Source organism: Mytilus galloprovincialis, chromosome 4 (assembly GCF_965363235.1).
Source record: "Mytilus galloprovincialis chromosome 4, xbMytGall1.hap1.1, whole genome shotgun sequence".
In the NCBI taxonomy this organism is placed as follows: domain Eukaryota; kingdom Metazoa; phylum Mollusca; class Bivalvia; order Mytilida; family Mytilidae; genus Mytilus; species Mytilus galloprovincialis.
Window position 1 is genome coordinate 68,570,802 of NC_134841.1, and position 288,358 is coordinate 68,859,159.

Here is a 288,358-nt window from a genome sequence, read left to right on the forward strand (position 1 = left end):
ATTTTACGGCTTTTGATATAAATGGTGAAATATATTATCATGCCTTTATGCCAATGTAAGAAGCCTGTAATTCACTTGTGGTTTGTTGCTGTATATCATATTTGGGTTTTTTTGTACATAAATCGGGCGGTTAGTTTTCTTGTTTGAATTTTTCATACATGTCGTAAATAGACCTTGTATAGTTCGCAGTGCAGTATGAATTTTACTCGTTGCTAAGAGCCTTATGGTTACCTACAGTTGTTAATGTCTGTATCATTTGGTTTCTTGTGGAGAGTTCATTATTATATTGCATATACTGTACAGAAAAGAAATGTTATACACTCGCACATCAATATATTAAAAATATGCCATGAAATATTTTCCACTGGACGTTAGGCAACCATCAATTAAATCAGCCTGATCAACAACAAAGGTAGGCGCATTTTCGTGCAGTTTGTATAAAGTAAAACAAAAAGGTTTTGACTTACAAATCAAGTCAAATAGTTGTAAAACTATTTACACATTTGCATGTCCGTTTCAAAACTAAAAGGAGATTTTAACTAGTCCAAAAGAAAGAAAGAAGGAAAACGTGTACATTTCGAAACATTTAGATATCAATGTGGCAGTAAAACGGGTGTATGCTTTGAAGTCAACTTTCCAAGCTGACAGAAGTATAACATAGTAAAATGTTTCTTCTTACAAAAATTGTTACATGAAAAGGCAGCAATACCTGCTGCTCTGAGTCTTTATCGTATATTTATCAGTTCCTTACACTTAAAATATGGTTTAATCTCTTTCTATTCGAGGTCAAAAGTGAGACTTATATTGCCATTTTCTATTAAATGATCATTAAATGTAAGTCCTAAATTACACAATCCGTGAAAAGGAGAAACCATAAATAAACCGACAATCATAAAAAAAAAAAAAAAAACTCAATGCAAGCTCATAATGTTAATTTTGAAAAAAACACACTTAGAAAACAATTTACCGACAATCATAGAAAAAAACTTATTAAAAGCCCAATTAATAATGAACACAATAAGTATTCAATTTTTAATGATCTATACAAATTATGAATATAAGACGAAGTCGATCATGATTAACGATAAACAAACAAATTAATTATTTTTTTCTACACATTAATTAATTTTATATATTTTGTAAATAGTATTTTCGGAAATAGTGTGGACACCTGTGGTGTAACAACTTCTTGTGTACCAGGTGTCAAATAAAACTCTTCAGTTGTGATTTACCTTACCATCGAATAATTCAAGCCTAATATACATGTTACACTGTGAAATTATGTCTCCGAGACAGGTGTATATTTAATAGAAACCCATTGTGAAAGTATCAAATTAAATGAACTCTGATACAATTTATTAAGTGTTAATTATTTAATATTGTTTTTTTTAATTCAATATCAAATTATGTCTCTTTTTCAATAATACAAATAATACAAATAAAAATTAAAAGGACATTGAAATAAATAATTATGAATGTATGAACTCAAATTATTTCATTAATTATGTTAAATTTAACACTGAAACAGTTAATTTATGCTTAAACATTCACCATTACCTCGAGTACTTTTAATACTTTGATAATAACTCTATTACCCAAAGAGATCTCGCGAGATTTAAATGTGGCCGTGTGATATTACGGGATTTCGCCGAGTTGCCAATCTCTTGTATTATATGTCTCTGATATAAATAATGGTAGTCATATAGAGTGCCCTAAATGTTTGATTCAAGATTAAGTAAATAGTAATGATAACATTTAAAAAGTGGCTTCTACAGGTTCTAAGGAGCCTATATAGTTCACCTGGTATTTTTGTTTTTCAATATGTATTAATCAGTGCTTTGCTTTTGCGTCAATTGGCATTTCATTTGCGCCAAAAAAATCTTTCATTTGCGCCACAAACCATATTTCATTTGCGCCATTTTACTGGTAAACACAGGTATATAGTTAATTAATGTTGTTTTCTTCCATTCGCCCCAAAAAATGATGATTACAGGGTATTTACAAAGAGGATAAATGAAGAATTGTACCTGTTTGCTCTAAAAAAAAAAAAAAAACTAAATTTATTAAAATTGATTTAAAAATATGTAATATGATTGCCAAAAAAAATGAAACAACTCTCTACAAGAAACAAAATGACATAGAAATTAACAACTATAGATCATCGTATGGCCTTTGACAATGAAAGCCCTTACCGTATAGTCGATATTAAAGGCCCCAAACTGACAAATGTAAAACAATAAGAATGAGAAAACTAACATACTATGGTAATATAAATATTTAAAGTCATAAGAAACCTCAAAATTAAAAAAAATATGCATATGTCTTTTATGACTATATGGAAAGTTTCATTATCACATATTTGTTATGAATACCTTAGGTTTTTACCATGGCATTTAATGAGAAGCCATATTTGTTAAATCATAACAGGCAGAGAGAAAAAATTGACGATTATACAATATATTTGCATAAAAAATGATAAAATCGTGCACAAAGGACTAAGTTTATGATATATACATACATTGGATCAAGAATAGGATAAACATTATTTTTCACCACTCACTCATTTCATATGACTAATTTATTCTCTGTTTGATTTGAAAATAATATTTCGACAAGCATGTTCATTCTAAGTTTTAATAATTGTTTTTTTTTTTTTGTCTTCTGGCTTTCCAAATTTTTCAGAACATATGATAACATATATGTGTGTCCATCCTAAAAATACAGACCATTTTGTTTGTTTGTCTCTAAATTGACAATATTAATGTCCATCTTGACACCTCAAACTATATAATTCCAAACCTTAGTGACTCTCAGTTTTGTATTAGAAATGTGTATGAACTCCTTCAGTTCTCCAGGGGGAATATTGTAAACACAAATGTTATTCACGGATATTGAACTTTTCCTCTATACAATACATGTAAAATGGTGTAAATGAAGTTTTTATTTTTGGCGCAAATGAAATATAACCTTGTGGCGCAAATGAAAGATTGGATTTTTGAAAAAATTGGTGCAAATGCAATGCGCCCATATTAATGAGTGGCTTAAAAATGCCATTTAAATGTTCATTGTATCGGTCATATTTTCTTCAAAAGCATATAAATGCATTTTACCCATATGTTCCATTTTAGCCAGTGTCTATGTTTCTTGACATACAACATGTACAAAGAAATAAAATACAAAATTTATACTAGATTCATATGAGAAGATTTTAAAAGTTAGAAACTTAAAAATTGTCCTTAAAGGCCATTAACTCCTTAAGGGGTCAATTGATAGTTTTTGTCGTTAAACTTTTTTGTAGATCTTACTTTGCTGAACATTTTTGCTGTTTACATTTACCTGGGACCTGTGTTATATAAGGTGCACTACACCCTCCTATTACATTCAACAGGGACCTGTGTTACATGTATATAAGGTGCACTACACCCTCCTGTTACATTCAACAGGGACCTGTGTTATACAAGGTGCACTACAGCCTCCTATGTTATGTACACCAGGGACCTGTGTTATATAAGGTCAATCACTATGACATTATTTTCTACAATGTTCTACAGATCTTGTTTTGCTGATTATTAATTCCTATGGCAGTTTCTTACGATATAATATAAGTTTTAAGTATTCAGGTAAAAACATGGAAACTAGCAAACAATCTTCATTTTAATGGGGTTACACTTTAATAAGTCATCTGATATTTTTGGTACAAACACTAAATGTACATATACCTCAACATAGCATTTCTGTGCACCCCAAGTGAGTTAAAAATGAGAAAGTTCAACATCCTTTCATTTGTGGAAAATATAAGGAACATGCAAATCCTGATAATGTGCACACCTTTAGAATATGTACTAACACCCTACATAATATAAATGTTCTAGCTAGAACACTGTAGGAGTTAGCTAGACAAACCAACTACCCTATGTGGACAGTGGGATATGTTAGACAGTGGTCAAACAAAATTCCACACGAAGTAACATAATTATGTAAGTATTCAGGAATTGAAATAAAACCCATAGATCTTTAGCCAAAAAACCTTCAACATTTAACTTAATTTGCAAAGTAGAAGAAAAAACTAATTTTCATTGTGCTTTGTCACATCTCTTTTTGAGTCCAAAATTTAAAGAACTAAAATGAAGACTGGTGTACCTGTATCTAGATTTCAACATCAAAACGAGTATTTTTTGTAGTAAATCAAAAACACTCCTCATATAACCACCACTTACAAATTTATTTTCTCATATAACCACCACTTACAAATTTATTTTAAGATAATGATTAACTACAAATTATACACATATATTCATTTAATATATACAAATAGTGAATGAACATTTAACAATAAATGATTCAAATATGATAGTGATGTTGCAAGGTGAGACATACATATATGTAGATGAATAAATGCAAAATGTAGCAACATCAGATAGTTCACATAATTATGATCGTTAAATAATGTATACAAAAATGAAATGAAATTTTATATTGATTAAAATTAATTTTGCAATAATGTTATGAATGTTATAAGTGTATATACATATATATATATATAAATGTAAATGATTCAAAGTAAAGAGTAATAACTTTAAAATTTCACACCAATTTACAAATTCAGATAAGTTATATATAAATAAAGTATTTGTACTTGATTTCAACTAATCATTCAAATTGATTACATGTTTAGCAAGTACAATTTTTGCAATTGAAAACTCTCTTTAAAAATTTAGTTAATATATAGAATATTTCACCCGTAATATACTGATTAAAATAAAAAAACACTATTTATTAAATAAATTATTTGAATGTGTAGTTACTCATAAATATAGCATTTTATAGGCGAGTCTGAAGTTTTGTTGTGGTTCAGGTAAAAATAAAATCTGGTCAAGAAAGTTCAATGCATTATATTGTTACTATTTATATATATGTTCCTGCACAATTCATCATCTTAAACAGAAACAAAGTAAGAATTGATTTTATTGTCCATAATAATAGTAAGCAAACTTATATTCAAAGTAAAACACAATCAAGTAGATTATTTTTTGTTTAAATATCACATATTTCTTTTACAAGTTATCTATTAATGTGTATAAATAACTGCCATCATTTTTGCATATGCACAAATAAGAATAACAATATAGATATAAGAACAAAGTCAAATACATTCAGTTAAAAATTAACACCTGTCTTTTAATGCTTTTGTCAATAAACAAAACTCTTAAAGAGCCTGTGTTGCTCACCTGCATCTTTCAGAATGGCCACTTTTAAGTAAAAATCATCATAAAAGGAGAATAACTTTATTAGTTAACTTGCAATTTAAGTCATTTTAACGCATTTGTAGATTCTATTCAGCTGAATATTTTTTTGTTTTTAAAGTTTCTATATATCTATTATAGTTTTCAAGATAAAAGGCAAGAAGGAAAAAAAATAGTAATAATTATCATTAAATGGTAAATAACTCAAAAAATTTAAACAAATCAACTAAAGATTTCAGCCATTATGGCTTATCTGTAGATGTTGTCTTAGTGATCATTTTTCTATTACAATTTTTTATCTATCTATATAGTTTTCAAGGAAATAGACAAAACTGCAAAATATTGACTTATTTGTTGATCTTGTCTTGCCAATAATTTTTGCATTTTTAAGTTTTATTTATCTATCATAGTTTTCAAGAAATTGGCAATCCTGGAAAAAATAGGGAAACATCGTCATTAAAGGGCAACAACTTCAATAAGGGGTTGACTGGCGATTTCAATAATGTTGACTTATTTATGAATTTTCTTGTCTTGTTGATCATTTTTGCTATTTAAAGTTTCTGTCTATCTATCATAATTCGAAATAATAGGCAAACATAACTTTTTACTAAACTCAATTAAGGGCAATAACTCGTATAAGAAGTGATCTGACAGTTTTGATGTCAAATGATATTATGTAGATCTCATCATTCTGAAATATTTGTTCCTGCCCAATTTTCTTTATCTATAGCGCTTTCAAGTTAATAGACAAAAATTGCTCTTATGTTTTTAGCCATGTGAACCATGTTTGTCGGCAGGCAGGTTGAGATGACACACTTTTTAAAATAGATATCCTGTTGATAATTTTTGCCATGTTTGGTTAAATTTGGTTCAGTAGTTGCAGAGGAGATGATCTATGTATAATTTAACAGAAGACGACAGTTGACAATAAGTGATGTCAAAAGCTCACAATGGACCTCGTGCCAGGTGAACTAAAAAGGCAAATAGTAATAAAATCTGTATGTATGGTTAAGAGAAAACAGGTTTACAAATAAATAAGATGTTTACTGTAAATATACTTTTATATGTCAGGGCTGGGCTGATAGATGTTACATGATGGTAATTTTTATACAAGAACGGTAAAAGTGACGCCACAAAAATTGAAACATGATCTGTGTTTTGTGGTAATTGGCATTGTGCATATAAGAGGGGCGAAAGATACCAGAGGGACATTCAAACTCCTAGATCAAAAATAAACTGACAACGCCATGGCTACAAAAGAGAAAGACAAACAGACAAACAATAGTACACAAAACACAACATAAGATTCATAACATTTGGTTGAGGCAAACTAAAGTAAGAGAAGGGATACCAAAAAGTCAACAATTTTTCCATTTGTAGAAGGGCATAACTTTAGAACAGTAAAAGTGACGCCACCAAAATTCAAACTTGATCTGTGTTTTGTGGTAATAAGCATTGTGTATAAATTTCATAACATTTGGTTGAGGCAAACTAAAGTTAGAGAAGGGAAACCAATTTTGGGACGGACGTACAGACGGACAAGGGTAAATCGCAATAGCCCCTCCGCTATGGTGGGGGCATAAAAATTGATCTGCACTGATTTTTCAAACTTGTTCTAGACATTGCTGACCTTCGATATAAATTCTATAAATATCTTGCAAGAATAGTACACAGGAGAGCACTTACAAGACTGGATGGATGCAGGGTATTTCTATGTCCCTTGCAATGTGTCAAACAGGGGATGATAAGTAATGGATAATAGATGAATTTCACCATTCTTGCATTTTCTAGTACATTTCCTATGTCACAATAATGTTAATATATATACATATCTATATATCTAGCTCTGATGCTGTATAAATAAACTTTTTGTTGCTTTGTTCTTGAATTACAAAATGTTGTGGCAACAATTTCACTAAGATTTTGTACTAAAAAATAAATGTATTTTAAGAGATTCCACCTCTAGGTGTAATACCACCATTGATTTTCCCCTATTGGTCTTTGTTAAATTTGCACTTTTCAAAAAATTGTGCAGAATTTATCTTTGTTTCAAATAAAGAAATACTTGGCATGAGTAAAGTTTTATCCTGTCCAGTTCTATAGAAAAAGTTTCACATAACATTTCATTGCATATAAGAAAATAACAATCATTGGAAGTTAACCAATCAAATTTCTCCCCTTATTCTATCTGTGTACAAGGTTTAGTAACCATGTAACCTCAAGATTACAAAATTTTCTATAGAAATCACAAATAAAAAATAATGGTGTTTTGAAATACCCAAGACATATGTTTATGACACAGAAATAGTTTTACTGCAATAAAATGTAGAATTAATTACCTACAACGGTCAAATTCAAGGGAATATTTTTTAAGACCTACTTTCGTATGCAACCGGATGTGACGTACCATGATTTGGTGGTATTACACCTCTATATTCATTACTATGAATCAACTTTGGTATTCACTTTAGCTTTGATAGGGTGAGCAGATTCTAGTAACACAAAAGGCAGATTATACTTTTGATATTCCTAATCTTTGTCGGTTTCCTAAACGTAGAAAAGCTTTTATCAGCTGGCTCCTCTCCCTTGCCTTTAATATATCATAAGGTCCAATGAAATGCAGAGTAGCTTTGTCTTCTGGACCTAATTTATCTTTGATATGATTACAATACCTGGGTGATGTAGACAGGCATGTTATCAGTATCTGAAAAGAAAAATCAGTTATACTTAATTAGTATACCACTAGAAAGTTACTTGTTACCTGCCCAAGAGATGGTATAAAAGACACTTTAAAGTTCTGATATTTGTGAATATAGCACACTGGAAAAAAAGTAGAAGTACCCAGTGATCTTGCTCCACAAAATGATACCCCTCCCCCTTGCAAAGTCCATGATTTGCTAAGGGGAAACCCTAAAAATAATTTTAATAAAAAAATTAAAGAACCTCACATACCCCACACCCCCACATTGTCACTTAACAAACAAAATCTCACCAGATTCCTAAGTTCAAAGACTCATAACTCTACAAAAGTCAACTGATAAAAATTTTCTTGTGGATATGCACAATTAACATATAATGTCCTCATAAACTACAAAGTTTCAACTGTTGCAGTAGTATAATTGGGCCAAAAAAGTTCTAAGGGGCATAACTCCTAGAAAAAAAATTGAATCGTAATTTCCTGCAATAAGCTCATCTACATATTAGTATGTCCTTATTATCTACAAAGTGTCATGAAATTTTGTTGTGTGGTTTCAGAGAAGTTGCGATGACAAACTGTTGCAGTAGTATATTTTGGCCAAAATTCTAAGTTAAAGGGGCATAACTCCTACAATAAAAATTGAATCATAATTTCCTGCCGATATGCACATCTACATAGTAAGTCCTTATTATCTACAAAGTTTCATGAAATTCTGTTGTGTGGTTTCAGAGAAGTTGGGATGACAAACTGTTGCAGTAGTATATTTTGGCCAAAATTCTAAGTTAAAGGGGCATAACTCCTACAAAAAAAAATTCGTAATTTCCTGTCGATATGCACATCTACATAGTAAGTCCTTATTATCTACAAAGTTTCATGAAATTCTGTTGTGTGGTTTCAGAGAAGTTGGGATGACAAACTGTTGCAGTAGTATATTTTGGCCAAAATTTTAAGTTAAAGGGGCATAACTTCTACAAAAAAAAAAAATCGTAATTTCCTGTCGATATGCACATCTACATAGTAAGTCCTTATTATCTACAAAGTTTCATGAAATTCTGTTGTGTGGTTTCAGAGAAGTTGGGATGACAAACTGTTGCAGTAGTATATTTTGGCCAAAATTCTAAGTTAAAGGGGCATAACTCCTACAAAAAAAAATTCGTAATTTCCTGTCGATATGCACATCTACATAGTAAGTCCTTATTATCTACAAAGTTTCATGAAATTCTGTTGTGTGGTTTCAGAGAAGTTGGGATGACAAACTGTTGCAGTAGTATATTTTGGCCAAAATTTTAAGTTAAAGGGGCATAACTTCTACAAAAAAAAAAATCGTAATTTCCTGTCGATATGCACATCTACATAGTAAGTCCTTATTATCTACAAAGTTTCATGAAATTCTGTTGTGTGGTTTCAGAGAAGTTGGGATGACAAACTGTTGCAGTAGTATATTTTGGCCAAAATTCTAAGTAAAAGGGGCATAGCTGCTACAAAAAAAAAAAAATCGTAATTTCCTGTCGATATGCACATGTACATAGTAAGTCCTTATTATCTACAAAGTTTCATGAAATTCTGTTGTGTGGTTTCAGAGAAGTTGGGATGACAAACTGTTGCAGTAGTATATTTTGGCCAAAATTCTAAGTTAAAGGGGCATAACTCCTACAAAAAAAAATCGTAATTTGCTGTCGATATGCACATCTACATAGTAAGTCCTTATTTGTTGTGTGGGGTATAATAAACTGCTGACACAGAGAAATGTCTTGCTGTCAGCAGAAAATTCTGAAAAAGACAATTTGAGGGACAGCAGCATTGACAATTAATACGAAGTCGCTAGACCATGACATCGGGGCAAGGCATCCAAATAACTAAACTGATTTGTACTGATAGTAATGCAATTTTATAGAAAATATCATTTATCTATCAAAAGGGATCATTAATTTTACTGGACTGAAAGTATTGATCATTTAAGAGTTGATCGAAACATTTTAATCAATAAGCTATATATTAACATTACCTTTGTCTCATGGAGCAAAAGGCCAAGACATTGTTTTATGAAGCAAGAATTGCCTAGTCCAATGATCAGCTGTCCAACATGTTGGCTAAATCCTCTTATCTTTGATGGATCCATAGTTTGAAGTGTCTCCTTATCAATAGCCTCTGGTTTTTGTCTAGTATCATGAATCTTTTGATCAACTAATGAATCATTGGTTGAAACTTTAACCTAAGAACAAGGAAAACCATATAGGACCCACTAATTCATAATTAATAACTACTGTACATTCAGAAATTATTGCAAGGTTTCTTTATACAAATAATTTGACTGGTTTAATATCGCAATAATAACTAGAGGCTCTTAAGAGCCGGTGTTGCTCACCTTGGTCTATGTGTTGCAGTGCATATTAAACATAGGACACTCTACATTTTTTAAGACAAGAATAGAATTCATGACAAAACTCTCTGTTTTTGTGTCAGTGACTTGTTTGTAGAACTTACTTTACTAAACATTCTTGCTTACAGTTATCTCTATCTATAATGAGCTTGGCCCAGTAGTTTCAGAGCAGAAAATTTTTGTAGAAGATTAACTCCTGAAGTGGTCAATTGACAATTTTGATCATGGTGACTTATTTGTAGAGCTTACTTTGCTGTTTACAGTTTATCTCTTTCTATTATAATATTCAAGGTTATAACCAATAAACTGCTTCGCTGAGCGCAGCTGGATACGCCCCCAGAGGTCCAACCCTGAACAGTTGGGGCAAAAATGGACACAATATTCAAGCTTGATACAGGTCTGAATTTGGATTGTAATTAAATATTTGACATATTATAGGTTTCTGAATAAATGTAGCCAAAGAACTTGGAATTGGTTATATGAATAAAACCCCAAAACTCGGAAACGGTAATTCTGAAATTTATAAAAAATGAAAGGGAGCTCACGTCAATAGATATAAACAATTCACCAAAGTTTCATGCATATTGGTTAAAGTTTTTTTGAGTTAATGTCCGACATGTTGACGAAGGACTGACGGACAGACGGTCAACGGTATACCATAATACGACCCGTAAACGGGCATATAAAAACTGCAAAATTTCCTTAAAATTAACAATTCAGGGGCAGCAACCCAACAACAGGTTGTCTGATGCATTTGAAAATTTCAGGGCAGAAAGATTTGTACCTGATGAACAATTTTACTCCTTCTCAGATTTGCTCTAAATGCTTTAGTTTCAGATATATAAGCCAAAAACTGCATTTTACCACCAGGTTCTATTTTTAGCCATGGCAGCCATCTTGGTCAATGGGTGTAGTCATCAGATACATTTTTTAAAGAAGATACCCTAAGCATAATTTAGGCCAAGTTTGGTTTAATTTGGCACAGTAGTTTCAGAGGAGATTTTTGTAAAAGACTACAATAAAATGCTCCGCTGGGCGCAGCTTGATACGACCGCAGAGGTCGAACCCTGAACAGTTGGGGCAAGTATGGACACAACATTCAAGCTTGATACAGCACTGAATTTGGATTGTGATTAAATATTTGACATAGCATAGGTTTCTGACACAGAATGTGCTCTAAGAACTAAAAAATTTTTTAATTTACCTATTCAAACCATATCATTATCATTTGCTTTTATATATAAATCAGAAATAACCAATTTAAAATGGAAAATTTTAAAGTAAAAAAAAGTAAAAAAAAATCCCCCCCCCCTTATTTTGTGAACCCCCTTATGATTCATCACCCCCAAACTCAATCCCAGCCTTCCCTTTGTGGTATGGTACCTTGCAGTACAATTTCATAGAGATCTATACACCTGAACACAAGTTATTGTCTGGAAACTAGAAAAATGCTTGTTTTTTTGGCCCCTTTTTGGCCCCATATTCCTAAACATTTAAAGCAATTACCCCCAAACTCAAACCCAGCTTTCCCTTTGTGATATGGAACCTTGTAGTACAATTTCATAAAGATCCATACACTTACACACAAGTTATTGTCCTGACTCTAGAAAAATTCTTGTTTTTTTACCCTTTTTGGCCCCTAATTTCTAAAATTTTGAAGCAATTACTCCCAAAATCAATCCCAGCCTTCCCTTTGTGGTATGGTACCTTGCAGTATTATTTCAGAGAGATCCATAACTTAACACAAGTTATTGTCTGGAAACTAGGAAAATGCTTATTTTTGGCCCCCTTTTCTTAAACATTTGGGCAATTACCCCCAAACTCAATTCCAGCTTTCCCTTTGTGATATGGAACCTTGTAGTACAATTTCAGAAAGATCCATAGACTTACACACAAGTTATTGTCATGAAACTAGAAAAATGCTTGTTTTTTGCCCCTTTTTTGGCCCCTAATTCCTAAAATTTTGAGGCAATTACCCCCAAAATCAATCCAAACATTCCCTTTGTGATATGGAACCTTCCAGTACAATTTCAGAGAGATACATACACTTGCACAAGTTATTGTCTGGAAACTAGAAAAATGCTTATTTTTGGCCCATTTTTGGCCCCTTATTCCTAAACGTTTTGGGAAATTACCCCCAAACTCAATTCCAGCTTTCCCTTTGTAATATGGACCCTTGCAGTACAATTTCAGAAAGATCCATACACTTACACACAAGTTATTGTCATGAAACTAGAAAAATGCTTGTTTTTTGCCCCTTTTTTAGCCCCTAATTCCTAAAATTTTAAGGCAATTACCCCCAAAATCAATCCAAACATTCCCTTTGTGATATGGAACCTTTTGGTACAATTTCAAGAGAGATCCATACACTAACACACAAGTTATGTCAGGGAGTTACAAAAATGCTTATTTTTGGCCCCTAATTCCTTAACTGTTGGTACCATAATCCCCAAAATCAATCCCAACCTTCCTTTTGTGGTATTGAACCTTATGGTAAAATTTCATAGAGATCCATTCACTTAAACTAAAGTTAGAGTGCGAAAACCAATCGGTCTTCGGACGACGACGACGTCATACCAATATATATATATATATATACGACCACAAATTTTTTTTGCGGTCGTATAAAAATTTACGAAAAATTGTGAAAAAATGACTTTAAAGGGCAATAACTCTTTTTGGGGTGAATTGACAATTTTTGTCATGTTTGACTTATTTGTAGAGCTTACTTTCATGACTTTGCTGAACAATTTTTCTGTTTACAGTTTATCTCTATCTATCAGTCAGGGGCGTTACTTAAACAAGTTATTTTTTTTAATTACCTAATATATAAGTAATTTTTTATTTTAAAAATAATAAAATTACTTAATAGAGTTATTTTAATTTTCAATAGAAACATAGACTAAATGTAGTTTTCATGATTTTTAAAACACCATTTTATATGATAAAATAAAGAATTTATCAGATTTGAGAGGAGTATAGAGATAAAGGGTTACTTTGAAAATAATGACAAAAATATTATTTGAATAAGTTATTTTTAACATTTTTGAAAAAAAATAGCAATTACACTTACCTATTAAAGGCACATAATTGAATTAGGTTACAAATTATAAATAACTTCAGGTCTTAATTAATTCACAAGTATCAATCTATTTATATCAGTCTACCTTCAAGATTTTAGAGGAAAATGATAATTTAATAGTCCCAAGAGACCAATCTTTGACCCAGAAGCGTCGTTATGAAAGATAAGTGCGTTGGAAAGTTAATTAGTGTTTCTGAAGAATTAGTTTTTATATATCAAGGGAAAAATAACCAGATAACTGTGAAAATTATTTAAAGCTAGTAAAATCTGTATTCTTAAACACCTATAAAAATAATATTTAGAAAAATAACTTATATAAGTTATATTTAAATTAGCCTCGTTTTCAACATTACTTGTATAGGTAATTTTAATTGTTACTTGTTTAAGTAATGGCCCTGACTGATCTATTATAATATTCAAGATAATAACCAAAAACTGCAAAATTTCCTTAAAATTACAAATTCAGAGGCAGCAACCCAACAACGGATTGTCTGATGCATCTGAAAATTTCAGGGCAGATAGATCTTGGCCTGATGAACATATTCACCCCCATGTCAGATTTGCTCTAAATGCTTTAGTTTCAGAGATATAAGCCAAAAACTGCATTTTACACCCATGTTCTATTTTTAGCCATGGTGGCCATCTTGGTTGATGGGCGGGGTCATCGGATAGTTTTTTTATAACTAGATACCCTAAGGATGATTTAGGCAAAGTTTGCTTTAATTTGGACCAGTAGTTTCAGAGGAGATGATTTTTGTAAAAGTTAAGGGACGACGACGACGATGGACGCCAAGTGATGAGAAAAGCTCACTTGGCCCTTTGGGCCAGTTGAGTAAAAATTGCATTCTGATATCTGATACATAGTTTATATTTTCATGGTACATGTTCATGGATTTTAGTTTTTTGAAAAAAATCAGTGGAGAAATTTTAAGCCATCTGATATAAACCTTCGATATAAATTCTTTAAATATTTGGCAAGAATAGTACACAGGAGAGCACTTACAAGACTAGACTTAAGAAATCTGCATACATTGGAAATGAAAATTAATTGTTGACACACAAGCCTGAAATTTTTTTACTTTATTTATATATGAAGAAGTACCTCTGCAACTGTCATTATCTGTATCTGTGTTACATCCGTTACATCAAGCATTTCATTTGATGAAATTATGAAAGTTAAGTCTGGAACTGCCACAACACGTACATCCTTGATCATGGTTTCCTCGACCAATCCTATACTACAAAAAGAACCATTTTCAAAATTAACCTTTCATCATTTTCATATACAGGGTACCAGGATTTGATAATTTAGGTCGAGTCAATCGATTGCGATCTTGTTTTAATCAGTTATTTAAGGTGGTTACAATATTTCATGGATTTTAAATATGTCAAGGGCTAAATATTTTTGTGAGGTTTTTTGTTCATGCTTTTCTTGTCACTGATTTTGATCTTCCTTAATGTTTATAGGACAAGGTACAATTTGGGGTAAAATTTTCCTTAACATAAACTGTAATCCAATGAAATATTTGGCTTCTATTCTTGTATGAAATATTTGCCTTTCATTGGTTACACAACCATAAATAGAGGCTCTAAAGAGCCTGTGTCCCTCACCATGGTCTATGTGCATATTAAACAAAGGACACAGATGGATTCATGACAAAATTGTGTTTTGGTGATGGTGATGTGTTTGTAGATCTTACTTTACTGAACATTCTTGCTGCTTACAATTATCTCTATCTATAATGAACTTGGCCCAGTAGTTACAGTGGAAAATATTTTGTAAAAAATTACAAAAATTTACAAAATTTATGAAAATTGTAAAAAAATGACTATAAAGGGCAATAACTCCTTTAGGGGTCAATTGACAATTTTGGTCATGTTGACTTATTTGTAGATCTTACTTTGCAGTACATTATTACTGTTTACAGTTTATCTCTATCTATAATAATATTCACGATAATAACCAAAAGCTGCAAAATTTTCTTAAAATTACCAATTCAGGGGCAGCAACCCAACAACGTGTTGCCTGATTGGTCTGAAAATTTCAGGGCAGATAGATCCTGACCTAATGAACAATTTTATCCTGCAAGATTTGCTCTAAATGCTTTGGTTTCAGAGATATGAGCCAAAAACTGCATTTTACCCTATGTACTATTTTTTAGCCATGTCAGCCATCTTGGTTCGCGGGCGGGGTCATCAAACACATTTTTGAAACGAGTTACCCTTATGATGATTGTGGACAAGTTTGGTTAAATTTGTCTAAGTAGTTTCAGAGGAGAAGATTTTTGTAAAAGATTACAAAAATTTACGAAAAATGGTTAAAAATTGACTATAAAGGGCAATAACTCCTTAAGGGGTCAACTGACCATTTTGGTAAAGTTGACTTATTTGTAGATCTGTCTTTGTTGAACATTATTGCTGTTTACAGTTTATCTCTATCTATAATAATATTCATGATAGAAGTTTCCATGTCAAAATTAGACCTTCTTATTCAGTGACTCATACTATAGTAAGTCATTTTTGTGTTTGAAACAATTGACAAAGGTATCAACTAACTGGATCTGGATGGTAAGTATTACTTTTGATTTCACAGCACTCACTTCATACTAACAACATTTCACTTGAGCAATCTGCTAAAACATTTTACCAGTTGATCAGTTAGTTGGAGAAGAAATCTAACTGCAATTTGGTAAACTGTTTTGGCCATTGCTATTGTGATACCCCAAAGGTCACTGGATAAGCACAGTAATAAGTTTTTTACATCTTGTGTTGAAAACCTGAGGACTGACAGATGTATGAGCAAAACTCATGATTATGCAAAATTAAATCAATTTGTACAAAAGAAATTTACTAAGTCAGAACAAGTAAAATTTTCAATTCCACCAGTCACAATAAATGGTCTATTTAATGAGATGATCAAACTTGACATTAATAAATCCACCGGATCTGATAACATAGGACCAAAAATTTTAAAATTGAGTGCTCCTTTCATAACGTCATCTTTAACTTACATTTTTAACAGAATAATAGATACAAGTACATTACCCAGTGTTCTAAAGAATGCAAGAGTAACCCCTGTTTTTAAAGCTGGTGAAAAATTCATGGCAACAAATTATAGACCAATTTCTGTACTTCCCGTTTTATCAAAACTTTTAGAAAAGCATGTTTCAAAACATTTGTATGACTACCTAAAAAGATTAGATCTTTTACACCCAGCACAGTCTGGGTTTCGACAAGAACACTCTTGCCAAACTGCCCTTATCAATATCATAGATAAATGGATACAGGATATGAATGATGGTAATATCAACTTAGCAGTCCTGTTGGATTTTAAGAAAGCTTTTGATGTAGTAGATCATGATATTCTCTGTAAAAAACTTGAAATTTATGGATTTGATAATACTGCTGTTTCTTTTTTTAAATCATATTTGAATGAAAGAACTCAACAAGTACAAATTGGTAATGCTCATTCTGAAAAACTTTATATCAAGTATGGTGTCCCCCAAGGCTCCATATTAGGCCCCCTTCTGTTTATATTATACATAAACGACCTTCCTATTTATATGCAAAATTGTTGCACTGATTTATATGCCGATGATTCAACTTTACATCTTTCTGGTAATTGTTATCAAACTCTACAGTCAAAGGTACAAGAAGATTTACATGGTGTAGAGGAATGGTGCAATGATAACAATATGTTCATCAATAAAAATAAAACAAAATATATGATTATTGGAACGAAGCAAAGAGCAATGCCACATTACAATGAGAGTTGTTTAACTATTAACAATCAAGTGATACAATCTTCCACATGTGAAAGTCTTTTAGGCATTAAAATTGACCCTTCCCTCACATGGACAAACCAAATTGATGTGATCTGCTCAAAAATATCATCTAGACTATATCTACTATTAAAGATTAAAAAATTTCTAAATCTAGACTGCAGAAAATTATTCTATAATGGTTATATCTTGCCACTAATTGATTATTGTTGTATAGTGTGGAGTAGTTGTAGCAGTGAGGGTTTAAAAAGGATATTAAAATTACAAAAGAGGGCTGCTAGATTAATACTAGAAACAGACCCATTCGCTCCTTCTGCACCCTTATTCAAACATTTAAACTGGATGACAGTTGAACAGAGAATAAAATATCATAAGTTAGTGATGACATTTAAGTGCATTAAAAATGATGCCCCATCATATCTTACTAACAAGTTTCATTATGTTTCAGACAGAAATCCATACCCCTTGAGAAATGCTGTTCAAGGAAACCTCATACTCCCTAAACCAAAAACAGAATTGTTCAAAAAATCTTTTATGTATTCTGAAATTAGAAATTTAGTTTTTTTCTGTTAAAGACTTTTTTAAATAACAAAGTATTATTACTATATCATTTAAATTGAAAATTTAAATATATTTGAGTATGGTATCCGATCTCGAGGTGCACGAGAATTCTGAGGTTCAGGTAAACAAAGATACGCCATCTTTTATACCGGCAAATGAGAAAGATATGTCCAGAACCAAAACCACTGGTAAAACTAAGAAAAAGCCGTCAAAGTCATCTGCATTGCAACAGGAATATGACAAGAAAATCAAAGGTTTGCAAGACAATTTTGATAGTAAGCTTGACACTTTATTTAACATGATGCAATCGTTGGCCAATGTTAGAGGGGCAAATAAAAACGAGAGTATAGTTCAGAATAGGGATACGCAAGGTATGCCCAGATCTGAAACTAATCCAGATTCAAGGGGTCAGAATAGAGATACACAAGGTTTGCTCAGATCTGACACCCTTAGACCCATTATTCCACTAGTTTTGAATCTAGACGAGGATTTGGGTTCTCCTAGAATATCTAGGAATATAGATTTTGACACAAGGTCGGAAATTTTTATATGTTACAGGCATTTTCTAAATTTAGGCATTTTGTAAAATGCCTAAAAATTTTAGGCAATCTATAAAATGCCTGCAAGATTCAGTCATTATACATTAATGACTAATTTTTCTAGGCATTTTACAAAATGCCTGGAAAAATTACAAGGCATTTTACAAAATGCCTGAAATTATTTTTAAGAAAGAAATATTCAAAATAAAATAAAATGAAATCAAGCTAGAGATTTTGCCCATCCAGTGCCCACTCCCATGGTGGGCTGGTGGACAAAGCAAAATCCACCTGAGCTGTAGTGTACCTGGAAACGTTTTTCATTTTTTCGTTTTATTTTTGGAGGGAATCAAATAAATCATATTTTTAAAGATCAAAACAATATGAGGCTTAAACTCTTGAACCGCTATTTGATAGATACAAATCTACTGTTTAATGTGAAACAAGAATTATGCTTGTAGGTTTGATATAAAGGATGTTTTGGAGAGTTTAGATTTCTAATCAAATATTATGTTAATATTCAGGAAAACACAAAACTGAGGTTGCTATAGTGACAAAACTAAGTCGGTGACCCCAAATTTTTTTTTATCATATTTTGTTCCTCAAATCATGAAATACCTTAACACAAAATTTTATGGAATAATCACTGGTAGAAATGACTAGGTTGTTTGGTCTTTAAAAGTGATTGTCGGTTTGTCTGTCATTCCTGTTAAATAAAAAAATATTTTTGTTGTAATTAATCAGTCCTGCCTCTCCCCCAACCACTATACATGCTACATGTATAATAGAGGCATTTTAATCTAGATTTTAAAATAAGCTCTGGATATAAAAAAAAAATTGGGACCTGGGTTTGTATTTGTCTCTTTGTTTTTCTGATTTTGACTTGCGCTACATTATTCACTTATTCAGCAACTAAATTAATATACATGTATCATTCATCTGAGTTTTATTTACACAAGGCCAAGGGGAAGAAATTCATGAAAGTGTTGTGACCAAAGATGGCAGGTAGTGACTGTGTTAGCTTTTAATAAATTTATTTATGCAGTTAATAGTGGTGAAACCTTAATCTGATGATACGTTAAAGAGGGAAACTCTAGCATGTTTAGTGAAAAGAAGATACATGTAGATCAAGACAAAAAAAAAACCAGCAAACTAGAAACAGCAGAGAATGACAGTTGACACATAAACTCAGAAATAAAAAGACAAATAAAAAACACAGACCCATAAAACATTGTAAAATGATTGATGAACACTTAAGATTTAAGGGCAAGGACGTATATTAGAATGTTAGTTATACATATTATACGTCCTTTACAAAGGGGCAAGGACTGAGCAGTATGCGTAGCAATAAGCATGAGTATCAAATCCAATATACTGAGACAAATATTATGCATGAGAAGAATAATCGGCATCAAAATAGACAACCATAAATATATTGGAGAACAGAGTTGGTAGTTTTAGAGAAAATTTACCCATACACGTAAGACAGATGCATTGTCAGAATAATGAGACATTGGAATAATGGCCTGTCAGAGTATTGGGCTGTCAGAAGAGTGGGCTTTCAGAATAATGGAAATTGTCACTGTTTTTGAGAGCCTGTTGTACATGAGTGACAAGATCAAGATTTGGTAGAAAGGAGACTTCCCAAAGTATATGAAGTATGTTTAAAAAATTGAAAACAACACAATTAATAATTTCTTGCGTCTGAAGCGCTTTTCTGGATTTACTTTCATCACGAAACTCAAAGCCAAACATTTGAAATCCGAAGATGTAGAAGTACCGAAACCGTTGAAGAGCTATATCATCATGATCATGTATATGTCAAAAATACATAAATAAATAACCAAATTCATCAAAAGCCAACTTTGTCTGAGGGGGATGAAACCTTACCTGTAGTTTCTTAATGATTTCAAAATTTATAACTGGACAATTTTAGTAAAGTTTTTAAAATCATGTCAGTACAGAAGTCCTGACTACTGACAAAAACTGACTGAGCTGATGATACCTTTAAATGTCAACACTTTATTCATATTAATATACTATGAGGATCTCCTGTAGTTGGAGATCGCAATACTGGTATACCAGTATTGTCCACAATACTGGTATAAAAATTTTGTACCATTATTGTATTTTTTTTTTAAAACAACAAAACTGGTACAATACTGATATACCAGTATTGTAGTTGTATTGTTGACTATACTTTAAGGTGTATAATGAAAAATGGATTTTTAGCAAAATTAGATAGAATGAAATTCAAAACAGAGTGGCTGTAGCCATTGATTGACACATTAAATTCATTCATTGACTGGGACAATTTACGTGAACGTTTGTCTGTAACGACCACTGTTCACGACGTACCTACGAATTTAAACTGTGGGGTCACCAAAGGTTTCTTAACGCCTTTAATTATAAAATAATTCGAAAAATTAATCAGGAATAACCTGTATGTTTTGATTTATATAATTGATATAAATGAAAACATCGTGTTATTTCTGATTAATTTTTCGAATTACTTTATTAAGGTGTTGAGAACCTTTGGTGACCCCATGGTTAAAGTGTCTTTAAAAAGTACATAGTGAGCAGTGGTCGTTACATACAAACATTCACCTAAATTGTCCCAGTCAATGGATGAATTTTATGTGTCAATCAATGGCCACAGCCACACTGTTTTGAATTTCATTCTAGTGAAGTTCAAAGGGAGATTAAATGAACATCATGAACATGATGAACTTAAAAAGATTATAGATTATAGAGGATAATTGTGAAATCAATTAATAACCAGTTAAAAATAATTACTATACTTGTACATGTACAAATAGCCAAAAGATTATTGTAATTAAGTCATGTTATTCAAACAATTGTTAATCATTGTTAATTAAATATAAATAATTGCTAATAATTTTATCATATTTCTATGTTTTATTTAAAATTCAATTGAGATAAAATAAAATAAAATAAAAGCTTAATGTTATTAACTGAGTTATTATTAATTGTAATAAATTCAAGCAAATTATTACACTTAAGGTGGCACAGTAGTATTTCCTGGCCCATAAGGGATAATGATAGCCTTTTTAGAATTTTCACCACTTTCTAACACTGCAAAAAATTCTACATTCACAGTTAACTGAAGTACTTTCATTTTACTATTCAGAAATGAATTTGAATATGTATCATGACCGTTTACTTTTTTTGCTATTTTTAAAAACCTAAGGCCACTAGTACTTTTAGGTATTTTATGGTGCAGTGAATACAAAATTTAAAAAAATTATCAAAAATTCATTTTCATCTGTATGTAAAATTATTTCATATTTCCTACACCTGATTCATCCCTCAGTTTGGTAAAGTATGTTCAGTTGATACTGTATTTTTTGTCCAATCACACTGTTTAGATACATTTACCTAAGTAGGGTACACAAAAGAGCAACCTAAATTCTGGAATGCGAATACTACCGTGCCACCTATAACAGCATTTACATGTATGCCATCATACAAATGTATATTTTTTACAGATATTTTAATACATGTATACTAAGAGCGTATGCATTTGTTGGTCTTTATTAATCTTTCTCAATAAACATGATACAAGATACATGTATCAGTATCCATTTAACATAAAAAGTTGCTTAATAGGGAAACCTGATTATAATCAAATTAACTAGTTTTTCAACATAAATGTTAAGGGTAGCACTAGTTAAAGCAGTTGATTCAGAACCATGGGCAATACAATTTGTTGCAGATATACAATGTACTCGATCTACTGGTACAAATACTCAAATACTAATACATGTACATGCATAACACAAGAACTCCTACAGTAAGAAAGCAACACAGTTGCTTTCTCAACGAGCTTGAAATCTACTAAGCATAAGAGAAAGACTGGATACATAAATATCAATTTTGTAAGTGGGGGTTGCAGAAATGCCATCTGTTAATAAACAATACCAATGCTGATGATACAGAAGCTATAACAGCCATGACAGCATTAATGTCAATATAAAATTCACTAAAATATACTATTGAGTCTTGGAAAGAGAGAGCTGGAAGAAAACATAGAAGAATGTAATAAATTGTTTGTTAACCTTCACTATGAAAATCAGCCCCCTATCTAATATGGCTGAACTAACTGTGAAGAGCCCTATTCCTTATAAAATTGTCTTTTCATATGTTAATATCATTAAGTATATATATATGTGACACCTTTAATAAAAGATTAATTACCTATATGTATTGCTTATTTAAAAAAAAAACCACAATACTGGTACAGGTCCTACTAAAATGCGCCCGGGAGTGCCCGGGTGAAGAAAAAGCGCCCAGGGAAAAGAAAAAATGCCCGGGGAAGAAAAAATAGCGCCCGGGGAAAAGAAAAGGCGCCCAGGGAAAATATATAGATATTTTATTAGCATGAGACAACTTTGTGTTGATGAAATAAGTTATGCACATTAATTTTTTTAATTTAAGACAAGTAATTTTCAAATTCAGACAATAGACATTTGTCATGTTTGTAATCAAACAAGTATGAATGTTTCAATTTTAACAATAATATAATTTATGAATACTATTTCGAAAGACTGATTATAATTGATCACAGTTTATGCGGAAAATTGACATCAAAGGCATGTTTTTCAAAAACGATATCAAAATGAAAAATGTAAAAAAAAACGACTTAAATTTCACAGATTAATATTACTTTTATCAAAATTAAAAGAGTTACACATAATACATCAGCAAATAAAGCAGTAGTAAACATGTACCGTAAAAGCCAGGATTTTGGTTTAAATTTAAAACTAAGCATTAAAACCTTGATAAGCATAGCCATTGAAACAGTTTAAGTTTAAAAAAAAAAGATATAATAAATGTATATCAGCATCTGCATAAATTAGTGTTCACCATGCAGTTGCAAAATTTTTAGACTTCAGGCATCATATCCACATTCATATTAAGGACAAAACAAGCAATGATTATTTATTCTTTTTAAGGAAAAACTTTATTGTTATAAAATATTATTATTTTATTCTCCCGGGCGCTAATTTTCCTTCCCCAGGCGCTTTTTCCTTTCCCCCAGCGCTTTTTCCTTTCCCCGGGAGCTTTTTAGTAGGACCGACTGGTACAAAATTTGTATACCAGACTAACCAGTATTGTGCACAATACTAGTATACCAGTATTGCAATCACCAACTACAGGAGATCCTACTATGATACTAGCCTGAATACATCAATTTACCATTCATCAATATCTTTTTCTAACTCTGGAAAGAATGATTCTCCATTGCTCAATGTAACCTTTTCCTTGTCTGTTAACATATCAGCTATTTCACTTATAGGAAAATTGAAATTTATACTTTTCTTTATATCTGCCACATGGCACTTTTGGTGCTCCGAAAGAGGTCGAAAGGCCCCTGTTTCTTCGTAAATCATATTCAGGATATCCTGTGGTGAATCGTGAAATTTTTTGTTGTAAAAAATTCCTAGCGATTCCAGACAAAATATATTCCATTTAGATGTACTTGACGGAAATTTATCAACTGAATCGCCGAGATATGATGATGTTTCACTACTTGTAACTGAAGTTTTCTTAGATTTACGATTTTTTTTCCCCCCATACAAGCCAGATAAACCTTCAAATCCAATGCACAATTCTTCCACAGATTTTGACCCTTCTGCCATGTTTACAAACCAGCTTTGATATTTCGACCCAAAAAAACTCGGCTCATTACACACTCGGCCTATCACAGTTCTCGGTCTGTATTAGTTAGATGCGTGTGTGCGCGTACCCGAGCAGGCTTCGGGCCCAGTTTTCATGTTGGTCCAAATTAGGGTCAAAATTTAACTGTGTTTTATAAGGTATGGGGGAAAACCGGGATTCAGAATATTTGTTTTTGTAATCTGCTTGACCACAATATCTTATTCATCAAATTAGGGATCTTAGATAAAAGGTAAAAACTTGTATTTACAATGTACAGCTCATATACTGCCATTAGATTAAAACACTGATTAGATTTAAAATTTAAAAAAAAATTAAAAAAATGGATAAAACTTAAAATTAATAAATTGTTTCATTAAAATCTAAAAAAAAAAAAAATCATTAATTCATGTTGTTAATTTATTTTAACAATTATTTATGTTAAAATAGAACATTGAGGGTCAATTTAGATATAACTTATCAACTAGCAACAAGTTTAATTCTCTATTTTAATGGAGTATTTAAGGTTGGAATGACAAATAAAAATATCATTAATAACCATGATGATATGTTACTATGTATACCCATTCTCATGACCGGCACTAGCTAGAATTTTAGATGATGGATTGTTTATCAGCAAGGAGTCAAGTACAATTGTTCATTATCCTTCACTGAATTTCTGTACTCTTGCAGTTAATATGCAGAGTATAAATGTTATATTTATTTCACTGTAATTCTGCTCTCTTGGTATGTAATGCATATGACCCAGTCTTTGCAGATTCTTTCTATACCATGTATACATTTAGCTACTAATTGAGATTTTGGTATCCGACGATTGGTGGAACTGTCAAATAATAATTGGAGTAGATCATTTTCAGATTCAATGATGTAGTCGTAGTTGATCTGATTTCCAATCATCAAATGTTTGAGTCTGATATGGTGAATTTTTCTGACCGGGTTAAGGCTTTTGCAATTCACAAGAAAATGTTTATAGTCTTCTGTTTCTTCCTTACATAGTTTGCACTCTGCAGATTTTGTTGAATCAAAGCGGTTATTTATACTTTGAGTTTTATACGTTCCAGTAAGTATTCTGGCTTTAATTATGCCTTTAGCAACATCTCTCTTGTTGTCTCTGACACTGCTCCAACAATTATTAGGACTTCGGAAATTCCATTTGCTTATTTCCATATAATTTAATGTTGATTTTGTTTCAGCTATCTCAGACCATTTTGTTTTCCATGTTGAATCTATCATATCATGGGGAAATCTTTTCCAGTTTTTCTTTGGATTTAAGACTATCTCATGCGCATGCGCAGAGGGCAATCCATATGACTTGAGAATATGATCCACTTTGGTATACCAGCATCTTTTGTCGCTAATTGTCTGATTCCTATTTTGTACTCAATTTAATTTGTATCTTTTGAAATTCTAAGGAATAGAGAAATCATTGCCTTGTGGACGAGTTGTTCAATGGATTCTGCTCCAAGCAAAATATATATTGCAGCATCTGCAGTTCGTTGTGGTAGAGATAGCAGAATGTTTAAATGTCTTTTTCTGAAAATTCTCCAATTTCAAAATATAAGTCTAAGTAAAATTTAGAATTCCAAAGCCGTATAGCATTCTTTGTATGACAAATGTTTTCCACAGTTTATATGAAATCAACGGGTTTACTCCATTTATTCCATGTAAGCCTGCTCCCATGAGAGAATACATGGTAACTCTAGCAGTGGATATTCTGTTGACTACATTTGGGAATCAGGTTATTCTTTAAAGAAAAAATACATACCCCCTCCTTGAAGATAAAATGATTGTTCCGTTATTGTAATCATATACATGCACAATCTTTTCACAGTCATTATAATATTTTTAACTTGTATCACGGCATGTTTTTTCAAATAATTCCATAATGAGATTTAAACAAGACTGAAAAATAAAAAGAATGCAGCCTTATTTAAACAACGAGATAAACAAAAAAACACACTATTTTTTTGTCACGGAAGAGCTACTTTTATGTTCTAAATTGGAGTGGGTGAATTGGTGATTCGACGTTCGTTAGTTTTTCTTTGAATTGCTTATAGTTTAAGCACATTGATAGTGGGTCTTCCAATGGATAGAAACAAGTGTCTGTGTTTAAGCACTATGTTTTATCATCTGGAAAATTTTAACAATGAAGTAGAACATATTTACATGGATTTTAAATATGGAATTAGAATTGCTTATAAATAAATAGACATACGACATATACCAGCTTGGGCTTTCAGTCACATTAACAAGTCTAGAACCACCCTCGAAATATTTAAATAAAAAGGGAATGCAGTTCATAATTTAAAAATATATTGTTTATCTCCAGGGGAAGGCAAAAAGAAAGTAGGATGGACAACACAATTTGGAGCTTGGTACAAAGAGGAGAATAAAATTGAGAATGGAAATGGGGAATGTGCCAAAGAGACAACAACCCGTCCATAGAAAAAAACAACAGCAGAAGGTCACCAAAAATAAAAAATAAAAAAACGTTACTCTATATTTAAGAAATGTCATCCTTTTTCTGCCAAATTATATGCATATCGGTCAACTTTGAAGCAATTTATCTAAAAAATACATAAGGATGGTGACATGTGTCGCCATACATGCACAGACTCACAATAAAATTCTGGAATTGTTAGTTTTTTTTAATTTTTTCTCCATATATAAGAGATCATAATGAATTAGTGAAAAGATTCGGAATATTTTATGATTTGTATAGTTTGTTCTTATGCTGTGCTGTAACAAAACTGTCCCAGCTGTTTACAAGCATGTTAAACGCCACAATATATTGCATGTGCCTGCTCCAACTCAGGAGCATGTAGTTCAGTGGTTGTCGTTTGTTGATGTCTTTTATATGTGTTTTTCGTAATTCATGTTGTTTTAAAATAGGCCGTTATTTTTCTCAATTGAACTGTTTCATATTTTTCAATTCATGAACTATTGTTGCCGACAATGCCGTATGTTTTTTTTTTTTCATTGTTGAAGATTATATGGTTGCCTTTATATAATTGCTCACATCCTCTACATTTGAACTGTGTGGGGTAGTTCACAGGGGCTTGTTTAGTGGGTCAGACGAGGTTTTACTGTCAATGGCGATCGCTATCCTATACTAAACAAGCCCCTGTGGATAGTTGACTCATTTGCATTAATACCAAATCTCCTTATTAAAAGTTGAGGGGTGTGTGTATTTCTTTGGAAAATTTCAAAGTTTTTCTCACAGGTCACCCAGTTTGAATAGAATATTTTGACATTTTGCTGTGCTCTTGGATTTGAGTTAAGAGCCAACCAAAGCTCACGGCCTGTTGGTGGGTAGTTGATGACTATATGGTAAGCTCTGGATGTCTTTTTGAGTATTGCATACGGTGATTTGGTGATATCTTCATGCCATGCATTGTCACATTACTTTATATAGACAGCTTATCAGTCAACCTGATCTATCAAAGTAGCTCTCCTCTACTTTTGTATAGTCAGACGAAAAACAAGATATAAACTGACTTAGCTTGGTATAAACATGTTTATTTAATATACTCATATAAATATAAAAAAGAAGATGTGGTATGATTGTCAATGAGACAACTCTGCACAAGAGACCAAAATAACACAGAAATTATCAACTATAGGTTATCGTACGGCCTTCAACAATGAGCAAAGCCCATACCGCATAGTCAGTTATAAAAGGCCCCGAAATGACAATGTAGAACAATTCAAACAAGAAAACTAACGGCCTTCTTTATGCACAAAAATTGAACGAAAAACAAAAATGTAACACATAAACAAACGACAACCACTGAATTACAGGCTTCTGACTTGGGACAGGCACATACATTTTGAATGTGGCGGGGTTAAACATGTTAGCGGGGTCCCAAATTCAAGTCAAATTGATATTTTAAAACAACATAAAAGTAAAAAAAAAATAGTTTAATAAATGTTGAAAATATTATTGTGTTTGTGAGTGGAAAACTACTTAAAATTGTAGAAATATTCAAAAGTAGCTCTCGCGTTTTTGTTCTGCGGCTACGTTTACGGAACACCAATCAAGTAATCGATCTTGACGTCATCATGACTATGGCTTCAATATTCAATGTTATAATAAAATATCATGTTCTGCTTGTCGTAGACTCAAAAAGACTTCAAGTTGGAATAGATCTACGAAGACTAAAGAACGTTCATGTGTGGTTTGGCAATTGTACATGCCCACGACACCGATGTCCAGATATTGTTCGGAAGATGTTTTGAGAAGTAACGATGCTACCGGACATGTAAAATTAAACTGTTACAGTATATTACAGAACACAAAACTGGCTATCTTTGCTGTAAATACAAGTTAAAAACCGGACATGGTTTACATTAAAGCTAAAAATCCCAATCCCACGGCATCAAATAATTTAAAAAAAAACATATGATACTACCATATACCTCTAGTAGGCAGTAAAAGTGCTATATGTACGTTTTGTTTGGGTCTAGCCCAAGAATAAGTAAGTTCAAGTCTTTTTAGAACGTTATCGGAAGGACATACTAATACAAAAACTTAGTACCAGTGTTATATGAACGTTATCGGAAGGACGTACTCCTACAAAAACTTAGTAAATGAATGTATCGGAAGAACATATTCCCACAAAAATTGAGTATCAGAGTTATATGAACGTTATCGGAAGGACATTTCATACAAAAACTTCGTACTATAGTGTTAGGGACGACATCAAAAGTTCAATGTAGGATAAAAAACTTAATTCACATAGTTTTTTCACTGACACCCCCACCCCCTCTTAACTTAATTTGGGAAAAATTGATTTACCAATAGGGATATATGTAAAAATCGATTTTAGATATAAAAAACTTGTAGAATTTTAACCCCCCACCCCCAAACTATTTGATTTAAGTTTTTTATCCTACATCGATCTTTTGATGTCCTCCCTTATATGAATATTATCGGAAGGACATACTCCTACAAAAACTTAGTATCAGTGTTAAATGAATATATCCGAAGGACATACTCCTACCAAAATTGAGTACAAGTGTTATATGAACGTAATCGGAAGGACATACTTGTATAAAGGTCATCACATGTATGAATTTTTGCATACCACACTTGTAAAGATCATAACATTCATGATTTCTCGTGTATCTATTGTCACTTAATCCTTCACTCAACACATGTACACCACTTTTGTAAATTTCATGAATTCTCGTGTGCCTATAAAAGTGACTTTTTCCACTAAATTATTTACCGATACAGGTAAATGTGCATGCAATTATTCATCACAAGTATGGGTTATAATGTCTTTACGATAATAACCGTCGGAACTAAAGCTTGTACCCATACGTCACATTTTAGGTCTTCTTTTATCAGTATGTGTTTTTGTATGTCTCAGACAATTACTGATTCTGCCAACTCTTTTTCAAAATATCACATCTTATCTTTTCAAGTATGGATTTTCATGTGTTTATTACGATTGCTTTTGTGACCAAATGCTTTACCACATACATCACATCTGTAAGGTTTTTCGCCAGTATGTGTTATCATGTGTGTACGACAAGAACTGCTTTGGACAAATTCTTTTCCACAAATATAACATGCGTAAGGTTTTTCGCCAGTATGTTTTTTCATGTGTACATTATAGTTGCTCTTGGCACTAAATTCTTTACCACATTCATCACATTTGTAAGGTTTTTCACCAGTATGTGTTCTCATGTGAATTAGACAACTATCTTTTTTGCCAAACTTTTTTTCACAAATATCACATTTGTAAGGTTTTTCGCCAGTATGTGTTCTCATGTGAGTTAGACAATTCTTTTTTCTGCGAAACTGTTTTCCACAAACATCACATCTGTAAGGTTGTTCACCAGTATGCTTTCTCATGTGAATTCGACAGGTGCTTTCTCGGTGAAACTCTTGATCACAAAAAACACATTTAAAATGTTTTTCCCCAGTATGAATTCTCATGTGTTCATTAGAGTTGCCTTTCTGACCAAATTCCTTATCACATACATCACATTTGTAAGGTTTTTCGCTAGTATGTGTTCTCATGTGAACTTTACAGTTATTTTTTTGGCAAAATTCCTTTCCACAAATATCACATTTGTAAGGTTTTCCACCAGTATGGATTTTCTTGTGTATATTATAATTGCCTTTATGACCAAATACTTTTCCACATTTATCACATTTGTAGGGTGTTTCGCCAGTATGTTTTCTCAAATGAACTTTACAGTTACTGTTTTGGACAAATCCTTTCCCACAAATATCACATTTGTAAGGTTTTTCACCAGTATGGATTTTCTTGTGTATATTATAATTGCCTTTGCTACTAAATTCTTTACAACATTCATCACATTTGTAAGGTTGTTTACCAGTAAGATTTTTCATTTGACGTAGACAAGAACTTTTTCGGTGAAACTCTTTGTCTGCAGTAGCCTCTTTACTGGACATAACTAAGTGTTACAGTCTGTTCACAGATGTGTTTTTTTTATCTACAACATACAAATACCAATTTATTTAAAGATGTTAGGTAAACTATGTAATAATTACAACTATAAGCAGTATGTATTGTGTACATACATTTGTACTAGAAGTCTGATTTTTTTTCATTTATCCCTGTTCAAAAAAGTATTAGGCCTAAGATCTTGCATGCCAGACGCGGGTTACATCTTCATAAGACTCTCAGTGATGCTCGAATAGAAAAAAGTTAAATAGCCAAATCAAGTATAAATTAGAAGAGGGTCAATAATTTTTCACAGATTTTTCCAAAATACGACTACGGTAAATAGTTTTGCTTGAGTTAAAAAAATCTTTAGGATTTACAAGAATTCAGAATTACGCCAACTGTAAGTTTAAAAATATGACTATGTTTACATTTATATCAATGATATATCATGATAACGCAGAAATGTTGACTAAAAAAAATTATATCAAGACAAAACGTTGCATAGCAGAGGCGCGTTTAGTCTATAAGAGACAAACAGTTGACACTCAAATAAAAGAAAAATAGAATTCTAAATAAATTTAAAATCTAAGAGCATTGCGTAAACAATTCCAAAATACGGCTACGGTTATAATATACACATGAGGAAGAAACCCCTTTATAATTCGAAGAATATTGCAAATACTGCAAACTGTTATTTTTAAATTTATAAAAATTAATGAATATGAATTCTTGATAATACTTTTTTAACATCCGCTATGCTCGTGTCTGTTGTGAGGTTTTAGATTTCAACAAATGTAATTTATGTGTATTAGTGGTAAATTATTAAGTTAGGGATTTCGTTACCACAAATAACTTAAAACTTGTACTTTATTCTTCCATAGCTATAAGCTTATTGACCCTTTAAATAAACTTATTCTAAATGTTAGCAATTCATCTCTGTATTTGAATATTGGTTTTATGTCCCATTTATGCCATTATGTTTTCTGGTCTGTGCGTCAGTCCGTCTGTTCGTTCGTCCGTCCATTCGTTCGTCCCGCTTCAGGTTAAAGATTGTTGGTCCAGGTAGGTTAAAGATTATGGTCGAGAAGTTTTTCATGAAGTCCAATCAGTTTTAAACTTAGTACCAATGTTCCTTTTGATATGATCTTTTTAATGCCAAATTAGAGATTATACCCCATTTTCACGGTCCACGTAACATGGAAATGATAGTGCAGATGGGGCATCCGTTTACTTAGGACACAACATTTTGTTATTGTTATAAATATAGATTTTGCTACCGTAAATTAATAGCAGACTAGACACTATTGTTATATACATATGCACTTTAATGGATCTACCATCTGTCGACGCATGTATTTTGGCGTTGAACAAGGTAATGGTTTTCTCTAACTGTTTATATGACGTCTTTCCACTGCATCCATCCATTGTATGTTGGATGTGATTGATAATTTAGTCTTGATGCACGATTTTTTTTATTTGCTTTGAAATAGCTGTCACTGACTGCGAGTCTTCTCAGATATGTACTTTTTGTTGTTGGAATGTACAAGTACCATGTCAGGTCCATGTGTTTTCTTATATGTATTTAGCCTTTTTCAACACAATTTTATAAAATTGAGAATGGACATATAGTTCGTTCATATGCTATGCTGTTACATCACTGTCCGAATTAAGGGTAGGGTTGCGATTCCGCTAACATGTTTAACCCCGCCACATTTTGTATATATTTGTCTGTATCAAGTTAGGAACCTGTAATTCAGTTGTCGTTTGTTGCTGTGTTAAACATTTGTTTTTCGTTCAGTTGTTTTTACATTAATATACATGTAGTTTTGTCGTTTGGTTTCATATTTGTGATTTTGGGGTCTTTCAAAGCCGACAATGCGGCATGGGCTTTGCGTATTGTTGAAGGCTTTACAGTGACCTATAAAGATTTGTTAATTTCGGTGTCATTTGTTCTTTTGTGCAGAGTTGTCTAATTGGCAATCATACCAAATCTGTGTTTTTCTGTTTTTTTTTTTAAATATGATGGCATACAAACCATCAAAGTTTGAAAGATATTTGTCAAACAGTTTCACAGCATTTGCGTTCAAAACGCCTTGGGCAGTTGGAGTGACGGATAGATACTGTTACTATATATATATCTATATTCAATAACATTTCAGCACAGGCACTTGTTTCTGTCAATATGTGGTTTACTATCCATACCCGTACTAAAAAATCACTCGATTTTTAATTTTAGTACGGGTATGGATAGTAAACCCCATATTGACAGAAACAAGTGCCTGTGAGTAAAGGCCCGAAAACTCGATCGTGATTCAGTTGTTTTTACTTGCTCTTGATGTAAACGTGTTATATTGGTCCTTATGGTATTTTGCTTAAAGTATATAATTTGATTCTTTTGTGGCCAAGAAACGTGACCGTGACGGCTAAAATAGAAAATAAGGATAACATGCAGTTTTTGACTTATATTTCAGAAACTAAAGTAGTTATAGTAAAATTGATAAGGAGTCAAATTATTCAACAGGTCGGCACTAATTCTGAAAAATCCGACAACCCAATGTTAAAAGCAAGATATACATGTTTAATTGAGATATATATGATTAAAGACCGTACACTTAAGTTATAGTTTGATGCAAGCGCATAGGTCATCATATATACGTCTTCAAATTTCGAAGTGTCGGCATTTAACTAAAATAAACGCAATTGAGCTAATTTTTGGTGCATCTGAAAGATAATGTAACATGTGTAAAAGCCTTTAAGAATAATACCGTAATTCAATGAACAAATAAGTTTTTCATAGAAAAATATAATATTTTTGCAGGGAAATGCATACTTAAACCCCGTGCCTACTTTGGTGAATATATATACTTTTCAATTAACCGGAAACTGTTCATGAGAGAAATGTAAAAATAGTTTCGATGAAACCTTTTCAAATTACGTCAACGAATAAATATCAGGAAATAAGTTAAAACTCAAATGAAACTAAAACAATTGATATGTTTGTACAATTCAATTGTATCTTACCTCTATATCCATAAGTTGTGTCTTTGTTTATTCACTTTGAAAAAACACACAGATTTGTCAAATTCTGGAAATTCTGGAAAACCCAAAATTGTGAGGCTGTTTATTTCATTACGTCATGTAGAAATTATGCGTATAAATATGTGACAACTTAACGAATCGAATATGTATGTTGTTTATACAGAGCAAACGCCACATTTATTTTTACTATACATACAATTCTTACTTTAAGTCAACAATATAAATTTTAGAACTGTATTTTCTTCAATTAAAGAACCTTGCTAAACTGCAAAAAAGATATGTTTTAGGAAAACAAAGTTCTCAATCCCAACTTCGAAGATATTTATAAATATCTTGATTTTGGACTACTTGGTATTTTTTGCAATTTATTTTAATGTTATGATAATGTACTTCAAAGGTTAGTTTTATTTATAGACGAGTTTAAAAAATGCAGAAAAATATAAGCTCTCTAAATATAAAAATTTCGTATATTATATTCCCGTGAAGCAATTAAAATAAGAAAAACAAAACGTGAACCTCGTTGGCAGTTTGACTGTCCGTCTGGTATATTTCGTCCCTCTTTTTTTTTTGATCTATTTATATATAGATATCCATGATTTATCCTCATTCTGTACATGGGATTTGGAAAACTGACATGTATTCTTTTAACTTTGGACCTCAATCAAAATATTTCCATAGCTTAACTCACCTGGGTCTTTATTATTTGTACCTAATGTGGATAAAAGCTTAGTCGTAGGGAGTTTTGTATGAATTAAAAAAGTGAATGGAAAAATCAGCCTATCCCACCTTTGGACATCAATTAAAAAAGTTCATTGAATTTACCCACCCGGGTCTTAAAGTCCAGATAACCTTAAGAAATTGCCTATCTTTTGTACCAAAGGTGGACAAAAACTTTGTCGTCGGGAATTTTAAATGAATTAAAGAAGGGAGTTGCTATGGACACCCTACCCCAACTTTGGACCTCAATTGAAAAACGTTCCATAACTAATTAACCCACCCGGGTCTTTTGGTTCATGCAACCTTATGCAATAACCTATCAGTTGTACCTTATGTGGACAAAACCTTTGCCACAGGGATTTTTTTTAAATTAAAGAGGGGAAGTGGTAGGGTCACCCTACCCCAAATTGGCACCTCAATTAAAAACGTAAAAACACTTTACCCATCTTGGTCGTTGGGTCCAAACAACCTCTGTACTTATTGTTGACAAAAGCTTTGCCGTAGGGAACTTTTGATAAATTAAAGGAGGGAGGTGGTAAGGGCGCACTACCTAAACTTTTAACCTCAATCAAAAACGTTTATAAACCTTACCCACATTGGTCTTTGGGTCCAGACAACCTTAAACAAAATTCCTATCATTTGAACTAAGTGTGGACAAAACCTTTGCCGTAGGGATTTTTTTTATGAATTGCAGAATAGATGAGGTGGTGTCACCCTACCATAACTTTGGACCTAAATTAAAATAGTCCCCCTTTTACCACCTGGGGGTTCGGTCAAAGCAACCATAGGCAATTGGCTATTATTGGTACCATGTGTGGATAAAAGGTTATCATAAGCTTGACTGCACGCAGGCGGATAAAGTCATGAAACTTTTTAATTAAGGTCCAAAGTTATGATAGGGTCATTTTTCCATCCCCTTCTTTAATTTATAAAAAGGGACGTGGTAGGGATACCCTACCCCAACTTTGGAGCTCAATTCAAAAAGTTCCGTACTTTTACGCACCTGGGTCTTTGGGTTCAGGCAACCTAAGGCAATTGCCTATTATTTGTAAAACTATTTATCACTGTAGACAAAAGCTTTGTCGTAGGGAATTTTTAATGAAGGAAAGAAGGGAGGTAGTAGGGTCACCCTACCAACTTTGGACCTCAATCAAAAAAGTTCCATATGAATACCCACCTAGGTCTTCACTCCTGGTCACTTTAGGAAATTGACTATCAAAAGTACCAAGTGTGGACAAAAGCTTTCCATAGGGGACTTTTTATGAATTTAAGAACGGGGTTGGAAAAGTCAGCCGACCTCAAATTTGGACATTATCAAAAAGTGCTATAACTTCACTCACCTGGGTCTCCTGGTAACTTTGATAACTATTTACACCACTGGGTCGATGCCTCTGCTGTTGGACGTTTCGTCCCCAAGGGTATCACCTGCCCAGTAGTCAGCAGTTCGGTGTTAACATGAATATCAATTATGTGGTCATTTTTATAAATTTCTTGTTTACAAAACTTTGAATTTTTCGAAAAACTAAGGATTTTTTTTTATCCCAGGCATAGATTACTATGGAACGCCAACACTGTCTTGTTATGACCATTTTCATTATATGATGTGTATTTACCTTTATATGATGTGCACTTGTCATTATAGATTCATTATTAGGGGGAGTATAATAAGTATGACATAATTATGAACATTGGCAATCATACCACAACTCAAGTTATTGTTTATAAGAACGTATACATGTGTAGATTTACGTCTTTTACTGTAAACGACAGTGTCCCCGGGAGTCAAAGCCGAAAGGTGTTGAAATTCGTTTTATGTTGTATAGTATTTGTTTCATATTTGATAGTGATAGTGTAAACTTTTAATTGACTTTAGAACTTTTGAATTGCTTTTCAAATCCCAGGAAACTGGTACAAACCCGAGGATAAAAATATCTAAACGTCCCCGCCCGGTTACACTGCTAACACTCCTCTTGATTTGAACTTTCTTGAATAGTTGATGGTCACTGGTGAAGTGTGCTGGTCTGCACCGAAGTGCGCTGAGCTGTTCAATGATGTGCGATGGTTTATATAACACATGATACCTCAATTAATTAATTATTTTCAGCTATTTCAACTTATGAGTTCAGCCTTAAGATCCATATGGAATGGACTGCATGTCCAGGAAACCTACCCATGTCAGCCTAGAACAATTCAAATCCATATGGATTGGACTGATTGCAAGGGAACATACTCATATCGGTCCGGAACAAATCTAAGCTTTTTTCAGCTATTTCAACCTATGAGTTCAGCCTTAAGATCCATATGGATTGGACTGAATGTCCTTGAAACCTATCTATATCGGCCTTGAACAATTTTGAGGTATTTCCAGCTGTTGCAACCTTATGATCCATATGGATTGGACTGAATGTCCAGGAAACATTCCCACATCGGCCTGCAAAATTCTAAGTTATTTGCAGCTATTTCAACCCATGAGTTCAGCCTTAAGATCCATACAGATTAGAGTGAATGTTCAAGAAACCTACCCATATCAGCCTGGAACAATTTTCAGCTATTTCAACCCATTAGTTCAGCCTTAAGATCCATATCGATTAGAGTGAATGTCCAGGAAACCTTCCCACATCAGCCTGAAAATAATTATAAGCTATTTTCAGCTATTTCAACCCATGAGTTCATTTAAGTGTAGGGTTCTGATATTTTGTGTGATTTGATTTGCGAGAATCTGATTCATTACTTACACTAAACTTGGTCTCTGCTTTTGAATAATCTCTTTGAACTGTTTCTGAGGCTAAATGTTATTCCTTACTATACAGCTTCTATGTATGTCTGTTTTCGTTGTAGTTCAGTGCTTTTGATGTTGATGGTTGATGTAACACCTGAGGATGTTATACACCTTATATACCACATGTACCATGGTTGATGTAACACCTGAGGATGTTATACACCTTATATACCACATGTACCATGGTTGATGTAACACCTGAGGATGTTATACACCTTATATACCAAATGTACCCTGGTTGATGTCGCCCAGGAGGATGTTATACACCTTATATACCACATGTACCCTGGTGGGTGTAACACAGGAGGCTGTTATACACCTGATAAACCACATGTACCACAAATTCAGTTATCAGCTATTTATTCTCATGGAAAAAAGAACTTGCTTGTTAAATTACCGGATGTTCAACAACAGACAAATGGATATGACTGTGGAGTGTATGCTATTGCCAACTTGGTGGAATATTGTCATAAAGAAAAACTCAACACTCAAAGACGTACGAAGTTTATTGAAAAATACATGCGACCACATTTGATATCGTGTTTGGAAAAGGGCCATTTTACACCATTTCCTCAAAATACAACATCAATTGCAGACTTTGTTAGGATTTATGCAAGAAGAATTGAGTGTAGTTGTCAGTGTGGTAAACCAGATGTTTTTGAGAACATGATTGGATGTGAAGCGAAAAGAGGACGGATAAGCTGTACTAAGTGGGTTCATCAGACATGTTCAGGAGTTTCAGAAGATTGGTACTGTGATGAACATCGCGATGCTTGAACATTGTATTATATTATTGTATTGTAGTGAATTGTGTTGTGTTGTGTTGTGTTGTGTATTGTAATTGAAATTTGTATTGTTATAAACATTTGTATTGTAATTGAAATTTGTATTTGTCATTGAAATTTGTATTGTAATTGAAATGTGTTGTATTGTGTATTGTTTATTGTGTTGTAATGTGTATTGTATTGTAATTCAAATTTATATTGTGTATTCTGTATTTAAGTTTGTGTTGTATAGTGTATTGTGTTGTATTGTGTTGTATTGTATATTGTGTTGTATTGTATATTGTGTTGTATTGTATATTGTGTTGTATTATGTATTGTAATATAATTATTCTTTGTATTGTACTTGTTAACGGTATTGTGTATTTTATTGAAATTATTATTGTGTATTGTTTATTGTATTTCTTTGTGATTCCAATATAATATTAATGTATATGCTTGTATACACATCCTTTTCAAACAAAACGAAGCCCATTTCCAGCTTTTATATGACATGTATAATCACTCAACAACTAGATAAAACAAAATTTATTGATTGTAAAGAAAACATTCCAAATTGTGATTAAAGTAATTAATGTAGGTGTGTTTTAATTTTATTGATTCTTGTCACCTTCCTTTGCCTTTATTTTAATACATTTTTTTTTTAACTTAGTTATTGCACCAAAAAGAAAAAGAAAACTTTCAATTAACTTAGTTATTAAAATCAGTAGGTAGCTAGCTAATCACTATACATTTTTATAGTTTTTAATTGAGGTTAATAATTCAATAATTAGTTTCATTAGTCAATCTGAAGACTCTAGTTCAGGGAAGCAATGCGCATGTGCAAGATCGATCGTGATTTTGCGTTATCGACTAATTAGATACGAGATTTGATAAACTGGGGGCATTATCAGTTTATTGATTTACCAGATCGGCATCGTTATTACTGTAGTCATATGCATAATTTATTTTCACATGCTATGGCAAACGAAAATATATACAACATATGACAAATAAAAGGCAGCAGAGAACAGAAATTACAGAGTATACAATAATATTATGACATTATATGTGATCTAATTTTCCAAGAGGCTCCATTTGAAGAAATGCATAGTTTTACTGTCGGAGATTTAGAATAAATTATCTAACTTGTGCCGATTTGGCCAAGAATAGTAGAATAAATATAAAATTCTATGCGCATAGATCTATACGTTGGACATGATAAAACAAAATGATATTCGTCTTCCAAAACATTCATATTGCAACATATACAAATTCTATTTTCTCTTTGAGTATTCAGATAACGACCAACTTCAACATTTAATCTAAGTGTGCCGCTACGCAATTTTGTTAATATAGATACATTACAATGAAAATCTAAGTATCTTTCAAAACCAAATACTACTTTATATCGTTTATAAATACAAAGTTTGTTACATTCTTCTAAAGCTGAAGATTCCACTGACATATTAAAACAGACTATTTTGACCGTTATGTTAATTAATCTTAATTACAAAAGGAACGGTTAGATATATGTCACCTGACTTTGAATGTTACCTTCACGCAAAAATGGACAGATTCATGCTGTGATGTTCACTTAGCAGATCGTCTGTATATTCAAGAAGGTACAGGTGCTATTTCATTACCATATCTGAGGAACTGACCTTACAAGGCCGTAACTACCCTTGAGGCAAGTGAGGCAATTGCCTCACTAAAATTTCGACACTGATTTTTTTTATGCATATTTAAAAATATAAGTCATCTGTTGTTCTGTCTCAACCTTAATTTCTATAACTTGTCATAATTCCTTTTAAACCATTCTTCCTGGATATAACTCAGCATCGCAACGGGTGATGTTTCTCGATTACATTAACCTAGTAACGATAATCATCATGGATCTCTAGTTAAAAGCAGGCTCTTGCAGAAAAGGGAAAAGCGACACTGAAGGTAAAGAAGGAATAATTCTAGTATACTAGCTTTTTTGTGAACAGAGTCTGAGTATTGCATATAACTTCATTAGAACAATAAAAAAACGATAAGTAGACTGACAAATCAAGTACAGGTCTTCGGAAGGTGGCAGTCCTGTCTGCGTATTCATTTCTCCGTTTTCACCAACTTTTGACAAATCAAGTACTGGGAATCGCAAGGGGGCAGTCCTGTCTGCGTATTCATTTCATGGATTAGTTTTTATCCATGTTTCTTTAACCTTAAAAATTTAAAGAATGTATCCCATATTCCAATTTGATATTAATGAGGAATGGTAGAACCTTCAACACAGGCTTTTGTCTTTACTTATTCGGGACTATGGACATTCGTTTCTTTATATTCGGGTTTTCGGAATCGGACACCCCAACCCCTAAATTTATAGATTCTGGAACTAAAATACCACCAACTATTTCCAGAAATAATTTGAAATTACGGACCTACATGTAAACGTCCAAAACTCCATTCCAATTCCCCTGTACCCATATCATATATACTTACTCTATAGATAGAATCATATACATGTATCTTATCTCATTCTATCCCTAGTTTGTCTACTCTTTGTCAGCATAAAAGCGAGTTTAATATTTTGTAACTGCGACTGTATGATGGTGCTTACAGGAAAGCTTTACTACCGATGCTGCTACCGAATTGCTGATGGAGTAGATTGTGCGGTCTTGCTATGCTCCATGTTCATCGTGATATGAATATCAGTAGACCAAATTATGATTCTGAAACGATTTGACTGAACCGGCCATAGGAAAATTTGGCAAACTCTACTGACTCGATGTTTGCTCTATGTTCTGGCAGCAGACTCAATTAGTGAAATTTTGATGATTATCTTGCATATGAATTTAAATAAAGTTGTTAAAAATTTGGTGTTAGTTAAAGTCTTTAAATATAAAAAAATTATTTAAAAAGTGTCCAAATTCAAAACATTATCAAACTCTCTAAAAATGCCTAGAATGCAGGATTTTGCACCATTCATTTCATACACTCCAAAAACAATTTTCGCCTCGCTTCGCTCGGCTCAATTATTTTGCCTCACTAAAATAAGATGCCTAGTTACGGCCTTGCCTTAGGTCATAAAAATAAAAGTCAATCAACACCTAGGCCATATGGTATCATAAAGTTTTACCTTAAACTATTAATCTCACCAGGCGGCAGTTAGAGACAATTTATATACCCTTAATAATCGTAATCATGTTCTGACAGTTAGGTACCATTAAAATATATGTTCAAAATGCTAGCCCTGATTGCATGCGTGTATTTACATAAATGTTTTGTGCTTAATTCAAATGCATCGGATATTGACAATTTTTGAAAGGAGGGGGAGATGGGTCGTTCAGCATTTTATTTTGATATAAAATTATATATAGTTTGGCATTTGATTACATACTTTTAATGCACAGTTCTGTCGTATATTTATTTTTGTGTCAGAAAATTCACGTTAGTAGGTAGAAAAATGATACTAAATGCGATTTTTTTGTTATACTACAATTACTATAGAAAAAAGACCCCCCCCCTCTAGACAAAAAGAAAACAATTATTGTCGTCTTGTCGAAAGCAAGGAGGTCTTTAAGATTTATGAGTGAAATAGCTGCCTACTTGGATCTTTTGACATACATCCTTCTTTTTGACAAGTTTCGCGAAAGCGATACTTAGCGATGCTAGGTTCCGTCGTCAGCATTCACGCCGACTAATTCAGCATTTAGGTTCAGTCTGTGGTTAAAGTTTTGTTTTACATCAAAATCGTTGTCAAACATAATGGAATATCGGGACATTGGGAGCTTCATTCTGTCTGCAAAAATACAGTATCCAGGGCAAAATTTTGCAAATATTTATTTTCATTTTTCCGTAGTTTACTACTAGATGGACTTCGTTTTTCCTGAACAGTTAATTTCATGTGTATTCTGATTTTGATACTTAAAAGTATAAGGTTTATAAATGAGGGTTTAGAGAATTTATTTATATAATAGTTGTTTTTCATTAAGGAAATTGTGTGCAATGAATTTTTGTCATTTTGATTCTTTTAATTTAAATTTTCTTGTTCTTGCAGATTTTCCAAATGGACCAAGGAAGACAAAGGAGACTTTTAATAAATAAAATTTTAGGAAGTTATTGTACAGTGTTTTTTATGTTGCCTGTGTTCACACAGAAGCCACATTTAGGGATCACTATGGCACTATCTGTCATCCTGCGTTAGCGTCACAAAATTTTCCTATACACTTTTCAGTATTTCTTTTAATAAAAAAAAAGAAAAATAGCAAGGAACAATCAAGATTTTGTTATACTTCAGCTTTGAAGAAGGGGGTCTGATGTTGTAGAAATGTCCATTTGTCAGAAACAAGTATTGTCGTATTAAACATATTTCTCATGAACTACTGATCATAGCCATTTGATATTTGGTATACAACCTCAGTTAAGGATCCTGTACTGTTCTTACCAATTTCATACTTATGCAGCACCTACTTATAATTTACGGACTTAGTTTATTTTTTACAGATGTGCTTTTAGTGGGATAACAGGTGTATTCTCATTGATCAGTCTCTCACAGACATCATCTTCAGTGATCTGGAAGGATTTTTCTCTATGGGCCCAGGGCCCCTCAAAATTAAATTCAAGGGGCCATTTTAAAAAATAATGGGCCATGTTGTCAAATGAATAGGCCATTTGAATTGACTACAGTGAAAAAAGTAAAAAGTGTATATCTCGGCAAAGAGATGGTGGTACTTACCTTGATAAACAGTACAAAAAAAAAACCCAAACATGACAATACAAACTTAAAAGACAGTTCATGAACTGATTTTCATTACATATATATACATGAATGAGGGTCGGGAGGGTGGGAATAAAAATCTTTAGCCTTAGTTTAAACAAGGTGTTCGCTGCTGCCAGTTATTATTTTGAATGCTGAAACTGCCGATGAACATAAGGCAGTGTTGGTTATATATTTAAACAAAGACAGGTTTGGGAAAACTAACCACAGTTTATTAAGTATGCATGTAATTATTTCAATTATACAATAATTGAACATAATACTAAATGAATTAAGGCAAATACAAAATGTAAGTAATGCATGAATACAAAAGATAAATGATGTGTAATAAAAACTGTGGTTCTCCAAAATAGAAATCCAAACCTGTATTTAGAGGTAGGGGAATAGTGTATAAATATTTGTACTCAGAAAAATAAAACTAAGATTATGATGATATTGAAAATTTTATGATTAGAAAACCATTTTATACCATTTTTGGAAGTGCTTTTGCAAAGACATTCATAACAGTCTGTCGGTGAGTGAAAGAAGGATCTAAAGCTGTCAAAAGATTTCAAGACCCCCTTAACATAAAATTGTCCATATTTTGAGTTAGAGCTGATGAAGTTTTCTATAATTTTGATATAATTTGTCCCAAAAGTAGTACAACACACTGTAAAAATATTATTGAGAAAGCACAGGTGGGATTTTTTTAATTTTCATTTATTGTCTAAAAGAAATGCACTACGAAATAACTGTGTACTCGGACCCTATGTTACATCCATCAGAGTACCTATGGTTTTATGTGTATAACACCCTCCTATGTTAAATCCATCAGAGCACCTATAGTTTTATATGTATTACACCCACCTATGTTACATCCACCAGAGTTCCTATAGTATTATGTGTATTACAACCTCCTATGTTTAATCCATCAGAGTACCTATATATAGTATTAAAATGTATGTGTATTACAACCTCCTATGTTAAATCCATTAAAATACCTATGGTATTATGGGTATTACACTCTCCTACGTTAGGTGGCAGGTACCAGTTTTGGTGTACCAGAACATGTGTCCCACGCAGAAATTTTGTTATAGTTAATTATTGAGGTATATAATTGCATCATGTCACATGTGGACTGAAAAAAATAAATGAATGTAAATTCTAGGCTATTGTACTACACAAGTAAGTAGTTGCATACACAGGTTGGGGATTTCCTTCACATATAGGTCCAATCAGATGTCAAAATTGTGGTCTCCTCACTTGACGGCATCCAATCAAAGTGGGGGAAAAATTCAGTTTTATGTAAACAAAAATATCTTGAGATTTTGATGGTAAGGATAGGTTCGGACAAGGCTCTAAATCACTGAATATCCTTTCTCTCTTGAATTTTGGCTAAAATTCTTGTCGGCTTTTAGCAGGATTTTGCAGGTGAGGATTAGATTGGTATCAGAGCATCACATTTTTTGCCTTATTTGCAATGCATTTATAAATTTTTAAATTTCCACGCTGGACTGACACCCAAATTTAAAGGTTTTCTATATATTAACATAAGCACGCACACATCTTAGTTCCTTGAAACCATACATTTTATTTGTATATAAGCTTGAATGAATTTTCAAGATAATAAAATCATAAATCCATGAAATTCTAAAGATTTATTGTAAAATAACTGGTTTCTGCCACCTTACATCCACCAGATTACCTATGGTTTAATATGTATTACACCCATCTAAATTACATCCATCAGAGTACCTTTAGTATTATATGTATTACACCCTCTTATGTTAAATCCATCAGAGTACCCATAGTTTTTAAATCTATTGATGTAAGCTCCTTTCGATTTTCATAAATTTCTTATATGACATTGAGAGTTAATTGAACTTTCTTTGTTTATAGTCTGACAACAGATTTACTAAACTTAAGTATTGCAAAACAGCACAGTGTATTGCACAACGAAATCTTTAATTGAATAAACATTTGAAACTTCAATTCATATAACCAATTTCTAGTTCTTTGACTACTTTTATTTAGAAACCTATAATATGTCAAATGTTAAATAAAAATCCAAATTCAAACCAGTATCAAGCTTGAATATGGTGTGCATATTTGCCCCAACTGTTCAGGTTTGGACCTCTGCAGCGCCTCCAGCTGCACTCAGCAAAGCACTTTATTATGTTTTTCTAAAAAAAAAAAGGGAACAGCAGTGCTAGTTGATATATGCTTTCATAGCAGTTATGTAAGTTTATTTAAACCGTAAATTTGAATGCATATTTGGTCTCATCAGTCAGGGAATGCATCAAATTTACAGTTTGAGGGAAAATAAAATAGAAATCCGACTTATCCCTGAGACCTTCCTGGTTCTATATGCTTGTAAATGTATAATATATACAGCACTTCTAAAAAATCATCATACATCTTTTTAAAGAATATAAAAAGCCAAACGATGGTGTTTTTATCAATACAGCATATTCAAAATTTAGAGTGATGTACCATTTGTTGAAAATAACACTTAAATTCTATCAACAACATTTACTACATTTTTTATTTATCTTAATAATGCAGGGTCTTACAAAACGTAATTGTGAACTGAACCAGGAAAGTTTCGACCTGCCAGATAGTTAAAATTGCACGCCATGCAAAATACAAAGCAAACTGATGTATCATGCAGTCAATCAGTACTAGAACTATAGATTGTACAACAATAATTACATTAAAAATGTTTTGATTTTAAGCTTTAATAAAATATATTATGATAGCATTTGTTAAAATGCTTTAATTTCAGTGTTACTGATATAACACACCCATCTGGCATAGTACACACTTATAAACCTAATATGTTTGATGAATTATGTTGAAATCCATTATCTTTAGCCATCTTCGGATTGCAAAATAGCAGAACACAATATGTCTTAATCTTCAATCAAATAGTTATACAAACTTTGAGACTGGAATGCAACTCAAATATAATCTATAATTTATCATTTATCAGATGCCTATATATGAATGTTTCTTTTATTAGTAAATATTGAATTTTGATGATTTTTTTTAATTGAATTTAACAACTCTAAGTATCAAAAGTGATGTAGTAAAAATATCACTGTAGATTGTAACAAACATGTCAATTTCAGATAAAATGCAAATCCAAAGACAGACATTCGCAATCGGGCAAGCATTCTGTGATTAATATAAGATGTTGACATTTGACAATTGAAAAAGAGAGAAAATGACTCTTAAAACATGCTAAAGAAAGGACAGTAACTCATGCCTAGACAAAAGAAAAATGAATTTTACGGAAAAAAATGAAATCCAATCATCAATGCACAGAGGGAGAGAAACATGTATAGTATATTATACTCTTCTATTGTGTGCTGGTGGTTTGTACCACATGATTGTGTAAATGTCTCGTGTGGTAAGAGCCATAGATTCTTTATCACTACTGGCTAGCCTGCTTTGTAGTTGAAAAGACAGCAGAGTGTGTAAGTCTTTCTGTCAGTACATAGCCTTTACACTATTCAAGACTTCTACAATGCTTTCATGCGACAGCACATTGTAACTAGAATCTTGCATCCTAGGCAAAATTGAATTGCGTGAATGAGGACATACGTCATACAGGTGACCCTTTCAGTTTTTTTATTATATTTTTTTTATTCCTGCTCAAAGGAAGGACCAGCAATGCGAATGTTTAAATCATCTTCTCCAAATCATGGAAATTATATGTTGTGCCTAATTCATTAGCAGCTGTTTTTTGCTTACAGTGTAGAAAAGATATGAATAAACTGCGAATTTACAAGCTTAAGGTCTATTGTACAACAGACATATGCAAACAAATGAATTCTATAATGAGAAGAAAGCTGAAATTGTAAGATGAAGAAACATCATATATAGGCATGTGATTTATGTGGAAAGATGTTCGAAATAGGTCATTCCTGAAAATCCACCAAAGGACACATACTTAAAACTAGAGTCTCTAAAGAGCCTGTGTCGCTCACCTTGGTCTATGTGTATATTAAACATTGTACAATGTACACAGATGGATTCATGACATAATTGTGTTTTGGTGATGGTGGTGTGTTTGTAGATCTTACTTTACTTAACATTCTTGCTGCTTACAATTATCTCTTTTTATAACAGTAGTTTCTGTGGAAAATGTTACTGAAAATCTACAAATTTTATGAAATTTGTTAAAATTTTACTATGAAGGGCAATAACTCCTTAGTGGGTCAATTGACAATTTTGGTAATGTTGACTTATTTTTAGTTCTTACTTTGCTGTACATTATTGCTGTTTACAGTTTATCTATATCTATAATAATATTCAAGATAATAACAAAAAAACAGCCAAATTTCCTCAAAAATTACCAATTCAGAGGCAGCAATATAAAAACCGATTATCAGATTCATCTGAAAATTCCAGGGCAAATAGATCTTGACCTGAGCAACAATTTTACTTCCTGTCAGATTTGCTCTAAATGCTTTGGTTTTTGATTTGTATGCCAAAATCTGCATTTTAGCCCCATGTTCTATTTTTAGCCATGGAGGCCATCTTGGTTTGTTGGCCGAGTTACCGGACACAATTTTTTAAACTAGATACCCCAAAGATGATTATGGCCAAGTTTGGTTAAATTTGGCACAGTAGTTTCAGAGGAGAAGATTTTTCTAAAAGATTACTAAGATTTACGAAAAATGGTTAAAAATTGACTATAAAGGGCAATAACTCCTTAAGTGGTCAACTGACCATTTTGGTCGTGTTGACTTATTTGTAGATCTTACTTTGCTGAACATTATTGCTGCTTACAGTTTATCTCTATCTATAATAATATTCAAGATAATAACCAAAAACAGTAAAATTTCCTCAAAAATACTAATTCAGGGGCAGCAACCTAACAACAGAATGTCGGATTCATCTGAAAATTTCAGGGCAGGTAGATCTTAACTGCTATTTAAATTGGCAATGATGATTGTGGCCAAGTTTGGTTAAATGACTTTTACTTAGGAAAATAGGTGAAGCAGAAGAGCAAAAAAATGTTCCTTTAGCTGCTGCCAACAAAGTGTTATTCAAGCACATGTGGATACAAAAAATCTTCCTCAAATTATAAAACAATATGTTGCATCATTAATACTGATGATATCTATAAACAATAACAGTAACAGCTTTAAAAGTCATTTAAGATGCACTGAGGAGCAGTACAACAATCATTAATTATTTTTTTTGTAGTTACTAATAACACCAAATATCTATCTTTGTTTTTCAAAGACATAATCAAAGTACTATTTCAAGTAAATAGGATATTTCAGTCTGCACCAAAAAAAATCAACTTTTAGTCAAGGACAAATATTTAGACATTTGGCGTAGATGTTTAAATAAAGTTTTGCAAAAATCTAATGGTTTAAATAAAGTTTAATTAGTTCATTTGTTGGCAGCATGTGACAACAATAGACTTGGTTGAAGAATGAATGAGAACATAAGGTGCAAAACTACACTAACATATTATATCTCACTTGAAACTGCAATTCATTATTAAAAGCATCATTTAACCTGGGTATCAAGATCATCGTAACGCAGTGCAATTCAAGAAATAACACCAATACAAGAAAATACTGTATTGCTGTTATTTTATATGATGATCTTTGTCTATAGTTTCATATATGGGATTGTCTAAATAAAAGTATGAATAATACAGAAAAAGTCACTTAAAGACCAGCATTTTTAGAAGGAAGCACTTAGATAACACAAGTTTAAAAAGATGTTGTTAACAGTCAGATAAAAACTTGACCTTGTCCATTGCCAAAACATAAGTATTTACAGATGTATACAGTCGGCCAACATTAAGTTCTGCAAAAATCTAATGGTTTGAATTAAGTTTAATTAATTTATTTTCGGGCATGTGACTACAATAGTCTTGGTTGAAGAATGAATGAGAACATAAGGTACACTATAACATTTTATATCTCTTTGAAACAGCAATTCATTATTAAAAGCATCATTTAATCAGGGTATCAAGATCATCGTAATGCAATGCAACGCAAGAAATAACACCAATACAAGAGAATACTCATTTGCTGTTATTTAATATGATGATCTTTGTCTATAGTTTCATACATGGGATTGTCTAAAATAAAAGTATGAATAATACAGACAAAGTCACTTAAAGACAAGCATTTCTCTATCATACACCAAAATGACAGAAACCAGCAGTGTTTGGCATAAGTCCTGAACCAGAAAAATGGGAAATAAAACAGACAGAAATATGAATTGCTGCAAAAAACTGTACACAATTTCATACTGTACTTGATGTATGATTGGATAAGCAAAACAATTAGTCAATTAACCTATCGAACAACAAAAGCTTGAAAGAGAGCAACAGTAGGTGGACTTAATATACCTTTTATTAAAAGGGAGAGAAGCAATGAAAGTTAAAATTTCAAGTAGACCATTAAAAAAGCTCAATTGTTAAAAAACAGATCATTTATATTGCTAAAAGAACATATATGCTTATATATCTTCCTAAAGGACAATTTGCGAATGGTTATTTTCTGACAAGAGCTATTTTTAAATAATATTCTACTTTCTATATTGTAGGAAAAAAAGCTTAGATCATCTTGAGATTATCAAACCAAAATCAAACAGAAATATATTTTACATTCCAACAGTTTCATTGATGATAAAAAATAAAATAAAAAATACATGTATACATAACAAGAAATTACCTGTTTCTAATTTATAAAAAAATCAATGGTATGTGACTACAATAGACTTGGTTGAGGAATGAATGAGAACATAACAGTGCAAAACTACACTACTGATTCATTATTAAAAGCATCATTTATACAGGGTATTAAGACGATTGTAATGCAGTGCAATTCAAGAAATAACACCAATGAGAGTGAATACTCTATTGCTGTTATTTAATATGATGATCTTTGTCTATAGTTTCATAATTGGGATTGGCTAAAATGGAGGTATGAATAATACAGACAAAGTCACTTAAAGTGTTTGAAAGGTAATTGATTAACTGATGCATGACATATGTAGAAAAAAGTCTATCTGATTAGGCTCAATGAACTAACAAAACAATTAAGGATGTGCTTAGATAAGGTTTTGGAAATTGATTCTGATGTTCAAATTCCTTGTTTTTTCCCCTACAATGCAGGGTAAAACATTCTGCTCCATAACACCCATATATGACTGCAATATCTGATAAAGGGTCATTTACCAAAATACAAGGCAGACTGAAAGATTTCTTTTCTTTCGATTTAAGACCAAAATACTACCAATGCAAAATTTATGGTCTGATCGAGTGAACCTTTGCCCGCTAATTTTAAAAAAATTAAATATCTGGAAAAGGAGCTCCCCAACCATCAACATTTTAAGCTTTTTCTTAACCCAAAATTTTCTAGCTTTATGCATCAATTTCAAAATCTAGTTTTTTTTTTAGTTTCACTTCAAATTACATCCTTAAGACAAAGAGACTTTGACAATCTATTCAAGAAGCAAATAATAGCTAGTTTTAATACATTAGTTGTTTTAATTATAATTTGGGAATATTAATTATTTCACCACCAGTGGAAATATGCTGGCTTAAAAAAAGTTTAGTAGTCAGGGTATGTGACTACAATAGACTTGGTTGAGGAATGAATGAGAACATAACGGTGCAAAACTACACTACTGAACATATTATATCACACTTGAAACAGCAATTCATTATCAAAAGCATCATTTAACCAGGGTATCAAGACGATCGTCATGCAGTGCAATTCAAGAAATAACAACAATGAGCGTGAATACTCTATTGCTGTTATTTAATATGATGATCTTTGTCTATAGTTTCATATATTGGATTGTCTAAAATGGAGGTATGAATAATACAGACAAAGTCACTTAAAGACTACCATTTTTAGAAAGAAACACTTAGATGACATAAGTTTAAAAAGATGTTGTTAACAGTCAGAGAAAAACTTTACCTAATTGTCCAATGCCAAAATATAGGTATTTACAGATGGAGTACTGTGAAGGTACATAAATGTAATATTTAGTATGGTTTTAATTTACCAATAACAAATTCAGTATCTATACCAATTAAAACAATTGTCAAAGATTTAATTACTGTTTTGAACGGGTGACATTTTAGAAAAGTGTATTTAAAGGAACTAAATGTATGCGTGTATCCAGAAAGAAGGTGTTTCAATGAAAAATGTATGACTCCATTATTTATAAGCGTCTCAAAACATCTGTTTTCTGGATTGACATTTCTTCAAAACAACAGACGGGATCATCTAACACAATTTGAAAATTTCATGAGGACATATACGGTGAGAAAAAAACCCACTGACAAGTAATTTATATAAGAAACTGTGACGACCATATATGGTGAGAAAAAAAACCATTTGTGTTAATGTCTTACATTCTCTAGTAGGACCCATTCAGACAATTACTTGTATATCCATCACCGTAGACCATGACAAAAAATGGTATACTCTTGCAATGGCTCTACTTGTTCTGCCTTTCAAATTTAAACAGCAGAAAAGACGGCATTCAAACATGAAAAAATGAGAAAAATTTAAATTTTTACTGGGCTGTTAATTCTATTTCATTCTATATTATTGATTGCTTTATTTAGAATTGGTAATTACATATCCTTAGTTGATTGTAGCTATTTAAAATTGTTTTAAAGTCTTTCTGCATTTACAATCAAATTGCTTTATTATTATTATTTTGTTCTTGTTGTTATTGGTTTTGGTAGGTGGCTTACTTATTTAGTTATGGCGCCTTAAATTCATATAACATAAATATTATGTATATGCATTCAGTCCTTAATTTATTTTTTGTATTTCATTTTGGCAAGTAATTTATATATAGACGATGAGTGATGAGAAAAAAAACGTATAATTGTGATATTTGTAACACAGCTTTTTTGCAGTCATCATCTCTGAACACACACAAGCAAATTCCTCCCTGAACCTGCCTGGAATTCATGTTAGAATGATTCTTTGTGTAAAGGGGGACTTTAAACGGATTCCCTCTACGAAATCAGTCTGATGAGGCTGTCGTGTCATTGACATCAATGTAAGAAAGTACTCTCCCTTCTACCAGAAGTCTTCTTATTTATCTTTTTTTCTTGCATAAATTTACCATTTGACTTTTCGTTTCAACCATCATTTGTATTGATGAACAGACAACTGTGTCAATCAACAAATAACTACTTGTTTTGAAAGTGCAATGATATATTGATATCACAGATTGTGTTAATTGTAAACGCTGATAAGAGTGTAATTCAACAAAAAAATATGATTTTTTTTTTATTTTCTCTTTAAAAAATTGTAATACTTTGCCAAATAAAAAGTGCAATAAAAAAAATCTGCTGGTATAAAATGTGTTTACTATAAATTTGACAATTAAGTAAAATTAACTATGTTAAACTTCTTATGTTGATTTAGCTTATCTTTTTATTATAATATAATAATAAAATTACCTACATGATAGCGTCTTTTTAATGAACGGTCATACCATATGCAGAAATTAGAAGTATTTAAAAAAGTAAACTGTAACAGAGTGTTAATTACCCCGACCATACGGTTGCACCTTTTAGAAAAGGATTTTCAATTAAGTTCATATCTCTGGTGGTAATAATGTGTTCTTATAGATGAAATACCCCTATTAGCGCTATTATTTTTACTGAATATTGCGCAATGCTTTTGTGAGACAGGATTCCAAGACTTTTACCCAAGAGAATTCTGAACAAATGCAAATTATAATTTCAATTAAACATTGAAGCCATGGTCTTCATGGTAAATACAAAACATAATTTGATAATTACATTTTCAGATGAGGAGGATAAAAGTGAAAATGGAGAGAAAGGTCTAGAATGAGGAGTCAGATTTTATGATCCTTTAGCTGCTGCTACCATAGTGTGGATAAAAAATCTAATATATGGTATACTATACATAATTTGAGTTAAGTTAAATGATTTTTAAAATATTTTGATTGCTTCTATTACTTTTTTATTTATTTCATTCTGATGGTGGTCAGTTCACCTCTTAAATGGGAAAAAAGCTGCTTAATGGAGTGTTGTTTACAATTGATGTAGACAACAAAATATATTGTATAGAAGATTATCATAGGTAAATTGCTTATACATTGGGATATAATTTAAGTTCAAGGTCCCACAGAGGGCATTTTTAGTCAACAATTATGATAAAAACATACGCAATATAAGCAACAACTATGGTGGAAGAAATTAAGCAATCAAATGTGAAACAAGGAGAAGAAATTAAAAATACTAATGAACTATTAATCAATATTGTTTTATTTAGAATTGGTTATTACATATCCTTAGTTGATTGTAGCCAATTAAATTTGTTTTAAAGTCTAACTGCATTCACAACCAAATTGCTTTATTATAATTATTTTGTTCTTGTTGTTATCAGTTTTGGTAGGTGTCTTACTTATTAAGTTATGGCGCCTTAAATTCATATAACAGAAATATTATGTATATGCATTCAGTCCTTAATTTATTTTAGTATTTCATATTGGCAAGTAATTTATATATGAAACATAAATATAGCAAATTCGTGTTTAGGTTCTAAACACACATAGCCCATGATACATGCAAGCTTGAGGCAAATGCGCACATAGCACAAGGTTTATAAAACAGCATTGAGAAGATACAAAGAATTGGTAACACCTAACAGGCATGGCTTAAACATTTGAAACACACTACACCAACATAGGAAGGTGCATAAATACACAATTGTTGAAGGAATTTAAGTCAAGGGAGAAAAATTATGTCTAGGCTATTCTGATTTATTAGATTATTATAAACCATCTATTAATTGATTAAAGGGACTATTCTAACAATTGCCTTTTTTAATTGAAACGTAAAAATTGTTAGATTAATCAGAATGAAAACAAAACATAATTTTTAATTGATCCACCTGAAATTCTAGATTGGGTAAACGAAAACAAAACATTACAAGATGAAGATAATATGAATTGGAAGGAAAATGGTAGGAAACAGCAGAACATGCTGAAAGACTATAAACTTTCAAATGGTGCTGATGTGGTGCTTACATAATACCAGAAGTGCCTAATTTAGCCTAGATCTCCTAATAGTAAGACATGCTTGTATTTATAAAAGAACTAACAGGAAAACACAATGATAACATTTATAGCCAGAAAAGCTAAAAAAAACCTGAAGTGATGCTCACATTTCTTGAAAGTTGTAGAATAGGGGATGAAACACCTACTTGCAAGATGCATACTGGCCAAATCAAGTTTAATTGGCTGGTAAGATAGCTTACACACCATGACAACAGATGGTTGGGAGGTGGCATAGGTTACAGCCAACTATAACTGTTGTACTTGCAAATGGTACTGACGACAAACCAAGATGACAACATTGGCCTAATGAGAGATTGCAGCTGGCAGATGACTATTCATGGGAGAAAGGATTCCATGACTTTTACCTAGAAAAATTCAGAACAGGTGAAGCAGAAGAGAAAAAAAAATGTTCCTTTAGCTGCTGCCAACAAAATGTTCTCACATGTAGATAAAAAAAATCTAATATATGCTGCCAACAAAATGTTCTCACATGTAGATAAAAAAAATCTAATATATGCTGCCAACAAAATGTTCTCACATGTAGATAAAAAAAATCTAATATATACTTTACAAAAGTTGAAGTTAAATGGTTTTAGAAATATTATGATTGCTTTATTACTTCTTTTTATTGCATTCCATGTAAACCAGGATGTACAAGCAATACAAATGTATATTAAGTATGTTGTCAGTAATTTATGTTGATAATGTGTAGAATTATAGAGTGGTATCCCTTTAAATGTTTCTGGGAGACAGGATTCCATGACTTTTACTTAGGAAAATAGGTGAAGCAGAAGAGCAAAAAAATGTTCCTTTAGCTGCTGCCAACAAAGTGTTATTCAAACACATGTGGATACAAAAAATCTTCCTCAAATTATAAAACAATACGTTGCATAAAGAGTTTTGGATTAATACTGATGATATCTATAAACAATAACAGCAACAGCTTTAAAAGTCATTTAAGATGCACTGAGGAGCAGTACAACAATCATTAATTATTTTTTTTGTAGTTACTAATAACACCAAATATCTATCTTTGTTTTTCAAAGACATAATCAAAGTACTATTTCAAGTAAATAGGATATTTCAGTCTGCACCAAAAAAAAAATCAACTTTAAGTCAAAGACAAATATTTAGACATTTGGCGTAGATGTTTAAATAAAGTTTTGCAAAAATCTAATGGTTTAAATAAAGTTTAATTAGTTCATTTGTTGGCAGCATGTGACAACAATAGACTTGGTTGAAGAATGAATGAGAACATAAGGTGCAAAACTACACTAACATATTATATCTCACTTGAAACTGCAATTCATTATTAAAAGCATCATTTAACCTGGGTATCAAGATCATCGTAACGCAGTGCAATGCAAGAAATAACACCAATACACGAGAATACTGTATTGCTGTTATTTTAGATGATGATCTTTGTCTATAGTTTCATATATTGGATTGTCTAAAATAAAAGTATGAATAATACAGACAAAGTCACTTAAAGACCAGCATTTTTAGAAGGAAGCACTTAGATAACACAAGTTTAAAAAGATGTTGTTAACAGTCAGATAAAAACTTAACCTTGTCCATTGCCAAAACATAAGTATTTACAGACAAGTATTTACAGTGCAACGCAAGAAATAACACCAATACAAGAGAATACTCATTTGCTGTTATTTAATATGATGATCTTTGTCTATAGTTTCATATATGGGATTGTCTAAAATAAAAGTATGAATAATACAGACAAAGTCACTTAAAGACAAGCATTTCTCTATCATACACCAAAGTGACAGAAACCAGCAGTGTTTGGCATAAGTCCTGAACCAGAAAAATGGGAAATAAAACAGACAGAAATATGAATTGCTGCAAAAAACTGTACACAATTTCATACTGTACTTGATGTATGATTGGATAAGCAAAACAATTAGTCAATTAACCTATCGAACAACAAAAGCTTGAAAGAGAGCAACAGTAGGTGGACTTAATATACCTTTTATTAAAAGGGAGAGAAGCAATGAAAGTTAAAATTTCAAGTAGACCATTAAAAAAGCTCAATTGTTAAAAAACAGATCATTTATATTGCTAAAAGAACATATATGCTTATATATCTTCCTAAAGGACAATTGGTAAATGGTTATTTTCTGACAAGAGCTATTTTTAAACAATATTCTACTTTCTACATTGTAGGAAAAAAAGCTTAGATCATCTTGAGATTATCAAACCAAAATCAAACAGAAATGTATTTTACATTCCAACAGTTTCATTGATGATAAAAAATAAAATAAAAAATACATGTATACATAACAAGAAATTACCTGTTTCTAATTTATAAAAAATCAATGGTATGTGTACTTGAGGAATGAATGAGAACATAACAGTGCAAAACTACACTACTGATTCATTATTAAAAGCATCATTTATACAGGGTATTAAGACGATTGTAATGCAGTGCAATTCAAGAAATAACACCAATGAGAGTGAATACTCTTTTGCTGTTATTCAATATGATGATCTTTGTCTATAGTTTCATAATTGGGATTGTCTAAAATGGAGGTATGAATAATACAGACAAAGTCACTTAGAGTGTTTGAAAGGTAATTGATTAAGGATGTGCTTAGATAAGGTTTTGGAAATTGATTCTGATGTTCAAATTCCTTGTTTTTTCCCCTACAATACAGGGTAAAATATTCTGCTCCATAACACCCATATACGACTGCAATATCTGATAAAGGGTCATTTACAAAAATTCAAGGCAGACTAGATTTCTTTTCTTTCGATTTAAGACCAAAATACTACCAATGCAAAATTTATGGTCTGATCGAGTGAACCTTTTCCCGCTAATTTAAAAAAAAAAATATTTGGAAAAGGAGCTCCCCAACCATCAACATTTTAAGCTTTTTCTTAACCCAAAATTTTCTAGCTTTATGCATCAATTTCAAAATCTAGGTTTTTTTTTAGTTTCACTTCAATACATCCTTAACACAAGACTACCATTTTTAGAAGAAAACACTTAGATGACATAAGTTTAAAAAGATGTTGTAAACAGTCATAGAAAAACTTTACCTAATTGTCCAATGCCAAAATATAAGTATTTACAGACGGAGTACTGTGAAGGTACATAAATGTAATATTTAGTATGGTTTTAATTTACCAATAACAAATTCAGTATCTATACCAATTAAAACAATTGTCAAAGATTTAATTACTGTTTTGAACGGGTGATATTTTAGAAAAGTGTATTTAAAGGAACTAAATGTATGCGTGTATCCAGAAAGGAGGTGTTTCAATGAAAGATCTACGACTCCATTATTTATAAGCGTCTTAAAACATCTGTTTTCTGGATTGACATTTCTTCAAAACAACAGACGGGATCATCTAACACAATTTGAAAATTTCATGAGGACATATATGGTGGTGAGAAAAAAACCCACTGGCAAGTAATTTATATAAGAAACTGTGACGACCATATATGGTGAGAAACAAAAACCATTTGTGTTAATGTCTAACTGACATTCTCTGGTAGGACCCATTCAGACAATTACTTGTATATCCATCACCGTAGACCATGACAAAAAATGGTACACACTTGCAATGGCTCTACTTGTTCTGCCTTTCAAATGTAGACAGCAGAAAAGAGGGCATTCAATACATCCTTAAGACAAAGAGAATTGGACAATCTATTCAAGAAACAAATTATAGCTAGTTTTAATACATTAATTGTTTTAATTATAATTTGGGATTATTAATTATTTCACCACCAGTGGAAATATGCTGGCTTAAAAAAAAGTTTAGTAGTCGGGGTATGTGACTACAATAGACTTGGTTGAGGAATGAATGAGAACATAACAGTGCAAAACTACCTACTGATTCATTATTAAAAGCATCATTTATACAGGGTATTAAGACGATTGTAATGCAGTGCAATTCAAGAAATAACACCAATGAGAGTGAATACTCTATTGCTGTTATTTAATATGATGATCTTTGTCTATAGTTTCATAATTGGGATTGGCTAAAATGGAGGTATGAATAATACAGACAAAGTCACTTAAAGTGTTTGAAAGGTAATTGATTAACTGATGTATGACATATGTAGAAAAAAGTCTATCTGATTAGGCTCAATGAACTAACAAAACAATTAAGGATGTGCTTAGATAAGGTTTTGGAAATTGATTCTGATGTCCAAATTCCTTGTTTTTTCCCCTACAAAACAGGGTAAAACATTCTGCTCCATAACACCCATATATGACTGCAATATCTGATAAAGTGTCATTTACCAAAATTCAAGGCAGACTAGATTTCATTTCTTTCGATTTAAGACCAAAATACTACCAATGCAAAATTTATGGTCTGATCGAGTGAACCTTTTCCCGCTAATTTAAAAAAAATTAAATATCTGGAAAAGGAGCTCCCCAACCATCAACATTTAAAGCTTTTTCTTAACCCAAAATTTTGTAGCTTTATGCATCAATTACAAAATCTAGGTTTTTTTTTAGTTTCACTTCAATACATCCTTAAGACAAAGAGACTTTGACAATCTATTCAAGAAGCAAATAATAGCTAGTTTTAATACATTAGTTGTTTTAATTATAATTTGGGAATATTAATTATTTCACCACCAGTGGAAATATGCTGGCTTAAACAAAGTTTAGTAGTCAGGGTATGTGACTACAATAGACTTGGTTGAGGAATGAATGAGAACATAACGGTGCAAAACTACACTACTGAACATATTATATCACACTTGAAACAGCAATACATTATCAAGAGCATCATTTAACCAGGGTATCAAGACGATCGTCATGCAGTGCAATTCAGGAAATAACAACAATGAGCGTGAACACTCTATTGCTGTTATTTAATATGATGATCTTTGTCTATAGTTTCATATATTGGATTTTCTAAAATGGAGGTATGAATAATAGACAAAGTCACTTAAAGACTACCATTTTTAGAAGGAAACACTTAGATGACATAAGTTTAAAAAGATGTTGTTAACAGTCATAGAAAAACTTTACCTAATTGTCCAATGCCAAAATATAAGTATTTACAGATGGAGTACTGTGAAGGTACATAAATGTAATATTTAGTATGGTTTTAATTTACCAATAAAAAATTCAGTATCTATACCAATTAAAACAATTGTCAAAGATTTAATTACTGTTTTGAACGGGTGACATTTTAGAAAAGTGTATTTAAATAGCAGTAAAGAGGGCATTCAAACATGAAAAAATGAGAAGAATTTAAATTTTTACTGGGCTGTTAATTCTATTTCATTCTATATTAATGGTATATTGTTTTATTTAGAATTGGTAATTACATATCCTTAGTTGATTCATAAATATTATGTATATGCATTCAGTCCTTTATTTATTTTTTGTATTTCATTTTGGCAAGTAATTTATATATGAAACTGTGACTAATATATATGGTGCGAAAATTTGTGTTTGTTTAACTGACATCCTCTAATACAAATTTTATATGTTATTTAATTGTCATAGAAAAGACATTTCTTCAAAACAACAGACTGGATCATCTTACACAATTGATGGGCTACCATCCAACATAGTTGGAAAATTTCATTTGGACTGTGCAATTCTATTCTATAAAATATATGAACTTATTGATTGTATTTTTTTTCTATTTTCTAATAATATGACTAAAAATCTGAAGATATGATATTTTCTTTGGGTATTACTTCTCATTTAGCTTTTTATATATACCGTTAAATACTGTAAATTCAATAATCATTGCTTGCATTTATTATTGCTATTTTATCATTTTAGACTAAAACGTGAGTTTAATGTTTGTGATATTGTACAGATGACAAATCACATATCATTACAGATGGCAGTAGATGATACAGTTTAAATTTTGTAATCCAAAAACAGCTAATAGGAATAAGGATTCATGGAACCCTATACAGTTCAACTTGACCAAAGATATGCTTTGATATCAAGACATACATATATTAAATTCATGTTTAGGGCCCAAACACACATAGCCCATAGTACATGCAATGCTTTTGGAAGACAGAATTCCAAGACTGTTACCTAGGAGCATTCAGAAGAGGTGAAGAAGAAGAGCATTCAAGAACTAATGGATGGCTTTGATTGCTTGAAAAAAAAATTTGTAAGGGTTCCGCGGAACCCAGTGTCTCGCCTATTTTTGCTGTAAATCACAGGCTCAACAACAATGAGGAAAAAAATCAATAAAAATATTCCTCTTGTTACTATTTTATGATTGTAAGAAAATCTAAGTCCATTTGAAAGTAAATTACAGAAAAAAACAGAGTAATCTTTTTACAAACTTTACTTCTGGATACAATCTTATGATCATAAATAAGGTTATTTCCAAGTTTGGTACAAACCCAGGATAGTTTAAGAAAGTTATTTAAATTTTAAAAACTTTAACCACAGAGTGAATGTAATGGTTCCCTGCAGAAAAAACTAAGTCCATTTATAAGTAAAATACGGAAAAAATTGAATTTTATTTTTACAAAATTTTCTTCTGGATACTATCTTATGATCATAAACAAGCTTCTGTCCAAGTTTGGTACAAACCCAGGATAGTTAAAGAAAGTTATTAAAATTCTAAAAACTTTAACCACAGAGTGAATGTAATGTTTCCCCGCAAAAAAAACTAAGTCCATTTATAAGTAAAATACGGAAAAAATGGAATTTTATTTTTACAAAATTTACTTCTGGATATTATCTTATGATCATAAACAAGCTTCTGTCCAAGTTTGGTACAAACCCAGGATAGTTTGAGAAAGTTATTAAAATTCTAAAAACTTTAACCACAGAGTGAATGTTTTGTTTCCCCGCAGAAAAAACTAAGTCCATTTATAGTAAAATACGGAAAAAATGGAATTTTATTTTTACAAAATTTACTTCTGGATACTATCTTATGATCATAAACAAGCTTCTGTCAAAGTTTGGTAGAAATCCAGTATAGTTTAAGAAAGTTATTAAAATTTCAAAAACTTTAACCACAGAGTGAATATTTGTTGACGCCGCCGACGACGCCGACGACGACGGAATGTAGGATCGCTTAGTCTCGCTTTTTCGACTAAAGTCGAAGGCTCGACAATTATCAATTGAATGCAAATTATATATTTCAATTAAAAATTGAAGCCATGGTGTACATGGAAAATGACAATGTAGGTTTTGATAATCAAATTTTCAGACAAGGAGGATAAAAGTGAAAATAGAGGGAAAGGTCTAGCAGTTAGACAGCAAACGATTTAATGGCTTCTAGAGGTTAAGACATTGGTCACTTGATAAAAGGTCAGTTTACGATATTTTGGTAAACGTGCATGCCTCATGGTTTTTGGATGTGTTTTGTCTTATTTGTACTTGTACATTTATAAAAATCAAAGTGTTCAATTCTGGATTCAATAAGCTTATAATTATTACTGTAAACCGGGAAATTTTCACGCCGTCTTTATTTCGCGATTTACTTACACTATCCCAATTCGCGCCCTTTTGAATTCGCGATTTCCCAGTGGTCTAGATAAATATTTTCATAAATGATTTGGAAAGTGAACAGCTTTACATATAACTTAAATCAAATGACAAAATCAATCAGAAATATTTTGTTTTCGGTTCATTAATTTTAAAGTAGATTGAAAGTTAGGCATGTTTCAATGCTCGTAAAAACACATACACAACAATAGAAAAGTAAACCTAATTAGGAATGAATTAAAATAACGAGCTGTCAGGATAAATACTAATTAGTCGATCTTTTGATCTGATCAATCTTTGTAGTAGATTCAACGATGTGATACTTTTATTACTGATTGACAGGTGTCATTAACATAATGGTAATGAGTGTTTGTTTACATAACAATATCGGTAATGTTCGCTTCAGTGAAATAACTGATTTGAGTTAAAGACATGATTTTTAACATTGCTTTTCATTAAGAGATACTGTTATAATTTAAATTATATAGTTGTCGTCTTTGAAATCAGTGTTATACAGTATTCCTATATATATTCTATTCATATACGTGGATATAAGAAGATGTGGTATGTGTGCCAATGAGGCAACTCTCCATCCAAGTCACAATTTGTAAAAGCAAATGTAATTAAAAGAGTTTTTCCTTGATATTTTCGCGGTCGTTTTATTTTCACGTTTCACTTCTTACAGCGAAAATAGCGAAAATAAAACTACCGCGAAAATTTCCCTGTTTACAGTATTAAAAAGTGTTGTTCAAGTGTTATAACTTTTTTTCTGAAAATTTGCAGAGGTTTGCGGGAAAATCCCTTATAATTCCTTAAATAGGTTTGGTAACTTATTGAGGGGTATAAAATATGAAGTAAAACCATTTTTGACTCTTTCAGATCACAAAAACTCTGGATTCAGCTGGTGAGAAAAAGGCAGCCAAGCATAAGGCTAAGTAACCAGCAGCAAAGAAAGCAGCCATTACATATCCCTTTGCCAGCCTCGTTTGCAATCTTCAATTCTTGGGATAGCACATATGGATCATTCTTTCTTTTATTATTAAACCAAATTGTCTTCAACAGCATCTTTGAACTCTGATCTAAGAAGTCTGCATGCTTCCTGACCTAGTCGTCCATTGCACATTGTCAAGCGACATACCACAAGATTCCTCAAGTTAATGAAGTCTGACCATGTCCAGATTTTATATTGAGAGTGGTATCCCTTTAAATGCTTTTAGAAGACAGAATTCCAAGACTGTTACCTAGGAGCATTCAGAAGAGGTGAAGAAGAAGAGCATTCAAGAACTAATGGATGGCTTTGATTGCTTGAAAAAATTATCAATTGAATGCAAATTATATATTTCAATTAAAAATTGAAGCCATGGTGTACATGGAAAATGACAATGTAGGTTTTGATAATCAAATTTTCAGACAAGGAGGATAAAAGTGAAAATGGAGGGAAATGTCTAGCAGTAAGACAGCAAACGATTTAATGGCTTCTAAGGTTAAGACATTGGTCACATGATAAAAGGTCAGAGTTTACGATATTTTGGTAAATGTTCATGCCTCACGGTTTTTGGATGTGTTTTGTCGTATTTGTACTCATACATTTATAAAAATCAAAGTGTTCAATTCTAGATTGAATAAGCTTCCTTAGTTCATGTAATTATTATTAAAAGTGTTGTTCAAGTGTTATAAATTCATAGCACATATTGATCATTCTTTCTTTTTTTATTAAACCAAATTGTCTTCAACAGCAGCTTTGAACTCGGATCTAAGAAGTCTGCATGCTTCCTGACCTAGTCGTCCATTGCACATTGCCAAGCAACATACCAGAAGATTCCTCAAGTTCATGAAGTCTGACCATGTCCAGATTTTATATTGAGAGTGGTATCCCTTTAAATGCTTTGAGAAGACAGAATTCCAACACTTTTACCTAGGAGCATTCAGAAGAGGTGAAGAAGAAGAGCATTCAAGAACTAATGGAAGCCAGCTGCAAAGAAACCAGCTGGAGAGAAAAAGGCAGCCAAGCCTAAGGCTAAAAAACCAGCAGCAAAGAATACAGCCGTTACATATTTCAAGGAATTATGAGTTTTTCAAAGACATACATGTAATTAGATAAAACTTCAACTTACTGCCTAAGGTCATCATCATCTAATATTTCAATTAAAAATTGAAGCCATGGTGTACATGGAAAATGACAATGTAGGTTTTGATAATCAAATTTTCAGACAAGGAGGATAAAAGTGAAAATAGAGGGAAAGGTCTAGCAGTTAGACAGCAAACGATTTAATGGCTTCTAAGATTAAGACATTGGTCACTTGATAAAAGGTCAGTTTATGATATTTTGGTAAACGTGCATGCCTCATGGTTTTTGGATGTGTTTTGTCTTATTTGTACTTGTACATTTATAAAAATCAAAGTGTTCAATTCTAGATTCAATAAGCTTCCTTATTTAACATAATTATTATTAAAAAGTGTTGTTCAAGTGTTATAACTTTTTTTCTGAAAATTTGCAGAGGTTTTCGGGAAAATCCCTTATAATTCCTTAAATAGGTTTGGTAACGTATTGAGGGGTATAAAATATGAAGTAAAACCATTTTTGACTCTTTCAGATCACAAAAACTCTGGATTCAGCTGGTGAGAAAAAGGCAGCCAAGCATAAGGCTAAGAAACCAGCAGCAAAGAAAGCAGCCATTACATATCCCTTTGCCAGCCTCGTTTGCAATCTTCAATTCTTGGGATAGCACATATGGATCATTCTTTCTTTTATTATTAAACCAAATTGTCTTCAACAGCATCTTTGAACTCTGATCTAAGAAGTCTGCATGCTTCCTGACCTAGTCGTCCATTGCACATTGTCAAGCGACATACCACAAGATTCCTCAAGTTAATGAAGTCTGACCATGTCCAGATTTTATATTGAGATTGGTATCCCTTTAAATGCTTTTAGAAGACAGAATTCCAAGACTTTCACCTAGGAGCATTCAGAAGAGGTGAAGAAGAAGAGCATTCAAGAACTAATGGATGGTTTTGATTGCTTGAATAAATGATTTGAATGCAAATTATATATTTCAATTAAAAAATTGAAGCCATGGTGTACATGGAAAATGACAATGCAGGTTTTGATAATTAAATTTTCAGACAAGGATAGAGGATAAAAGTGAAAATGGAGGGAAAGGTCTAGCAGTTAGACAGCAAACGATTTAATGGCTTCTAAGGTTAAGACATTGGTCACGTGATAAAAGGTCAGAGTTTACGATATTTTGGTAAACGTTTATGCCTGATGGTTTTTTGATGTGTTTTGTCATATTTGTACTCATACATTTATAAAAATCAAAGTGTTCAATTCTAGATTGAATAAGCTTCCTTTTTTTATATAATTATTATTAAAAGTGTTGTTCAAGTGTTATAAATTCATAGAACAAATTGATCATTCTTTCTTTTTTTATTAAACCAAATTGTCTTCAACAGCAACTTTGAACTCTGATCTAAGAAGTCTGCATGCTTCCTGACCTAGTCGTCCATTGCACATTGTCAAGCGACATACCACAAGATTCCTCAAGTTAATGAAGTCTGACCATGTCCAGATTTTATATTGAGAGTGGTTTTCCTTTAAATGCTTTTAGAAGACAGAATTCCAAGACTTTTACCTAGGAGCATTCAGAAGAGGTGAAGAAGAAGAGCATTCAAGAACTAATGGATGGTTTTGATTGCTTGAATAAATGATCAATTGAATGCAAATTATATATTTCAATTAAAAATTGAAGCCATGGTGTACATGGAAAATGACAATGTAGGTTTTGATAATCAAATTTTCAGACAAGGAGGATAAAAGTGAAAATGGAGGGAAAGGTCTAGCAGTTAGACAGCAAACGATTTAATGGCTTCTAAGGTTAAGACATTGGTCACGTGATAAAAGGTCAGAGTTTACGATATTTTGGTAAAGTTCATGCCTCATGGTTTTTGGATGTGTTTTGTCGTATTTGTACTCGTACATTTATAAAAATCAAAGTGTTCAATTCTAGATTAAATAAGCTTCCTTATTTTATATAATTATTATTAAAAAGTGTTGTTAAAGTGTTATAAATTCATAGAACATATGGATCATTCTTTCTTTTTTTATTAAACCAAATTGTCTTCAACAGCAACTTTGAACTCTGATCTAAGAAGTCTGCATGCTTCCTGACCTAGTCGTCCATTGCACATTGCCAAGCAACATACCAGAAGATTCCTCCAGTTCATGATGTCTGACCATGTCCAGATTTTATATTGAGAGTGGTATCCCTTTAAATGCTTTGAGAAGACAGAATTCCAACACTTTTACCTAGGAGCATTCAGAAGAGGTGAAGAAGAAGAGCATTCAAGAACTAATGGAAGCCAGCTGCAAAGAAACCAGCTGGAGAGAAAAAGGCAGCCAAGCCTAAGGCTAAGAAACCAGCAGCAAAGAATACAGCCGTTACATATTTCAAGGAATTATGAGTTTTTGAAAGACATACATGTAATTAGATAAAACTTCAACTTACTGCCTAAGGCCATCATCATCTAATATTTCAATGAAAAATTGAAGCCATGGTGTACATGGAAAATGACAATGTAGGTTTGATAATCAAATTTTCAGACAAGGAGGATAAAAGTGAAAATAGAGGGAAAGGTCTAGCAGTTAGACAGCAAACGATTTAATGGCTTCTAAGATTAAGACATTGGTCACTTGATAAAAGGTCAGTTTACGATATTTTGGTAAACGTGCATGCCTCATGGTTTTTGGATGTGTTTTGTCTTATTTGTACTTGTACATTTATAAAAATCAAAGTGTTCAATTCTAGATTGAATAAGCTTCCTTATTTTATATAATTATTATTAAAAAGTGTTGTTAAAGTGTTATAAATTCATAGCACATATGAATCATTCTTTCTTTTTTTATTAAACCAAATTGTCTTCAACAGCATCTTTGAACTCTGATCTAAGAAGTCTGCATGCTTCCTGACCTAGTCGTCCATTGCACATTGCCAAGCAACATACCAGAAGATTCCTCAAGTTCATGAAGTCTGACCATGTCCAGATTTTATATTGAGAGTGGTATCCCTTTAAATGCTTTGAGAAGACAGAATTCCAAGACTTTTACCTAGGAACATTCAGAAGAGGTGAAGAAGAAGAGCATTCAAGAACTAATGGAAGCCAGCTGCAAAGAAACCAGCTGGAGAAAAAAAGGCAGCCAAGCCTAAGGCTAAGAAACCAGCAGCAAAGAATACAGCCGTTACATATTTCAAGGAATTATGAGTTTTTCAAAGACATACATGTAATTAGATAAAACTTCAACTTACTGCCTAAGGTCATCATCATCTAATATTTCAATTAAAAATTGAAGCCATGGTGTACATGGAAAATGACAATGTAGGTTTTGATAATCAAATTTTCAGACAAGGAGGATAAAAGTGAAAATAGAGGGAAAGGTCTAGCAGTTAGACAGCAAACGATTTAATGGCTTCTAAGATTAAGACATTGGTCACTTGATAAAAGGTCAGTTTACGATATTTTGGTAAACGTGCATGCCTCATGGTTTTTGGATGTGTTTGGTCTTATTTGTACTTGTACATTTATAAAAATCAAAGTGTTCAATTCTAGATTCAATAAGCTTCCTTATTTTACATAATTATTATTAAAAAGTGTTGTTCAAGTGTTATAACTTTTTTTCTGAAAATTTGCAGAGGTTTTCGGGAAAATCCCTTATAATTCCTTAAATAGGTTTGGTAACGTATTGAGGGGTATAAAATATGAAGTAAAACCATTTTTGACTCTTTCAGATCACGAAAACTCTGGATTCAGCTGGTGAGAAAAAGGCAGCCAAGCATAAGGCTAAGAAACCAGCAGCAAAGAAAGCAGCCATTACATATCCCTTTGCCAGCCTCGTTTGCAATCTTCAATTCTTGGGATAGCACATATGGATCATTCTTTCTTTTATTATTAAACCAAATTGTCTTCAACAGCATCTTTGAACTCTGATCTAAGAAGTCTGCATGCTTCCTGACCTAGTCGTCCATTGCACATTGTCAAGCGACATACCACAAGATTCCTCAAGTTAATGAAGTCTGACCATGTCCAGATTTTATATTGAGATTGGTATCCCTTTAAATGCTTTTAGAAGACAGAATTCCAAGACTTTCACCTAGGAGCATTCAGAAGAGGTGAAGAAGAAGAGCATTCAAGAACTAATGGATGGTTTTGACTGCTTGAATAAATGATCAATTGAATGCAAATTATATATTTCAATTAAAAAATTGAAGCCATGGTGTACATGGAAAATGACAATGCAGGTTTTGATAATTAAATTTTCAGACAAGGATAGAGGATAAAAGTGAAAATGGAGGGAAAGGTCTAGCAGTTAGACAGCAAACGATTTAATGGCTTCTAAGGTTAAGACATTGGTCACGTGATAAAAGGTCAGAGTTTACGATATTTTGGTAAACGTTTATGCCTGATGGTTTTTTGATGTGTTTTGTCATATTTGTACTCGTACATTTATAAAAATCAAAGTGTTCAATTCTAGATTGAATAAGCTTCCTTTTTTATATAATTATTATTAAAAAGTGTTGTTCAAGTGTTATAAATTCATAGAACAAATTGATCATTCTTTCTTTTTTTATTAAACCAAATTGTCTTCAACAGCAACTTTGAACTCTGATATAAGAAGTCTGCATGCTTCCTGACCTAGTCGTCCATTGCATATTGTCAAGCGACATACCAGAAGATTCCTCAAGTTCATGAAGTCTGACCATGTCCAGATTTTATATTGAGAGTGGTTTCCCTTTAAATGCTTTTGAAGACAGAATTCCAAGACTTTTACCTAGGAGCATTCAGAAGAGGTGAAGAAGAAGAGCATTCAAGAACTAATGAAGCCAGCTGCAAAGAAACCAGCTGGAGAGAAAAAGGCAGCCAAGCCTAAAGCTAAGAAACCAGCAGCAAAGAATACAGCCGTTACATATTTCAAGGAATTATGAGTTTTTCAAAGACATACATGTAATTAGATAAAACTTCAACTTACTGCCTAAGGTCATCATCATCTAATATTTCAATGAAAAATTGAAGCCATGGTGTACATGGAAAATGACAATGTAGGTTTTGATAATCAAATTTTCAGACAAGGAGGATAAAAGTGAAAATAGAGGGAAAGGTCTAGCAGTTAGACAGCAAACGATTTAATGGCTTCTAAGATTAAGACATTGGTCACTTGATAAAAGGTCAGTTTACGATATTTTGGTAAACGTGCATGCCTCATGGTTTTTGGATGTGTTTTGTCTTATTTGTACTTGTACATTTATAAAAATCAAAGTGTTCAATTCTAGATTGAATAAGCTTCCTTATTTTATATAATTATTATTAAAAAGGGTTGTTAAAGTGTTATAAATTCATAGCACATATGAATCATTCTTTCTTTTTTTATTAAACCAAATTGTCTGCAACAGCATCTTTGAACTCTGATCTAAGAAGTCTGCATGCTTCCTGACCTAGTCGTCCATTGCACATTGCCAAGCAACATACCAGAAGATTCCTCAAGTTCATGAAGTCTGACCATGTCCAGATTTTATATTGAGAGTGGTATCATTTTAAATGCTTTGAGAAGACAGAATTCCAAGACTTTTACCTAGGAGCATTCAGAAGAGGTGAAGTAGAAGAGCATTCAAGAACTAATGGAAGCCAGCTGCAAAGAAACCAGCTGGAGAGAAAAAGGCAGCCAAGCCTAAGGCTAAGAAACCAGCAGCAAAGAAAGCAGCCGTTACATATTTCAAGGAATTATGAGTTTTTCAAAGACATACATGTAATTAGATAAAACTTCAACTTACTGCCTAAGGTCATCATCATTTAATAAAATAGTTGCTGCCAATGTTTCTACAGTGAACAAAACTGGTACCATTTTATTCATCCCTTTGCCAGCCTCGTAGGCAATCTTCAATTCTTGAGGTAGCACATATGGATCTTTCTTTCATCTTTTATTAAACAAATTATCTTCAACAGCATCTTTAAACTCTGATCTAAGAAGTCTGCATGCTTCCTGACCAAGTCGTCCATTGCACATTGTCAAGCGACATACCACAAGATTCCTCAAGTTAATGAAGTCTGACCATGTCCAGATTTTATATTGGTTGTACATTTCTACTATTTTTTTAATGCTTTCAATGGTGTATTGTCTGATGGTGAAAAAATTATCATCTGTAATTCGATGTGGCTTTCTCAAATTAACCTGTCGATTTTTTCTTTTATTGAATAAAACATCTGAAATTGATAAATTTTTTGATGGTTTCAAAAATATGCAAAAATGTTGTGACCTCCTCTGCTTTATCGTCTGCAAATTTACTGAGATGAAGTAACGGATGATCCTTCTTGACTTCTTCTTTAAAAAAGTTGTATGTTTGAGCTAACCTCCTCATGTCGTTCATCACACTCTTTCTGGCTTGGGATAATTGGTCTTCTTTTGTCTTTTTTTTAACCTACAGTATACTTTCAACTTTTTTTTTACCAAATCATCAGATTGACAGATTTTATCAACATCGTCTTTGGTGAATTTGTCTAGATATTTTTGCCAAAACTTTCAGATACATCATTATCTTTGATCAAAAATTGGACTGGAATGGCATTTATCTGTTTTGATGATCCTCCCTGGCATACGGCTCTGTGTCTTGACATAGTTTTTTTGGTTAATATGGCATTGCAGTTATCACACATAACCTGCACAGAATATATTTTGGAAACTCTTTCCCTTGCAAGGACAGCATGACTATCTTTGCCAAGTTTTTCCATGTTGTTTAAATGAATTCCCTACATGCCCTAGCTCCTTCTTAAATTATGAAAATATTTGATTTTTTGTTCTTGGAGAGACCTTTATGACTGCCTTTACTCTGTCTTCTTCTTTATGTACCAGTTGTATGTGCCTACTAAGCTTTAGGCAGTATTTGTTGCAAAATATGCAACACTCTCCTGGTCAGGTATCTAATTGGTTGCTTACAGTTGAAGATAAAGTTGCCTTGTCGTTTTTCTTATTTATAATATATATAACAAAAAATCATGCAGTGTGACTGTCTGGTCAGCAAGTTGTGGTGAAAATTTAAATCAGATGAAGAAAAAGACATTATCTGCAGATTTTGCTTTTTAAACACTTATTGAAGGCATACATGTTACTTTATTTTGTACAGTTATACCACTGTGTCAGGTTAGGAGAGGATTGGGATTCCGTTGGTGACAAACCCCTATCCTTGGTGACTGTCTGTGTGATGACAAATTGATTCAAAATGAAGAAAGACATTATCAGGACATAAACTGGAGGCATACATGTTGATGACAAACCACTATACTGTGTAACTGTTTGTGTGATGACAAATCGGAGGGATATAACTTAAGAAAGATGTTATATGGAGGCATACATGTTGGTGATGAAAAATTTCCTGTGTGACTGACTATGTTGAAAATTTAAATCAGATGAAGAAAAAGACATTATCTGCAGATTCTGCTTTTAAACACTTATTGAAGGCATACATGTTACTTTATTTGACAAAACTTTATCCTATGTGACTGTCTGTGTGATGACAAATTGGAAGAGTATGTAGAAAGATATTATCTGGAGGGATACATGTTGGTGACATACCATTATCCTGTGTGACTGTCTGTGTGTTGACCAATAGGAAAAATACAAAGAAAGATGTTATCTGAAGCAAACATGGTGGTGACAAAACATTATCCTGTGTGATTGTTCCGTGATTACCAATTGGAATAACATGAAGAAGGACATTATCTGGTGGCATACAGGTTGGTGACAACGCTATCCTGTGTGACTTTCATGTGTTTGACAACTTTCACGATCTCCATAACAGCTAAAGGAGCTTGATATGTCTGTTTGTTCATTTCTTCGGAATTACAAATATGTGTATAGAAATATTGTCGCTCGTTCTCTGGTATGTCCTTTGCAGCCATTTCAGTGCTGGTAAAATGTCGAATTAAGGTGTCATTGATCTTCTTTGCCTCATCTTCTCTTATACCAGCATCACTTGCAACAAGTTGCATACCTCAGTAGCCGTTTACATATTCCAAGGAATTATGAGTGTTTGCAAAAACATACATGTTATTAGATAAAACTTCAGCTTGCTGCCTAAGGTCATCATCATCTAATAAAATAGTTGCTGCCAATGTTTCTAAAGTGAACAAAACTGGTACCAGTATTTTTATCCCTTTGCCAGCCTTGTAGACATTCTTCAATACTTGGAAAAGCACATACGGATCATTCTTCCATTTTTTATTAATCCAATTGTCTTCAACAGCATCTTTGAACTCTGATCTAAGAAGTCTGCATGCTTTCTGACCAAGTCGTCCATTGCACATTGTCAAGCGACATACCACAAGATTCCTCAATTTAATGAAGTCTGATCGTGTCCAGATTTTATATTCTTTGTACATTTCTACTATATTTTTAATTCTTTCAATGGTGAATTGTCTGATGGTGAATAATAAATTATCATCTGTTATTCGATGTTGCTTTCTCAAATTAACCTGACGATTTTTTCTTTTATTGAATAAAGCATTTGAATATTATTAATTTTTTGGTGGTTTCAAAAATATGCAAAAATGTTGTGACCTCCTCTGCTTTATCGTCTACAAATTTACTGAGATGATCTGCCCTCAAAATCTCTGCTGACTTTTTTTAAAACATAATATAATGCATATTTAAGACCATGTTTTAACTTAAAAGATGTATCTCCATATGAATCACCTACTTCCGTATAATTACATACTGCCTCTTGCAGATCTTTGAAAACAAATCTATTAAACATATCAGCAGCAGTGTTTATTAGTAACGAGTGATCCTTCTTGACTTCTTCTTTAAACTAGAGGCTCTCAAGAGCCTGTGTCGCTCACCTGTTAATGTGTTTACTGATGTCGGCCATCTTCGTTGGTAGGCAGGTTCATTAGACACTTTTTTAAAAAAAAGATACCCAAGTATTATGATTGTGGCCAAGTTTGGTTAAATTTGGCCAAGTAGTTTTAGAAATGATTTTTATACAAGTTACAAAAATGACGAAAAGTTATTCAATATTGACTATAAAGGGCAATAACTCCTTAAGGGGGTCCTCTAACAATTTTGATCATGCTGACTTATTTGTAGATCTTACTTTGCTGAACATTATTGCTGTTTACAGTTTATCTCTATCTATAATAGTATTCAAGATAATAACCAAAAACTGCAAAATTTCCTTAAAATCACCAATTTTAGGGCAGCAACCCGACAACAGGTTGTCCGATTCAATAGAAAATTTGTGAGGGGATATATCTTATTCTGATGGACATTAAAATCTTGAAAGATTTGCCCTAAATGTCTTAGTTTCAAAGATATAAAGCAAAAACTGCATGTTCTAATTTTAGCCATGTCGGCCATTTTGTTTGGTAGGCTGGGTCATCGGACACATTTTATAAACTATAAACCACAATGATAATTGTGGCCAAGTTTGGTTAAATTTGGCAAAGTAGTTTCAGAGAAGAAGATTTTTAGAAAAGTAACAAAAAATGACGAAAAGTTGTTAAAAATTGACTATAAAGGGCAATAACTCCTTAAGGGGTCGACTGACCATTTTGGTCATGTTGACTTATTTGTAGGTCTTACTTTGCTGAACATTATTGCTGTTTACAGTTTATCTCTATCTATAATAGTATTCAAGATAATAACCAAAAACTGCAAAATTTCCTTAAAATAACCATTTCACAGGCAGCAACCCCACAACAGGTTGTCCGATTCGTCTGAAAATTTCAGGGCAGATAGATCTTGACCTGATCAACAATTTTACCCCTTGTCAGATTTGCTCTTAATGCTTTGGTTTTTGAGTTATAAGCCAAAAACTGCATTTTACCCCTATGTTCTATTTTTAGCCATGGCGGCCATCTTGGTAGGTTTGAGGGGTCACGCCACACATTTTTTAAACTAGATACCCCAAGAATGAGTGTGGCCAAGTTTGGTAGAATTTGGCCAAGTAGTTTCAGAGGAGAAGATTTTTGTAAAAGTTTACAGACGAACGGACGCAGGACAACGGACGACTGACGCCAAGTGATGAGAAAAGCTCACTTGACCTTTCAGGTCAGGTGAGCTAAAAAGTTGTATGTTTCAGCTAACCTCCTCATGTCGTTCATCACACTCTTTCTGACTTGGGATAATTGGTCTACTTTTGTTATATTTTTCGACCACAGTATATACCTCCAACTTTTTTTACCAAATTATCAGATTGTCAGATTTTACCAATGTCATCTTTGGTAAATTTTGTCAAGATGTTTTTGCCAAAACTTTCAGATACATCATTATCTTTGATAATCAATTGCGCTGGAATGGCATTTATCTGTTTTGATTATACTCCCTGGCATGTGGCTCTGTGTCTTGACATAGCTTTTTTGGTTAATATGCATTGCAGTTATCACACATAACCTGCACAGAATCTTTTTGGGAAATTCTTTCCCTTTCAAGGACTGCATGACCATCTTTGCCAAGTTTTTCCAAAACATCGTATCACTTTATCATTTTCATACGTACTTGCAGAGATGTTCCAAAAAAGTCCAGGAAAAAATTATTTCCCTTAAATAAAATATCGGGAAAAACAGTCAACTTCCGGGCACATAAATTTGAAAGTTCTCAAAATAGTTAAAATCTTTTTATTATATGCTTGAGATGGACTTAAAATGTTACGAACAGTACCAGTTTGATAAATATAAACAATGCCTGCGATCTTACGGCAAGGAAGGCACAATTTCCAGAAAAATTGGGGAATTCAGGTAGGTCTATTTATGTATTTATAGATAGCAGAAAATAGGGTCGAGTTAGTTGCCTTTTTGTTTCTTAGTATGGATAGTAAAATTTGGTATTTTCACTTAGTCCTTTAAATCACTCGAAACTAATTGAGACATGCACAGAAGTGATAGATAAGTATTATAAATATAGAAAATTGAATAATTTAAACAACAAAAAAATACTTTAAAAAAAATATGTATTATATTATACCCAAGCGCCTGTGCCACTAAGGGTAAGAATTTTACTATGTACTTTGTCAAATATACATGCAATAGCTTGCTCTGTAGTACCGTAAATCAGAACTCTATTGGCAGTGACATAAACTTATTTTTATTCTATTGAGGTAACTATGATGAGCTTTTACAGTCTATGAACAGCAGTACAAACCAGATGACAAGCCCCTGTTTTAAAACTAGATTAATCTCACAATAACTGAAAGTGACCAAAAATGAAGATAAATACTTTTAAGGGGGCTCGCGGGTCTAAATTGAAATTTTTATTTCATATAGGACTTCGCTATATTTTTCTATAAATGAACTTTATCTTATACTTAAAAGAAAAATGAAATAAAAAAATGGGGTCACCGTTCATTTACGGTCACAATCTGTCATCGAAAGAAGCATACATTTTTGTTAATGTCCTTTTTTTCTGTTGAACTAATAGGAGAAACAGAAGTAATATCGAAATAAAAAAAGAACTAAATTACAGAAATCGCTTAAATTTTACAATTATTTAGTTTATGTACAACTTATTCGAAAACAACAATAAAAAATATAGGTCACCGATGAGTTAAAAAAGATATTTCAATTTTAATGCCAAAAAATGGCATTTTTGCACCAAAGGGAAATAATTTGGAGCTTTTTCAATGATATCTACATTTTAAAAGTCACCTAGGGCCAACACAAATTGGTTTTTTGGAAAGATTTTTGTACCATTTGATAAAGTAACAACTACTAAAGGTAATAAATAAAATTTGTAATGAAAAATAAATGTATTTTTTTCTAAAAATTTTATACCCGCGAGCCTCCTTAAAAGAAAAAGGTGAAATTAGGTTTTTCAGTTTAATGTGAACATTTTATTACAACTAGCTGTAGACAACCTTTTTGACAAATAAGGAAAATCAATGAAGCATATGTGGACTTGTACATTATAAATGTACTGGTAAAAATACTATAGAGTGAACTGTGTAATCAAGTCTGTAGCAGGATCATTACTGTTGGAATTGGACTTGAATCAGGCAACAGGAGCTGTTATATCAGTTGATACGTTTCAAAACTTGAACTGTGTCCAGAGAAAGAGGTTAAACATGTTTTCATGTGATAGACTGAACTAAATTCCTAGTGAACTATATCTAGCTTAATATGACTGTTATTGAAAATGAACAAATATAGATTATGTTCTTCTTTGACTAAAGACTAAATTTAACACATTATTAATTTATATTTTTAATGTAATTAACTCTGAAATTCATTTTTATTCACAGTACCAAAAGTGTCAAAGATACTTTTGTATTGTTATATTCTATATATTGAACCTATATTTCTATTTGACAAATAAATGTAACTTCCCTTTTAAATACAAGTTATTGAAGTGACAAAATACAAGTTGAACCATGTTCATGTCTTTAGTCATTAGCAAAGTACTTATAACTATTATCCAGTGTTGTCAGTGAGAGATTCTCACGATACCCACATTCCTTTACGTTATGTTAAAATTATTAACAATTGAGCTAATACTTCAGTTTTAGTCAGGAAACTATATTTGTGGCCGACAATGTTGAACAGCAGTAATACCAATACATGACCGCCAAAATTTATGGTCATATAAAAACAGGGTTGCAAGTTTTTTGTATGTACTATTTTAACAATAATCCTTAAAGCTAAATAAAACAAAACTTGTAATTTCATGCCAATGTTTAAGTGTCAATTATAGAACCTTTAAACAAAACTTTATATAAGCTATGGTAAACCTTTAAACAAAATATTATATAAGCTAAGGTAAAGCAGTAAAATACTTAGCATTTTCTGAGAGTCTTCAGCTGCAGGGCTGTAAAATGGTGAAATATTGGCTAAAATATCTGCTGCAGGTCACAACTAATAGTGTAGGAATAATAAACTGCAATAAAAAAAAAGTTGATGAATTATGAATCATAAAATATGATTTTGACTTAAAAAAAAAATTATTACTCTATTACAGAAGCCTGTAATTCAGTAGTTGTCTTTTGTTTATGTATTACATATTTGTTTTCTGTTCATATTTTGTACATTAATTAGGCCATTAGTTTTCTTGTTTGAATTGTTTTACATTGTTATGTCTTGGCCTTTTATAGTGGGCTATACGGTGTGGGCTTTGCTTGCTGTTAAAGGCTGTACTTCTTAATTTATGTGTTAATTGGTCTGCTATGGAGAGTTGTCTCATTGGCAATCATACCACAACTTCATTTTTATATTGACACTGTATTATGGTAATGTGCTGGACACAGTAAGAAATTTCATTTTCTATGACATATAGAGAAATGACATTTTTGATCCCTTAATGCCCCTTATAGCTCAGAAACCACAAAACCTGAGCATATCTTATTGATATAGAATGTTAAATAAACAGCTGCGCCATGAGCATATGATACACCTGTCATATTTTCAAAGAATAATGTTTGATTACTTCTCGATGTCAATTGATGAAAATTAAAAAGGAGCTTTCATCAATAGAATAATCAATTCACCCAAGTTTCATGAGAACTGCTTAAAGCATTTTTCAGATATTGTTCCTAAATGAATAAAACCCCACAACTCGGATACTTAAAATAAAAACTATCTGTTGGTTGAGAAATCAGTAGTCTGATTCAATACACACCTGTCTTTCTGTTGGTGGAGGGATGATGAAGCTGATTCATAACACACTAGGCTGTGTGTTGGTTGAGAGATGAAAAGCTGTTTCCGTATACACCATGACATCTGTTGGTCACAAGATAAGGAGGCTGTATGAGTACACACCAGGCTTTCTGTAAATTTAGAGATGAAGATGTTGTTTCAGTACACATGAGGCTGGCTGTTAGTTTTGAGATTAAAAGGCTGTTTCAGTATAGACCAAGCTGTCTGTTGGTGGAGAGATGTGCAGGCTTATTCAGTTCACTGTATGTTGGTAGACATATGTTGATGATGATCCAAAACAACCAGACTGTGAGTTTAAAGAGGGAAGAATAGGCTGATTCGGTCCACACCAGGTTTTTGTTGGTTGAGAGATTAAGAAGCTGATTCAGTACACACTAGGCTGTTTGTTAGTTGAAAGAATATTATTATGCACCAAATTGTCAGTTGTGGAGAGATGATGAAGCTGATTCCGTATAAACAAGGCTGTATGTTGTGGACAGCAGATGCTGATTCAGTAGACACCAGACTGTCTGTTGGTTGAGAAATCTGGATTAGACCAGGCTATCTGTTGGTAGATAAGTGATGATGCTTATTTAGTTGCTTCAGTACACATCATAACTCTGTTGATTGAGAGACGATGATGCTGATTCAATAAAAAAAAAACCCAAGCTGTATGATGGTGGAGGCTTATTCAGTAGAGACAAGATTGTCTGTTGGCTGAGAGATAAGAAGACTGATTCAGTTCACGCAAGGATGTCTAATGATGAGATACGTTAATGCTGATTCAGATCACACCAAACTTTCAGTTGGTGGAAATATGATGATGCTGATTCAGTACAAAGTAGAATATTTGTTGGTGGAAAGATCATGATGTATATGCCAGACTGTTTGTTGGTTGAGAGATGAGAAGACTGATTCAGTTCACGCAAGGATGTCTGATGATGAGATACGTTAATGCTGATTCAGATCACACCAAACTTTCAGTTGGTGGAAATATGATGATGCTGATTCAGTACAAAGTAGAATATTTGTTGGAGGAAAGATCATGATGTATATGCCAGACTGTTTGTTGGTTGAAAGATGATGATGCTAATTAAGTATATGTCATACTGTTGGTTGAAAGATGATGATGCTAATACAGAATATGCCAGACTGTTGGTTGAAAGATGATGATGCTAATTCAGTATATGCCAGACTGTTGGTTGAACGATGATTATGCTATTTCAGAATATGCCAGACTATTGGTTGAAAGATGATGATGCTAATTCAGAATATGCCAGACTGTTTGTTGTTGAGAGATGATGATGCTAATTCAGTACATGCCAGACTGTTGTTGGTTGAGAGACGATGATGCTAATTCAGTATATGCCAGACTATTGTTGGTTGGGAGATGATGATTATAATTCAGTATATGCGAGACTGTTTGTTGGTAGAGAGATGATGATACTAATTCAGTATATGCCAGCTGGTTCAACAAAGATGATGCTAATTCAGTAATTCCAGACTGTTTGTTGGTTTAGAGATGATGATGCTAATTCAGTATATGCCAGACTGTTTGTTGGTAGAGAGATGATGATGGCAGTTCAGTATATGCCAGACTGTTTGTTGGTTGAAAGATGAGGATGCTTATTCAGTATATGTCAGACTGTTTGTTGGTTGAAAGATGATGATGCTAATTAAGTATTTGCTACTGTTGGTTGAAAGATGATGATGCTTATTCAGTATATGCCAGTCTGTTCATTTGTTGAGACAAAATGATGGTAATTCAGTATATGCCAGACTGTTTGTTGGTTGAGAAATGATGATGGTAATTCAGTATATGCCAGACAGTCTGTTGGCTGAGAGATGAGGATGCTTTTTCAGTATATGCCAGACTGTTTGTTGGTTGAGAGATGATGATGCTTATTCAGTATATGCCAGACTGTTTATTTGTTGAGACTTGAGGATGGTAGTTCAGTATATGCCAGACTGTTTGTTGGTTGAGAGATGATGATGCTAATTCAGTATATGCCAGACTGTTGTTGGTTGAACGAAGCTGATGCTTATTCAGTAAATGCCAGACTGTTTGTTGGCTGAGAGATGATGATGCTAATTCAGTATATGCCAGACTGTTTGTTGGTAGAGAGATTATGATGGTAATTCAGTATATGCCAGACTGTTGGTTGAAAGATGATGATGCTAATTCGGAATATGCCAGACTGTTTGTTGGTTGAGAGATGATGATGTTGGTAGAGAGATTATGGTGGTAATTCAGTTTATTCCAGACTGTGGGTTGAAAGATGATGATGCTAATTCGGAATATGCCAGACTGTTTGTTGGTTGAGAGATGATGTTGCTAGTTCAGTACAGAACTGTTGTTGGTTGAGAGATGATGATGCTAATTCAGTATATGCCAGACTATTGTTGGTTGGGAGATGATTATATTAAATCAGTATATGCCAGACTGTTTGTTGGTAGAGAGATGATGATGCTAATTCAGTATATGCCAGACTGTTATTGGTTGAACGAAGATGATGCTAATTCAGTAAATTCAAGACTGTTTGTTGGTTTAGAGATGATGATGCTAATTCAGTATATGCCAGACTGTTTGTTGGTAGAAGAATGATGATGGTAATTCAGTATACGCCAGACTGTTTGTTGGTTGAGAGATAAGACTGATTCAGTTCACGCAAGGATGTCTAATGATGAGATATGTTAATGCTGATTCAGATCACACCAAACTTTCAGTTGGTGGAAATATGATGATGCTGATTCAGTACAAAGTAGAATATTTGTTGGTGGAAAGATCATGATGTATATGCCAGACTGTTTGTTGGTTGAAAGATGATGATGCTAATTCAGTATATAATAGAAGATGCAGAAAATTATGCACTAGTGTTTGAAGAACTCAGTTTATTGATTGAAACTATGAATAAGATAAATGTCATACTGTTGGTTGAAAGATGATGATGCTAATTCAGAATATGCCAGACTGTTGGTTGAAAGATGATGATGCTAAATCAGTATATGTCATACTGTTGGTTGAAAGATGATGATGCTAATTCAGAATATGCCAGACTGTTGGTTGAAAGATGATGATGCTAATTCAGTATATGCCATACTGTTGGTTGAACGATGATGATGCTTTTTCAGAATATGCCAGACTATTGGTTGAAAGATGATGATGCTAATTCAGTATATGCCAGACTGGTTCAACGAAGATGATGCTAATTCAGTATATGTCAGACTGTTTGTTGGTAGAGAGATGATGATGGCAATTCAGTATATGCCAGACTGTTTGTTGGTTGAGAGATGAGGATGCTTATTCAGTATATGCCAGACTGTTGGTTGAAAGATGATGATGCTAATTCAGAATATGCCACTGTTTGTTGGTTGAGAGATGATGATGCTAATTCAGTACATGCCAGACTGTTGTTGGTTGAGAGATGATGATGATAATTCAGTATATGCGAGACTGTTTGTTGGTAGAGAGTTGATGATACTAATTCAGTATATGCCAGACTGGTTCAACGAAGATGATGCTAATTCAGTAATTCCAGACTGTTTGTTGGTTGAGAGATGATGATGCTAATTCAGTATATGCCAGACTGTTTGTTGGTAGAGAGATGATGATGGCAATTCAGTATATGCCAGACTGTTTGTTGGTTGAGAGATGAGGATGCTTATTCAGTATATGCCAGACTGTTTGTTGGTTGACAGATGAGGATGCTTATTCAGTATATGTCAGACTGTTTGTTGGTTGAAAGATGATGATGCTAATTCAGTATTTGCCACTGTTGGTTGAGAGATGATGATGCTATGCCAGTCTGTTCATTTGTTGAGACAAAATGATGGTAATTCAGTATATGCCAGACTGTTTGTTGGTTGAGAGATGATGATGGTAATTCAGTATATGCCAGACTGTTTGTTGGTTGAGACATCATGATGGTAATTCAGTATATGCCAGACAGTCTGTTGGCTGAGAGATGAGGATGCTTTTTCAGTATTTGCCAGACTGTTTGTTGGTTGAGAGATGATGATGCTTATTCAGTATATGCCAGACTGTTTATTTGCTGAGACTTGAGGATGGTAGTTAAGCAGATGCCAGACTGTTTGTTGGTTGAGAGATGATGATGCTAATTCAGTATATGGCAGACTGTTGTTGGTTGAACGAAGCTGATGCTTATTCAGTAAATGCCAGACTGTTTGTTGGCTTAGAGATGATGATGCTAATTCAGTATATGCCAAACTGTGTGTTGGTAGAGAGATTATGATGGTAATTCAGCATATGCCAGACTGTTAGTTGAAAGATGATGATGTTAATTCAGAATATGCCAGACCGTTTGTTGGTTGAGAGATTATGATGCTAATTCAGTACATGCCAGACTGTTGTTGGTTGAGAGATGATGATGGTAATTCAGTATATGCCAGACTATTGTTGGTTGGGAGATGATTATGTTAATTCAGTATATGCCAGACTGTTTGTTGGTTGAGAGATGAGAAGACTGATTCAGTTCATGCAAGGATGTCTAATGATGAGATACGTTAATGCTGATTCAGATCACACCAAACTTTCAGTTGGTGGAAATATGATGATGTATATGCCAGACTGTTTGTTGGTTGAAAGATGATGATGATGCTAATTCAGTATTTGTCATACTGTTGGTTGAAAGATGATGATGCTAATTCAGAATATGCCAGACTGATGGTAGAAAGATGATGATGCTAATTCAGTATATGCCAGACTGTTGGTTGATTGGTTTAACGAAGATGATGCTAATTCAGTAAATTCCAGACTGTTTGTTGGTTTAGAGATGATGATGTTTATTCAGTATATGCCATACTGTTTGTTGGTAGAGGGATGATGATGGTAATTCAGTATATGCCAGACTGTTTGTTGGTTGAGAGATTAGGATGCTTATTCAGTATATGTCAGACTGTTTGTTGGTTGAAAGATGATGATGATGCTTATTCAGTATTTGCCACTGTTGGTTTAAAGATGATGATGCTTATTCAATATATGCCAGTCTATTCATTTGTTGAGACAAAATGATGGTAATTCAGTATATGCCAGACTGTTTGTTGGTTGAGAGATGATGATGGTAATTCAGTATATGCCAGACAGTCTGTTGGCTGAAAATGAGGATGGTAGTTCAGTATATGCCAGACTGTTTGTTGGTTTAGAGATGATGATGCTAATTCAGTATATGGCAGACTGTTGTTGGTTGAACGAAGATAATGCTTATTCAGTAAATGCCAGACTGTTTGTCCGCCGAGAGATGATGATGCTAATTCAATATATGCCAGACTGTTTGTTTGTAGAGAGATTATGATGTTAATTCAGTATATGCCAGACTGTTGGTTGAAAGATGATGATGCTAATTCAGAATATGCCAGACTGTTTGTTGGTTGAGAGATGATGATGCTAATTCAGTACATGCCAGACTGTTGTTGGTTGAGAGATGATGATGCTAATTCAGTATATGCCAGACTTTTGTTGGTTGGGAGATGATTATGTTAATTCAGTATATGCCAGACTGTTTTTGGTTGAACGAAGATAATGCTAATTCAGTAAATTCCAGACTGTTTGTTGGTTTAGAGATGATGATGCTAATTCAGTATATGCCAGACTATTTGTTGGTAGAGGGATGATGATGGTAATTCAGTATATGCCAGACTGTTTGTTGGTTGAAAGATGAGGATGCTTATTCAGTATATGTCAGACTGTTTGTTGGTTGAAAGATGATGATGCTAATTCAGTTTTTGCCACTGTTGGTTGAAAGATGATGATGCTTATTCAGTATATGCCAGTCTGTTCATTTGTTGAAACAAAATGATGGTAATTCAGTATATGGCAGACTGTTTGTTGGTTGAAAGATGATGATGGTAATTCAGTATATGCCAGACTGTTTGTTGGTTAAGACATGATGATGGTAATTCAGTATATGCCAGACAGTCTGTTGGCTGAGAGATGATGATGCTTTTTCAGTTTATGCCAGATTGTTTGTTGGTTGAGAAATGATGACGCTTATTCAGTATATGCCAGACTGTTGTTGGTTGAACGAAGATGATGCTTATTCAGTAAATGCCAGACTGTTTGTTGTTTGAGAGATGATGATGCTTATTCAGTATATGCCAGACTGTTGTTGGTTGAACGAAGATGATGCTTATTCAGTAAATGCCAGACTGTTTGTTGGCTGAGAGATGATGATGCTAATTCAGTATATGCCAGACTGTTTGTTGGTAGAGAGATTAAGATGGTTATTCAGTATATGCCAGACTGTTGGTTGAAAAATGATGATGCTAATTCAGAATATGCCAGACTGTTTGTTGGTTGAGAGATGATGATGCTAATTCAGTACATGCCAGACTGTTGTTGGTTGAGAGATGATGATGCTAATTCAGTCTATGCCAGACTATTGTTGGTTGGGAGATGATTATGTTAATTCAGTATATGTCAGACTATTTGTTGGTAGAGAGATGATGATGCTAATTCAGTATATGCCAGACTGTTTGTTATGTAGAGGGATGATGATGGTAATTCAGTATATGCCAGACTGTTTGTTGGTAGAGAGATTATGATAGTTATTCAGTATATACCAGACTGTTGGTTGAAAGATGATGCTGCTAATTCAGAATATGCCAGACTGTTTGTTGGTTGAGAGATGATGATGCTAATTCAGTACATGCCAGACTGTTGTTGGTTGAACGAAGATGATGCTTATTCAGTAAATGCCGGACTGTTTGTTGGCTGAGAGATGATGATGCTAATTCAGTATATGCCAGACTGTTTGTTGGTAGAGAGATTAAGATGGTTATTCAGTATATGCCAGACTGTTGGTTGAAAAATGATGATGCTAATTCAGAATATGCCAGACTGTTTGTTGGTTGAGAGATGATGATGCTAATTCAGTACATGCCAGACTGTTGTTGGTTGAGAGATGATGATGCTAATTCAGTCTATGCCAGACTATTGTTGGTTGGGAGATGATTATGTTAATTCAGTATATGTCAGACTATTTGTTGGTAGAGAGATGATGATGCTAATTCAGTATATGCCAGACTGTTTGTTATGTAGAGGGATGATGATGGTAATTCAGTATATGCCAGACTGTTTGTTGGTAGAGAGATTATGATGGTTATTCAGTATATACCAGACTGTTGGTTGAAAGATGATGATGCTAATTCAGAATATGCCAGACTGTTTGTTGGTTGAGAGATGATGATGCTAATTCAGTACATGCCAGACTGTTGTTGGTTGAGAGATGATGATGCTAATTCAGTTTATGCCAGACTATTGTTGGTTGGGAGATGATTATGTTAATTCAGTATATGCCAGACTATTTGTTGGTAGAGAGATGAGGATGCTTATTCAGTATATGTCAGACTGTTTGTTGGTTGAGAGATGATGATGCTAATTCAGAATTTGCCACTGTTGGTTGAAAGATGAAGATGCTAATTCAGTATATGCCAGTCTGTTCATTTGTTGAAACAAAATGATGGTAATTCAGTATATGGCAGACTGTTAGTTGGTTGAGAGATGATAATGGTTATTCAGTATATGCCAGACTGTTTGTTGGTTGAGACATGATGATGGTTATTCAGTATATGCCAAACAGTCTGTTGGCTGAGAGATGAGGATGCTTTTTCAGTATATGCCAGACTGTTTGCTGGTTGAGAGATGATGATGCTTATTCAGTATATGCCAGACTGTTGTTGGTTGAACGAAGATGATGCTTATTCAGTAAGATGCTGATTTAATTAACTCTAAAACTGTCAGTTGGTTGAGACATTAGAGGCAGATTAGGTCTTCATCAGACTGTCTGTCAGTTGAGAGACAAGGAGCTGATTCAGTATTTACCAGGCTGTTTGTTGGTGGAGAGATGATGATGCTGATTCAGTTAACATAAGACTGTCTTTTGGTGGAGAGATGATATACTGGCTGTTGGTAGAGAGATGATAGACTATCTGTTCGTGACGAGATGATGATGCTGATTCAGTTAACATAAGACTGGCTGTTGGTGGAAAGATGATGATGCAGATTCAGTTAACATAAGACTGTCTGTTGGTGGAGAGATGATGATGCAGATTCAGTTAACATAAGACTGGCTGTTGGTGGAGAGGTGATGATGCAGATTCAGTTAACATAAGACTGCCTGTCATGAAGAAAGATGTTATCTGGAGGCATAGATGTTGGTGACAAAACTTTATCCTGTGTAACTGTCTGTGTGAAGACAAATTGAAATTACATGAAGGAAGTCATTATCTGGAGGCATACAGGTTGGTGACAAAACTTTATCCTGTGCGACTGTCTGTGTGATAACAAATTGATATAACATAAAGAAAGACATTGCTTGCTGAACACTTGCTGGAGGTTTACCCGTTGTTGGTAACAAAAACATCCTGTTTGACTGTGTGCTGTAACAGCAAATTCAGCAAATTTTCAATTTATTGGCATAACTTGAGAACAACGAATGTGATGCCACTCAAATTTAAACCTGGTCTGTGTTAGGTGGTAAAAAGCAATGTCTCACAAGTTTCTCTATATTTGATTAAGACCATTTTTATATGGCTGCACAAATAGGTGGCTGTAAAATGGTATTGCAATGTTGAATGAATCTCTTTGAAATTGTTCTTCTCTATTCTTCCTTAATATCAAGTTCATTTCTAGAAGAAAAAGAAACACATACAAATTAATATATATATTCATATCCACTTCCTAAGAATTTTAAGGATTAAGTGTGGAATCTGCTTACAGTTTCATGCATGCATATATCACATAGCAAATAAAACACATACATGTATTTGCTTCTCTTGGACTTACAAGTTGAGAAAAAGAACGAAAAAAATTGTTGAAAAACTGGAAATCCCCCCCCTTTTTTAAATGAATATAACCCAAAACTTGGAATCCAAAATTAATTTAAAAAAAAAAAGCTCATGTCAATAGATCTACACAATTCACTCAAATTGGTCAAAGGTATACCATAATATGTCCCCTTAACAGGCTTATAAAAAATAAGTGCAAAATATCAATCGAGAAACCCAATGTCAAAGAAATTGCAGAAATGATGTCTTTCAAAAATAAAAATTTCTCCTAAATCCCAATCTTTTGCGCCAATATACTTTCGCACCCTACATGTTCGCACCCTTCATGTTCGCGCCCGATTTGTATTTGTAGAAGATTTTAAGTGATTTGTGGTAACGAAATCCCTGACTTAATAATTTACCAGTACTTTTGCTTAGGATGCATAGCGTTCCTGAACAGGTCATGACTGGCAAATATGATTGTTTCCCCCAGCTACTTACATATTTGATCCATTTCAGTCCTTTCTCTATTTTTCTCTTCCTTTCCTTTTTCTCATTCATAATTTTAACTTTAACTTTATTCCAGTCAAATTTTATTGATTGGTGGCTTGACAAAAACTTCTGAATATCCACTTTGCCTGAAAACATTTGCATAATTTTTGTCATATAAAATTACTGGTTATTGGTAATTGAGTAATGTTATAATAGCTTTAGGTAAGTGTTGTGCATCTGTTAATTTGGTTTACAATTTTAATCGTTATTTTTCTTCCATAAAAGCATATATTTTATTAAACTCATGAGAAGTTTCCAAAATATCTCAGAGTATTATCGACTCTTGTTATACTGTCCCATAAAGACTTTTTGAATAATTCCATTATAGAAGGAGCACGACCTTAATAAGTTAATCTGAAAATTCTCTGTGAACTTTCAAAGATCTGGATTAAAAACAAAGATTGTACCAGTAATATGTAAATTAGTTCCAATGTCTAGAAAATAGGAGTCAAGAGCTTGCAAGCACTGACTGGTAAAGATTGCTTCAATTCAATTTATCAGTGAGAAGTAAAATTAATGTCGCATTGGTTGTACTTGATTAAACAACAATTCTAGACAATGCAAAGGAAGGCAACTCCAATTTTTGAAGATAGCTTTAACAATGATATAGTTCATTTTTCTAGAGCAGATAATAGATTCCTGTACCTTGCAAAAGTTATGTAATTTTCTTGAAAGTGTAACATCATTTTGTGCCTTGAATATCTGAGCATATATTACATTTATAAATTTCTGGAAATGTTCATGGACAGGGTGTATAGAATGTTATGATAAATGCACTATATTTTGTGTATCAAAAAGGTAGTGATAAGTCTTGGAAGATTTAGATATCAAGTCAGTCACATAAGGTTTTGATTGCATTTTATGCAATGTTTGCCTAAAAATTGTTCAAACAATTCTAAAATGGCAGTAGCAAAACTTCAATATGTGTGCAATCATTCTGTGTATTGTCTTCAATCTTGATTGAAAAATATAGGAATTTTGATAAAAAATTACTTAAAGTTCCCATGTCTGAAAAAAGATAATAAAAATCTCCCACAATTCCATAATAGCACCCAATAGGAAATGCACAACTTCAACATGTGTGAAATCTCTCAGTGAAGAATCTGGGTGGAAAACTGTTGAAGCAGTTAAATAAGGTATCCACTTTCCTGGTCACTTTAATAATCATTGTTGAAATTTGTTAGTACATTGAATTGTAATATCTCAAATCAAGATCTTTTAATGATCGAGGGGTTGTTGCATGAAGTATGACATTGTGAATATTATTGAAATATGACATACCAGGATATGGCTTTTCACACTTTTCAGTGATGTAATCTTTAAAATACTCCTGTACACATATTGTTTCTTCATCACTCCATCTTGAGTACTGACGTGCTAAAAGAATTAGAATGCATTTATTTTTTCAATAGAAAAGCAGGGATTTGCTCAAATATGATATTTCATTAGCACTGATTAGATTTATTAATCACTAGCACACATTCTATATTTCCTTCTTTGGTCTCTCAGGACTATTAAAATATCGTTTTACTCAAAAATCCTGCAGGTAGACATATATAAATAGATAGAAACTTGTGAATTAATTAAGACTTGAAGTTATTTATAATTTGTAACACAAAACAATTACATATGTTCCTTAAATAAGTGTTATTAATAATTCTTTCAAAGATGTATAAAATAACTTATTCAAGTAATAATTATTTTTAAAGTAACCCTTAATCTTTATTCTCCTCTTAAATCTAATAAATTCTTCATTTTATGATACAAAATGCTGTAAAAATTCATGAAAACTACAATTAGTCCATGCTTCTATTGATATTTAAAATAACTCTATTAATACAAAAATTACTTATATAAGTAACTAAGAAAAATTACTTGTTTAAGTAATGCCCCTGACTGAATATAGAATATTTAACACTTTTTATATGAAATATTGTGCAGCAAACAATATTTCAATGGGAACATTATTCATGTTACACTTACTGTTAGTTTTAAGTATGCAACACCTTTGTTATTAAAACATTCATAAGTGAATAAATTTATATCAAGTATAAGTATAAGAAATGAGTCAAAATACTGATACCTTTTATAAAAAAATGCATTTTCATATAAAAAAGTTAGATGAAAAATTCCTATAAACATAAATGTTTCCACAGAGAATTTACCTTTTGAGAATCCACTATTACCAACTTTGACGTTATCTTCATCACTTTCTACTTCCTCAACATATTTTCTTTTAACTGTAGGTATCTATAAAATATTTAATTGGCACTTTTAAAATTTTGTCTAGAATCAACCCTTTTAGTCCTTAAACTTTGGAGTGAAAATATAACAAGTGAATCTGCGAGCTACTGCTCACTGATGATACCCCAACCACAAGTTGATAATATATATAATAGTGTAAAATATGCAAGTGTTAGGTTAACAGGAAGTTCTTGAGTGATGAACCTGAAAAAGCATCACACGGTATATAGCTGACTTACATAAACCCTGAAACCAAATTTCAGAAATCCTTGTATTGTAGTTCTTGAGAAAAAACATGTACCAATTTTGTGTCAATAATGATTCATATGATTACTATATGGTTTCCTCTTGCTACTAAGTATTAGGGCATAAAAATTGGGATGAAAACACAAAAAAAAAATGAGCAGCTGGCTAAAATATTTTTTTTTGGAAGCCTTGTTTCATAGTATTAATACACCTGTTGTAAACGCTTGTTATAATTCATTAACTGAGCATATCTGGCACATAATTGGTGGTGACATGCGTGTAAGAGAGTAATGTTAGTTCAAAACTTCATGGATTTATCTAAATAAAGGCAACAGTAGTATACCGCTGTTTTGAAATTCATAAATCGATAGAGAAAAAACTTTGCAGAAATGATGGCAAAGACTACATACAACAAATTCAACGCTGGATCCATGTAACGAAAAATTCCACATAAATTCAGGAGAAGGGGTAAAATTGTAATCAAAATCAATGTTGAACATTATATTAAATTGAAGCTGATCCATTCTCATTTGTGTATATATCAAAATACTAATATGATGTCCTAATGTCCCCTTGTAAACAAAACTAATTAGAACAAAATATGCCTTATGCATGCATGCACACAAACTGACTGTTTACATTCTCGTTATTTCCCTCCTTTTCCAAGTAAATTATATATCTTTCAACTGCTTACATGAAAGGATAATAAATATTGTTATTAAATGACATGAGCAAATCAGCCCTAATACAGATAAATGCCTGTGCAATACTGATGACGTTCCACTGCCTTTATAAATCAAGAGTTCATATTGTTTTTTTGAACAAGGCTAATACTGAAAAAAACCTGCATTGGCCCATGACGTAATACTTGGGGTTCACTTTCAGTTTCAATTGTTTTATGTCGAACTTAACTTAAGACTTATATTTATACATAAACACATTTTGTAATGTACTTCATAACTTTAAATCATAGAATAACAAGAATGTGTCCCAAGAACACAGATGCCATACTCGCACTAACATTTTCTATGTTCAGTGGAGTGTGAAATTGGGATAAAAACTTTAATTTGGCATTCAAATTAGAAAGATCATATCATAGGGAACATGTGTACTTAGTTTCAAGTTGACTGGACTTCAAATTCATCAAAAACTACCTTGACTAAAAACTTTAACCTGAAGCGGGACGAACAAACAGACAGACGAACGAACAGAGGAACGAACGAACGAACACACAGAGGAAAGGACCCACAGACCAGAAATCATAATGCCCCTCTACTATCGTAAGTGGGGCATAAAAAGTTTGGAAGTCTTAAAATGGAAATATTTCTCAGCCTTTTCAAGTACGACTTACAATTTTTGACATACTTTCATTTCCGTTGATAACTCACCATAATACACAGACTATCAAAGAGCACGAAAAGCTAAATTGTCTGATTTATTCTTCTTTGCTACTTAAAGGGGCTACGAGATATATAAAAAAATTTAAGTATGACTTTTTGTTTGTTCAATCATTAATGAAAGGGAAATAGGGAAATAATAATTTGCTTTTATTAGCTAAAATGGTTCAATTTTGTCAAATTAAGCTAATAAACATTGATAATACTTGCAAGTGAATAATTTGACCTCATTAAATTCATATTCATGTGAACTCCAATTTAACCCCGTAGAAAGTGATAGAATAGCGCATGCATTGTCCATGTACGTTTATTTAAAGGAAAAGAATGTCAACATTGAAAGTGAAAAAAAAGGTAAATAATTTGATTAACTGAATCGATCCAAAAAAAATCATTCTTATAAAGGTAAAAGCGACCATAAACACACATTTTTAATCATTAATACAAAATTTAATAGACCTATAAAAATTCAATTGCAGGAGTTGATAAATCTATTTATATCTGTGTTTATGCTTACATCCCTTATACATGGTCATAGAAGGTGAACTCCATAGTTAATTAGATGGCGTCTTGGCTTAATTTCAGACGAAATGAAGCTACATCTTATTGAGACCATGTCCTGTTAATTGTTTATTTTATACTTTCAAATTGATAGTTTGGAAAAATGTTTTACATTGTTATATAATAAAATATGAGAATTTGACTCAAATCGGTGAACATGAATTTGTCAGATAGTGCCCTTTAAAAATATTTGTGATATAAAATATAATAAGATATGAAATTCTGTATTTTCTATAGATTCTGGATCAGCTGTGTTGGCTCTCGACTCTTCCAAGTCTTGGTTCCAATACAGCTAACCTCGAATCTACAACAGATCAAATACAGAAACAGCAAGCTAATAACACTATATTATCAAAACAACATATGTATGTTTAAATGCTATTTATTGCGTGAACCCCTGAGGGTTGACGCATATTTATTAGTTAGAAATATGGTCTATGGAGGAATATTCGGAAACTTTTTTTTTGTTCATTCGGAACATTTTTTCTTCTTATCTGTATAATATATAGCATCCTGCAATTAAGAGCACCTCCATACGGGGTATTCAATATATTTAAAACATGGCAATAAAGAACTTTACACTGATTGCTTACTGACTTATATGCTATATGATAATAAAATATATAGTTGAAAATCTATATAGAAAAAAACAGTATAGCTACCGTATCCATACGTATAATTTTCAAAGAATAATAATGATTCAAAACATGGACACATGTACCTCAGTCTTCCAAACATTCATCAATTCATTTAGAAATAATTAATGAGGCATTGCGAACTGGTCAACTTAGTATGATACAATGTACATTAATTAATGTTCCTTATGAACGATCATCAATAGGTTTTACTCTCCTATCAGCAAGCGGGAGATTTCCCAATTTCGGCATTTAAGCAGGAGGGTTGGCAGGTATGTGCTCTATATTCATCACATTAAGGCTCAGTGTAAAATATTGCCAAATTTAATGCATACCCATTTTTAAATGAGCATAGAGCATAACATGAAGAAATAATTTCTTAATTTAATTGTACTGTCAAATAGAAAACAATTTCCAGGCAGGTCTGAAACTTGCCATCCCATGGCACCTTAGCATTATAAAATACATGACCAAATGATTGATTTAATAAAATAATTTATTGCAAACAAGCCTCTCATCAGGTCAATTAAAATTAATTGATAGATTTTCATCCCTGCCCACCCTAATTTCTTTTTATTTGGAAAATTATGATTTCCAGATTTTGTTCATTTTGGTATTAGTGTAAGTGTTACTTGATTACTTGATCTGACATATTTCTAATGAGCATAACTTTCATTAAATTGCATAACTATAAAAAATAATTTATTACTTACAGCATCAATATAACTGAGCTCCCTTTCAAGTTTTCTTTTTCTTTCTTTCTTTTCATTCATAACTTTCACCTTTATAACGTCAACATTACAAGTTATATCAGGATATTTTGCCTTGAAATCGTCAATTTCAGTTGCATCTGAAACCCAAAAATAAAATGAAGTTTTTTGCTTTCATCTAAACTTAAGCAGTAAGAGCACACTGCATAAGTGAAATTGTTAAATAGGTGAAATCTACGTTGTCAAGTAATCTTCAGACTAAAGGACAACTTATTGTTGGATTACTGTCAAACTTGTCTGAAAATTTCATCACAGATAGATCATGATCGACACATTTATCACTTTAACTCCCTTTCACTTTTGCTCTCACTGTTGAAGTTTTTGAGATAAAAGCCAAGGCCTTCTTTTGTCTTCTATGTTCTATTTTTAGTCATTGCAGCCCGATGATGTATGTTGGTTGATGAATCAAATCCTTCAAATACAATTTAAAAACAAAACACCATAAGGAACATCCAATTAAAGTTTGGAAGTTTTTGACCCAGTAGTTTCAGAGAAGAAGATTTTTGAAAAAGTAATAGACTTGCAAAAAGAATGAAAAATCTAAACATTTAAAGGGCAATAAATAATTAAGGAGTCAATTGACAAATTTGGTCATTGAAACAATTTTGAAGATCTGACTTTGCTGAACATTTCTGAACCCTGTTAGATTTGCTCTAAAATGCTTTACTTTTTTCAGATATATCGTTGTCTACAATAATTATAGTCCCAATGATGGGATTTCTTTATGTGAAAACTGTTCGATTAAAGTTTCAAGATCATGTACAAATGACTTTAAATTTAGGGCTTTTCTAACCCAAATTTAGTTATCCTTTGAAATATATTCTAGATATTATCTTAACTTTTTGTAATGTAGGAATGGAAACTGCAGAAAGCAGTTTATATTGTCTATACACCTTACCTGGACTTGGCTTCTGTGCAGAATCTGTTATATAATCTTGAAAATATTGTCTAACTTTTTCAGTATCCATTTGCTTCCATATGTTTCTCTCTTTAAAGAAAGCAGAAGCAAATAATTAAGTAGTTAACAATGTCACAGTTGCTTCTTGAAACTAAAAACAGTTATGTGAACGGCTTTGAGATTATCTTTTTTTTTCAGTAAAAGATACCATGTTAATTATAACAAGGAGGTTATGTGAAAAGGAGAGGTGCTGAACGATAATTTTACACATAAAATGTTACTGACTTGTCATGCATAATAAAGCTACAAATATTTTTTATATATAGATAAGACTGTTGTTTTTTTCATTTAGAAAGGTTTACACTAGTCATTTTTGGCACCCTTTATAGATTCCTGTTCAGCGTGAGCCAGGACTGTATCTTGATCTATAATGGATTTTTACAAATTATGACTTGGATAAAGAGTTGTCTCATTGGCACACATACCACATCTTATTATAGCTATAAGTTTCCACTTAACAACAGACACGTTTTTTTTCAAATATCTATATAGACCTTATCATATGATTGAACCTTAAATAAATTTGTTTGAATGAGTTTTGCATGTGTAAATCTTTTAGGAAAGATTTATCATCACTTTCATTTAAAATAATGCTTAATATATCAGTCATGCTGCTCACGGGGAACCTTTCACTTTTGTTAGAATTTTATTTTTTATAATTAACTCCTTTAGCTAGTTTTGGTCACTGCTATATCTAGTGCTTTTACGTTGGCCCTTTGTATCTTTTGTCTTTTTATCAGTTGTTGTTTGAGTCTAGCCCTTCTAGATGATTCTAAATCTGTTCTTATTTCGCAGTGGTGTCTTGCCTTTGGAACGGTGAGCTAAAAACAGTTTACATCACTCAGGAGTATGAAAATAAATCACAAAATTAAAAGACTGATTAATACATTGTTTACTTACTATCTTCCATCAGCTTGTTTCTGGTCAGGCCTTCCAAATCTCTCCCATTTTTTTTATCATTTTCTTTTTTCATTATCTGCAGCTGAAATAGGCAACATATTTTGACAAAGTTATTAATGTAAAATAATAATAAAGATCTGTGCTATTAGGGCATAATACAGTCCTTTTAGCTTGTCTTTTTGTTTTTAATGATTTTACAAAATTTACATATTATTTCCGAAATATAATCAGAAATTATGTAAAAAACAAAAGGGTACTTAGTTCATAAATATATAAAAAAAAAGTCACCATAGTTTCATCATAAACTGCTGATAGCATTTTTGATCTTTAGTAAAACTAGAGGCTCTAAAGAGCCTGTGTCGCTCACCTTGGGCTATGTGCATATTCAACAAACAACACAGATGGATTCATGACAAAATTGTGTTTTTGTGTTGATGATGTGTTTGTTGATCTTACTTTACTGAACAATCTTGCTACTTAAAATTATCTCTATCTATAATGCACTTGGCCCAAAAGTGACTGGAAAATATTTTGTAACAAGAATGTGTCCATAGTACATGGATGCCCCACTTGCACAATCATTTTCTGTGTTTAGTGGACCGTGAAATTGGGATAAAAACTCTAATTTGGCATTCAAATTAAAAAGATCATATCACAGGAAACATGTATACTAAGTTTCAAGTTGATCGGACTTCAACTTCATCAAAAACTACCTTGACCAAAAACTTTAACCTGAAGTTTGCACTATCATTTTCTATGTTCAGTGAACCATGAAATTGGGGTCAAAACACTAATTTGGCATTAAAATTAGAAAGATCATATCATAGGGCACATGTGTACTGAGTTTCAAGTTGATTGGACTTCATCAACTTCATCAGAAACTAACTTGAACAAAAACTTAAACCTGAACAGACTGAAGGACGAACGGACGGAAGGATGAACGAACGAACGCACAGACCAGAAAACATAATGCCCCTCTTCAACCTAGATGGGGCACAAAAATTTACAAACATTTACAAAATTTATGAAAATTGTTAAAAATTTACTATAAAGGGGAATAACTCCTTAAGGGGTCAATTGACCACTTTTGTCATGTTGACTTATTTGTAGCTCTTACTTTAATGTGAAAAATGGTTAAAAATTGACTATAAAGGTCAATAACTCCTAAAGGGGTCAACTGACCATTTCGGTCGTGTTGACTTATTTGTAAATCTTACTTTGCTGAACATTATTGCTGTTTACAGTATATCTCTATCTATAATAGTATTCAAGATAATAACCAAAAACAGTAAAATTTCCTTTAAATTACCAATTTAGGGGCAGCAACCCAACAACGGGTTGTCCGATTCATCTGAAAATTTCAGGACAGATAGATCTTGACCTGATAAACAATTTTACCCTGTCAGATTTGCTCTAAATGCTTTAGTTTTTGAGTTATAAGCCAAAAACTGCATTTTACCCCTATGTTCTATTTTTAGCCATGGTGGCCATCTTGGTTGATTGGCCGGGTCACCGAACACATTTTTTAAACTAGATACCCTAATAATGATTGTGGTCAAGTTTAGTTAAATTTGGCCCAGTTGTTTTAGAGGAGAAGATTTTTGTAAAAGTTAACGACGACGGATAGACGCTGGACGCCAAGTGAAGGGAAAAGCTCACTTGGCCCTTTGGGCCAGGTGAGCTAAAAACAGTAAAATTTCCATAAAATTACCAATTCAGGGGAAGCAACCCAACAACAGGTTGTCTGATTCATCTGAAAATTTCAGGGCAGATACATCTTGACCTGATGAACTATTTACTCCTGTTAGATTTGATCTAAATGCTTTGGTTTTTGAGTTATAAACCAAAAAATGCATTTTACCCCTATGTTTTATTTTTAGCCATGGCGGCCAGATTGGTTGGTTGGCCAAGTCATCGGACACATTTTTTAAACTAGATACCCCAATGATGATTGTGGACAAGTTTGGATTAATTTGGCCCAGTAGTTTCAGAGGAGAAGATTTTTGTAAAAGATTACTAAGATTTACGAACTAGAGGCTCTAAAGAGCCTGTGTCGCTCACCTAAGTATATGTGAGTATTTAAGAAAGGAAGCAGATGGATTCATGACAAAATTGTGTTTTGGTGATGGTGATGTGTTTTTACATCTTACTTTACTGAACATTCTTGCAATTTACAATGATCTCTATCTATAATGAACTTGGCCCAGTAGTTTCAGTGGAAAATGTTAGTAAAAAATTTACAAATTTTATGAAAATTGTTAAAAATTGACTATAAAGGACAATAACTCCTTAGGGGGTCAATTGACCATTTCGGTCATGTTCAGCTATTTGTAAATCTTACTTTGCTGAAGATTATTGCTGTTTACAGTTTATCTCTATCTATAATAATATTCAAGATAATAACCAAAAACAGTAAAATTTCCTTTAAATTACCAATTCAAGGGCAGCAACCCAGCAACAGGTTGTCCGATTCATCTGAAAATTTCAGGGCGATATATCTTGACCTGATAAACAATTTTACCCACCCCCTCCATGTCAGATTTGCTCTAAATGCTTTGGTTTTTGAATTATAAGCCAAAAACTGCATTTTACCCCTATGTTCTATTTTTTACTGTGGCGGCCATCTTGGTTAGATGGCCGGGTCACGTGACACATTTTTTAAACTAGAAACCCCAAAGATGATTGTTGTCAAGTCTGGATTAATTTGGCCCAGTAGTTTCAGAGGAGAAGATTTTTGTAAAAAATTACTAAGATTTACCAAAAATGGTTAAAAATTGACTATAAAGGGCAATAACTCCTAAAGGGGTCAACTAACCATTTGGGTCATGTTGACTTATTTGTAAATCTTACTTTGCTGAACATTATTGCTGTTTATAGTTTATCTCTATCTATAATAATATTCAAGATAATAACCAACAAGAATGTGTCCAAAGTACACGGATGCCCCACTCGCACTATCCTTTACCATGTTCCATGGACCGTGAAATTGGGTAATAATCTAATTTGGCATTAAAATTAGAAAGATTATACTATAGGGAACATATGTACTAAGTTTCAAGTTGATTGGACTTCAATTTTATCAAAAACTACCTTGACCAAAAACTTTAACCTGAAACTCCCACTTTCATTTTTTATGTTAAGTGGACCGTGAAATTGGGGTCAAAAGTCTAATTTGGCTTTAAAATTAAAATGATCATATCATAAGCAACAAGTTAACTAAGTTTCAAGTTGATTGGACTTCAGCTTCATCAAAAACTACCTTGATCAAAAACTTTAACCTAAAACTCCAACTTTCATTTTCTATGTTCAGTGGACCGTGAAATTGGGGTCAAAAGTCTAATTTGGCTTAAAATTAGAAAGATCATATCATAAGCAACAAGTGTACTAAGTTTCAAGTTGATTGGATTTCAGCTTCATCAAAAACTTTAACCTGAAACTCCCACTTTCATTTTCTATGTTCAGTGGACCGTGAAATTGGAGTCAAAAGTCTTATTTGGCTTTAAAATTAGAAAGATCATATCATAAGCAACAAGTGTACTAAGTTTCAAGTTGATTGGACTTCAGCTTCATCAAAAATTTAACCTGAAACTCCCACTTTCATTTTCTATGTTCAGTGGACCGTGAAATTGGAGTCAAAAGTCTAATTTGGCTTTAAAATTAAAAAGATCATATCATAAGCAACCAGTGTACTAAGTTTCAAGTTGATTGGACTTCAGCTTCATCGAGAACTACCTTGACCAAAAACTTTAACCTGAACGGACGAACGGACGCACAGACGGACGGAGCCACAGACCAGAAAACATAATGCCCCTCTACTATCGTAGGTGGGGCATAAAAACAGCAAAATTTCCTTAAAATTACCAATTCAGGGGCAGCAACCCAACAACAGGTTGCCCTATGTTCTATTTTTAGCCATGGCGGCCATCTTGGTTGGTTGGGCGGGTCAGCGGACACATTTTTTTTAACTAGATACCCTAATGATGATTGTGGCTAAGTTTGGTTTAATTTGGCCCAGTAGTTTCAGAGAAGATTTTTGTAAAAGTTAACGACGACAGACGCCGGACGACGACAGACGCCGGACGCAAACTGATGGGAAAAGCTCACTTGGCCCTTTGGGCCAGGAGAGCTTAAAAGGGCATAAAATATCCAACATAATGATTTCTTGTAAGCTTATAACTAATATGGTCTCATTGAGATCATAAATAGAATAGATATTGATATGAAAGAGTATGATTTATTTGTCACTGGTTAAATATTAAATAAATATAATTGACCCACAACTAATTAAAATACTCACTAGTTTTGTTCTTCTTGCTTCTCCATCTTTTAAAAGGATGTCTTCATTCAGTTCTATCAGAGGAATCTTTTCAACTTTTTTTTTAAATAGTAAGAATGAGATAAACATGACAATAAATGGTATGTAAACCTAACATGTAAAGTAGCTTTTTTACTTTGTTAAAGTGTTCTTTGAGCTTGATACATTTAATATCCTTTTTAGAATTGTATATGCACTGAATATAATCGGGCATAATATTGTGGATTTCTTGGGACAATTCATTTTTAGATTTAATCATCCCAGTGTGTGTTTGAAGTTTTCTTTGTTTGTTAAAATAATAATAAACAAACATTTCTATAACATTCAATCAAGTCAAACCACTGTGCAGGCCAGTTCATTCTGTTAATTCTGTTCCAAGGTACAAACTCTTCGGAGGACTATGCACAATGGACAGGGGCAGTGTCATCTGTGGTGACTGTAAATTTTGATAAATTTTGTCATGATCAATACCAGGTTTTAAAATATGACTTTAAATGAATACTTTATTTCCAGCACCTGTTAGATTTGAGCTTGATCTTGTCAGTGATTTATTGTATCAGGTAATTGTAGTTTATTTTTATATGCAATTTGTTGTCATTGACTGAAAATGGCACATATCTATCTATCTCCATATTTTCACACGCAGTCAGAAGTTTTGTTTAAAGGCAACCTGAAACTATTCCTGGCCACTAAAATTTTGAGTTGGCCATTAAATTTTCATGTCTGGTGGTCAATTGGCAACTTCATTTCAGAAGCTACTTTGAGGGCTGCGCCTCCCTGGAGGAGGGAAGAATCTCAGAAAAAAAATCAAATAGCCTTGCAAGGCGTCATAATTATTTGGACTTGGATTATAATGTATTCCCTATTTGATTTAATCTTCATATCCATTTTTAATTATTTCGATTCTGATTAGGACAATAAAGGTAATTTGTATGTCAACAAGTATAAGTGCAAAGCGTTTGTGTAGGCTCTTGTATGACCCACCTCCCTTTTTTGGCAAACGGCTGGCACTGTGGTTTTTCAGATGGAGAACAGCCAGCATGAAAGGTTGTCGTATCTAGGTCAAATATGTCAATTTCAGAATGCAACCCTTTAGTCATAATGAATGGAATTAGTAACATCATGTGCACCATTTAAGAGTTTGGAAGTGTTTTAAGTTAATGAAATATATTAAGTGCATGACAATTTGATAAAATTCACAATTCTACAGTAGTCAATATACCCATGTGCAACAATTTAAAAAAAAAATCTAGAGCATATGTTTGTTCACAAAGCAAAAGAAACACCTCATACTAAAATTTAAAACAAGAATGTGTACAAAGAACACAAATACCCCATCCGCACTATCATTTTCTATGGACCTTGAAAATGGGATAAAATCTCTAATTTGTCATTAAAATAAGAATGATCATATTATAGGAAACATGTTAAATAAGTTTCAAGTTGATTGGACTTCAACTACCTTGACCAAAAACTTTTGCCTGAAATGGGATGATTCGATGGGTGAACGAAAGCAGACCAGAAAACATAATGCCCATAAATGGAACATAAAAATAGCAAATCTCCGATACAAGTGTATATTTTTACATTAACAATGTAATTAATGAGTTTTAGATTTGCTCTACCTTTGGCCTTCAGAATTTTGCTCTTTTGATCAAACCATCATGCAATTTAACACCACCTTAAAATGACTTCAAAATTTCCACTAGTTATATCAATTTTTCAGTAAATCTTCTGAATATTTCGTCTGCAAACTTTGGCTAAATTCTTCTGTTCAAACATGTGTGAACATTTGAAAACAAGTTGTGTGCTCTATTGCACATGTCTGGGTTATTATAAGCATAATAGTCCCAGCACGTGTTTACTGAATTATTTTGAATGCCCCCTTTGACGTGATTCTAAATATACAAAACTCTAAACATAAATACAGAATGTTGTTTAAATTCATTTTCTTACTTTGTTTTTACTTTTTAAAACAGGACAATTTAAAAATCTGAGTTGTTCCTTTTAATGTAAAAACAAAACGGTTAAGTCTTGGAAGGGAGTCAATGGTAAAAGTCTACAGATTGCCTGACAGCACTTGTATCCCAAAAACCTTTTACTACTTATCATAAGGTAAAACTAAACTTACTCTCATTCTCTGAATTGTCTTTTGATCCATCAACTTCTGGTTCTGTAAGTTTTTTGTTTTTAACTGGTTGCTTCTGAAATATGTACAGTAGCAATAAGGATGAACGAGTGAAATTGTGAGCAGTACCCCATAACCACTGAAATCCTTGTAATGTAGCTCCTGAGAAAGAAGCGACAAAAAACATTCATGTGACAACTGACGGATGGACCACATCATATTTTAACACATGGTATTGCCACATTGATTATGATACATATATTCAAAGAGCATATTGTTCTGAGGTTGAAGAAGAAGCATTTATATTTAACATGAATATCACATGATATCATGTGGCTTTATATACAACATTAATACCATGTGTGAGGAAAGTTTATATCACATTGTGCTCATAACTGAATACTATGTTTCTACTCCTTTCTCATACTACTCACATGGTGTGGAGAACATTAATATCACATGATTCCTATATTAAAATCATGTTGGAAATTAATTGTCTGGCTAAAATTCAATTTTTCAAAAAAAATAAGACATTTAAGGCTTTAGAATGATTCAATTATTAATATGATGCAATCAATTAGGCAGTTAGTACCTGAGTAACAGAAGTGGAGGCAAAGTATTGAAATAGCTCACTAAATATTACAATGTTGGTGTCTTATGCTTTGCAAGACCATATATACAGCAATTATACTTACAATATCAACTAGGTCATAATCATCAAGCTCCAACTTTCTTTTACATCCTTTGTTCTTGTTCAAAACTGAATCTGAATTAAGCTCTTCGTCTGGATGTGGTTCAATGTGATATTCTAAGTCAGTATTATCTTTAAAAAAAATAAAGCATAAGGTGAATTGATATTATCATGTACACTAAATAAACTGTTGACACAAAGATATGTTTCACATATGTAACGTCTGACAAAATGGGCCAAAAGCCCTTAAATGTTATTTTGACTTTGATGTTGCAAAGTTAACATCGACAAACTGAAGCACCTTCAAAATATTCATTCTTTTTCTAAAAACAATATTACTTTATTGAAGAAGCTATTAACATAACAATGTGTTTAATAAACTGTATCATTTCAAGCCTTAAGTCATACCCATGCACTCTCCTTGTTTCATTGAAAGTCTTTATTCAAATGTTAGACTACAGTTCTTCCTTTATTTTATCATTATTCACTATATATTCAACTCTATAACTTTTTTGTAGTACTTTTTGTTAATCAATTCTTAGAATGTATCAATGATCATTCTGTCATGATATTGACATGAGGATAATTATTATAATGTAGTAATTTAATTTTGGATGTAACACATCTTCTGATTGGCTAACATTGTTTTGTTTATCAGCTCATAGACATAATTTAGTCATGTGACAGTGACAGTGATGTCATCAACTTTTTTCATGGTATAAGGTTTAAACTGGAATTTAAAATTAAATCATAAGGAATAACTATAATATATTTTGTTTCTATTCGCTACCAGGGTTATTCAGTATGCACCACATTTTTTATGTTATTTCAAATTTCAAATAAAAAGAAAATTATTACAGTTATTCCTGAAATAAAATAATCAAACATTCAAAGAAATTAAAGATTAAAAAAAAAATAATAATTTCAAAATACTTTTTTAATAGTTTAAGATAAAATATAAAACAATGAGATATTCTGATAAGCGTTTATATTCAATAGGTAATAAGATTTAATCTGTTTACAAAGATAAACCATTAATTCAAAGAGTATATTGTGAAAGGTGACAAAAAAGGGGAAATAACTCAAGTTTATTGTCAAACAATTTTGAAATAGACAAGTTATTTATGACCTTGAGTTACAGTAATTGGTGTTAATTAACAGTGTGTTTGACGTCAAAGCTGTCAAGTACAGTGATACACTTAAATTGTCACTTAACTTGACAGTTCATACTGTGCTTAAGGTATTTTGTCATATATATCTACAGGCACTCATGAAATAAAGGGTAAGGAAAATTACATATAAAAAAATCATGAAGTTCTACCTGACTCTGAAACATGTTCAACCAAACTTTGAGGAATATCTAAGGAGGTATTGTTACTGTTTATACTGTCCACAGCTTCAGCTGAAAAATTAAAATATTACAACAATTTTAAAATAATTGTAACAGGTTGCTGTTTCCAAATCTCCCAAACAATGCTCCAATAATTTGTCATTATCCCATGGTTGCCTGTTATTGGGAAAAGTCCATTAAAAGTTGGTTATTATAGCTGACTATGCGGTATGGGCTTTGTTCATTGTTGAAGGCCGTAAGGTGACCTATAGTTGTTAATGTCTGTGTCATTTTGGTCTTGTGTGGATAGTTGTCTCATTGGCAATCATACCACATCTTCTTTTTTATATTGGTCTAGTAAATTGATATGATTAAGTGACGAATAGTGATTGCTCGTATGGCATTCACTTCTTCAAATGATGAACAGGAATTTAAATGGCTAAGGGTGGGGATCTTGACTGTTTACAAGGTTTCAACTAGAGGCTCCATTAGGAACCTGTATCATATATAAATACACATAGATAAAGACTTGTAGACAGAAATGTACCAATGACATGACAGATTCTATGACCTGTGAGCCAAGGTTATTAAACTAAGGTTTCAACTTCCTCAGGCAAAGTTGAACTTAGATAGATTTGGCTTTTATTTCGTATTTCAAATGTTTGGCTTTGTGCCTTCCTGATGAAGGTAAATCCAGAAAAGCGCACTTTGGATGCATAAAAATTAATAAACATGTTGTTTTCAATTTTTTAGTATACTCCCGTCCATCAGAGTTTGAATACAAAAATCAAAGGAGAATTACAGAAAAATCTTACCTGTATAAATTTTACAGGGACTTGAACTGGTGTCTTGATGCTGTCTGAGGGCAAGTGCTGAAAATATTCAATACCATGTCTTAAATTCATCTGTGGAATTTAATTATGATAATAAAAAGAGACATCATCATAATCATAATTCTGTTCTGTAATTGAAAACAAAAAGATACCAACTTTAAACCAAAGTCCAAGGGACAATGATGTAAAATTCAAATGTCACCATATGGCCTTCAACAATAAACAAATCCATGTATAGTTAACTATAAAAGGCCTGTTGCATGGCATGCAAAAATATGAAATCATATAAAACAAGATGAAAATCATAACAGATACTTATAATATATTTGAGGCCTTATTTGTTTTAATATTGCTATGTATGCTTCGATTCCATTCAGTGGTTCTCTTAAAGGAGACATTTGTATTTATTTCCCATAGGGTCCTATGTTAAACTGTCCCCAACTGGTGGCCATCTTGGTTGATGGATCCGCTACATGGAAACAACACTTAGTCAGCACCTCATAAGAAACATTCATGCTATGTTTGGTTTATTCCATTAAGTGGTTCTCTAAAAGAAGACATTTGTATGTATTACTATTTCCCATAGGGTCCTATGTTAAACTGTCACCAACTGGCGGCCCTCTTGGATGATGGATCGGCTACATAGTAACAACACTTAGTCAGCACCTCATAAGAAACATTCATGCTATGTTTGGTTTCATTCTATTTAGTGGTTCTCTAAAAGAAGACATTTGTATGCATTTCCCATAGGGTCCTATGTTAAACTAAGTCCCCCACTGGCGGCCATCTTGGATGATGGATCAGCTACAAAGTAACAACACTTGGTCAGCACCTCATTTGGAACATTCATGCCATATTTGGTTCCATTTCACTCAGTGGTTCTCTAAAAGAAGTTCAAAATTATAACCGATTGTTGGTTGGTTGCTGTCAACCAATAGTAATAGATAATAGGTTAATAATTTCAACTGATTATCCAACACTACATAATAGGCCTTACCGAACATACTCTTTAAATCTAAATTCTTTGTCAAGTTCTGGAACATTTTTGATTAGCTTCATCGTAGGGATGAAATTTTTATTTCTTTATCCTTTTTTTTCCAATCTGTTGTAGAACTTTGGAATAATAAGATTTTATACCTTTGATTAATGCTCAGTATTAATTAACAGGTATAACTGTTTAATTTAAAAAAAAGAAATGAGATATTATAATTTAAGACAAAATATTTTACCATTATCTATGTCTTTTAGGTGTTTGCCAACTTTCACAATCTCCATAACAGCTAAAGGAGCTTGGTAGGTTTGTTTGTTCATTTCCTCGGAATGACCCATATGTGTGTAAAAATATTGGCGCTCATTCTCTGGTATGTCCTTTGCAGCCATTTCAGTGCTGGTAAAATGTCTAATTAAGGTGGCATTGATCTTCTTTGCCTCATCTTCTCTTATACCAGCATCACTTGCAACACGTTGCATAGCTGTGTAGCCGTTTACATATTCCAAGGAATTTTGAGTGTTAGCAAACACATACATGTTATTGGACAAAACTTCACCTTGCTGTCTAAGGTCATCATCATCTAATAAAACAGTTGCCGCCATTGTTTCTGGAGTGAACAAAACTGGTACCAGTTTATTCATCCCTTTGCCAGCCTCGTAAGCAATCTTCAATTCTTGTTGTAGCACATATGGATCATTCCTCCATTTTTTATTTACCCAATTGTCTTCAACAGCATCTTTGAATTCTGATCTTAGAAGTCTGCATGCTTCTCCACCACGCCGTCCATTAAACATTGTCAAGCGACATACCACAAGATTCCTCAACTTAACGAAGTCTGACCGTGTCCAGATTTTATATTCATTGTACATTTCTACTATTTTTTTAATGCTTTCAATGGTGTATTGTCTGATGGTAAACAATAAATCCTCATCTGGAATTCGATGTGGTTTCCTTAAATTAACCTGACGATTTTTTCTTATATTGAATAAAGCATCAGAAAAATATAAATTTTTGGTGGTTTCAAAAATATGCAAAAATTTTGTGACCTCCTCTGCTTTATCATCTGCAAATTTACTGAGATGTTCGGCCCTCAAAATCTCTGCTGACTTTTTTAAAACATAGTATAATGCATATTTTAGTCCATGTTTTAACTTGAAAGATGTCTCCCCATATTGATCACCTACTTCCGTATATTTACATACTGCCTCTTGCAGATCTTTGAAAAATATTCTATTAAACATATCAGCAGCAGTGTTTAAAAGTAAAGGATGATCCTTCTTGACTTCTTCTTTAAAAAAGTTGTATGCGTGAGCTAACCTCCTCATGTCATTCATCACACTCTTTCTGACTTGGGATAATTGGTCTACTTTTGTCCTATTTTTTGCCCACAGTATACTTCCAACTTTTTTTACCAAATTATCAGATTTACAGATTTTACCAATGTCATCTTTGGTGAATTTTGTCAAGATGTTTTTGACAAAACTTTCAGATACATCATTATCTTTGATAAAAAATTGCGCTGGAATGGCATTTATCTGTTTTGATGATCCTCCCTGGCATGTAGCTCTGTGTCTTGACATAGCTTTTTTGGTTAATATGGCATTGCAGTTATCACACATAACCTGCACAGAATCCTTTTGAGAAATTCTTTCCCTTTCAAGGACTGCATGACTATCTTTGCCAAGTTTTTCAATGTTGTTTAAATGAATTCCCTCTTTCTTAAATTGTGAAAACATTTTATTTTTTGTTCTTGGGGAAAACTTTAGGGCTGCCTTCACTCTGTCTTCTTCTTTATGTACCAGCTGTATGTGCCTACTAAGCTGTAGGCAATATTTGTCGCAAAATATGCAATACCGTGCTGGTTTAGTATTAGATTGGTTGTTTACAGTTGAGGTGTCCTTGCTGTTTTTCTTATTACATAAAGTTGTTGATGCAGCTGCCTTTTTTCCTTTCTTTATTTCTGAAATTGGAGACAAGATACATAAATAATCGTTCTGTTCTAAATAGGCAGAACCTCTGATTACAGAACCTCCTATTTTATAGCAAATGCACTAAAACAAGTATATAATTAGGATCAGTCAGGGATAATTCCAGGTGTTTTCAAAAGGGTCACTTGAACTTTAAATTGGGAATTTTTATCCCCTTTGGGAATTTTCATTGAATAAAAAATCTAAGACAAAATAACATTATTTTCCTGTAAATTGGAAAATGTATATTAAGTTTCACCTGTACACAGATGTTAGAAGTTGTAACAATTTGGATAGTTCTGGATAGGCTACTGATTATGATATATCATTACCAGATCACTTGACAGTTATTAGATTGAGACCAGGGAAGTTGTTACATGTCACTGCACTTGATGCACTATCATCTTAGAGTCGAATTCAGGAGAGCAATTACAAAAGTTTATATACTTAATTGAGCTCTGGATACCCCTCGCAGAGGTTCAACCCTGAATAGTTGGAGGAAAAATGGAAACAATATTCAACCTTGAAACAGGTCTTAATTTGGATTGTAATTAAATATGTGACATTTTATATTTTTCTGAATAAATGTAGTAAAAAAACTTGAAATTGCATGGTTATATGAATTAAATTTTTATTCAATTAAAGATTTTTTGCTGTTGCGCAATACTTAGTAAATCTGTTGTCAGACTTCAAACAAACTAAGTTTCATGAGAAATGCTGAAAGCATGTTTGAGTAATTGTCTTAAAAAGGGAAAATCCCTACTTTTTTATGAATAAAACTTTTAGAAAAATAAAATCTAAAATTTATAAAATTTTAAAGGGAGCTAATCTCCAAAATTTCATGAGATCTGCTGTAATTATTTTTGAGTTAGTGTCAAAAAACTGGAAAATCTTTTAATGAATAATTCTTAAAACCTCATTTTAGTAAAATTTGAGTAAATTTTATAAAACTCTTTTCGACATGTTGACAACGGAGGGACGGTTGGATGAACAGGCATATGGCGGGACTAGGTATACCATAATACGTCCTGTATTGCTTTTTGATTGCGTCAAGGCAACACAAAAATTAATGATGATTGTAATTTAAATAAAAAAACAGAGTTTCAATTCCCAGCTTTGCATTTATGTCATATATCAAAGGGGTATAACTCTTTTGAAAAGAGTCAATCCTGAACCATTATAAAACTTGTCCAAGTATTGCTGATATTAACCTATAGTATAAGTTTTATAAAAATCTGGTAACAATTGTACTATGAGAGTGCTAATTAGACCTGACAGACGCCTGGTATTTTCATGTTCCCCACAATACCCTACACAGAGGACAATTAACATAATTTATTGACTAATACCAGATTGGTTTCATTTCATTCAATTGTTCTCTAAAAGTAAAGATGTGTATGTATTGTCTATAGGGTCCTGTGCCAAGTGAATTAAGTCCTCACTGGTTCCCATCTTGGATAAAGGACCAGCTGCAAAGGACCAACACTTGGTCAGCACCTTTTAAGGAACATTCATGCTATGTTTGGTTCCATTCCATTCAGTGGTTCTCTAGCAGAAGTTCAAAATGTAAAAAGTTTCATTCCACTTAATACTTTTCAAAATGTAAAAAGTTTCATTCCACTTAATACTATGCAAAATGTAAAAAGTTTATGATGATGTTGAAACTCTGGATTGTTGGTAAGGACAAATTGAGCAAATGCAAACATACAATACTTTCATTTACTAACCTTTCAGATGTTTCTGCATATGATCAAGAAAATCTTGAAGATCTGTAAATTCATTACCACAAATAGCACATGGATATCTTACATTTCCCACATTGTCACCTGTAATTATATTTATGAATTGTTATGATCAATAAACATATATATTCTACATAGCTGGATATTTACAACTGTGTAATTTTTAAATATGTACTACTCAAGTTTGTACATTTTGATCAGGCTGGATTTATCTTACAGTCTACCCAACTTATTTGCACTATACCAGGGTTTCCAACAAAAATTCAAGCAAGCTGTACATTTTATATCTGATCCGTATTCAATTCTCTTAAGACTAAGTAACACAAAGGCAAATATGGTAATCAGTTGGCCAACCCAATGATTGACAATAATCAAAGCGCTGTAAGTGCTGAAGGCAGTTAACCAAAAACCAATGCAAACGTAATTATGAAAAGTTGTGGCAATGTTGCTTCACCATTAAACATTCATATATAGTACAATTCATATATCAATGTATATTTTTTTATGGTGAGTCTGCAGTGGTACATGTTCGCAATGACTTCAGTTGTTCAACTTGGTAGTTAACATTGGTTTTATTTGACTGCTAGTAGTACAAGTTGACCTGGTACAAACATGTAATAGTATGAATGGACTGGTTTCCCTGGAAAGAAAACTGAGTTTGTGTTCTATAGTACAAAAGTTATGAGACACGAATCAGACAAATGTTCACTACTTCAGGCCAATATAACTAATTATATAAAGTATAGGGGGAGTCTCTGGGGTCACCCTACCCCTCCTGTTTGAGAACTTTGAAAATAATTCAGTTATGTTCAGTTACACATAGATCATGCAGCTTGGTCAATTGATTCCAAAACAAAGATTTGTATGTTTTCTTCGAGTTCTAGAAGAAACAAGGCTTCACTTTATATTCATGTTTTGTATTTCCTAAAATACTTTTAATAAGTATTTACGAATTCTACCGATGCAGTTATAACGTGCCCTTTTGTAATTTTCATGCCATAAATCAAAAAAGGAAACCCCATTTAAACTGGGTTTGTTTTACACCAGAAAACAGGGACGTTCCCTGTAAGCAGGGAATACATGTATCCCACACTTCCTGACTTGTGCCCAACCTGTTCAGAGACAAAGTAGATAGATTTTAAAGCACGAGTCCGACCATTTTTAATCAAAGTCTTTAAGATTTTATCATTTAAACAGGAACAGATGTTAGACACAAAGCAAATCAAGATGCACTCAGCAGGTTGAAAGATGCTTCAGTTTTTTTTTAATTTTCAAAAAAGATCACCCTTGTACACAAACAAATTGTGTGGCAAAGCATTTTGTTTGTTTTCCTTGATTCCGAATCATGTAGACGCTTCAATGCAAAAATACCTTGACTACAGCATCGGAAAGATATCACCAATAACCAACATATCAAAAAAAATTGTGGACAAGAATGGCCAATAAAAATTTTCGGGTCGCGGTGATTTTACCGGGTCGGTCGGGTGAGGGGAAACAAACAATATTTTATTTTTGGCCTTGCAGTAATATGTTAACACTTTAAAAGCATCTCACATGCATTATCATCATTTATTACTGATAAAGAAAGTTTATACTGTGACCATGAACATATATATTGTTAGATATACTGTTCCCAGCTGTCACTTGGTACTGGATTTTGAAATTAAAATTTGTCAAAAAGTAATTTTGAGTTTCTGTATAAAATATTTTCTGCTTTTTTTCTTTTACATATATCTTTTGGTTTACAATTCTAGTGTTTATATTCATTTTCCATGCATAGGTGTAAAGATGTATTTTTTCCCTGCTTGGATTTTTTTGTAGCTGATCGCCAAAACCCCGAATCACCCTTATCGGCTTCCGGAATTGGATCCAATATTGCAAAATTTTGTCTTCACGGCAGCCATTGTTATTGTGTTTACAATGTTGTTTTTGTCAATCAGATATGATTTTACTCGAATTTACACATTATTTGTCGGCGATTTTCTGTATAATGCTAGCGGTTGAACAAAATGAACATCTCTGTCATAAATAATAATGATAAAAATAAGTTTTTATATCGTTTATTTGGAGACTTTGGTGAAAAAGTTTGCAAAGTTATTTCTTATTTTCTTACAAGTGAAAGGTGACTACGTCGGGGGTAGCTAGAAACCAACTGTGCAAGTTAAAATTCCGCTTGCAAAAGTGAAAGATCGCGGACCTCGGACCACCACTAATTTGCACCCCTGAAATTTGAAATTGCTGCCAACAGCATAAACAGTAGAACTTATCATATAATAGACTGCTGACCTTGTTATACTACGTATTGATGACAAACAATATTCCTACGACTTTTGCCATTTGGGAAATCTAAACTACTTGTCTTAAGTGATTTTCAGCGATTAAATATTTCATACAATTGGTCTTTGACTTCTTAGCCAAAAGCATAATAAACTACACAAGAATTTCTAATGAGCACTACTTCCTATGTGTAACTTCAAAACTTTTGGATGATTCGACGATCATTTAAGGTTTTTCTGGTCATATTTTTTGTAATCCAGAATAAAAAGTATTAAAAAAGTGTTCAATTAGTTTTATATAACATAGAAGCCAGCTAGATAATAACAATGGCAAGTATTTCAGCATTTATTGGGTAGAACATAAATCTAGGTTCCTCGCATATTATGCAGCTTTAACTGCATAATAAAAAACTAAAGGCTCTTAAGAGCCTGTGTTGCTCACCTTGGTGTGTGTGCACATTAAACAAAGGACACAGATGGATTCATGACAAAATTGTGTTTCTGTGATGGTGATGTGTTTGTAGATCTTACTTTACTGAACATTCTTGCTGCTTACAATTATCTCTATCTATATAAACTTGGCCAAGTAGTTACAGTGAAAAAAGTTAGTAAAAATTTACAAATTTTATGAAAATTGTTATTTAAAAATTGACTATAAATGGCAATAACTTCTTAGGGGGTCAATTGACCATTTTGGTCTTTTGAATCATTTTTAGGTCTATCTTTGCTGTACATTATTACTGTTTACAGTTTATCTCTATCTATAATAATATTCAAGATATTAACCAAAACAGGCCAAATTTCCTTAAAATTACCAACTCAGGGGCAGCAACCTAACAATGAGTTGTCTGATTCATCTGTAAATTTCAAGGCAGATAGATCTTGACCTTATAAATAATTTTACACCATGTCAGATTTGCTCTAAATGCTTTGGTTTTTGAGATATAAGCCAAAAACTGCATTTTACCCCTATGTTCTATTTTTAGCCATGGTGCCCATCTTGGTTGGTTGGCCGGGTCACTAGACACATTTTTTAAACTAGATACTCTAATGATGATTGTAGCCAAGTTTGATGTAATTTGGCCCAGTAGTTTCAGAGGAGAAGATTTTTGTAAAAGTTCACAAATGACGACGATGCTGGACGCAAAGTGATGAGAAAAGCTCACTTAGTTGGGCCAGGTGAGCTAAAAAGGTGAAACAATTCAAACCAGAAAACCAATACTTTTAATTGCAGTTTATTGAGCCCTGGATGTTTAGCTTTATGTATTTGATAACTACAACTAAATTTATCCAGGTTGTATCAAGTTTATATTACATTGTCAATTTTTTTCATGCTACCTAAGCTATATGTACAGGCCTCTACAATAACTTTTTTTCAACTTGTCCTGTAGGACAAGTTCATACCACAATTTACTTGTCCAAATGAAATTGTTACTTGTCCAAAAAATTTCTATTAAAAATAACCCTTTTACATTTTTAGTTGATTAAAGAAGCAAAACGAATTTAAACAATTTAACAGAATTTTATGTATTTCTTTTGAATGACGGTATTTATTATAAGCAACAGAATAAGGTAGCAAAATGAGGTACTGATTTGTCTTGGTCCGGAAATGTCTCCTGCCTTGTCAAACTGTCTATCAATCATGTCTACTAAATTTGTCTCCTACGTTGCCAAATTGTCTATTAAACTTGTAGCTGAATCTTTCGAGGTGACGAACTTACTGTCCTGTAAAGTTACCTTATCTACAAAGCGCATCATTGATTCGGATTAATAAGATTGGTTTCCTAGAATAGTATACCTTTTACCTGTTAAAAAGTACTTGACTAAGAACCAGTTAAAAATTATCTACTGCAAGTAAACATGTTGAAGAAAAGGTTTTGCATTTGAATGAACAGAATCCAGAAACATGTCAAATTAATATTTGTTTTCTTGTTTTTTGTTTATAATTACTTTGTTCATCAAAATTGGATTAAATTTATTTTCTGCAGAATAATTGCACTTGTCCAAACGGACAAGCTTGATATAGCTTTTACTTGTCCAACCTTTTTTCCCTCTGGTACCGGACAATCAGACAAGCGTTATTGTCGAGGCCTGATGTATAAAACAATAGAAGTACCTAATGCAGAAGTATTGTCTTCTAAGGTACTCTGTTCATCATCATCACAAATACTTTTGTCCACTGAAATTACGGTCTGTATATGCACATCTTCAGAGCTCCCAGTGTCAGTGGACATCTCACCAAACTGTTCCATCTTGAAAATAAATATTGTTCCTCATTCATTATGTACTAACCTTGTGTTCTGATTCTCAAAACCCTGGTAGCAAATCTCATGTTACAAATTCTGTTAATATGAATTAATAATAGTGTTCTTTATGATCCAGAAGATTAAAAGAGGGAAGATTGATATGTAAAATAAACTGTTAACACATCTAAGAGGGTTGTCCGTAAAGTTTGTGGACAAGCTTTTCCTTCATATAAAATATAAGCAATGGGGACCCAGAGTAAAATATCAAATAACCAGCATGATGACAATAGTCTTGAAATTATTAAAATGTGCTAAATTTGATTGGTCAAAATTTTGAAATGCTGGAGAAATCTCGATTTTTATAGCATTGAATAAAGAATCGGCATCACTGAAAAATAGGAAATTTACAGAAAAGGGAGCAGCAGGCTATAAAGTTTTGTAAAGACATTGGAAAAACGCAAATAGAAACACACAAAATTGTTTAAAGTCTGAAAAACATAGCAAAGTTAGTCGTTCGTTGGTATTCAAGTGACACATGTTTTGGGACAGAAGAGACATTTGAAAGACAATGAGCGGGAAGGTATGCCATCTTTCAGGCAATTAAATGCCATACAAGATGAAGTTTTGAAAGTTATCAACATTGACCAGCGACTAACAGTTCGCAAAGATGCAGACAAATGTGACATTTCTTTGGACTCCAGCAACCCCCATTTTAGCAAATGATTTAAATAATTTATGTATTGAGTATGTGACTTCTTACAGCAGAACATTAGATTAAAAAGAATGGAATTGTCAAATCAATTTATTAATTTTTTTTCTCTTGGATACAAAAGATTTCTAGACAGCATATTAACAACCGACGAAAGCTGGTTTTATAACTACAATCCAGAAACTAAACAACAGTCACCAAGACAATGCACTGTCCGACTCTCCTCTAAAAAGTCATCAAGCAATTAATTTACTTGGATTTTAATGTCTGGAAAATCCTCTGTATATAGCCCTGACTTAGCGTCAATGGATTTTAAGGTATTCCACGCATATATTTTTCTCCGTAGACAAAGGTTCGACGATTTACCTGTACTAAGACAGGAAGTAATGATTATTATATAGCGCCCTGACTTAGCGTCAATGGATTTTAAGGTATTCCACGCATATCTTTTCTCCGTGGACAAAGGTTCGACGATTTACCTGTACTAAGACAGGAAGTAATGAACATAATCTTTAAAATGAAAACAGAACAGTTTGAGAACATTTTTGATGACTGGTTAAAAAGATGTAATAAATATGTTGCTTTGAAAGGAGACTATATATGTAGAGAAATGTTGAAATGTTGAGGTTGTGGAAATAAATATAAATATATGTTTGGGTTCTCCAGCTGAGAGTTTCTTATGATTTTTAAATTGATGAAAATATGATTATTTAAGCAGATACTGATATAAAATTTGTTATAGTTATTGACCAAGCAAGTCGGTATATGGGATTTAATCTGCACGGCTGTGTGACCCTATTTAACCTGAACGATGTAGTTTGGGTTAAAGGGTCACAGTGAGCCATGCAAATTAAATCCAATATACCGATTTGATTGGCCAATAACTGTTTAAACACATGACGCAATCAATTTACGTGAACCTTTTGGAAATGTGGACGATATTCCGCAATCCATGTATCCTATGAAAGTCTCTTGAAGGGTAAAGAAAGGGAGAAATACGACTTTGGTAAGTTTTAAATTAATAACTTTTTTATATTTAGACTTATTCTAAAATTGCGATTAAAAAGTAGATTTTTTTTTTATTTTTGTTATCAAAATTAATTCCCAATTTTTACTTAATTAGCCATGACGATTAAGACTTTAACAAATTGTGTAATTTGAAATCAGTGTATGAAAAAAAAATCATAACTGAAAGATTAATTGCTTTTGAAATTATTTCCCCGGCTCAATGATATGCTTAGAGAAAGATGAACCAAGAAAGATGTTATATCATCTGAATTTAAAATGTTACATAAACAGAAAATACGTTTCTATTTCCAATCTTTTACTCCCCTAACCCCACAAATTTCTTTTTTATCTACTGTATTAATTTTTAAGACACGTCCATCTAAATGAAGTCTAATTTTTCTCCAGATAATCCCCCTGTTATGAAACAAACTTAAATATGATCCTCATTAATTTGTTTGAAATCACATTAAGGTTGCTCGGGTGTCTTCCTTCATCTTGGATTTTGAAGAAGCAGATAACTAAAATTGGTCTAGATATTTGATGAAATGTACAAAAAAGTAGGTCCGGTAAGGGCAGATTTTGGCCTCAAATTTTAGGTTCATCTAAAGAAAGATTTTGAACACTTTTTAAACACTTAAGTGTCTACTTCAATTGATTTAATTCGTGTTTGTGAAAGATTTTGACTGATTTAGTAATTAAAAACACTCAGATTTAAGCTTAAATATGAAAAATCTATCAAATATGCCAAAAACCGTCACTTTTCAGATGTTTTTTGTCAAAAATGAAAGTGGCCGCATCCGTGTTCATCCTCAACCTTTATATATGTTTTGTATTATCATTAAATACAACTTAGATTTCAATTTTATGAATGAACACGAATGCGGCCACTTTCATTTAGGACGGAAACCTTCAAAAATTTAGCTAAAATGCTAAAATTGTGAAGATTTCAGTAATTTAGCATGACTTTATGATGCTAGTACCCGATATTTGTGCATTGTATTGTAAAAAACAGCCCATATTTATGAAGCACAATCATTCTACTTTCCAGTAAATAGCTAAAAGATTACATTTTCACAATTTTGTAAAACTGCTATATTTTGGGGCCAAAAAGGGGTCTTACTGAACCTACTCCTTTTGAAAGTTGTATGTAATTTAAAAGACTTTTGATATAAATATAGAAAATTGTGTGTTTTATCATAACTACAGTTGTAATTTCTCAAAAACACGTTGTTTGTGTTTGATTCGATTTTTTACAACTTTGCCAAATAAGGGGAGATAACTCAGATAAAGTAATTTTTATAATAGAAAGTGTAATAAATTTACCTATATTGATATGTAGCAAGAAAACAAAATTGATGACCTCATTTTTTCTTTTTCTTATCTGAAAGCATGTTATAAGAGCAATCTTCTCACATTTTATCAGTTCTAATAGTACGTTTTCTTTTTATCACACACAATTTGATTTTCCATGCATAATCTATACACAATCTGACAATTTTGCACAACCTGTAGAGTGAAAAAAAGTCCGGTGACCCATACTTTTTAATACAGTTTTGAAAAAAGCATGATCAAAACTTCATTTTGACAAGTTTGCCTGTTGTCTTGTGTGGAAGTTTTATGCAATAATCAGATATAATTTCTGAGAAAGTTTTAAGCAATAATAATATATTGTTTTGTAGTTACACCAGGTCATGTGAACCCCCCCCCCCTTTTTTTTTTTTTACAAAAAAACAATATATAATTAAAATAAAATTTTGAATTAAAACCAAAACAGATCTTTAGATTAATATAACAAAGAAGTGTGTAAATTTTAAAGCAATAATCATAAATCATTTTTGAGATACAGCACAACATGTGTAAACCCCCTCCGATTTTAAGATTATTATAACTAAGAAAGTGTGTAAAGTTTTAAGCCATAATCAAAAATCGTGTCTGAGATAAGGTGCAACATGTGAAAAAAACACACCCCTGTTTTAGTTACAAAGTCCTGTAACTCAAAAAGTGTTCATCTTATTTTCACCAAAAAGTATACAGATCATTTGATCATCATAAGAAGTAAGTACATCAAGTTTCATAAAATTTGGATAAATCGTTCGCAAGTTGCGGTGCAACATGTTTACGCCGGACAGACAGACTGATAGACGGACAGATGCCAAACATTTGTATACAATAATACGTCCCATCAAAATTTTGACGGGCGTATAAAAATTTGGGCAAGCATCCTGTGATATAAAAATGTCATAACTAACCAAGCAAAAGATAAAATAGAATCTACCACTAGCAAATAAATTGTTTACAACTTTGTACTTTGAAGTTGAAAAATTCTTATTTCAAGATTTGTCTACTTATTATGCTTTAACTACACTTGTTTCATATTCTAAATTCTTTAATACTCACAGACGAATCTATAGATGTTATATCTTCTTGAAATGATGAAACTACAAAACAAATATTTTTGATATATTTTCAAAACATTAAAACCGAGAGTGCCCAGGCTGAAATAAAATGTCTTGCCTACTTTATGATCATAATAAAATTAATTCTCATTAAATCTAAGAGAACAAGAATGTGTCCATTTGAACACAGATGCCCAAATCAACCTATCATTTTCTATGTTAAGTAGACCTAAAATTGGGGTCACAACTCTAATTTGGCAGTGAAATTAGAAAGATCATATTACAAGGTACATGTGTACTAAGTTTCAAGTTGATTGAACTTTAACTCATCAAGAACTACATTGTCCAAAAACTTTAAACAAAAGCGGGCATATGAACGAACAGACAAACAAATGGACATACAGACAAGAAAACATTATGCTCATAAATGGGCATTAATATTCGGCATATAAAATGTATGTATACAATGAAAATTATTATTGCACACCACTTGAAACATTTCCACAGAGCCATCTCCTATTAGTCAAGTTATTTAAAATAAAAAAATCAACGGTGCCTAATAGATATAGGAAGATGTGGTGTGAGTGCCAATGAGACAACTCTCCATCCAAATAACAATTTTAAAAAAAGTAAACCATTATAGGTCAATGTACTGCCTTCAAAACGGAGCCTTGGCTCAAACCGAACAAGAAGCTATAAAGGGCCCAAAAATTACTAGTGTAAAACCATTCAAACGGGAAAACCAACGGTCTAATCTATAAAAAAAACCCAGAGAAACGAGAAACACGTATGGACACCATACTTAAGCTTAAAGAAGTTCTGAATTTGGATTGTGATTGAATATTTGACACAGCACTGACCTTTGAACCAAATATATAGATAGACCTACTGCCTAAGAAAGAACAAGGTACATGCAATAAGGCCTGTTTTCAAATAAAATTTGAAAAATGAGAAAATAGGGGGGCCAAAAACAGGACTTATCTTACTTTGTCCTTTAAGATAGAAACGGGACAATAAAAACTTTATTTTACCTAAATCACTAATCTATAAAATGAGATTGATAATGACAATAACAACTGTACTTTTATGAATTTCTATGCCATTTGATAGCAACATTTCTGATTATTTGTATTACAATATACCTTTTCCAGACAGGAGACATTTTCCCACATACATTCTGAAGTCATTCAAATCTTTTTGAGACATATCAAATTCTAGCGTTGTTCCAGACAAAACATTTTCAGCCATCTGAAATAAAAGTCATGTTTTAGTGCTGTTCACTTAAAACATACATATTTTATAAAAATAAGGATGTTAGTTTTCTTGTTTGAATTGCTTTACATTGTCATTTCAGGGCCTTTTATAGCTGATTATCTGGTATTAGCTTTGATAATTGTCGAAGGGCCTTACCATGACCAATAGTTGTTAATATCTGTGTCATTTGAGCCTCTTGTGGAGAGTTGTCACATTGACAATCATACCACATCTTTTTTATGGTACTAAGGGAAGGCACTTGGAAAAAGATGTTAAAAACCTAGAACCATTATTTTACAATTTCATTTGCCACCTTTTTATCATTACAAATTGCAACTAAGATGGCCATTGTTATAATATAGTTCGTTGTGTTACATTTTAATGTTGTGTTTCCGTTGTGTCGTTTGTTTTCTCTTATTTTTGAGTGTGAATTCACATTACTACAAGACGTTTCACGGTACTTTTCTATCCCAAATTCATGTATTTGGTTTTGATGTTATATTTGTTATTCTCATCATATTTTGTCTAATGCTTAGTCCGTTTCTGTGTGTGTGTTTTACATTTAAATGTTGTGTCGTTGTTCTCCTCTTATATTAAATGCCTTTCCCTCAGTTTTAGTTTTTTACCCGATTTTGTTTTTTGTCCATGGATTTATGAGTTTTGAACAGCGGTATACTACTGTTGCCTTTATTTCTCATTGGCACTTATACCTAATATTTATTTAAGCTGGATAACTTGATGTGTTTTCTTTAGAAAATTGACAGGGTCATTTACACTTTCATTCGATTTAAGTAAGAATTATTTTTTCAAAATCCTGGTAAAAACTATAATAAATCTCAGACTTTTGACAGTAATAATGTAGTTTTAACAATGATTTTTATTCTGTATTTTCAAATTTCTAGAAAAGCACAATAATTTATTGTTCCTTATATATAAATTCTATTGCTTAATAAAATATATGGTTGACAATGGCTTGTTTTTATCCCAATATGTGCAAAATCTTTCTATGAAATTTCCAGTTATCTGAGTTGAAAGCTGTAAGAGTAGTTGATTGAACACCTCACTTTTTTGCTTTCTTTCCAGCTTTTTCCCGATTTTAGAGGTTAACTGACCACCATGTAAGACTATTTTTCTCTAAACTTCCTGTGTCAAACTAGAAGATAAGCAATTATAATTCAATTTGATTTTGGAGATAGAACAGTTCAGTTATGACAAAAACCTGTAAAATGTAGAAATCTGGTATTATAGATAAGTAGGGAGATATACCACCTGGAATTTTTTACAATGGTACAAGATAAACGATACCATAAAGTTCCTTTGATGGTTACCCGATCTTTATCCTTTATGCTTCACATTTTGTGATCAAGATATCTATTTTAAAACTATTATAGTTTGAACATTAAATTTTACATATATCAAGTTTTTGCACTAGAATGGGAAATTAAAATCATTTTGATTTTAGTAAAGCAGGAATTCAAGTGTTTACAGATTCAAACATATAAATAATAAGTTGTCCCCTAATAGACATTGTTTTTGCAATGAGCTATTAATTGCCACCCGAATCTTTCCTATATATTGCTCCTTATTCTATTGAGGGACTATCTTGCAACTACTTGGATGCTTTCTCTTTTGGGGCTCGAACCAAACGCTGAAAAAATGCAGTGCAAACGATATCATCTGTTTTACACTAGTCAGAGATCAGTCAAGACATGTTAAACGATTCTTGCTTAGAAGTATAAACAGAATAAAAACAGGTTTGGGACAAAGCTGTTGAACTTGGTTTTTCATTTTATATAAGCATGCACTATTTTCAATCATGAAAATGGGTCCTACTTTGTAGAATTTTATTGCAAACCAAATAAAACTTTTCCACGGATTAATCTTCTAATTTTCACTCTATTTAATCTTTTGTCCCATTCAATATATACAAAAGTTATTGTTCTCTGTGTAGTTTTAATTCACAGGACCATTAATTCTGCTCAGAAAAATCTATCACTCTGATATCATTTAACCCCATTAAAAAATCATCTTCTAAATACATGTTTTAAATTAAAATAAACTGCATGTGATGTTTAATATTTTCAATATCAATAATATTTTCTCAATCTGTTCATACTGACAATAAATTGAACAATAGCAGATGACACTGTGGTTAAGTTTCATTTGATTCTCAATTGGACATAGCTGTGACCATTGAATCTCATATTATATGATCTAATATTTTTAGAGAGAATTAGGTAGACATGTAATTTAATGAAAAAAAAAAAAATTCATCCGAATTTAAACATAAAACTTACTTTCAGAACGTACAAGCCACACGATATGTCATCCTCTTGTTTAGAATGGAGGAGACTGCCTATATTCCATTGTGTGGTAGCAATGTCCACTAAACCTAGTTTAGACCTCTCTTTTAAAAAAAAACTGGAAAATATAAAAAATCAACATTCAAATTAATTACTTTTTTTCAACATCAACTTTCTTTATAATTTTAATTACAGTATGTACTAAAATAAATTGTATAAATTATCTTTCTTAAATTCTTTTTTTTGTAAATTCATTAGGGTGTAAAAGTGTTGACTGAAGTTCATTTGGTATGAAGCATATGGAAGCACTTCATTCTTAATATGTGTACACGGTCAACACTTTTAAAACCCTATGAATAATGATGAAATTACAAAAAGAAGTTTTCAATACTTATAACTACATTTTTTCGCAATGTTCATGAAAACCAGTGCTTAGCTTTTGCGCCAATTGGCATTTCATTTGCACCACAAACCATATTTCATTTGCTCCAATAAGAAAAAAGTAAAATCACAAAAATACTGAACTTAGAGGAAAATCAATTCGGAAAGTCCATAATCACATGGGAAAATCAATTAACAAAACGTATCAAAAACGAATGGACAAGAACTGTCATATTCCTGACTTGGTAAAGGCATTTTCAAATGTAGAAAATGGTGGATTAAACCTGGTTCTATAGCGCTAACCTTCTCATTTTAATGACAGTCTCATCAAATTCCGTTATATTTACATTGACACCTTTCCTTAACATCAATAATACAGGTAAATACAGGTAAATAGTTTTAAAAAATGATTTTTTTCCAAAAAAGACTTTTAATGTTAAAGACAGTTTCTGTTTGCATAATAAAACATACTAGTATTCATCAGAAATCAGTCATAATGTCAATGTATATTTGTTCCACCTAACAGAAGTTCCAATGGAAACTTTGTTATAAACAATGTCATGATATCTGTTCCTGTTGGAACAAATATTCTATACCATTTATTACGTTAGGAACATATATATAGAATAACCATACATTGTCGAGCGGAGTACAAATAACAGATTGATATTTCGAGACAATGTATGATTATTCTTTATATACTGCAACTCTTATATAACTGTTAGGCAAGTGACATTTTCAGAAAAGACGCTTACTTAGTGACTTTAATGCACCCAACTAACACACAGCTGATTTTTTTTATATGTTTTAGTATAATATCTGAACTTCCATTTTTGGTCAGTCGTAAAAAAATCGTACGATGCAATTTTTGTAAAAATTGAATTAAAATCGAGAAATAATTCCAAATTGAAAAATGACCAACAGTATTGAAGTGTGAAAAAATAACATTTAGATTTATTTTCTGTTGTCACAATGCAAAAATTATGTACGTTTAACATGTCAATATATAAAAAAATACTTTTCAAAAATAAAAGAAGTAATTTTTGCGAAAAAAAAAAAGAAGCTTTTTTTAACAATTTTGGAAGTTTTTTTAAAAATGGTGCCAATTTTCATATTTTTTTTTTCATTTCTTAGATATTTTCGGCTTGAAACCCAAATATATGATGTTCGTATTATTCAAAGTTCATTACTTGTTTAATACATATCGTTATCACTGTATTATTCTGGATTTTTTTACATTTTTACACACTCCCCCTTTTCAATCAAATTTCCGAAATCGCTTTCTCTGTTAATTTCCCTCAAGTTAACGGACCTAAACGCTTTGAAAAGAGTATGAATAACCATGAAGGCATTTTTTTGGTACAATATCATGCACAGTATATAAAAAAAATTAAAAGGACCATAGAAGCTGAGATGTCAACGTTTTTTCTTGGTAGAAAACCAATATCTTATTGTTCTTAGTCAATTTGCACTTACAACTAGAGGCTCTAAAGAGCCTGTGTCGCTCACCTTGGTCTATGTGCATATTAAACAAAGGACACAAATGGATTCATGACAAAATTGTATTTTGGTGATGGTGATGTGTTTGAAGTTCTTACTTTACTGAACGATTTTGCTTCTTACAATTATATCTATAATGAACTTTGCCCATTAGTAACAGAGAACTATATTTAGTAAAAATTTACATAAATTTACCAAATTAATGAAAATTGTTAAAAATTGACTATAAAGGGCAATAACTCCTTAAGGGGTCAATTGACCATTTAGGTCATGTTGACTTATTTGTAGATCTTACTTTGCTGAACATTATTGCTGTTTACAGTTTATCGCTATCTATAATAGTATTCAAGATAACCAAAAACGGCAAAATTTCTTTAAAAATTACCAATTGGAGGGCAGCAACCCAACAATCAGTTGTCCAATTCATCTGAAAAATTCAGGGCAGATAGATATTGACTTGATTAACAATTTAACTTCTTGTCAGATTTGCTCTAGATGCTTTGGTTTCATAGTTATAAGCCAGAAACTGCATTTTACCCCTATGTTCTATTTTTAGCCGTGGCGGCCATCTTGGTTGAATGGCCAGGTCATCGGACACATTTTTCAAACTAGATACCCCAAAGATGATTGTGGCCTAGTAGTTTCAGTGGAGATTTTGTAAAAGATTACTTAGATTTATGAAAAATGGTTAAAGATTGACTATAAAGGGCAATAACTCCTAAAGGGGTCAACTGACCATTTTGGTCATGCTGACTTATTTGTAGATCTTACTTTGCTGAACATTATTGCTGTTTACAATTTATCTCTATCTATAATAATATTCAAGATAATAACAAAAAACAGCAAAAATTCCTCAAAATTACCAATTCAGGGGCAGCAACCCAACAACCGATTGACCGATTCATCTGAAAATTTCAGGGCAGATAGATCTTGACCTGATAAACATTTATATCCCCATGTCAGATTTCCTCAAAATGCTTTGGTTTTTGAGTTATAAGCCAAAAACTGCATTTTACCCCTATGTTCTATTTTTAGCGGTGGCGGCCATCTTGGTTGGTTGACCAGGTCACGCCACACATTTTTTAAACTAGATACCCCAAAGATGATTGTGGCCAAGTTTGAATTAATTTGGCCCAGTAGTTTCAGAGGAGAAGCTTTTTGTAAAAGATAACTTTAATTTACGAAAAATGGTTAAAAATTGACTATAAAGGGCAATAACTCCTAAACCGGTCAACTGACCATTTTGGTCATGTTGACTTATTTGTAGATCTTACTTTGCTGAACATTATTGCTGTTTACAGTTTATCTCTATCTATAATAATATTCAAGATAATAACCAAAAACAGCAAAATTTCCTCAAAATTACCAATTCAGGGGCAGCAACCCAACAACCCATTGACCGATTCATCTGAAAATTTCAGGGAAGATAGATCTTGACCTGATAAACATTTTTATCCCCATGTCAGATTTCCTCAAAATGCTTTGTTTTTTGAGTTATAAGCCAAAAACTGCATTTTACCCCTATGTTCTATTTTTAGCAGTGGCGGCCATCTTGGTTGGTTGACCAGGTCACGCCACACATTTTTTAAACTAGATACCCCAAAGATGATTGTGGCCAAGTTTGAATTAATTTGGCCCAGTAGTTTCAGAGGAGAAGATTTTTGTAAAAGATAACTTTAATTTACGAAAAATGGTTAAAAATTGACTATAAAGGGCAATAACTCCTAAACGGGTCAACTGACCATTTTGGTCATGTGGACTTATTTGTAGATCTTACTTTGCTGAACATTATTGCTGTTAACAGTTTATCTCTATCTATAATAATATTCAAGATAATAACCAAAAACAGCAAAATTTCCTCAAAATTACCAATTCAGGGGCAGCAACCCAACAACCGATTGACCGATTCATCTGAAAATTTCAGGCCAGATAGATCTTGACCTGATAATCATTTTTACCCCATGTCAGATTTGCTCTTAATGCTTTGGTTTTTGAGTTATAAGCCAAAAACTGCATTTTACCCCTATGTTCTATTTTTAGCCGTGGCGGCCATCTTGGTTGGTTGACCGGGTCACGCCACACATTTTTTAAACTAGATACCCCAATGATGATTGTGGCCAAGTTTGGTTTGATTTGGCCCAGTAGTTTCAGAGGAGAAGATTTTTGTAAAAGTTAACGACGACGGACGACGACGACGGACGCCGGACGCCGGACGACGACGCCGGACGCCGGACGCAAAGTGATGGGAATAGCTCACTTGGCCCTTCGGGCCAGGTGAGCTAAAAAGCAGAGATTATGAATAACTATTGAAAAATACTTCTTTCTCAATTGGATCAATGCACGTTTTGCAACTAAAAGTACACAAAAATGTGTCAAATCTGATATTTTCCCCATGAACTTGAACGTGAGATATGTCCACATTTTAAATTTCCTACCGTTTTAACCATCGCATACGGTAGACCTACTGATGGTGCAAATTTGATCAATATGTTCTGATTATCAGGTTGTCTGCATGTTGATATCGTAAAATATCAGCTGCGAGACATAATATGAAGCTTTTTGTCGAGTAAGCACAGCCAACAAGATCAAAAAGCCTTTATATTATGCCAAGCAGCTGATATTTTACAATATTAATATGCCGATAACCTGATAATCGATTTATCGGGCTGTATTTGCGTCTTTTTGAAGCATTGTCTTAGTTTCACCAGCAACCGGAAGTTGACTTGATAAGTTCGGGTCAAACTTATCAACGTCGGTTCAAACATTATGACGTCGCTGATATGTCCGGGTCAAAGTTATTAAGGCCAGGTCAACGTATTTGACGTCACAAAGCCGTGATATGGAGTTTTATTAAGAGCTGAGCAGATTGATATAGACAGTTGGACGACCGATAAATTAGAGGAAGCATACTGTACGTGCTAGGGCCACGCCAAGAGCCTGTATGTTGACATACTATAAATACTTTTATATATCGGGATATCTATTCATTCAGTTGACAATTTTGAACTCTCTGTATAGATATTTGAAATACAATAAATGTTCTACCTCAGGGGGTATAATTTCCTAAGCCGTATTTTAAATAGGATTACATGTTTTTAAATATTCTTCGAACTGTTACTTGGTTCGAGCGTCACCAATGAGTCTTTATGTTGGCGAAACGCGTGTCTAACATAAACAATCGATCATATGCCTAATATCTTTCAAATTGATTTGTTATTCATTATGGTTGTCGTTAGTTGCTTTTTATGATTATTGCTTTTGTTTCTAGTTTTGAGCATGAATCAAGCTTTAAGGAATCTAATTAAAATTGCTTAAGAACCTTTGTAGCTTATTATACAGTGTTGGCTATTGCTTCTTGTTTTAGGCCATACAATAAGCTTTAGTTGTTTACCTCATTTAGCATTTAGTCTCTGGTATACAGAGATCATAGTGTCCTTTTAATCATACTTATCAAAGGTACCGGGCTTATAATATAATATCATCAGGCTTCGTATTCAAGTACAGATTAACAATTAAAGAGGAGTAATGTCAGAGGATCAACGATGACCTGACACTTCGTTGTATTCTAGACATGGAACAACTGTGTGCTGTTAACGAGTTCTATAACCAGTGGGAATTATGGTTGGCGATGCACCATGTTTATTGTGCATGTATAGTTGCTTTTATTACATATATGTACCTTTACCAGCAGTTCATGCTCTTACAGGTTCTATAGCTCATCATCTATCTTTGTTCCTAAGAAAACTCTCTTTTAACGCTATCGAAATCATCAATAGATGGCGGGTTTATCACAAATTAAACAAAATTCGTATTGAAACGTAGATCGGTGCTCCAAAAAGATTTTATCGTGTCACGCCTACCACCAAGTGCATCCTCATTCAAACTACATGTTCTGAAAGCTGGTAAACAAAGACATGGCGTCATAACAAACAAATACGGTAGTAGGTTTACCTACGTATGAATACGGATGACAAAGGTGGTCTTAATATGTCATACTTTCTTCAGGATTTGATAAATTTGTTCTAGTGAAGGAAAAAAATATGCAATAGGGAAATTGTACATGTACTAAAATCATTGTAAGCATCTGTTACACAGAATTATGTCAGTAACAGCGAAGTATCAGGAATCGTTCCAGTTAAGCAAAAGCTTCACAGGCGCAGTTTTAAAATATAAATTTTGACTGTCTTATATGATTAAAAATCACAAAACAGAAAATTGCATTATTTGTTATAAATTAGATTTATTTCATTTATTTTAAAGAAATAGATTATTCACAGAAACTCCTCCAGAATGACAAAAAAACTATATATAGGTTAAGCCGAACTATATCCCGCAAATTCATATTAGTTGATAAATATCTATATATATCCAAGTTTTGAATACTGATACAGTGACTTGACTTAGTGTTGCTATTCAGCAATTGCAACTCATTCAAAATTTTGACCAAATTGCAATTTGTTTTATTAAACCAAATTGTTCAACTGGTCAAAATATTGAACAATTTGTTCAGCGAAAATGTGAAAGTGCAAGGTGATAAAATAAAACATACTTACAATCCCATAAGACTTTAACTCCACTTTAATGATGTAGTGACAAAATGAGTCTATCAGTTTGTATAGGTATATATTATAGTTATTTCCATGGTGAAGGAACTGTCATCATTTTGAATTGCTATAAAAATGTCCAAACTAAGCTTTCATATAGTTTTTCTTTCTAAAAGTATTCTATATTCATAAGAATCAGATATCATTTTAAATAAAACATCATATATTCAGTAAAATATGTGTGAAATAACAATATGCTATTGATAAGTTTTCATGGGGAGATAACCTAAAATATTATTCTTTTGAATAAAGACTTTTCAAAAGAAAAAAATGATTATCTCCCCATGGACACTTCCTACAAACATATTGCAATTTTACACATATTTTATTGAATATGAAATGTTTTAATTCACATAATGTCTGATTCTTATGAATATAGAACATGTTTAGAAAGAAAAACTATATGAAAGCTAATTAGTTTGGAAATTTTTATAGCAATTCAAAATAATAACAGTTCCTTCAGCATGGAAATGACTATAATATACCTATACAAACTGATAAACAGATTTTGTCATAACATCATTAAAGTGGAGTTAAAGTCTTATAGGATTGTAAGTATGTTTTATTTTATCACCTTGCACTTTCACTACTTGACTGTGGTTTTCTACAGCGCAGTTAGTTCAAATTTCGGGCCAGGTGAGCTAAAAATTGGGGCAACTACTATCAAGTTTTTCTTTTACATACCTGTGAACTTTATTGTGAAAACATGTATCATTATGTATGTTTAAATTCATGCAATTCATTTTGCAATGAAGAATGACGCGAGCTTGCTGTTAGCCAATCAAAATAATTTATAATAATGATACATACATCTAATGTAAATAAATGTTATCTAAAAGTATGAATCAATAAAAAAAACATTTGATACGATAATTGATTACCGGGAGTCTTCAAAGTTGTTAATGCAGCAATGTTTCATAATATTTGTTAGTTTCAAGGGGGCAAAAATGAAAACTGTATCAACTATAGTGATTTAACAAAATGCTTCCACAACTATGTATAAAGTAGAACCAAAAAAACGAATTTCAAAAGTTCAAAGAAAACGAATATAAGATTTCAATTTGAGATGGTCTTAAAATTAGCAGTTCAGTTAACTTTTAAACTATGTTGTTCAAAAGGTGAAAAATTTTCATTATTGGGCTACCAGAATCAAATATAATATATCAGAGATCAATTTAAATTACAAATGTCACCATGCTTGTTAACTGAAAAACATTAATCCCCTAAAATTTTAAATCATTACTGCCTCATAGTTTTACAAAAGATGTAATTTTTTTCCTCATTCTTCACATGTACTATTCTAAAATTTTAACTTACAACCAATTCTGAAGAAGTTTTTGTTCTGAGAGAAACAGCTCACCCATTGGATTGAAATACAAGATAATTTGTTGTTGTAGTAGAATAACCTAAAATTAAATCAGACAGAGTTAAGACACAAATAATCATAAAAAAAAATTATCATCCTTATACAACAAATTGTTTTCAAATCCTCCATTTTGTTTGTAACAAGTATTTTTCTCACAACATTCTTTGAAAAAACATTGTATTTGACGCCATATTTAAGCAGAAGGCCTAGGTCCAAGGACACAGTTATCGTCCTTTGGTTTTCGTTGTCTATGAATATAGTCCCTAGTGTAAACAGTGTATAACTTGCATGTTTTATTTAATACACTTTCCATAAATCAAATTCTTCCATTTCTTAAAACCATTAACAATCAAAAACTGAATTTTCAGATTGGAACAATTACCAACTTTATCTGTTACTTGTCATGATTAAACAATATATACCAAATATCAAATAAATATCATCAAGCATGAAAAAAAAGTGTGGAAAACTGAATATATCTTATTAAGAAAAAATCGCAAAATCTTGGCAGCATTTACAGTTTAACATCTTATCTGTCACCGGTCCCAATTTCTGTGTTTTTAGCGCTCACAAGGGAAATCTTTTATAGCTGGCTATATGGTATGTATTTTTTTCACAATGTAAGGTGACCAATTTGTTATTTGAAGTCTGGTGGATAGTTGTCTCATTGAATTCATACCAGATCTCCTTTTATATATTATGTACATACCATAAGTGTCCAGTGGTTTTCATTCTCATGAACAGCACCAATTATTGTATCAAACTCCTTGAAGTCATACTGTAAGATGCAAAAAACAAGAATTTACAGAAAACCAGAACAATAACTGTCCATTATTTACTCATCAAAAGGCTTAGAGACTGTAACTTGAAAAGGTGTGTCTACTATTTTTGTTAAAAGTAAATGCTTGTATGGTTATATGTATGTGAAGGCCTTAAGGAAAAATAGTTTGTTGAAAAAATAATTGTGTTTACCTCATTGAAAAGTAATATCAATAAAATACTAAACTCAGAGGAAAATAAAATCGGAAAGTCCATTATCACATGACAAAATCGAATGACAAAACACATCAAAAACAAATGGACAACTGTCATATTCCTGACTTGGAACAGGCATTTTAAAATGTAGAAAATGGGGGATTGAACCTGGTTTTATAGTGCTAAACCTCTCACTTGTACAAAAGTCTCTTCAAATTCCATTATATACTAAACTGCAAAAGAAATGACACAGTAGTTTGAGGCAAACATAATGGAAGAATTAATGCATTTTTCATTGAATGGGCGTATAAATACCCTTGTTATTTAACAAATCCGCATTATTTTAGTTTATTAATAGTTTTCCACCATCATATCCAAGATTTATTTAATTCAGGTCTGCCATTAGTGTTGAATACGTGGACGGTCATTTGTACTGTTTGTTGAATTGTGGTGTTCATGTAGACGTTGGATGGTGCCTACATTGCAGTTAAATGCATATGCAACGACTTGAGATCGCTGTCCAGCATTCAAACGTCCTATTAGCTGTTCTCTTTATGGTGGGTTAAGTCATGGCATCAGTACTGCATCAAACAGATAATGATGACACGAAAACTTAGCACCTCCAAAATACCCTTATAGAGGCATGGACAACCTGCATCTCATAATCATGAAATGTGACTGTGAAACGTGTACAAGGACCTAAAGAGACAACTATTAGAACCAAATTAATGAACACAGCCAGCCATAAAGGAAATTTCAACATAATCTTAGCATCAATTGAAGAGAATTTACCTAAACAAAAAAATAAATAGATATTTTTTTTCAATACATATGAAATTGGTTTTTCTTTTAATTATTTTTAAATATGTATTTGAAAATTTAGGCTTTCGACAAATACAACGTTTCTTTTGCGGTTTAGTATATTTACAATGATAAATTTATCATAATTATCATTATTAACCTTTTATGCCACAATTTACAAAAATTATGTCATCTGATACAATATTTTAGATTTTTCAGCAACCAGGGGTGTATCAGGCCTTTGAAAACATACTACTTTTGGAAATTTTCAAAAGTATATATAGTAATTAAATAAACCATATGATCATGCTTTAAAAAAAAATACCTGATGTAATAACGAATGAATTTGTGGCTGATCATTAAATACAGCTGTCATTAGCACACTGTTGATATGGCAGACCTTGGGCAAATGTTCAGACAACATATACAAGTAGGCATTCATCACCTAAAACAAAAAATAAAAAGTTATAAATAGATAAACAAGCATGGTGTAGAAATCTAATTACTTGCAGGAATTATGCAAAAAAGGTGCATGTTCAATTTTCGTCTCACAACACACAACAGTGGCACGATGCTCAAAATATCGAGCGACTGTTGTACCATGATTGCAGATGACCTGCGATTAGACAAAATTTTATGTTGTGGCTCTGCATAGATGTATTTTGGGTTCGTTGTGATCAGGGCTTAAAGGGCCAATTAACCGTTTTGGTAATGCCGACTTATTATTAGGAATTACTTTTCTGTTCATTAGTGCTGTTAACAGTTTATCTTTATCTATAATAATACTCAAGATAATAACCATGCAACAGCTGCAAAATTTTGATAAAATGACCAATTCAGGGGCAGGAACGCAACAACAGGTTGCCTGAATGAGCTGAATATTTCATGGTAGATAGATCTGGACATAAAAACAATTTTATCTTGTAAGATTTGCTCTTACTGCAAGATATAAGCCAAAAACTGCATTTTACCATGTCCTTTTTTTAGTCATGTTGGCCATCTTGGTTCGCAGGCGGGGTTATCGGACACAATTTTAAAACAAGATACCCTTTTTGATAATTGTGGACAAGTTTGGTTAAATTTGCCTCAGTAGTTTCAGGGGAGAAGATTTTTGTAAAATTACAAATATTAATTGAAAATTGTTAAAAATGGACTATAAAGGGCAATATCTCCTTAAGGGGTCAACTGACCATTTTGGTCATGTTGACTTATTTGTAGATCTTACTTTGCTGAACATTATTGCTGTTTACAGTTTATCTCTATCTATAATAATATTCAAGAGAATAACCAAAAACGGCAAAATATCCTTAAAATTACCAATTCAGGGGTAGCAACCTAACAACAGGTTGTCTGATTCATCTGTAAATTTCAGGGAAGATAAATCTTCACCTGATAAACACATTTACCTCATGTCAGATTTGCTCTGGTTTGGTTTCAGATATAAGCCAAAATCTACATTTTACCCTGGGCATTGTTCTATTTTTAGCTGTGATGCCAGTAGTTTTAGAGGAGAAGATTTTTGTAAAAGTTGATGACGATGGAAGAAGATGGATGACAGATGCCAAATAATGAGAAAATTTGCCTGGCCCTATGAGCCAGGTGAGCTAAAATAGGCAAAATTTCCTTAAAACTACCAATTTATGGGCTGCAACCCAACAACAGGTTCTCCAATTCATCTGAAAATTTCAGGGCAGATAGATACCCTAATAATGATTGTGGCTTAGTTTTGTCAAATTTAGCACAGTAGTTTTAGAGTTGAAGATTTTTGTAAAAGTTAGTAGATGATGGATGCAGGACGCCTGACCATGGATGCAAGTACAGAGTATTATCTAATTTTAAAAACTGTTTTGCCTCAGATTTGCTTACCTCATCTGAAAGCCAATGTTGGATGGTATTCAGAGCATCTATTGAGATAGAATATGGTCCTACTTTAGATATAGTGTTTGCATCTCTTGATTTAGATCTCCAAATCTCTGACAGAACTGAATAATTAAAAGATATAACATATAGTTAAAAAGATGAAATTAATCCTTCACAATAATGTCAAAAATTGAAATTCAGATGGAAAACAATAATCATCAATGCAACCAATATAAGAAAAACAGAAACTTTTGTCGATTTAAAAAAAAAAAAACTACAGGAGGTTGACTTTCCCTTCTCCTGCAGTGCGATTATCTTGGTAATCTACAGAAGTTCTACAAACGTACTTGGACTTTTAAGAAATCCAAATTCCTTAAAATGATCCTATATGTTGGCATTTTGAAATAAAACAAGAATGTGTCCATAGTACACGGATGCCCCACTCGCACTATCATTTTCTATGTTAAGTGGACCGTGAAATTGGGGTCAAAACTTTAATTTGGAATTATAATTAGAAAGATCATATCATGGGGAACATGTGTACTAAGTTTCAAGTTGATTGGACTTCAACTTCTTCAAAAACTACCTTGAACAAAAACTTCGACCAAAAACTTTAACCGTACGGACGAACGAACGGAGGCACAGACCAGAAAACATAATGCCCCTCTACTATCGTAGGTGGGGCATAAAAAACCTCACATGTTAACTGTTTGAAATCATGGTTCAACAAGTGAAAGTGTGAGCTACTGCTTATTGATGATACCACTGACAAATATTTCATTAAACAAGAAGTTGTTGAGTGATGGGTAAGAAAATGCATCACACAGTGAGGCTGACTTATATAAACACTTTATTTTTCAAGTAGTATCTGAACCATGAAACTGAGGTCAAAGACAATGGACATGACAGATGAAAAATTTTGTAACATGAGGCGTCTATATACAAAGTATAAGGATCAAAGCCTTCCACCTTCTAAAATACACAGCTTAAAGGAAGTTAGCTAACGTTGCAGATAGATCTTGTTTTGATGAACATTTCTACCCCATGCAGATTTGCTATATATACTGTAAGTTCAGAGCTATAAGCCAAAAACTGCATTTAACCCTATGTTCTATTTTAGCCATGGCTGTCATCTTTGTTGATGGGCATGATTTGATACATATTTTAGAACTTAATATACTAAGGATGATTTAGGCCAAGTTTGGTTCAGCTTCTTAACATGAGGTATCTATATACAAAGTATGAAGTCAAAAGTCAAAGTCTTGTACTTTTCTGAAATATTAAGCTTTAACGAATTTAGCTAAGGCTACTGCCTCTTCCGGATCATTATCTCTATGTCAAGCTTTCTGCCACAAAAGTCACAGGCTTGACAAAAATGATATTTAAATAGTCAAGTGTTATGGACTACTCATGATCATATGTCTATCAAATATACTGTTAATCGTACACAGTATTTTGCATATATATGCAACTACAGTATACATATTTTATGCAACTAAAACTTATTCTAGAACTGTATTAAAAACCTTCATCAGATCAAAAGCTTGTTATTTGGATAATAAAACAATTAATAGTGCATCATTTGTTACACAACATGAAATAATACTTTTTTAAATATTTCAATATCATTTTTAAAGAAATCCACATTTAATTTTTTGTTTTACCCCATGACTTTGTTATTATGTAATGGCTGCTATGATTACTGAAACTTATTTTTTTACAATTTCACAATTAAGTTGAGTAACAAATAATTAATGATCCAAGACATTGAGATTTTAAAATATTGATGTAGCAAGCAAGTTGAAGATAGACAAAAGGTAGAGCAAAACTATAACAAGCACAAAAAATATCCATCTACAATTTTGATTTTAATTCACCAACCTTCTTCACAATCAACCTGTGACAGACTTCGTACTTTGACATCCTCCATTGATGACATCTTTAAAGTTGTTGCAGAAGAATCTTTCAAGGGTGATACCCTGGTATCAGCTCCTAATCCGATATTTGAAACTTCCCCAAAATGCAGTTCATCAACTCCCACTTCAACAACTTCAACAACTTCAACAAGTTGTGATGACAAATTTAAAGTTGATGCAGAAAAGACATTATCTTGAGGCAGACATGTTGGTGACAAGAAACCATCCTTTGTGTCAGACTGGTCAGCAGCAAATTGTGTTGACAAAACATCATCCTCTGTGTCAGACTGGTCAGCAGCAAGTTGTGTTGACAAAACATCATCCTCTGTGTCAGACTGGTCAGCAGCAAGTTGTGTTGACAAAACATCATCCTCTATGACAGACTGGTCAGCAGCAAGTTGTGTTGACAAAACATCATCCTCTGTGACAGACTGGCAAGCAGCAAGTTTTGTTGACAAAATAGACTGGTCAGCAGCAAGTTGTGTTGACAAAACATCATCCTCTGTGTCAGACTGGTCAGCAGCAAGTTGTGTTGACAAAACATCATCCTCTGTGTCAGACTGGTCAGCAGCAAGTTGTGTTGACAAAATATCATCCTCTATGACAGACTGGTCAGCAGCAAGTTGTGTTGACAAAACATCATCCTCTGTGACAGACTGGTCAGCAGCAAGTTGTGTTGACAAAAAATCATCCTCTGTGACAGACTGGTCAGCAGCAAATTGTGTTGACAAATCACCATCTTCTGTGACAGACTGGTCAGCAGCAAGTTGTGTTGACAAAACATCATCCTCTGTGACAGACTGGTCAGCAGCAAGTTGTGTTGACAAAACATCATCCTCTGTGACAGACTTGTCAGCAGCAAATTGTGTTGACAAATCACCATCCTCTGTGACAGACTGGTCAGCAGCAAGTTGTGTTGACAAAACATCATCCTCTGTGTCAGACTGGTCAGCAGCAAGTTGTGTTGACAAAACATCATCCTCTGTGACAGACTGGTCAGCAGCAAATTGTGTTGACAAATCACCATCCTCTGTGACAGACTGGTCAGCAGCAAGTTGTGTTGACAAAACATCATCCTCTGTGTCAGACTGGTCAGCAGCAAGTTGTGTTTGCAAAACATCATCCTCTGTGTTTGACTGGTCAGCAGCAAGTTGTGTTGACAAAACATCATCCTCTGTGTCAGACTGGTCAGCAGCAAGTTGTGTTGACAAAACATCATCCTCTATGACAGACTGGTCAGCAGCAAGTTGTGTTGACAAAACATCATCCTCTGTGACAGACTGGTCAGCAGCAAGTTGTGTTGACAAAATATCATCCTCTGTGACAGACTGGTCAGCAGCAAGTTGTGTTGACAAATCACCATCCTCTGTGAAAGACTGGTCAGCAGCAAGTTGTGTTGCCAAAATTTCATCCTCTGTGTCAGACTGGTCAGCAGCAAGTTGTGTTTGCAAAACATCATCCTCTATGTTTGACTGGTCAGCAGCAAGTTGTGTTGACAAAACATCATCCTCTGGGACAGACTGGTCAGCAGCAAGTTGTGTTGACAAAACATCATCCTCTGTGACAGACTGGTCAGCAGCAAGTTGTGTTGACAAAACATCATCCTCTGTGACAGATTGGTCAGCAGCAAGTTGTGTTGACAAAACATCATCCTCTGTGTCAAACTGGTCAGCAGCAAGTTGTGTTGACAAAACATCATCCTCTGTGACAGACTGGTCAGCAGCAAGTTGTGTTGACAAAACATCATCCTCTGTGCCAGACTGGTCAGCAAGTTGTGTTGACAAAATATCATCCTCTGTGACAGACTGGTCAGCAGCAAGTTGTGTTGACAAATCACCATCCTCTGTGACAGACTGGTCAGCAGCAAGTTGTGTTGACAAAACATCATCCTCTGTGTCAGACTGGTCAGCAGCAAGTTGTGTTTGCAAAACATCATCCTCTATGTTTGACTGGTCAGCAGCAAGTTGTGTTGACAAAACATCATCCTCTGGGACAGACTTGTCAGCAGCAAGTTGTGTTGACAAAACATCATCCTTTGTGACAGACTGGTCAGCAGCAAGTTGTATTGGCAAAACATCATCCTCTGTGTCAGACTGGTCAGCATCAAGTTGTGTTGACAAAACATCATCCTCTGTGACAGACTGGTCAGCAGCAAGTTGTGTTGACAAAACATCATCCTCTGTGACAGACTGGTCAGCAGCAAGTTGTGTTGACAAAACATCATCCTCTATGACAGACTGGTCAGCAGCAAGTTGTGTTGACAAAACATCATCCTCTGGGACAGACTGGTCAGCAGCAAGTTGTGTTGACAAAACATCATCCTTTGTGACAAACTGGTCAGCAGCAAGTTGTGTTGACAAAACATCATCCTCTGTGACAGACTGGTCAGCAGAAAGTTGTGTTAACAAAACATCATCCTCTGTGACAGACTGGTCAGCAGAAAGTTGTGTTGACAAAACACCATCCTTTGTGACAGACTGGTTAGCAGCAAGTTGTGTTGACAAAACATCATCTTCTGTGACAGACTGGTTAGCAGCAAGTTGTGTTGACAAAACATCATCTTCTGTGACTGTCCCCTCAGAAACTGTTGAGGATGCTTGAGAAAAAAAATATTATTAAATAACCTTGCCTTATATTAAAATTTTCAAACAGCAATAAATAAACTTAACTTTTAAAAATCTTCAAAATTGACACTCCTCATTTCTTTTTATTTGTGTGTCAGAAATTTTCAGATATTTTTTTTATTGATGTCATGCCTATGATCTATACCAAAGCAGGAATATGACAATTGTATCATTTTGTCTGATATAATTGAGCTTTTGATTTTGTGATTTGATTAGGGAAACAAGAAACTAAAAACCCAGAAGGTCAAAATCATATGTAATTTACAAAATTACACTCAAAGTTTAAAAAATCTAAAATAAAAGGAAAAAAAAAGAGTTAATATTGCAATGCTATATTTAGCAGCTTAAGTGAACAGCTCAAATAAATGAATCTATGGTATTACCACTGCAGGACAATTTCTAATTTTTTTTTCTCTATTTGTCTACACTTGCATTTCATGAAGTCTTTTAGTTTGTTTTTTTTTATTTCAGAAGTGACATTTTTTGGATGTGAAAAGAAACATTTAAATTAAATACTATTAAGGTAAAATAAACCTTTAAGATCAGCTAAACACATCTTCTCCAATACTACAGAGCACCTTTGGGTTGTCTGAAAACAAATTATTGAAAACTTTTTCAATTATGTATGCATGAATAGTTTCTTGAATACCTACATTTGGTGAAAATAAGCTTGGCATTTAAAACAAATTTTTTGCTTGCATATAAAGATTTAAAGGGAATAAAATAACAGAGTTTTAATTTCCTCCACATAACACTTATTTAAATTTTCTAAAGGACATATAACTCATTTAAACCAGGAGCTCCGCAGGTCGCAGATTTTTACAACCGAAGAGGTCTAACCCTGAACAGTTGGGGCAAGTATGGACACAACATTCAAGCTTGATACATCTCTGAATTTAGATTGTGATCAAATTTTTGACACAATATGAGTTTCTGACACAAAACAAATGTCAAGATCTTACAAATCTATTGCACAGTATTGTGCAATTAAAGATTTCTTCTTCAAAAATGTGGAATTTGAGAAATTTGGGGGAAAAAATGAAAACTACTACCATCCCCCTTTTTTGCCAATTAGTCCAAAACCTGACATTACTTTATACATATTTTACAAGTAGTGTAAATGAGGTAAATGCCAAACATACCCAACATTGTATGTTAAATGTTTTTGCTCCCTTGCACTGCTTTTAAATTGTCATAATTGTCCATTGACCAGACAATCCTAGTTTCCCCCCTTTTTTGCCCCTAATTCCAAAACATTTTGAGCCATAACCCCCCCCCCCCCCCTCCCCACAAGTCAATACCAAACATCCCTTCATGGTATGGAAGCTTATAGTATAATTTCAGAGAGATGCATACACTTAAACATTAAACACATGTTATTGTTTGAAAACTACAAAAATGCTTATTCCGGGCTTCTAATTCCTAAACTATTGGGACCATAACTCACAAAATCAATCACAACCTTTCTTTAGTGGTATTGAACCTTCTGGTAAAAAATTATAGATATTCATTCACTAAAACTAAAGTTATTGTCCGGAATCTAAATGTGTCATCTGACTCTACTGTGGTTTTGGAAATCATGTAAAAATAGATGAAAATGATACATATACCCAAATAATGATAGAGGTCAAATTTGGTTAAACACAGGACCAATATTTTAATAAAAACACCAGGATGCTATCTTGAACAGTAAATCCCAACAAAGTACAAACACTTCATCAGTCCCTCATAAGGAACATTTATGCAATGGTTAGTTTCATTCCATTCAGTGGTTCGAATCTTTAACAGAAGACATCTGTATGCAAAACATTCTAAATTTTTGAAACAATGATCAGTTTGGCATTATATGTAGCTCACAAATAATGAGTCTTAGGACAGCAGAAGGGCAAAAAGTAATTGCCTTGAAAATACATAGCAAAACATATTCCTTCTAAGTACTTACTTTTGAAGTACTTTGCCTCCATGGAAGGTCATTTACACCATAATCGTACAAAATTTCAGTTCCAGGGGAAATATCCTGTACAGCATATATAGCAACCCTTGGTATGGTGTCTACAATGATCCTTCTAACTCTGGCATTTTGGCAACTTTTTATGCCATCGTTTACGTACTTTCCGATTCTTTTAGAGAATGTTGCATCAACACTACAAAAAATAAGTGCATATAAAATCAAGCAAAACTGGTGAAATATCATAAAATAAACTAGAGGCTCTTAAGAGCCGGTGTCGCTCACCTTGGTCTATATGCATATCAAACAAAGAAAACAGATCGTCATATGGATTCATGACAAAATTGTGTTTTTGGTGATGGTGATGTGTTTGGAGATCTTGCTTTACTGAACATTCTTGCTACTTACAATTTTGTCCATCTATAATGAACTTGGCCCTTAATAGTTCCAGAGCAAAATATTTTGTAACAAGAGTGCACACGCTGAAATGTCTCGCCTTCTATACTAATCATTGATATTATGTTGATAGTCCTAAGTATAAAGTTAAGCTTTATAACAACTGTCACATAAACTTAACATTAACCTAGATAACTAAACAAAGACCAATGAACCTTGAAAATGAGGTCAAGGTCAGATGAACCATGCCAGGCAGACATGTACAGCTAACAATGCTTCTATACAACATATATAGTTGACCTATTATTAAAGTTTAAGAAAAATAGACCAAAACACAAAAACTTAACACAGGGCAATGAACCGTGAAAATGAGGTCACGGTCAAATAAAACCTGCGCGACTGACATAAAGATCATAAAATATTTCCATACACCAAATATAGTTCACCTATAGCTTATAGTATTAGATAAAAAGACCAAAACTCAAAAACTTAACATTGACCACTGAACCATGAAAATGAGGTCAAGGTCACATGACATCTGCCCGCTAGACATGTACACCTTACAATCATTCCATACAACAAATATAGTAGACCTATTGCATATAGTATGAGAAAAACAGACCAAAACACACAAATTTAACTATAACCACTGAACCATGAAAATGAGGTCAAGGTCAGATGACACCTGCCAGTTGGACATGTACACCTTACAGTCCTTCCATACACCGAATATACTAGCCCTATTGCTTATAGTATCTGAGATATGGACTTGACCACCAAAACTTAACCTTGTTCACTGATCCATGAAATGAGGTCGAGGTCAAGTGAAAACTGTCTGACAGACATGAGGACCTTGCAAGGTACGCACATATGAAATATAGTTATCCTATTACTTATAATAAGAGAGAATTCAACATTACAAAAAATTTGAACTTTTTTTTCAAGTGGTCACTGAACCATGAAAATGAGGTCAAGGACATTGGACATGTGACTGACAGAAACTTCGTAACATGAGGCATCTATATACAAAGTTTGAAGTATCCAGTTCTTTTACCTTCTAAAATATAAAGTTTTTAAGAAGTTAGCTAACACCGCCGCCGCCGCCGCCAGATCACTATCCCTATGTCGAGCTTTCTGCAACAAAAGTTGCAGGCTCGACAAAAACTAATGAAAATTGTTAATAATTGACTATAAAGGGCAATAACTCCTTAAGAGGTCAACTGACCATTTTGGTCATGTTGACTTATTTGTAGATCTTACTTTGCTGAACATTATTGCAGTTTACAGTTAATCACTTTCTATAATAGTATTCAAGATAATAACCAAAAACGGCAAAATTTCCTTAAAAATTACCAATTCAGAGGCAGCAACCAAACAACCAGCTGTTTGATTCATCTGAAATTTTCAGGGCAGATAGATCTTGACTTGATAAACAATTTTATTCCCATGTCAGATTTGCTCTAAATGCTTTGGTTTCAGAGTTATAACCCAAAATCTACATTTTCCCCCTATGTTCTACTTTTAGCCATGGTGGCCATCTTGGTCTGTTTGCCAGGTCACTAGACACATTTTTAAAACTAGATGCCCTTATGATGATTGTAGCCAAGTTTAATTTAATTTGGCCCAGTAGTTTCAGAGAAGATTTTTGTAAAAGTTAACGATGACAGATGACGATGGAGACGACAACGACGCCAGACGCGAAGTGACAAGAAAAAGCTCACTTGGGCCTGGTGAGCTACAAACTGAAAAATTTTGTTAAAACTACCAATTCCATGGCAGCAACCCAACAATGGGTTGTTTTATTCATCTGATAATTTCAGGGCTGATAGATCTTGACCAATTCAACAATCTAACCCCATGTCAGATTTGCACTAAAAGCTTTATTTTTTTAAGATATAAGCCGAAAACTACATTTGACACCTATGTTCTATTTTTAGCCATGGTGGCTGTGTTTGTCAATGGATCAAAACTTCGGAAACACTCTACAAACAAGATACCCTAAGGAACATTTAATTAAAGTTTGAAGGTAATTGCCCCAGTACTTTCAAAGGAGAAGATTTTTTAATGTAAGGAAACTTGATTAACAAATTGTGTAAAATTGTCTTTAAGGGGCAATAACTCCTTAAGGGGTCAATTGACAACTATGGTCATTTTAATAATATTAAAGATAATAACAAAAAAACTGCAAAATTTCCTTATAACTACCAATTCAGTGGCAGCAACCCAATAACGGGTTGTTTGATTCTTCTGAAAATTTCAGGGCTGATAGATCTTGACCAATTGAACACTTTTTACCAAAAACTGCATTTGACCCCCTATGTTCTATTTTTAGCCATGGCGGCCATGTTTGTTGATAAATAAAAACTTCAGATACAATTTAAAAACTAGATACCTTAATGAACATTACCTTAAAGCTTGAAGGTATTTGTCCCCGTAGTTTCAGATGAGAAACTTTTTTAATTGTTTACGACGACAGACGCCGACGGACGCCAAGTGATGGCATAACCTCACATGGGACACTTCGAGTACTGGTGAGCTATAAATCAGCCCAATATCTGAAGGCATATACGAAAAAAGTCTGTATAACAGTGATTTTCAACAATTTATCAAAGTCCAAAGATGGGCATAAGGACCTTGCAAGGTACGCAAAAATCAAATATACCGGTAATTATTCTATTACTTATAATAGGTGAGAATTCAACATCACAGAACTTTTTTAATCAAGTAGTCACTGAACCATGAAACTGAGGTCAAGGATATTGGATATGTAACTGATGGAAACTTTGTAACATGAGGCATCCATATACAAAGAATGAAGTATACACATCTTCCACCTTCTAAAATATAAAGCTCTGAAGAAGTTAGCTAAAGCTACTGCTGCCATCACTATTCATATGTCAAGCTTTCTGTAACAAATGTAGCAGGCTTGACCAAAATGAGGCGGCTAGGATTATTTTATTTTTTAAGTTATATTTTATATGAAATCCTTATGTGACATGTTTTTCATTCTTGTATATATGCAAGTCTTCAAATTAGCTTATATCATGTACATATTTTTCAAATTCTTCAATAAATATCTCTGATTGGCAACCACTGTTCTACATGTAATTGCTGCTTTAGAAACATATTATCAGTAAACAGCAAAATCATTGAGAAATTTCCTCTTTCAAAAAATGTATTTTGCTTTCTAATTAAGTGTTGATTTGTGGTCCTCATAAAATTAAGAAAATATGCATTGGTATGCCACCCAAGAATTGTGACTTCAGAATGAAATGAAAACTCAAACAGCCTTGAAATTAGTAGGGTTGCATGGTGCTTTTAAGATTCTTATGAATGTAATACAGGAACTTCACAAACAAGAATGTGTCCATTGTACACAGATGTCCCATTGGCACTATCATTTCTTATGTTCAGTGTACCAGTGAAAGTAGGGCGAACTTAAAGGGATACTTCGCAAAAAAATCAAAAATTGATATTATGTCCATTCTGTATAAAAATGCTCAAATTCATAGATATTAAAGTTTTATTCCGCTAGATAAGAGATCAACATCGATTTTAAATTTAGAGTATCAATTCTCTGCGTTCCGCCATTTTGACATCTTCACCGATTAAAAATCACGATATGTCTATAAACCACAAAGATCCAAAACTACAGTAACCGATGTAGTCGTAATTGCGTGTCGATATCTTGTCAATCGTACGGTTGTTTTATCTGACTAATTAACTTGATACAGAAAATGTTCTTATTTTTTTTAATAACCATAGTCTGTTATTTTTAAACTATTAATATTGGAATTAGTTAAAAAGTCAAAGATCAAATCATAAATAAGTGTTCCGTGAAAATTGTTTTCGAAAATCTAATTTGTTCATAATTCTTGAAAGTAATAAACTTTAGTCAAATAAATTCGGATCTGCCCTCATCTGATCACCAGCATGGCTAAAGGTATTGCTCCCAAAGGTATTGTGAGGGGTGTGAGGTGACATGTTCAGGTATTCAAGCAATTTCCTGTCGGGCTTGCAAGTTTATGCATCGTTTCACTTCTGTAGGTATTGATCAGTGTACACGGCCTATAACTTATAACTTTCCATTTTGAACTATCAGGTGTATAATATACATCTCTGTCTTGCGTGTCCGAAGGTGATATAATTAATAGTCATTACTTATTAAAACTCATACGCTTGATTATAAATAACATCTTGGGTGTAAAGAATATTATTTATAAAAATAAAAATAATACCAAAAAAAAAAAAGATTTGATGAAATATAATCTATTTACATATTTTTTCCAAGGGTAAATTTGGGAAAATGTAATATATACTCGTTGTCAATAGCTAGTAAAGGACAGATTGGAACATACCAGAAATATATCAATTTCGGGATTTATTTTCTTTCTTGATATTCAATGACAGCAATTTAAAGAATAAACTGCTCAAGTTGTCCGCTTAAGGGGTATTCTTGACAGTTAAAACAGACTTATAATTACAATCAAAAATAGGAAAAGATGACATAAAATTCGTTCTGTCTTTTTTTTTTAAACATCTTTGGTCAAATAGCTAAAGTTTTATACGCTGTGAGACGAAGACTATTTTAATAAGGACATAACGATTTATGAATAAATTTGGTTGATGTTTTTCACACTTGAAAAGAATATCTATTCGTAATTTTTTGATTCCATTCCAAGAAGATCTTTAAATTTCCTGTCAATTTTTTAAAACATCTTTTTTTTCAAATAGCTGAAGTTTTCATGCGTTGTGAGATTTAAAATATTCTGATAAGAACATTAATTAATTATGCTTTCGCAAATAAAATATTCATTCATTCATAATTCCTAATTAGGTAAATAAAGATCGCTTTGGATGGACTAAATTATATAATTGCAATTGCTAATGATCTGTTTGAAATATTAAAGGTTGCCGATTCTAATCTAAAATAGTACAATTTTTAGTTCATACACTCGTGTTTAGAAGGCTATTTAATTTATTTATAAATTTATTCAATTAAAATAATTCCCGTAAATTAATTTATTTCTTTTTCTTACATTTCTGTGTCTAAAACTATAACTGACTCCCGTTTATCATTCATACGAAATGTTGTTCACACCTGAAATCGTGATCCGTGACGCCTAGATGTCACAGAATGAGGATCAAAATATTAGAATTACATAATGCTAATCTTTTAATTACCTTGAGTTTAACTCATTTAACATTCACTAAGTGTCACAAATTAATACACATTTTATTTCCACAGTACAAGCAAGCCAAATGAAAATGTTTGCTGGAATGAAGCAAAAAGTTCAGAATACAAGCATGTATTTTTAAATACACTATCGATCACGTCAGTTTCATATGTTTGTTTAAAGTATTTGTAGAAAAAAAAATCATAAAAATGTTCTATTGTATTATTTACTTTAATTACTAAAAAATTGGCATAAAAAAATCCACACATAAATCCTACAATCTAATTTTAAAAGTTGCATGGCTATCACTTACTTTTCATTGCTTGATAGCTACATCAAAAGTCGTCGATGCGCTTTAAATAGCGTTATTATATGGTTAACGAACAAGACTTAAATGAGATTAATTTCACTCCCGGCATGCATAAAGACTTAAACTACGTCACATAAGTCAGGAAGTTTGAAGAAATAAAATTAATAATACCCAATTTTCTTCTTTATTACTTTTCATATCAAAATAAAACTTGTTGAATATGTTTTTTATGGTATTATGAACATAATAAGATGAAAAGTGAAAAATCGCGAATTATCCCTTTAATTTGCCATTAAAATTAGAAGGATCATATCATAGGGAACCTGTGTACTAAGTTTCTAGTTGATTTGACTGCAACTTCATCAAAAACTACCTCCACCAAAAACTTTAACTTTCAACATGACAGACAGGCAGACAAAATAAAAAAACGTATGCAGACCAAACAACATAATGGCCCTAAATGGGGTAGAATAAATAGGGCATAAAAAGAAGCTGTTTGATGACTCATTTTAGGGTATTGTGGTAGAGGATTCCAGTCTCTTGACAGATAGAACACTACTTATTGACAAGAAATACCTAACGAACTGTAATCTTTTAAAATTTAATGCTATTATGAACCAAAAACAGAAATCTAAACTTCAAAAATTGTGCCGATTCATTTGAATTACAAGAAGTAATTGTATCAGGATGCTGTTATGAAGTCTCCCAAACAAAGCTCCCATATTCATTTGATTTGTTTAATTGTCCCTTACAAGAATATATATGGTTTAAGGGTTAGGAAACTAGACTGTTTACAAGTTTTCAAACAAGAGAGGGTGGGGTGACCCAATATGGACTTCCCTTTAATTATTTCATTTGTTTTATTGTCCCTACAAGAATATATATGGTTTAGGGTTGGGGATCTGGACCGTTTACAAGATAATAGCACATTCTCAAATTGAATGGGGTGGGGGTGACCCCAAGGGACTTCCTTTCAATTTTATTTGATTTATTTCATTGTTCCCTACAAGAATATATATCGTCGCTGGGCTTCTAAAATGTCGTATATGACTTTTTTGGCTAAAAATACTTTTTGACACCAATGGTCTGGACGGGAGGAAATCTTTGTTATCACAAAATAGCATACAGTTAGGCCAATCAAAATGTGTGAAATAAGACATATCACAAAATTGCCAATGTCAGTTGTTTGTAAAGTTTGCTTCCAAAATGTTGTATGAAAACTTGAAAATTGTTGTAGGATGGCTTTGGGAAAAAAATAATTGTACATTTCTTTATTTCTGTGAAAATAATTTAAGTTCTTGGATAATCCAGAAATGTCAACGTTTTTATTTCACTGCTATTTACAAAAATTTTCAAGTTCACCTACGACATTTTGGAAACATGCATTTTGCCAAAATTTTCAAAGCCTGTTTGTGAGAAAAAAAATTCTTGAAAAATTTGTAATTTACAACATTTTAGAAGCCCAGCGATGATATCGTTTAGGGATGGGGATCTGGATCGTTTACAAGATAATAAAACATTCTCAAATTGAACGGGGTGGGGGTAACCCCCATGGATTCTCTCTATATTTCATTTGATGTGTTTTATTGTTGCATACAAGGATATATAAGGTTGAGGGGTGGGGATATGGACAGTTTACAAGTTTTCAAACAAGAGGGGGTGGGGTAACCCCCTATGGATTTCCCTTTTATTTCTTTTCATTGTTTTATTGTCCCCTACAAGAATATATATGGTTTAGGGGTGGGGATCTGGACCATTTACAAGATAATAGCACATTCTCAAATTGAATGAGGTGGGGGTGACCCCTAGGGACTTCCCTTAAATTTCATTTGATTTGTTTAATAGTCCCCTCCAAGAATTTATATGGTTTAGGGGTGGGTGATATGTACTGTTTACAAGATAATAGCACATTCTCAAATTGAAACGGGTGGGGGCGACCCCCAGGGACTTCCCTTTTACATCATTAAATTTGTTGTATTGTCCCATTTAATAATATATATTGTTTAGGGTTGGAGATTTGGACATTTTTCAAGATAATAGCATATTTACAAATTTAAGTGAGTGGGGAGGACACCCCCCTCCCCCCCCAAGGGATCCCCCTTTATTTCATGTGATTTGTTTCATTGTCCTATGATCATTTCTGAAGACTGTGTGTGTTTATCACTTAAAGTTTTCAAGTTATATTCATTTGAAAATTTCAAAAATAAAATCCCACAGGGTTCTTTAGTAAACCCCTCCATACTTTCGGCCCCCCAAAATACCCCATAATAGACCCCAATGCACAAACGAACGATTGACGGCTCACATAGACATATTAATCTAACATTTTATGAAACCCTAAGTAAATCTGACAAGTGGTTTTGGAGAAACGCTGCAGACAAGTTCATTTTTTTAAAGTGGTGGAAAAAAATGAAAAAGAAAAAAATTAAAAGAAGCAGAAGCAAAATAATAAAAATAATAAGAACTGAGCAAAAACAATAAGTCTCCAAACTTTGTTTGGGAGACTTAATAAATGACAAACTGGATTCTCTCTGATGTTAACCTGTCAGCTATACTAATCATACCGTTGTAAAAAAACTCATATTTAATGCTTCCTCAACAAATGTACATATACGCAATGTAATGTAAACTAATGTGTTTTTCTGTATACCTTTGTCCAACTTAGGTGATACCAGAATAAAATGATATACTTACCACATTTCTTTTTCTGCAAATCTGAAGAACATGATGTAACTTCCAAAGGAATTTGGATATTCTTTGAGCCGTCTTTTACCATCATTGCCACTTATCAATTCCCCATGATATTCCATTAGAAAGTCACCTTTCTGGAAAAACTTTGAAGCAAACACTCCTTTACCTAAATCAGATAAGACAATGTTTTTTTTCTCTCTATGGTTAGTTTAAAAAAAAAAACACAAAATCCTGGAATAAAAATATAACTGTTAATATCTGTGTCATTTAGTCTCTTGTGGAGTTGTCTCATTGGCAATCATACCACATGTTCATGTCATTATCAGGTGAGAAAAGAGTGAACTTAAACCGCTAACTACTAAAGCAAGTTGAAAGTTGGAACTGCATGATCTGCCCTTTTTTTTTTTAGTGAATAAATAATTTAACGTTGAAGACTGCATGCTGACCAATAAGTGAGACATTCAAAATGTATTGTGTTTTAATGTTAATAGGCTGCTGTCTTGTTGATGTTTATAAAGAGGTTCAATGGGTAAAAATGTGTTTAAAATATTCTTAGTAAAGTGTCAACTTTCTTTGCAATACATGCAGTATATCAATTTTTGTTTCGTTAAACTCCCTCTCCCAGCAAACTGTGGCATGGAAATTTCTAGCTTTCATCTCTTATCATTTTCAAATATACTTTGAAGTCATGTGGTAAAGACAATTTCTAAATTAAATTTAATCTATTTAAATACCTTTAACATTATCAATTTGTCTCACAACAAATCCATCCTTATCTTGAGCCAGTTGAATATCTTGGCGAGCTTCTTCATCTGGAGTGCACTTGAATGTAGGAAATGAACAAATAATGTATAATATTGTATTAATAATATAATTAGTATGCCTTCATATATGTAAATGAGATACATTTTGCAAGCCACTGCTTTGAAAACAAGAATGTGTCCAAAGTACATGAATGCCCCACTCGCACTATCATTTTCCATGCTGAATGGACCATTAAATTGGGTAAAAAATCTAATTTGGCATTAAAATAAGAAAGATCATACCATAGGGAACATGTGTACTAAGTTTCAAGTTTATTGGACTTCAACTTCATCAAAAACTACCTTGATCATAATTTTTAACCTAAATCTCATACTTTAAATTTCTATGTTCAATGGACAGTGAAATTGGGGTCAAAAGTCTAATTTGGCTTTCAAATTAGAAAGACCATATCATAAACAACATGTGTACTAATTAAGTTTCAAGTTGATTGGACCTCGGCTTCATCAAAAACTACCTTGACCAAAAACTTTAACCTGAAGCAAGACAGACGGACAGACAGACAAATGGAATAACAGACAGACAAATGAACAGATGGATGCACAGACCAGAAAACATAATGCCCCTCTACTATTGTAGGTGGGGCATAAAAAAAAATATTTTTGCCACGTGAATTATTTGATTATTTATGAGAATAAATAAGTATATAACTTCATTTGGTATATGGATTTTTTTTCAAGGTCTTTATGTCAGTCAAACAGGGTTCACCTGACCTCATTAGGTTTTTGTTATGTGCCAAGTCCATATCTCATAACTAAAGCAATAGGGCACTGTAGTGTATTGAATGATTGTAGAGTTAACATGTCTGTTTGGCAGGGTTTCATATGAACTGGACCTGATTGCATATGCCTGATTGTCATGGTTAATGGATGAATGTTTTAAAGTTTTCATGGTTTTGTCCAATAATCAGATTCTATATGAAATATGTTAGTTATGATCAGTGTATTAAATGAATGTGAGGTGTACATATCTGTCTCCCAGTGTTCATCTGACCTTGACCTTAATTTCAAGGCTCAGTTTTCATGATTATGGTTGTTACTTATATTCTTTAAGGATATAAACTAAAGTAATCACAAACTAATATATCGTTGAAGCAGTCATTGCAGTCACTGTTGCAGGAAACAGCTTACCTATATTTCACTTTTTTACTCAAGGCAACACAAAAATGAAAGTTTCAAGTTAATATTAACTAATGTTGGAATGTCAGGATTCATTTATGGGATTTAATCTGTTTTGTTAAATGACAAGAAATCAATGTATTTCTGTTTTATATTTATAGTTACCCGTAAATGTGTTTGAATGTAACTTGTTATAGTCTTGTTTAATTTATTAATAAAATCTTAATTATAAAATCAGAATTAGTGATGGTCTTTCCTTAAAAGTTACTCAGTGATCCGAATTTTTATAGAACAAAAGAATTTCTTTATAATATAAGCAATATATTAAGTGATGGTCTTTCCTTAAAAGTTACTAAGTGATCCGAATTTTTATAGAACAAAAGAATTTCTTTATAATATAAGCAATATATTAGTTTTGAGCTTAATCACTTCTGTCATAGTTAAGAACACATGTGAATAAAATAGGTAATGAATTATACTTACTCTTAACCTCAAATCTGAAAAAAAAACTTTATTCTCTGAAGAAAAAGGAATAAAGTGTATGCACTAATTGCTTAACTGTTGATTGCACTTACTTGTTTTTTCTGACCACTTCTTGTCTTTATTCTAAAAAACAATTAGGTTATATAAAAGTCACTGATCAACAACTGTCTATTGCAAATTGGAAATACAAAATCTGATATCAATGAAATGACCTCGCTGAATTATACGGTCTAACAGAAATCCTGATCTACATTATGGCAATCACCATTTCAGATTAGCTCATGTCTGGCAGATACAATCATTGCTGGACCCCTAGGTAATACTACATATATTGTATTTCTTTTTTTAAATTCATTTTTCAACTCATACTAACAGATAAAAAAAAATTGAAAAAGGATTCACTGCAGAGCTTTGAACTATGTACTATCTTACTGTTTGTATCAGGAAATTACCTGAATATTCTTATATTGGAGTCTACTGTATAAAGCAGGTTAAGATGTTTTTTTAAACAAAAAAAAATTGTACAGAAAAACTATTCAATGATAGATGGTTTTTTTAAAAAAAATTAAGTTCCCATTGATTCAACTCCACAAAGAACAAACTGATTCATGGAAAATAAATGATTTATATCAACATCCTGTTGATAGGTTTAATACATATTGAAAACAGGATAGTTATTCTTAAGTTTAATGAATCTGTAAACTTACTGTAAAGTTGTTATGGGAATTACTGAATATGGCCGTCTTTTCTGTCCCTCACATTTTCCATTTGTTTTCTTGTAAGGTCTTTTCCAAATGCTTTTCTTGTTCAATTTGTCAATCTTCAGAGAAGGAAGCTTTACTGCTAAAAATAAAGAATATTTATTCGAGTTCACAACTCTTCAAAACATTTTAACATAAGTAAGCCATACATCTATTTCATTCAAACTGTGTATTATTTGTCCATAATGATAATGATATTGATTGGAATGATAAGAAAGGGATAATAAAAAAATTAGTTTCAGAGAAACCAACAATATTAATGCAGAAAGAATATTAAGGCAAATTTAAATGTAGGTTTTTTTTTTCAAGAATTTATAGTAGTCTTTAGAAGACAATAAGTCTTCAAAAATAATTTCTTTTATCAGAAATGCAAATGTTTATGAGATTCCTGCTTTTAAATAACAGCTGCAATAAAAGATGAACTAGAGGCTTTGAAGGCCATGTGTCATTCGTCTATATCTACTTGCATCTTCAACTGTGGACACCACTAGAACATAAGGCCATGTTCACACCATACGCAGTGTACAGTAAACATGTTTACCTTTGGTTTAATGTAATGTACACTAGTTTCACATTAAATTTGTTCACATCTATACACCTTGTTTAGCTACCTGTACATAGAATTTGTTCACACTTGTAAACTATATGTCATTTAAATGTCCATTACGTAGAACCAAATTCAAATTTTCAAACAACTTTTCTAGTCTAGAAGTTAGGGAAGACCATTTGACTTGAAAAAAAGGGGAATGGATTTTTCGACAATTTGTTTTTTTTTAAATGGAGTCATGCAGATGATTATATATATAATTGGAATGAACAAATATTCTGAATCCAAAGTTTCCCCATACATTATAGTGTTAAATATTGAATAGGTACCATTGAAAAAAAACTTAATATAAAAATTAGTTTAGATCTCACGCGAAAAAAAAATCGGACTCAGAACCACCACCCCCCCCCTTTTTTTTTAAGTAAAGTGGTTGTTCCTTTAAGAAAGTTATTTTGGATGACTTGCCGTAGTTAATAGATATCTCGATTAAGCATTAAAAACGTAGGCTGCATCAGCGTGCTTACATACGAAGAAAAATAATTGCGCTCTTAAGGATCACTACATATCTATCTTTTTTGTATGTTTCAAATGGTATTTTTTTCTCTAAGGAGTATTTGGCAAAGAGAGGGAGTAATGTTTTTCTAATTCAGGGATGATTCCAGGTGTTTTCAAATGGGTCCCTAGAACATCAAATTGGGAATTTTTATTCTATTTGGGAATTTTTTAAGCATAAAATCTAAGACGAAATAACATTATTTTCCTGTAAAAACGGAAAATGTATATCATTAAGTTTAACCTGTACACTGATGTTCATGTAAGTTGTAACATTTTGAATAATTATGGATGGGCTACTGTTATTACATGAATATCATTGAACATGATGCACTAGTCTGCTAGTCATTGCTAGTCTATCATCTTAGCTATAGTTACGTAGGCCTATTACAAAAAATATATTTCAGCTAACATAAAGCACTGAAAAAAATCATTCATCGGGTATTTTTTCCACAGCAGGTCATCTCTATAAATTTACCTTGATTCAAATGGATTTCTAATTGAACTGGTCAATTGTCGAATTCAGAAAAGCAATTACAAATTGAAAGTTCATATACTTAATTGATAAGATATTTAAAGCATTAAACTAGTGTTCTTTAAAATTATTTGGATCATATTCAAAACTTTTGAAATAGTTCCATAATGATGACATCGTATTTCATGAATGGTCTATCATCAACATTATTTTCAAAAAACGGTCAAACTTTTGTCTTTTGAGGAAATAATTTCTTTTTCAAAACAAGTTTTCATCATATTATATAACCGGCTCTGCTGGGCGATCTGCTTTTACGAGATCGGTGACCATTAAACTTTATCCATCAATGTTATATCAAAATTTAAATTTGCTCTCTGCCGAGGTCTGCTTTGACACCCATTTTTATCAACCTGCTGGGCGATCTGCTTTTACAAGATCGAATACTCCCATAACATATTAATCAATTGAATTCGGCTGCTAAAATTGTTTGCCACATGTTGACATAATTAAATCGTTGTTACAAACTATGAAAAATTATAGTTGCCTTAATCGGTGAGAGAAACTTTTCCAGAAATATCGATTTTTATTTTATTTTCCTGAATTGGGAATTCATTTTCATGTACATTTTTTTGGGGCCGCTGGCCGATTTAAGGGCCGCCCAGCGGCCCTAAACTATATAGTGGAATCATCCCTGTAATTGTATTTTAGCAGATCTGAGATACTACACAAACAAACAATCAACCTCACCCTTTTTCAGTAATGCATTTATGAGTGAATCGTTGTTTGATTTAATACCAGTGGCAAATATTTCTGTCAATGTGTACGTCCAGTCTAAAGGCCCTTGGGCTGATATTGGTGTCTCGGGATGATACGACATATGATACGGATTTTGCCATGTTTTATACACTTTATCATATATTTCAACAGGAGAGTTATATTATATGGACTGTTCACTGGGTTACCTTCAGTTCTACTTTTGTCTTGTTTTAAAAGCCTTAAAAGAACTGCTCAATTACTTATCCAAAGCACCTGGGTTACCTTACAATTTGTGTGATATTGTTTTAAAAATATTTTGTTAATTGTTGTATTTTTTTGTGTGTTTTGTATTTTTTACAGTACCTTTTTTGAGGAAAAATATTTCTTAAGCTTACATAAATAAAAACTGACTATGTAAAAAAAAAGTAGGGGTGTGATTAAGGGTAAAGGTGTGGTAAAGGGTATGCGATAAAGGGTGCACATCAAAGTTGCGCGATATAGATTAAACAGCAAGCTATTTATCACATATTCAAAACTACTGTATTTACTACTAAACATATGATAAAGTGTTTTTATAACAAATATATATATCAAGTTTAGACAAATATTTCTGTAAAGAACTTTATTAATAAGTGTTATAAGTATAAATTTTATATAAAAACCGTTTTTTTAAATATACATGGGAAAATTATAAGTTCTGAATGCCTAGTTCTGTGTACACTTAACCTACACAAGGCCTACATGGACTATCGACTGCATGTAGACAAAACATGATTTAAACTACATGTAAACATTGAGTTTTATCAATGGGAACGTAATTATGTTTAGTTTATTTGTGAGCTACACTAACACAACACAGAGTTTAGGTCAATGTGAACACAGCCTTATTCATGACTATAATCTTTTCTCTTTTTAAATTGTATTGCCATTCATATTACTAGTTTAATTTCTCTCTTTCTTTTATAAAAAAAAATCCAAAACACAAAAAATATTATTTTAGGGCAATAACACCTGACAATTTCAGCAATGCTGACTAACTTGTAGAACTTGTCTTACTGCTCATTTTTAATAATATTTTGAAGTTTCTATCTATTTATATAATTGGTAAAAATCATCAGAAAAGAGTAATAACTCAAATCAAGAATCAACTAACGATCTTGGCCATTTTAATAATTTATGGATCTAGTGCTGCTGATCATTCTTGCTATTAAATTGAATTTTCTATCCATCTATTATAGTTACCAAGATAATCAGCAAAAATGAAGAAGAAAAAAATCGTACTTTGTCATTTCAGGGTAAAAAATCCAAAAGATAAAAATATGCTGTTTTGATGTAAATGCACAGTAGGCAGATCTCAACATTTTGAAAAAATCTTACCTTTTACTATTAAAAAACGTTTTTCAATAGAGTCTAATATATTCTCATTGTATTCTATGAGTTCTATAATTTTAAAGTTACTAGTTATAGTTGTCACAATAACTAAGCTGTACCAATTTAACTGAGAATGTTCTTCTGCTTATAAAAAATGAGAAAATTGTCCAACAGTTATGTCAGTAAAAAATGTTTAACAGCCCAGCTATATACTGATACCATGTTTACATTCACTGCACCAGTGCATTATACCTTTTTTTTTCAAAAGCACAAACAATAGTTGTATTTCTATTAACCCATCATTTTTAGTGACATACTTGCATTTATCAAGATTTTGAAATCTTCCATAATTAAGGATGTTTGCTACTCTGTTTAAAAATAACAAGCTTTTTAAAAGACTGTTATGAATTGATAGTATATAAATAAAGAAAAAATAAAAGCAGAAAAAATGGAGGGTCCGTGTGCTTGTTTTCGAGATATAAGCCATAGAAAATTTGGCGGGAAATAATTCTCTCTAGATTTTTCATACATTTAACATTGACACCTTTTTTGGTTCAAAAACTATGAAAAAATAACAACGATTTTATAAGATTTTGAAATATGGCTTTTTGAACTTTATGTAACAAAATTATGAATAGAAAAGTAGGGGTTAATGGGCAAAATTTTTAATGGCAATACAAGGATAAAACCAGAGGATTCCGAAAATCTGGCAAAAATTCATAAAGTAGAGGAGCAAACATTCTAAAACTGCAAAATTAAAACAACATCGAACATCGGAAAAATTCATCATCTGTAAATTCATTGCTACGAAAGTATATAAAGGAAATATAAATTTGTTGCAAATTTTGATGCTTTTTCAGATAAGCCTAACATTGTTTTACTTCACTGGATTCCTTAGACAGTGAGAAATGATATATCTTTTTTTTCTTCAAGTTTTTGGCCTTAGTTAAAAGTCCAATCTTTAAAATATATTAGGTAATCAAGTCTTTTTCTATATATTTTACATAACTTTATGTATTTCAAATATATCTATATCATGTAACATATGTCCTTCTTTCCCTTTTCCCTATGAAAATTTTGATGTCTTTTTGATTGCAAAATTTGATGGGTCATTACTGGTCCTTTATCTTGAACTAGCAGAGTGAATATGACTAGGCATATTCAAATATAACTTATTTAAGCCCATTTATTTAAATTTTCTCAATAATTTTTTACCTGTTGTTTGTCTGCTAGTTAAATTCTTTTTCACTACATCACTATATAGCGCTTCATTTTCTTTCTTTTCCTTGATAGATTGTTTGCTTGTTCTGGCTTTCTCAATAGCTTTCACTGTAAAACAAAAGTTCTAAATTACCAGTAAGGCCTGAATCTTTAACAATACTCATAATAATATGATAGATTAACTATAGTATAACAATAAACACTCTTAAAATAAACAACCTGATGTTTGTTATACTTATGACATATGTTGAATTGTTCATGTTTGTTATACTTATGACATATGTTGAATTGTTCATGTTTGTTGTTATACTTGTGACATATGTGGAATTGTTCATGTTCGTTATAACTATGACATTTGTTGAATTGTATATGTTTGTTATACTAGTGACATTTGTTGAATTGTTCATGTTTGTTATACTTATGTTCATTATCAGGTTGTTATATATATACTTATAACTTATGTTCATTATCAGGTTGTTATACTTATAACTTATGTTCATATTTTCAAGGTTACCTATTTAACACTGTAATTAAATCTTTAAATATTGTTATATTTGGTATAAATATTGATTTTGTTATCAGCAAATTAGACCAACTTGTAACTACACATAGCTAGGTACTTTCACTGTAAAACAACCAGTTGATACATATAGTTTTGCACTGCACAACTGCCTGAAAACAAGAATGTGTCCAAAGTACACAGATGCCCCACTCGCACATTATTTTCCGTATTCAATGGACCATAAAATTGGGTAAAAAATCGAATTTGGGATTAAAATTAGAAAGATGATACTAAGTTTCAAGTTGATTGAATCATCAAAAACTACCTTGACCAAAAACTTTCACCTGAAACTAGCACTTTCATTTTATATGTTCAGTGGACCGTCAAATTGAGGTTCAAAGTATAATTTGGCTAAAAAATTAGAAAGATCATATCATAAGCAACAACTGTACTAAGTTTCAAGTTGATTGGACTTCAGCTTCATAATAGACAAAAACTACCTTGACAAATTTTTTTTTACCTGAAGCAGGACAGGGATGAGCGTAGGTAGAGCATAAAAGTATTCAACACAAAAAGTACACAGAAAAGAGCTATGTTATAGTGGGACAGTAGTAGCAACTCACACAAAAAAAATAGCTGAAAAATTTAAATTAAGCCTCAGTCCCACTAGACCACGATCTCACCACACTCACCGCGATCTAAATTAAATTCAGATCGTGGTACGGTCGCGGTATGAGCGGCATAAAAATGTAAATTTTTGTTGCTTTCACGATGCTACTACGTCCTCATTACGCTTCTTCAACGATCCCGCTACGATTATAACACGTTCTCACCGCGCTTATTCTGCGACCATACTACGCTTATCAAGATCTTTCTACGCTCATCACATTCTCACTACGACCATACCACAAGTTATCCAATTGCAACACGATCTTACCACACTTCTACTGCGATTATAGCACGTTCTTACCACGATGTGGTATGAGTGCCAATGAGACAACTCTCAATCCAAGTAACAATTTTTAAAAGTAACAATTATAGGCCAAGATACGACCTTCAACACGGAGCCTTGGCTTACACCGAACAGCAAGATATAAAAGGCCCCAAAAATTGCTAGTGTAAAACTGTTCAAACGGGAAAACCAACGGTCTAATCAATATGAAAACAAGAAGCATGGTTGAACCGTTAGAGAAAATGGACAAGAAGTCCCAATTACATACAGACAAACAAACCCTGGAGAAAATTAATATATTTTATTGGAAAATGACAATGAGAATAATGGTCGTAGTATGAACGTAGTCAGGTCGTGAGAAGAGCGTGATGAGGACGGCAAGGGCGTGCTAGAATCGTACTATGGTCGTAAACAGTGTGGTATAGTCGTAGTGGAAGCGTAGTTTGGTCACGGTGAGAACGTGATGATCGTAGTAAAGTCGTAATAACGTCGCAATGAGATCGTAGCGCAGTTTCTCCGAATAGAATCACGCTTTCGCTACGCTCTCACTACGATGGTACAGCGACCTTTGCGATCTTACTACGATCTTAGTGCGCTTTCACTACGCTTCTACTACGACCTGATTTGGCCACGACTGCACCACGATTATTTTGAACATGTTCAAAGTTGGCCACGCTCATCACGATCTTGAAGACCTCACCACGACCATGATACAACCCTACTGCGATCTAGTGCGAGCATGGCCTAGTAGGACTGGGGTATTAGCAGTTTCAGAAAGATCATAATTATACTTACATTCAGGTATTGTCTGGATACTATAAAAATGCTTATTTTTGCCCTTTTTTGGCCCTTTATACATTAACTGTTGGAACCAAAACCCCCCAAATAAATCCCAGCCTTCCTTTTATGATTTCAAACCTCGTGTTAAAATTTCATATATTTCTATTTACTAATACTAAAGTTATTATCCAGAAACCAATGGTCTTATAGCTAAATTATAAGCTGACACCAATGCTAACAACAATTTGGACCATAACTTCCAAAATCAATCCAAAAATGTTTTGAACCATATATAAACTAAAGGCTCACAAGAGCCTGTGTCGCTCACCTGATTCTATACTTGGGATTTTGAAAAAAATATTAAAAACTGTGAAAAAATTGTAACAGATACTTAAAATGATGTTTTAGGCCAAATTTGATTAAATATTGTTATGTTTGATCAGTAGTTCTCTTAAAGAAGACATTTGTATGTATTTCCCATAGGATCCCATATTAAACTAAGTCCCCCGTTGGTGGCCATCTTGAATAATGGAACGGCTACAAAGTAACAACACTTTGTTTAGTACCTCATAAGGAACATTCATGATACATTTGGTTTCATTCCATTCAGTGGTTCTTCAAAAGAAGACATTTGTATGGATTTCCCATAGGGTCCTATGTTAAACAAGGTCCCGCCCCCTGGTGGCCATCTTGGATAATGGATCGGCTACAAAGTAAGAACACTTGGTCAGCACCTCATAAGGAACATTCATGCCATGTTTGATTTCATTCCATTCCTTGCTTCTCTAAGAAGACATTTGTATGTATTTCCCATAGGGTCCTATGTTAAACTAAGTCCCTGCTGGCAGCCTGATCTTATATAATTGATCGGCTACAAAGTAAGAACACTTGGTCAGCACCTCATAAGGAACATTCATGCCATGTTTGATTTCATTCCATTCCTTGCTTCTCTAAGAAGACATTTGTATGTATTTCCCATAGGGTCCTATGTTAAACTAAGTCCCTGCTGGCCGCCATCTTATATAATGGATAGGCTACAAAGTAAGAACACTTGGTCAGCACCTCATAAGGAACATTCATGCTATGTTTGGTTTCATTCCATTTAGTGGTTCTCTAAAAGAAGACATTTGCATGTATTTCCCATAGGTAATATGTTAAACTAAGTCAGCCATCTTAGATGATGGATCAGCTACAAAGTAACAACACTTAGTAAGCATCTATATATCTCATAAGGAACATTCATGCTATGTTTGGTTTCATTCCATTCAGTGGTTCTTCAAAAGAAGACACTTGTATGGATTTCCCATAGGGAACTATGTTAAACTAAGTCCCCTGCTAGTGGCCATCTTGGATGATGGACCAGCTACAAAGTATCAACACTGGGTCAGCATCTGATAAAAAACATTCATGCCATGTTTGGTTTTCTTTCCGTTCAACGGTTCTCTAAAAGAAGACAATTGTATGTATTTCCCATATGGTCCTATGTTAAACTTAATTCCCCCCAGGCAGCCATCTTGGATGATGGATCCGTTACAAAGTAGTAACACTTGGTCAATACCTCATAAGGATCATTCATGCTATGTTTGGTTCCATTTCATTCAGTGGTTCTCTAGAAGATGTTCAAAATGTCGACAATGACGAACGCCAAGTGATGAGAAAAGCTCACTTGGCCCTTTGAGCCAGGTGAGCTAAAAACAAAATTCCTAAACTTTGAATGAGAAAGTTAGAACATAATATAATATTGTTTTCCCATATTATCAATGGAGATTTTTTATTTATTGATCAAGTCATGCGAGTAAAAAAACTGGTATCAAGATAGTGCAAGAAAATGATAACACTGGATTAATTTGGTGTTTATGTTAATTGCACTTTTCTGATCATGTCTTTTAAAAGTTACAGATAATTTAAATTTAACTTAATCACTCAGGAATTAAAAAAACCCAATTCAGCCTTTAATTTTGAATGAACTCAGACAGAACTTCAATTTACCTGGCTTTTGATGTTGAACAACAGGAGACTCTACCTCGGCTGCTGGTCCTTTACCAACTTTGTTTTCAGCACTGACACTACATACATAATGTTTGTCCAGCTTCAGATTCTTAATGGTATAGGAGGTGACAAATGATCTGCCTCGTCCAATCTTTTTCCAGTCATCAGAATCAACCATTTTCAGGGAAATATTGTACCCAGTAACCTTTGAATCGCCAATTGCCTTTGGCCTTGTCCATTCCAAAGTCAACTTGTCATTGGTCCTTGTCTTCACCTTCAAATTTGCAGGTGCTTGTGGTACCTCTGTTGTAAATGGAGATTAAATATTTAGTTGATTTCTTATCTTAAATTCAAACACATAAGTATGAAGCAGGGGAACTAGAGTCTCTAACAAGGTGGGCTTTCTCACCTGCATCTTCAACAATAGCAATTTTTGTTTAAAATTAGAGGCTAGCTCTCATGAGCCTGTGTTGCTTAAAATCTTCTGTGGTTTTGGAAATCATGTAAAATAAGGTTTAAATCTTAATAAATAGTATAAGATACCCTAATAACTAAATTAAAAAAGGTTATCCCACTAGTATCTCGACTTAGACAATACTTACTGAAGACCCCTTATCATTATTTAACAATTTTCCCTTACACCTCAATAATAAATCCCTGTGTACTTTTGTACTTTATTCGAATAGATTGCCATGTTAGTTGGATGGCATTGTGGCTTAGTTTTATTCTAATTGGCCCTGTAGATTAACTAGAGAATATTTTGGTAAAAGAAAAAATTGCGAAATTCACTTTATAAAGCAATACAATTTAAGGGGTCAATTGAATATCTTTGTCATATCAACATATTTTTAGATCTTATATACATTATCTTTGTCTATAATAAGATATTAGATAATAACCAAAAACTGCTTAATTTCCTTAAAATTACAAATTCAGGGGCAGTTATATCCAACAAAATAAACTCATCATAGATACCAGGACTAAATTTTGTATATACCCCAGACACACGTTTCGTCTACAAAAGACTCATCAGTGACGCTCTAATCCAAACAAGAGGCTCTCAAGACCCTGCATCTCTCACCTTAAATTTTTTGCTTAAATCTTCCATCAATGATTATTTTGGGTTTTCAATTTATATAAATGGTTCTTCGATTCTGTCATATCTTCTTCAAAAGCAAAAACAAGAGTGGACACACTGAAATGTCTCGTTTGTCTCGTGTTCATAATATAATTTATGATGAAAGTATAAAAAAAACATTGTATACCCCAAGCATTACATTATTGCTGTTTACAGTTTATCTCTATCTATAATAATATTCATGATAATAACCAAAAACAGCAAAATTTCCTTAAAATAACCAATTCAAAGGCAGCAACCTAACAATCAGTTGTCTGATTCATCTGAAAATTTCAGGGCAGATATATCTTGACCTGATAAACAATTTTACCCCCATGTCAGATTTGCTCTAAATGCTTTGGTTTTTGAGTTATAAGCTAAAAACTGCATTTTACCCCCTATGTTCTATTTTTAGCCATGGTGGCCATCTTGGTTGGTAAGCCGGGTCACCAGACACAATTTTTAAACTAGATACCCTAATAATAATTTTGGCCATGTTTGGTTAAATATGGCCCAGTAGTTTCAGAGGAGAAGATTTTTGTAAAAGATAACTAAGATTTACGGAAAATGGTTCAAAATTGACTATAAAGGGCAATAACTCCTAAAGGGGTCAACTGACCATTTCGGTCATGTTGACTTATTTGTGAATCTTACTTTGCTGAACATTTTTGCTGTTTACAGTTTATCTCTATCTATAATAATATTCATGATAATAACCAAAAACAGCAAAATTTCCTTAAAATAACCAATTCAAAGGCAGCAACCTAACAATCAGTTGTCTGATTCATCTGAAAATTTCAGGGCAGATAGATCTTGACCTGATAAACCATTTAACCTCATGTCAGATTTGCTCTAAATGCTTTGGTTTTTGAGTTATAAGCCAAAAACTGATCTAACCCCTATGTTCTATTTTTAGCCATGGTGGCCATCTTGGTTGGTTGGCCGGGTCAACCGACACAATTTTTAAACAAGTTACCCCAATGATGATTGTTGCCAAGTTTGGTTCAATTTGACCCAGTAGTTTCACAGAAGATTTTTGTAAAAGATAACTAAGATCTACGGAAAATGGTTAAAAATTGACTATAAAGGGCCATAACTCCTAAAGGGGTCAAATGACAATTTCGATCATGTTGACTTATTTGTAAATCTTACTTTGCTGAACATTTTTGCTGTTTACATTGTATCTCTATCTATAATAATATTCATGATAATAACCAAAAACAGCAAAATTTCCTTAAAATTACCAATTCAGGGGCAGCAACCTAACAACGGGTTGTCCGATTCATCTGAAAATTTCAGGGCAGATAGATCTTGACCTGATAAACAATTTTACCCCCTGTCAGATTTGCTCTAAATGCTTTCAATTGGTTTTTGAGTTATAAGCTAAAAACTGCATTTAACCCCTATGTTCTATTTTTAGCCATGGTGGCCATGTTTTTTGATGAAATGGGAATTAAAACACAAACTTTATTCTAGATACCCTAGGCATCAATCAGATGAAGTTTGGTTTGAATTGGTTCAGTAGTTTCAGAGGAGATCTTTGAAATAGTTTACGACGGACGGACGACGATGACGGACGGACGGACAGAAGACAACGGACGGACGGAAGACGACGGACGCCAAGTGATGGCAAAAGCTCACATTTCCTTTTTTCCTAAAAAGTTAAAAAGGCCAAATAAAGTAAAAAGTTGAAGAGCATTGAGGACCAAAATTTCCAAAAGTTTTGCCAAATACAGCCAAGGCAATCTATGCCTGAGGTAGAAAAGCCTTAGTATTTCAAAAATTCTAAATTCAAAACAAGGGGTTGTCTGATTAGTCTTAATTTTTCAGGGTTAATAGATCTTAATCTGATGATCATTTCTATCCCATGTCAGATTTGCTCTAAGTGCTTTAGTTTAATTGTTTACAAAAAAATGCATTTTACTCCTATGTCCATTTTTTAGCCATGTCTGTCATCTTGGTTGGCAGGCTGGATCATCTAACACATTTTTTTACCAAGATACCTTAATGATGATTGTAACGGGGTGGGGGTAACCCCCATAGACTCTCCCTATATTATTTCATTTGATGTGTTTTATTGTTCCATACAAGAATATATATGGTTTATGGTTGGGGATATGGACCGTTTACAAGTTTTCAAACAACAGGGGGTGGAGTGACCCCCTAGGGACTTCCCTTTTATTTCTTTTCATTTGTTTTATTGTCCCCTACAAGAATATATATGGTTTAGGGCTGGGGATCTGGACCGTTTACATTATAATAGCATATTCTCAAATTGAATGGGGTGGGGTGACCCCCAGGGACTTCTCTTTTATTTCATTAAATTTGTTTTATCATCTCATTCAAGAATATATATGGTTTAGGGGTGGGGATTTGGACTGTTTACAAGATAATAGCATATTCTCAAATATTAAGGGGATGGGAATGACCCCCAGGGATTCCCCCTTTATTTCATGTGATTTGTTTTATTGTCCTATGATCATTTCTGAAGACTGTGTGTGTTTATCACTTAAAGTTTACAAGTTATATTCATTTGAAAATTTTCGAAATTAAAATCCCATAGGGTTCTATAGTAAACCCCTCCCTTCTTTCGGCCTCTCAAAATACCTTAATAGACCCTAATGCACAAATTTGCTTTCTATCTTTCTATACGTAAAATAATATAGAGTAAAAAAGAGGAAAGATTTGAAAGCCACCATTGGTTGCAATTGACTGTTGAAACAATGTGACCATTAGTGCAGGTTTGACTGTATAGCTACATTCATCCCAAGCAGAATTTTCTAATCCTTTAAAAACACATTTTACTCAAATAGTTGTTACCTGCTATTGGTCGACTTGTTAAATTCCTTTTAAATTTATCACAATATAATACTTTATTTCCTCCTTTCTTATTCTTGAATGATGGTTGGCTAGGGCTGGCTTTCCCAATAGATTTCACTGTAAAACAAGAGTTTGTTGACACACAAATGTCTTCACTGATACAACTATTTTCAAAATAATAGGCAAAAATGCAAAAAGCTGATAATAAAAAAGTTATTTAGGACAATAACTTCAATAAAGGGCCAACTGACAATTTTGGGAATGTTCACTTATTTGTTTTAGATCTTGACTTTTTGATCATTTTGCCTATTAACATTTGCTTTCTACATGTATATATTTCTATGATTCTTAAAAAAAAAATAAGACAAAAGGAATAAAAAAGATATATTTTCTTTTAAGATCAATAACTTCAGTTTATTTAGAAGCGACTTATTGAAAATAACAATAACTAAACGGTACCAATTTGACTGAGAATGTTTTTCTACTGCTTATAAAAAATGAGAAAATTGTCCAACAGTAATGTGAGTTAATCAAGTCTTTTTTCTATATATTTTACATAACTTTATAATTTTCAAACATATCTATATCATGTAACATATGTCCTTTTTTCACTCTTCCCTATGAAAATTTTGATGTCTTTTTGATTGCACAATTTGATGGGTCATTACTGGTCCTTTATCTTGAACTAGCAGAGTGAATATGACTAGGCATATTCAAATATAACTTATTTAAGCCCATTTACTTAAATTTTCTCAATCATTTTTTACCTGTTGTTGGTCTGCTAGTTAAATTCTTTTTGACTACATCACTATATAGCGCTTTATTTTCTTTCTTATCTTTGATAGATTGTTTGCTTGTTCTGGCTTTCTCAATAGCTTTCACTGTAAAAAAAAAGTTCTAAATTACCAGTATGGCCTGAATTTTGAACAATAATCATGATAATATGATAGATTAACTATAGTATAATGATAAATACCCTTAAAATCAACAACCTGATGTTTGTTATACTTATGACATATGTTGAATTGTTCAAGTTTGTTATACTTATGACATATGTGGAATTGTTCATGTTTGTTATACTTGTGACATATGTTGAATTGTTCATGTTTGTTATACTTATGACATATGTTGAATTGTTCAAGTTTGTTATACTTATGACATATGTGGAATTGTTCATGTTTGTTATACTTGTGACATATGTTGAATTGTTCATGTTTGTTATACTTATGACATTTGTTGAATTGTTCATCTTTGTTATACTTCATAACGTTCATTATCAGGTTGTTATACTTATAACTTATGTTCATATTTTTAAGGTTACCTATTTAACACTGTAATTAAATCTTTAAATATTGTTTTATTTGGTATAAATATTGATTCTGTTATCAGCAAATTAGCCCAACTTGTAACTACACATAGGTACATTCACTTAAAACAACCAGTTGATACATATAGTTTTGCACTGCACAACTGCCTGAAAACAAGAATGTGTCCAAAGTACACAGATGCCCCACTCGCACATTATTTACCATATTCAATGGACCATGAAATTGGGTAAAAATCTAATTTGGCATTAAAATTAGAAAGATCATACCATATATAGGTACAGGTGTACTAAGTTTCAAGTTGACTGGACCTTAGCTTCATCAAAAACTACCTTGACAAAAAGATTTAACCTGAAGCAGGACAGGGACGAACGTAGGTTGGGAATAAAAGTATTCAACACAAAAAGTACACATAAAAGACTATGTTATAGTGGGACAGTAGTAGGAACTCACACAAAAAAATGGCTGAAAAATTTAAATAAGCAGTTTCAGAAAGATCATATTTATACTTACACCGATGCTAACAACAACATGGACAAGAGTTTGGACCATAACTTCCAAAATCAATCCAAAAATGTTTTGAACCATATATAAACTAGAGAATCTCAAGAGCTCACCTGATTCTATACTTGGAATTTTGAAATAATATTAACAAGTGAAACTGCGAGCTACTGCTCACTGATGATACCCCCGCCTCAAGTGGATAATACTAATAGTGTAAAAATATGCAAGTGTTCGGTAAACAGGAAGTTGTCGAGTGATGAATCTGAAAACGCATCACACAGTATAGCTGACTTATAAAAATCCTGAAACCAAATTTCAGAAATCCTTGTATTGTAGTTCCTGAGAAAAATGTGACGAAAATTTTTAACTTGGTTATCATGTGTAAAATCATACAAGTGTTCGGTTAACAGGAAGTTGTCAAGTGATGAATCTGAAAACGCATCACACGGTATAGCTGACTTATATAAATCCTGAAACCAAATTTCAGAAATCCTTGTATTGTAGTTCCTGAGAAAAATGTGACGAAAATTTTAAACTTGGCTATCATGTGTAAAATCAGACAAGTGTTTGGTAAACAGGAAGTTGTCAAGTGATGAATCTGAAAACGCATCACACAGTATGGCTGACATATATAAATGTTGATACCAAATTACAGAAAGGGTGGATGTGTAGTTCCTGAGAAAAATGTGACAAAAGTTTCATGGGACAGACTGACTGACGGACGGACTGATGGACGGACTGATAGACAGAGGTAAAACAGTATACCCCCCCTTTTTTAAAGCGGGGGTATAAAAATGTAAATTAAAAATTGTAACAGATACTTATAATGATGTTTTAGGCCAAATTTGATTTAATATTGTTATGTTTGATCATTAGTTCTCTTAAGGAAGACATTTGTAAGTAATTCCCATATAGGATCCCATGTTAAAATAAGTCCCCCAATGGCGGCAATCTTGAATAATGGAACAGCTACAAAATAACAACACATTGTTTAGTACCTCATAAGGAACATTCATGATAAATTTTGTTTCATTCCATTCAGTGGTTCTTCAAAAGAAGACATTTGTATGTATTTCCCATAGGGATCTATATTAAACTAGGTCCCACAAAGAAGACATTTGTATGTAATTCCCATAGGATCCCATGTTAAAATAAGTCCCCCAATGGCGGCAATCTTGAATAATGGAACGGCTACAAAATAACAACACATTGTTTAGTACCTCATAAGGAACATTCATGATAAATTTTGTTTCATTACATTCAGTGGTTCTTCAAAAGAAGACATTTGTATGTATTTCCCATAGGGATCTATATTAAACTAGGTCCCTGCTTGTGGCCATCTTATAAAATGGATCGGTTTCAAAGTAAGAACCAGGCCTCGACAATAACGCTTGTCCGATTGTGCGGTACCAGAGAGAAAAAAGGTCGGACAAGTAAAAGCTGGATCAAGCTTGTCCGTCGGGACAAGTACAATTATTCTGCAGAAAATAAATTTAATCCAACTTTGATGAACAAAGTAATTTATTATAAACAAAAACAAGAAAACAAATATTAATTTGACATGTTTCTGTATTCTGCTTATTCAAATGCAAAACCTTTTTCTTCAACATGTTTACTTGCAATCGATAATTTTTAACTGGTTCTTTGTCAGGTACTTTTTAACAGGTAAAAGGTATACTATTCTCAGAAAACAGTCTTACTGATCGGAATCAATGATACGCTTTGTACCAATTGTTTAAGAGACAGTTTGGCACCGTAGGAGACATATTTAGAAGACATGATTGATAGACAGTTTGACAAGGCAGGAGACATTTCAGGACCAAGACAAATCAGTACCTCATTTTTCTACCTTATTCTGTTCCTTATAATAAATACCATACCAGTAATTTTTTCACAAAAATATTTTTTTTTATTTACCATTAAATTCACAAAACTTAAAAAAACACCAAACAGAATACAAATCCAATGAGTGTTCAGGCCTATCAGATAGTGACTCATGATTAGAGTCTGATGAGACTAGCATTGATGGAAACTAGAACCTAATTCCTGTAATATGACTAGCTTCGCAGTTGTACTTGACTCATATTTTTGAAAAGTATTTTAAAAAAAATACATCAAATTCTGTTATATTGTTTAAATTCGTTTTGTTCCTTTAATCAACTAAAAATGTAAAAAAGGTTATTTTTAATAGAAATTTTTTGGACAAGTAACAATTTCATTCGGGCAAGTAAATTTTGGTATGTGCTTGTCCTACAGGACAAGTTGAAATTTTTTTTATTGAAGAGGCCTGAGAACACTTGGTCAACACCTCATAAGGAACATTCATGCTATGTTTGGTTTCATTCCATTTAGTGGTTTTCTAAAAGAAGACATTTGTAAGTATTTCCCATAGGGTACTAAGTTTAACTAAGTCCTCTGCTGGCAGCCATCTAATAGATGATGGATCTGCTACAAAGTAACAACACTTAGTAAGCATCTCATAAGGAACATTCATGCTGTTTGGTTTCATTCCTATCAGTGGTTCACTAAAAGGAGACATTTGTATGTATTTCCCATATATATATAGGGTCTTATGTTACACTAAGTCCCCTGTTAGTGGCCATCTTGGATGATGGATTGGTTACAAAGTAACAACACTTGGTAGGCATCTCATAAAGAACATTCATGCTATGTTTGGTTTCTTTCCATTCAGTGGTTCTCTAAAAGAAGACATTTGTATGTATTTTCCATAGGGTCCTATGTTAAACTTAGTCCCCTGCTGGCAGCCATCTTGGATAATGGATCAGCTACAAAGTAACAACACTTGGTCAACACCTCATAAGGATCATTCATGCTATGTTTGGTTCCATTTCATTCAGTGGTTCCCTAGAAGATGTTCAAAATGTGAAAAGTTACGCCGACAATGACGAACGCCAAGTGATGAGAAAAGCTCACTTGGCCCTTTAAGCCAGGTGAGCTAAAAACAAAATTCCTAAACTTTGAATGAGAAAGTTAGAACATAATATAATATTTTTTCCCCATATTTTCAATGGAGATTTTTTTTATTGATCAAGTCATGTGAGTAATAACTGGTATCAAAATAGTATAAGAAAATGATAATAACACTGGATTAATTTGGTGTTTACGTTAATTGCACTTTTCTGATCATGTCTTTTAAAAGTTACAGATAATTCAAATTTAACTTAATCACTCAGGAACTAAAAAAACCCAATTCAGCTTTTAATTTTGAATGAACTCAGACAGAACTTCAATTTACCTGGCTTTTGATGTTGAACAACAGGAGACTCTACCTCTGCTGCTGGTCCTTTACCAACTTTGTTTTCAGCACTGACACTACATACATAATGTTTGTCCAGCTTCAGATTCTTAATGGTATAGGAGGTGACAAATGATCTGCCTCGTCCAATCTTTTTCCAGTCATCAGAATCAACCATTTTCAGGGAAATATTGTACCCAGTAACCTTTGAATCGCCAATTGCCTTTGGCCTTGTCCATTCCAAAGTCAACTTGTCATTGGTCCTTGTCTTCACCTTCAAATTTGCAGGTGCTTGTGGTACCTCTGTTGTAAATGGAGATTAAATATTTAGTTGATTTCTTATCTTAAATTCAAACACATAAGTATGAAGCAGGGGAACTAGAGTCTCTAACAAGGTGGGCTTGCTCACCTGCATCTTCTTCAACAATAGCAATTTTTGTTTAAAATTAGAGGCTAGCTCTCATGAGCCTGTGTTGCTTAAAATCTTCTGTGGTTTTGGAAATCATGTAAAATAAGGTTTAAATCTTAATAAATAGTATAAGATACCCTAATAACTAAATTAAATAAACAGCTGCGCCATGAGCGCATGATACGCCCGACGTCTTGTGTAGTTTTATGTAATAATCATAAATAGTTTCTGAGGAAGTTTTAAGCAATAACCATTTATTGTTTTTGAGACACGGCGGGACATGTGAAACCCCCCCCCCCCCCCCACCCTGTTTTTTTTTACAAATATCACTAAAATAAAATTTTGAATCAAACCAAAAATTATACAGATCTTTAAATTAGTATAACAAAGAAGTGTGTACAGTTTCAAGCAATAATCATAAATTGTTTTTGAGATACGGTGCGACATGTAAAAAAAAAACCTCCCCTTTTTTACAAAATACTCAATAACTCAAAAATAAAATTTTGAGTCATCACCAAAAAGTATACAGATCTTTAAATTAATATAACAAAGAAGTGTGTAAAGTTTTAAGCAATAATCATAAATCGTTTTTGAGATACAGCACGACATGTAAAAAAAACCTCCCCCTTTTTTACAAAATACTCAATAACTCAAAAATGAAATTTTGAATCATCACCAAAAAGTATACAGATCTTTAGATTAATATAACAAAGAAGTGTGTAAAGTTTTAAGCAATAATCATAAATCGTTTTTGAGATACGGCGCGACATGTAAAAAAACCCTCCCCCTTTTTTATAAAATACTCAAAAACTCAAAAATGAAATTTTGAATCATCACCAAAAAGTATACAGATATTGAGATTAATATAACTAAGAAGTGTGTAAAGTTTTAAGCAATAATCAAGAAACGTTTTTGAGATACGGTGCGACATGTGAAAAAAAACACACCCCTGTTTTAGTTACAAAGTGCCGTAACTCAAAAAGTTTAAATCTTATTTTCACCAAAAAGTATACAGATCATTTGACCATCATAAGAAACAACTATTTTAAGTTTCATGAGATTTGGATAAGTCGTTCTCAAGTTACGGTGCGACATGTTTACGCCGGACAGACGGACAGACAGACGGACGGACGGACAGACGGACGGACGGACAGACACCGGACATTTGTATACCATAATACGTCCCGTCAAAATTTTGACGGGCGTATAAAAAGGTTATCCCACTAGTATCTCGACTTAGACAATACTTACTGAAGACCCCTTATCATTATTTAAATTAGTTTTCAAGTTATGACTACTTGAAATTGTTTTGATTTTTTTTAACAAATTTTCCCTTACACCTCAATAATAAATCCCTATGTACTTTATTCGGATAGATTGCCATGTTAGTTGGATGGCATGTGGCTTAGTTTTATTCTAATTGGCCCTGTAGATTAACTAGAGAACACGTTTCGTCTACAAAAGACTCATCAGTGACGCTTTAATCCAAACAAGAGGCTCTCAAGAGCCTGAATCGCTCACCTTAAATTTTTTGCTTAAATCTTCCATCAATGATTATTTTGGGTTTTCAATTTATATAAATGGTTCTTCGATTCTGTCATATCTTCTTCAAAAGTAAAAACAAGAGGACACACTGAAATGTCTCGTTTGTCTCGTGTTCATAATATAATTTATGATGAAAGTATAAAAAAACATTGTATACCCCAAGCATTACATTATTGCTGTTTACAGTTTATCTACATCTATAATAATATTCAAGATAATAACCAAAAACAGCAAAATTTCCTTAAAATTACCAATTCAGGGGCAGCAACCTAACAACGGGTTGTCCGATTTATCTGAAAATTTCAGGGGAGATATATCTTGACCTGATAAACAATTTTACCCCATGTCAGATTTGCTCTAAATGCTTTCAATTGGTTTTTGAGTTATAAGCTAAAAACTGCATTTTACCCCTATGTTCTATTTTTAGCCATGGCGGCCATGTTTTTTTTATGAAATGGGAATTAAAACACAAACTTTATTCTAGATACCCTAGGAATCAATCAGATGAAGTTTGGTTTGAATTGGTTCAGTAGTTTCAGAGAAGAAGATCTTTGAAATAGTTTACGATGGACGGACGACGACGACGGACGGATGGACGGAAGACGACGGACGCCAAGTGATGGCAAAAGCTCACATTTCCTTTTGGAAAGGTGAGCTAAAAAGTTAAAAAGGCCAAATAAAGTAAAAAGTTGAAGAGCATTGAGGACCAAAATTCCCAAAAGTTTTGCCAAATACAGCCAAGGCAATCTATGCCTGAGGTAGAAAAGCCTTAGTATTTCAAAAATTCTAAATTCAAAACAAGGGGTTGTCTGATTAGTCTTAATTTTTCAGGGTTAATAGATCTTAATCTGATGATCATTTCTATCCCATGTCAGATTTGCTCTAAGTGCTTTAGTTTCAGAATTGTTTACAAAAAAATGCATTTTACTCCTATGTCAATTTTTTAGCCATGTCTGTCATCTTGGTTGGCAGGCTGGATCATCTAACACATTTTTTTACCAAGATACCTTAATGATGATTGTAACGGGGTGGGGGTAACCCCCATGGACTCTCCCTATATTATTCATTTGATGTGTTTTATTGTTCCATACAAGAATATATATGGTTTATGGTTGGGGATATGGACCGTTTACAAGTTTTCAAACAACAGGGGACGGGGTGACCCCCTAGGGACATTTCTTTTCCTTTGTTTTATTGTCCCCTACAAGAATATATATGGTTTAGGGGTGGGGATCTGGACCGTTTACATTATAATAGCACATTCTCAAATTGAATGGGGTGGGGTGACCTCCATGGACTTCCCTTTTATTTCATTAAATTTGTTTTATAGTCCCATTCAAGAATATATATGGTTTAAGGGTGGGGATTTGGACTGTTTACAAGTTAATAGCATATTCTCAAGTATTAAGGAAGTGGGAATGACCCCCAGGGATTCCCCCTTTATTTCATGTCATTTGTTTTATTGTCCTATGATCATTTCTGAAGACTGTGTGTGTTTATCACTTAAAGTTTACAAGTTATATTCATTTGAAAATTTTCAAAAAAAAATTCCCATAGGGTTCTATAGTAAACCCCTCCCTTCTTTCGGCCTCCCAAAATACCTTAATAGACCCTAATGCACAAATTTGCTTTCTATCTTTCTATACGTAAAATAATATAGAGTAAAAAAAAAGAAAAGATTTGAAAGCCACCATTGGTTGCAACTGACTGTTGAAACAATGTGACCATTAGTGCAGGTTTGACTGTATAGCTACATTCATCCCAAGCAGAATTTTCTAATCCTTTAAAAACACATTTTACTCAAATAGTTGTTACCTGCTATTGGTCGACTTGTTAAATTCCTTTTAAATTTATCACAATATAATACTTTATTTCCTCCTTTCTTATTCTTGAATGATGGTTGGCTAGGGCTGGCTTTCCCAATAGATTTCACTGTAAAACAAGAGTTTGTTGACACACAAATGTCTTTACTGATACAACTATTTTCAAAATAATAGGCAAAAATGCAAAAAGCTGATAATAAAAAAGTCATTTAGGACAATAACTTCAATAAAGGGCCAACTGACAATTTTGGGAATGTTCACTTATTTGTTTTAGATCTTGACTTTTTGATCATTTTGCCTATTAAGATTTGCTTTCTACATGTATATATTTCTATGATTCTTAAAAAAAAATATAAGACAAAAGGAATAAAAAAGTTATATTTTCATTTAAGATCAATAACTTCAGTTTATTTAGAAGCGACTTATTGAAAATAACAATAACTAAAAGGTACAAATTTTACTGAGTATGTTTTTCTACTGCTTATAAAAAATGAGAAAATTGTCCAACAGTAATGTGAGTTAATCAAGTCTTTTTTCTATATATTTTACATAACTTTATAATTTTCAAACATATCTATATCATGTAACATATGTCCTTTTTTCACTCTTCCCTATGAAAATTTTGATGTCTTTTTGATTGCACAATTTGATGGGTCATTACTGGTCCTTTATCTTGAACTAGCAGAGTGAATATGACTAGGCATATTCAAATATAACTTATTTAAGCCCATTTATTTATATTTTCTCAATCATTTTTTACCTGTTGTTGGTCTGCTAGTTAAATTCTTTTTGACTACATCACTATATAGCGCTTTATTTTCTTTCTTATCTTTGATAGATTGTTTGCTTGTTCTGGCTTTCTCAATAGCTTTCACTGTAAAAAAAAAGTTCTTAATTACCAGTATGGCCTGAATTTTGAACAATAATCATGATAATATGATAGATTAACTATAGTGTAATGATAAACACCCTTAAAATCAACAACCTGATGTTTGTTATACTTATGACATATGTTGAATTATTCATGTTTGTTATACTTATGACATATGTTGAATTGTTCAAGTTTGTTATACTTATGACATATGTGGAATTGTTCATGTTTGTTATACTTGTGACATATGTTGAATTGTTCATGTTTTTTATACTTATGACATATGTGGAATTGTTCCTGTTTGTTATACTTATGACATATGTGGAATTGTTCATGTTTGTTATACTTGTGACATATGTTGAATTGCTCATGTTTGTTATACTTATGACATTTGTTGAATTGTTCATGTGTGTTATACATATGTTCATTATGAGGTTGTTATACTTATAACTTATGTTCATATTTTTAAGGTTACCTATTTAACACTGTAATTAAATCTTTAAATATTGTTTTATTTGGTATAAATATTGATTCTGTTATCAGCAAATTAGCCCAACTTGTAACTACACATAGGTACATTCACTTAAAACAACCAGTTGATACATATAGTTTTGCACTGCACAACTGCCTGAAAACAAGAATGTGTCCAAAGTACACAGATGCCCCACTTGCACATTATTTACCATATTCAATGGACCATGAAATTGGGTAAAAATCTAATTTGGCATTAAAATTAGAAAGATCATACAATATATAGGTTCAGGTGTACTAAGTTTCAAGTTGATTGGACCTTAGCTTCATCAAAAACTACCTTGACAAAAAATTTTAACCTGAAGCAGGACAGGGACGAACGTAGGTTGGGAATAAAAGTATTCAACACAAAAAGTACACTTAAAAGACTATGTTATAGTGGGACAGTAGTAGGAACTCACACAAAAAATGGTTGAAAAATTTAAATAAGCAGTTTCAGAAAGATCATATTTATACTTACACAGATGCTAACAACAACATGGACAAGAGTTTGGACCATAACTTCCAAAATCAATCCAAAAATGTTTTGAACCATATATAAACTAGAGAATCTCAAGAGCCTGTGTGGCTCACCTGATTCTATACTTGGAATTTTCAAATAATATTAAAAATGTAAATAAAAAATTGTAACAGATACTTATAATGATGTTTTAGGCCAAATTTGATATAATATTGTTATGTTTGATCATTAGTTCTCTTAAAGAAGACATTTGTATGTAATTCCCATAGGATCCCAATGGCGGCAATCTTGAATAATGGAACAGCTACAAAATAACAACACATTGTTTAGTACCTCATAAGGAACATTCATGATAAATTTTGTTTCATTCCATTCAGTGGTTCTTCAAAAGAAGACATTTATAGGGATCTATATTAAACTAGGTCCCCCAAAGAAGACATTTGTATGTAATTCCCATAGGATCCCATGTTAAAATAAGTCCCCCAATGGCGGCAATCTTGAATAATGGAACGGCTACAAAATAACAACAAATTGTTTAGTACCTCATAAGGAACATTCATGATAAATTTTGTTTCATTCCATTCAGTAGTTCTTCAAAAGAAGACATTTGTATGTATTTCCCATAGGGATCTATATTAAAGTAGGTCCCCCCCCCCCCCTGGTGGCCATCTTGGATAACGGAAAAGTTACAAAATAACAACACCTGGTCAGCACCTCATAAGGAACATTCATGCCATGTTTGATTTCATTCCATTCAGTACATTTGTACGTATGTCCCATAGGGTCCTATGTTAAACTAAGTTCCTGCTTGTGGCCATCTTATATAATTGATCGGTTTCAAAGTCAGAACCAGGCCTCGACAATAACGCTTGTCCGATTGTCCGATACCAGAGGGAAAAAAGGTCGGACAAGTAAAAGCTGGATCAAGCTTGTCCGTCGGGACAAGTACAATTATTCTACAGAAAATAAATTTAATCCAACTTTGATGAACAAAGTAATTGATTATAAACAAAAACAAGAAAACAAATATTAATTTGACATGTTTCTGTATTCTGCTTATTCAAATGCAAAACCTTTTTCTTCAACATGTTTACTTGCAATCGATAATTTTTAACTGGTTCTTTGTCAGGTACTTTTTAACAGGTAAAAGGTATACTATTCTCAGAAAACAGTCTTACTGATCCATACCTGTCAACCTCTGAAAATGAAAAGTCAGGTCATGACCTGCATTGAGAAAAAAAATCTCAGGTCATAACGCGTACGACATTTTGCGGGCTCAATTGAAGAACAATAATATGTTTACATATAATTTATATAGTCAATATGTATATGAAACAGTTAGAACATGTATACAAGTTTATTTCAGACTATTGTTATATTCCATAGTAGCAGACTTGGCATTCTTTAAAAGAACTGCACTTGGTTTCAGTTCATAGCAATGCAAATGTGTATTCATTTTACAAGAAAGAAGAGCACACAGTGTATCCTTATTAAGATCAGCCCTACACTCTGTAGCTATTTTCTTTACTAAAGAAAATGCCCTCTCACTGTCTGCATTGCTGTTTGGCAAAACCAGTAATGTTTTAGCAAGTTTTGACAAAACAAAAAATCTTGGCTTGTTTTCAACTACCACTTTGTTATTTTCAACTGAAAGGGCCCTCTTTACTATTTGGGTGGTTTTATTTCACAGCTCAGGTAAACAGTCCTACATTTTGACTTTTGGTTACATTGAAAAAGACCGATAAAACCGAAGGTCGCATTACTTCTAAATACCGGAAACAATTCCGGTCAGAAATCCGGGTGAAACGGGTAATGTTAGAAATTCCCGGGACCCGCCGGGTAAAGAAAAACTCCCGGGTGAGAGGTGAAAATAACGGGTGTCACCCGCAAAAAACGGGTGAGTTGACAGGTATGCTGATCGGAATCAATGATGCGCTTTGTAGATAAGGTAACTTTACAGGACAGTTCGTCACCTCAAAAGATTCAGCTCCAATTGTTTAAGAGACAGTTTGGCACCGTAGGAGACATATTTAGTAGACATGATTGATAGACAGTTTGACAAGGCAGGAGACATTTCGGGACCAAGACAAATCAGTACTCATTTTGCTACCTTATTCTGTTCCTTATGATAAATACCATACCAGTAATTTTTTCACAAAAATATTTTTTTTTATTTACCATAAAATTCACAAAATCATATTTGATCATAAGTAGAAAAAAAAACATTACTTGCAATATGGTGACCTATAGTTGTTAATTTCTGTGTCATTTGGTCTTTTGTAGAGAGTTGTCTCATCGGCAATTAGACCTTATGATGGCTTATCTTCTTTTTATTGATTGCATTTGAATAAACTTTTTTTTTAACTTAAAAAAAACCCAAACAGAATACAAATCCAATGAGTGTACAGGCCTATCAGATGGTGCCTCATGATTAGAGTCTGATGAGACTAGCATTGATGGAAACTAGAACCTAATTCCTGTGATATGACTAGCTTCGCAGTTGTACTTGACTCATATTTTTGAAAAGTATTTAAAAAAAAATACATCAAATTCTGTTATATTGTTTAAATTCGTTTTGTTCCTTTAATCAACTAAAAATGTAAAAAAGGTTATTTTTAATAGAAAATTTTTGGACAAGTAACAATTTCATTCGGGCAAGTAAATTTTGGTATGTGCTTGTCCTACAGGACAAGTTGAATTTTTTTTTTATTGTAGAGGCCTGAGAACACTGGGTCAACACCTTATAAGGAACATTCATGCTATGTTTGGTTTCATTCCATTTAGTGGTTCTCTAAAAGAAGACATTTGTAAGTATTTCCCATAGGGTACTAAGTTTAACTAAGTCCTCTGCTGGCAGTCATCTAATAGATGATGGATCTGCTACAAAGTAACAACACTAAGTAAGCATCTCATAAGGAACATTCATGCTGTTTGGTTTCATTCCTATCAGTGGTTCACTAAAAGAAGACATTTGTATGTATTTCCCATATATATATAGGGTCTTATGTTACACTAAGTCCCCTGTTGGTGGCCATCTTGGATGATGGATAGGTTACAAAGTAACAACACTTGGTAGGCATCTCATAAAGAACATTCATGCCATGCTTGGTTTCTTTCCATTCAGTGGTTCTCTAAAAGAAGACATTTGTATGTATTTCCCATAGGGTCCTATGTTAAACTTAGTCCCCTGCTGGCAGCCATCTTGGATAATGGATCAGCTGCAAAGTAACAACACTTGGTCAACACCTCATAAGGATCATTGGTTCCATTTCATTCAGTGGTTCTCTAGAAGATGTTCAAAATGTGAAAAATTACGCCTACAATGACGAACGCCAAGTGATGAGAAAAGCTCACTTGGCCCTTTGAGCCAGGTGAGCTAAAAACAAAATTCCTAAACTTTGAATGAGAAAGTTAGAACATAATATAATATTTTTTTCCCATATTTTCAATGGAGATTTTTTTTTATTGATCAAGTCAAGTGAGTAATAACTGGTATCAACATAGTGTAAGAAAATGATAATAACACTGGATTAATTTGGTGTTAACGTTAATTGCACTTTTCTGATCATGTCTTTTAAAAGTTACAGATAATTCAAATTTAACTTAATCACTCAGGAACTAAAAAAAACCAATTCAGCCTTTAATTTTGAATGAACTCAGACAGAACTTCAATTTACCTGGCTTTAGATGTTGAACAACAAGAGACTCTACCTCGGCTGCTGGTCCTTTACCAACTTTGTTTTCAGCACTGACACTACATACATAATGTTTGTCCAGCTTCAGATTCTTAATGGTATAGGAGGTGACAAATGATCTGCCTCGTCCAATCTTTTTCCAGTCATCAGAATCAACCATTTTCAGGGAAATATTGTACCCAGTAACCTTTGAATTGCCAATTGCCTTTGGCCTTGTCCATTCCAAAGTCAACTTGTCATTGGTCCTCGTCTTCACCTTCAAATTTTCAGGTGCTTGTGGTACCTCTGTTGTTCATGGAGATTAAATATTTAGTTGATTTCTTATCGTAAATTCAAACACATAAGTATATATGAAGCAGGGGAACTAGAGTCTCTAACAAGCTGGGCTTGCTCACCTGCATCTTCAACAATAGCAATTTTTGTATAAAACTAGAGGCTAGCTCTCATGAGCCTGTGTCGCTTAAATGAATCTTCTGTGGTTTTAAAAAATCATGTAAAATAAGGTTTAAATCATAATAAATAGTATAAGATACCCATATAATGATATCCATTAAATTTATCCCACTAGTATCTCGACTTAGACAATACCTACTGTAGACCCCTTATCATTATTTAAATTAGTTTTCAAGTTATGACCATTTGAAATTGTTGGGTTTTTTTTAACAATTTTCTCTTACACTTCAATAGTTAATCCCTATGTACTTTATTCAGACATGATTGCCATGTAAGTTGGATGGCATTGTGGCTTAGTTTTATTCTACTTGGCCCCGTAGATTAACTGGAGAAATTTACGAAAAAAATCACTTTAAAAGGCAATATCAATTTAAGGGGTCATTTCAATATCTTTGTCATATCAACTTGTTTTTAGATCTTATATACATTATCTTTGTCTATAATAATACATTAGATTATAACAAAAAAACTGCTAAATTTCCTTAAAATTACAAATTCAGGGACAGTTATCCAACAACCGGTTGTCTGATTAGTCTTAAGTTTTCAGGACTAATTGATCTTAATCTGATGACCATTTCTATCCCATGTCAGATTTGCTCTAAGTGCTTTAGTTTCAGAACTGTTTACAAAAAGATGCATTTTACTCATATGTCCTTTTTTTAGCCATGTCTGTCATCTTGATTGGTAGGCGGGATCATCTAATACATTTTTTTTCCAAGATACCTTAATGATGATTGTAACCACGTCAGCTTAATTTTGTCTCAGTAGTTTTAGAGGAAAAGATTTTGATAAAAGTTTATTTACAAGTATATGACAGATGCAAAGTGATGAGAAAAGCTTGATTACAGCCCATTTAGGTATTTGACGGACACTGGTGCACTTTTAAAGGGAAGATGTCATGAGCTAAATCTTTAAAGGGAAAAAGCTCCAATATCAGTAGACTAAATATTTCATCCATGATGGTCTATTTGTAGATGCTTATCATAAATATAATGTTTTCAAAATAAAATAGGAAATATATGTAAACAGCTGAAAAAAAAATAGTCATTTAAGGGCAATCAATTCAATACGGGGTCAACTGACGATTTTTGCCATGTTGACTCATTTGCCTTAGATCTTGACTCTTTGATGTTTTGTCTATTTAAATTTGCTTTCTATCTTTCTATACGTAAAATAATATAGAGTAAAAAAAAGAAAAGATTTGAAAGCCACCATTGGTTGCAATTGACTGTTGAAAAAAGGTGACCATTAGTGCAGGTTTGACTGTATAGCTACATTCATTCCAAGCAGAATTTTCTAATCCTTTAAAAACACATTTTACTCAAATAGTTGTTACCTGCTATTGGTCGACTTGTTAAATTCCTTTTAGATTTATCACAATATAATACTTTATTTCCTCCTTTCTTATTCTTGAATGGTGGTTGGCTAGGGCTGGCTTTCCAAATAAATTTCAATGTAAAACAAGAGTTTGTTGACACACAAATGTCTTCACTGATACAACTATTTTCAAAATAATAGGCAAAAATGCAAAAAGCTGATAATAAAAAAGTCATTTAGGACAATAACTTCAATAAAGGGCCAACTGACAATTTTGGGAATGTTCACTTATTTGTTTTAGATCTTGACTTTTTGATCATTTTGTCTATTAACATTTGCTTTCTACATGTATATATTTCTATGATTCTTAAAAAAAAAATATAAGACAAAGGAATAAAAAAGATATATTTTCATTTAAGATCAATAACTTCAGTTTATTTAGTAGCAACTTATTGAAAATAACAATAACTAAACGGTACAAATTTTACTGAGAATGTTTTTCTACTGCTTATAAAAAATGAGAAAATTGTCCAACAGTAATGTGAGTTAATCAAGTCTTTTTTCTATATATTTTACATAACTTTATAATTTTCAAACATATCTATATCATGTAACATATGTCCTTTTTTCACTCTTCCCTATGAAAATTTTGATGTCTTTTTGATTGCACAATTTGATGGGTCATTACAGGTCCTTTATCTTTAACTAGCAGAGTGAATATGACTAGACATATTCAAATATAACTTATTTAAGCCCATTTATTTAAATTTTCTCAATCATTTTTTACCTGTTGTTGGTCTGCTAGTTAAATTCTTTTTGACTACATCACTATATAGCGCTTCATTTTCTTTCTTATCTTTGATAGATTGTTTGCTTGTTCTGGCTTTCTCAATAGCTTTCACTGTAAAAAAAGTTCTAAATTACCAGTATGGCCTGAATTTTGAACAATAATCATAATAATATGATAGATTAACTATAGTATAATGATAAACACCCTTAAAATCAACAACCTGATGTTTGTTATACTTATGACATATGTTGAATTGCTCATGTTTGTTATACTAAATTATGACATATGTTGAATTATTCAAGTTTGTTATACTCATGACATATGTGGAATCGTTCATGTTTGTTATACTTGTGACATATGTTGAATTGCTCATGTTTGTTATACTTATGACATTTGTTGAATTGTTCATGTTTGTTATACATATGTTCATTATGAGGTTGTTATACTTATAACTTATGTTCATATTTTTAAGGTTACCTATTTAACACTGTAATTAAATCTTTAAATATTGTTTTATTTGGTATAAATATTGATTCTGTTATCAGCAAATTAGCCCAACTTGTAACTACACAAAGGTACATTCACCTTAAAACAACCAGTTGATACATATAGTTTTGCACTGCACAACTGCCTGAAAACAAGAATGTGTCCAAAGTACACAGATGCCCCACTCACACATTATTTTCCATATTCAATGGACCATGAATTTGGGTAAAAATCTAATTTGGCATTAAAATTAGAAAGATCATACCATATAAAGGTAACATGTTAACCAAGTTTTGAGGTTGATTGAATCATCAAAAACTACCTTGACCAAAACTTTAACCTGAAACTGCCACTTTCATTTTATATGTTCAGTGGACCGTGAAATTGGAGTCAAAAGTCTAATTTGGCTTAAAAATAAGAAAGATCATATCATAAGCAACAAGTGTACTAAGTTTCAAGTTGATTGGACTTCAGCTTCATAAAAAACCAAAAAATACCTTGACCAAAAACTTTGGAGACGAACGTAGGTGGGGCATCAAAGTTTTCAACACAAAAAGTACACAGAAAAGAGCTATGTTATAGTTGGACAGTAGTAGAAACTCACACAAAAAATAGCTGAAAAAATTTAAATTAGCAGTTTCAGTAAGATTGTATTTATACTTACATACAGGTTATTTTCTGGAAACTATAAAAATGCTTATTTTGGCCCTTTTTTGGCCCTTTATACATAAGCTGTTCGAACCAAAACCCCATCAATAAATCCCAGCCTTCCTTTTATGATTTCAAATCTAACTAATTTTAAAATTTCATATATTTCTATTTTCTTATACTTAAGTTATTATCAAGAAACCAATGGTCATATAACTAAATAATAATCTGACACCAATGCTCACAATGACGTGGACATGAGTTTGGACCATAACTTCCAAAATCAATCCAAAAATGTTTTGAACCATATATAAAATAAATTTAACTTAATCACTCAGGAACTAAAAAAAACCAATTCAGCCTTTAATTTTGAATGAACTCAGACAGAACTTTAATTTACCTGGCTTTTGATGTTGAACAACAGGAGACTCTACCTCGGCTGCTGGTCCTTTACCAACTTTGTTTTCAGCACTGACACTACATACATAATGTTTGTCCAGCTTCAGATTCTTAATGGTATAGGAGGTGACAAATGATCTGGCTCGTCCAATCTTTTTCCAGTCATCAGAATCAACCATTTTCAGGAAAATATTGTACCCAGTAACCTTTGAACCGCGAATTTCCTTTGACCTTGTCCATTCCAAAGTCAACTTGTCATTGGTCCTCGTCTTCACCTTCAAATTTTCAGGTGCTTGTGGTACCTCTGTTGTAAATGGAGATTAAATATTTAGTTGATTTCTTATCTTAAATTCAAACACATAAGTATGAAGCAGGGGAACTAGAGTCTCTAACAAGCTGGGATTGCTCACCTGCATCTTCAACAATAGCAATTTTTGTTTAAAATTAGAGGCTAGCTCTCATGAGCCAGTGTCGTTAAATGAATCTTCTGTGGTGTAGAAAATCATGTAAAATAAGGTTTAAATCATAATAAATATTATAAGATACCCTAATAATTAAATTTAAAAAGGTTATCCCACTATATATATAGCTAGTATCTCGACTTAGACAATACTTACTGAAGACCCCTTATCATTATTTAAATTAGTTTTCAAGTTATGACCATTTGAAATTGTTGGTTTTTTTTAACAATTTTCCCTTACACTTCAATAGTTAATCCCTATGTACTTTATTCAGACATGATTGCCATGTTAGTTGGATGGCATTGTGGCTTAGTTTAATTCTAATTGGCCCGTAGATTAATTAACTGCTGGAAAATATTTTTTTTAAAGAAAAGTTTACGAAAAAAATCGTTAAAAATTTACATTAAAAGGCAATACCCATATCCCATGTCAGATTTGCTCTACATGCTTTAGTTTCAGAATTGTTTACAAAAAGCTGCATTTTACTCCTATGTCCTTTTTTTTAGCCATGTCTGTCATCTTGATTGGCAGGCGGGATCATCTAACACATTTTTTTACCAAGATACCTTAATGATGATTGTGGCCAAGTCGGCTTAATTTTGTCTCAGTAGTTTTAGAGGAAAAGATTTTTATAAAAGTTTTATTATAAGTATATGACAATGGACTATGAGGAGGGACAATGGCAGATGCCAAGTGATGAGAAAAGCTCACATTGAAAGTGAAACAAAGGCAAACCATTTTATTGACAGATTTGATCCACAAAAATCATTCTTATAGTAAAAACAATGATAAACATTTACTTTTCATATATAATATGAATTAAGGGGGTTCACAGGTCTAAGTCAATTGTTTTTCTTAATATAGGATTTCACTATACATTGTATTTTTCTATAAATGAACTTTATCTTATACCTTTCAATTATGCTCAAAATCTGCCTTTGAAAGAAGCCTACATTTTTGTAAAAGTACCTTTTTTCTGTTGAAGTAATAGGAGAAAAATTTCATGCATTTGTATGACTTAATATTTCCAGCATTGATGATCTTCACTCAAAAACTAACCTGCACATTTAGATTTAAGAAATCTGTCACCAGGTGGAAAATTTTCCTACAAAAAAAATCAATTGTGTTTTTTGTTAAAATTTATATTCATTTCTTAGCAAACAAAAACAATAATACCTCATTTAAGAGGGTTGTACACTAAAAGCTACATAACTTATCTTACCTGAGGCCCCAACATAGATAAGCAGCATTTTAAATAACTATAGAGGCTCTGAGGAGTCTGTGTTAAGATAAAATTTTTTAATTGATGCATGAAATACTGCAACCATTATACTTTTGGCTTTCAATGTTGATTTATGATTTATTTGATGAACATTATTGCAGTTTACAGTTCATCTCAATCTATATTTATATTCAAGATAGTAACCACCAGAGTGCACACGCTGAAATGTCCCTCTTTCTTTACTTATCATTGATATTATGTTGATAGTCCTAAGTATAAAGCTTTACCACAACTGTCACATAAACTATAAAATTAACCAACAAAAATAAACATTGACCAATAAACCATGAAAATGAGGTCAAGGTCAGATGATCCATGCCAGGCAGACATGTACAGCTAACAATACTTCCATACAACAAATAAAAAGTTGACCTTATGCTTATAGTTAAAGAGAAACAGACCAAAACAGAAAAACTAAACACTGAGAAATGAACTGTTAAAATGAGGTCAAGGTCAAAATTAACCTGCGCGACAGACATATAGATCATAACATATTTCCATACACCAAAGATAGTTGACCTATTGCATATAGTATTAGAAAAAAAGACCATAACTCAAAAACTTAACTTTGACCACTGAACCATGAAAATGAGGTCAAGGTCAGATGACACCTGCCATAAAAAAAAATTTTAACTTTTTATTCAAGTAGTCACTGAACCATGAAATAAAGTCAAGGACATTGGACATGCGACTGACAGAAACTTCGAAAAATGAGGCATATGTATATTCAAAGTATGAAGCATCCAGGTCTTCCACCTTCTAAAATATAAAGCTTTTAAGAAGTAAGCTAATGCCACAGCCGTCGTAGCCACCGGATCACAACCCCTGAGTCGAGCTAGGCTGGAAAAAAAAAGCAAAATTTCCTTAAAATTACTAATACAGGGCAGCAAACCAACAACTGCTTTTCTGATTCTTCTGAAAATGTCACTTGGTCACTACAACAACAACAACAACAACATCATATAACAAGGGTTTTTAGTTTTATCCAGGTTCTCCGCAGGGCAGAGTTTTTTAAGACCACAGTGGTCAACCCCTGAACATAGCTTGATACTGTCTGAATTTGGATTGTGATAAAATTTTTGACATAATATAGATTTTTGTCACAAAATAAATGTGGGTGTTGCTCAATTTGGTCTATGTGCATATCAAACAAAGGACATAGATGGATTCATGACAAAATTTTGTTTTGGTAATGGTGATGTGTTTGTAGATCTTTTTTGACTGAACTTTCTTCCTGCTTACAATTATCTCTATCATTAATCAACTTGGCCTAGTAGTTTTAGTGGAAAATATTTTGAAAAATTTACAGAATTTATGAAAATTGTTAAAAATAGACTATAAAGGGCAATAACTCCTTAAGGGGTCAATTGATCATTTAAGTCATGCTGACTTATTTTAAGGTCTTACTTTGCAAAAACATTATTGCTGTTTACACTGTATCTTTATCTATAAAAATATTCAAGATAATAACATGCAAAATTTTCATAAAATTTGGAATTAAGGGGCAGCAACCCAACAATTGTTTGCCTGAATGGTCTGAAAATTTCAGAGCAAATATATAATGACCTAAAAACATTTTTTTTTCTGACAAATTTGCTCTTAATGCTTTGGTTTCAGATATGAGCCAACCAGATGCTCCACAAGGCCCAGCTTTATATGACCGCAGAGGTTGGACCCTGAACCGTTGGGGCAAGTATGGACACAACATTCAAGCTGGATTCAGCTCTAAATTTGGATTGTGATTAAATAGTTGACACAGCATAGGTTTCTGACACAGAATGATTGTGGTCTAATGAACTTAAAATACTTTTTTTTTCTTTGAGCAATTCACTATGCTGTTGAATATTAATCCTCTCAAAAAAATGTTTGAAGAAATTTTCTTTTTATTTATGAAATCTAAAATGAAAAAAATTTAACCCCCCCCCCATTTTTTTTTCACATCCCCCTTTCCCTTTATCCAAAACTGATCTCAATTCAAATTTCTAATGGAGTTTGCAACAATAACTACTCATTTAAATACATCATAAAATATTAAAATGTACCAAAAGGTGCTTGTTATCACTGAATGGTTTTAATTTATCAGTTGGTAGTAAAAGTAAATATACATTGTATATTGTATAAAACAATGATTTAAGTTGATTCAACTACTATTCTGGACAAAGAAAGATAACTCCAATCAATTGAAAATTTCTTGCTATTGCACAATATTGTGCAATTAGATATTTCTTGCCATTGCGCAATACTGTGCAATTGAAAATATTTGCTATTGCACAATACTTTGCAATTGAAGATTTCTTGCTATTGCACAATATTGTCACTGTGCAATTGAAAATTTCTTGCTATTGCACAATACTGTGTCATCTAATTACATCACAGATTGGTTATTATACTAGATATTAATGCTATTTATTTATGAGATTTTGAGTTTCGTTTTTTCATAAAAGAACACATTGTGTTGACATGTATTTGTCAAAATCAGACTTGTAATAACTCTCTTCTGGGATGTATCTTTGAAGCAATTCAGATTCAAAAGCGTAAAAACAATGAATTTATCGTAGAAGCTTTAAAAAGAGATCTATAAGAAAATATGTTTAGAGAATGGGTAATACATGTGTCAATCATGACTTCCCATCAAAAATGTAGTTGTCCTACTGGGTTTTGGTTATTAAAAGGATAGACATTGGATGAAAAATATTAATTGTTGCCAGCTGGGCGATCAGGGGATTTTATACTGAGTGTAATGAATAGTTATTATGATATGCTGGAATAAATTGTCTATCTGATTTGATCTGGAACGATATAACTAGTTGTTTTGTTCCGGCCAGAATTTTTCAACTAGCTACATTGTTCCGGGAATTTTCAACTAGCTACTTTTTTCTGGAACTTTTCAACTGCACTCGGAACAAAACAACTAGTTGAAAAGTTCCAACGGAACGAAATAACTAGTTAGAAAGTTCCGCCGGAACAAAGTAACTGGCGGAACATAGTGGCTGTTACATTTACGCATATTGTCATGACCATAAATATAGGTGATTTTTTTTAATGACGTCATTGTTTGGTATGTAACGTCACGAACGTCAAGTTTTCATATTGTATGTGACGTCACGAACATCAAGTTTGCATATTTTTTGGTACACTAAATGCAACTATAAAAAATACAAAACACTCAAATAAATACAATAATAAACAAAATATTTTTAAAACAGCAGCAGGCAAATGGTAAGGTAACCCCAGGTGCTTTGTATAAGCAGTTATTTTAAGGCTTTGAACCAAGACAAAAGCAGAACTGAAGGTAACCCAGTGCTAATCTATCGAGATCAGAAAACAGTTCATATAATATAATACTCTTCTGTTGAAATATATGATAAAGCGTATAATACATGGCAAAATCCGTATCACATGCCGTATCACCCTCGACCAATATCATCCCTCGGGCCTCAAGGCCCTTGGGCTGATATTGATGTCACGGGATGATACGACATATGATACGGATTTTGCCATGTATTATTCTCTATATATCAACAATTCACCAAAGTTTCATGAAAATTCAGCTGAAAGCTTTTTTGAGTTATTGATAGTGTTGACAACAGAAGGATGAATCAACATACAACAGTGGGGCGATAAGAAACAATGAAGGAATCAGAAAGGACAAGATGATTGAAATATAACTCAACTTTTAGAGTCCAATGATCAACTTTAGAGTTAAACTTCACAGAGAGAAGTCAGTAAATAAGATGCAAAATTCAATTGTGTCTGATCCATTTGTCATTTGAAACAATAAAATATGTTTAAACCCACCTCAAAAAGATTTGTGAATTAATCAAGCATGCAATGAATTTTAGATAACACCCAAATATATATTTTCCGCTGAGCTCCTATGAAAACTGATAACTTATTATTTATGTAAGTTTCCTACCTGTTTGATATTATATGCTTGGTCAACTTGATTTCTGAAAAGAAAAAAAAAAGAAACATTAACACAGAGATATGTCTGGTCTACATGTATTTGTAGATAATGTTTATTTGTTATTCAATAATTCATATGTTGCAATTAAAATAGCAATACCTTAACATTTAAAGTATGCAAATATTCAAAGTCTTTTCATAGCAAATTTCATAATAATAGAATAATAGACAAACCTTGCATTTACCCCTACTTTCTATGAGGTGGGATAGGACCTTTATTGGGTCTCAGGGATCATGTGTTTTTAAGCTTAAGATTTCGAGATTGACCCTTTAAGGATCCAGGAATTCGTTTTTCAAAATTTTGGGATGTTGAATTGGGATTGTATTTTTTTTAAAATATCAAAAATTAGCTCAAAATCTTAACTGTGATTTTCAACAATTTATCAGGGTCCAAAGTCAGAAATTTCTGCAAAAAATTAAACTCAAACTTGATCTGTAACTCATCATGGTTAACTCACATACCAAAAATCAGCCAAATATCTAAAAGTGTTTAGAAAAAAAGACTGTGTAATGGTTTGTTGCGGAATGAGCGAATGACAGAATGACTGAGACAAGGGTAAAACTATATTGCCCTGACAACTTTGTTCTGGGCCATAAAAAAAACTATGAAAATAATACATTGAACTTTATATCTAATTTTGAAAAATATGTATTTTCTATAAGGTTACATATTAAAAAAATCTTAGAGGACAGATTAGCAACAAAGTACATTTTTTTTTACTTTTGTTAGCACCTCATACGGAACATACAAATCATTACTGGATTCAATTCTTTTATTGGATCTAAATGGAAGACTTAAATTTGTAAGTATTTCCCAGCATATGCTTAACTATAAAGCCCCCTTACTGAAGCCTACTTAGATAACAGATACTGAGATAGGCAACAAAGCAACAACACAGCTCTTAAGAAACAATTAATCATATAAAATAAGAAGATGTGGCCATGGTATGAGTGCCAATTAGCCAACCTTCCATCCGAGTGGCATTGTATATGAAGTCACCAATTTAGGTCAAATAATAGCCTTATTTCTACATCAAGCCTTGGCTTCCTTTGGATCCATTTGAAGCTTTTCTCTAGAAGACAACTTTATAATAGTATGTTTTTCCAATAGGTTACTATGTTACACTAAGGGCCACTATAGGCAACTTTCTAGGATAAAAAAGTAAGAATGCTAATTCAAGTTTACATCTCATAAGAAACATTCATGTCATATATTATTCCTATCACTATGAGTGATTCATGTAAGAATTTTTTATGTAATTCCTAAAACTAGGTACCCTGATGGTAGCTTTCTGGGATGACAAATCAGTGACAAGGTTACAAAACTTGGTAGGTAACCTGGTAAGCACCTCATCAGGAACATAAATACAATATTTGGTTTCAATCAATTCAAAGGTTCTTATAAAGAAAGAAGATGTTGGTTACATAACTATTGGTAAATAACACAGTTGCAACTATATGTACTATCCTTAATGGTTGCGCCCAAAACATCGATAAGGACAAGTTACAGATATATCCAGCCATTTTCAAAAAAGTAGAGGGGAGGTCCCAACCAAGGAGAAAAGGGTGGATGGGGGTCCAACTTTATGTCCCCATTCAAATGCATTGGTCGTCAGAAAAAAAGGGTTTCAACCTCCGGAACTCGCCCCTGTATCTGCCACTGTTTATGTCACATTTTGAAAAAGCCTCATATAAACTATTTTAATCGAATTTAAACAGTTACAGGAAACCAGGTAAAACACAATATTGGATTTACTCATTCCTATGCTTTTGCAAGCAAAGAGTCATGGTAAATTAGACAACATCAAACAGGTCAACCAGGCCGTTAATGCTGTGGTATGGCAAGGAACTGTTCAGGGTAAGGTGTTATTTAGTAAATGACATCAATTGTTTATAATCTGGTGTTTGGCGATCAGATAAGTTATGTAAAATATAGTATCTTTTTCGTCATAGAAAAACCAACAGAGAATGAATTTTCAGTTGTCTTGGCATAGGACCAAAATCTTTAAAAATTACCAATATAAATAAGATTAACTTCCAAATTTCAACATTCCTTAGTAGAATGATATAAATTCATGTCTATGTTAACGGGAGTCACATGTGGAGCTATATCTGCTTACCCTTCCGGAGCAACTGAGATCAACCCCAGTGTTAATGGTGAGGTGTGTGTTGCTCAGACTTTAGTTTTACATGTTGTGTTTTGTAAACTATTGTTAATGTCTGATTGTCTTTTTTTCTTCTTTTTTTGGTGATGGCGTTGTCAGTTAATTATAGACTAAGTCTGTGAGTATGAATGTCCCTTTGGAATCTTAATTTCGCCTATGTTTTAATGTTTTCAACTATAGAAAAACAGCATACTGAGACTGTTTTCAATTGTAATATTATAAAATAAAATGTATGGCTACTAGGGATAAAATTTTCAGAGAAGAATTAAGCGGCTTGATATTTAAAGCAATGTGTACATTTGATTTTAAAAATACTAATACAAGACAACGTTAACCATGTAGGCTACTAATTTTCCGCCACTTGTTTCACATCAATTCGTATTATTGATAGTAAATCTAGGAGATGTAACGCTACAATACCTTAATATTTAACATCGTACATCAGTATTGTAATCAGTGAAAAAAGGCTCAGTATAGTGAGTGATTTCATCAATGTTTACATTAAAATAAAGGGTATACAAATTTATATGTCCAGTTCCCGGGTTTCCTTATCGGTTGTCCATATTTCTTTGTCCCATTAGGTTTCTTTTTCGTTTTCTTTTCATTTTACAAGAAACAAGAGGCTGTCACATTTATTTGTGTCCTGGCAATATCACAAGAACCATAACTGATGAACGGTGAAAGTGAAAATCGTCAATATCAAATTTGACCTGCATTTTGTCATCAGTATCAACATATTAAAATTTGAAAGAGCTTAGGTTGAATGGTTCATGAGTAAATGCAACAACATGAATGGAAACGCCATTTTTTTATCTTTCAAGAACCATAACTCCTGAACGGTAAAAGTCAAAATCAACATTATTTAACTTGACCTCCATTTTGTCATCAGTAACAACATATGAAAATTTGAAAAGCTTTGGTTGAACAGTTCATGAGTAATTTAAGCACTGACATGACTGGAAACGACATTTTTCAATCTTTCAAGAACCATAACTCCTGAACAGTAAAAGTCAAAATCGTCATTCTTGAACTTGACCTCCATTTTGTCATCAGTAATAACATATTAAAATTTGGGAAGCTTGGATTGAACAGTTCATGCAAAACTGCACGGACAAGACTGGAAACCCCATTTTTCAATCTTTCAAGAACCATAACTACTGAATGCCCGGTAAAAGTCAAAATCGTCATTCTTGAACTTGACCTCCATTTTTTCATCAGTAACAACATAGGAAAATTTGGGAAGCTTTGGTTGGACAGTTCATGCATAAATGCACAGACACGACTGGACACGCCATTTTTCAATCTTTCAAGAACCATAACTCCTGAACGGTAAAAGTCAAAATCATTCTTGAACTTGACCTTCATTTTGTTGTCAGTAACAACATGTTAAAATTTTAAAAGCTTTTGATGAATGGTTCATGAGTAAATGCACAGACAACATTTGTTTGCCGCCAGCCCGACCGCCCTACTGCTGACTGCCAGCCGTACATCCCCAAATCAATAACCGAAATTTTTGTCACAAAAATCTGGTTAAAAATACAACGAAAGTTACAAATACACACCAATCATAATGCAAAGCAATTGAAGAAGAATCGCAGAAAAAACAATGAAAAGCATTTCCCCAACCTATCTTAGGATCGAGTTGAAGGACCATCTTTTTAGGCCGTATGTAGATTTGGTTTTGTGTTGCTTGGTTACTATCTTATTGACATTTATCCAACATGTGTTTAAAATAAGAAAAGTCTAACAGACTATAATGAATCGCATGAACGACGTTCACATGACCTTATCTAATATTTAAAAACAAAAACATAGTCTCATCATCTCCTGCTAATTATTTCAATATGTTATGCTTTTAAATCTTTTATTTTCAATTTATTCCTCTTTTTTTCTTTCTTGTAAACATGTGTTATACTACATAAAACATGCCTATACACGTATATGTAGATAAAATAACCCTAAATAAAAGATGTTAATTCTTTCTGTTTCCGTTTTCCGTTTCCGTTTCATTTTCCGTTTCCGCCGTTTAGCAACACCCCCTTTTTTCACCCTCCTTGGCAGCCGTCTGGGATCATAATGAATCAGCTACAAAGTAACAAAACTTTTACAACACTGCATGAAGAATATTCATGCAATGTTTTATTTCGCTCCATTTAGTGGCTCTCTAGAAGAAGTTCATAATATATAAAGTTAATGGACAACAGACAAGGGTCTGCATGTGATGAAAAAAGCTCACTTGACTTGGGTTAAAAAAAAATGTATTTTGACCCTAGGCTTGTGTTCTATTTTAGCCATGTTGCTGGCCATTTTAGTAGGAAGGCTAGGTCGTACGTCACATTTATTATGAACACATGTACAATTTCAACTAGAAACACCAATGATGCAGGATTCTGGTCAAGTCTGTTTATAAGGGTTTATATATATAGACTTAACAAATACAGACCAAATAAATCTGTATGCAACATACAGTTTCATTAGTTTCGGTACTTATACATCTTCAGATTTTCAATTTGGCTTTGAGTGTTCCTGATGATAAAACTAAATCCAGACAAGCGCGCTTTAAACGCATAGAATTATTAAAGTATTGTTTTCAATTATTTTATACTAGCTGAAGTATCCAGGTTGTCCAGAAAAACAAAACTTTATGCAAAAAGCTCATAATGTTGCCAACTGCACTCACTTCGGCATATGTCCTGCACTCTGCAAGAGGAGACACAAATTTCCTGAATTTGATTCATTACACAAATATTCAGCTGTACAATGTACAGGTATGTAGAACAAATCAAAGTATATATACTTACGTAATGTAATTAATCAGCCCTTAATAGAGTCAAATAATGATTTTGGTTATTACATAAGCCTCATCTCATCTTTTCTGATAAAAATGAACAAAAAACAAATATGTAACACATAAACAAACAATAACTGAATTACAGGCTCCTGACTGGGACAGACACATACAATTATGTAACAGAAATGGCCTATTATTTTCTCAATTGGAAAACTGAAATCATTTCTGTTTTCATATTTGTAGTTTTGTTTTAGACCAACTTTCAGCAGATGTAAGTCATTAGATAAGAGGCAGTCTACTTGAGTGTGCCTGTTGCATTATAGTACTATTATCCTCTATCTCTAGTGTGATAGGATAGATGGGTTCAACCTATTCAACAAATTCTGAATTATTTAGGGAGAGAATGATGGTACTTGCAAAAAATACTTTGTTATAAATTACAAGTATATGTAACAAAATCCACGGCATTATTAAACAGAACAGTCTTTTGCAATAAAAATAACACTTGAAATCTGTATAAAATGTTACATTTGAAAAAGAAATGAATTACATGTAGGTTAGGATTTCACTCAATGCATCCTCAGCATGAATCCACTCCTTCACTCAATGTTCTAGTACATGTTCATGCCCTTAAATTTGTATGGTTTGATTTTAACAAATCCTGTGCTAAAGTTTGTTTAATTAGTTCATTATTTTGTCTCCAGTTGGTTTTTTTTTCCTGATGAACAACAACAACAACAACAATTTTTATTTGTCAATCAAGACGCCCCGAGGAGCAGTACAATTACAGTTTAAATTAAAGTGTACAAATAATTGTGTTGATTTTTTTCATTGAGATGTGAACATATACATTGTATACATGTATATTTATATGTAATATTTTTTTACAAATTAATTCGGTGTTATTGTTTAGCAAATTTTAAGACAAAAAAAACACGTTTTCACTGTGAAATAAGATATTCCCTCAAAATGGCTCTCAACAAAATAAATGTTTAACCAAATAAACAAATAAAAGCTATGTCAATTCTGCTGCTCATTGGGTTCATTACATGTAGTTAAATATATTTTGTCATGTTGCAATATTTTTTTGGGAAAATATATAAGTTCTACATGTATATGAAATATATATACTAAAAGATGATTTAATACATAATAAGGTTGACATATATATATAATCACTTGCTTGATTATATCATAAGTATCTGAAACTAATCAGATGTCAGTATTTTATATGTGGTTAAACGTAACAGTTGTGAATGCATCTGCAGCTATTTGTCAAACCAATTGAACTCTATATTTATCATATTCTAATGTATTCCCACTGATGTTAGTTGTAGATGCAATAAATCCAATCATTTTGACATATGCACCTAGTTAACATTCAAAGGTTTGTACACATGAAACATGATAGCAATTATTAAAAGAAATTCTCTTGGCCTTGTCAGCTTAATTCTTTAACAGGAAGTTGCAACTTTTTATACTAATGTACCAGAAGATGCTAAAAATTAAACTATTTAAACTTTTGTGAACAAAGACCAAAATTGACCAGCAATTAAATTCCCTGTATAATTATCACAAGACCACCAACAGTCAGGGGTACAACTTGTACAAGTTATTTTATTTACTTGAAGAAGTAAAAAAATATGCATATATATAAGTAAATAAATAATGTTTGAATAATCTCCCCTTTATTTTCTCAAAAATTTACTTGTATTTATCATGTTTACAGTAAATTTTTCTTACAAGCCCACAAAAGTCATCAAGTTTTGAGATGTAAATTCATGCCTATAATGATTTTTCCCAGGTTTGCTCAACTTTTTTATTAGAGTCTCATTAATTCAACAAAGAAATTGATTGTGCAAAGATCTTAAGTATTTGTGCAAGAGGCCTTCAAAAATTGCTCCTTGGGGGCTTGTAAATGAGCAGTGTTCTGAAGACAACAGACAACTGGGATTTTCGTTGTCCATGGAATTACACTTAAATGATTAGTAATTATAAAGACATCTACAAAGGGCAGATAATTTAAAATTCTATTAGAGCAATAATCATAAATTCAATAAAAGAAGATCGGATGACTTTGTTACTTCTACAAGTAAAAAAAATCTGATTGTCTAAGGGACATAACTCAGCCAATATTTGTTTTACATAATACAAGTAAATAAAATTCACTTGTATAAGTATCCTACAAATTTACTTATATAAGTAAATAATATTACTTTTTCAAGTAATTAAAAATAACTTCTACAAGTAGTACCCCTGACTGACCAATGACCAATAAAATAAGACCTAATCACAAGTAGATTACAAAGAATCACCTACGTCAATAAATTATCTGCAAGAGATATTTAGAATAAGTACATACTGTATAATACAATCAATGCATCCAGTGTAAATGGAAGGCAGAAAATTCACTCTTCCACAAAATATCTAAATATCTAATTGATAAACAAAATATATGAAAAGGGTGGGGTACTTGATGTCTCAGTTGCATGCTCAAGCTCAACCCTACCAAAATAATTTAGGGGTACAACCCCCTCTCCCCTTTCCCCCCACCACCTTCAATCTTCAATCAATTAATTGATTGACTGCTTGTAGACTGAAAATAAAATAAATTCAAAATGATCTGTCAAATTACTTAAAAATAAATGTTCTTTTTTAGTAGACTATAGGTTTTTAAACCATATTTTATTTAAAAAAAAAACAAACATGACATATTTAATTCATCTCCCTAAAATCAGATATGTGCCTAATATCAAAATGATAACATTTGCTGATTCAGCATCATTCATTTAAACCACAAATATGTGAATCAGTTAATCTTTCAAATTTTCTGACCTAAATAGCATCCAGAATTTACATTTAAACATACCAGTTTTTATCTTAATTGACATAGGAAGTTAAAAATCTTGTTTTTTCATTTAGGTACTTGATGTATATTTAACCTTTCATAAAATTTCAATCAATGAAGGAAATACATATATATGCATGCATGCATCCATATTGATGCAATCAAAAGTGGCTCAACAAAAATGAGGAAAAAATTATTTAAAAATTTTCCTTCAGATACTTTCTTTTGATTGTAAGAAGCTTTTATCCAAGTTTGGTCAAAATCAAGGAATGAGAAAGGTTTATGAATCTAATAAATGCTTTAAAAACTTTAACTGCAGACTGTATGTAATGTTAACTGGAAGAAAAAATATCAGAGTCCATTTATAAGTAATATATACATGTATGTTTAAACAGGAAATATTTTTTTACAAATAAGTTTAAGAAAGTTATTAAAATTTGAAAAATTCTAACCAGAGTGATCAATGCATTATAAGTGGCAGAAAAATTTAGTCCATTTATGTGTAAAATATGAATAACAGGGACATGTAGTTGGAACCCCCCCCCCCTTTTTAAATGGCTGGATCCACCCCTGTACCTTTATCTTTTTTTACTTTGTGCAATGCTGAATAAAATAAATTGATTGGCGTTTCTCGTATTAGTTTGCCTGACCTATGATATAAAGTATATAATAAACTGTTATCACGGAAATATGCCTCACTTTTTTGTAATTAGGGTAATGCAAATGTTGAAATTAAAATATAAACACTTGTAAGTTTTGAAAATATTCAAAGTCAATGAAACATGACTGAAAGTACATGGCTAAACAATCTCCATCGTAATAATATGTGCTTATGCTAATACAAATGTATACCAAATACAATTGACTTATCATAATTATAGTTCCCTTTAAACAGACGTCCTAAACAAACTAATACATGTAAACTAAGCAAAATTTCAAAGTCAAATGACCAAATCTGAGGGGGCGTGGTCAAATAGTCGTCATGGTTATGAGATATGCCAATGCTTATCCATAAACCAACCTAATCAAAACTATAAACTAAGATAAATACTTAGCAAAAGTTTCAAAGTCCATAGACAGTGACCAGTGATGTTATTGGCTCAAATTACAGGAGAATAAAGGCTTTTTCCCCTGGAGTAGAATCCCAATTTTTAAAAAAATGGCTTAAAATTATTCCCAAAAAGACAACTTTTTTCCCAAACAGTGCAGTCTCAGTAGTAATTGTGCATGAATACAAACTGAAAAACTCATTTAAAAATTTTTCATGCCTAAAATGACTTGTATGCAGATTTGAGGGTCTATTTATGTATTATCACCATGATCACTATTAACTAGAGGCTCTCAAGAGCCCGTATCGCTCACCTGACTCTACTTGGGTTTTTGAAATCATATAAAAAAAAGATAAAATTTGGCTACAAAGTTACAAAACTTGGTCAGCATCTCATAAGAAACATTATTGCTATGTTTGATTTCTTTCCATTCAGTGGTTCTATGTTAAACTAAACCCCTGCTGGCGGCCATCTTGGATGATTGATCGGCTACAAAGTAACAACACTTGGTCATCATCTCATAAGAAACATTATTGCTATGTTTGATTTCATTCCATTCAGTGGTTCTCTAAAAGAAATTTATATGTATTTCCCATAGGGTCCTATGTTAAACTAAGTCCCCCCACTTGTGGCCATCTTGGATGTTTGATGGATGACAAAGTAACAACACTTGGTCAGCAACGCATTGGGAACATTCATGCTATGTTTTGTTTCATTCCATTCAATGGTTCACTAAAAGAAGTCATTTGTATGTACTTCCCATAGGGTCCTTTGTTAAACTAAGTCCCCTGCTGGCAGCCATCTTGGATGATAGATCGGCTACAAAGTAACAACACTTGGTCAGCAACTCATAAGGAATATTCATGCCATGTTTGGTTTCATTCGATTCAGTGGTTCTCTAAAAGAAGTCATTTGTATGCATTTCCCAAAGGGTCCTATGTTAAACTAAGTCACCCGCTAACGGCAATCTTGGATGATGGATCAGCTACAAAGTAACAACACTTGGTCAGCGCCTCATAAGGAATATTCATGCCATGTTTGGTTTCATTCCATTCATTGGTTCTCTTATAGAAGTCATTTGTATGCATTTCCTGTTAGGGTCCTATGTTAAACTAAGTCCCCCACTGCAGCCATCTTGGATAATGGATCAGCTACAAAGTAACAAGACTTGGTCAGCACCTCATAAGGAATATTCATCCCATGTTTAGTTTCATTCCATTCATTGGTTCTAAAATAGAAGTCATTTGTATGCATTTCCCACAGGGTCCTATGTTAAACCAAGTCCCCCACTGGCGGCCATCTTGAATGATGGATTGGCTACAAAGTAACAATACTTGGTCAGCACTTCATAAGGAACATTCATGCCATGTTTGGTTTCATTCCATTTAGTGGTTCTCTAAAAGAAGTCATTTGTATGCATTTCCCATAGGGTCCTATGTTAAACTAAGTCCACCTCTGGCGGCCATCTTGGATGATGGATCAGCTACAAAGTAACAACACTTAAGCTTGGTCAGCACCTCATAAGGAACATTCATGCCATGCTTGGTTTCATTTCATTCAACAGTTCTCTAAAAGAAGTCATTTGTATGCATTTCTCATAGGGTCCTATGTTAACTGCAGCCATCTTGGATAATGGATCAGCTACAAAGTAACAAGACTTGCTCAGCACCTCATAAGGAATATTCATCCCATGTTTAGTTTCATTCCATTCATTGGTTCTAAAATAGAAGTCATTTGTATACATTTCCCACAGGGTCCTACAAATGGATGTTAAACTAAGTCCCCCACTGGCGGCCATCTTGAATGATGGATTGGCTACAAAGTAACAACACTTGGTCAGCACCTCATAAGGAATATTCATGCCATGTTTGGTTTCATTCCATTCATTGGTTCTCTTATAGAAGTCATTTGTATGCATTTCCCATTAGGGTCCTATGTTAAACTAAGTCCCCCACTGCAGCCATCTTGGATAATGGATCAGCTACAAAGTAACAAGACTAGGTCAGCACCTCATAAGGAATATTCATCCCATGTTTAGTTTCATTCCATTCATTGGTTCTAAAATAGAAGTCATTTGTATACATTTCCCACAGGGTCCTACAATTGGATGTTAAACTAAGTCCCCCACTGGCGGCCATCTTGAATGATGGATTGGCTACAAAGTAACAATACTTGGTCAGCACCTCATAAGGAACATTCATGCCATGATTGGTTTCATTTCATTCAACAGTTCTCTAAAAGAAGTCATTTGTATGCATATCTCATAGGGTCCTATGTTAAACTAAGTCCCCTGCTGGCAGCCATCTTGGATGATAGATCGGCTACAAAGTAACAACACTTGGTCAGCAACTCATAAGGAATATTCATGCCATGTTTGGTTTCATTCGATTCAGTGGTTCTCTAAAAGAAGTCATTTGTATGCATTTCCCAAAGGGTCCTATGTTAAACTAAGTCACCCGCTAACGGCAATCTTGGATGATGGATCAGCTACAAAGTAACAACACTCGGTCAGCGCCTCATAAGGAATATTCATGCCATGTTTGGTTTCATTCCATTCATTGGTTCTCTTATAGAAGTCATTTGTATGCATTTCCTGTTAGGGTCCTATGTTAAACTAAGTCCCCTGCTGGCGGCCATCTTGGATGATGGATCGGCTACAAAGTAACAACACTTGGTCAGCGCCTCATAAAGAACATTCATGCCATGTTTGGTTTCATTCCATTCAGTGGTTCTCTAGAAGAAGTTCAAAATGTAAAATGTTAACGACGATGACGACGGACGACGGATGACGGACGCCAAGTGATGAGAAAAGCTCACTTTGCCCTTCGGGCCAGGTGAGCTAATAAAAAGGGGTCTTATTTCAAATGAGGGTTTTTCTCTTGAAAGGGGGTCTGCAAATTGAAGTCCCAGTCGAATTCATGGTTATTATAAACTTCCCAATTTGACAAAATGGCATATTTTCCAAATAAAAAAGGTTAGAGGTAGTTGATTGTGGCCAAGTTTGCTTTAATTGGCACAGTAGTTTCAGAGAAGATTTTTCTAAAAGATTACTAAGATTTACGAAAAATGGTTAAAAATTGATTATAAAGTGCAATTACTCCTAAAGGGGTCAACTGACCATTTTGGTCATGTTGACTTATTTGTAAATCTTACTTTGCTGAACATTATTGCTGTTTACAGTTTATCTCTATCTATAATAATATTCAAGATAATAACCCAAAACAGCAAATTTTCCTTAAAATTACCAATTCAGAGGCAGCAACCTAACAATGGGTTGTCCAATTCATCTGAAAATTTCTTGACAGATAGATGTTGACCTGATAAACAATTTTACCCCATGTCAGATTTGCTCTAAATGCTTTGGTTTTTGAGTTATTAGCCAAAAACTGCATTTTACCCCTATGTTCTATTTTTAGCCATGGCAGCCATCTTGGTTGGTTCGCCGGGTCACCGGACACATTTTTTAAACAAGATACCCCAATGATGATTGTGGCCAAGTTTGGTTAAAATTGGCCCAGTAGTTTTAGAGGAGAAGATTTTTGTAAAAGTTAACGATGACGGACGCCAAGTGATGAGAAAAGCTCACTTTGGGCCAGGTGAGCAAAAAATATGTGTGTTCTAATTTCCTTACCTACCTAATATTTTAAGTTTGTTTGTTAACTTTTACAAAAGTCTTCTCTGAAACTACTGAACGATACTTGGTCACAATCATCAATAGGAGGATCAGGCATCAAACAGTCATTTCAGCAACCGTTAGCGTTAAATTTGTTAAAAATTTAACATGATTTGTCAAAATATACTTATCATGATTCGTCATAAGTCTCAAATGATTATCGTTATTGTCATTTTTGGAAAAAAAATAACGTGCTTCGCCTAAATCAGTTCTTTCTTCTAAAAGAAAATGTACATTTTATCATCATATTCCAAAAAAATTACCGTTTTCATCGTTTGGCAAGAATTTTTACCATTATTTGTCATGAAGGTACCCCCATTACAACGTTAACCCTACAATAGGTATCTAGTTAAAAAAATGTGTCTGATGACCCTGTCTGCCAACCAACATGGCTGACATAGCTCAAAATAGAACAAAGGGGTAGAATGCAGCTTTTGGCTTATATGTCTGAAACTAAAGCATTAAGAGCAAATCTGACAAGTGGCAAAACATATGGCCTGCAACAAAGTTGTTGGGCCATACAGTTTTACCCTTGTCCCCCAGCTGATTTTTGGTAATATAAGTGAGTTAACCATGATGAGTTACAAATTATGTTTAAGCTTTGTTCTGCTCTCCTAATTTTTGCAGAAATTAATGGCAGATATACAGACTTTTCTTTCCCCACCAAGTAGAGGGGGCATTAAGTACTATTGTCAGTGTGTCTGTACCTTTGTTTATCCTTATAGATTGGTTCCTCTAATATTAGATTGCCTGACCAAATGTTATGAAACTTGTACACAATGCTCTCAATACCTCAAAACACAGACCAACTTTGAATTTTGGTGGTGTCACATACAAATTTGGGTTGCTTAACTATGCAAATAGACAAGAAGTATTAATTAAATGAAACCACCCCCTCAGTCAGGGTCTATTGATGTTTATCAGGTCAAGATCTATCTGCCTGGAATTTTCAGATGAATCCGATAACCAGTTGTTAGGTTGCTGCCCCTGAATTGGTAATTTTAAGGAAATTTTACTGTTTTTTTTTATTATCTTGAATATTATTATAGATAGAGTAGGATATACTGTAAACAGCAATAATGTACAGCAAAGTAAGACCTAAAAATAAGTCAACACAACCAAAATGGTCAATTGACCCCCTAAGGAGTTATTGCCCTTTATAGTAAATTTTAAACAATTTTCATAAAATTTGTAAATTTTCACTACATTTTCCACTGAAACTACTGGGCCAAGTTCATTATAAATAGAGATAATTGTAAGCAGCAAGAATGTTTTGTAAAGTAAGATCTACAAACACATCACTATCACCAAAACACAATTTTGTCATGAATCAATCTGTGTCCTTTGTTTAATATTCACATAGACCAAGGTGAGCTACAACAACAACAACAACAACAACAATACTTTATTTAAAGAGGGTTACACAGTTAGCTATATAACTAATCTTCCCTGAGGCCCTCATCATGAGAAATCAAACAAAATGCAAACATATATATTGCATACATTAGTATAAAAAGTCAAGTATGATAATAATGTTCCATACAACTTGATAAATGTGATGAAAAAAATAAACATGATGACATGATCAGTTTTTTATATTATTGAGACAGCTAGGTTGATTTCAATAAATAATCTGTTATTTTGTATTTGAAAGAATTAACATTTGTAATATTTGTTAACGGTATTGGTAAATTATTCCATAAGAATGGTCCAGAATACATAAAGATTTTTTGAACAATTCTGTTTTTGGTTTAGGGAGTATGAGGTTTCTTTTAACAGCATTTCTCAAGGGGTATGGATTTCTGTCTGAAACATAATGAAACTTGTTAGTAAGATATGATGGGGCATCACATTTACTGCACTTAAATGTCATCACTAACTTATGATATTTTATTCTCTGTTTAACTGTCATCCAGTTTAAGTGTTTGAATAAGGGTGCAGAAGGAGCGAATGGGTCTCTTTCTAGTATTAATCTAGCAGCCCTCTTTTGTAATTTTAATATCCTTTTTAAACCCTCACTGCTACAACTACTCCACACTATACAACAATAATCAATTAGTGGCAAGATATAACCATTATAGAATAATTTTCTGCAGTCTAGATTTAGAATTTTTTTAATCTTTAATAGTAGATATAGTCTAGATGATATTTTTGAGCAGATCACATCAATTTGGTTTTTCCATGTGAGGGAAGGGTCAATTTTAATGCCTAAAAGACTTTCGCATGTGGAAGATTGTATCACTTGATTGTTAATAGTTAAACAACTCTCATTGTAATATGGCATTGCTCTTTTTTTCGTTCTAATAATCATATATTTTGTTTTATTCTTATTGATGAACATATTGTTATCATTGCACCATTCCTCTACACCATGTAAATCTTCTTGTACCTTTGACTGTAGAGTTTGATAACAATTACCAGAAAGATGTAAAGTTGAATCATCGGCATATAAATCAGTGCAACAATTTTTCATATAAATAGGAAGATCGTTTATGTACAATATAAACAGAAGGGGGCCTAATATGGAGCCTTGGGGGACACCATACTTGATATAAAGTTTTTCAGAATGAGCATTACCAATTTGTACTTGTTGAGATCTTTCATTCAAATATGATTTAAAAAAAGAAACAGCAGTATTATCAAATCCATAAATTTCAAGTTTTTTACAGAGAATATCATGATCTACTACATCAAAAGCTTTCTTAATTAAAATCCAATAGAACTGCTAAGTTGATATCACCATCATTCATATCCTGTATCCATTTATCTATGATATTGACAAGGGCAGTTTGGCAAGAGTGTTCTTGTCGAAACCCAGACTGTGCTGGGTGTAAAAGATCTAATCTTTTTAGGTAGTCATACAAATGTTTTGAAACATGCTTTTCTAAAAGTTTTGATAAAACGGGAAGTACAGAAATTGGTCAATAATTTGTTGCCATGAATTTTTCTCTTTAGAGCATCTAGTTTGTATTTGCCCTTGGTATGCAAAAAAAACACCAAATTACAAAACTTTAATTTACCCACTGAACAACTACAATGTATGAAAATGAGGTAAAGATTAGACGACTCCTGCCAGTTGGATGTGCACACCCTGCATTATTTCCATACACTAAATTTAGTTGATCTGCTACCTATAGTATCTGCAATATTGACTTTTTTTTACCTCGAAAAACTTTACATTATTCACTCTTCCATGAGATGAGGTTGACATCTAGTTATAACTGTTTGACAGCCATGAGGACCTTACAAAATATTCAAATACTAAATTTAATTATAGTAATGCTCATAACAAGCATGTGCTGTTCATTTTCAATTTCGCCACTTTTACAGATTTCACAAATTCTTTGATCTCTTGGTACTTTTAAATATCTTCCTCTTTCAATGGCAAGGTTATGAGCACTAACTCTTAATTTACATAATGATGATCGATCTGATCTATTTTTTAAAGCATCAACATAACCTGCCCGTTCACTCATTTTGTAAACACTTTGGAAAAATGTTAATTTTGGAGATGCTGAAATATTTGCATGTTGTTCCTGAAAACCCTGGTCAATTAGTCTTTGTTTTATAAAACCAAACAGGGGTTTAATAGTAAGGTTATCATTTGACAAATAAGATAAACCTAAGTTTTGAATAAAAATATTTAACCTTTTAACCCATGGGTTGCTTTTTTTTGTAGCATTATATATTTGGTGAACTAAACTTCCTTCTGAAGTGATTAAATGGTCCCAGAATTTAATGCAAGATAACATTATCTTATTTTTAAATAATGGTAGTCTTGCAAGTTCGGAACGACATGCATCATTCCAGGCCTTACAGTGTACTCCCAAGATTTCTTAAATAAATTTTATATGCAACTTTTCATAGGCATCACTGTCTTTAAATGTCGAAATAATCCCCCAGATTTCGCTACAATAAAGGAGAATAGGGGCTACTAAGGAATCAAAAAGTTTTTCCAGAAGTTTACAAGGGTTATCTAATCCTATTGTTTTCTTTATTTTAAAATATGCTTTCCTAGCTTTTTTCATAAGCGAAGTGATGGCGACATTAAAACTGCCATTATATCTAATATTAATACCCATTTTGTAACAATAAGTACTACATTTGTACTAACTGTCTCTAAGGATTTGCCATTATAATAAAATTCGTTTAGAAAAGACTTTCCGTTTGAATTAAAAACCATTACTTTTGATTTCTCTGTATTGACTTGTAATTTCCAAGAAGAACAATAATTACTTGTTATAATGTATTGAGACAATTTTGCAAACGCTCTTTGCTATCCGATAATAATACAATATCATCAGAGGTTACTCCAGTATTAGAGAGACTTTTGTATCAAAAATGTTCAAAATTACAGGAAAAAGTATATCCACATTGTGCGATAAAAATAAAATAAATCTTATACTTAATAATACACCTTATACGGCACTAAAATTATCTTCCTCTTTCGTAACAAATTGTTTAAATGCAAGAAGTAATCTATTGTAATAGATTTTCATTATACCTAATTTAATCGTTTATTCACATATATATATATATATATATGTGAATAAACAAAATATAACAAAGAAATGTGTGTTGTTTTAAGTAATAATCAATTATTGAAATATGGCATGACATGTGAAAAAACACACCCTTGTTTTAGTTATAAAGTCCTGTAACTCAAAAAGTTTAAATCTTATTTTCACCAAAAAGTATACTGATCGTTTGACTTTCATAAGAAACAACTATGTATATACATGATATATGTTTTATGAAAGTTGGATATGTGGTTTTCAAGTTACGGTGTGACATGTGGACGCCATACAGACAGATCCATAGACGCATGATGGACATTTGAATACTAAATTATACTTCCCGTAAAAAAATTTACAAGCCTATAAAAAGATGAAGTCATGATAATAAGACTTTTATAATCACAAATATAAAGAAGATGTGGTATAATTGCCAATGATACAAATCTCCAATAGAGACCAAATAAAAACAGTAATTAACAACTATAAGTCACCATACGACCTTCAACATTGAGCAAAGCCCATACTGCATATAGTTAGCTACATGTATATAGGCCAACTTAATTTAATTAGTAGATTTTCATCCAAATTTTTTTTTTAAATGGGGTGGGGGGGGGGACTGCCTCACACATAATTCTTAATATATATATATATCTCTTATTCATTGGCAACCATTGTTCTACATGATGTTATTGTCGCTTTAGAAACCTATTTTCATTAAACGACAAAACCATGTGAAAATGTGTAGAAATGCTCTCTTCAGCTGCACCACTACACCAAATTAATTTTGCTTTCTTGTATGAAGCAAATATGCATTGGTATGCAGCACAAGAATTATGAGTACAGAATAAAATGAAACCACAAACAAGTGTTGAAAATAAAAGGGTTTGTGCTTTAAAAAAGATTCTTATGCATGATGCAAACATAGGCTAGCAACAATGTAAAACATGAACTTAACAAAAAGAAGTGTTTAATAACCCTAATTGAAGGTATTGGGACAGAGGGTGTTTGCTGTTTGTCAACAGAAATCAATAGCTGTGGGTAAAAAAATCTACATGTAGGTGTATATAAAAGTTAAACAGAAGATGTGGTTTGATTGCCAATGAGACAACTGTCCACAAGAGACCAAAATGACACAGACATTAATAACTATAGGTCACCTTACAGCCTTCAACAATGAGCAAAGCCCATACCGCATAGTCTGTTTGCCGACTTTTTGAACTCAATATACAGTAAAAAAATCTAATAAGTTCGTGCTTGAGTCAATTTTTTTAAGTCAGTCCTTTTTGTACCAATGAATGAGTTCCACGATTCTTGCGCTTTGGATATCATTCTGAAATTCAGTCCAAAATTCCTGACACAAATTAAGTCATTGACATTGTACAGTATCAATAAAAAAATCCCTGTTTTTCTAATCCTAAAAATTTGTGTCATACAGCAATTTGCATTCTTGGAAACAGCATATTAATCGTAAGCCGAATATGTTATGCCCTTCCCATAATCAATCTCTATTTTCGGTAGATGATGTTGTCATCATAGATCTGTAGAATCATTTTAAATTACTCGAAGAAATACAATAATCTAGTTGAAACAGGAAGTTTTGAATGAAACGAAATTATTGATGGTTACTGGTAATGGAAATGAACAAAATCCGGAAATCATATATTTTCAAATATAAAAACTAGAGGCTCTAAAGAGCCTGTGTCGCTCACCTTGGTCTATGTGAATATTAAACAAAGGACGCAGATGGATTTATGACAAAATTGTGTTTTTGTGATGTTGATGTGTTTGTTTGTACATCTTACTTTTGCTGAACATTCTTACTGCTTACAATTATCTCTATTTATAATGAACTTGGCCCAGTAGTTTCAGAGGAGAAGATTTTTGTAAAAGATAACTAAGATTTACGAAAAATGGTTAAAAATTGACTATAAAGGGCAATAACTCCTAAAGGGGTTAACTGACCATTTCAATCATGTTGACTTATTTGTAAATCTTACTTTGCTCAACATTATTGCTGTTTACAGTTTATCTCTATCTATAATAATATTCAAGATAATAACAAAAAACAGCAAAATTTCCTTAAAGTTACCAATTCAGGGGCAGCAACCCAACAAAAGGTTGTCCTATTCATCTGAAAATTTCAGGGCAGATAGATCTTGACCTGACAATCAATTTTATTCCAATCAGATTAGCTCTAAATGCTTTGGTTTTTGAGTCATAAGCCAAAAACTGCATTTTACCCCTATGTTCTATTTTTAGCTGTGGCGGCCATCTTGGTTGGTTGGCCGGGTCACGCCACACATTTTTTAAACTAGATACCCTAATGATGATTGTGGACAAGTTTGGTTAAATTTGTCTCAGTAGTTTCAGAGGTGAAGATTTTTGTACAAGATAACAAAACTTCACGAAAAATTGACAAAAAATTACTATAAAGGGCAATAACTCCTTAAGGGGGTCAACTGACCATTTTGGTCATGTTGACTTTTTTGTAGATCTTACTTTGCTGAACATTATTGCTATTTACAGTTTATCTCTATCTATAATTATATTCAAGATAATAACCAAAAACGGTGAAATTTCCTTAAAATGACCAATTTTGGGGCAGCAACCCAACAACGGGTTGTCTGATTTATCTGAAAATTTCAGGGCAGATAGATCTTGACCTGATAAACAATTTTACCCCTGTCAGATTTGCTCTAAATGCTTTGGTTTTTGAGTTATAAGCCAAAAACTGCATTTTACCCCTATGTTCTTTTTTTAGCCATGGCGGCCATCTTGGTTGGTTGGCGGGGTCACGCCACACATTTTTTAAACTAGATACCCCAATGATGATTGTGGCCAAGTTTGGTTTAATTTGGCCCAGCAGTTTCAGAGGAGATTTTTGTAAAAGTTAACGACGACGGACGACGGACGACGCCGGACGCAAAGTGATGGGAAAAGCTCACTTGGCCCTTTAGGCCAGGTGAGCTAAAAATTGGGGCGGGATGATTTCAGAGGGGCAGACGGGGATGAAAATCTATCAATTAATTTTAATCGGCCATACATGTCGCCGTATAAGAAGGCCCCAAAATCACAAAGGAGACAGCAGTTCCCTTGAAATACCTGGTCTACACTCGAAAAAAAGTGAATCCAGGTCAGTTTGCAAAAAACATGTTCGTTAGACTATTCATGTTTGTAAATTATAGCACCCTTTCACTTCCCAACCCTATATATATTACAGGCTACACATTTGCACCCAGAGATGGATTTGTGAGAAAATAATTTGGTTGCTTATATAGGGATTCACTGAAGCGTGAAGCAACCGTCCCCCTCTTAGGCAGCCAGTGGGCCCCCACTTATGAAAATTTCTGGATCAGCCACTGGCACCCAAAGTCTGTTTGCACCCTAAATGTTTACACCCTTTTTTGTTTGGTTTGAATTATTTTGTAATCAAGTTTGTTAAGTGTTATATTGCTATAAACATTTTAATTTTGTTCCCACTGTTTCCGCGAACAAACCTGTAGACTGTAGTGATACGGAGTGAACTGGATAAACACCTATATCCGCCAGACACAATGTCTACCTTGAAACTACTTATTGCTAGTAATCATTCACTAACGAGTCCCTTTTGAGCAATGAATCAGACTAGTGACAGCCATTGACAGTCAAACCTCGTCAGGTCCCGTAAAGAAGACAGCCCAGTGGCTGTGCTTGGACTTGGAGAAAGGGGTCCTAATAAAATGCTCCCGGAAAAAAGAAAAGGCGCCCGGGGAAAATATATTTTATTGGCTTGAGACAACTTTGTGTTGATGAAATAAGTTATGCACATTATTTTTTTTTAATTTTAGACAAGTAATTTTCAAATTCAGATAATAGATATTTGTAATAATGATTTTACACTAGTAATTTTGGGGCCCTTTATAGCTTGTTGTTCGGTGTGAGCTAAGTCTCCGTGTTGAAGGCCGTACTTTAACCTATAATGGTTTACTTTTTAAATTGTTATTTGTATGGAGAGTTGTCTCATTGGCACTCACACCACATCTTCCTATATCTATGAATGTTTCAATTTTAACAATAATATAATTTATGAATAGACTGATTATAATGGATCACAGTTTATGCGGAAGATTAATAAAATGTAAGACATCAAAGGCATGTATCAAAAATGATATCAAAATGAAAAATGTAAAAAAAAACTACTTAAAAGAGGGACGAAAGATACCAAAGGGACAGTCAAACTCATAAATCTAAAACAAACTGACAACGCCATGGCTAAAAATGAAAAAGACAAACAGAAAAACAATGGTACACACGACACAACATAGAAAACTAAAGAATAAACAACACAAACCCCACCGAAAAACTAGGGGTGATCTCAGGTGCTCCGAAAGGGTAAGCAGATCCTGCTCCACATGTGGCACCCGTCGTGTTGCTTATGTGATTACAAATCCGGTAAATAGTCTAATTCAGTAGGTCATATTCATGAAAGGGAAGGGGATTGTAGTTACGACGTAAGGAACATATGCGATATCATTTGTGAAACGGTTATTCCATAACGGTCAACCAACTCGTGATGGCGTCCGTCAGTAAAATTTACGAAGGCATGATTTCAACTTCACCATTTGGAACTCTTAAATTTCACAGACAAAAATTAATTTAATCAAAATTAAAAGAGTTACACATAATACATCAGCAAATAAAGTTAGTTAAAACAAGGGGGTAAAAGGCAGGGTTTTGGTTTAAATTTAAAAATAAGCATTAAAACCCTGATAAGCATAGCCATGGAAACAGTTTTAGATTCATAAAAAAGATATAATAAATGTATATCAGTATCTGCATAAAAAAGTGTTCACCATGACGATGGCATGCAGTTGCAAAAATATTAGACTTCAGGCATCATATCCACATGCATTTATATTATAAGGACAAAACAAGCAATGATTATTTATTCTTTTTAAGGAAAAATATTATTATTTTATTCTCCCGGGCGCTAATTTTCCTTCCCAGGGCGCTTTTTCCTTTCCACGGGCGCTTTTTCTATTCCCGGGCGCTCTCGGGCGCTTCCGGGCGCTTTTAAGTAGGACCGGGAGAAAGTCCCGGATTGTCCCGCCATGATCTGATATAAGATATATCAACAGACGGGAGACTAATTTGGACTTATAATATTCATTTGGGTTTTATTTAACAATTATTATGAACGCTTCATTAAAAAATTAAAGTAAACTTTACCGATAACTGCAAAAATGGTAATTCAGGGAATATATCCACCACCAGAACTTCAGAAAATACTTTAAAAGGGAAATAACTCTCCTGTCGACTAATAAGACGACCAACTTCCGAAGCAAGGTTGACGGATCTCCGATCTTTCCTGAAGTCAGGCCGGTGTTCCTGAGACGGTTGACCCACGGTTCGGTGCTTCCAAAACAATGTTTCTATTTAATTTGTAATTTAGATGCGTCCTTATCATAGGCGGATCCAGTGGGGGGGGGGGGCCGGGCCCCCCTTTCCTGGGAAAAATTTGGTTGATTATATAGGGAATCATTGAAGCATGACTGGAGTGCCCCCCCTTTTAGGTCAGTCAGCCCCCCCCCCCCCTTTTAGGAAAAAGTTCTGGATCTGCCACTGCTTATAGTATTTACACTGTTGTTCCACCTGTTCAATTCTTAGTCCTTAGTGAACCATAGAAAAATGGATTTGAACCGACCACCTGACCAAAGACTACCAAACGATCCATGAATCTCTAATGAGGAGTACCCAATTGCACGGACGGATCAAATGGGGTGGGGGTGGGGTATATAATATGATATAGGGCCGGAATCACTTGAGCATGATTTGAGCTGGACCCCTCCTATAGCTGTCAGTGAAAATTAATGTCTTGCCATGATGAATCACAACAAATGGAAGTTTTTAACGACCTTGACTGGCTGTACAGCCCTCACACGGTCGGCTAACTAATAAATCACCGCTGAATTGCTTTTTTTTTTTTATATCGAGTCAAATTAAATTAGACCGTTGGTTTTCCCGGTTGAATGGTTTCACACTAGTAATTGTGGGGCCATTTATAGCTTGTTGTTAGGTCACGGTGAGCCAAGGCTCCGTGTTGAAGGCCGTACCTTTGACCTATTATGGTTTACTTTTATAAATTGTTAATTCGGATGGAGAGTTGTCTCATTGGTACTCATACCACATTGATAACTAAGTCTTTAAATATTTATATATAGACGGCAGTTTGACAAAAGTTATACCATGCTTACTGTTAGAATAAATGAATGCTTGAAACATATTTGAATCAGTAATTAAGAGCTCATTTTGAAAGCCTTTAAGGCGACTTATTTGTAGACGTCGCGTGGTACGTTTACTGGTACATAGATTTGAATTCTCCAGAAGAAAACAAATCGTTTATAGTGGAGAAATAAAATACATTGTGTCCTGCAAAACGTAAACCCCTGAAAATACTGAACTCAATTTTGACAATGATCATTCATCACTGGTTACACTGTTTATTCAGTTTGGTTTTCTGTTTCAAAAGAAGATGAAATTATAATAAATGAAATACCTGTAAATTAAACTGTAAAGATTGAAAATAGATTTAACTCACCCTTGCATGTTTGTTTGGTTTTTTTTAGTTATCCAAACGTAGCAGCGATGATATCAATGGCGTTCGTAGAAGTGAAAATCCCTGGGAAAACCAGATACCTGTCAGCTATGATATCATATATTATATATGAGTTCTAAAAGTTCAGCGCAAGTGCCAAAATTAATTGTTTTTTTTTATTCAAGAAAACCTAGAGATATTGAAAATTATTGCAATTTATACTAATAAATGTTTTAAACTGTGAAAGCTAATGCCTATAAATAAAGTACAGATATGTTGTTATTTAACCTGGGATAGAACATTCTGTTTAAAATGTTAATTTTAGATCGGAAAACAGAAAGATAATATTCTTATCAAAAGAATTTAATATATGAAATATGTAATATGCACATTGATCTAAACAGGCGAACCAGTCTAGTATGGGGTTAGTAAGTTTCATATGGGGTTCATGACGCGTTAATGGCGACGTCATCTATTAATGTTGTTGTGTTTCATTGTTTATTTTTCAACAAAACGCCGCAGAAAAAAGTCCAGCGTCCGATAAATTCGTTATACGGTTAACTACTGACCCCCTACGGATCCATAGAGGGTGAATAAAATTCACAGGGGACCTCATAGCAGGGGACTCGGCCTCTGGCCTCATCCCCTATGGATTTTACTAACCCTCTATGGATCCGTATGGGGTCAGTAGCGAACCATATAACTTCAGGCGCGGATCCAGAGGGGGGGGGGGGTCCGGGGGTTGGAACCCCCCTTTTTTTTACGATCAATGTATTTGAATGGGAACATGTGACTGGAACCCCTCCCCCCTTTTGTCCTGGGTTAGGACCCCCCTCCCTTTTAAAATGGCTGGATCCGTCCCTGAACTTATAGTAAAGGAAACATAAAAATTAAATCCAAATAAATTCTTGCATCCTACAAAAAATGTTTATAAACAATAATCATTATATTTCTACGTTAATTATTTCATACCATTTTAGTATTTAGCCGGGTTTTATGAGTAATTATTATTTATTTTTTTGTATTATAATATTTATATCCATAAAACGGAAAGTAAAATAAATTTATTAAATATTTAAATTTTAAACGGTCGTGAACAAAAATACTTGTGTGTTTTCAATTCATAAAGCATGATTTTAAATCCTTGCAGCTCACAACAACCGCAAAAATAATTTACAATAATCACAATAAAATTTAATTACAACCATAATGTTGATTATTTTATACTGTTTTAGTATGGATTTAGAAGTCTTTGCTTATATTTTGTATAGTAATATATTCACATAGTGGAATGTTAGATTTTAAAAGTAGATTCATTCGATAAATAAAATGTCCATCCGTAAATACTTGACGTTCGTGTTTATTGATATTATATATATTCAAAAGAATTTGAAAAAAAAATTACTGACCGTAACGTTAGTTTATTATAAAATTTTAATTCAATTTTTGTTTGTTTGTTTTAATAGTTTAACCTTATAGCATCTACATATTTGTACTATGGTACGGTTTTGAAAATTGTATTCATTGTGTTGACCAACTATCCTACACGTCTTGATTCATTCACATTATAGATCACATTTCAAAAGCACACTATCGGTTTGCGTTCTCACAAATTCCGGATAAAATGTCAATGAATCCTGAGTCGAAACATTTAGTGTAGGCCGTTTGACATTCGAATTCAACTATTAGATTAAGATATGTGATGACGCAAATGTACAGGCGCGGATCCAGAGGGGGGTTCCGGGGGTTGGAACCCCCCTTTTTTTGGACGATCAATGCATTTGAATGGGGACATGTAATTGGAACCCCCCCTTTTGTCCTTTTTTTTTAAATGGCTGGATCCGCCCCTGATGTGTATTCTTTTCCTGAGCTTTCTATTTACTATTTCGTGCGCTAAAATACTACTTGCATGCAATACTATTAAATTCACTCGTGAAAGCTTATTTTCGTTTTTGTTATCTAAATTCAGGACACGGCAGAAAGAGCTTTACATATGACTTTCAAGCACGATCATTACTAACGGTATTCTAACCTCGAGTTGTTTCTCTTTTGTTTCTTTTTTGAGTCACTGTCCTATTATAAACTTTGACCTTTTCGAAAAGCTAAGGATGGTCTACCCAAGGAATAGATTCCTTAACTTTGTAATGTATTTAGCCTTTTAACTTTTTTCATTCGAGCGTCACTGATGCTTTTTTTGTAGACTTAACTCGTGTCTGGCGTACATCATTTTAATTCTGGTATCTTTTTATATCTACATACCTTTTTATATACTTTTGCACAGGTTTATAAACTTCTGAATTAAGAAATTCTTCGGCAAAACTAAGTTTCCCTGTAGAATGTTTGAATTGATTTAAGTAAAATCAGGAAATCCTTAAAGTTTGAGATGTTTTATGAGACCAAAATAAGTCTCTTCATAAGAGGTCCCAATCAATTGCATGCCACAGGTTTCACCGCATACAACGTCTAACATGAGTAAAGACAGCCTCAAATACGAGTCGGATATGATAGATAAAATAAATGCATCCTGAATTCCAGATTATAAAGCAAACTGAGTGCATAAAATATTGCGATAGGTTTGTGCAATTTGCATAAGTCATCTGGTTAGTAGGATTGCCAAAGGGTTATAATCGAGAGAAAAAATATGTGCATATATAATAGTCGAGCTTTAAAATAGCTATTCAAATAGAAGCTGTAAATATATACTTTCAACTGGCTTCTTCTTTTCACAGTCAATTATTTCAATTCAAAAGCAAACACAAATTCAGCAACAATCTTTTGGTGACCCGACAGTCAGCGGTCTTAGGTTCATGTATTGCTTTTCTTTTTTTCAATTATCAAAATCAACGAATAATTACTTAAATTTACTCTTCATGTGCCCTTTAATTCAATATAAAAAAGAATTCGTCCGGTGTTTGCACGAAGAATAACATATACCTTTTTAATTTAATTTTAGTATTAAAACGACTTTGTTCTAGTTAGTCATGTTGTATAAAGTCGTGGACTCCGAGCAACCATTTAACTTCAAAACCAGCTTGCCCAAAACATTTTTTGTTATCTAATTAGGAAAATTAAATGGTCGTTCCCTTTATGAAGTTTTGTCACAATTTGTTTGATGAATTTAACGTATTATTTAAGTTCAGTCACTCTCCGGCTTCGGATGGTCTTATGACACGTCTTAGCCCCACACCCCCCCCCCCCCCCCCGTCTTAGTGCTGAGTTAACGGAAGTTTTATAAGTTACAATTATGTCCTAAAGTTAAGATATATAATTGTGTCTAAGGATATTCCTATATATATCTTTATTCTGTCAAACCTTTGCAATTACAATGGTATACAGACACTTCATGACATAGACATAAATACATGAATACATAGAGCAAAATATGTACACTATTTACAATTATACTGATAGTATTTAGCCAGGAGGGCACACATGGGAATTTATAAATCTAATGAAAGTACACAGCTTTCTCAATTTAGATTTTATATTTAAATTCATAATTTTCTTAAACATAATTATATTTGGACGATTTACATATTTTTTATCAATACATTCGTTTCTTTTTTCTGACATCTCTGTGCACATCATAATATAATGGTACTCATCTCCAAGATCTTTAGAGTTACATAATTTACAAATTCGTCTATCTCTCTGAATATTTGTCCATCTCCCTATCTCGATGGGTAATTTATGGTTTTTGAAATTAAGTCAACAAAAATATGGCCTTCAGTCGGTATTTGTGTATATTTTATCCACCCTTTAAGTATTTATCAAACTACATTAAACACATTTAATTTCATTCTCTACATATTTTACGAATCTTATAAATGTGTTATGACGGTCGTAGCACCATCGTATATATGTTTGTCCTAAGATAGTTTTGACAGTTTAGAGATGTCTCAGATACACCTTAAGACCATCCTAAATAGTGTCCTAAGACATATCTTATGATATATCTGTTGGGTCCGTGTCAACGAAGCTATCCTAGAACTATAGAACATGTCTTAGGATGGTCTTAGGACACATCTTATTTCTAAGTCAGGTAAACGAAAGTTCTATTATATAAGACCACCCTAAATAAGGTCCTAATTAAGCCATAGATGAATGACTGATTTTTGACTTAAACTGACTTTATTATTAAAATTAAACAAAAGAAGATAGGGTATGATTGCCAATAAGACAACACTCCACAAGGGACCAAATGACACAGACATAAATAACTATAGGTCATCCTAGACCCCCCCCCCCCCCCACCATATCCTACGGCCTTTCAACAACGAGTCAAGCCCATACCGCATATTTATATATATATATATATATGGTCAGCTATAAAAGGCCCCGAAATGACAAATGTAATACATTTCAAACGAGAAAACTAATGGGCCTTTTTATGTACAAAAATTAACGAAAAACAAATATATGACACATCAACAAACGACATGCAACCACTGAATTACATGCTACTTACTTGGGATAGGCACACACATACAGAATGTGGCAGGGTTAAACATGATTCCTACCCTCCCCATTTGAAATTCCATCTTTTATATCATTTATCTGTGTTGCTTTCAATAGTATAGCAGCTAATGCAATTAGGGCTACATATATAGATGTTTGATTACTGAACTTTCAGATAGCCTAGATGCTAAAAAAAATAGATAGTATAGCAGCTGGGCTACCAACACATTCAGGAATTAAAAATCTATATATATGTATAGCTGCTACGACAATGGACGCAACCCAATGTTTAACGAAGTACGTCCATTATCAGGGGCGAACCAGACATTTTAAAAGGGGGGGGGTCCTAACCCAGGACAAAAGGGGGGTTTCCAACTATATGTCCCCATTCAAATGCATTGATCGGCCAAAAAAAGGGGAGGGGTTCCAACCCCCGGAACCCCCCCCCTTTTGGATCTAACGAATATTCAAATTATCATAAGAACAAAAAATAAAAACACTCTTTAAATCTTTAATTTAAATTATTTCGGAGTTTCGGAGGATAAACTAGTGGGTTTTCCGAACTATTTTTAACAGAAATTCCTTGCTTAAATGTATACCAAAACATATAATGTATATAAAAATTAAAATACTCTACGTTGTCTTTTTTATTTTCACTGGACCTTTGCTATTCTTCACCCTCGGATTATAGATATAACAAGTTGATTGTGCAGCAATGACCATTGGAGGATTTCGAATGACCTTAATGCCAAAATACGCGTGAAAATATAAGAAACAGCCAATTATGAAAAATGAAATGGATATTTTGAATAATGGAATGGACTGGTGTGACCCTTCAGCCCCTAATTACAGATATACCTTATACCTCATTTGAAAGCTTATTAAGAGAGAAACAAAAGGTATATATATATAGTCAATATGTTCCGCAACGCATATTAGAGGAGTACTGTACCGACGAACTTAAATGTCGAAATACGCGTGAACATTTAGAAATAGCTTATTTTGAATAATGGAATGAACTGCTGCTACCGTCAGCCCCTAATCAAGACAATGTGTATTTTCCATTCCAACCACACATTCGATATACCTTGGCATATACCAATGTAAAAGTTTCGAAACCGGACCTAGTTCATTTTAAAGGTATCAAATTAACCCAGGCTATTTACACTTAAATATTTTCCTGGGATCCAGTCAGGCCCGTCTGGCCACCATAGAGGTTCCAATATGCTCCTGAACGTAATTTTCCGTATTTACTTCACATTCGGTACTGCTCGGCATATCCCTACGGCAAAGTTCCGAACCGGAACTAGCTCATTTCAAAAGTATTGACCCAGGCTATTTCCAACTTAAATATTTTTCTGGGATCCGGGCCCGTCTGGCCACCACAGAAGTTCAGAGTTGCCCATTTACGTATTCTTCATCCAACCACGTTCATACATTCGATACCCTTCGGCATATCCCTACGGCAAAGTTCCGAACCGGACCTAGCTTATTTCAAAGGTGTTTACCAGGCTATTCGCCCCTAAAACAATTCTGGGATCTGGGCCCGTCTGGCCATCACAGAGGTTCAAAGTTGCCCCTTAGCGTAGTTTTCAATTCCTACCACACATTCGGAACTCTTCGTCACATCCCTACGGAAAAGTTCCGAATTGGAACTAGCTCATTTCAAAGACAACACTCCACAAGGGACCAAATGACACAGACATAAATAACTATAGGTCATCCTAGACCCCCCCCCCCACCATATCTTACGGCCTTTCAACAACGAGTCAAGCCCATACCGCATATATATATATATATATGGTCAGCTATAAAAGGCCCCGAAATGACAAATGTAAAACATTTCAAACGAGAAAACTAATGGGCCTTTTTATGTACAAAAATTAACGAAAAACAAATATATGACACATCAACAAACGACATGCAACCACTGAATTACATGCTACTTACTTGGGATAGGCACACACACAGAATGTGGCAGGGTTAAACATGATTCCTACCCTCCCCATAACCTAGGACAGTTTCTTTTATTGAAATTCCATCTTTTATATCATTTATCTGTGTTGCTTTCAATATTATAGCAGCTAATGTAATTAGGGCTACATATATAGATGTTTGATTACTGAACTTTCAGATAGCCTAGATGCTAAAAAAATAGTATAGCAGCTGTGCTACTAAAACATTCAGGAATTAAAAATCTATATATATGTATAGCTGCTACGACAATGGACGCAACCCAATGTTTAACTGAAGTACGTCCATTATCAGGGGAGGATCCAGACATTTTAAAAGGGGGGGGGGTCCCAACCCAGGACAAAAGGGGGGGGTTCCAACTATATGTCCCCATTCAAATGCATTGATCGGCCAAAAAAAGGGGGGTTCCAACCCCCGGACCCCCCCCCTTTTTGGATCTAACAAATATTCAAATTATCATAAGAACAAAAAATAAAAACACTCTTTAAATCTTTAATTTAAATTATTTCGGAGTTTCGGAGGATAAACTAGTGGGTTTTCCGAACTATTTTTAACAGAAATTCCTTGCTTAAATGTATACCAAAACATATAATGTATATAAAAATTAAAATACTCTATGTTGTCTTTTTTATTTTCACTGGACCTTTGCTATTCTTCACCCTCGGATTATAGATATAACAAGTTGATTGTGCAGCAATGACCATTGGAGGATTTCGAATGACCTTAATGCCAAAATACGCGTGAAAATATAAGAAACAGCCAATTTTGAAAAAATGAAATGGATATTTTGAATAATGGAATGGACTGGTGTGACCCTTCAGCCCCTAATTACAGATATACCTTATACCTCATTTGAAAGCTTATTAAGAGAGGAACAAAAGGTATATATATAGTCAATATGTTCCGCAACGCATATTAGAGGAGTACTGTACCGACGTACTTAAATGTCGAAATACGCGTGAACATTTAGAAATAGCTTATTTTGAATAATGGAATGAACTGCTGCTACCGTCAGCCCCTAATCAAGACAATGTGTATTTTCCATTCCAACCACACATTCGATATACCTTGGCATATACCAATGTCAAAGTTTCGAAACCGGACCTAGTTCATTTTAAAGGTATCAAATTAACCCAGGCTATTTACACTTAAATATTTTCCTGGGATCCAGTCAGGCCCGTCTGGCCACCACAGAGGTTCCAATATGCTCCTTAACGTAATTTTTCGTATTTACTTCACATTCGGTACTGCTCCGCATATCCCTACGGCAAAGTTCCGAACCGGAACTAGCTCATTTCAAAAGTATTGACCCAGGCTATTTCCAACTTAAATATTTTTCTGGGATCCGGGCCCGTCTGGCCACCACGGAAGTTCAGAGTTGCCCATTTACGTATTCTTCATCCAACACGTTCATACATTCGATACTCTTCGGCATATCCCTACGGAAAAGTTCCGAACCGGACCTAGCTTATTTCAAAGGTGTTTACCGAGGCTATTCGCCCCTAAAACAATTCTGGGATCTGGGCCCGTCTGGCCATCACAGAGGTTCAAAGTTGTCCCTTAGCGTAGTTTTCAATTCCTACCACACATTCGGTACTCTTCGTCACATCCCTACGGAAAAGTTTCGAATTGGACCTAGCTCATTTCAAAGGTGTTTAGCGAGGCTATTCATCACTTAAATAATGAAACATAAACTATGTCATCATTCAATATTCATTCCTTAGCATTGAATAGTGAACTATTTCATTATTCATTATTGAAATTTGAATAATGAAAAATGAATAATGGACGTACTTCAGCGCGGTCAGTTTTTACTTGCAATATTGGCGCAAATGAAATATGGTTTGTGGTCACAGGGGTAGAATTTAAGCTTTTTGTGTACTGGCCAGCCGGACCAGTGGACTGAAAATTTACTGGTCCGGCTCCAAATTGTTGATCAAATGAAAGATTTCTTTGGCGCAAATGAAATGACGATTGACGCAAAATCAAGGCACTGGTAACGGCAAGTAGTGCTTTGTAAATTTATGTCGGTTTCTTTTCTTACCTATCAACATCGGACTTGGAATTTTCTAAACTGATTGAACTGTGTGTATTGCTGTGTGTTTGTTTATTCTACATTGGCTAGATTTTAGGGTTGAGACCTCACAAAACCTGTTTAAACCCTCCGTACTTTTGCGCCTGTCCCAAGTCTCTGGTCTATGTTATTCTTATTTGTTTTATTTTAATTTTGATTTTATTTAAATGTTTCGGGTAATGTATGACGTCAATACACGTAATTGACTGATTAGGGGCTTGCTAAGGCCCATCTTTGGGTGCGGGATTTTCTCGATGTGTTGAAGAAACATTAGTAACCTTCGGCTGTTTTTCTGCTCTTTGGTCGTGTTGTTGTCTATTTGACAACTTCCTTGTTTGGATTCTCAATTGTTATGCCCCATTTATGGACGTTCGTTCGTCCGTTCGTTCGTTCGTTCGTTTGTTCGTTCGTTCGTTTGTTTGTTCGTTCGTTCGTTCGTTCATCCATCCGCCCATCCGTCCGTTCGTCCATCTGTCTCGTTTCGGGTTAATGTTTTTGGTCGAGATAGTTTTTGATGAAGTTGAAGTCCAATCAACTTGAAATATTTTTAACTTTTATGTCAAATTAGAGATTTTACCCCATTTTAACGGTTCACTGAACATAGAAAAGGATTGTGCTGATGTGACAACCGTGTGCTATGAACACATTATTGTCTACATAAATGTATATCTTTTAGTTGTACCTCGGAAATCCGAGGTGACTTCAAATCATGTGTGTTGTAGCATAGAACTAATAGTTCAAAATCTGTCATTTTAATGTCAAAAAATCACAGAACCAAAGTGCCCTGTTAGTAGCATCTTCTTGGGTATAGGTGAACTGCAAAAGATGTCTATCTGTAAACTGGAAGTTTTCCCCGAGAAGTTGAAGGGAAATGATTCATTTCATCGAAGCTTGAACATTTTTGCTGACATTTTGAAATGTTAGTTGTGAAATGTACACGGTGCATTCAATTTGGATTGACCTCATAGGTGATTCAAAACCATTAATCTTCCAAGAGGTTTACTAATGGAAAAATGCTATGAAAATCTTTTGCAAACATATCGGTATTTCATCACTATAAATTTTAAATACATCACGATAAGATGAGGTGTTTAAGTGCTTCCTGATTATTATAATTCACGTAGGCTTCAGGCTTCAAATGATATGCACAGATCATACTATAAAAAAAGAAGATATGCAAATGTATACCAGTTGATCGGTTCATTGTTCAGATATACTATTTACTCTCAAAAAAGTGAATAATCAAGTAGAAAAAAAAACCTGAACTGGAAATCATCTCACTTTTGTCAAGTCTTGGACTTTTATCGAAAAAGCGATACATAGCGATCCTACATTCCGTCGTTGGCATAGGAGGCGTCCACAAATATTCACTCTGTGGTTAAATTTTTTAAAATTTAAATAACTTTATTAAGCTATCCTGTATTTCTATCAAACATGGACAGCAACTTGTTTATGATCATAAGATAGTAGCCAGAAATAATTTTTGCTGATAAAAGTCCCGTTTATCCGTTTTAACTTATAAATATCTCTTCCTTTTCGTATATCATGGAGCATGATACAGTGACTTATTCCAGAGGTTCATCCCAACCACCCATTACATAAGTCTTTTTTGGTTTGATGATCTCCAAGGGTAACTATACGTATTTTAGTTTCCAAACTTTGGTCTCAAGTGTAAATCTGATGATATACATTTTGTTCCTCTATTAATAAGCTTTCGATTGAGGTACAATATATATCTATAGTTAGGGGCTGAAGGGTCCTGCCAGTCCATTCCATTATTCAAAATTTCCATTTCATTATTCAAAATTGGCTATTTCTAAATGTTCACGCGTACTTCGATATTTAAGTCCTTCGTTACTCCTCTAATATGCGTTGCAGAACATATTGACTATATGCATTTTGTTCCTCTATTAATAAGCTTTCGATCAAAGTATAATATATATCTGTAATTAGGGACTGAAGGGTCCTGCCAGTCCATTCCATTATTCAAAATGTTCATTTCATTATTCAAAATTGGATATTCCTCAATGTTCACGCGTATTTCGATATTAAAGTCCTTCGTTACTCCTCTAATATACGTTGCAGAACATATTGACTTGAAACATTTTGTTCCTCTATTAATAAGCTTTCGATCAAAGTATAATATATATCTATAATTAGGGTTTGAAGGGTCCTGCCAGTCCATTCCATTATTCAAAATTTCCATTTCATTATTCAAAATTGGTTGTTTCTCAATGTTGACGCGTATTTCGATATTTGAGTCCTGCGTTACTCTTCTAACATGTGTTGCGGAACATATTGACTATATACATTTTGTTCCTCTATTAATAAGCTTTCGATTGAGGTATAATATATATTTATAATTAAGGGTTTAATGGTCCTGCCAGTCCATTCCATTATTCAAAATTTCCATTTCATTATTCAAAATCGGTTGTTTCTCAATGTTGACGCGTATTTCGATATTTAAGTCCTTCGTTACTCCTCTAATATGCGTTGCGGAACATATTGACTATATACATTTTGTTTCTCTATTAATAAGCTTTCGATTTAGGAATAATATATATCTTTAATAAGGGGCTGAAGGATCCTGCCAGTCCATTCCATTATTCAAAATTTCCATTTCATTATTCAAAATTGGCTATTTCTCAATGTTGACGCGTATTTTGATATTTAAGTCCTTCGTTTCTCCTTTAATATGCGTTGCGGAACATATTGATTATATACATTTTGTTCCTCTATTAATAAGCTTTCGATTGAGGAATAATATATATCTTTAATTAGGGGCTGAAGGGTCCTGACAGTCCATTCCATTATTCAAAATTTCCATTTTATTAGTCAAAATTGGCTATTTCTCAATGTTCACGCGTATTTCGATATTAAAGTCCTTCGTTATTCCTCTAATATGCGTTGCAGAACATATTGACTTGATACATTTTGGTCCTCTATAAATAAGCTTTCAATCAAGGTATATAAATATCTGTAATTAGGGGCTGAAGGGCCCTGCCAGTCCATTCCATTATTGAAAATTTCCATTTCATTATTCAAAATTGGTTGTTTCTCAATGTTGACGCGTATTTCGATATTTCAGTCCTTCATTACTCCTCTAATATGCGTTGCAGAACATATTGACTATATGCATTTTGTTCCTCTATTAATAAGCTTTCGATCAAAGTATAATATATATCTGTAATTAGGGACTGAAGGGTCCTGCCAGTCCATTCCATTATTCAAAATGTTCATTTCATTATTCAAAATTGGATATTCCTCAATGTTCACGCGTATTTCGATATTAAAGTCCTTCGTTACTCCTCTAATATACGTTGCAGAACATATTGACTTGAAACATTTTGTTCCTCTATTAATAATCTTTCGATCAAAGTATAATATATATCTATAATTAGGGTTTGAAGGGTCCTGCCAGTCCATTCCATTATTCAAAATTTCCATTTCATTATTCAAAATTGGTTGTTTCTCAATGTTGACGCGTATTTCGATATTTGAGTCCTGCGTTACTCTTCTAACATGTGTTGCGGAACATATTGACTTGATACATTTTGTTCCTCTATTAATAAGCTTTCGATTGAGGTATAATATATATTTATAATTAAGGGTTTAATGGTCCTGCCAGTCCATTCCATTATTCAAAATTTCCATTTCATTATTCAAAATCGGTTGTTTCTCAATGTTGACGCGTATTTCGATATTTAAGTCCTTCGTTACTCCTCTAATATGCGTTGCGGAACATATTGACTATATACATTTTGTTTCTCTATTAATAAGCTTTCGATTTAGGAATAATATATATCTTTAATTAGGGGCTGAAGGATCCTGCCAGTCCATTCCATTATTCAAAATTTCCATTTCATTATTCAAAATTGGCTATTTCTCAATGTTCACGCGTATTTCGATATTTAAGTCCTTCGTTACTCCTCTAATATGCGTTGCAGAACATATTGACTTGATACATTTTGTTCCTCTAATAATAAGCTTTCCATCAAGGTATAATATATATCTGTTATTAGGGGCTGAAGGGTCCTGCCAGTCCATTCCATTATTCAAAATTTCCATTTCATTATTCAAAATTGGCTATTTCTCAATGTTGACGCGTATTTCGATATTTAAGTCCTTCGTTTCTCCTTTAATATGCGTTGCGGAACATATTGATTATATACATTTTGTTCCTCTATTTATAAGCTTTCGATTGAGGAATAATATATATCTTTAATTAGGGGCTGAAGGGTCCTGACAGTCCATTCCATTATTCAAAATTTCCATTTTATTAGTCAAAATTGGCTATTTCTCAATGTTCACGCGTATTTCGATATTAAAGTCCTTCGTTATTCCTCTAATATGCGTTGCAGAACATATTGACTTGATACATTTTGGTCCTCTATTAATAAGCTTTCAATCAAGGTATAATATATATCTGTAATTAGGGGCTGAAGGGCCCTGCCAGTCCATTCCATTATTGAAAATTTCCATTTCATTATTCAAAATTGGTTGTTTCTCAATGTTGACGCGTATTTCGATATTTCAGTCCTTCATTGCTCCTCTAATATGCGTTGCAGAACATATTGACTTGATACATTTTGTTCCTCAAATGATAAACTTTCGATAAAGGTATACTATATATCTGTAATTAGGGGATGAAGGTCCTGCCAGTCCATTCCATTATTTAAAATGTCCATTTCATTATTCAAAATTAGATATTTCTCAACGTTCACGCGTATTTCGATATTAAAGTCCTTCGTTACTCCTCTAATATTCGTTGCAGAACATATTGACTTGATACATTTTGTTCCTTTAATAATAAACTTTCCATCAAGGTATAATATATATATCTGTTATTAGGGGCTGAAGGGATCTGCCAGTCCATTCTATTATTTAAAATGTCCATTTCATTATTCAAAATTGGCTATTTCTCAATGTTCACGCGTATTTCGATATTTAAGTCAATCGTTACTCCTCTAATATGCGTTGCAGAACATATTGACTGTATCCATTTTGTTCCTCTATTAATAAGCTTTCGATCAAAGTATAATATATGTCTGTAATTAGGGTTTGAAGGGTCCTGCCAGTCCATTCCATTATTCAAAATTTCCATTTCATTATTCAGAATTGGTTGTTTCTCAATGTTGACGCGTATTTTGATATTTGAGTCCTGCGTTACTCCTCTAATATGTGTTGCGGAACGTATTGACTTGTTACATTTTGTTCCTCTATTAATAAGCTTTCGATTGAGGTATAATATATATCTATAATAAGGGACTGAAGGGTCCTGTCAGTCCATTCTATTATTCAAAATTTCCATTTCATTATTCAAAATTGGCTATTTCTTAATGTGCACGCGTATTGCAATATTTAAGTCCTTCGTTACTCCTCTAATATGCGTTGCAGAACATATTGACTTGATACATTTTGTTCCTCTATTAATAAACTTTCGATCAAGGTATAATATATATCTGTAATTAGGGGCTGAAGGGTCCTGCCAGTCCATTCCATTATTCAAAATTTCCATTTCAGTATTCAAAATTGGCTATTTCCCAATGTTCTCGCGTATTTCGATATTTAAGTCCTTCGTTACTCCTCTAATATGCGTTGCGGAACATATTGACTAGATACATTTTGTTCCTCTATTAATAAGCTTTCGATTGAGGTATAATATATATCTATAATAAGGTGATGAAGGGTTCTGCCAGTCCATTCCATTATTCAAAGTTCCTCTATCAATAAGCTTTCGATCGAGGTATAAGATATATTTGTAATTAGGGGCTGAAGGGTCCTGTCAGTCCATTCCTTTATTCAAAATTTCCATTTCATTATTCAAAATTGGCTATTTCTCAATGTGCACGCGAATTGCGATATTTAAGTCCTTCGTTACTTTTGTAATATACGTTGCGGAACATATTGACTCGATACATTTTGTTCCTCTAATAATAAGTTTTCGATCGAGGTATAAATATATATCTGTAATTAGGGGCTGAAGGATCCTGCCAGTCCATTCCATTATTCAAAATTTCCATTTCATTATTCAAAATTGGCTATTTCCCAATGTTCACGCGTATTTCGATATTTAAGTCCTTCGTTGCTCCTCTAATATGCGTTGCAGAACATATTGACTTGATACATTTTGTTCCTCTATTAATAAGCTTTCGATGAAGGTATAATATATATCTGTAATTAGGGGCTGAAGGGTCCTGCCAGTCCATTCCATTATTCAAAATTGGTTGTTTCTAAATGTTGATGCGTATTTTGATATTTGAGTCCTTCGTTTCTCCTCTAATATGCGTTGCGGAACATATTGACTATATACATTTTGTTCATCTATTAATAAGCTTTCGATTGAGGTATAAAATATATCTATAATAAGGGGCTGAAGGGTCCTGCCAGTCCATTCCATTATTCAAAATTTCCATTTCATTATTCAAAATTGGCTATTTCTCAATGTTCACGCGTATTTCGATATTTAAGTCCTTCGTTACTCCTCTAATATGTGTTGCGGAACATATTGACTATATGCATTTTGTTCCTCTATCAAAAAGCTTTCGATCGAGGTATAATATATATTTGTAATTAGGGGCTGAAGGGTCCTGCCAGTCCATTTCATTATTCAAAATTTCCATTTCATTATTCAAAATTAGCTGCATGTATTTCCTCATTTTTACGCATATTGTGGCATTTAGATCCTCTGTCAACCCTCTTTTGATGATTGCGAATCAGGATATAGGTATAGTGTCACAGTCATTTTTTTTTTATATTTATTTCACTATTCACGGCTTCAATTTGAATAATGAATATAAACTATTTCATTATTCATTATTCATTTTTAATATTAAATAGTGAATAGTGAACTATTTCATTATTCATTATTGAATAATGAATAATGAACTATGAATAATAGACGTACTTCAGCGCGGCCAGGCAAATACATACATAATATGGCGGGGTAAAACTTATCTCACGAATATTTTGTTTTAAACACGATGTCGCATGATATCTAACTATTTATAATAAGATAAAATGTTTATTTAATATTTATTTGGACAGTTCTGCGATCAGTTTATCTTTTTGAACAACCCTCAAATGAAATAAAATAGAACCAAATTTTTTGTGCGATAGATACAGTGAATAGATACATGTATATCTCGGAAATGGAGTTTTTCATTTCAATGTATTATTATCAGTTACACTTTACGACATAAATCAGCAAAGACCCATCGAAAAATGATACATAGTGAATAATGAATAATAAATGGCATTACCAAAATAACAGATCCATGATTTATCTTTCTTTTTTTTTATGCACATAGGGTTTTCAATATCACAAGCTAGTCAAAGTAAAAATGTTAATATTTTATCATCGGTACATGGACATCATTCGTAAATATTTAAGAATTTAATGCTCTTTTTTTGTAAATTTATTGGGGTGTAAAAGCGTTGACCGAAGTACATGTACATTTGGTATGAAGCGCGGAAGCGCTTCATACTAAAAATGTGCGCACGGTCAACGCTTTTACAACCCTATAAAGTTACAAAAAAAAGCATTCAATACTTATAATTACATTTTTACCTATAGGATCATGAAAACACGACTTTAATCAAGTTTTTATTTCATTTACCTGTGCACTTTATTGTGGAACCTCGTGTCATCATGAATGAAAAGTTGCATTGTGTAATGCAATTGATTAAGGAATATCACGAGATTGCTAGTTAGCCAATCAGAATAACGTATTATAATGAAACATACATCTAATGTTATTATAAATCAATATTGAAATATCTTATACGTTCAGGTATTTTATATTCAATCTGTTTATCTATTAGATCTGACAAAACATGTTTAACCTCGCCTTTACCAAATCAGGAGCCTCCTGACGTGTTTTTTTTTTATTTTTCTATATCTGGGTGCGGGATTTTCTCGTTGTCTTTAAGCGCCTTTGGTGTCTTCGACTTTTTTTCTGTTCTTTTGTCGGTTTGTTGTCTTTTTTGACATATTCCCCATTCCCATTCGTTATTTAATTTAATCAGTTAGTAATTTTTGTCGATTTTGTATAAATGGAAGATTTGTTTCGCTTTCTTATTTTTCAAGTTTTTATTGTTTCGTTTTACTGCGTTCAGAATGTTTCATTTCGGTCCATTTTTTCAATATAAGGGAAGCTAGCTATATAGTAACTATAGGGTAGCCGCTTGTTCTGATTTATACTATCTGTCTTACAACCTAAAAGGATTATTTGATATACTTTAATAAACTAACGAATATTAATTTTGATAAAATATATTAAACAATAAGAAAATTTACACTGCTTAAATAACGATTGTAATACTGCGAATTTAAACAGTTATATGACAACTGCGGAGGTGGTTATTGCAGCTAAATCTTTAAAGAATGACAAATCAAATGGTTCAAATCGTATTTTAGATGAAATGTTGATGTGTATGTTAATTGTTCAATCTTATTCTTGAAGAAAATCAAACTATTTTTCTTGACCAAATTGGATTCAGAAGGGAAAGCTGAACAAGTGATCATGTTTTAACTCTTCAAACAAATAATTGATAAAGCATTTAAATCGTTAAAAATATATATGCCTGGTTCATAGATTTAAGGAAGACATTTGATACTATTAACAGAGAGGTTCTGTTTTACAAATGGTCTTATTACAACAAAGATTGTCCCATAAAACTATGTTATATGCTGATGATTTAGTTCTTATTTCTGAAACTGCCAAGGATTGTTTCTGTTCCGGAACTATCACCCAGTCCATCAATTAGTGTGGAGTAGTATGCGGTTCGGAGCTGGAACTACGTGGATTTTGGGTCCAACTTATATACACGAATCGTACAGCGAGAAAGGTGTTTTATAAGTGGTGGATCCAAGAGGGGGTTACGGGGCTGGAACCCCTTTTTTGGGTCGATCAATGCATTTGAAAGGGGACATATGGTTGGAACACCCCCTTATATCCTGGGATGGGTGTTTTTGGTACATAAATCTGCATGTCAATTTCTTTTCTCGTTTGAATTGTTTTACATTGTCATTTCAGTGCCTTTTATATGAGCAAGGCGTCTGCAAAAATGAAGATGAACAATAAGATATGACTATTTATTCATTAAAATAAATGAAGTGTATGAACAAAAGCTTTAGGTCACATATGTATTTAGAACACCTGACCTGCGACAGTCAAATACATACCGAATAAGGCGGGGTTAAACATGTAAGTAGGATCCCCACCATTCCTCTAACCTGGGACAATGCTGATTACCACACAATACAAAATCAGATCTCAAATTTGGTAGCGTCACTTTTACCATTCATGAGTTATCATGTCCCTTTAAAAGCATAGAAAATGCTGAATTTTTCGTTTCCATTCTCTTAAATAAGTTTGATTCATTCAAATTGTATAAACCTTATACGCAATGCTTATTACCCCATAACACAGAACTATCAATTTCAATATTGGGTGGCGTCACTGTTTATGAGTTATTAGATGTAAGAAGGTGTGGTACGAGTACCAATGATACAAATGTCAACACGGAGCCTGAAGATAGGAAAATGCTAAATCTGTTGTGTCCGTTCTTTAACTTTAGTTAACCTCAACCAAATGTTTCGAAACTTATACACAATGCTTATGGTCACAAAACGGTAAAAATTACGTGAATCCTGTATCTATATGTTGAAGTTTACTCATGGTTTCAGAAGCAGGAGCATCTGTGGCAAATTGACATATTCTACATTTATTTTAGTAACAGCTTATTTACTTCCATTGAATTCTATTTCTATTAGAATTAACTTGCATATTTTTTCAGGATCTCGGTGCAGTTTGGTAATAGACAGTGATATTTCAAGTTACATGTGACCACTAGATTGAGCTCTCTGTCTAAGTGTACTTCTAAGGTGTGTTTCACTAGATTGAGCTCTCTGTCTAAGTGTACTTCTAAGGTTCTTTGCACTGAGTTCAGTTTATTGATATGCGAATACCCTCTGTGTGAATTCTTAAGATGTAAATACAGACTATCCATATCTATCACATCTGGCAGCACAAAAAGTCATAGTTTGGTCAAGAGTTCCTTGTCAAAAAAACACAAATCAGATTTTGAGGAAAGGGTCATCGTGGTACACAAAACTAACAAATATATTTATATATCTAATATAGATATAAGAAGATGTGGTATGAGTGCCAATCAGACAATTCTCCATTTAATTCAAGCAAAATATACAAGTTGTACATTGAGGGCAAGCTCACATGAAGTTCCTCGTGCCATAAGACTCACCATCTTATGACAATACATCTACATGCCACATATTCAGAAGCAAGGTCAATTGAAAATTATATTTTGAGGTCAAGGTAATATACCAAGGAACACACTATATCATGATGACACACCCACAGTGCATAGGTCGAGAGTCAAAAAGTCATAGTCTGGTCAAGAGTTCCATGTCAAAAATACAAACAGCAGTCCTGCTCGAAAGTACACGTAACAATGTCTTATGTCATGATTCACTACACCTGCCAAATACAGAAAACCTAGGTCAGAGACAGAAACACAAGACATATAACCAAACTCAATTGAACGGTTCTTGTATTGCAGGGGCCGTGTCATCGAAAGAGTCCTAAGATTTGTCTTAAGTTATATTTTAGGACAAATTGTAGGACATTTTTAGGACTGTCTTATGATATATCTCAGACTGTACATCGAAGGTGTCCTAAGATAATCTTAACAAAGAGGTCCTATAGTCACGGTGGGTATGGTTGTCCTGCGAGAGAACGTTCTGTGCTGGTGATTCGGTCCTGACGGGTGCTGGTGATCAATGAAAAAATGTAAACAAAGACGAAAATGATGATTTTTGACGTTTTCACTCATAAAAAATGGAAGAAAACAGTTGAGATTATTCAATTTTGTTTCTTATGGGTTCATATGTAAACCATTTAAAAGTTGACCCTCTAAACTGTTTCAGTAAGCGTAACACAAAAGTGCTCATTTTCAGAAAATCTAGAACTGAAAAAATAAAACAAAAATGCTCATAGAGTCCGCTTTCCATACCGCAATCCACACGGCAAAACTATTTTGTGAAAAAACATTGCAATTTATTAAAATTTAGCATTTTCTCAATTTATTCATGTCCTGATACTGTGCTGGTGGGTCCTGTCATTGTGCTGGTGGGTCCTGATACGGTGCTGGTGATTTTGGATAAGAAGTTGGTCATATTTGTAACAAATGTTACAAAATCAATAAAATTGGGCAGATAATTGTTGTCAATAGGATCAATGACTCCTATTTTAGCTCTTGTGCATCCATTTGGCTATTTAATATGTGTTTTCAAATGATCGTAACTTGTATTACATAATTACATAAAAGGGCAACATCTTTCATCCAATATCAGATAACAATATATAGTATCTAAAATAAGAATAGTTTTATTAAGATATTAAATGCCCCTTACATTGATGCTTCAACAATGATCAAAGCCCATGCCGCATAGACATGTTTGTTAGCGCTCTGCATACCCCTCCCCACTTCCACCCAACCAACCCTCCTTCATTGTTACAGTGGTGTACCAACACAACAATTTATCACATAAAATAATAACACAAAGACACACATTATTGAACAACGAATGCTCGCAGGTACTGAAAGCTAGTTCAAAGCCGCATTTTCAAATAATAGATAAACCATGTTCTCATATACAAAAATTCCAATCGTGTCGATTAAAAAAGTCTCAAAACTTAAGTTCACATTTTAATGTTTGATGAAGCAGACCTTTAAAAGTGTGCAGTAAATCTTGTGCTCACAACAGTTATTGTCATAATTATGTATACATAAGACTTATAAAGGAATTAAGAAGGTACCAAGAAATATTTTACAGTTCAATTTAATGATCATGAATGGAAGGAAATGGTACGGAAGTTTACATAGGACAAAAAGAAATTGATAGTATTTTTTGGCGAAAGACTTAAACGCTTCTTTGCATTATAGCTCTTCTATAAAAGCATGCAAAAAAAAACTTTGATTGACTTGCTTGCTATGTTTGCTTGGATGTTTTGAGGTATGCGGAGTTTCAATACATACTGGGATTTGATTGGACAAATACAAACTGACAGGAATTATAGTTAATGTTTATTGTCCAAACAAATTCTAGTATATAGTAAACAGACTACTTACCTGTCGTTTACAAACATCCAAACAATCATAGAAAGCAATTTGATCAATGGTTTGCTTTGCATATATTTATAGAAGAGCTGTAAATTCTGAAAAAAGAATGTTGTCGTAGATGGTTAAATCCTCAACAAAATCTCAATAACTTTGTTGGAACGAATAAAGGTTTTAAATCAAATTTTCTTGGACTTTTTAGATTCCACCCTGACGAGGCATGTTAGCTTTTCGCATGCTGTTGCACCTGACGCACGGAAAATTTCACATTTCCATCTTCTTTTCTGAAATATTTTTCCCAAGGATTGTTATCCTAGTAAAAGGTGTAACCAATGAATTGAACACATGTTAAAAATTCCACAATACTATATAATTCATTTTATGTGTCAATTTGTTCGAAAAAAGTCGAAAAGAAGAGAGTTTTTTTAATGTCATGATTATCTGTCGCTTTCTAGATCTATGCTTAGCATTTATTTCAGATGACATGGACTCCTCACCCTGGTGACCCTGCTGCCTTTCATAACTTTATCCGTATACATATATTAATAGATAAACAAAAGGCTGCAACTGGTATTTTTGTATTTAAAATGATTCGTTGTAACGAGAATATTTGTGGTGAATGGAAACTGAGGGTCAAAATCTTAAATTGCTTATAAATGTTGCTGGACCCAGTTTCGTTATCTGATCTGAATTTTCTGAAATGTGCAAGGTAGATAGACATTGGCCTTTTGTTTTTTTTTACTCGGTAAGTTTTGCCCTAATTGCTTGAACTTTTGCAATATTAAAGCCAATTTCAATGAGTGTGTAGACCAAGGGATTATCTTTGGTTATCTTGCTTGCTGAACAGAAAAGTCATTGTTAGGTTATATAAACTACCCTACTTTAAGAGTAGACTAGTCCGACAAATGACACATCTTTCTCTCTGTAGGACCAGGCTACTTCGAAAGGAGGGTAGTATACCTAACATAACAATGAATTCACGGTTTAGCTAACAAGCAAGCTAACCAAAGATATTACCTTTGCCTACATACTCAATGGAATCGGCTGTAACTAAAAACTCGAATACATTTTAAAACAGACAGTGGTCATGTTTGTTGATGAATATTGTTTTTCCTAGATTCACTCTTGAAAAATCATTTGGTAACATTTGGTCAAGTAATTTCAGAAAAGATCTTTTTGTAATTGCGGACGCCAAGACAATACATGAACCTTACACGACCCCTCGACACAGGTGAGCTTATATATGATCTTATAGCGATTCGGGTTGATAACCAGTTGAAATTAAGCCAGTTTTTTGTGTGTGTAGATTTGTATTGTTTTAAACTGTTATGACCTTTTAAAGTTAAATGTAGGTGTTTAATCTAAGAATTTCTTTTTTAAACTTATATACTTGTTTTATACTCAATTGGTAGTATGAAGCTAGGAGATATTTTAATTTTTGAAATTGAAGGCACAATTAACAAAGCAAACGGTAGTTTCAAATACTTTTAAATAGATCTTTAAGAATAATTTACCCTTGTGTTGATCCAATGCTAAACATAACAAAAATCTCTGTACAAAGGTTATCTCGTCTTCATTCTCTGACATATTCTAGTCTGCCCTTTCATAAAATAGTGATTTTTTTTAGTGTTCTATCGAACTTTCGATAAAAAATATACCTGATAACCGTTCAGACAAAAAAATTATATTGAAAAAATCTTACAGATACAGCAAGGGATTCTTAATAGCTATAAGATACATTTTTCTTTTAAAATACAACTTTTAAATCTTACGAGAAACTATGCCAAGCTTAAAACTTTCACTGTAATCTCGCTCTAACTTATCCCCCCCCCCCAAAAAAAAACAACAAAAAAAACCAAACAAACAAACCCGCAATACTATTGTCATTCTTATAGTCAGCACTAAATTGTTTACAAACAAATGTGTTTTAAGCTGCTAAAGACATATGATTCAAACGTTCAGAAAGTACTTTGTTCTATATTTTTGCTCTCCATTTTTATGCAAAACCTTTTACATTTTTATTTTATGGGTTATTGTTGAAGGTCGTACGATGACGTATGGTTGTTAACACATACTTCCGTTGGTTTCTTATGGAAATTTGTCCATTGACAACAAACATACCACATCATCTACTTTATATAAGTATTGTATAATTTACAACGTATTTTGGTGAGCTTGCAAAATGATCGTAATCCCGAAAATCGTAAACATATTTTCTTATCTTAAAAGGGTGCAAGAAGGGTTCCATTAACAGGCCAATAAATAAGATTACAGTTAATTTAAAAAAAAAAATAAAAATATAGGGGTATTTTTTCTCTCATAATAACAGTAAACAGATTCACAACAATGTCAATTTCAAGAAAGCAGACAACAGTTAATTAGCCAATAACAGTCAGCATCAATGATCTTGAATATATGCCACATTTAACTAAAATATAAAGGCACAGAACCAGGACATAGGAGCACAGAACCAGGACCGTTTTTCTTATCACCAGCACTGCGTCAGGACAATTCCGTTTAACGAACTTGCACGACTTTTGCAATATAATATTGTTGTAATATACTTTGCATGGTACTTATGACGCATCAGAGAAAAATTAAGCAACAAAACAGTCGTTTTATTGCCGTTCTGATACAATGTAAACAAACCCACCAGCACAGAATCAGGACCCACCAGCACCTGACAGGACCAAATCACCAGCACAGAACGTTCTCTCGCAGGACAACCATACCCAACGTGATAGTAGTCCTACGTGAAATTATCTCGCCGTATAATAATGTAATTAATCTAACAAGAATATACCAAAAAGTAGGATTTCTATATGCTCCATTTGCACGCGTATTATGCTTAAACTTAAATCCTACATTTTAAACATATACGGTACCAATAAATTGTAAACACATGCATGGACGTTAAAAATATATGTTTAGTTGTAAATAATTAGATGAGACGAACTCAAAGTGCCAAACTGTTTCGATGTTTTAGATCAAAAGAAAATCTCGTGTTATTTTGGTATAAAAACTCAGGACATACATGTAATTATATAGTGTGTATTGCTCTACCGTAACCCTACAAAATGTGGAAGAAGAGACGTCCGAATTTTACAGACACAGAAGTACAAATTTTACCTAATGATTTATTTTATTTTATTCTTACTTTTATTTTATTTTAACAAGAATATACAAAAGAATCTATTTATACAATATATGTATTGTATCGGCTGTTGTCTGCTCTCTGGTCGGGTTGTTGTCGCTTTGACACATTTCCGATTTCCTTTCTCAATTTTATGTTGTTGGAAAATATAGAATTTATTTGTATGAGCTTTAGAAACAGGACGAAAAGCGAGGCTCTAGCTTTTCTCCTGTTTCGTAGCGAGTCAAATAAATTTTATACATATTTTCCTACAATGTACATATATTGTTTTTATCATGAAATTACTCCCAACACTTGAAACTTTAGTTATAAAATCAAAATCATTGTCTCTAATTTCACAAAATCGACATCGTTGAAACACGGACCGCGAAGAGGACCCCAAAATGAACTGGTTTGGAAATGTTCATACAACTGCTTGCTCAACGTGGAATTGGGGTAACAGGACAAGTACAAAAAAGCAAACATTTATTTGTATGTACCTGTTATTTGTACAATAGTTGGCTAATTGCAGGATTCATTTTTATACCCCATGCAACGAAGTTGCGGAGGGTATAATGTTTTTGACCCGTCCGTCCGTCCGTCCGTCCGTCATATCGTCCGTCAGTCCGTCCGTCAGTCCTGTTTCTTGTCATCGCAACTCCTCTCAAACCACACAACAAAATTTCATGAAACCTTTTTAGATGAAAAGGACATATTATGTAGTGCATATCGTCAGGAAATTACGATTCAATTTTTTTTCTAGGAGTTACGCCCCTTTGAACTTATTTGCTTCAATGTACTACTGCAACAGTTTGTCATCGCAACTCCTCTAAAACTACACTACAGAATTTCATGAAACCTTTTTAGATAATAAGGACATACTATTAGATGTGCATATCGTCAGGAAATTACGATTCATTTTTTTTCTAGGAGTTACGCCCCTTTGAACTTATTTACTTAAATGTACTACTGCAACAGTTTGTCATCGCAATTCCTCTGAAACTACACAACAGAATTTCATGAAACCTTTTTAGATAATAAGTACATACTATGTAGATGTGCATATCGACAGGAAATTACGATTCATTTTTTTTCTAGGAGTTAGGCCCCTTTGAACTTATTTGTTTCAATGTACTTCTGCAACAGTTTGTCATCTCAACTCCTCTGAAACCACACAACAGTATTACATGAAATTTTGTAGATAATAAGGACATACTATGTAGATGTGCATATTGACAGGAAATTATTACTCATTATTTTTTTTTATACAATTTTTTTTCTTACACTTATTCAATTTCTCCAGTGACAATGTGGGGACGTGGGGTATGTGAGCGTGCTCACTAAGGTTCTTTAATTTTATATGCTAAGACATCATAAAGTTATCATTAAAGTGAAAATGTCCTTAAGACCTTATTAGTAGTTCTGAAGGTGGGACAACCATTAGGACATCTCTTAAAATAAGATCGTTTCAATAACACGGCTAAGAGCAAAAAATTCTCCTACGATGGTCTTGGGACATGTCTTAGTCCTAAGACACCTTCGATGACACGACCCCAGGTCACTACAATTTAATTTATTTAGCTAAAATGTACGCTTGCGTTAAACAATGGAAATTAACACTGTATATTATAATTCGGTTGACTGGTAAAGAAGAATTTTACAAGCCTGTCGAAAGAAATTGTACAAGCCAATTCCGTAGAAATTATTGTATAGCGTGAAGATTGTATGTTTTTCTTGTATATGTTTCGACATTTTACAGATCGTTTTCAAAACTCCATTTCATTACTCTGTAATATTTTCCACTGAACATACACAAAACACTTTTAATGATAATTATATAAAAACCGCGCTCAATAGTCAATAGTGTCCTTGTTTTGATTCCAAAATATGTAGTCATACTTGAATGCAAATGTTTTAGCTCACCTGACACCAGGGCTAGGTGAATAATTCTCATCATTTGTCGTGCGTTAACTTTTACAAACATAAAAAAGAAAATGTGGTATGATTGCCATGCAATGAGACAACTCTCCACAAGAAACCAAAATGACACTGAAATTAACAACTTTAGGTTACCGTACGGCCTTCAACAATTAGCAAAGCCCATAACGCATAGTCAGCTAAGAAAGGCACCGAAATGACAATGTAAAAAAATGAAACACTTAAACAAACGACACCGGTACGTCTAAACACCGCTCAGGACGTCCTGAGTGCACTCAGGACATGAAATATATGTTTTAGTGTGTTGTGAAGGTATGCATTCGATAGATAATATAACTCTTCATCTAATAATTTTTGTTTTGATAAAATCATTTTAACATTTTAACATTTAAGGAGTTATCGAAGTTTTCATCGGCCGTTTTTGTGAAATATGTCAGGCATGACCTAGGATTATATATATTGAATACCAATTATCAGGTTTATTGTGCCTAGCCAGTCAAGGTCGTTAAAAACTTCCATTTGTTGTTGTTTATTAGGTCATTTGGTCTTTAATAGTTAGGAGTTATTAGTGATGGTACTAACCGCATACAAGTAAGCTTGGCAAACAAACAAAATAAGATGTCTTTTGGAATATCAAAAAACAATGAAGATATATTGTTTTAGAAAAAAACCGCTAAATAAACATTTTTCTTTTTGTTTGTAATAATTGAAGACAGTCGAGAAATATGAGAAATCTACATAATATAGTTTGGAAATTTTAATTCAATAGACCACTTTCGAGTTCATCCGTCACCGGAAAAAACTCGTCAATTATACGCGCCTTTATGACGTCATTTACCAGATAGAGGGGATCACCTGTATCCCTGCACTATTAACGTTCATCAAGCGTCTTAGTGATCGTCATTATGCAGGATAAACTAGAAATAATGCTTGTTATATAGGTACTTAATGACAATTCCCTAATGACAGTAGTGCTGATTGTCAATTTTGAGAATTCAATTTGCCGAATAATTCGTACAATATAGAAGTATAGTTTTCCAACCACTCGCCCAACATTGGAATGGAAGTGACGACGCCCCTAAGCACACAAATGACGTTCACTAAAACCAGAGTTTTTGACGGAAATGCATCGAACTCGAAAGTTGTCTATTCATTTCATTTCATTAATTTAATAGAAACAAAACATATCGTTATTTAATATTTTATTTGTATGGATTTTCGTACACTATATTTTATTTTAATTTCGTGCGATGAAATTTTTTGTTTTATTCTTGCTTCAAAAATTAGGAATTTTTATTATCAGATGTATTAACGGCTTACTTCTTTCGATGACAGAAACCAACCCGCGTCAGCATACACTTCAAAATTCATTTTTGATGGGGGAGTGTTATGACGACATACGCTCGAGAGCTGTAACCGAGGTGTTGAATAATGGACATTCATTTAACTGTCTCACGACTTTGGTACTGACAATAAGCTACCTGTCATCGTTATTACTACGTCAGAAACTCGTAGACTAGTACGCCATCGTCGTTGTTAGCGGGCTATCAAGCTAACCAACCTGGACCTGAAAGTAGCCGTTGTGAAGTACAAAAGAAACATCAAAAGAGTAAACAAACCAAAAATAACTCAGCATAATCAAGATGGCTGCGCAACAAAATAGCTGCCTTCAACCTGTTGCTAATTACCAAGGATTTGTATAGTAAGTCTTACTATACAAATCCTTGTGATTACCAACTGCAGAAAATATCTAAAGCTCACCAATTGCCCGCGGGATGTATATCCAGTCAATGTCGTTAAACACTTCCATCATCATCATGTTAAACCACGTACAACAAGATCAAAGCCACGAACATGATAAGCAGAAAAAAAAGCATTATTATAGTCCATTTGCCAATTCCCGACCCTGTAATTAGATACCTTTTTTTTTTAGTTGTCTCCTTTATGAGGGACATTCATTTTTTTTTTATTAACAATGGAGAGCTAGCAGGAACAGCAAATTTACCTGTGCGTAATCTTAGGTTTTGAAATCTTTTAATTACATTAATTTGTTGTTTAGATAAATACTTACGACATCAGAAATTATTGTTAAAAACTTCCAAGTGCTCCACGAAACCTCTTTCTAAATTATTAACATTTATTTTATCAGCAATCAAAGACGGGCTTCAAAGTTATTGTGAAACTGCCTATTCTAGAGGTGGCGTGAATCAGATGTGGATACTTAAAAATTCCAAAGATCTTTTAGAGTACATACAATCTAACTCTCTTTCATCTTGTAACAGTATTAAAACATTTGACTTTTCTACTCTTTACACAAGTATTCCACATTCCAAACTAAAAGACAAATTGAAAGAGTTGGTATTACTTTGCTTCATAAAAAAGAATGGCCAACGTAGATACAAGTATCTTGTCTTGGGGAGGGATAAATCATACTTTGTAAAGAATCACTCTGATTCAAACAAAAAATTCTCTGAAACCGATATTATCAAGATGCTTGATTTCTTGATTGACAACATATTTGTAACGTTTGGAGGACGTGTTTTTCAACAGACTGTCGGCATCCCAATGGGAACAAACTGTGTCCCTCTACTTGCCGACTTGTTTCTTTATTATTATGAGGCTGACTTCATGCAGGAACTTCTTAGGAAGAAAGATAAGAAGTTAGCAATATCCTTTAACACTACTTTCCGCTATATAGACGACGTACTTTCACTAAACAATTCAAAATTTGGTGACTATGTGGAACGCATCTATCCCATCGAATTGGAGATTAAGGATACTACAGATACAGTTAAGCTTCATATCTCGACTTACATCTAGAAATTGACAATGAGGGTCGGTTGAAAACAAAACTTTACGACAAAAGAGATGATTTCAGCTTTCCAATTGTGAACTTTCCATTTCTAAGTAGCAACATTCCAGCAGCACCTGCATACGGGATATATATCTCCCAATTGATACGATATTCCCGTGCTTGCATTTCCTATCACGATTTTCTTGATAGAGGGTTATTGCTCACAAGGAAGCTATTAAACCAAGAGTTCCAAATGGTGAAGTTGAAATCATCCCTTCGTAAATTTTACGGACGCCATCACGAGTTGGTTGACCGTTATGGAATAACCGTTTCACAAATGATATCGGATATGTTCCTTACGTCGTAACTACAATCCCCTTCCATTTCATGAATGTGACCAACCGAATTAGACTATTTACCGGATTTGTAATCACATAAGCAACACAACGGGTGCCACATGTGGAGCAGGATCTGCTTACCCTTCCGGAGCACCTGAGATCACCCCTAGTTTTTGGTGGGGTTCGTGTTGTTTATTCTTTAGTTTTCTATGTTGTGTCATGTGTACTATTGTTTTTCTGTTTGTCTTTTTCATTTTTAGCCATGGCGTTGTCAGTTTGTTTTATATTTATGAGTTTGACTGTCCCTTTGGTATCTTTCGTCCCTCTTGTTGTTTAGATAAATACTTACGACATCAGAAATTATTTTTCATACAAAATTAGTTTAACCGCCGATACATAATTTTCAATCCATCATACTTTGCATTGGCAAAAGCCAATATTGTCCGGTATGGAACCAGTCCCAGATTGACAAAGGGAAGTAATTTGTTTAAAAAGTTTGTAATAACAGAATCAAATCGGACCAAACATTTTGCCTTATTTTGCATTAGAAATGCACAGCAGACTAAGTTGATGATATACATGCATTGGTTTAAGAATGGAATAAACATTACTTTTAACCAGTGACTCACTTTAAATATTGGTTTTATCGTGCAAGAAACCAAAAAAGAAGACAATTTTCATTCCAAATGTAATTAAGATTAATTGTATCGATGTATACCACCAGGACCAGTGCATCTATCCATTTTCAATGATTTTAATCTGAGGAATCTGCTCTAATTTCTGCATGATGACATTTTCAACCTTTCAAGCAACTGTGAAGTGCTGCAATATATTTTTAAGCAGCACATAAACAGTTATTAGAGAGGTACTTTCAGCTGAAACGAGAAAATATATTAGTTTTGAAAAAGCACTTTATACACTAAATAAAACATTATTAAAATTTTTTTTTAGTGTTATAATATTTTTTTTGAATTTTACATTTGTTAGAGATACATGAAGTACCGGTACCTTATCCCGGCCTCGTGTTTCTTGTTTGTACACCTGATTTCTCTCACAGTCTATTAAAAAATAAACAGGGACTAAATTTAAGTCAGTCCGGAGATTTAAAAAAAAATATGTGTTCCAGGGTTCACGTTCCCCTTTTCTTGCCCACTCTTCATATTCTTTGTATGTACTTCATGTCCAGGTAAATGAAATGTGAGGTGAATATCAACTAAGGTGTGATCAAGTGTAAAAAATCAAATGACACTCTCTCTAAAAGAACAGATATTATGAAACCATATAACATTTTAGTTCCAGGAAAATATCTTAAGAAGGTGGAAATAAAATATGTTATGTTTGTTCCAACGAACTTATTACCATTCAAAGACTTGTTCCAGGGGGGGGGGGGGACAAGTATTATGGGAACAACAATCATGTTCACACCACTATGAGAATAAAAAAAATTCTGGCTTCTGGCTTCAGTTGGAAAAGTTTTAAAGTCTGTCATACACTAGATGTGTAAAAGTTAAATGCATTTTGTGTTTCAGAAAGATAATTTCTACAGGGGCGGATTCAGCCATATACATTATTAGATATAGAACTTGTGTTATGATAAATCTTGAAAAATAAGTGATGAAAACTGCATTAATATGACCTCAATTGGAGATATAACCCAGAGCTTAGAGGTGGATTTAAGGGGGAGCAGGGTGTTATTTCTGAAAAATTGGTGGAATATAAAGGGAAAACAGGCGGATCAACCCATTTTAAAAAGGAGTTCCTAACCCAGGACAAAAAAGGGGGGGGGGGATTATATAGGGAACACACAATCTTACCGCTTTTGAATCAGCCACTGTGGAATCACTGAAGAATGACTAGAGAGGGCTCCTACTTTATGAAAATTTCTAGATCCGCCAGGGTCTGTGATAAATTTAAATCTAAATAAGCTATTGTTATTTATTACGTTAAGTAGGTCAACAGCTCATCTAGCTAATAAATATATTGTTGTGCCTTTTTATGTATATGGCTCTGATCTGGTTGTAGATTAACATCTAAGAAATACTTAAATTCATGTTTATGATTTGTGTCATTATTGTTTCATTATTGTAACAATTATAAAAATCATTGTAATAACGTATTTACTTAATCACGTGAGATTCATTGCTATAAAAAAAACCTTTTAACGAGGCGTATATCGGTTTATTAAATATATCTTTTTAAACTAAGAAAGTTGCTTTTACTTAATTTAAACAAAAAATTAAGGTATCTTACACTTTATCTATTTCATAAATAAAAAGCAATATATATATAAAAATATATCGTTACAGTTTATGTATAGAGGGGAAATGCATACTTAAACCCCGTGCCTACTATGGTGTTTGTACACCTGATTTCTCTAATATGACCTTAATTTGAGATATAACCCAGAACCCAGAGGTAGATTTAAGGGGGCGCAGGGTTCTATTTCGGAAAAATTGGTTGAATATAAAGGGAACACAGGCGGATCAAGCCATTTTAAAAAGGGGTTCCTAACCCAGGACAAAAAAGGGGGGATTATATAGGGAACACAAAATCTTACCGCTTTTGAATCCGCCACTGTGGAATCATTGAAGAATGACTAGAGAAGGCCCCTACTTTATGAAAATTTCTAGATCCACCAGGGTCTGTAATAAATTTAAATCTAAATAAGCTTTTGTTATTTATTACATTAAGTAGGTCAACAGCTCATCTAGCTAATAAATATATTGTTGTGCCTTTTTATGTATATGGCTCTGATCTGGTTGTAGATTAACATCTAAAAAATAGTTAAATTCATGTTTATGATTTGTGTCATTATTGTTTCATTATTGTAACAATTATAACAATCATTGTAATAACGTATTTAATCACGTGAGATTCATTTCTATAAAAAAAAAACCTTTTAACGAGGCGTATATCGGTTTATTAAATATATCTTTTTAAACTAAGAAAGTTGGTTTTACTTAATTTAAACAAAAAATTAAGGTATCTTACACTTTATCTATTTCATAAATAAAAAGCAAAACATATATAAAAATACATCGTTACGCTTTATGTATAGAGGGAAATGCATACTTAAACCCCTTGCCTACTTTGGTGTTTGTACACCTGATTTCTCTAATATGACCTTAATTTGAGATATAACCCAGAACCCAGAGGTAGATTTAAGGGGGCGCAGGGTTCTATTTCGGAAAAATTGGTTGAATATAAAGGGAACACGGGCGGATCAAGCCATTTTAAAAAGGGGTTCCTAACCCAGGACAAAAAAGGGGGGATTATATAGGGAACACAAAATCTTACCGCTTTTGAATCCGCCACTGTGGAATCATTGAAGAATGACTAGAGAGGGCCCCTACTTTATGAAAATTTCTAGATCCACCAGGGTCTGTGATAAATTTAAATCTAAATAAGCTTTTGTTATTTATTACATTAAGTAGGTCAACAGCTCATCTAGCTAATAAATATATTATTGTGCCTTTTTATGTATATGGCTCTGATCTGGTTGTAGATTAACATCTAAGAAATACTTAAATTCATGTTTATGATTTGTGTCATTATTGTTTCATTATTGTAACAATTATAAAAATCATTGTAATAACGTATTTAATCACGTGAGATTCATTGCTATAAAAAAAACCTTTTAACGAGGCGTATATCGGTTTATTTAATATATCTTTTTAAACTAAGAAAGTTGTACTTAATTTAAACAAAAAATTAAGGTATCTTACACTTTATCTATTTCATAAATAAAAAGCAATATATATATAAAAATATATCGTTACAGTTCATGTATAGAGGGGAAATGCATACTTAAACCCCGTGCCTACTTTGGTGTTTGTACACCTGATTTCTCTAAAATGACCTCAATTGGAGATATAACCCAGAGCCCAGAGGTAGATTAAAGGGGGCGCAGGGTTCTATTTCTGAAAAATTGGTTGACTATTATAAAGGTAACACAGGCGGATCAAACCATTTTAAAAAGGAGTTCCTAACCCAGGACAAAAAAGGGGGGATTATATAGGAAAACAAAAAATCTTACCCCTTTTGAATCCGCCGCTTTGGAATCACTAACTAATGACTAGAGAGGGCCCCTACTTTATGAAAATTTCTAGATCCGCCAGGGTCTGTGATAAATCTACGCTAAATAAGCTATTGTTATTTATTACGTTAAGTAGGTCAAGAGCTCATCTAGCCAAAAATAACAACTAGATGCATTTAATACCTATCTATTATATCTATTATACTGACAATAAACAAATAATACAAATAAAATCCTATTTGGAATTCTCATACCTTGATAAACTCGTAATATAGTGTAAATCTCAAAATATATAACTTTCATTTTCTACAGACTGTACATGATATCAAATGTCCTTCACATTACATGTGACGTATTTAATCACGTGAGATTCATTGCTAGAAAAAAAAACCCTTTTAACGAGGCGTATATATCGGTTTATTAAATATATCTTTTTAACTAAGAAAGTTGTCTTTATATAATTTAACCAAAAATTAAAGTATTTTACACTTTATCTATTCCATAAATAAAAAGCAAAACATATATAAAAATACATCGTTACGCTTTATGTATAGAGGGAAATGCATACTTAAACCCCTTGCCTACTTTGGTGTTTGTACACCTGATTTCTCTAATATGACCTTAATTTGAGATATAACCCAGAACCCAGAGGTAGATTTAAGGGGGCGCAGGGTTCTATTTCGGAAAAATTGGTTGAATATAAAGGGAACACGGGCGGATCAAGCCATTTTAAAAAGGGGTTCCTAACCCAGGACAAAAAAGGGGGGATTATATAGGGAACACAAAATCTTACCGCTTTTGAATCCGCCACTGTGGAATCATTGAAGAATGACTAGAGAGGGCCCCTACTTTATGAAAATTTCTAGATCCACCAGGGTCTGTGATAAATTTAAATCTAAATAAGCTTTTGTTATTTATTACATTAAGTAGGTCAACAGCTCATCTAGCTAATAAATATATTATTGTGCCTTTTTATGTATATGGCTCTGATCTGGTTGTAGATTAACATCTAAGAAATAGTTAAATTCATGTTTATGATTTGTGTCATTATTGTTTCATTATTGTAACAATTATAAAAATCATTGTAATAACGTATTTAATCACGTGAGATTCATTGCTATAAAAAAAACCTTTTAACGAGGCGTATATCGGTTTATTTAATATATCTTTTTAAACTAAGAAAGTTGTACTTAATTTAAACAAAAAATTAAGGTATCTTATACTTTATCTATTTCATAAATAAAAAGCAATATATATATAAAAATATATCGTTACAGTTCATGTATAGAGGGGAAATGCATACTTAAACCCCGTGCCTACTTTGGTGTTTGTACACCTGATTTCTCTAAAATGACCTCAATTGGAGATATAACCCAGAGCCCAGAGGTAGATTAAAGGGGGCGCAGGGTTCTATTTCTGAAAAATTGGTTGACTATTATAAAGGTAACACAGGCGGATCAAACCATTTTAAAAAGGAGTTCCTAACCCAGGACAAAAAAGGGGGGATTATATAGGAAAACAAAAAATCTTACCCCTTTTGAATCCGCCGCTTTGGAATCACTAACTAATGACTAGAGAGGGCCCCTACTTTATGAAAATTTCTAGATCCGCCAGGGTCTGTGATAAATCTACGCTAAATAAGCTATTGTTATTTATTACGTTAAGTAGGTCAAGAGCTCATCTAGCCAAAAATAACAACTAGATGCATTTAATACCTATCTATTATATCTATTATACTGACAATAAACAAATAATACAAATAAAATCCTATTTGGAATTCTCATACCTTGATAAACTCGTAATATAGTGTAAATCTCAAAATATATAACTTTCATTTTCTACAGACTGTACATGATATCAAATGTCCTTCACATTACATGTGACGTATTTAATCACGTGAGATTCATTGCTAGAAAAAAAAACCCTTTTAACGAGGCGTATATATCGGTTTATTGAATATATCTTTTTAACTAAGAAAGTTGTCTTTATATAATTTAACCAAAAATTAAAGTATTTTACACTTTATCTATTCCATAAATAAAAAGCAATATATATATCAGTTTAAATGAGATATATATGATTAAAGACCGTGCACTCTTAAGTTATATGTTTTAAGCAAGCGCATAGGTCATCATATATACGCTTTGAAATTTCGAAGTGTCGGCATTTCACGAAAATAAACGCAATTGAGCTAATTTTTGGTGCATGTGGAAGATAACGTAAAAGCCTTTAAAAATAATACCGTAATTCAATGAACAAATAAGTTTTTCATAGAGAAATATATCGCTACAGTTTAAGTATGCAGGGAAATGCATAGTTAAACCCCGTGCCTACTTTGGTGGTCATTTTTACGCACGAAATGCTGACTTTTACGCCAATAATTGATATATATATATATATATATATATATATATATATATATATATATATATATATAAAACGTCTGAATAGTAGTCAACGATTTTCCCCACGAGGACGCTGGATCGTTACGAGTAACAATACATGTACACAATAAATAAATTATATAAACGCCTAAAAAAGTGTACACAACAACTCTAAATACAAAAAAAAAAGGTAACTATATATGTAATTATTTAGAAATATTTCGGATAACAGATATCCTTCGTCAGTCAGATTCTGATGTTAAATGAAGTCTTCTTAGATTAAACTTTTACTAAATCTTGAAATTTATACAATAAAAGAGTCAAACCGAACATCAGTTAAGACGCTTGCATCATTCTAAAAATTTGTTAAACATGACATAGGTTATATGGCTTATTACAACAGAGAGCTCACATATATGCTTTAAATACAAATAATAATGTGCGATTTGAACCAGCACAATTCTAAAACTTTATCGGGAACGACACTTATGACGGTATAACATGTATAAGCATGATAACGTCCGTAAAATTACCAAATAGACAGCACTGAACGATCTAAATTTTAATATATTTGAAATTGACAGAGTAAAGTAGCTACAACAGAGTCTGAATATTTAAACATCGCCAACAAACGGCCATTAAAATGTAATAATAATTTTAACTAAGTATAACTAGAAGAACGTGGCTTGGTACTTATACATCCCTCAAAAAATTAAGCAATTTAAATTGGTATCTTCAACAAATTTATTTAATAAATGAAAAAGGTTCAGAAAAAGAAACAGAGACTGTAATAATAAGTAATATAACCTAAATGTGAAGCACTACACGGAGTCGAACTACATCTTTTCATTTATCCCATTTGGTGCCAAAGTTATTAATTTTCTTATCCAAAATCTTTCCCGAGCAAGTCTATCCTCCTTAGACCAAGCAGAGTTGTGGTCAATGATTTTAATGGTCAGTCGATTGAGATCTGCCTTAGTGTGGCCAGGAGATCTGGCTTGCATTGGTAGTCGCTACGATGGCCGTTCATTCGTTTGTGAAACGGCTGTTCTGACTCGCCAACATACTGTTTACCACATTTACACTGTAAGAGATACACAACATTTGAAGTCTTGCAATTAACATTGCAAAATATGGTGTATTCTGTGCCAGTGGAGTGACTGTTAAAAGTCTGGGTATCCAGTATTTGTTTGCAAGTCAGACATCGTTTGTTTCCGCAACCCTTGCAAGAGCACATAGATGAAGAGCCTGCTTGAGAGGATAAATCAGCTCTCACCAGCAAGTCTTTAAGGCTTTTGGGCCTACGGAAAGCCAGTACAGGTGGCTCGGGAAAGATCTTGGATAGTTTAGAATGTTTTTCGATCTCTTTCCAATTTTCGCGGATTAGGTGAGATAAGTTGTCAAATTTTGGATGGTAAGTCAACACAATAGGCACCCTCTTGTTGACCTTTTTGTCTATATTGTAAAAGCTCATCTCGGCTGATGTTGTTAGCACGAGAAAAACCTTTATCAATGTCTTTTCTTTTGTAGCCCCGATGTTTAAGGTGACCGCGAAGTTCTTGTAGACGTTTTTTTGCAATATCGTTGGTAGAGCAAATCCTTTTTATTCGTATGGCCTGGCTGTAGGGAATGCTCTTGGTGCAGTGTTTGTGATGATAACTCAAAGGAGATAGATATTGATGTTTGTCTGTGGGCTTGCAATACAGATCTGTTAATATGTTTCCATCCCTCAATTGCGTTGTAGTGTCAAGAAATGTGATCTTAGAGTCAGAGATTTCATATGTGAATTTTATTGAGGGATGGGCATCGTTGGCATGATGAATGAACACATTTAGATCTTGTTCAGTATTGTCCCACTTCATGTCAATATCGTCGATAAATCGGAACCAAGAGAGGGGTTGATGAAGAGATGAATTGAAAATTCTTTGTTCTAATTTCCCCATAAAAATATTGGCATAAGACGGGGCCATCTTTGTTCCCATAGCTGTTCCATTAACTTGGAGGAAGTGTTCGCCATTAAATGTGAAGTTATTGCATTTCAATACCAAAGTTAGAAGCTGGATGAGACATTCAGTTGGTGGATGTAAGGTGTTACTAGAGTTCCAGACTTCCCTACAGGCTTTAATACCATCGTCATGGGGGATGTTGGTATAGAGGGAAGTAACATCAAGCGACACAAGGATCGTTTCAGGTGGGAGAGGGTTCAGAGATTCCATTTTCTTAAGATAGTGTGTTGTGTCTTGTATATAGGATGGTAAATTTTCTACATGTGGTCTCAGATGAAAGTCAATAAATTCTGATATTTTCTCTGTAGGGTGGTCATTGGCGGAAACAATTGGTCTACCGGGATTATTGACTTTATGTATTTTAGGCAGAAGATAGAAACGCCCAGGCTTTGATTTTTCAGGTTTTAGGTATTTAAATGTGTCTTCATCAATATGCCCCTGTTTACACTTGTTTTTCAGGTTTGTTGTGATCTCTTTGTTGAACTGAGGGTGGGGTCAGTGTCTAATTTCTTATAAAATTTCTCATCAGAGAGTTGACGTTCCGCCTCTTGAATGTAGTCACATTTGTCCATGACGACAACAGCGCTACCTTTATCAGCTGGTTTAATTATAATGTTGTCTCTGTTCTTAAGTTTCCGCACAGCTTCATTTTCTTCAGACGACAAATTGCTGAATGTTTGGGAAGTGGCAGTGGACAGATGTGTTACGTCGGATTTAATTTTGTCAATTATATGTTCCAAAGTTGCACATTTACTGGGTTTCGGAATCCATGAACTTTTTTTCCTGAATCTGGGAACATCGACATCTTCTTGGTCGTCATCTGAGTCGAGATCACTTGTGTCACTTTCAGTGGTACTTTTTGTGGTGTCCTTAGAAAAATATTCCTTGATTCTGAGGGATCTTGCCAGCTTGTCTAGGTCATCTTCCAAAAGTATAGAATCTATTTTGCCCGGCGTGGGACAAAAATTAAGACCTTTTGACAGTACCTTAGTCTCGGTCTCCGACAAAGCAACTGAAGACAAATTGCTTACAGTGTTTGTAGTCACAGTAGAGTTCATGCAGCTTTTTTTTTTCTCTTGAATCGGCGATTCCGGGGTTTTTTACCGGTTATGATGGTACGATTGAGAGTTAAGGTGTCGTTCCCGATAAAGTTTTAGACTTGTGCTGGTTCAAATCGCACATTATTATTTGTATTTAAAGCATATATGTGAGCTCTGTTGTAATAAGCCATATAACCTATGTCATGTTTAACAAATTTTTAGAATGATGCAAGCGTCTTAACTGATGTTCGGTTTGACTTTTTTATTGTATAAATTTCAAGATTTAGTAAAAGTTTAATCTAAGAAGACTTAAAGATGATTCATTTAACATCAGAATCTGACTGACGAAGGATATCTGTTATCTGAAATATTTCTAAATAATTACATTTATAGTTATAGTCGCCGTCAGCTGAAATTCGTAGCGGTTATTGGTAAAAATAATCTAAACTATCAATCGCGTTTACTCGAGATATAGTTTTTTACATTCCATTCAAAAATCGCATTTAGAAAAACCACTACTGACCTACCTTTTAAGTGATCGCACTGTAATAATCCTGACCTTCACATTTTCCAGAATATTTTCCATTGTAATTCCGCCATCTTCGTTTCTATGAGGATCATTTGTTTACATATGACATTCGTCACTGTACGCAGTTTCCTGAAATGTTCCTTTCATTGATGTGATAAGGTTTCCCGCGCTTTATGCAAATTTTATGAAATTGAACTCCACGGAAACACTTCCGGTAAAAACAATGGCTGATTCCACCATTCAAAATCGTCTATGAAAAGTGAAGGTCAGGATTATTACAGTGCGATCACTTAAAAGGTAGGTCAGTAGTGGTTTTTCTTTTTGCGATTTATGAATGGAATGCGAAAAACTATATCTCGAGTGAACGCGATTGATAGTTTAGATTATTTTTACCGATAACCGCTACGAATTTCAGCTGACGGCGACTATACCTTTTTTTGTATTTGGAGTTGTTGTGTACACTTTTTTAGCCTATCGTGGCATTTAGATATGTTCCTTACGTCGTAACTTCAATCCCCTTCCCTTTCATGAATGTGACCTACCGAATTAGACCATTTACCGGATTTGTTATCACATAAGCAACACGACGGATGCCGCATGTGGAGCAGGATCTGCTTACCCTTCCGGAGCACCTGAGATCACCCCTAGTTTTTTGGTGGGGTTCGTGTTGTTTATTCTTTAGTTTTCTATGTTGTGTCGTGTGTGCTGTTGTTTGTTTGTCTTTTTCATTTTTTAGCCATGGCGTTGTCAGTTTGTTTTAGATTTATGAGTTTGACTGTCCCTTTGGTATCTTTCGTCCCTCTTTTAAACGTGATAACAACATAAAAGACATCTTAGTGCACAAAAAGCATAATTTACTATTTTATAAACAAACTAATGGATGTGGACCATGTGGTAAACATTGTGCATTATGCTCACATTTAAATGAAACCAATGTATTTTGTGACAACACCGGCAAAGAATATACCATTCAGGGACAAATAAATTGTAAAACCGTAGGCGTGGTATATGCAATTAATTGTACAAAATGTGAAAAAGTTATATATGTAGGACAAACGGGTGATACACTATATCAACGAATGCTATTGAACTTTTCAAAAATACGAACACAGAAAACAGAAGATCCAGGAGCCAACCATTTCATTCAGAACAATCATTCAATGACAAATTTAAAAGTTACCGCCACAGAAAGAGTATTTGGGACAGAAACTTACAGAAAAACTAAAGAAGCCTTTTGGATAAAAAAAATTAAAAACTTTAGAACCTGAAGGACTCAACACAATGTATGAACGATAATAAAAATATTTATATTAAAAAAGCGAAAAACGCGGCAAATGAACGTCATAGAAGTTATTATAACGTAATGTATCCAAGCAATGTAATTGTTGTTTCAATGTTGTAATTTATTCCAATGAAGAAGGCCGTAATGGCCGAAACGTATGGGAATTTGTGTTATAGTTTTTATTATACAATCATTCAGAGACTTATACATATAAAAGTACGTCTGAGTCAGTGACAACTCTACAACAGGTTTATCCATCGGATCACCAGCAATGATGGTGATACATGGCTGTGTACATTATGTATATACAACTCGTCTAAACATCAACCCAACAATGTTAGATCTATGGAAGCCCAGGTGGTCGTGTGGTCTAGCGGGACGGCTACAGTGCAGGCGATAAGGTGTCACGATATCTCAGTAGCATGGGTTCGGATCCCGGCGAGGGAAGAACAGAAAATTTGCGAAAGCAAATTTATAGATCTAACATTGTTGGGTTGATGTTTAGACTATTTGTTACGTTTAGAAAAATATGTCATTTCCCGTTTTGTCTTCTTTTTGTCTTCCATTCAGACCTCCAGCCGAGATCAACTTTATCCAGCGGTCAATATACGAGTTCAATTTTGCACTTCCGAAGCTGAATTGAAAGCGAAATGAAGAATACAACTGTTGATCTGTTTATCTGTATTTTTCCACTGCCATACTACCCCGATTACAAATTGACTTCGCACAATTTTGGAATACATAATGTAGAAATACTATCTGATGTCACAGGAAACACGAAACTGCATTATCCGAGAAGAAAATAATGTATTTATACAAATGCATTAGTGCACTTTCCAGAAGAAACGAAATATATTCTTGAGGAACATGTTTACCAGATTTCCATGGCTGGATATCAAGATTGATACAGAACCAATTATTACAAGAAAATCTTTACTGCTCCAAATAAATGAAAGCCTTAAAATAGATCTAACTCTGCATTTTTCATCATTCAATACAAATTGTGTTATCACATTCCAGATCACAACTTGTATCAACATAGTGCATGTTTACTTTTTCTTCTGAAAAATTAACAACAACCTTCCCATAAGAAATAAACTTCAACAAAATATCGTCACATTGACGTGTAGGACTAAACACTAACTTACACAACAACAAAAAAGTTAAACGTTACAGATAAAATTTTAATGACAATGCCAAATAGTTCCAAAACTAAAGAGAAAAGAAAGCAGGACGGTTTTATTGTGTGTGAAAGAGATGTCCCATCTATAAAGAGAAAGCGAATAATGTACAGCACCAGGGACACCGAAAACGATACTCAATTTCAGTCAATAATTCTCGACGATCAAAAAACAATTTAGGTTGTAAAGTTACAGATAAAGAGAAAGCAAAAATAAATTCAAATGCTCTAAGAGTTAGTGCTTGGGACACGATTTCAAAACGTTAACAAAAATCAGATTTCTGATAAAGTATGCATGATATACCAGACTAATGACTTGTTCACAAGATGTCCACTAAAATAGCTTGTTAAATATGCCAAGCTTATATTAGTTTGAATTCTACGGACATTGCTTTCAGAAACAAACCTGGATCGTCTGAATGTTAATTTGTTCTTGGCCTAAATATGCATGGACTATTTTCACTGGACATTACGCATACACCAATGAATCAATTCGAACATTTGAAATAAAGTGTAATTAATAAAAAAAAATTGACACATTTAATTCAGAACAAAAACACACGACATTGCAAAAAGTGTCAACGACTTGCATAGTTTTTACATTTCATACAAGTTAATAGACTTTTAAAAATTAATGTCTGTACAAAAAATTGCAGACAGGTATTTTTAACGTTCATCGGTCGTAATCGTAAAAGACGTTTGCCAAATTTAAAGTAAATTTACCATGACATTTTGTTGACTTTCAAACATTTTAATGAATATATAGAACAGACTTATTAACTCTTGGGTGAATCTGCATAATGTTGTACTTCATAATATATCATAATACGTTGCATTTGAATAGCTCCTGATAAATTGTCATTTAGCGTGAAAAATGGAAAGCATCGTTTCTTACAAGCTTCATTATTGATATCTAATGCTTCACTCTACAGATGTGTTCAAAAGGAAGGTAAACAATCGACGACATATACCCTACATTTCTAACTTAAACATTTCGTTAAGTACAAATTCCGGTTAACAGCATTGGATTGAAATTGAAGTTGATACATAGTCACAATAAAATTTCATTTATACTTGCGGTGATGTTTATCTGACAGATATTCTCAGATACATTATCCAGTTTAAATAACTTCTCGAAACAAAAACTCGTAGGAAACCAGACATTTATTCGCTTATTTGTCTTTTTTCATTTTTAGCCATTGCGTTGTCAGTTTATTTTCGATCTATGAGTTTGACCGTCCCTCTGGTATCTTTCGACCCTCTATTACAGATGTAGTACCTCGGGGTAGGGTCGGTGATACTCCACTTTCGGAGGAGACAGATCCGGGAGACAATCAGCCTCGTTCCGGATCTGTCATTTGAAAAGCCTAAGCCAAACATAAACAGTCGTCTTCACGCCACTAAGCCGACGGAGATATTATAATCAAACAGTGACATGCAACTGCCAGGGTAAATTGTATTAAAAGCTTACATTGGCGCTGCGAGAATGTTTCGTACTAATTCACTCGGGAAGTGGAATTCTTTTTTTTTTTACATGGGGAGTTGAATTTTTAAGCGAAGAATAGATTAAAAATTGGCCCAAACAGCACTTCCATTTTGATTTTAGAGGATCCCTGACAGGTCACCTATTTCTAGCTTTTGGCTTTGCTGGGTTAATCTATAGGGGAGGGAAAGTTAAATAACCGGGATGGAAAACTTTTGTGACTGAATTTCAGTCACGAATTGCTCATTTTAGGCATTTTTAACCCTTGACCGTCTGCGGAGAACTTGTAGGGAAATCACTTTAGTATCACACTACGTTGACCTACACAGTGCAACAGCATCATCCCAGAAGAACGATATTGTAAGTATCTAATTGTCCAAACAGTACACACATACACTTGCTTGCCATTTGCATACATATCTGGGGTCAACTTACAAGCTTGATCCCCAGTTATAAAAAAAAGTGTTGTTTTAAACAAATACCACGTCCACTTGTATTTTTGTCCATCTGATGAGTTAAGCCTTTTTCAACTGATTTTTATAGTTCGTTCTTATGTTGTACTGTTAAACCACTGTCCCAGGTTAGGGGAGGATTGGGATCCCGCCAACATGTTTAACCCCGCCACATTATTTATGTATGTGCCTGTCCCAAGTCAGGAGCCTGTAATTCAGTGGCTGTCGTTTGTATATGTGTTACATATTTGTTTTTCGTTCATTTTTTTTTTTACATAAATAAGGCCGTTTGTTTTCTCGTTTGAATTGTTTTACATGGTCTTATCGGGGCCTTTTATAGCTGACTATGTGGTATGGGCTTTGCTCATTGTTGAAGGCCGTGCGGTGACCTATAGGTGTTGATGTCTGTGTCATTTTGGTCTTTTGTGGATAGTTGTCTCATTGGCGATCATACCACATCTTTTTTATACCAAATAAAAAGAACTTGTAATTTAGTTTAAATAATTAAAGAACATTTAATAGTGAGCGCGCTCACTTACCCCACGGCCCCACATTGTCACTGTAGAAACAAAATCACTGTAAGGAAAAATAATTAAATCATAATTTCCTGTCGATATGCACATCTACATAGTATGTCCTTATTATCAACAAAGTTTCATGAAATTCTGTTGTATGGTTTTAGAGTTGCGATGACAAAATGTCGCAGTAGTGTATTGAAACAAATAAGTTGAAAGTGGCGTAACTCCTAGAAAAAAAAATGAATTGTAATTTCCTGTCGATATGCACATCTACATAGTATGTCCATATTATCTTAAAAGTTTCGTGAAATTCTGTTGTGAGATTTCAGGAGTTGCGATGACAAACGGTTGCAGTGGTATATTGAAGCAAATAAGTTCAAAGGGGCGTAACTCCTAAAAAAATGAATCGTAATTTCCTGTCTATATGCACATCTACATAGTATGTCCATATTATCTAAAAAGGAGTTGCCATGAAAAGAAACAGAACTGACGGACGGACGGCTCAAAAACATTATACCCTCTGCAATTTCGTTGCGTGGGGTATACACAAAAAGCTTTTAAGTAGACATCCCTGTCCAAGCCCAAATTTAAACTTAAATAGTTCATTCCTTTGTGGTCTTCCAAGAGTGGCCATGGCTCGAGTACATATAAACTCTGCTACTTTTCATGAATTGTTATCCATCCCGGGGGTTGGAGCAGGAATTGAAGCCAAGATTTTGGAATTTAGGGATGATAAGGGGATCCTGGAGTTGGAGGATCTCCGGGAGGTACACTTTATGAGAATTACTGACGCAGTTATGGAGGCCATATACTTTAGTACCTCCTTGCCAGCTAACAGGGTGGCAGATACATTTTTCAAGGATGCGATAGGTGTTACGAATTAACCGCAATACAGAGACACTTACTTGTTGTTAACGTCACATGTTTATCACGTCTTTGTATGCTTAAATAACGTCTTCAGCAGAATAGTACACAGTCAAACTTTATACACGTCTAATATCATTTACACAACAAGCGAAGTACCAAGACTAATCTCAAACATAAGTGCCGTGACTTATGGAGAAACTCCGAGCAATTCGCGGTGGACACAGAAGCGCCATCAAAAGACTTGTCAACAGGACAAAAGAGAAAATTGCACAAAATGATATTGGAAATCAAGAACTATCGACAGCCACAGAAACACTGGTGAAGAAGAGGACCATACCCGAACACTTTGATACACAGATTTTGGATGGAACAGAAATCGGGGACATTGAATCGGTAATTTTGAACAGTGATGAATTCAATTAACATTTGGAAGTGTCTACTCATAAATTCAAGGATAACTCGGGAGCAACGGTGAGTGATTTTTTTTTAATCAAGGTCCAGCAGCACATATTTCAACACTTCCAACAACTAGCCATACTAATCACAATACAAAAAAAGTAAAACTACAAAAGTATTGAACTCACGAGAACAATCAAATCGGAAAGTCCCTAATCACATGGCGAAATCAAAAGACAAAACACATCAAAAACGAATGGACAAGATCTGTCATGTTCCTGACTTGATACAGGCAATTTCAAATGTAGGATATGGTGGATTAAACCTGGTTTTATAGCGCTAAACCTATCACTTTGTATGACAGTCTCATCAAATTCCCTTATATTTACAATGATGTGTGAACTAAACAGATATAATAAATAAAAATAGTCAAAATATGGGTACAGCAGTCATTATCGTGTTACAATTTAAAAGGAAACTAGAATACACCCGCGAAATCACGGGCATCTATACATTTTATAGGGCTTGTTAGATTTTGTGTTTGGAGAATTTCAGAAAAACATTTCATATAGGGAGAATTTCAGAAAAGGTATCAAAATTCATAGGTACTTGGAGACAGTTTAAGCCCTATCCCTTGTTTCCAAAGTCTGTTATTTTTTTCCGTTAAATTCCATTATTTTCGTGTTTCTGTATACTATGAACATACGTATACTATTGGTAAAGTGTGTTTGCTATTAACTATCAATTTCTTCTCCTAGACGATCACTGCTATATTATTCGGAGAGTCTCTATCAACGCAATAATTATTGTCCTGTCCCCGAGTACTCTAAATCCTGGAGATAATAGTAGTGGTTCTAACGATATAAAAACCACGATATGGACAACGGTCTGATTGGCTTATTAATTTTCATTTTTGTTATCTATCATACGAATGGTTCTTAATGCTAAATCCGGAAGTCATGTCGGACATAAAAGTCGCTTTGATAACGGAAACAATATTCGGACACATTCATTTTCGTTTTTCTCCCAAAATAGCCCAAACTGAATAGTCATAACTATGATGATAAATGCGACTATACATAGTACCTATAGGACACACAGGCATGATGATTAATGTATTGTGGGAGGAAGAGAAGCGACACACAAAATGAAGTCTTCTCGTTTACCAGTATAGATAGTATAGATACATTGCTTCGCGTGTCTGATGTCAGACCATTTTATACGTCACATATTTGTGTCGTTCAATGCTTAATCAAACCATTTGAAAATTTCACATGGGCAATTTTAAATTTAGCATACAGGGTTGACAAATTAAAAGTATGTAAGAATTAATTTCAGAAATTGACTGACAGAGATTTAAAATAGTCAAAAAATTCTATAGAAATTATAAGAATCCACAAATGGTTGATTCCGCTACGCGAATGAATAATTTTGACGTTTGTGGTTCAACGTATTTTCTAATTTATAATAGAAATATAACATAATGACATATTATAGAACAATAACATACTGACAGGATCTTTTAAATGACAGAGTCACGTTATAAGATCCTAAGAAACACAAAAAAGTCGCATATACAAAACACACCAGCAACAAATGAAAGATAATACAAACACATTGACGGGATGTTTAAGTACCGAGTCACGTTAAATTGATATCACATAAAATAATCCAACAGTAAAAGTTAAATTTATAATAGAACTAAGACAAATGAAAGAACACTATAACAAATCAGACACAGGATGCTATTCAAAGCTTACAACAGTAAAATTTTTAATATAGTATGAATATAAATTGCTAACCCTAAGGTCTACAAAAGAATCGTTATTCGGGACGCTCAAATAATAGAAAGGTAAAAGGTAAAAGGCCAAATTAGGTACGAAGCTGGAAACTATTAAGGACCAAGAATTAAAAAAAAAATCACTTACCTAGATGGAAATCCCCATATGACAATTCAAAGTTTTGTTAAGCGTGAAATATAAGTGCTGACTAGCGGAATGGTGATACTCTCAAGGAGGAAACCCCCACCAGCATCGAAACAGCGCTTGATTTTATATGCTAAACACGCGTTTCATCTACATATGATTTGCCATTGGTGCTCGAATAAGAAAACGATTATAAGGCCATATTAATGTTGACTGGGCAATATGAATATGGTCATCCACACACACACCGATCAATCAATTCGAACATGTAAAATAAAGTGAAGCACATCTTGAATTGACACATTACAGAGCACACACATTGCTTGAAGTTAAGATTAAATACAAAAAGAGTGAACGACTTGCATACTTTTTACATTTCTTATAAGTTAGTAGGCCTAAAATAAATGTCTGTTAAAAATTATAGCAGACAGTTTTTTTACGTTCATTGGTTGTAATGGTGAAATACATCTGCCAAATTTAAAGTAAAATACCACGTCATTTTGTTGACATTGAAACATGATGCTTGATTTCTTGAAATTACCATGTCATTTTGTTGACCTTGAAAGATGATGCTTGATTTTTTGATTGACAACATATTTGCATTCAAATGGGAACAAATTGAGCCCCTCTTCTTGCCGACTTGTTTCTTTATTATTATGAGGCTGACTTCATACAGGAACTTCTTAGGAAGAAAGATAAGAAGTTAACAATGTACTTGAACTCTACTTTCAGCTATATAGATGATGTTATTTCACTAAATAATTCGAAATTTGGTGACTTTGTCAAACGCATCTATCCCATTGAACTAAAGATAAAGGATACAACAGATACAAGTCGGCCTCATATCTTGATTTACAATCTAGAAATTGACGATGAGGGTCGATTGAAAACAAAACTTTACGACAAATGAGATGATTTCAGCTTTCCAATTGTGAACTTTCCATTTCTAAGTAGCAACATTCCAGCAGCACCTGCATACTGTGTATATATCTCCCAATTGATACGATATTCCCGTGCTTGTATTTCCTATTATGATTTTCTTGATAAAGGGTTGTTGCTCACAAGGAAGCTATTAAATCAAGAGTTCCAAATTGTGAAGTTGAAATCATCTCTTCGTCAATTTTACGGACGCCATCATAAGTTGGTTGACCGTTATGGAATAACCGTTTCACAAATGATATCGGATATGTTCCTTACGTCGTAACTACAATCCCCTTCCCTTTCATAAATGTGACCTACCGAATTAGACTATTTACCGGATTTGTTATCTCATAAGCAACACGACGGTTGCCACATGTGGAGAAGGATCTGCTTACCCTTCCGGAGCACCTGAGATCACCCCTAGTTTTTAGTGGGGTTCGTGTTGTTTATTCTTCAGTTTTCTATGTTGTGTCATGTGTACTATTGTTTGTCTGTTTGTCCTTTTCATTTTTAGCCATGGCGTTGTCAGTTCATTTTCGATTGATGAGTTGGTACCTATGAGTTTATTGACTGTCCCTCTTGTATCTTTCGTCCCTCCTTTAATGAATATATAGAACAGACAACTTTTTGATGAATCTGCGTAGTGTTGTACTTCATAATTTATCATTATACGTTGCATTTGAATAGCTCCTCATTAATTGTAATTTAGCGAGCAGAATGAAATGCATCGTTTATTACAAGCTTCATTTATTGATAACTTATGCTTCACCTTACCGATGAGTTCAGTAGTAAGGTAACAAATCGACGACATATACCTTACATTTCCCACTTAAACATATCATGCCATTAAGTACATATTATTGTTTACAGCATTTGATTGAAATGTACGAGAACTTGAAAGTTGATAAAAATTCTCAATAAGGTTTCATTTATACTTGGCGGTAATATTAATGCGACAGATATTCTCGAATACAATATCAAGTGTAAATCACTTCTCGAAACAATTATCGAAGGAAACCAGACTTTTTTCAGATATTATAAATTTACACTTTTATACCAATAACATATTTGTTTATTGCCGAAAAGAAGCTTAATGTGGATTTATATATTCATATTGCTAAAGCTATTATTGTTATAAAACTTATTTTTATTTGTTAACGTCCACTTGGACTTTTATAGAGAAATAAATTAAGTTAACATAACAAAAAATGCTAGTGTCCGAAGCACTTTTATAGGTGTTTTTTTTTTTTTTTTTCAACAGGGATATTTAAATTCAAATTTTAATACTTAATTGAATTTGATACATTACATTTTCATGTTCTTGCTAAGTAAGAATTTGGTAGATAAATGTTTGAAGGCTAAATTCAGTGATTTAATTACCAAATAAAGTGATACTCATGTTTGATTTGTGAGGACACGAAAATTTTAACGGGGATACGATAGCTTATAGCTCGTACAAACTACCTAGCATCATTTTAAAGTTTGTCAAATTTCTCATATTTATTGAATGAAATAATATTCTCCTTGCATAATAATATATTTTAAGTTGAAAAATATCCATTTCTATGAGCATAGAGCCATATGTTAGGTTACCGAAATATGTATTGCTTTTCCAGTGGTTATTAGTTCATCCAGTTTTCGGTCGATGGCCTTAAGTCAGTTCTGGTTTTATGAGACGTGTAAGATCTATTATAGCATTTAGAGAATTTGGTGGTCATTAATACCTTCCATCATCATAGTCTTATGCACGTTACAGTACATACACTATACAGTTTGAAATATGTCGATAAAATACAAATAGGTAAAATAATAGTACAGTGAAACCTCTTTGGGACTTCAGATTTTGTTCGGTTTTGGCCGATTTTCGGATTTATCAGGTTTCCAACGCACTTTATTTGATATGACGGTGCTTACGAACATGTTTAGTTTGTTCAGGTTTTCGGTTTAATCAGGTTTCACGGTACAAAAATGAAACCTTTTTGCTTATAGTCAAAAACACAATAGCGGGATGCACTAATATCCTGTCACGGCAAACGACCAAAAACAATCATTTTAACTATTCTTATGATACTTACCCTTATTTCAAAGACCAGTCTGTACCAATCATTTCTTATACCTATACCAAACCTATTGCAACTAAAATTTTCAATTACAAACACGTTTTGCAGGATCTCGATATTGACGACTTCAAGTCTAAACCTCCTGATTGCACTTGTGCTAGTTCCCAATTCACATATAATCTGCTGGCCACGTTATTACCGGTGACATCAACATTGTTAATTACACTTCTCTACGAAATGTGTTATCGAAAGGTCCGAAATATCGTAAGCCTAAATCCATCAATTGGAAATATAACTTTAAAATTTTGATGGATTCAGTTGAGGATTATGCCAGGCAATGGGCTAAGCGTGAGAGGGAAGACGTAGACACTCTTTCTGAATGAATTAAGGCCGTGAGGTCATTGATACAAATCAGAATTAAGAAACTGAATGGGTCTATCAATGCCCATGCTACGTAAATCTTTAAAGACCCAAATGTAGCAAAACACCTATCCTACCTCCATAACAAATATGTTGTTGTCCCCACAGATAAAGCCCCAAACAACATCGTTTTTGTGTTTAAAACTCATTACATTAACTGCTTGATAAACGAATTAGGTATTGACAATTCACTTGGAAACTCAACATATACCCTCACGACACTTACCAAAGAGGAAATCCTGGATAATCATAAGTCTGTTCTGTGTTCCTTTGAAATTTCAACCAAAATAAAGAACTGGATCTACCATCACTGTATTGGATACATAAACTACATAAGTGTCCTTACAAACAACGGTATATTGCTGGGTCTTCCAAGTGCTCCACGAAACCTCTTTCTAAATTATTAACATCTATTTGATCACCAATCAAAGACGGGCTTCAAAGTTATTGTGAAACTGCCTATTCTAGAGGGGCGTGAATCAGATGTGGATACTTAAAAATTCCAAAGATCTTTAAGAGTACATACAATCTTACTCTCTTTCATCTTGTAACAGTATTACAACATTTTCTTTATTATTATGAGGCTGACTTCATGCAGGAACTTCTTAGGAAGAAAGATAAGAAGTTAGCAGTATCCTTTAACTCTACTTTCGCTATATAGATGATGTTCTTTCACTAAATAATTCAAAATTTGGTGACTATGTGGAACGCATCTATCCAATCGAGCTAGAGATAAAAGATACTACAGATACAGTTAAGTCGGCCTCATATCTTGACTTACATCTAAAAATTGACAATGAGGGTCGGTTGAAAACAAAACTTTACGACAAAAGAGATGATTTCAGCTTTCCAATTGTGAACTTTCCATTTCTAAGTAGCAACATTCCAGCAGCACCTGCATACGGGGTATATATCTCCCAATTGATACGATATTCCCGTGCTTGCATTTCCTATCATGATTTTCTTGCTAGAGGGTTGCTGCTCACAAGGAAGCTATTAAACCAAGAGTTCCAAATGGTGAAGTTGAAATCATCCCTTCGTAGGTTTTACGGACGCCATCACGAGTTGGTCGACCGTTATGGAATAACCGTTTCACAAATGATATCGGATATGTTCCTTACGTCGTAACTACAACCCCCTTCCCTTTCATGAATGTGACCTACCGAATTAGACTATTTACCGGATTTGTTATCACATAAGCAACACGACGGGTGCCACATGTTGAGCAGGATCTGCTTACCCTTCCGGAGCACCTGAGATCACCCCTGGCTTTTTGGTGGGTTTTTTTAGTTTTCTATATTGTGTCCTGTGTGCTGTTGTTTGTTTGTCTTTTTCATATTTAGCCATGGCGTTGTCAGTTTGTTTTAGATTTATGAGTGCGACTGTCCCTTTGGTATCTTTCGTCCCTCTTTTACCCCAGATGACTCGAAAAAAATAAATGACATTCTTAATGGAAGTCAAGTTTTTGGAAAAAGCTTCGAATACACAATTATGCTACTATAGTGTAAGATAAATTGAGTATTGTTTTTGCAATCGTAAACTAAAATTCCGTCCATAACAATTGACCGGATGTCTTACGTACCTAACTGCTTGATACCTGAGAGTGAGAACTGTCCAACGTTTATAATATTTTTCAAAATATTCTGTAGAAAAAGTTGAGTTGTAACTTCTTTTTACACAATTTTTCGAAAAAGCAATCTTTAAGTGAGTTCAGAAAGGAAACAAGCTCTGACTTTCATTAAGTTTTGACATTTCTTTCATATTAGGCTTAACAAAAGTCAATTTCCAGATGTCGGTCGATTTGTACTTTATACCAGAATTACAAATTCCCTCTAGAAATAGTTAACTTGGGTCAGTAACTTAGACGTCTGCCATTTGTCTATGATATGGGTTTAACACAGTTCTAATGTTGACACTTCCTAGTTGGTTCTAGCAACAAATTCAATATATTACATCCGATATCTATTTAGGTTAAGAATAAAAAAACGTACAAATGACATTTGTCACTATATTTTCCAGGAAGCAAAAAATTTGTTTAATAAGTTCATCTCCACTAATTTGTTTTCCAGGAAGCAAAACAAAAATTTGTTTAATAAGTTCATCTCCACTAATTACTATATTTAGCGGGAAAAGAGACAAAAGACACATTAAGGAAAAATGATGATGGTTGGTTGCTTACATCTTCGCTAGCCAAGGGTTACGATCCACTCCCGTTCTCTTCACCCTGAGCGGATTGAGCTAACATTTCGGAGACACAAGGTAAGGATTTTTATTGGTTGCAGTAGAAGCTCGCTGCATCCAATCAAAAAGCGCCTATAACATGATCACGTGTAAATGTAGAAAGTGTTTGTAAACAATTGCCACGTGTTTATTGTGCAACAAGTCTTTACCGCACTAAACATACGACTATATATAGTGACAACTCGAATATTTTTAATCAACTAATAGCAGTTCCTGTGTGCGTTTCATGCACAAATGCATGAATGTTGACGTATATTTTCGTTTCCGACTTTACCAAGTGTGTAGAATCTAGACGTTACCGTGATTTTACCTCCAAATTGAAGAGTTCAAGTGCTACCATTGGTCAAGAATAATGTATTCGGAATGGGCGTGACTTTAATCTTCCGATAGATGGCGCAACATTGATATCACAAATGTTAGCTCAATCCGCCAAGGGTGAAGAGAACGGGAGTGCATCGTAACCCTTGGCTAGCGAAGATGGGTTGCTTAATGTCCAGTGGCAAATATGTCATGTATGTTCAGAATGAGAACAAAAACATAATAAATGAAATAGTCAGGTCCGGGATATACTTTCCAGACTATGACAAAACAGAAAAACCAATTATAGGGAAAAATCGGGGTTTTTTTCCGAGTATTAATATCATCAGAATAAAAATCAAGTTTTATTAATGTATAAGTTTTCTTAATAAGAAATGTATATATAACTTCTTACCATTAACAAGTCTTTGCTTGACAAAATTTTTAACTTTCATCAGATTTAGTCTTTTCTTGATAAAATGTTAACGTTCATCAGAACTTGTATACATATTCTGTACATTTTATTGGTGGAACTAAAGGGCCTCGGTTGCAGATAGGTCTAAGTAGTTACTACTGCAATCACTAACCAGTCAACACTGAGGTGGATGGGCTCGACACCAATCTTTATTGACTATGGTTGACAGTTTCTCTATCGAAGGTCGGTGGTTATCTCCGGCTTTCTTCACCAATAAAAACTGGCCATCACGAAATAGCCCAAGAGTGGCACTCAAAAGTGGCATTAAAATACCAATAACGATTGGTGAATCAATTTTTAGCGAATTAAGAACATGTGTTTCAACGAGAAAAGTGTCTATAACGTGGATGTATGTGTCTTTTAATATATATGGAACGCCAAAACTGTCAAAGTAAGTAGTTTTCAGTGAGTTTATGATTTTTTTGTCTCTATATAATGTGCTTTCTTTATCTTATCTTGTGGCTGGTTTATTATATTATGTAGCTTCTGAATTGTATTCCTAAATGTAGTAGTTACGTTATTGTATTAGGTACTCATTCTAAGAGGTTTGTTTATTATGTTATGTATTTACTTATAATATTATGTGGCTTTTGTTCTTTTTTCCTTATGAAATATTGTTGTCGGTAAAATTTATATCTGATACAACCTTTTTATTAATTAGATGTCGTATACACTGAGATCTCGATTTTTTTTTCTCTCGGGTAAGCATTTTCAAACATGTGTAACCTCTTTTTTCACAATACCAATATGGGAATGTATAGACAAACAGCAGACAAGATATCCATTTGGGTTTAACTTCATTTTACGCTTTCAGTATAATTGCCATATATTTACACATTCCAAGAAAAAATTATACAAAATGTTTCCATTCACTGTCAATCGTATACCCCTGATGACAAATTGAAATAAGAAATTTACGTTTGTCTGGATTCTTTGTCAATTGTATACCCATGATGGCAAATTGAGATAGAAATAACATGAAATTGGGGCGTTTGAAGTAAAGAGTTTTCAACATATCAACAATGCAATCGATTTTAAAGAAATATTTGTAATTTAGCCATAAGAGTACTACTTCAGCTATTGTCAGAATGAATCGTTTGTAGTAATTGCTTGGTTCTCTTCTTTTTTTATATATTTCTATTAAGACCATAAAAGCAATGTTATTTATAATATACAAATTCCAAGTCCCTTACTAAGTTACACCGGCTCCACCCTGTTAAAGAATTACTGATGCTCACAATTATCTATTTTGAGTATGTAAATCAATTTAATATTTGTGTTTTGAATGTCATCAACAATGTTTTAGTTGAGCAGGATCCAAAGCCTCCAAGATCGTATCCGACATTTCTAAAGTGTCTTATTGCTCTCATGTCCTCTTGTTTTTAAGCATGTAACATTACAAATTTAAGGTTTATCAAACGAGCAACACAATGGATACCAGCTGTGCAAACCCTTCCGGGGCATCTGGAATTGTGTTGTATGTGTAGTGTGTTGTTCACTGTAGTTATCCTACATGACACGACATAACTCTTTTAGTGGTATGGTTTATGATGATTTTAACATTAGTATTGTCAAATCGTAGTTTTGCCAAACCAGTTACTTGGATAGTCGTTCGACCGATTAACCTATAGTAAGTTGAAGTTTTTTTTAATTTTTAAATTGAACAACATTATCTTAATTATGATTTCAAGAAAAGTTATATCAAATCTATTAAATTGAAAAAAGTCTGGTTATCTGAATAGGTGTTTTTGGTATTCGATATTCGATCATCCATCAGACGGTTAACCGTTGACAACACTATTTAAAATGTTTGGCATTATAATTTTTCATAATTTGACAACTACTGCATGCTCGTTTTAAATAATTATCGGGTTGGGTACCATATTATCTAATCTGCTACCAAATATGACACTAGACAAGAAAAAGAAATAAATGGTGAGTATTCATACATCCTGCACAACAACGGCCGCTCACTTAACTTTATGAATTTTGGTCCTCAATGATCTTCAACATCGTACTTTATTTGGCCTTCTTAACATTCTTGGATTCGAGCGCCATTCATGAGTGTTCTGTAGACAAAACGCGCGTCTGGTGTAAATACAAAAATTAATCCTGGTATCTATGATGAGTGTATTAAGCTAAGGTTGAACTGTCGGTCAAAATTGGTCCAGGAATTATTATGTTTTTGCACCCTAGTCAACCCTTAAGTTCTTATTTTTTGTAGACTCATGTCTACTCAAGAGCTTTCAATGTTGACACGACCCTTCCAACTTTCTGTTTGATGTAAGTTGTACCAATCACGTTTTCCCTTTTATAGTTTTAAGTATTTCCCTTTTACTTCTGAATTTCAAATTCTTATTCGTCTATTGTAGTAGTGCACCACTTTCCACTAGATAGTATAACCGAATAGAAACATCCCCTGAATTACAGATTCTTAACTTGCGACAGGCACATACATACAGAATGTGGCGGGGTTAAACATGTTAGCTGGGTTAACTAGCCTGGGACAGTGGTGTTGCAGTACAACAGAACGACTTTAAAATTCAGTTGAAAAAGGCTTAACTTATGAGATAGATACAAATAAAATACTTCTCACAAAAACACATAGTGGACGTTGCCACGTACTTGTGCATCTCAACAACAAAAAGTCACTAAATACAGATCTGAGAGTACTCGCATCTGTATGTTTTGAATGTTATCTTGAATATACTTCTACTAACCTAGTATCCAGCTTTTGGAAACTAACATTAGTTAATTAATGCCTTACATTCACGTCATTTGTACTCTGGTGGATAGTTGTCTCATTAGCCATCACATCACATCTCCTTATCTTTATTTACATATACACGAGTATATAAAATACAGTATCCTAGTTCCCATGAATTATAGATTTTTTACTACAAATACAAATTAGCGTTGACCTTATACGATAAAGATCAACGTACTTATAAGCAGCAAAACCTATCGCATTTTTATATATAATTACATGTTTTATTGACATTAATTGTAATTTAGCGTGAACGCCTATTAATGTAAGTTTGTAATGCTTCACTTTATATAGCATTGTTCCTACTCGAATTCATTTCCTGAATGCACTTAATAGGATCTAGACAGATTAGAAAAGTTGAATTCAGTTCAAATTAATGTAAAAACTTGAAGTATAAGTTTTTTATTGACTTGACGATTTTAATGAAGTTTATTGGATCAAGTCCTTGGATTTACAAAAATAAGACATGCGAAAACATAAAAATATCAGCACGAAACCGGCTACTTCCAAGATGAGCGTGAAGCTATTTAGTGTGGAAAACACAAATCATTTTATTTAAACCAGTGATAATGACGCCATACTTAACTCCAAATTGTACACAAGAAACTAAAATTAAAAATAATATGGGGACGACGAAGTCCCCAATAAAAGTAGAAAATTCAAATAAAAAAAAAACAAAAAACAAAAAAACAAATATCGGGAAAATTTTCCCAAAATTTTCATTGTTCTATAAATGAACTCAAAATCGCTCAATTTTTTTTTTTTTTTTTTTTTTATGTCATGTTTTGAATTCCCGCATCTGCGCAGAAATCTACAATGTACTTCCTTTTTCCGGTCTCGTTTGCATACAACTTTGAGTAAAACATATATTTATCAGTGTAGTATAAAATAGGAAGGAACGCAATACCAATTTCATTTTTAATAATTCCTTGAATAAAAAAACTAATGATAGCGTTTCTTTGTTTACATTGCATATGACGTCATAACTTAAAAAATGTCACAACTAAAATCCCTAACAGAACCAAAATCGGAAACGTAACGGTTTAGATATATTTGAATTTTAAAAAAAATATATACAGACTTCGTCCCCTTTCACAGGTAATGCCTGCCTCATATTACAAGTCTAACAAAGGCCATTAAGGAGGGGCCTGATGGGGGGGGGGGGGGGGGGGGTCTCATCACGATTCACGAGTTGATTTTTTTGTCAATCACGAGTCACAGAAAATAAATTTCCATGATCACGGATCACGAAAATAGAAAAAGAGTATCACCAATCAATCTCGATAATAGAGATTCAGAAGCTGGTTGTTTGGTGCAATTAAGCTACAATCAAATACATTACTGGCTCATTACTTGTTTACATGTTGAATTCTCCCAGGTTCTAAATTAAATCGTTAAAAACAGTCACATTCTGACTTCTTTTATTGTATAATAATAATATTTCATAGAAATGTTTTACTGGCGTAAATACCACGGAACCACATCTGTGTTTTATCTTGAGGCTAAACTAAGAGATTATAAAGTATATATATTTATTTTGTCAATAAAATTTACTGCTGAGCCTGATTGTTCTCCCACTCCTGCTGGTTGTCCCTTGAAGAAAACTAAGACATTCTGGGGTGTCAATAACATTGTCCGTTTCTTCAGTGTAGTCCACATCTGATTCTGAATCATATTCAGAAACTTGATCATAGTCCGTGTTACCTTCTTCAGCTATTGAAGGAAATGTGATTTTTTTCACTTGTGGTACTGTAAGTTGCATTTTTGTACATATTAAGTGGTAATGTGCCAGTGTTGTACATTGTCGTTTGCTGTCGTACTGATCTTTGTCGAACACACTTTCCGAAGTCCTGGGCCCACTCACGCATTTCTCGTTCCTGGTCCTTTGACAGCAGGGCTTTTGGTTTCAAGTGCTCCATAGCACTCAGGGACGACAATGGCATGTCATTTTCAGGAATAGGGTAATAAGAGGAGGGATGCGTAAAGTAGTAGGCAGCCCACAGGACATTCCTTTTTATTCCCTCATACACCGTAATCCTCAAGATTAGCCCTTTCGACATTTTGATGTTTGAAATGTACCCCAAAAGCTTGATACAGCAATTTCAAATGTGTCAAAAACCTGACAGAACCTTTCATGTCTGTAATAACCTTCACACAACCGGTTTGGGCATCGCAAACAAATATGTTTTTCATTTCAGTACAGAGAGAGAAAAGCTGAGAAAATGAAGCTTTGTCACAAGGTCCATTATCATTACCTATTTGTCCAGTACCAGCTACAACTCTAACCGATGGTCCAATAATTTCTTTGACTTGATTGCTTCCCGAATTACAGAAAATAACGGTTTCGCCATATCCAGATACACTTGATCAAGTGTAACTAAGCCTCCTGGGTTTCCGTTGTGCACCATGTATGCTTGGTTTTCATGCAAAGCCATGCATGTAACTTCTCTAACGTAAGTTGGATAATTTGCAATATGATTTACAACTCCCTTCATAATAACACCATCAGAGTTAATATCTACTGTGCTAAGCATTCTTTCGATATCAGAACTTACTAAAAGCATTTGTGCTGCTGCTTTGGAAATGCACGATGGTAAATAATCTGCTATATCAACAGTGTCCATTTTTATCCGTCTCTCCTTGTAAGTCTTTTCCAGGCTTTGTAGATAGTTTGTTAGTCTGTTTTTCAAATCTGCAACTGTTCCATTTGTTGGGATATCTCGTTTTCTAGCTTCTTCAATAAGTTCGCCTTTTTTTAGGTTTTTCATGTTCAATTTTCCTGTGTTTTTTGGGTAAACGGAAATTGTTTTGTTGTGTTCACAAATGTACACTGTACCCTCAATATATGCTAGACTTCTTGCATCACTGTATTCTCCAACAATTTTAACTTCGGCTGGGACATGCTGTCTTATCTCGAGTAATCTTGAAGAAGAAGTTTTCGGATTGTGATCTATAACGTATAGGGTCCCTAGGTTTGCAGCAGTAATGGCAATCGGATGTGGATACAGTCCAACCTTGTTACTTGCGCTTATTTTGTATTTATCAGGGATTATTTTGTGTACTATACCATGCACAGATTCAAGAAATGTAAGAACAGACGATTTTGTCAAATGAAGTATACAATTGATATCCATTCTATCCTTGTGAGTGACCGAATCCCTAGGTAAAATTCGTTTCAATTCTGCATGTGCATCTCTATTGTGTGTACAAGTGGTAGACATGATCGTTGCGTATCCAACAAAATGGGCCAGTTCGCAAAGCTTGCTTTCAAACTTTTGCCAACATGCACTGCATCAGGAAGAACAGCAAATATGTACTTTGATTCCAATATACCAGCCTCTCGGTCATATATTAACAATTCGAATGCCGTTTTGTTGCCCTGTTCACAATCTGCCGTGATGACCAGAACAGCACCCCTTTTACATTGAACACCGTTTTCAATACACCTATTGCATGCACGAATTGAGGGAATATGGCTCAAATGGTTTTCGTTTTTACAGGCGTCACATAGTTTGCCTTGTTCTGTGCATTCACTGCAGCTGCTATTACTATTAGAAACACTGTCCTTGTGTAGGATATGTCGCATACTAGTCGCTTGTTGCAAACACCTAAGACATGTTTGAACTATACAAACTTCGTAGAGAAACTGGGATTTAATGTCTTCCCCTGTTTTACCAGATTTTGGTTTGTATGTCACTGCAACAGGGAGACTTATATTATTGTCAATTGTAGAAATGTAAGTGATGTCTGCATCTGTTACAACATTCTGTCTAAGGAAATCAGGATCCGGATTCGAATTTTTTCGAACAAAGTCTAAACTAGCCGTGTCCTTAAGACCAACATTGACCTTTTGGTGTTCATCATAAAGTATGCTAGGTTTGAGAGCAGTCCCATCATTTGCCATCGTAAGCCCAATTACTTTAACAGTTGATGATTCTACTAAAGGAACTACTTTACTATCATTGGTTGCCAGTTGTAGCATTGATATTAGCCCAGGTTTTATAACGCCACTTTCTGTTGTATAGCCAGATGACCTTTTTAATCGAGCGTGAGACGAGGGTCCACCAAAATTAAGTTTTGCGTCATCTGGATTTTTCAATCCACCCGTGCCTGTTCCGTGCCACATTGGTCCACGAAGGAAATTAACAGTTCGTTCTCCTCCAAGATACTTTATGGTGTTGAAAAACTCTATTACTTCTAAATCATAGTGATGATTAGGGTCAACCAAAACGCTTGTTACATCATTCAAGTATTTGTACAAGATTGTGTTGGGTGTGATTTTACCATTTTCAATCAATTCATTCAATCTAATGCACATTTCATTTGCTGGTTTTACTACGACTGGAAAAACTAAATACTCTGGATCAATGTCGGTCTCGCTGTCAGTTGTATGATCGTCAGGGGACTGTAGTTCAAGTATTGATTCATTATCACTCTCTGTTTCGGGAATGTCGAATGTATCGACTTCTAAATCACTGTCATAGTCACCAAACCTCATAACGCTTGGTCTGTAAAGAAAAGATGTTAACATTCAGGACTTAAACAATCACAAGTACATAGATCTTTATCAGATTAGATACCTAACCTAAGTTCGTGCGATAAATGTCATCTGAATGATAAAATCATCCTTAAAGCATTTAGTATGCCATAAGCGACAAACGATATGTTAGAATTCGATGCATAGGTGAAGATATTCCCGATGTCGCCCTTATTTGTTTGTTCCATGTGCTGCATACTTTTAACAAAAGTTTCGAGTGCATGACAAACAGTTGGACTGACGAAAGATGAGAGATTGTTGTCACTACAGTTGCTTTAGAAATTAGCGTAGACCAGGTCGGGAGATAGTTAGAGCGAATAACAGAATGAAACTATGTAGTGTGCCCTATAAACGTGCATATGTATGGTTCTATAGTTTTCGACCGGTGCCTAGAGTTGTATGACCTCAAGACAACATGCATATTTTGGATGTGTGGAAATTGCCACCAACATATGTCATATAAAATAGACTTAAGAATTGTAGTTGTGTACTTATACGTATCAATGTGTTTTATTATTTATTCTTATATGACGTCTATATTATGTTAACCAATATAATACTCAACAACGTCCCACTAAGCACAAGCTAGTCTAAAAATGTTTTAATTTTGCAAATTAACGCATTTGTCCTATTAGAATCGAATTAATTCATGGGTTGGGTGATGTTGTGTACATTTAATCATGGTCTATGACCTTTTATTACATTTTACCCTTGCTAACGCTCGTGGCAAAATTCGAATATGAAGGCAGTGCCCATTTAAATGAACAACATCACCCCTCCCATGATTTATTTCTTAAACAAATGATTTTGTATTTTTATAAATCTGTTCAAATATGCAACACAACATAAACGGGGTAAAGGCACAAAGGATCCCAATCGGTGATACATTAAAGCCCTTATTTAACAATATAGTTGCTGAACAGGAATTTTATATCGGAATGCGAGCAAAATCACTTACAACGTAAAATTTATTATTATTAAGCAGCATACCAATTTTGAAATAAATCTGACTCAGTAGGAACTGAGATAAGGTACCAATACACAGTTAGCAAACAAATTTAAAATTTATCCTCATAATTTTCAACCATTCTTGTTTGCTTGCTTTTTAACAGTAAAACCTAAATGTTGGTGTTATAAGTGTGCATATGTCTGTAATTAGTATTTTCCACGAATTCTATTTTGCAATACTGAAAATGGTGAAATTTCATTCATTTTTGGTGTATCCATGACAACAATCTGCATTTACTATAAAATAGTGCTAAAATGGGGGAGGGGGATTGCTGTCATATGTTTCCCAAAAATTTGGTCCTTTGGAGAATTTCAACGCCCTTGAGTGATACCTTTTCTGAAACTATGTCCATGTACCTTTCACAAAATTAAAGAAAAATCATATGTCTTTTATCTCCTTTTTCATAAATTTGAGAAAAAATTGTTGAAAAAACACCGTAAAAAACATTACAATAATTCCTGAACCTATGACCGGCATGGATACCAAAATGCGGACTGCAAAGCATAAAATGGCCTATAACACATGATAAGTACATCTTTATGGTCACATAAAGACACTTTGAGGACTAGTTTTAACTCCAGCTTTCTAAAAATGAATTTTATTTTGCAAAACATTTTATCTTTGAAAAGTCCACCGTGGCCATAATGCGAAACTAAACTCCTAACTGTGTATTGCTACCTAATTGCGACAAAAGTCGGACGGACGGAATGGCGGACGGACAAGGGTATTCCAACATACCACCCACTCGTGCGGGTATAATGACAAATTTTTATTGTTACTTTCTGCGCTTAACATAGCCAGTACCTGTATAGAAAAGCGAATACAACATTCATTAAACACTTTACTTTTAATATCAAGTGTAAGAGTACAAAACAACGATAGTGAATTCAAATTGTCATATAGTTATCTTAACTTCACAGAGCACTCACTCCAACGATTCGACAACATCGTATGGTTGATTATCAATGTTATCGATATCCTCATCAGCTTCTTGGGCCGTATTTTCACTTGTTGCTTGTAGCCAACTTTTCATGACAGTTTTCATTCCCTGAACATCTTTATCTCTTATTAACTTTTTGTCATTTTTTGCACTTTTATGTATGCAGGACTGGTCAAAATGTTCTGAAATAAATTAATGATACGCATTACAGATCATTACAGAGATGCTATATTGTTAATTATCACACATTTTGTACTGATATGTATGTTTTTGCATGGTCAGATATAGTAGGAAGTCAAAGTAGGCTATTTGCCAATATCGATATCAGCCCTCGAAAATCGATATCAGCCCTTGAAAATCGATATCAGCCCTTTAAAATCCATATCAGCCCTTGAAAATCCATATCAGCCCTTGAGAATCCATATTAGCCCCGATAAACTTGAAAATATGTGATATAGAGAATAATACATGGCAAAATCCGTATCATATGTCGTATCATCCCGAGACATCAATATCAGCCCAAGGGCCTTTAGGCCCGAGGGATGATATTGGTCGAGGGTGATACGGCATGTGATACGGATTTTCCATGTATTATACGCTTTATCATATATTTCAACAGAAGAGTATAATATTTTATGAACTGTTTTCTGATCCATAGCACTGGGTTACCTTCAGTTCTACTTGTTTCAAAGGCCTCTGGCTTGATATGGGAGTCTAGGGCTGATACCAGCTAGGGCCGACATGGAAAATGCCATGTAATTATCTATAAAAACACAAGACGTAATTATAGTAATGGTGTACATATACAGCTACAGTTGACTAAAATGTGTTTGTATTTAAACTGACTATGTAAATTTTTTATCTTGTTGATTGAAATACATCATTTTGCATCTGTCTCTCTTAATTGTGTACAAGTAGCATGGAGAGAAGTAAGGAGATTATTCTCTTGTACAATGATTTGCCTTTGAGTAAGATTTAACTATTAACCTAAGTTGTTTCCGGTGCTGCATTATTGACCATTAATATTGCAATCTAATTTAAATCTAGATCTCTTAATATACTCTTCCACGGTAGCGTATAGTGAGAGATCTGATTTTAATGAGATTGGATTTTTTGAGAAATAGAAGAGGCCGGGCAAGGGGTATAACTGTTATGCTGTTCTGGGCCAATTTAAACCTTTGTTACCTATTATTCTGAAAAAAAAAATTGGCTGTAATCTGTTATTGACTATTCCTGTTGCCGTTATTGGATTTTTATTTTTTTTTTTTGTTATCTGTTATTGTGAGAATGAATTTTCTGTTAACTGTTATTGGACCCCCTTGCCCCTTGCCCCCCCCCCCCCTTTTCTCATAAAACTTACTTGACTTAAAGTATTCAATCCGTTTGACAGGTTTTCTATCACATGGTACACTAAGTGAATTCAGGCATCGGCCGCATTTTATGGTGTATTCGTTAATTACTGTGCTGCCTTCCAACTCCCTGATATCCGTGATAGCTGTTAAAATAATAAATAATAATTCGGTATAATTACGGTTTCAATAAAAAAAAAACACGAGCTTGCACGCGAGTCGTGCTAATTACAAATGTATATCCCACTCGTTAAAACTGCCCAATATAATTATTGAGTACCAAATGACATACTAATTGCTTGGAGTACTGAGTACTAAAAATTAAAAATTGTGGATGCCGTTTTTTGATTTTTTTAAGTGAAAGGCTAGTCTACATATTTTACATAGTTTCAAACCATTATGAAACCTCCAAGTAATCTAGTCCCGACAAGAGTGAATGAAAAAAAAGAGAAGTGTAGACAACCGACGCGATATTCAAGATGAAGGGGAATCAATGAACAAAATACAAACCCTGGAACAAATATGACAAACATGGACAAACAAAAACATTAAACATTGAAAACTAAAAAAAAAAATGAAAAAGAAGATGAATAAGAAGACGACGCAAAAACTAAAATCCATATATTTAGGGGTCGGTTTTTTTTTTAGATATAGTTTATTTCCCTATTATGAACTATTATGGTATATTATCTGGTTGTGTATATTTAATCAAAAATTACCATTCTCCATTGCTTTAAGGTTAGCTTTCTGTCTTTCATTTCTTTCTACCGTGTCTCCCTTCTTCAATTTCTTAAACAGTTCTTCATCCTCGTCCTTCACCAGCGACCTCTTCCGTCCCCTTTTTGAATCTTTACTGCACACTATAGTCTGGCTATCAGCAGCAGCAACCACTTTTATGGTTGGATGTCCTTTAGCAAAGACTATTTCCTTTCTTTTTTAGAACAAACACTGTAAAGGAAATAATTGTGTTGAAATAAGAGCTCAAAATGTGTTGGTTGCAGAGTTTGCATGATTACAGTCGGGGCTGCAGGATACTCATAATTAAAAAAAAACATATGGGGAAGAAGAACAAATATCACAAGATTAAAATGAATACTATATATAAGAAATAACATTCGTGACTCACTACCCGATCTTCAACGGGGGTAACTCGAAATGAAGACTTTTCAACTGATTTTTATAGTTCGTTCCTATGTTGTACTGTTACACCACTGTCCCAGGTTAGCGGAGGGTTGGATTCCAGCTAACGTGTTTAACCCCGCCATATTATGTATGTATGTGCCTGTCCCAAGTCAGGAGCCTGTTATTCAGTGGTTGTCGTTTGTTGCTGTGTTATATGTTTGTTTTTCATTTATTTATTTGTACATTGATTTGGCCGTTAGTTTTCTCGTCTGAATTGTTTAACATTTGTCATTTCGGGGCCTTTTATAGCTGACTATGCGGTACGGGCTTTGCTCATTATTGAAGGCCGTACGGTGACCTATAGTTGTTAGTCTCATTGGCAATTACACCAAATCTTCTTTTTTATATGTATAATGTATATATGTAGATAATGTGTTAATGAAGCCCGGCAGCACACTATGCACTTTTGCATGGTTATTGCTTAATGCATATAAGACATATAATATTTTTGTAGTTAACATAAATATTATCAATTAATCGAGAAACGGGCGGCTTAAAATTATTTGGGGAGATTAAAAAAATACAATTACTTTTAACGACCAACTTCACGTATTTCAAACACAAGAAATTGTATAATGTTCATTAAAAAAAACTAAATTCCTTCTCATTGTGCTACAAAATCGTAATATCAAAATTTTCAATGAAACAATATATTAAAAAAAAATGTCCAAAATATAATTATAGTTCACACGCCCATTGTACCATATCTTAATCTCTAGAGTGTGCACTTTGTTGTGCCAGTGGTAACTGGGTTTCAACATAAAAAAAAATAGGATTTTTGTTTTAATCTCAGAAAGGGCCGTTTACGAGCATGACTCAAGTATATATATATATCCCGGGGGGGTACTGACAATCATTTTGGGTATAACTGTGCCGAAAGCACTTGCAAAATTATACCCTATTCTAACAGAAAAAAGTTGAAAAACATACCCTTGTTATGATATTGTAATTATTATGTTTATTTATGTTGGCCTAATTTGTGTTGTATGGCCTGATAGTTGTTTACCAAATAATCTTATAATTGTGCAGTTTAGGAATCACTGGAACAATCACAGAATGATTGGAACTTTCTAGAATGATCCTTATAAAAGATGCGTAATTTAAACTTCTACGTTATTCCAGAAACTTCCGTTGTAACTTTCCAGGATTTTCCACAATGTTCCATTATAGAGTGTTCTAGAATTTTCCATTGACAACACTATATATACAGACACTAAAGTTAAAACTCTCATAATTAAAAAACTTGGACATAGACATTGATAGACATTAGTATTCACAGCATTTGGATTGACCCTTTTATTCTACAAACAACATCATACTGGATTGTGACATTAGTAGTGAACGTAATATTCAAATTGGATTCCGAAAGATTTCCGGATACAGATAAAGATAACAGATTGGACTCATATTTTGACAGTTAAGTTAACAGTAATATTTGTGTAATACCTTTTGTAAACTTTTGTATATTAAATATTGTTAAATTTTATTATTGATTTGTGTCTTTTGTTGGCTACAATTTAAAGGCGATTTCTGGCCGTAACAGAAATTGGGGGCTCGTCCGGGAGACTGAAAATATATCATTCAAAATTTTTTCAATATTTTTATTTTAACTAGCCAACAAAATTCTACAAAATGGCATTTGATGCCGGTAAATTTTTGAAAACGCCAGACCTGGAGAGTTTTGATAATTTAAAGAAAGACGAATTAGTGTTGCTTGCTAAACATCTGCAGTTAAATTTTAAAGTATCTATGAGAAAACAAATTATAAAAAATTTGGTTATAGACAAATTAGTTGACGCAGAAATTTTAGGTGAAGAGGCTCTTGAACTTAAGGTCGAAAATGTAGATGCCTTTAAATTAAAACAGCTTGAATTAGAACATGAATTTAAATTAAAACAAGCAGAACTGGAAATGAAGGAAAGGTTGGAAATAGAGAGAAAAGAAAAAGAAGATGAATTTAAATTAAAAGAACTGGAAATGAAGGAGAGGGAGAAAATAAAAGAAGATGAATTAAAATTAAAAGAACTTGAAATGAGAGAAAGGCTAGAGATGGAAAAACTGAAAATTGAAATGGTCAAAGAAGAAAGCAACACTAAAGTCCAGTCGAAATCAGATTATTTTGATGCAGCAAAAAATATACGTTTGGTTCCAAAATTTTGTGAAAAAACAGTCGATAAATATTTTCCACAGTTTGAGAAAATTGCTAATAATTTGAAATGGCCAAAGCCATATTGGACTACAATGCTACAAAGTGTTTTTGAAGGAAAGGCCGCTGAAATATACTCTGCACTTCCATCAGAAAAAAGTTCCGATTATGACACCGTGAAACAGGAAATTTTGAAAGCCTATGAGCTAGTACCAGAAGCATATAGACAGAAATTTAGATCTTATAAAAAGTTTGATTCGCAAACCTATGTGGAATTTGCTCGGGAAAAAGAAGATCTATTTGATAAATGGCTTACTTCAAAGAAAACAAAAAACAATTTTGATCAACTAAGACAATTGATGTTATTAGAAGAGTTTAAACAATGTGTTCATTCAGAATTAAAAACACATTTAGACGACAAAACTGTTGAGTCAATACATGATGCGGCTGTAATTTCAGATAATTATACTCTTTCACATAAAAGAAGTTTCAAGAGTCAAAATGTTAATACTTCCAGTGGAAATTACAAAAATCAAAGCACTGAGCGTACTGATAGTAAGCCTGTTCCACAGAATAAGAGTCAGTCCAGTTATAATATGTCTAGTCCAAAATTTGATACTTTTGAGAAGAAGTCACTGACTTGTGCTTATTGTAAGAAGATTGGTCACCTGATGGCTGATTGTTTTAGACTCCAGAAGAAGAATGAACGAGATAATAAGCCGAAAACCAGTGCTTGTACGACACCTTATATTACCAGTACATTGGAATGTCCTGCGAGTCAGGCTTTTAAGTCCAGTTTTTGTGATTACATGGAGGAATACAAACCCTTTATGTCTGATGGGTTTGTTTCTATTGTTGATGATACCACTCTTCAGCCTATTAAGATTTTACGGGACACTGGAGCTTCTCAGTCTTTATTGTTAGAAGGTGTGTTGCCTTTGTCCGAGAAGACTTCTGTTGGTGCCTCCGTTTTGTTACAAGGTGTAGAGTTGGGTTGTATAGATGTTCCTCTCCATCGTATTTATCTGAAGTCAGATTTAATAACTGGACCAGTTGTTGTAGGTGTTCGTCCTAATCTCCCTGTTGAGGGTGTTACCTTATTGCTAGGAAATGATCTAGCTAGGAACAAAGTGGTTGCTGAACCAATTGTTACCAGTGAACCGGTGGTGGATGTTAAATCACCTGAAGATGATGCTGAATTATATCCAGCTTGTGTTGTTACTAGGGCGATGGCTAGAAAACAACAAGATGAGAATTTGCAAACAGACAAGTTTGATTACATGGACCTTTCTGACACTTTCATAGCTGACATTGAAGGTCCTGGTAACTCAGAAAAGGCAATTATAAAACCACCTAGTGTTAACAAAAATGTTATTATGCCATGGCCAGATGTAAACAGCCATTCATTAGACCGAAAGAATTTATCTGAAGAACAACATAAAGACCCTGAGGTTCTTCAGCTCAGCCAGAGAGCTCAACCACAGGAGGAAGCAGACAAAGTGGCCGAATGCTATTACCATCAGGACGGCATTTTAATGAGAAAGTGGAGGCCTCCTGATGCTACCCCAGAGGAGGAATGGAGAGTGGTGTACCAAGTGGTGGTGCCTAAAGTTTATAGACAAGAAATTATTGGTCTTGCCCATGACACCCCCTTGGCTGGACACTTAGGTATAAAAAAGACTTGCCTTAAGATCTTGCAGCATTTTTACTGGCCTAAACTTAGAAATGATGTTGCAGAATACTGCAAATCATGTCATACATGCCAGGTTGTTGGTAAACCTAACCAGAAAATACCACCAGCACCACTTCTGCCTATTCCAGCCTTTGACGAACCTTTCAGCAGAGTTCTAATTGACTGCGTTGGACCTTTACCAAAGACCAAGACTGGAAATGCGTATTTATTGACGATCATGTGTACATCTACCCGCTTTCCTGAAGCTATTCCGCTCAGAAATATCAAGACACCTACTATCGTCAAAGCTTTGATCAAATTTTTCACATTAGTAGGACTTCCTAAGTCTATACAGTCCGACCAGGGATCAAATTTCATGTCGGGTTTATTTCAGCAAGTCGTATACCAGTTAGGGATTGCTCAGTACAGATCAAGTGCTTATCATCCAGAATCTCAAGGTGCCTTAGAACGTTTTCATCAAACATTGAAGAACATGATTAGAACTTTTTGTCTTCAATTTGACAGAGACTGGGATGATGGAGTTCACTTTCTACTTTTTGCAGTCCGAGAAGCTGTTCAAGAATCCCTTGGATTTAGTCCCTTTGAGTTGGTATTTGGCCATACTGTAAGGGGACCGTTAAAATTGATTAAGGAAAAGTGGCTTACTGAACATACTGACTTGAATCTTTTAGACTATGTATCTAGATTTAAAGAAAAATTGTATACTGCATGTCAAATTGCTCAGAAAAACTTAAAAAATGTACAGAACAAGATGAAAATTTGGTATGATAAAGATGCCAGGGATAGGGTTTTTGAGCCTGGTGATAAGGTACTTGTATTTTTGCCAGTCCCTGGACATCCTTTACAGGCTAAATATTGTGGTCCTTATACAATAGAGAGTAAAATTAATGATTTGAATTATATTGTAAAAACTCCAGGTCGGCGCAAACAAAATAGAGTGTGTCATATTAATATGTTAAAACCATATTTTGAGCGTACTAATGTACTATGTGATAGTAAACCAGTTGCCACTTTAGGCATGGTTAAATTTGAGAACAATCATGACAAACCAGATGTAATTGAACCAACTTTTAGTTGTAAAACTATGGAAGAGACAGTTAGATTGAAAAATTCAGAAATTTTGTCAAATTTAGATTCAAAACTTGCACATCTGTCTTTTGATCGTAGAGAAGAAATAAAAACTTTGGTATTTTCTTTTAAAAATCTTTTTCCAGATGTGCCAAACAAAACCACTGCTGTTTGTCATGATGTTGATGTAGGAGATGCTTCTCCAATTAAGCAACATCCTTACAGGCTCAATCCACTCAAACTTGAAGTTATGAGAAAAGAAATTAAATATATGCTTGACAATGATATTATTGAGCCGAGTAACAGTGAATGGAGCTCTCCTTGTCTCCTTGTGCCAAAATCAGATAAAACTTTTCGTTTCGTGACTGATTTCAGAAAAGTAAATTCAGTCTCAAAATCTGATTCCTATCCGATTCCAAGGATAGACGATTGTATTGACAATATTGGTCAAGCAAAATTTGTGAGCAAATTTGATTTATTGAAAGGTTATTGGCAAGTTCCATTGACACAGAGAGCTCGTGAAATATCAGCTTTTGTTACACCAGATGGCTTATTTCAATATACTGTAATGCCATTTGGCATGAAAAGTGCTCCAGCTACATTTCAAAGAATGATCAATAATGTTATAAAAGATTTAGACTGTTGTTATGCTTATATTGATGATCTTATTGTATGTAGTGATAGCTGGGAACAGCATTTAACACATTTGTATGATACTTTTGATAGATTGTCACATTCAAATTTGACTGTTAATCTTGGTAAAAGTGAATTTTGTCAGGCCACTGTTGATTATTTAGGGCATACAGTAGGCCAAGGTCAAGTAAAACCTATTATGGCTAAAGTGGAAGCTATTTCCAAATTTCCACCTCCTACAAATAGAAAACAACTTATGAGATATTTAGGCATGATAGGATTTTACAGGAAATTCTGTTCAAATTTTGCTACTGTTGTTCAACCATTGACTCATCTTTTACGAAAAGATTCTAAATTTATCTGGAGTGAAAATTGTCAAAAAGCTTTTGAAAATAGCAAATCACTTTTAATTAATAGTCCAGTTCTGATTACTCCAGACTTTGAAAAACAATTTAAACTTGCTGTTGATGCAAGCGATGTAGGAATAGGAGCTGTTTTATATCAAGAGACAGATGATAATGTTGAAAAACCTATATCATATTTTTCTAAGAAATTGGATAAACATCAGAAAAATTATTCAACTATTGAAAAAGAGTGTTTTGCAATGTTGTCAGCACTTCAACATTTTGATGTATATTTGAATCCCACTGTATATCCTATTCTTGTTTATACTGATCATAATCCTCTCACCTTCATGCATAAAATGAGAAACAAGAATCAGAGGTTGACTAGGTGGAGTTTATTGTTACAGGAATATGATGTAATTGTAAAACATATTAAGGGTAAAGATAATGTAATAGCTGATGCTTTATCTAGAGCTTATTAAATCACTTTGTATATATTATGTATTTTTGTTCATATTATTCATGATAAGTTTTTGTTACACTAAAACTTCTTTTAAGGGGGGAGGTGTTATGATATTGTAATTATTATGTTTATTTATGTTGGCCTAATTTGTGTTGTATGGCCTGATAGTTGTTTACCAAATAATCTTATAATTGTGCAGTTTAGGAATCACTGGAACAATCACAGAATGATTGGAACTTTCTAGAATGATCCTTATAAAAGATGCGTAATTTAAACTTCTACGTTATTCCAGAAACTTCCGTTGTAACTTTCCAGGATTTTCCACAATGTTCCATTATAGAGTGTTCTAGAATTTTCCATTGACAACACTATATATACAGACACTAAAGTTAAAACTCTCATAATTAAAAAACTTGGACATAGACATTGATAGACATTAGTATTCACAGCATTTGGATTGACACTTTTATTCTACAAACAACATCATACTGGATTGTGACATTAGTAGTGAACGTAATATTCAAATTGGATTCCGAAAGATTTCCGGATACAGATAAAGATAACAGATTGGACTCATATTTTGACAGTTAAGTTAACAGTAATATTTGTGTAATACCTTTTGTAAACTTTTGTATATTAAATATTGTTAAATTTTATTATTGATTTGTGTCTTTTGTTGGCTACAATTTAAAGGCGATTTCTGGCCGTAACACCCTGTTCTAGACATGCTCAGAAAATGTATACCCTGTTCTAGACCCCCTCAGTAAAAATGTATAACCTGTTCTACACAGACTCGGATAATGAATTTTTCCACAGGAATCTTGAAATTTTATTGAAAAATTCTCACACCCATTTTTCACGTTTAAGGAATAAAATTTCAGATTCCTGTGCCCTTTCTAACTAGCTAAAATACGTGTCACGAATATGTGAACCTGTTCTGGACTGTTATGTTAAAAAACAGACCTGGTTCTAACCAGCAGGTCATGAAAAACAGACCTGGTTCTAACCAGCAGGTCATGAAAAACAGACCCCGTTCTAACCAGCAAGGCATGAAAAAGGGACCCCGTTTTGCGGCACACTCATACCACTAAAATTATGGGAAGTAGCCCCCCCCCCCCCCCCACCCACCGGGATATATATATGGCATATAACATATATTTATATATTTAATATAGATATTCATAGATGTGGCAGGGTCAGATAAACAGTGGGGTCGGATCAACTGGGGCCGGCGGATGGACTAAGGGCTGAATCGACCTTATAAATAAATACATACATTATTATAGCAGTGACAATTTTTAATACCTTGTAAACTACACCCTTTTTTCTATTTCGGGAAGCTCCAACTCCCATGTCGCCTGCGTGGAAATGCCGTATGTTTTGACACCTTCTTTGGTCTTCTCCAATCTACTTATTTTCACTTCCACTTCTTTGCCCAAACCTCTTTGGAGAGCTTCCTCCACAAGTCCGGTCTGTTCTTTTAAAATTGAACAAAAAGTTCTGAAAACGTTCACATCCGTTTTTTTAACACTGACCTTCTTTCTCTCTTTTCCTCCAATAAATTTATTTTCCTGTCCAAAACAGGTTGAATCTACATAAAATATCACAACCTCGACAATGTTATTGCTGTGGCTCTCAGCCATGGGGGCTGCCATAGCTTGCACTACTAAATGACCTAATTGCACTTTTAAAACTATCGCGCCACTTCAACTTTTTAAGCCAAGAAAGACAACTCAATGGAACTCTTTATTTCCGTAATGAAAAAAAAATCACGAGAACGAAAAATATGTCTCAATCACGAAGAACGAACATAAAATTCCAATGAAAACGATTCACGAACAATGGTTTCATCACGAATCACGAAAAATAAATCTGTAGAAAAACGGATCACGATAGCGAAAATGCGCCGATCACGAAGAACGGAAATAACCCATCAGCCTCCTCATTAAGCATGCTGGCTAACGAGACTTGTTGATTCTGCAATTCTATTTAATTCCCGTTTACTGTTCATTTAAACATTTTGAAAATATAAAGAAACCGAGATTTTAACTCGGCAAAGTTGACCTTCCGGACTCATTTAATTGGCTATTATTTTAAAGTCTTTATGTTCAAAAAATTTAAATGACATTTTCACTCTTGATAAATGCTGCTGTAATTCTTTTAATTCTATATTGAATACCTCACCATTTGGATGTTGGCTTCTAATCATTTTGAGATTCATCCCATAACAACATTATTTTCTCTCAAATTTCCGATTCCCACTAAATTGTGGGTGATTTCATACAACAAAGGAGCAGTGAAGTTATTTCACAATAGATTTAAAAAGTCTATCAATCGGTTTTTTTTTTAAATTGATAGCATCACAGCACCATATATACTTTTTTTTTATTGTTCTAACAATAGTATGATTGATTATTCTGAATAAATCAACAAATTATGAAACCTGGAAAAAGGCAAACCTCAATTTTTACATTGTTGGACAAATTGATATTGATGTACATTGTGTAAGAGTAATATTGGTGATTAATTTCGTTTGTTATTTAAATGTACTTATCAAAATATTGTTGTATTAAGGGAAAAGTTTCTACCAAACTACTACATAGTGAATTCTAATTGTAAAAAAAATGGAAGGTCTTCTTTCAATATGTAATGTACAACTGTATAAACGACTTTCTGTATTTATCAAAAACATTGCCAATATGTTCTGAAAATGTTAAAATAAACATAGTTGTATGTTATCGTTATATATCTTTATGTCATATCTATATCATTGATACCATATAATTACTTTGTCATGTTTATATAATGCTATTATGTATGACCTCATGTTACACATGTATCTGTGTCTGAGTGTTCAAATAAAAATATTGAAATCTTGAGTATTTTAACAAAAACAACTATTGACAGTTGTAATATCATATTAAAATCCCCTCAATATCAACATTTAAGAATTTTTTTATACTTAAGTATGGTTTTGCCTATACTCAAATATTTAAGAATATTCTTAACTTTAAGTAAAAAAATATCTGAGAATTTTTTTTATAGCGGTGTATTTTGCTGAGAATAAAAAAATTGAGAAAATTCTCAGGCTGAGTAAAGAAACTTTAACCAAATAGTTTTATGGCGCCGGGGCCAGTACCACAATGAGTAGGGACTGTGAGGGATTTTTTAAATGAGATTTCATAATTAATATACGTATATGTATTATTTGAATGTACCCTATGGCAGAAGACATTTAACGTTGTTTTAGACAATCAATTGATGACAATGCAATTTCTCTCTGCCAAATTTCTGTCCTTATTGCGGTGTCTTCAATCTATGCCAACATTTGATAAAAATTGTTCAACCTGTGCATACAAACAAAATACAATAGGTGTTGTTATAGCAATTATTAATTAATAAAAGGTAAAATACAGTCAGTATATTAAAGCATTAAAATATTACTCTTTGAAAATTCAGAAACAAAAGTAAAGTATAATTTGCAAAATTATGTTGTAGTAAAAATGAAATAATTAAAAAATGTCTATAAGGACAAAAATTGAAAAATAGAACCCTTGATACTTACAAAATTGTGTTGACAAAAATATAAATTAATAATAAAAAATAGACTAAGTAAAACTAAGATTATAATTTTTTTCTGGTGGTAGATTACCCAAAAATATTAACTTTATATATAATGGAAATGCATTGGAGATAGTCAACGAATTGACATACCTTGGGTTGAATTTTTCAAGAACAGGTAGCTTTATGAGTGCATGGAAAATTTTAGTTAGAAAAGCAAATAAAGCAATGTATGAATTATTCCAGCTGCGTATGTTTAATTTTTTATCAAAAATGGTAAATGGGGATGATAACAGGATTGCTAAAATATTATACAAATACATGTTCTTGAAGAATTCTGACAACCAATTTAGGTCAGATTGGTTGAAATACGTTAAAGATAAATCAGATAAATGTGGATATAGCAATATTTGGTTGTCACAAGGAAATTTTAATTCTAAGTGGTTGGGTATTAGTTTAAAACAAAGGTTATTTGATCAGTTTCAACAGAAATGTACAGCTGATATTGACTGTTCATCAAAAGGTTTGGCCTACAAATTGTTTAAACAAAATTTTGAATTTCAGGAATATCTGAACATTTTAAGTGATAACGATAGAATAACATATTGTAGATTTCGAACGGGTAGCCATAAGTTACCCATCGAAACTGGTAGAGGGAATAACATTGAGAGAAACCTTAGATATTGTAACTTATGTCATTGTAACGAGATTGGTGATGAATTTCATTACACTTTGCAGTGTAGTTCTTTGGCAAATTTTCGAGCACAATATTTGGATACTTTTTTTTTTGACAGATGTAACATACTAAAATTTGAAAAACTATTTCAGTTAAAAAATTAAAAAATAAGTTGAAAAAGCTGTGCAATTTTATCAGGGTTATAACTTTTTAAGTGAGTCTTCCTGGCTAATCACCACTCTTCGCTACTATACTGTTTATTTTATTTTATTTCATATTTTCTTCTCATTTAACACTTTAACGGTAGGTTTAAACTGGTTGTAAATTGATTAGCCCCTAATTAATTTATGTTTTGATAACACTTAATCTGTAACAAATTATTCAACCTATGCCAACATTTTTTCATACAATTTAATACCTAAATTTCAAAATGTTGGCATAGGTTGAATGAACTCCTTATCGCAAAACTAAATGTATATGTACAAAGGTGTAAAAATGTGGATCACTTGAATATATTGACTTTAAAGCAGGTTTTCTGTTTATTAATATCTTATATGATCATCAGCTTTTTTAAGTGATTAAAATATGACATATAGAGATATTTTAAAAATGAAATAGAAAAAAAGATAAAAGGCCACGTTTAGCAGGGCAGTGGTTGTTTAACTACTAAAATAGTTAAAGTATGGTTAATGATTGTAACTGTTCCCTCAGTTTTAGTTGTAACCCGGTTTTTTTCTATTGATTTATGAGTTTCGAACAGCGGTATACTACTGTTGCCTTTAATTAGGTGCAAAAAATACCAATTCCTATCATTATAAAACTTGAGATTATACAGGGGCTGGTATTACAGCAGTGAAAAGGGGAAGTAATTCAATACAAACGCAGTTGATCATGAATACCTTGTTTGCCATCAAAAGATAATATCATATCATTAAATCTCAAGACTCAAAAATGTTTTTCTTTTGGTTTTTTGTTGACTATATACAACATGTACAAAGAAATGACAAAATAAATTCCTACAATGTTCTACATTTCGTCTCAATAAAAAAAGTTAAACCATCAAACAGCTAGGACCATCTTATTGCTCAGTAGCACATCCTAAAAGTATAAAATAGTACACATAATTCCCATTTGTTCTATTCTTTTATAATTTTTACAAACATATATTAAACTTTTTATCATTTTAAACATCATCTATACTATTAAACGAGAAGACCTCATGTATCACCAGCCCAGTAGTCAGCACTTCGGTGTTGACATGAATATCAATTATGTGGTCATTTTTATAAATTTCCTGATTACAAAACTTTGAATTTATTGAAAAACTAAGGATTTTCTTATCCCAGGAACATATTACCTTAGCCGTATTTGGCACAACTTTTTGGAATTTTGGACCCTCAATGCTCTCCAACTTCGTACTTATTTGGCTTTATAAATATTCTGATATTAGCGTCACTGATGAGTCTTATGTAGACGAAACGCGCGTCTGGCGTACTAAATTATAATCCTGGTACCTTTGATAACTATTTGTGTGTCGCTTCTTTTGATTCCATAATAAATTACCCATCCTGCCTCTGTGTCCTATTTGTACCATGCATAGCCGCATTTGTCATCCATTCTTATGATTTTTCAGGATGGGTCATTTAGGAGAAAAAAGAAAAAAGGGCGCCCGGATATTGTTTCCGTCATCGGACCGCCTTTTAAGTCATACACAAGAATTCCGGTTTTAAACTTTTAAACATAATTTTCATAACTTCACGGGAGCAGGACAATTATTTTCGCGTTATTCTGCAATTATACTATGATTATACTCCTATAATATAAAGAGACTCTCCATATAACATAGCAGTGATCGCCTTTTGAGACGAAACGGAATTGATAGTTTTAAAAGCAAATACACTTTATTTATAATGTACGTTTGTTGTAGTATCTGAAACTACTGTGTGTTATAGAAGTCTCAGATAGTATACAGAAACGCAAAAAATCATGGAATTTAACAGAAAAAAGGGAGAGGGCATAAAATAATTGTCCTGTCTCCAAGTACCTATGACTTTTGATACCTTTTCTTAAATTCT

At 33.2% G+C, this 288,358-nt stretch overlaps 3 protein-coding genes, 5 long non-coding RNA genes and 1 pseudogene across 8 annotated transcripts; 2 read left to right on the forward strand and 7 right to left on the reverse strand.

Moving 5' to 3' along the window:
• Positions 1 to 6,285: 6,285 nt before the first annotated feature.
• LOC143072803 (uncharacterized) lies at positions 6,286 to 23,924 on the reverse strand. The gene is made up of 5 exons (XR_012977317.1): positions 23,503 to 23,924; positions 14,506 to 14,641; positions 9,947 to 10,153; positions 7,672 to 7,947; positions 6,286 to 7,203 (listed from the first exon to the last, which is right to left on the reverse strand). It is a non-coding gene; the product is annotated as an uncharacterized LOC143072803 (long non-coding RNA).
• On the forward strand, positions 17,845 to 26,623 carry LOC143072804 (uncharacterized). Its single transcript, XR_012977318.1, has 2 exons — positions 17,845 to 18,000; positions 26,312 to 26,623. It is a non-coding gene; the product is annotated as an uncharacterized LOC143072804 (long non-coding RNA).
• A 1,425-nt stretch (positions 26,624 to 28,048) lies between these two features.
• Positions 28,049 to 47,755, reverse strand: LOC143073741 (uncharacterized). The gene is made up of 4 exons (XM_076249500.1): positions 35,504 to 47,755; positions 33,429 to 33,501; positions 29,807 to 30,453; positions 28,049 to 28,054 (listed from the first exon to the last, which is right to left on the reverse strand). The coding sequence occupies exons 3-4, from the start codon at positions 30,410 to 30,412 to the stop codon at positions 28,049 to 28,051; spliced, it is 612 nt and encodes a 203-aa protein (XP_076105615.1). The 5' UTR covers positions 30,413 to 30,453; positions 33,429 to 33,501; positions 35,504 to 47,755.
• A 21,849-nt stretch (positions 47,756 to 69,604) lies between these two features.
• LOC143073742 (uncharacterized) lies at positions 69,605 to 73,487 on the reverse strand (annotated as a pseudogene).
• A 7,949-nt stretch (positions 73,488 to 81,436) lies between these two features.
• LOC143073743 (uncharacterized) lies at positions 81,437 to 174,027 on the reverse strand. The gene is made up of 37 exons (XM_076249501.1): positions 172,335 to 174,027; positions 171,567 to 171,683; positions 167,798 to 168,100; positions 163,480 to 163,593; positions 162,713 to 162,829; positions 158,776 to 159,078; positions 154,547 to 154,660; positions 149,577 to 149,712; positions 148,962 to 148,992; positions 147,181 to 147,268; positions 146,450 to 146,612; positions 137,867 to 138,068; positions 136,459 to 136,513; positions 135,616 to 135,896; positions 133,266 to 134,724; positions 131,391 to 131,506; positions 129,850 to 129,969; positions 128,458 to 128,526; positions 127,700 to 127,788; positions 119,892 to 120,015; positions 117,483 to 117,588; positions 116,342 to 116,382; positions 112,098 to 112,233; positions 107,691 to 107,789; positions 104,235 to 105,956; positions 102,988 to 103,044; positions 102,164 to 102,244; positions 100,847 to 100,974; positions 100,155 to 100,227; positions 98,006 to 98,079; positions 93,709 to 93,790; positions 92,749 to 92,838; positions 91,794 to 91,930; positions 88,166 to 88,250; positions 87,282 to 87,377; positions 85,950 to 86,086; positions 81,437 to 85,310 (listed from the first exon to the last, which is right to left on the reverse strand). The coding sequence occupies exons 3-37, from the start codon at positions 167,973 to 167,975 to the stop codon at positions 85,305 to 85,307; spliced, it is 6,909 nt and encodes a 2,302-aa protein (XP_076105616.1). The 5' UTR covers positions 167,976 to 168,100; positions 171,567 to 171,683; positions 172,335 to 174,027; the 3' UTR covers positions 81,437 to 85,304.
• A 7,204-nt stretch (positions 174,028 to 181,231) lies between these two features.
• On the reverse strand, positions 181,232 to 209,258 carry LOC143072806 (uncharacterized). Its single transcript, XR_012977320.1, has 4 exons — positions 209,185 to 209,258; positions 186,884 to 186,917; positions 182,745 to 182,790; positions 181,232 to 181,528 (listed from the first exon to the last, which is right to left on the reverse strand). It is a non-coding gene; the product is annotated as an uncharacterized LOC143072806 (long non-coding RNA).
• Positions 191,120 to 211,253, forward strand: LOC143072805 (uncharacterized). Its single transcript, XR_012977319.1, has 3 exons — positions 191,120 to 191,190; positions 191,707 to 191,866; positions 210,582 to 211,253. It is a non-coding gene; the product is annotated as an uncharacterized LOC143072805 (long non-coding RNA).
• A 28,824-nt stretch (positions 211,254 to 240,077) lies between these two features.
• LOC143070725 (uncharacterized) lies at positions 240,078 to 242,169 on the reverse strand. Its single transcript, XR_012976663.1, has 2 exons — positions 241,961 to 242,169; positions 240,078 to 240,278 (listed from the first exon to the last, which is right to left on the reverse strand). It is a non-coding gene; the product is annotated as an uncharacterized LOC143070725 (long non-coding RNA).
• A 30,983-nt stretch (positions 242,170 to 273,152) lies between these two features.
• Positions 273,153 to 275,440, reverse strand: LOC143070726 (uncharacterized). The gene is made up of 3 exons (XM_076244905.1): positions 275,237 to 275,440; positions 274,529 to 274,663; positions 273,153 to 273,350 (listed from the first exon to the last, which is right to left on the reverse strand). Exons 1-3 carry the CDS (start codon positions 275,244 to 275,246, stop codon positions 273,154 to 273,156), a joined length of 342 nt encoding a protein of 113 aa, XP_076101020.1. The 5' UTR covers positions 275,247 to 275,440; the 3' UTR covers position 273,153.
• Between the last annotated feature and the right edge of the window lie 12,918 nt (positions 275,441 to 288,358).

Coding starts and splice junctions, on each gene's coding strand:
- LOC143073743 (XM_076249501.1), bottom strand. CDS start 167,975: ATGGTTGATTCTGATGACTGGAAAAAGATTGGACGAGGCAGATCATTT. Junction 127,789..128,457: donor AAAACCACTGGACACTTATG/GTATGTACATAA, acceptor ATTTAATTTTAG/GTTATTCTACTACAACAACA. Junction 103,045..104,234: donor CCTAAAAGACATAGATAATG/GTAAAATATTTT, acceptor GAATATTTTCAG/CACTTGCCCTCAGACAGCAT.
- LOC143070726 (XM_076244905.1), bottom strand. Junction 273,351..274,528: donor GATTGAATACTTTAAGTCAA/GTAAGTTTTATG, acceptor AATTTATTTCAG/AACATTTTGACCAGTCCTGC.
- LOC143073741 (XM_076249500.1), bottom strand. CDS start 30,412: ATGTCCAGTAAAGAGGCTACTGCAGACAAAGAGTTTCACCGAAAAAGT.